At 41.0% G+C, this 275015-nt stretch overlaps 1 protein-coding gene across 2 annotated transcripts; it reads left to right on the forward strand.

The window, feature by feature from the left end:
* Positions 1-4006: 4006 nt before the first annotated feature.
* On the forward strand, positions 4007-237199 carry SLC35F1 (solute carrier family 35 member F1). 2 transcript variants are annotated; one of them, XM_063151066.1, is made up of 8 exons: positions 4007-4224; positions 140275-140450; positions 188421-188548; positions 201166-201325; positions 206558-206714; positions 210872-210924; positions 215459-215613; positions 233108-237199. In XM_063151066.1, the coding sequence occupies exons 1-8, from the start codon at positions 4022-4024 to the stop codon at positions 233330-233332; spliced, it is 1257 nt and encodes a 418-aa protein (XP_063007136.1). In that variant the 5' UTR covers positions 4007-4021; the 3' UTR covers positions 233333-237199. The 2 variants fall into 2 exon arrangements, with proteins under 2 accessions (XP_063007136.1, XP_063007138.1); XM_063151068.1 differs by lacking the exon at positions 4007-4224 and adding an exon at positions 20949-21031.
* Positions 237200-275015: the final 37816 nt, after the last annotated feature.

A 275015-nucleotide genomic window follows, 5' to 3' on the forward strand; every position in this document is an offset into this window, starting at 1 on the left:
GTAATATTTGATTTCTTAGTCATAATCAAGCAATGTTTTAATAAAATAAAAATGTTTAAGATAAATAAAATGTTAGATCAAATATTAAAATTTACATATCAACATAAAATTTATATATTCTATACAAATCAAACAGGAAATATATAATAGTCATTCAGAGGGAGGAAAAAGCCATCATGATTCTTCCTGTTGGCATCCTTGATGGCTGATTGAGAAATTACAGCGCATGTCCTGTCTTGGCTGGAGCTGCTTCAGTACCTCAGTTTCCCATCCTTGAAAAAAATGTGACAGAAGAGTCTTCTTTGTCTGGCTGAATCCCCACAATAAGACAAGCAGCCTTGAGAGCTGCTTCAGAGCTACAGAACCCAGAGCTTTTCCACAGAACTGCAACCATTGGAATTTGGGGTTCTTTTCTTTGAGCTGGGAACCAAGGGGTGCCAACAGAAAAAGCAACTTCACCAATTCTAGGAGACTCAGCTGGAAAAGCAAAAAATTGAGTTTAACATCTCTAAAATTTGGCTAAGCAGAGGTGAGAGCCCAAGTCCTTGCATCCAGGGAAACTGTTCAACCTATTTGTAGGTATAGGGGCATGCCTTTATAAAAATTTCTTCTTTGTTAGTACCGCTGCCCTACTTACAAATTCTACTGGTACTGTGCTGTCCCTCTAGCTACTGGTTAGCCTCTGGTCCTGCCACAATCCTTCCAGCTCTCAAGTGGGACTACAGCACAGCTGCAAGATTGGAGCCGCAGGAGAGGACTTCCCCATCTAGTTTAAGGATTGTGCTTCAAGGATTTAGGCTTAGGCCAGACTCCTGGGTAGTGTGTTAGGCAGTCACTGAGGCTGCTGTGCTAACAGCTTTGTACATCTTTATTGACAGAAACTTTAAAAGTTAAAAGGAATTGATCCCCTGTGAACTCTGGTGGCCATGGAGAGTTTTTTTCCTTTATTCATGGAGACTGTTGGAGAACAAAAAGGCTGAGGCAGTTCAGTGCCTTCAAGAGCCTGGGTTTAAGCTCATGTGACAATATTGGAAAACCTACACTTGAAACCAGATTCAATTGCTGGAAGGTGAACTGCTTCTTCAGGGTAAATGACAAAAACGAGTCATCAGACTAACCTCTAGCATGTTCACCTGGGGGGTGAAATGCTTAACATAAAAGAAATTTTCACAATTATACAGATTCTATGCCTATATTCTGGTAAAACTACTCCTGTTGGGTGTTACATAAATGAAAATGTCGGAGGTGCCATAGTTGAATGTCAACATGGAAAGTCACAGTTACAAGGGAGAGGAGCATGCTTAGCACTTAGTTTGAAATCAGGCCAGGAATGCTGGGACTGAGGGATACTGAGCCACAGGAACAGCATCTTGAGCAATTATTAAAATGTTAAAAAATGCTGCTCTCAATCAGTGCCTACTGATTGTATGATGCAGTCCACTGCTGATATTACTAAACGGAATGCATCCTGTGCAATTGCTCCTCCCAGTACTTTTGTCTAACCGTGGAAAAAGCCCTGCACGGCTAAGCTGCAATATTAAAAGCATGAAGCCATGGGATGGTGTAATGCTCTGTGTGTGGTATGGTGTGGTGGTGAGACAAAGTGAAAAGTAATTGGAAACAATTTCATTGGACACAGCAAAAGTTTGGCATTGCATTTATGATGGACCTGCACGTGCAAGAAATCCATTTGTCACAATGGCAGCGGGGCTGTCTGCACAGACCTACAGTTTTTCTCTGCATTGCCAAAATGGGGGCTGCTAAAAAAGGGGGCTGCTCTGAGGAAAGGGCCTCCCTACAGCCCCCCCGTTTATGGGCACATCCCAAATTGGACTCCAGGTATGCATTCACTTGGTTTAATCAGCGGGAATAAAGTTACACAAACACTGTTGTTCTGGTCTGCTCAGCTGTCGGATTAGTCTGCAATGGCCACTGAGCACCCAGAAGCACACACATCTCTGACCTCAACCCTTTCCCATCTCACAGCGAGCGCTTCCAGAGTACTCACCGAGCCGCAGCGTGGCGAGACAGCCTGTTTAACCGAGGGCACGGAAACATTAACAAACAGGGGCGAGAGTGCGTAGGGCACAGCGGAGTGTGCGAGCGGGGAGATGCTGCAGCTGCAGGGAGCCTGGGCTGCCAGCCCCGCAGATAACCAACCCTGCACCGCCCGGCTGCGGGGCACTGCAGCTCCCCAGCCTCTGCCCCTTCCACTTCAAGAGCTGCCAGGGAGAATGAACCTCATCCTCTCTCCACTTACGGGAGCATGTGGTTGCCATGGGGGGAATGGGAGACAGGAGAATCGCTCAGTAGCATAATCCGATTCAACTGAGATTCGGCTCGCGCTGAAAACAGCTGGCTGTTTGCCCAGAACAGAGAATGAACTTTACAGGATTTCGAGTGAGCGAGCCCCATCTTCAAAAGCATTCCTCTGGTAAAGCAACATGCTCCACCGGATCTCATCTGAAGACCTGTTAGACGGAGGCTGCTCAGGTACTCAGAGTAAACCGACGCATTAAACATTGATATTGGCAAAAGGAAGAGTTCCTACAAACAGACATTACCGACCTGAAACATAAAGATAAAAAAAAGAGGCAAATATAATTTTGAGTATCACATCTATCTGATTTCCCTGGGAGGCACTGCATGGCTTTACAACCACATTTCCCTGCTTACCATGAATGTTCATCTCATCTTCACAGCTTTGTGTAAGGTTCACACAAACAAATATGCGGAAAGAATCCTTGACAAAAATAAGTAGAGGGGAACAATAGAATGAAGAAGGTGAAATTTCAAATGTATGTCACTTAAAGGCTTAGCAAAATTATCATGTAATATGTTTCAGAGAGACATGATCGATTGAAAAGACACGTCCTCTGAGCCTAATTCAATTTTTGAAGTGAAAGATCTTTATGTTTAGAGTAAGAAATATTGAACCCACGTTCATTCCATTTCTCTTTGGGGAGTCTCCCAGTATTTGAACGCGAGAAACACAACACTTTAACAAGCCTCGCCCAGGCATGAACTTCAAGTGCACTGTCTCTATGAAAAATGTATGGAGCTCTGAACTTTACAGCGACTGCCATGCCTCCCTCAGTCCCTTACGTGCCTCTGGCAGTGTGAGAGCCAGGGCGTTGTTCAGAGGCGATTTCTTCTTTACGCTTTTCCCAGTTGGCTGAAGATGACACGGGCTGTGCCACGTTTCAGAAGACAAGTGTACGGCAACTTTCGGGCGTTCACACAGCCCCGGCCAGGGAGGAAGTGCCGTGCCGCCCAGCCGTGAGCGTCTCCAACCCAAAGAAACAACACCCCAAAAAACCCACTTCAAAAAGACAACTAAACACCCCGAAGAAAACCGATGAGGGTTTAATGGGGCAAAGTTCGGGCCCCGCCGACGCGGCTCCCCCTTTTCCCCCAGCACGGAGCGCAGCTGGAGGCGGCAGAGCCCTCGGGGACCCCTCGGCCGGGACCCTTGCGGACCCCTCGGGACCGGCCCGGCCGCGCTGCCCCGGGGGCGCTGCCGCCGCCGCGGGCTCCCCCTGGCGGTCCCGGCCGCGCTCGGCGGCGGCTCCGCGGCGCGCAGGGCTGCGGGGTGCTCCGGGGGGCTCCGAGGGTCTCCGCGCCGTGCTGTGCTGTGCCGTGCCGTGCTGGGCCGGGCCGTGCCGCGGCAGCAGCCGCGCGTCAGGGGAGCGCGGGGCGGTGGCGAGCGGGAACAAAGGGGATCGAGGCGGCGCAGCGGCGGCGGCTCCGCCGGGGGGAGGCACCGGCTGGGCGCGGGGGGTGTGGGAGGAGGAGGAGGAGGAGGGTCGCCAAACTGCTGCCACTTCGTCGGCCGTGAGCGGCACTCGCTGGCGGCGGCGGCAGCATCCCGCCCCTCGCTGCATGGCAGCCCAGTGAGGGAGGAGCGGGCGAGGGTCTGGAGCTGCCCGGAAGCCGAGGGAGCCAGCGCCGGCGGCAGCAGCGCCCGCCGCCCTCCCGCCGGGATGCGCCCCGCTCTCCGCTGAGGCGCAGCCCCGCCGCGATGCTCTCCCCCGAGCGCCACCGCCAGCACCGCCACCCGCCGCCGCCGCAGCCGCCGCCGCCGCCGCACCACTCGCCGCAGCCCAGCCATGTCGTGGCCACCATCGAGAACCTGCCGGCGGAGGGCGGCAGCGGCGGCGGCAGGAGCGGCATCTCCGCGCCCTCCTCCAGCGTGCGCCAGAGGATCAGGAAAGTGCTGAACAGGTGAGGCCAGGGGATGGAGCGGGGCTCTGGCTACACGGCACGGTGCCGCTCGCCCTGAGGCGCCCAGGTCGGAGGGGCCCCGACCCGGCCCGGCCCGGCTCGGCTCCCTTCGGCTCCGCCGGGCTGGGCTGGGCTGGCAGCGCCTTCCCCCACAGGAGCCCCGGGCGGGCAGGGAGCGACGGCGCGGAGCCTCCCCCGGCCCATTGTTGCCTGCGAGGCGGCGGCGTGAGCCGGCAGCCCGCGCCCTCCCCGTCGGTGCCCGTGGCACCTGCCGTGCCCACGGGCACAGCTTCCGCAGCGGAGCCCCCGCGCCTCCCGCCGCTCCCGCTGTCCCGGCCGGTCGCGGACAGGCGGGAGCAGGCAGCAGCATCCCCGCTGCCGCAGCCCGGGCAAGTTGGAGTGCGGGCGGGAGCGCGGCGGGAAGGGGCGGCCCCCGGGGCTCCCGGCCGGGTCCGCCAGCGGCGCCCGGCGCGGCCTGATGCTCCGGGGTGCCGGTGGCGTCGTGTGGCATCTCTGCCCCGTTCAGAACGCTGGGGCTGCTGGCGAGAGGCGAGCCGCTCCGTTCGCCCCTGCGTGTGGCTCAGAGCGGTCAGTGCAAAGATGGGAAAACTGCAGGGTACTCGGAGTAAATTGTTTCACCGAAGGCACAAGAAAACGCTGGAACCATCTTAGTTAATCCTTTGCGCTCCTCTCTCTGCCGGTTGTTTCTTTTGCATTGCATTTGATGAGGGCAGAGGGTTTTACTACAGAACAGAGTCCATACAGTGCCCAACTGGTTGCTCGTCTCCAGAAGGGGCTCCTGTCTGAAAAGGCAGCTGGAGCCATCACTTCTGCCTAATGACTCTTACGTGCTGAACAGGGCGGTTGCAGCAATGGGATGGTGCTACCAGCCTTGGCCTCATTGTCCCGATTTTAGTTTCAGATCCATGTAACGTGGACGAGCTACTGAACCCAGCTATTCTAAATGGGTGTGTTAGGTTTGAAGATGAAGCTTTTAAATATTAAAAAATTACAATTCCTACAAGTGTTGCATTGTTAAAAATACGTGAAGCTCTTTGCTCTCAGAACATCCCTATTACACGCAGTTAATTAACTGTTACAATTCCAGGAGTATTCCCCAAAGCTTCAGTGACAGAGTTCCCTCTGTCTTATCTTATCTTTGTTATTTGAGCATGACAAGGGTTGAAAAGAAGTTGAAACAAGTAAGAGCTGCTTCAACTCAGTCACACATTTTCTTGTACCACAAGCATTTTGCAACTCTCCCTATTGAAAGATTGGCTCAATTCCTCAACCCGACAGTCCGTGTCATCTTAGGCATCCTGTGCTTGCAAGATCCTCCCCTCCTTCTGCTTGGTCATTCTGAGGTGTGTGTCAGTCCTGAAACAAGACACTAGAGAAAAGATGTTTTTCCAGGGGCACCAAGAGAAACAGGAAGATGTGGTGAAGAGGTCAGATACAAAAGCAGTAGGCTCTCCTGTGCAAGGGTGGTAATAATGACCTCTGGGGAGTCATCAGACTGACCACAGTCTTCAGGGAGGTGTTGGATGAAGTCATACAGTTTAAACAGTTAGCAGGCTTATGCATGTATATGAATGAGTTGTAGATGAAATGTCAAATTAGTTGTTCTTTATATAAGATTGTTAAGATTGTATGATTGAAATGAGAATACGTAGGTGGGGTTTTGTTTTGTTGTGTTTGTTTTTTTTTTTTCTTTCTTTTTTTTTTTTTTTTTTTTTTTTTTTTTTTTTAGGAGGGGAAGGATAGAAATTTGCTCTGGTGACCGAAGTTCAAATCTGTTTGTTCTGATTCGTAAACTTGAACCTAGAAATGAGATCTCACATAGCACAGAAGAGCAGCCTAAGGAACAGGAGTCAGTCTCTTTTTTTCGTGATTGTGTTCTTACCTCCTCCTCAAACATGAAATAAGAGTAAAATTTTTCCAAATTTATGTGGTTTATGCAGAAGGAGAAGACATGTTACTGAGGTGTTTTAATTCTTAGCCAGTCTCACATTGTGTATCAATGGAAATTTTTCAGAAGTTAGATTTCCTTAAGTTTCTTTCAACTTTACATGGGAACTGATGTCTCCATGAAACATCACAGCTTTCATCAGTATTTCTGTTGATGCAGTGAAATGAATTCTGACACAGTGTTTATATTTTCATTCTCTATGAAAACAATAGTCTGAAAGTACATGTGGGAAAGAAAGAAACATGGATGCCATATCCCAAAAGAAGTAGGAGACCCCAACAAACCAAACATTGGCCTTTCCAATTGTTTTTGCCCTGGAAGAGGGTAACACTTTCTCTGTGCTATCTATACTTTGTGTGCACCATTTGCTTCCACCCATTAGTGGAAGGTTCCTGCCTGATGCATTGTGCTTCTCTTTTCTGCTGCACAAAGTAGGGGATATTGACAACAACTGGGGCTGCCAGAAACTTGCTTTTGGCTGGTGGAATCACAGAATGGTTTGGGTTGGCAGGGACCTTTAAAGGTCACCTAATCCAACCCCTGCTGCCATCAGCAGGAACATCTTCAACTAGATCAGGCTGTTCAGAGCCACATCCAACCTTACCCTGATTGTTTCCAGGGATGAGGCATCTACCACATTTCTAGGCAGCCTCTTTCAGAGTTTCACCAACCTCATAATAGAAAAATTCTTCCTTACATCTAATCTTTTAATTTAAAACCCTTGTCCTGTCACAAGAGACCCTGCTAAGAAGTCTGTGCCCAGGGAGGGGACAGACTCTGGAGTGGTCAAGGGGGAAACAAGACATCAGGAGAAAGGACGCAGACCCTGGCAGAAACTGATCATTGTTTCTTTCTCACTTTCTTTGTAGTAGTTCTGTTACCCAGGCATTTTCTGATTCCTGAATTGCCTTCCATGTCAATTCAGGAATTAAAATTAAACAATTAAACCAAATTAAAACTGTTTTCCAAGCTATGGAAGCTTATTTTAACTTCACCTTCCAACTTCTCCTCTCTGTTCACGCAGTAGATTCCAAGGTAATAGAGAAACACTGGAACAACCCCTGCAGGGTATTTGGGAGAGAACACACTGAAAGCAGAGCTGGCTGCCTGTAAAAGTCTATTTCAGTGATCACAGAAAACACTGAAAAAAGTTCCTAACAACAAAGCAGAAAGTAATTAAAACAAAAAAGTCAATGGTTAGAATTATGAAGGACTGGAGATGCTCAGCACAATTATGGGATCTACTGGAATAGTTTGTGTATAAATTCTGGGCTGCCAGTGATGGTGAACAGGACCTGCTGCAAGAGGATCAAACTTGCTGTTATCCTTGAAGCAGTTGTGGTGCTTAGGGATGTGGTTTAATAGTGGACCTGCTAGGGCTGGGTTAATGGTGGGGCTCCAGGATCTTGGAGGTCTTTTCCAACCTTAATGATTCTGTGGTTCTGAGTTGGGATGGCTTTGAGTTGCTGTAGCAGCTCAAAGGGGAAATGTTGTGCTGCAGATATGTTCCTGGACCTGTGACTCACACCCATGGTCCATAAATCCCATCTGCAGGGCCCTGCCTGGTACCTGCCTTGTGACATTTGCTGAGCAGGTGTCCCTGACTGACTGTGCCCTGCTATCTGCAGGGGAGAGCAAGAATAATGACTGCTTGATTACTTGCTTCCCCAAATTTCTGTGCAGCCAAAATTGGACTCCACAAACTCTGTCCGCTTGTAGAGGACCACTTAATAGGCAGTGACTTACTTGCTCCTCATTGACTCCCACCTCTAGTGGGGAGATAGAAGATAAATTATGTGGTTTGGAGTTCTGTGGTTCTCTGTGCCTGTGCCCCAGCAAGCACCTGTGTATTTCAGATACCTGTTGGTGGGTCCCAGCTTGATCCATCTGGCTGTATTCCAGCACAAGAGGCAGCTTGTGTCCCTTTCTTGCACTCCCTGGGTGATCTTTCAGAAGGGCAGAGGCTCACCTGGCAGATTCTCCTGTGGCCCCTGAAACCTTTTGAACTAATTTTCAGGTTGGTCTCACGCTGGGAAGTGTGGTTATCATCTCTTGAGAGGAGCTGGACAGACAACAAACGTTGCTGAAACACAGGGGGAGCAGGTTGCCAAGGAATCTCTTCGGGGGATTCTTGCAAATTGTCTCCAAATGAAAGCCAACAGGCAAGATACCTGCTTATACATGGGCATTATCTCTGTAGTCCTGGGCAGCAGGACAGGGGGGAAAATGAAGTTTCTGCAACCAAAATGAGTTAATATCTTTAGGTACTATGACAAAGTTATTTTAGCTAAGTAAATGAGATTATTCCTAGAAACAAAAAAATTCCATAGCTGTGTCGACAAACTCAGGTCTCCAGAGACGTGTCTAAGGCACTGCTATTGTATTGCTTTCCTTGACAAGGACTTTTTTAGACAGCTGGATGGCACATGCATTTTTCTGGGTTTACCTACTTCTATCTCTTAGAGCTTCCTTAAGGAATACAAGTTATAAAGTCTGGCTGTGCCTTATCTTGCTGTTTCAAGGTTGTCTTCATGGGCTTTTTATTGCTGGCAGTTGCTGAATGGCACTTTGTGTTTCTCAGAAGTTTCCTAAAAATCATATCAGAATGTTAGAGACATACTCAACTTGAATCAGAAAATGGAATAAGAGTTATTTCAGGCATTCAGTCCCATCTCATCTTTTAAATAGCTTTGTTCTCTGCACCAGTGAATTGCAAAAGTTATCTATGGAGCAGTGTGACTTTCTGTGCTTCTTTGCTCACTTTTTTACTTTGTCAAGTAGATTTCAGCCTTCTGTAAAAGCCACTGCATGGTCTAATTCCTGTCTTAGGAAAAGGAAGAGAAAAATGTTTCTAATGAGTATAATTCATTAAATTAGGTAATGATGTACTGAGCAAAATTATATGAACAAAAGCAATTTAGATTCTTTTTGAAAGAAAGACTGTCTGTTTGGGTTCAGTGTGAGTAAAACTTGATCTTTTAGTGTGTTACAGGCCCAGTTCCTCCCTGATGCTGGAGTTGAGGAAGTTTGGCCCACTAGCTGACTAACTTTGAACTTGGCCTGTGTGTCAAAGCTACTAACACTTAGGGATGGGAGCTGTTTAAATGGCACTGCAAGCATTGAAAGCTATAACACAATGTGGTTTTTTCCCTAATAACACACACCTGCATAATAAATCAGACATAGGGATTTTATGTACTTGGAGCTGAATAATAAAAGAACTTGGAGCTGAATAATAATAAAATTGAGATGAGATGTTTCATTGCCCCAAAGCAAAAACGTCATTCAGTTGACTGATCAGAGAGGCAAACAAACCAAATAATTTATGGCATTTTTCCTTAATGAAAAGCAAGTCAAGGATCAAACATATCATTTATGAATCCAAAAAAAGAGTGAGTATTCATGACCTTCAGTTGCTTTGCTTTCTTCTTCAAAACAAAAGAATTTGCTTCCTTTGGGATTTTTATTCTTAAAAAGTACAAATAGCTCCTCAAAGTCCACCCAGAATAACAGTGACTGTAGAAAAATGAGCCCGAGCTCAATTCAGATAGCTACAGTTCTCCTTTCAGGTAAAAATATTTATACCATTCTGAAGTAAGTAAAAGAAAATGAGATCAGAGCATAAATAAAGTAACTAGGTTGGCTTTCTTGTGCCTGTTAGTATTATTCTTTTTGGTTGAGGAAGTGGGAAGGTCATATCTGCCCGTAGGAAAGCATCCTGGCAGAGCATAAAGAAATGAAGTGATGAAAAATTGTCCATTCTTTCTTTTTCTCATTAGTTAGCTGGTAATCACCATTTTGTAAGCAAACAGTTTCTGCAAACTAGCTGTGTTCCCAGTGACTAGGGTGCATGAGGGAAATACCTGTAAAATGTGAGAAAAAGATGCTCTTCCTCTTCTCCAAACAACTTATTTCAGTGAATGCACACTTACTTATTGGCATAGCACACCATATGCCATAGCATAGCACACCCAAAATACTTTGATTTAGGAGTGAAGATCAGCTAAAGTACAAACGCCTTCCATGTTTTTGCTGTAGCGTGCACTGGAAATCTGTCCAAGTTTGGTTTCAAAGTGTCTGAGTGTCATTTCCTAACAGGTTTAGAAGCCAGGATTGGGAAGCTTTGTCCCTCTTGCCTTGTTTTGCTCCTGAGAATTTGCACTTTTGGTGATTTAAGCCTTGCTGGTCCTGTTCTGAAGTAGGAGTTGTTTGAAGTGATGTGATATCATAAGTGCTCTGTAATCCAAACCATACAATCCCTGTACTGAGTGGGAAAAGATTTCCCTGGGAGGGGCAGTTGGGCAAGGCAGAATATGTGGGTGTCTTCTGTCCACCTTGACATTCAAAATGCCACTCCTTACTGGGTGCCTGTCTGTAAGTGGGAATTTCTGACACTGGCTGTGCTGTGGGCTTTGGGAAGGGGTTACTGCCTCTTGAACTAGGGGGGTTTCAAAGGAGCAGCACCATAAATGGCTCCATAGAGAAAGCGGGAGGAATGGACAGAGTGGCTCTTATGGGATGGACAGAGCAGCTTTAATGTGCTAATGAGGGGAAGGCCAGATGCCAGCAGCGATCAGAAGGGCTCTTTGTGGCTCTGTCTCTTTGGAGATGGCTGGAGTCTCTGTCCTTATCGGGGTTGTTTCTGCAGGCAGAGGGAAACACTGGGGCTATTAGTGAGGTGTTCCCTTCCTTTAAGTCAGCAGATAGCCTGACAGATTAGCACTTGAATACTGATTAGGGCTAATTACCAGGAAAGCTGAGGAAAAAGAAGTTGCTGAAGAAGCTTGACATTAAAAACTACAAAAATTAGCCCCCAAGCCCAACAACAACAGAAGTCTCATCTCAAAGGCTTGTGAGCAGAGCTCAAACTCAGCTGAAATCACCTGTTGCAAGAACAGCTGTATGGGGACTCATAAATTGCTATGACTGTAAAGTGTGTAAGTATTGGTAGTTTTGAGATTCATGTTGTGAACTGCCTGCTTTACCTGTCTGCGCTTATTTATGTCTGTCATCCATCTAGCTTAGATTTTTACTGAAAACGCTTCAAGCTTTGAAGTTCGACTTTCAGCTTTCTCCGACTTGGTTCCTCTTGTGATTTAAGAAAACATTTCTTCAATACATGTTCACTCTCGGTCATTTTTCTCGGGGACACCAAATGACTGAGGTAGCAGGTTTGACTCCCATGCACCTCCTTTTCCTCAGTGCAGGAGGGAGCATCCCCACAGCCTGGCTGTGCTGGGTGAGCACTCCCATACAGCAGCACACTGCCCTACATCTGCAGGGAGTGTGCTGCATTTTTGGGAAGTGCCATGGCACACAGGGATGACCAAATAATTTCCTAGAGGAGGTGGGTGACACTTGTTCTCACCAGAATGGTCTGTCCACAAATGATGCCATGCAGGCTCCACAGTAAAAAATATGGATGCTTAATAAGCCAGTCTTCTGTTTATAGCTGATATAGTAACTTCAGTCCATAATTTCAGATTTGTAGGGGAGTAGAATATAAGTAAATGAAGGTAGTACAGAAAGCAATCTTACCCCCTAAAGAGTTGCAGCTGAGCCAATTATTAAAGATTAGGAGCAGGCCTGACTTCAGCAGGCCGCAGCTGTAGCCAATCAGCAGAGTGTTATAAAAGAGTGGGTTGGATGGCTGAGGGGAACTGGAGTCAGTGGCTGCTGTGAGGATGAGGAGGAGTCAGTGCCCAGAGGAGCTGCCTACAAGAAACATCAAGGAGGTGTGAAACTCTAGCAACAAGGAACCCTTGCAATATAATAACAACGCAGATTCCCTTTGGTGTGGTGGTCACCTTTGCTTCCTTACACTGCCTGTTCCTCGTGTAATATGAGAGGTCTCACTCCACTTTCCGATGGGTCTGACCTGTGGTGACCTGTAGGAACTTTAGAGCTGGATAGTGAGTCTTTTCTTTTGCTGCAACTTATTTTTTCCTAACAGAAAATGTAGACAAGTCAAATCCTTCTTGAGAAGGATTGTTCTTTCTTGAGACTGTGTTTAGTAAGGCTTCTTATGTCCTAGATTTTTCTGGTTGGAGAGCAAGTAAGACTTCATGGTAATCTGGTGGAGGCAGCCCTTATGTAGGAGACCATGATTACCTCTGCTTTGCTGCATCCCTGAAGACAGCTGTGAGCACATGTACTGTGAGGTTCCCTAGGGATGAAGAACCTCAAAAGGTCATGGATTTGTCTTGATACAAAACATGAGAAATCTTGAAAATTGAAAGTTTACAACTGGAAGATGCTTTCCCCCCGTCCTCCCCAGCTCATCTTCCAAGGCATTTCAGGCTTCAAGGTGCTCATTTACAAAAGCATGCCATGCTTGAAACAGATTGCTGCATCTCTAATACAGATAAATGAAGTAATTTATGTCCAATAACAAGACCATAACCCTTGTGTTAATTTGAACCTGTAAGCCAGTATTAGCTGATAATGGAATGAAATCAAAATTTGAAGCATCTTTAGTGATGTCCACTAGTTTACTTAGTCCTCTTTGGTGTTCATTTGTCAAAGGAGCTGTTGTGTGTGTGTCCAGAAGTATGTAATTTGGCTACGCTGATTTTAAAAGGGTGCTGTCTTCTGGGCCACGTTTATTCTCGTTAGTTTTCTCATCTTGCAAGTATTTTTTGATGGGAGTTGGCTTTTCCTGCTTTCCATTTGGTAGAAATGGAATATGAGTTAGGAGGGGTGTAAATCTTTCCCCCTCTTTAGTGAGATAGAGAAGCAGATGTTGATATTGCAGGAGGGAGATGCCAGAATCTGTTCCTGCTCTGATACCTCTTTATCAACTCTTCAAAGCAGAAGAGAGCTCCACAGCTCCACTCCTGGATCTCTCCAGCCTAATAAGTAAAATTCTGGTCCTTGATGTAGCCTTGAAGTGGCTGTCTCAGAGCTTTTCAGGGGAAGGGGGAGTTTGAGGGAGCTGGGGTGGGCTGAATAGGAATGGTGGCTGCAAGGCAGAAGAGGGGGGGAATTCTCTCTCCTTTTTGTTGAAGAGAGGAGGTAGATGTCTAACTCTTCAAGAGGAGGCCTGAAGTGAGTCACTGAAAGGTAGGGGTCAAATGCTCCAAGGAGGGATAAGGCACAAGCTGTACCCTGCACGACGCTTTCTGGCTTTTACCAAGGTTTCAGTCTTTGTCTACCCAGGTGCCTCTGTGGCTTTCCCAGGGTGCAATATTATTCTGCATGGATCTTTTGTGGGTTTTTTTTTTGCCCTATGATGGTGAGACAAATGCTAAAAAATACTTATTAAAATTAAATTAGTTACCTTGGGGTTTTTTTAAGTCCTGGTTTTAATTTTATGGAGTTTAAACAGCTTGGTATTTCTGGTGGCTTCTGCCATCTGATCTGGGCCATTTGCCTTCTGAAATCTCTTCTTACTTGAAGTTGAGTGCTGTAATGAAACTAAGGGTTTCTTTCCCGTTGCTGCTTTCCTTTTCTCTCTCTGCTGCTGCAGACATGAAATGCTTTTGAATATGTTTTTTTTCACTCCCTCCTGCCAGTATATTGAGGTCTGTAGGGATTTTCCTGGGTAGACTGAAAGTGAGAAAGGACAGAAAATAGCAAGTAGGATGGGTAGAGTTGAGCAGTGAGCTGGAAAATATTTTAATGGGTATGTGATTTCATACTTGAAGTAAAACTTTAATGTTGTAGATATAATTTTCATCAGGCTGGGTATGAGGATTAAGTACCCTTAGGCAGAAAAAAGTTTTCGAGCTTCATCCCATATAGTGGGGGAAAAAGCCATCACCCAAATATAATTAATGATCAACTGAAATGCCTCCTTGTCTTGGTTTGGGACAAATTTGGAAGGAAACTTCCAAAAGGATGATTCCACAAAGGGCAAAATTCAGCGTCCCTTCCCCCCATTTGTTCAGGAGAAAAGCTGAAAAACTTTATTTAACAAGCAAAGTATTCAGAAGCATAGAATATGAATAATATTAAACAATAAAACCTCTTGCTGTTCTGAAGAGATGGCAAATTCAGAAACTCCTTCAATAGTTCAGAGAGTCTTATTGGCTCACAGTGTCTCTCAGTCCCTCTGGTGCTGGAATGCAGTGTCCGGGGCCCTGGACCCCGGTGTGAGCTCCCAATGTGTTTTCTGGGTTTTTGGTCCAGGGCAGGTTTGAACAGTTGCAGGAGAGAAAAAAAGCCACAGCCCAGGGAACTTTTCTGCTGCAGCTAGCTAAAAAACACTAACGGAAAATCAAAGGAGAGCTCTCTCCTGCTGTCTGTCCATGCTGCAGACAACACAGTCCATGAGAAGGAAAGCTGAAGCTCTTATGTCTGTGTTTTTGAAAACACCATGAAAAAATTCCACCTCTTCTCCTTCTCGCCCTCTTTATTCTCAGATCTAAAGGCACACAACTTATTTCTGGACTAAACAGGTGATGGGGGACACAATTCAGCATCAAAAAGTCACCCAGGACACTCCTTTTCCTGCACAACCAACCAGACATGCACAGGTAACTTCCAGTCAGATTTTGATACCTGACCTCTGCTGTCAGGTGCCTCATGTGCTGAGTGGGATGCTGTAGAAAAAGGACTTTCAGCATTGGCAGAGGTGCTGTCCAGCTTGTGCCAGAGCAGATAGGGTAGCCCTGGAGACCTTGTTCCATTGCTGCCTCCTCACGTTCTTCTGCCAGAGCTGCTTTTTGGTTGTGCTCACCAGCAATTTTTGACAGTATACTTAAGGGGTTTATTTTTGGGTCCATTGTGGTGGGGGAATCATGTCTTCAATAACATCCAGTAGATTCCAGAACATTTGGAGGATCTAACCTAGAAGCACAGGGGTAAGGTGGTGTCATGGTTATCATTCATGTATGAAGGTACCTCTTCCTGGCACTGAAAAGGAAAATTCCGAGTTTTCTGTCATTTAAACATAATGATGACAGCAGAACAGCTGTCCGGTAGCAGAAATGCACTCCAGGACTGAGGCAGAGTGGTGAAGGTAAGATGCAGTGCCATGATGGTGATTGAAGGGTTGCCAGAAATGAAATAGTTACATTGGATTTGTGTTAACCACAGAGTTGGTCCTGCTCTAGAGAGGTTACTTGAGTTTAAGACACCAAGTAATTCCCTAGTAATTCACTTGAAAAATTCTGTCTGTGACTGTGTGTTAGCATGTAATATCTTTTAGTTACCTAAAATCAACTTCCCATTATAAATAAATAAATTCTAGGTAATTCTAACTTGTAGAAGAATTTCTGTTAAATTTGATGTCTGATATTGTCCATAAGTATTGATTTGGTATGCATTACTGTGTTAATGGAACTTATTATTACTCAGCCAGATTAATTTATTAGATTTATCCCTACATTACAACCTATAGATGTATTGAGACATGAGCCCACAGAATCAATACCAATTTCTTTCCTCATTTATGAATGTTCTTACTAACATCCGAAACAGTGTTACACTCAAGAGTATTTAGCTGCCATTTATTGTGAAGCATTACACTCCAACAATTTTAAATTTGTCCTTTTTCTTCGCCTTTAATGATTATTTTTTCCATTTATCTGGGCGCTCGTTTGGACAAAATGCCAGGCATCAAGCTTCAAATGAGTCACGATCATACTCCAATCATTGAGTCTAGCAGTAACTTAGGTGTGCAAAATCAGGGCTCTGAGACCAGACCCAATCTTTGAGATGCATTTTGGCTGCTGTTCCGTGTGGCAGGCCCAGAGAGGGAGAGTGAACAAAGGTACAAATGTAACTTCTCCTAAGCTGCCTGCCAAATGTGCTGTATTTGCATGTTTCCTTTTGAGCAGCGGCCATGCGTGCATTTATCTCTCAGAAGCAGCAGTGTTTGGCTGAGGAGCAGTTGCAGAGACCAGCTGAAATGGGCAACTGATGTGGAGCTCATTCACTTGCTCCCAGAGCCTGAGCTGTGCAAAGGTAAGTAAAATAAGTGGGGTCCAGAAGAAATATGGGGTAAGAAAGCTGTTTGATCACTTCTGCCCCTGCTGCAATTCAAGGCTGGTAGACAGCACTGATGGCAGGAAGAGGCAAGTCTTCAGACAGTCCTAACACTGGCATTTCTATTCCCATCATAGCTCCAGTGGTGCTTGGGGATAATGTCCTTTCTTCCTCTGGACGGACCAGAAATGTTCTGTAACTCTCAGGAAGAGAATTGTAGAGACTGGTCTCAGCCTTTAAATGCAATTCTAAGCAGCTCACCAGATATTTATGTGGAGAAATCTGCAGCAGCTGCCTACACACAGAGATAATGTTTCATCCAGTGATTTGTGAGGTGAAACTCTGTGAAACTCATTCTTCTCCAGACAATTTTTCTTATTTTCCAGTTAAAGTTGCTGGATTCACTGAGTATGCTTCTTATCTGACCAATTTTTGGCTTGTATTTAACTGTTGCTGCTGTAGCTGCTGCTTGTGCACCACTGCAGTTACTGGGCATTAAAACCTCAAGCCTGATAAATGAAACACAGCATGTACAAAAGGATCAACCAGGTGATAAAGGAGGAAAAAATCACCCCCAAAAACATCATATAAGTAGGCATCAGAGTCAAAAAAGCAGTGAGTTGCCTCATGAATACTGTCTGCCTGATCCAGCTGTGGGGTTGGGACCAAAGCCAGAGCAGGATGATGTGTGTCATCCTGACTGTGCAAGACTAAAAGTTACAGGACAGCTGGTGGACAAAATGCAGCTTTACCAACATGTGCAGGACAGGGAGGGGTAGGCTTTGTTTTCAGGAGAAGCTGTATTGCAGTAGCAGATGAGGGGAAATACTGTGTTTTAAAGGTCTTGGAGAGAAATTACATACAGTAGCTTCTGATTTACAGTCCAGAATAGGACACCAATTGGTTTTTTTGGCCCTGGGTGAATCTCTCAACCTTGCTGGGTCTGGTTCAGCACCTGTAAAATGGGGACAATTAAACTTAACTACCTGGAGGAGTTGTTGATTAGTTAATGCTTGTGAAATGCTACACAGTGCTATAAAACCGAGCATAGTACTCAGAAACATCTGGTTTGCAGTTACTGTAGTGCTTCTCTGAAACTTTATGGGCAAACTTTGCCAAGAAACAAAATGATTAATGTGTGCAATACACGTAGGCATTGGGAGATGAGGAACAGACGGCTTTTCCAAAGCATCTAACTTAACTCAGGTACATTCTCTCAAAATACAAGAAGCTTCCCAAGAGCACCTAAAGTGGCCTGGGACTGAAAGCGGTGTCAGGTGAATTTGGGGCTGCAGAATGAGGCTCTGGCAGGTGGCAGAAGAGCTCCTTGCTCCACTCCTATCTTGTTGTTCTTATTCTTGACCCTGCCCAGCTTCTTCCCCCATTTGTTTTTCTGATGGAACTGTTTGCACGGTACCATTGAAAAACAGGTTGGTGGTTTGATTCAGATAGGAAAAAAATGGGATAAAAATGGTGAAAAGTTTCTGCCATTGTTGGTTTGTGTTTCCAGATGAATCTTATCTTCAGTGCAGTTTTTTTGTCATGTGGCTACACACACACAGGCTCTGAGGCTGGTAAATAGTGGAGTGTGGGGCAGTTGGAATTCTCCTGGCACTGGAGATGGTCCTACAAGCCATGTTACCCAGACACAAAAGATGTTGCCACCACAGAGCTTAGAAAGTGTGCTAGTGAGCTAATCCTTTATCCTGCCTCCCAGGATAAGTTACACTGATTTCACTGGAGATGTGTATGGCAGCAGAGAGCAACCATTTGGTGAGGAGCTGATCCTGGCTGAAGCTCATCACGTTGTGTGTGAAACTCTGCTGACAAAAGGGACAGAGCTAAGAATGTGCTAGAGACTGGCTTGTAATTTCTGAGATTTGCATCTTGACTATTATTTGAGATACTTACAATGTGAATATGTGCACTATATTGCACTATAATGCACGTGCATACATATTGATTTGGTTTAATACGAGACTGTTAAGAAAAATAGAAGTAGTGGTGGAGGGAAGAAACCATTTCCAAATCCATCACTCTTTCACTGATATCTAGAAATTATTAAGAGAAGGTCACAAGTTACCTCATGTGAAGATTCAACTTCTCAGTCCTTTTACAGACCTAGGTAAGATGAACATGAGCTAAGGCTGAGGAATGAGTTTGCTCACAACAGAATATCATGAACTGCCAAAGAAGGTTGCACTTCTGTCTCTTCCCTGCTCCTGGCCAAATTACTCCTTCTGCTTTTGCTAAGCCACGTCTGGTTTCTGTCACAGGCAGATCACTAAAATCACAGATCATTAACCCAGCTGAAAGAAGTTGCTGTTGTAGATGGGTTTTGGCTAACTTTTGATTAAACTAGTGCCTGGACTGATGATGAAAGGAAAAAGGCTGTGAGCAGGGAGCAGAGAGGAGCAAGGGCAGAGGAGGTGAGGAAAACAGGGATGGGAAGTAAAAAAAACTGGAAAGAAGGAAGGGAAAGTATATCTTTCTATGACCTCAGGCTTTTTATTCGGCTCATCTGTATTGTAATATGCCTGAGCTAACTACTTACTGCCAAAGTCCTTAGCTTCCTCCTGCCTTCTTGTTGCAAACCTTAGTGTGATGTTCCTGATGAAATGAACACATGTGAGACCTGTTGGCTATTGACAGCTGGTAAACAATCAGCTGTAGCCAATTCCTCCCTCAGGTAGGGGGGGAGAGGTGTGAGTATACGCAGAGAGGAAAAAGAAGGTTGCCAGAGACCAGGTAGTGTGATTTTGAATGGGGTAGTGGAAAAATGTGTGCTGTTAGATGTGTAAGTTCTTGCTGTTGGAGGTGATGGTGGAGGTGTGATGCAGCTCAAGTCTTTTTTGTTACAGGTTAAATTTATTTGTTTTTAGGCAAGGCTGAGTTCAGTGAGGATAGGCATTTGTGAAAAACCTTAGTGTAAGTGTGCTCTGTTTCCCTGTTGATAGAAAATGGAAGGGGAGCCTTACTCACGAAATAGGTTCTTTTTCACAGTAAATAAAAGAGCAGGCACATGTTCAGCAGGTCATCATTATGTCTGGTGTGCAGCAGTGCTCCTGTGTGCTTTGTGACTCACTTCTGCCTCCCTGCCAAGGTGTGCAGTGACTTCTTTGCTGTGGCTGACTAGCAAAATAGCCCAATCAGTGGTGGCCAAAATTGGTGGCCACTGAACTGGATTGTCTCCCTTTCCATGATGGCATGTGATGTATGATAGCATTCTGCTATAGTCCAGTGTGAACTGCTGTTTTTATTTGGCTGATGTGGTCTTGGAGGCTTAGTGCCATTCCCTGACCTCCTTCTTCCTGGAGCCAGCAGCCATGCACAAGCTTTCCCAAAACCGCCTCTGATCTGCAATCCTGTAACTTCAGTTACCAAAATAATTCTTTAAGAGCAAAATATCCACCAACTTGGCCACCTGGGGAATGGTCATAATATTGTACTGACACAGATAGTTTTCTGGAAGCATTTCTCTGTTAGTCCTGCTTCCCAAATTGATCCAGTGTCCTCCTAGCTGTTGTATTTTCACTTGCAGTACTATTGTATAGTGGTGCTGCACAGTTCCAAAGTATCAGTTCACCACCAACTTCTTTTCTCCTACAGCAAGCAAAGCTTTTTTTGTATTTAGAGCACCAAAATCATAGGTAAGGAGGAAAAGGGAGTGATCATTTTCAGACTGGGAAGGTGTAGGAGTACAGGCTCTGTCGATTTTTAAAGAAAACAAAATAACAACACATCACCCTTCTCACCCCCCCAGGAAAAAAACCAAAACAAACCCCCAAAAAGCGAAACCACGCAAGAAATACCACCAAACCCAGCAATGTTGCTACAGCCATTTGTGTTTTGATACCAAAATGAGTGTGCAGGAAGGTAGGGAAGAAGCTTTCAGGTAAATTCTGCCAGTGTTTGAATCCCATTTGTTGGGAGTAGAGAAATGCAACACAACAAAGACTTACTTTGGCTGTGTTCAGGCATGCTTCTGTGGCATAAAAATAAATTATCATGTAGAGAAGGACCTGCTTCTTGTTGTTTTGGTGTCTCCTGATGACCATGGCTCTGATCTTCTGTAGGCAGAGATAGACAATGAGCTAGCTTGCAGGTGTGCTGTGGTATTATCACATTGGCTGTTTCTGTAAACTCAGTGATGGTGTTGTCCTGAAAGAGGGAAAGAAGACAAAAGACTTACGGTGGGAGTAAAGAAAATGTTATCAATGCAGGAAAAAGTGGTATGTCAGTTCTTAAGATGAATTCCTAGCTGGACCCCAAAGTACACGATAATCCCCAGTTTTGTTTCCTTTGCCTGCCCAACTCTCTCCTTTGCTCCTCCTCCCCCGACATGCAGCCTCCCTCCACAGCCACAGCAGCGCCATGGTTTCAATATTTCCTGTAAAGGAAGGGGGAGCAAGGGGAGAGTCCCCCATGCCTGGTTAAGAGGGTCTATTATAGAGGATTAACTGTGCCCAAACAATGCAGCCCCTCGAGGAGCCGGGTACCCTTTTGAGATGCGTGTGTGGGTAAGAGGGCACACTGCCGGCCCTGTATCCCAGCCCAAGTGCGTGTGGTTCCATGCCCTGGTTGCTATGACAATTAATCGCGTCTTTTAAGGGCTGGTGCCGACTACAGATCCCTGTAAATTGCCTGAAAGACTAGTTAAAGCTGCTCCTCAGGCACCTTTATTTGCTTTTACCCTCAAAAATGGGATGGAGAGGTTTTCTGCTTCCTACTTGTAAAAAAAGCAAGAATAACTTGGTATATGCTTTTAGACTGGCTTTCACTTTCTTGAGCATGATGAAACATGAATTTTTTCTGAAGAACAACTGTAAAATAGGCAGGGATGTGGTGCCTTCCAGCTCTGTGCATGTAATCTTCATGTGACCAGCAGATTGTGCGTGCCTGGGAAATGTAAGTAGTATAGTCTTCAAGAGGCGTGCATGGACTTTTTTGTGTTTGTTTTTACTGGAAGGTTTGCACTAGGCAATTAATGTATATGTCTTTGGTTTTTCTTTGTACCTTAAAAAAGAGCAGCAGGGAATTACTGTGGTGTCTCAACCTACAGCAAGACCATGCTCTGTATTTGCCTGTTTGCCAAGGTAAGGGGAGAGAAATAGATGTTTCCCCTGTCATTAGTCCAGAAACCTGAACAGCAGTGAATGCAAATATTCTTAAAAGTCTTCCTGTAGGTTAAAGCCCTTTTCATTGGAAAGGCAGTCCTAACTCCCTCAGTACATTATTAGAATGGTTGGAAAAATATGTCCAGAAGTTTGAGAAGTTTTTTTTTATTCCTTGAAGGCACTAAAGTCTCTGTTACCTTTAATATTGCTTCTCAGGGAAGAAAAAAATACCAAAACCAAACCCCATGAAGGGAAACAGGTTTAAAGGGATAAGTTATCAAATGCACAATATTCTCTCTCAACCTTAAACAAAAGGAGAGGTGCAATTCAGCACAGTCTCACTTTTTTAATGAATGTCACCTTGACAAAGACACATTCATATACACAATATATATGTCTGAGGAAACTTACAATTGCTTTTACTGGAGAGAGTGGGCAAGATGTTGGTGTTGTTTGATATGTCATATCAAGAGTCAAATGTGCTACAACAGATTAGGTAACTTTGATCATCAGAAATATTAATAGCTGTTATTTATTAATCAGTGCATGCTATGTATCCTAGTTTTGGGTGACTAATTTTGTCCCACTGGTCACAGAGAAATGAATGTGCCACCTGCCATCGTAGGTGTTTAATATTGGCTTGCTTTTCATTTATAATTTCAGTACTTGAGGTGCATCAGGTACTACTGTTGATAATTAAGCTGTGGCTGAAGAAGTAGTTGTGTTCCATCTTGTGTATGGCAAATATGTGTAATCTTTCAGAACTGGTCAAGCCAGAGCAGCTACAGGAGAAGCAATCAAAATGGACCCAATTCCCAGTCTATGGCTCTGCAGCCATTACTTCTTTCTCTTATCAAAGAGTTTTTAACTGGAAGTGTGCAGTATTGCTGCTCAAGGCCTGCAAGCTAAGGTCTTGTTTATTCAGTTTGTCTCCCCCAGGATCAGCTTTCCTGTGTGGAAGAACAAGAACCAGTTAAATAGCAGTACACTCCCTTCCTTCCCATTCATGGTGGAAAACCTTTTCTCAAGACTACATTCTTCCTGGTCAGCAGAGGACTGGGAAAGGCCCCAGTGTGGTGTTTTTGTGGTAGTACCTGTTCAACTTACTAACAGCCCTGGAGGTACTATTCAGAGAATAAAATAACATCCTCTGGCCGTGCCTTGCCATTGACAGTCAGAGCCCCATCTTGGCATCTGGAATTGGCTTGCAGGGCATATGGGACAGAAAAGGTTTCAGTTCTGTCATACGTGTAGTGGCTCTGCATTGTGATGATTTGATCCAGACAAAGACCTGAACTTGTGTGTGCCCACACCCATACTGCTGCCAGGACTATTAAACTATTATCCTTTTGCTCCATTTTCCCCACGAAGCTCTGTTCAAGCCAGTATCTTTTAATTTTTTTCCAATACAATGTGTTTGTTTGGATTTTTCCCCTTTAATGCAGTGTTATAGTACAATGGGGCTCTTGCTTCAGACAGCCCTGTGTATGTGAGCAGTGCTTGCCTTGAATACATCACTGTGATTACACAGGCCCTGCTGTTGTGCAGTGCATCCTGTTCAGCCATCACTGTGTATCCTTATCGTATCCTTCAGAAGTCTTGAAACTTCTTTTCCTCCTCCTGCATCCACTGCAGTGCCAGGACTCCCCTTTGTGGAAATGGTGGGCCAGGTTCTTGGGGCTTTTCTTGGGTGACTTTCCCTGGGTCCCAGTGGGACTGTACCTGGAGGCTGGAGGAGGTAGCCTGCTGCCATGGCAGAAAGCTGAGAGTGCTCTCCAGCTGCAGGACCTTGAAACCCAGCAGAATGACAGACAGCAGCTTCTTTAGCTCTGCTGGCAGTGCAAGAAGAAACTTGCTCTTGTTTGATACCCCCTGAGTTCTCACTACTAAACCCCCTGTGTTCTCAACACTTTAGGGCCACCAGATGTCTGGCAGGAGCCACCGTGGTGCATGGCAGGAGCTGCTGCTGCCACTTGTGTCACTGCTGCCAGCCATGGCCCTGCTCTGCTCCTGCAGGGTGGCTTTAGCAGCATTGTGCCAGCTCCTTCTGCCCTGGGAAACAATTTTATTTTATCTTTGTCCTTTTAATTCTTTGTCTTTTGTGAAGCACTAGTTAGTCGTCCCTTTTCCCCTTCTCCCTGTGTGGCTGCTGTTCCCTTCACCTGCAGCTTCCCCTTCTTTCTTCTCCCCTGCCTGGCTGCCTCTTTTTCTTGCCCTTCCCTCAGAGGAAGATATTCTTAGGCAAGGGTCAGATGCTCAGGTCTCTTGGGGAAAGTGCTTCAGGGTTCTGAGACAGAAATAGCACAGTGGCTTTTGGTGCCTGCTGGGAGGAGTCACTAGCCTGTGATCTCTCCCTCAACTTCTTTGGGCTCTCATGGAGTTGTTTGGCCCTACTTAAATGTGTAGGCTTGAAGGGGCTCTGAAAAGCAGAAGTGAGCTGGGTCTGTTTCCCTGTGACTTTAATCTGTTTAGAATATCCTATAAAAGCAACGTGTCTAATTGAAATAAAAGCAAACTTGCATTAAGATTTGATTTTTTGCAATGGAAATTGTCTGATGTGGATTGCCAATGATGTCTGTGTGGCAGCAGCCTCACTCATCATCACCTGCAGGGCTTTGCACTCCTGTTCTGGCTTCATCTGCTCAGGGCTATGGATCTTCCAGCTGCAGAGAAAATCAGGTGAGGCACAGCATCTCCTCTTGTGGAAGAGCAGTTTTAACATAGCAAGGCCATACATAAAATCAGCTATTTGTAGTTGGAAAGATTAATGCTGTAATGGGATAATTACAATGCAGAAGTATGAACAAAGGAAAAAAGCTTTGGTTTTAACCTGTGTTCTGATATGCAGTCCCTGCCTTTTGAGCAAGGCATTTTCTAGGTTTGCTGCTGGTTTTCCCCCTGGGAAACAAACACTAGCTCTTCATCAGGAGACTTGGACTATTTAATGAAAAAAAAAAAAACCCAGGAAAGATATTTATAGATACTTCTAATTTGTATTGTAAATACTGGCTGGCAAGGAGAGCAAGAGGCTGGAAAGGCCATGGCACAGATATGGAAGAGTCTCTTCTATCTTTCACTGCAAGCTCAGAAAAACATGAAAGGGCAATGTAATTGGGATGCTGTTGAATTATGTATAATACTGGCATCAAGTTCTCTATCAGTTTAATTTTGGTAATGCTTTCTTTCTTGCCAACACAATAGTCTCTGTAAATAAGCTGCCTTCTTGTTTGCTGGGATGGCCTGATTATATACAAGTGTCCCTTGACTGCTATGACTTTTTAAATTAGTAGTGGGCTCAGCTGGGTAGGTATTCTAGGATTTAATCTGAAATATTAATTGCTTTAATTGACCACATAAATGCACATGGTTCCACCCCAAAACCGGGAAAAGCCATTCTGCTGACAGCTTCACTGCCTTCCTGCAGTTTCCTTAGCACTGGAATTGCTTGCCACAATGACTTCCATGGTTTTAAATAGAAGGTACCCTCTCAAGAGAAGTCAAATTGAGAGTATTCTATGAACATTCTAGTATTCTAGAGCTTTTACATTTTAAAGTTGACCCGCTAACAGTGAAACAAACCAGGACAGAAGGTTTTTGTCCAGCCTCAGATCCAGATGTATCTGCAAGAGCATTTTTTTGCCTACTTTGCAACACATCCACATCCTCCTTAACTTGTGGAAACCTCTGTTCCATGCCTCAGCTCCACATCTCTGAGGCATTGTTATCTTTACTGCTTCAGAGATGGAACACAATTTTCTCCCTTGTCAGAGGGAAATAACCATCTACAAATGCAGTGGTCTGGCCGTGATATGACAGACTAATATGTGTATTCATAAGCCCAGATAAACTAGATTGGGATTCAGATTTCAGGTTTCAGAAATTTTCTGCAGACTGTTGTTTGAACAAAAAGACAGGAGTTGGCAAATTCATGTTAACTGCAGTTAATGAACCTAAAATTTTAGTTTTAAATATTTGAAAAGGTTGTCTTCAGCATATAGAAAATAAAGATCAGTGTGGAGCATGTTAGAAAAAACACGTGTTTGTAGTGAAACTTCCAGTGTTTGGCCCTACAGAGCTTGGAAAAATCAACACTTCCATCTTATGTGGTGTCTGAAGAAGGTGAAAAATCAGAATACAGTTCCCAAGTGTCTTGGATTCTGTGTGAGGTGGTGTGGCATATTCACAAAAACTAGCTTCACCACAAAATTTGCCTGTTCACCATGTGCTATTGTAATAAGTTTAACACAAGATTTATTAACTTCCTAAATAAAATATTACTTCTCTTTATTTTGAGTTGAATGTTGGTGACTGATCTAGAATAAAAATTAGCCCCAAAATGCATTGAAAGAGATTTGTACCCTCCAGTATGTCAAAGATTGATTTAGCCCCCCAAAGCTCCTTAGTTTTTAACTACCTTTTCTCCTTGCTCCCTTCACTAGAAGTTTTTGTGATATCATCTTTTTCTGTGAAGCTCCAGCTCTCTGTGCTCTTAGAAAATAAGGTTATATTTATTTGCTGGTAGGGACACTGAAGGATGTGAAAGAACGTGTACTAACTGACCTTATGTGCTATGTATTTTTATTTTTAAGGGAAAAAATCTGAAAGTCTTATTTCTTTCTATGCTGTAGCAGAAGGCTTTTGGAGCATCTCAAAAAAGACATAATTAGAACTAGCAAGATAGGTACAAAAACTAGGTAGTAGAAAGCAGGATTTGATGGAGATGTCTATTTGTATGTGGACTAATCATTCAGAAGAAGAGGTATCATCCAAACTAAATCACAGAAAGCCCTCCCAAACCCATTTGGAGGAAATAATTCTCTGCTTATGGGAGGAAGAGAGGGGTACAGATGATATAACACATCCCTTGTAGCTCTGATATCGATAGCTCTTTGTCAAAACTGACATTTTAGGGTTATTAAAGAGAGGGGTGAAGGATCTGTATAAGAAGCATCAGGTCTAAATGTGGCTGTGGTGTGCCGCTCTCTGTTTCCCTTGGCACAGGAGTGTAGTTTGTCACCCTGTGCACGGGCAGGCACCAGACCCTGAGCTGTGGGCTCTGGTTGTCCCCTGTCCCTGCCCTTCCCCTGGAGCAGTGATGGGGACCGGGGTGTCATCCCAGCCCGGGCTGGCCTCCCCTGCAGGGCTTTGCCGGGGGCAGTGGGGCTGCCCTGGGCGGTGCTGCCGGCTGGGAGAGAGCACACATGGCCACGTCTGTCCCAAATTCTTCATACGTAGGAGCAAGGTTAGCTAACTATCTATCTCTCCACCTAACCATTAGTCCACAAAGCTGGAACTTCCGACAGTTGCTGCTTCGAAGGTCAGTATCAGTCAGTTTAAGCCTTACTCTCTTCAGTGACATCCTTCTGGTTTGTGTGTTAACTCCTTCTGTGGCATACAAAGAGATACTTACTTAAAATATTACAGATTGAGGAGTATCATAACACAGGTATGTGCTGAGTACTGAACACGTGCATCTTAAAATATTTTAATATTTTTGAACATAAAAATATTTATTTTTAATGGCTTATGTGAAAAATGTTTTGTTTTTAAAATTTTAAAAGTTTAATAGCAATAAAATGATTATAAAAATAGTAATACAATTAGAGTAAAGATAATTTGGACAATTGTGGTGGTGTTTTCAGGGGTCCCAGGATGAGGGAAGAGATGAGAATGTTGATACCATGTTTCAGAAGGCTTGATTTATTATTTTATGATATATATTATATTAAAACTAATATGTATTATATTATACTAAAATACTAGAAGGAAGGATTTCATCAGAAGGCTAGCTAAGAATAGAAAAGGAATGAAAGAATGAATAACAAAGGCTTGTGTCTCAGAGAGTCTGAGCCAGCTGGACTGTGATTGGCCATTAATTAGAAACAACCACGAGACCAATCACAGATCTGCCTGTTGCATTCCACAGCAGCAGATAATCATTGTTTACATTTTGTTCTTGAGGCCTCTCAGCTTCTCAGGAGAAAAAATCCTAAGGAAAGGGTTTTTTGTAAAACATGTCTGTGCCCGACAATTTGAATTAGGACATTATGAGACAATAGAAACAAAGAGTTGCAGACGTCTGGGTACCTTTCTCTGGGCAGCAGAAGCCCGAAAAAGGGCACACGTTAACAGAGGTTTAACCCTTAAAAACAATAGCCTGTTGCATATTCATACATCTTATACATGATGCATAAATTCCATTCAAACACAAGATTCTGTCTGGTCATTGACAACTTCTTCCTCTTAATCCTAAAGGCATCGTCCAGCCTGAGTGAGGTGGGAAGAAGTTAAGTTTCTTCTGATAAGAGGGCAATAAATTCTTTTTCTCTGAAAGATTTAGGTGTCCTGTGGCTGCAATCTCGCTGCGAGTCCTTTCTCTTAAAAAAAGTATCTTACCCAGCATAGTTTCTATTTTAACATTTTGTCATAACTCAAAACTATATTTAACGCGCTACTTAAGAAAATTAATACAGTGTAACTTTCTAACACAACGCACGTAAGATTCATTTTAATCTTTGCGAAAAGCCAGCCGTACAACACGCATTTTCCACAGTTTACTTCAAAGGAGGGCGGTGCTGCAGTGCCCCCCTTTGGAGTGCCCGGGTGCCCTCCTTGGTGGCACCTGAGCGGCGCTGAAAGCCTCAATGGGCGCCTGGAACACGCTGGGTTCATTGAGAGATCCCCGCCTGGAAGAGCCGTGAGGGCGCTGCCTTCGTGCGAGTGCATCACAGAATCACAGAAGTTCAAGGCTGGAAGAGACCTATAAGATCATCAAGTCCAGCCGATGTTCTAACTGTTCAGCTAGATCATGGCAGCAAGTGCCACATCCAGTCTTTTTTTGAATTCTTCAAGGGATGATGACTCCACCACCTCACTGGGTAAATGATTCCAGTATCTGACCACTCTTTCTGTGAAATATTTCCTTCTTAATTCTAACTTACATCTCCCTTGATGCAGCTTGAGACTGTGTCCTCTTGTTCTATCTGTTGTTGCCCGGAGAAAGAGGCTGACCCCCAGCTCACCACAGCCACCCTTCAGGGAGTTGTAGAGAGCGATGAGGTCGCCCCTTAGTCTCCTTTTCTCCAGGCTAAACAACCCCAGCTCCCTCAGTCGCTCTTCGTATGGCTTGTGCTCCAAGCCCCTCACCAGCCTCGTTGCCCTCCTCTGGACATGCTCAAGTAACTCGATGTCCCTCCTAAAGTGAGGGGCCCAGAACTGGATGCAATACTCCAAGTGAGGCCTCATCCAGGCCTCCGCCGCCAAACTCCGCGGCCCCGGCCCTCTGCCGCCCAGTCGGAGCCGCTGGGAAGTTGCCTCTTCGGATCACTTTGGGGTTTTGTGAAAAATGCGTGTTTTATGATTGGCTTTGCGTACATATTCAAATGAATACTATGTGTGTTGTGTTGGAAAGTTATGCTGTATTAATTTTCTTAAGTAGTGTGTTAAATACAGTTTTAGGTTGTAACAAAATGTTAAAATAGAAACTATGCTGAGTAAGATCCTCTTTTTTTTAAAGTAGACCCACAGTGAGATAGCAGGCACAGGACACCTAAATCTTTCAGAGAAAAAGAATTGATTGCTCTCTTATCAGAAGAAACAAACTTCATCCTGCCTCGCTCAGGCCTAAAGAGGCCATTAGGATTAAGAGGAAGAAGTTGATGATGGCCAGACAGAATCTTGTGTTTGAATGGAATTTATGCATCATGTATGAGGTGTATGAATATGCAACAGGATATTTTTTGAAAGTTGATCCTCTGTTAACGTGGGTCCTTTGTTGGGCTTGTGTTGCCCAGAAGAGGTACCCGGATGTCTGTAACTCTTTGTTTCTATTGTCTCATATTGTCTTAATTCAAATTATCCAAACTATTGTTCCTCCAATTATATTGCTATTTTTATGACCATTTTATTATCATTAAACTTTTCAAATTTTAAAAAACAAGTGATTGGCATTTTTCACACATTTTAAATTGCTTGTGTTAAAGCACTGTATCCTCACAAAACACTGCATGAACTTGGGGGCCCTTGAGGAGTTTTCCATAGAATTATGAGCATTGGGAAGCAGAAACATAGCAGAGACCTGCTGCATGAGGAAGTGAAACAGCATTTTGTGGCTGCTTTGAAAGATTAAAAAAGACCCCAGCAACCTACCGGACAAAAAGTAGTTTGTTTGGGGTTTCTTTTTACCCCCACACAAATGTGAAACAATGGTAATATCCTTGTAGCCAAACAACAAATGAGCTGAGTATGAGGTATGTGTTTCTTTGCTGTCAGCCTGAGAGCAAATATTGCATCTAGAACAAATGGGTGAAATTTGACTGAATTAGCAGAGAAGCACCATCTTGAGGTCTCCCTTTCCCCACTCTAATTATTATTTCTTATGGAAGCCCCAGTTGTGCTCCGAGGCTGTGGATGGGTGGAATTTTTCTTCCAAAGCAGATATTCCAACTGCTTGGCTATGAATGGAGAATTGCACGTCTTTCAAATTACCACACCAACTCTCAACACGCTACGATTTTCTGAGATTTGCAACTCTTAAATTAGTTTGAGATTTAAATGGAATTTTAAATTTTATTCCTTTGAGCCTTTTCTGGCTGCTTCTTTTTCATGTGCTAAGCAGAAAAATAACGCAGAGCTTGTTTTTTTTCCTTCCCTTTTTTTTTTTTTTTTTTTTTTTCCCCCACTGTAGTAGGGCTGAATCCATGATGCCTTGACCTTCAGCTTCATGGTGCTGATGGATAGAGGACACTTGGGAAGTTTTCCTTGTAGATATAGAACTGTTGTGTAGAGTATATGTCTTCATGCTGGAAGAGAAGAGGAAAACTTTAGTTTCCCAAAGGTTAGCCAAAGCAAAAAAAGGTGGAGAAGAAATAAGTGTAAAGGAAAGTACTTTTTTTTTTTTTTTTTTTTTTGTCTATCTCAATATGCCAGCTGTGGTGCAGCCATCAGTTTTACCATCTTTTCTTCTTGATGCAAATGTTGTGTTTTTCACCTAAGCAAGCTCAGCTACCTGAAGGAGACTTGTCACAATCAGGAACATGAGTTATTCCTGTAAGCAGGAAAGTGCTGACAGCTGAGTAATTTTCATTGACAAATTGCCAGTGTGATTTTTTTTTTTTGTTTTAAATTTACGTATTCTGAGCTCTGACTTTAGGTGCATTTTTAATAAACACGAGTGCCTTCCCCTCTTCTTTGTGGAAGAGTGAAGAGTGACCTGAGAAGTATTTTTTTTTTCAAGACTTAAGTTAGATGGGATGCATTCCACTCCCAAATTAATAGGTCACTCTTGTTTTTTGGGACGAATCAAAAATCTTTGATAAATTCTACTTGATGAGAGTCAGTCTACTTCCTCCCCAACACATACACAAGGTAAACTTGTGTTATGCAGGAGAGCCCTGAAATTAAATGGAAGTGCCTCCAGACACACCCACCCACCTACCCCCCTATCTGGAAGCAACTGAGTGGTGCCTAGAACAAGGTTTTGTTGTAATAGCTACAATATGGTTCCTTCTGTGCTATTTGAATTGGGAAAGAGCACCTTGTTGGCTTTAGCAGGAGTATGAAAGGGTGAAATGATGATGGCAAGAGCATATGAAATAAAAAGAAGATTGGTGTTTTTATAAAACCTTTTAATTGATTTTAATGTGTTGCTTTTAATGGCAGTATTTAAAAGCCTTTTAGTAAATAATTTCCTCAATACAGGCATTTATTTGGAGAAGACACATCTCCACGAGAGATTTTTAAACGACAGTGCTTCGTGCCATAGGTAAATCACCTAAATGGTGTTTTAAATACCCATTGATTTCCTTCTTTCAGCCCTTGTACTTCTGCTATATTTCATGCTGCCTTGCTGTGTGATAATATTGGGCTGTTATACAGCTAATACAATCTTACTGCTCTGAACAGCAAAAATAAACCCATCTTTTGCCTCATACTTGGAGACATATGAGGATTTTTTATATGCTGGTAGGTGAGTTATTGGAGAAAGCTGGTAGACCTAATCCTTGTTGCTAATAGGTAATGTGCTCCTTCAGATTTAATTTCTATCAATTTTAGGTAAGCTTAGGTGTGTGTCTGCTATGGAGAAGCAGCAGTGAGTATTAGACTTTAGCCACTTAATAATTCTCATAGTTTTAATGGGGGTCTCCCCTCAACAGAGCCCTTTTTAGAGCTTTCAGTGAGACCTTAATACTGAGTTGGTGGGGAGGCTGAGTGACACAGTCTACTTTTTTGGGGGTGAAAATTTGCTCTAATTTGGCCAAGATTCACATGTCTAAAAAGCCACAAGTCACAATGAGATGTGCTGTAATACAGCTTTGTGTCTGACACCATGCCAGACTTCAGTGTCCATCTAGTAACACACAGATCTATCTTCTGCTTGGAAGTGTGGTACCATAAATTTTTTGCACAAGAGAGCAAAAGGAAAATAGATTCAGATTTCCCACAGGCAAATAAGAGGGGGTGATTTTTAACAACACATATGATAAAATTTTCCATAATGTGAAAGTACCATCCTCTGGCCTGCTAATGTCAACTCTAGTATCTTGCAAAGTGGCATAAAGAAGATGGGTGCTGTACAAAGCGGCTAGATAAAATTAATTCAGCTACTAGAAAAATAAGCACATATCTTTACCTCAATGACTTTGCAGTAATTACCCTCAGCAACTGCCTGCTAAATCTTGGTTAGATCTTAATTGACATACTCAATTATAAAACTATAAATTTGGGAGAGGAAAGATCTCCCTTGTCTTTAGCTGCAATAATGTAGCTAATTCTAATAATGGTTTGTTATCTCGCCAAATACGTTTAGCAAAAGATTTTTCTAATAGTTTAATGTCCCTACAAGGAAAAAAGAGAATATCCAAAATCTCTGAAGAATATAAAACATCCGATCGATAAGTTAATCAAATGAATCCTGTCAGATGTAGAGAGGGGTTGGGTCTCCTGCTCTCTGACACTGTAGTAGCTGCAAATGCTGATAGCTAAAAAAACCAACAACAATGCAAAAACTGAGCTGGGGGTTGGTAATGATGCTCCTTTTAGATCTTGAGGAATTCCGTATTCTCTGGAATTATGTCCCATTAAAAGTTTTCCTGGTTTACAAATGGGATTTTATTTAATCATTGTCTTAAAATAAAACCTAACACCAACCAGCCACAGAAATGAAAATGCTAAAAAAAAAACAAACATGAAATTCAATGAGGAATTTTAAAGCCTTGTTTAAAAATTTCACAGTGGTCCTGTAAAATGTAGTTGTTACCCTCCAGAATATTTAGAGCAGCAGTTTCTATCTTTAACAAAATTGAGTTTTGTTTAGTCTCCAGAGGGGCGTGCTGCAACCAACAGCTTTGAAACCTTTCAGTGGAACTTTTCTAATGTGGGGTGCTTGTTGCGTGTTTTGAGAAGAGAGGGATAACAGATCAGGCTATTTTCTACATTTTTGAAATGTTCAAACAAAAAAGTTGTGATTTCCCCCCCACACTCCTCCCCCAAGGAGGGGAACTGTAACTCAGCCCACTTGTTGGCTCTTCTCCACTGAATACAGATCATATGGTGTAAATCTTTCTGAAAGGGAAGTTGTCATTTATTATAAACACATTTCTCTGAAGGGAGTAACTAGTGAACTGTAGACACCTGGATGTACTTGAGCGCGTGACTAAACATGTCTCTGTGTGCCTGCATACAAATTTTGGGTACTGTAAAGATTGATCACACAGCAAGCCTAAATAATCCACTGTGTCATTTTGGGGATCAGCATTCCCCAGAGGGGGTTTTACAAGATGAAACTGGCTGCTGCTTCCATCTGCACTCCATGTGCATGTGTTTTAGAGCGCCTTCTCCAGGCTGATCTCTCCAAGTGGCAGCCAGATGTGGCTTTGAACTACTCCCCTGCTCTTTCTGTCCTTGGTTTTGACTCTTGTGAAGCAACACAGCGTTCAAAGTTTGGGAGTCCCGCACTGCCAGGCTTCAGTGCTGGTGTATGAGGTCCAATTCCTGCTAACAAAATCCCACCTCCAGCACTGTTCAGGAGAGCTGCCAGTGCTGGTACCTGCTGTGGCAGCCAGGGGTTCATGCTGGGATATGAGCAGGCCTGGTACTGATAGAGCAAACCAGTGGTGGGCACCCGGGAAAGTGCTGTGGGCAGCATCCCTAGCAAAAGCAGTAAAATAACTGAGTGACCTGAGCCTCTGATGTTAGACACAGATGGGCTATGGGCTAAATTGGATTCTGAATCTGATTTGTGCTTTCAATTTAAAATAATGTTGCTACAGCTGCTTTTTTCTTCTTCTTTTTCTTTTTCTTTCTTTTTTCCTTTTTAAATCTCGAAGGGCTGTACAGGAGAACAGAGATTCTTTTTACTGAAGTTGGCATCACCCTTTTCCCCCTGCTTTTCTACGTGATTTTATACAGCAACCACAGCTGACTTTCACGTGAACTGGACAGAAACAGGAAGAAATTCTGTCTCTGGCATTATTAGCTGACTTCTTGGCATGGGAAAATAAGAGAGTGTGCAGACCGCTAACACAGGCAGCATTTCTTGAGATGAGTTTGAACAGGGGCAGCATCTGATGAAGTGGAAAAATGAGCTTTTCTGTTCCAAAGGTTTCATACTTTCTAGGGCAAGGCAGGAAGTGTTCTTTTCCAGAGAGAAAGGAAATGGGAGGGAAGCTGGAGAAGTGATATGCATGCTGACACAGGAATAAAAAACAAATAATACTTCCAAGCAGTATTATAGACACCAAAGTATATCTTTGTGGATTTTTTTATAGAAGTGATTTACTCACTTTGTTGCTATTAAAATGCAATAGATGACCACATCAAAACCTGTGATCTGAAAGAACAATTTTCTTCCCCTTGTTGTTTCTTCTTGTGTTTAATTTTATGTTCGATTATGTGTCTTGTAAAAGAGAATACAGAGTTTGAGCTTTGTAAGCAAGGACCATGTGTGCAGGAAGCATATGCCATATTGCAGTAGTTGTCAGTAATAGATGCAGTATTCCTTGAAACCTTTATCAGCTGGATGTTCCTTGCCTCTCCAGTATCATTCCACTTCTTGTTTGTCCAGTGAGTTCTCCAAAGACATATTTTGCTGTGGTTGAAGTGGTGCTGAATGCTCTTATTTGGAATTAAAGTTGCTAGGCATTGAGGTTGCTTGGTCTGTAGCTAATGCAGGTCTTCGGGCTGCTATAAATCTTGGGGCATCAGGAAAGTCAGCATGCACCAATGGGAAACAATGATTTATTCTCATTGATCCCTTCTCCAAATAGTTAGCCATTTCATAAAAATGTCTAGATACACAGCAGCATTGGCTCCTTGGGTTAGTAGCTAATTATAAAATGCCCTGCAGTTCTCTTTTAAAGCAAAATGAATTTAAAGTATTTATGTCTTATTTTTTGTGCAGGGTAAGAATTTAAAGTGCTCTTGGTTTCAGAGGAGACCTGAGAGACCTGCAGAGACTTGCAGAGGCGGCACAGCCTGTGCTGAGGGGCAGGCAGCTGTGAAGGGGCGCAGGTCCCATCACCTGGACAGTAGGGTCTGAGTCAGTATCTTGTGTTCCTTTGTGCATTTCAGATTTTTTTAATTGTCACCAGAAGCAGCAGCCTTTTCCTTGGCTTTAGTGGGATTGGGATCAGGTACAATGTGATTGGCTTTCAGTGGTGATGGAAGCATAAGAAGAAATTATTCTGTGCCCAGCATCTAGCCAGGACATGTTGCAGGTGCTGGATGTCCCTTTGTCAGGATGCTAATAAATAAGAGTGGGTCAGTCACTGAGGCTCTTGCTTTGTCAGACAAAACCCCACCTGCTGGGAGAGAACATTTTCTGGTGGTTGGTGAGGAGAATATTCCCTGGGGTTCCTCCCTGCTCAGCAGTAGGGTGAACATTATATGGGGCATCATGTTCCATCTCTGATTTTCTTTCAAATGTTGTACCTTTTGGTTGCCTTGTGAACTCCTGGTCCTGACCTGCTTTCTGTGTATTTTTTTCCCTGTCTTTGTGCCTGGCTTTCTACCTCTTGCTAGGTTCCCTGGTCCTCTCTGTCCTGCTTTTTAATTACCTTGTTATCTTCATGCTTCTCTCCTTTCAATTAACGAGTTTCTCATATCTTGTTGCTCTCATACTTCTACACATCTCTTTACCAAAACCAAACTGTTTTAAGAATAACAATAATTTCTAAATAAAAACCAAAGAACAGTCAGTCTCTCTTGCAGATTTCCTGTGACTTCAGTGCATTTAAAATGCACACAGAGGTATTCTAAGCTACACGTTCTGTTTCTGAAGGATGTAGCTTCTAACTCAGCAGGTGAGAACAAAATATATTTTTTTCATTTATCCTGGTGATAAATATAATCCCTGTCTATTTGGGAGAATTTGGAGGCCATGAGCAGTAGCTACAGATATCTCCCAGCTTGTTTTCCTTTGCTGTGTTTAAGACTGATTATATTTTTAAGCATTGGTATGAAGTAGGGTTACTCAAGATTTTATTGTTTGTGATTTATGGATTTGATGGAAAGGTTTTTGAAGGAGGGTCTCTCCATACATGTGTAGAACTTCACTAAAATTCAGACACACTAAAACTCAGACACACAACATTACCATCATTTTCTCTGTAAACTATGAAGGAAAATGAAAATAAGTTAATATTGCTGAATGCAGCTCAAGGGTAACAGGATGCATCTCAATGTACTTACTGATGCTGGATTTTGGCCAGGACTCCAAGCCAGTAGAGTACTGGAGCCCAGAATGGTATGGTTTCTTTAATGATCCTAAGTAATCGGGAGATTTTGTATTTGCATTTTATCTCGGAGGCAAGAGTTAGAAATAGGTGTAACCAACTGTCACATAATCCAGCTCAGAAGAGTGCTGCCTTTCCAGCTGCTGGATGCCTTGCTGGCTGGAGGGTTTTTCTGCACATTAGAAAAACCCAAAACAAAGCCAAAACACCACCTGTCAACAGCATATGAAAAGACTTCAGTGACTTTAATCTCCTAACTGTCTTAAACTCTGTTTTAAGGACTATGTGGTAGAAATAATTGGATTTTTTCCCCCTAAATACACACTAAAGTGTTGCATGAACCACAATGCAAAGCTGATTTTACATTGATACAAGCTGTTTGTGAACCTCTGGTGTTATTTTTAACCTGGAGGTGAAAATGGTGTATTAAGAGTGTGCTCCCACAGTGTTCCCTTTGGCTTGACTTTTCCTTTTACTGCCAAGATGTTTCACTGATGCATGTTTCAAATGCACATCAACTTTCTGTCAAAGATTGTGGTGAGAAAGAAAAACAATAGATCTTGCAGGGTTACAGGTTTATACATCTTCCATCTTGCAGTTATGGGAATTTATTGTATATCCTATATTTTATTTTTTCCCTGTCTTTTTTGTGCTTATTTAGATGAAAAAAAAAGTTGGAGAACTGCAGTGTGTTTATATATAACATAATAGAGACAAAAGTCAGTATTTGATGGAGATCCAACGTAGCTTCTGTTCTCTGCAGTCGAGTCACCTTTGTACCTTTGCATTGCCCTGTCCTTACAAACAGTAAGAACAGCCCTTAGGCCAAGCCTTAAATCTTCAAATAAACTTTTTAAAGTCTTTTTTTTTTTTTTTAATGTAGGAGAAGTACAATTTTTATTCTTCAGAAAGCAGCTAGTTTTCAATCTAAGTTGTCTTTACTTGGATTGGATTGTCTTTACTTAGTTGGATTGTCTTTACTTTTCTTTCACAAGGTCTTGCTGACTCAGAATGCTGATGTATTTGTAATTTTATTTTTATCTGTAGAATAAAATTCTTCCATAACATGCAACTACAAATTAACTTAGCTGTGACATATATTTGCTTGGTTGTATAGTTATCTCTTGCAAATTTTAGGCCTGGCTATGACTAAACTGAAGTGATGCAGAAAAAGCCTTGATTTTGTGGGAATTTGGGTATTTCCCAGCTTCTTTATGTAAATTGAGAAATGGCCTAACTAACTGCTTCAAGAATAAGTACTATAAGAGCATGTGTGAATTTTGGTTTTGTCTGCATTTCATTTTACTTTTGTTTTTAATTAACTGTAGTACTAATGGCTAATTATGTAAATACTGAAAAGAAAAAAAATTTGAAGGGATTGGTTTGCTTTTCTATAGCAATACAAAATCCTGGTCTGGTTTTGATGTGTACATAACACCCTCCCTTCATAGTAAGGGATTATCCATTTACTTTTAGAAATGCAGGCAAATCTCCTTTATGATGCCACCAGTTGTACCTAAGAATCCCTGACCTTAAGGCTGTGCTTTAGCTCCCCATCACACTCTTCTCATGGATGCCCATACGGTTTGAACTCTGCTCCACTCCTGCAGCTCAAGCTTTGTTTGCTCTGACTAGCACAGAGCACGAAAAGGGGAAGATAAGGGTGTTTTTTAGCAGGCAGAGCTCCCACAAGGCTGAAGGTACATTGGAATGGCTCGGAAGGCATGTTGGTTGGGGCTCTGGTGGGGGCCTGGCACTTCTCCCCCTTGACATAATGCTCATTTTGCTCTGAAGTGATGTCTTCCCCAGCACCCCCCTTCACATGTAGACAGGATATGACACAGAGTTCTGGAAGAAGCTGATTTTTTGGAGGATGAGTGTGGTATTCACATTCTCTGAAAAAATTCCTTCACCCAGGATTTTTCTCCTGGGAAACTGGGAAACCTCAGAGAAAAGGAAAACAATTCTGATCTCATTTGCCTCTCCTCTGTTTTGCTCATGTGGAATGTGTTTGGAGATTGTTTACCCACAGGTCACTGCTTCATTGGTTTCTGCTGTGAGTTGTTTTCACTCATTGGCCAATTGGGGCCAAGCTGTGTTGAGACTCTGGAAAGAGTCGTGAGTTTTCATTATTATTGTTTTAGCATTCTGTAAGTGTTTTTTCTGTATTTTAGTGTAGTATAGTATTCTTTAATATAATATAGTATTATAAATTAATTAATTGGCCTTCTGAGAACATGAAGTCAGATGCATCATTCCTGCCTTCGTCAGGGCATTCCCTGCTAATACAATAGATGAGGGCAAGTCTGAGACAGACTGTGCTGCTCCAGTGTGATAATTTGTCAGGGAGATTTGTGTGAAAATGAGAAATCAGAAAATATGATCAGCATGGGAAAGGAGAGCGATCCAACAATGGTAAGGAGGAGATGGAGACTGGGCACAGGGCAAAGGCAAGAGTGTAGGAGAAGTTATGTTTTCCAGATGTGGGTAGTAAGCATGTATTGGCATGGCAGTACTTTTATCCAGGTCTGGAAGAGGACATTTCTCTTTGCAGTGGTGATCCACCAAGAGAATGACAACAATTTCAATAATTTCATTAGCCCAGATGGCAGATGAGTAAGCTCCCACTGTGCTAGTGAACCTCAGCAGCATAGCAGGATGATCAGTGAGGACATTTTGGGTTTGAAATTTGTTATGGGAAATCTAAATGATTAATTGCAAACACTATACATGGAGAGGGAACTTCACATGTTAGGGTTGCGTATGAAGGATATCTCAGTTACCAGAATGAGTGACCTGTAAATGCTGAATTTGCTCCCCCTTTCTAGAGCAGAGCTTCTTATAATACAGGCTTGTGCTGCAAATTCCCTACCCCATAAGTAAGCAGAAGGATTTGCTCAGGACCAGTTTGGATACTGTGCTACAGCTTTGTGGTAGCTGCTGCCTTTTGAACCCAGTCCAAGGATCAGAAACTGGAAAACATGCAGCAAAGGAGGGAATTTCAGGGTGGCAGAGGAATACTTTGGCAGTTTGGATTGCCATAGGCTGTCTTGAAGGATGAGTCATGCAGGATTCAAAGTGACAAGCATTCAAGTACTTATGGATTTAGTGTTCTAGCTTGTAATGTTAAATACGGAGTCAGGGTGGACATCTGTTACACTACCAAAACTTACTGTGTTCAGGCAAAGCTGATGCTTAAGAATCTGGCCAGAGTGAACATGAAAAAAAAGAAAAAATGCCTTAAAGACATTGAGAGTTAGCTTAGGCAATCAATAATTAAGCATCTTTGAAGTTTCTAAAACCATGGAGATTAATTTCCTAACAGAAGAGAATTTCTGTGCCTCTTGTGGCAATATCTGGTATTGCAAGATAACTTTTAAGAGAACTTTTTATCCTTTGATCAAATTTTAATAATACTGTGGGTAGGCACATAAGCCTGTTATACTGTCAGGTCTCCAGAACCTCTCTGGGCACCCTATTCCAGTGGTTGACCTCTTTTGCAGTAAAGTTGTTTTAAGATGTTTCAGTACTCCTTGTCCTGCCAGTGAGCACCAGGGAGAAGAGCTGGGCTGCAGCTGCTTGCCAGTGGGATTGTGCCATTCCCACTGGAGGTTTCAGCACACTGAATTTAATAACTGAATTTAACTGTTTCCCCTTTCAGTGGTGATTAAGATGCAGTCTTGTCACTGTTAACTCCCCTCCATCTCCTGTATTGCCAGGGAATGCTTACACCATTTGGAAAGGTTTCCATATTGTCAAAAGATTACAAGATTTCAAGGGCAGGTACAGGATTTTTAGATTTCCATGAAAAAACACTGGTTTGATATTAATTTCATTGGAACATCTGAAAAGTTACTCGATTCCTTTGGAAAAAAAAAATAGTAATACCAACTTGCAGAATTACTATTTTAAAGAAGTCCTGTCTTTCAGTGTTGTAGTTTTCTGTGTAAATGGTGGCTTTCTGAGTTGCTTTTGGGAGTTGAATATTGATGGTACACAAAGGTAAAATAATTTTGTTTTGACACAAAACGTTTTGTATGGTGTAAGAAGTCTTGGTTTTTTTTTTTTTATTGGTGAAAATCTCATTAACTTTAAGCCAACTACTACTCTGCCTAATTTAAAAAATAAAGAAAAAACAAACAACCAAAAAAAAAATTCCTAGCAAAATCATGTGTCATACAGTGCATCAGGGTCATGACATGGAGGCAGGTGGGCTCCAACCTGTGAGGTGCTGGCACTTAGGTCTTCCCTGAGCAGAGCACTTTATTTTGAGCCAGGCTGTGATCAGTAAGTAGCACACACTCCCATGCTTTGCTTGAGAGAGGCCAGACACTCAGCACCCCGTGTATTGAGCCAAGAATGTGCTGCATATTAGAGGGGAAAAAACTACATTGTACTCTAAAAATACTACCTTTTTGCAGGTCATATTTCCTATGCCTATTCCCTTTCAGGTCTCTCTGGTGCCTGATATTATTCAGTGGTAGTAGATAGAGAGGATTGCTGGACAAGTGCAATGCTTTTATAGAAAGAGTCATTCTGCGATTTCAGATTGCTCAAAGCTTTTTCCCTTCACTGCACTTATTGAGAGGAAGGGAATCTAAATGTATGAGGGCAGAAATAATTTCCCTTTTCTTTAACAATTGCACCATGATGTCAGCTGCTGCTAGTAATGTAGAGTGATAAATTGACATTGAACTTGAACAGAATTCATGGCGTGCTGGAGACAATAAGAACCTCAGAGGAAATAATTATTTTGCTGCCAGGAGCTCATGCATCTCAAATTGGTTGGTGTGGGGACTTTAGAGCAGCCTGCCTATTGACTGGAGTTGAGAGCTGGTGCTGCCAGCTCTGTGTTAGTGCAGGAACTCAGGCTTTGTGGTTTGCTCATAGCATGTCAGAAGAAAGAAAAGAGAGTGGCAAAGGTCTGATGTTGCCCACTTTTACTTGCTTGCTTGCAGAGAGAGGCAGTGGGTGTTGAAAACCAAGTTCAGTAATATGTTTTTTCCTGTGAATACAGGACTTTGATACTCTCACAGCAGTACTTAACTGCAGACACTTGGTTATAGCACGATTCCTGATGAGTGGCACATCAGTTGCATGCTGCAGCCGCCAGAATTCAATTTAGTGTTCATGGGCTCAATCGATTTGGGGAGGGCAGAGTCCCTCTGATCAGTGGCACTTGTTACCAATTGGGGTCACAATAATTAAATTTCCCATGAAAGTAATTAGGTTGCATCGTACACAACACTTTGCTGGGTGTTTTTTTACTTTGTTTTGGGCATGGCAGTTCTAACAAAAAAGCCCAACCACCCTGTTCTCCTCCTCCCCTCATTAAAGTCAGTTTGAATGTTGAGGATGCTCCATGATGGCCTATAATTAAAGTCTTGCTTTTCATTAGAATAAAACATAAATGACAATGTGGCACTGAGTTCCTGTTGACTTTCACTGAGAGTCAGGCATCTTGATGTCTTTTCTTTGAAAATTTTACTCTTTATTCAAAGGTCATGTTCTTGCAGAAAAATGATCTTTCAGTATGTATTTCAGTTTTCCTGCAAGGAACAAGAAAAGATAACTTCCCAAAGTTTGTAGCTTTCTTATGTCTCAAAGAGAGTTTTCATTTGAACTTTGACCTCTTAAAGCAGGACATGTTAATTTATACAGGTCATAAAATTTTGGAAGGTTATAAATTAGTGTACTTAATCCCCATCTAAATAACAAACTTACAATATACAAGCTTGCATTTTCAAAGAATAGTTTGGGTCAGAAGGGGTCTCTAAAGGCACCATCTGGTCCAACCTATCTGTAATGAGCAGAAGCATCATCAACTACATCACTTTATTCTGAGCTGCTCTTGTAATATGCATAACAGACCATGGATCCTTGGTGTCATGTTGGCTCCTGATTTGGGCTTGGCTTCAACTAACTTCCAAAATGTGGGAAAGGAAAATAAAATTTTCATCTGTGAAAATCAACATCATGCCTTCAGTAACAATAACTTTTAATAACAGTTAGTGTTACAGCTCTGTGTTTTTCCAGTGGGCAATTTTTAACAATGAAAATTTCAGGCGTCCAGTGTTGTGTGAAACAGCAGCCTGGACAATGAGCTTGATGTCATCTGCTGAAATGTGGTTGAAAGCTATGTCTGAACTACCGAAGGGTTGTCTCCTCTGATATTTATTACTTTGATAGTCATAGGTTTTGAGTGATGCATCTCTGGTTATATTTGGTTTATTCAGTTCCATCAGTTATGGTGTTACACTGGTCAGAAAGAACTTTTTGGGTCTTTTTTAGGCATGTAGCAGTATAAAATCAAGCATCATTGATATATTCAGTGGTGGTGCTTCTGCTGTGACAATTGAGGCTAGTCTCTGGAACAACAAAAAAGCCTTCCAGTAACATCTGGGTCAGGAGAGTACCATATATTTAGTCTCTGACCGATCTCAGTTCTTTGCTTTGTTTGATGCTTTCAGAGAAGGATCCTGTGTTCAGTATCGTTCTTCCCTATTTTCATGGTACTGAAATCTTCAAAAATGGAGATGTTTTATAGTTTGCTTACCAAGGTAAATGGTATAGCTAAACTAAACAGTAAAATGTAAAAAAACTATTAGAATTACTAGTACCTTGTGTGCAGTGAGCTGGTTTGGTTACCTGCTGGTGAGCTGGCTTGTCTTACCTGATGTAATCTAGAATTTGATGTTGAGACATGAAGGCGTGAATGAAAAGGTTAAAAATCTGCAATACTTTCACCCAATAGAAGTGGCCCATAGTACTCTTTTTTAGGGGAGTTTTGGCCAGTCACTGGGGGAAGAAGGCTTTGATGCTACCTGTGCACTTCTTCTGTCACTAGAAAGTTTCAGTATGTCCTATCTATTTTTTCAGCTGAAGCAACAGTTCATAAACTGAATTCTTAGTTTTGCTTGGAAATCTGTGCAGTGTGTAGTGGCTTAATTTTTCTCTATACAGCTTCATGCAAACGCCCTGGGGGGAATTCAGAACAGGAGAGTTTTAGTCATCAGAGGATAATAAGCAGAGAGAAAATAGGGGCTTAAGTATTGTGTACTTCCCTTTTCCTTTTAGCAGTATCCCATGTAATGTCAAAGTCATAAAATGGTCCATGAAATGGAAAGGTGAAAGGGTTCCTTGTCCTATATAATTACTAGACCTTAGCTCCTGTTCACTTACTCCCATTGTAGGAATGCTTTGGCTCTGGTTCCCTGCGCATGTTCTTTAATGAATTGCTGGCATTTATACTGAAGACAAAAAAGGAGAACATTATCCTTCAAAACTTTTCTTCTATTTTCATTTAATTAGTGCTATTTACAGAACTAAAGAAAAAAATTTTAAAATCCAAATCTGCTAGTTTTTCCTTTTCTGATGTGGTAACAAATGTCTGGGATGCAAAGCACTAACTTCATTGATGCTGATAGGAAACTATTTATTTGTTAGTAGTCTATGGTTATCTGTTCTTCAGGCTTTGATATTCACTTTCTCTGGAGTCTCACTGGTGGCAGGATTATAAAGAGTTTTTGCATGCTCCATTGTACTGACCTGTGATTTTGTGCTGTAGCTGCTGGGTTTCTGAGAAAGCAGGAGTGAATTGGATTCTTCTCATTTTCGCAGGGGAGAGATAAGCATGTGCTAATATTCAGTTCTTTTTTTTCTCTATCAATCAACACGTGCCAGCAACACAGATAAATAAATGAAAATGAGTCCATAGTTAATCTATGAGATCTGGATATGAGATGAAAAACCTGACTGGTCTTGTGTTGCACATGAATTCCAATCATCAGAATTTTTTTTTTTTTTTTTTTGCAGCAAGCATCTGAGTGCTGTGGTTATTACTCAGGCCACCCAGTTATCTGAGAGATGCCTCTTTTTGGCTTCTTGAAACCTCCTTACCCACAGCAACCTCACCTCACCCTTTTCCTGAGTGGAGTCAGCCCCATCTTTTCCTCACATTTGCTCTTGTTTTACCAGGGGCAGTTTTGATGAGCTGGAGTCTGTTCATGAGCACCAGCTCTCAGTCTCTGCTCTGGGGTTTAATCTCTGTAGGCCTGTGTGTGCAGCTTTAGATGTATTTTGGAAGTGCAGGATGCATTGGTGGTGCCACCAGGTGAAACTACCCCTTCTGTTTGAATCTCTGTTTGTTTTGTGAAGATTTATTCCTTTATGATGCAGAAAATGTCACCACCATAATACCATCTGTGTGCTTTTTCCATAGAGGAATGCAGGTGAGATTTAACACTAGGGTTGTTCCTATTTCCCAGCCGGGTACTTTGAAACCTGCTTCATTCTTTTCATCAGTTCTGGGCAGAAATTTCATTTTGAGTAACCAGTGGAGATTGCTATCCATGTGGGAAAGAGAAAGATAGCCAGACAGAAAAACCATGTGTTGTGAATCTAAAGGTTTGATGAGGACCCTGCGTGTCAAGACTCTAGGAGAAACAGCAACGCAAGGTAAGGGTTAGAAAAAGAAAAAAAGAAGGTGGCTGCTGAACTAACATGCATGGGAAAGGGCAGAATTAGCACTAGGCAGTTCAGAACGTTGAATGAGGGAAACTTAATGATTATAACAAAGCAAAAAGTCAGTGTATTGTTTTGATCACTGAAGATAAATCACCTAGCTAGCTCTCCTTTACAAACAGTTAATGTGGGTTATTTTTGCTCCTGGAGTTGAGGGGCTCCAATTTATATTAAGATTGAAGAGCATTAATCATACTTCTTTGCACAGACTTTATCCCTGAACAGATTCTGGTCGATTAAATTTTACCCCATTACTGCTTTAAGTAATGACTGTGCTACATTTAGGCTTTGTTAGGGGAAGAGCATTATAATAGCTGAAGTTTTGTGTGGTTTTAGGCAAGCTGGAGTGTCCTGAAGGCTTTTGTGTAGTTGACTGTGATTTATAGCGTAGAAGAAACAAGTAGTTTTGCTGCCAATTCAGAAGATGCCAGAAGTGAATTTTGGTGAGGAGCCTGGTCACGTAACTTATGTGGGTTACAATAATATAAACTAGTGATTAGTTTTTACCTTTATCTAGTGGTATAGGGAGTTCTATTCTTATTTTCTCTTGAGTACAATGCAGCTCAAATGTAAAGCTGTGTTTAGCTATCAGGCAGCACAGGTGAATAATATCCCTGGGTCACTCTTCAGGAGATAATGACAATTTTACCTGTGTTTAAACTGGAGCAGACCAGCAGGTGGTATATCCATATCTGCTGCTTCATTGCCATGCCAGCAGTTGACAGCTGCTAGCTGCTCTTGGTGGCTCAGACAGCACATCATCTGTGGTATATTAAGTGCTGTACTTTAGGCTGACTGTCAGGGGTACCGCACACTGATGTCTGTGTTAAGTTGTCCACTAGTTAATGTACATTCTTATGAGTGGTTTATAATGTAAAGGAGTAGAGTACCTAATGCCAGTTGAGATGCATGTAAATGGTTGTCTGGATCCCTGATGCTGTTCTGAATGTCCTGTTGTGTGCATTTTGGCTGAAGTGTGGGAAATGCATATTTGGATTTTTTTTAATAGGAGGTTAATCAATGTGCATGTAGGCTGTGTGCCACATGTGAGCAATTTGTCTCAAACTTCACTACAACCAATATTTTCTCTCAGGCCAGTAGTATCTTGAGACAGCATACTTTTCTTGACATTTGTGTCATTATTTTGTTAAGCAAAGTTTGTCTAGTGTTATCAGTAACAATATCTATTAGTGAGTTTTTCCTTGCTTGACAATTTACTTACTTGGAGGTAAAATAATTTTGTGTTGCCATTCTATTTCTACAGCATTAGCCTATTTTCTGCCTCTTAAGTCAAGCCTGGGATTGTGTTTTTGCTTAGCTTTCTCTTGTATAGATGTATTTTAGCAGAGACTCATTAAATTAATTTGGGTATTGCACATGGACATATATATACATATATACTCATGCAGAGAGTTTTCTGTTAATGTATGTTCTTGTAGACAGTGACACTTAATTAGTCATCACAACTTCTCAAAATCTGGTTAGATTAGGTTATGGCTATGTGCCATTTAAAAGTGAGTGTCTTCAGATTCCTGTCTTTTTGTAGTCTAGCTAAAAATAATCTGAGAATATACACCTCTGTACAACTCTGATTCTAATGAAACAGTATGATTGCATCTGTTGTTATTCATATCTATTTATACATTCAAAGGTTTTAAATTTTAATTATATTTATGAAGATAAGTTCCTTATCAAGATACAGAGTATTACTAGACCTTAAATGCTTCAGGTATAAACCAAAGTCTCCAGTTGCTAAGAGGAGCCTGTTAGCTGCTTGCTAGCTTAGAACTGGGATCATCTGGCAAATATATTGAAACATAAAAATCTTGAAAAGATGCTGACTGTAGATAAGGAGCTAAGTGCTGAGGTCTGGCTCCTGCTCAGTTTACCCATTCTTGCATAGGAAATGTCTTGCAGTGTTGAGTTTTTCTAATAAGAGCATTGGCTAATTCAAAGCTCGGCAGATCCCGAGGATTCGAAAAATCTTGACCCAGAGGTTTTCTTTCTCCTACGCTTTTTCATGTAACCTGTAAAGGGAAGTTCTGTGATGTTTTGGTGGCTGTTGAAGTTAGCACTTTTGAGTTCAAAGGATTTTTTAGCAATTCAGAATGTTGTAGACTGACATTTGTCAGGGCAGGCACAAAAGGAGAGACAAAATCCTGGGCTGCTGCAGGTAATAGGTAGAAAGAAGTTGAGCTCTGCCCTCTCTCCAGTTTTATTAGCTCCCTTGATAACTCAAGGGCAGCTGAAGACATAACATTTTTGAAACATCGCCTCCTTGGAATGGGTACCTGTGTAAGCCCCACAGCAGTAACTTAAAAGTTCACCAATGTGTTGAGAAAAAATGGACAAAGGTCTGAAATGTATCATAATTGAACAAGCACTTCTAAGTGCCAACCTAGTTAAATTACAGGAATTTGCTCTAATTAATGCAGCTTTAATTAATACAGCTGTACTAGTGCCATAATTAGTATCTTTTTCAGCCATGGCTTGTGTTATGGAAACAAAATACTGTGTCGTAGAATTCTGTTCACATTGGATGCTGTGATTTAGCACTTGTTTGAGGGGTTTTTTTTTAGCTGATGATAGGAAGCTCTAATAGGAAGGAATCCAAAAGCCCTTTAGACACCATCTTAATTTTCAGCATTGCTACTGGATGTATTGCCTTCAGTAGAATTACTGTTTTGGTGCTTCCCTAGATTGAGCCTGGGTTAGCTGGAGTGTTTGGTAGATAGCCAGTGTACCTGCTGCATGCAATTGGGAGGCAGTGACTGGAATGAACAAGTCCTGCAAATCTTCTACAACACCAAGGTGGCCAGGGAGTAGGTGTGGCTAATTTGCCATGTACGGTGTTCATGGATTTGGGGATAAATTTGCTGGCTCTTTGTCCTGTGCTGTAGTTGAAGGCTGACCACTCAGCACCTTTCCTTACCCAGTTGTGAACCATCAGCATGCCTGTGCTTGGAGTCTGGCCATGAATCACATGCCAAAATAAGCAAAGAAATAGAAGAATTGCAAACCCAAATGCCCTAATACAAGCCAGAGCTGGGTACCTCTAAAGGAGTATTTTTCTATTTATGTTCTTTGTCTTTTGCTGAGGCACATAAGTGTCAGACACAGGATGCACACAAGTTAACTCTACCATTGTGATAATATGGCATTATACACTTACTAAAGCTTTAAAAAAAAAAAAAAAAAGTTTTTTTTTTGCTTTGTATATACTATTGGTTGACTGGAGTTCTCAGTTTTCCAGGTTCAGTCTATTGTTAGCAGAAAAAGTATTTCCTACTCACTCTCCCTTGGAAATGGTGTATTTCAACAGGAAATAGCATAATAGACTAACCAAAGAAAGTCTGAGGAAGGTGGCCCTGTCCTGGTGGGGGACTCCCAGTTGTCCTGGCTCCCACTGTGCCATGGCAGTGGGGAGAACACGCTGCTGCATTCCCTGTAGTATGACTCTCCCAAGAAACAACTTACTGATTAAGTAGTCTTACAGGCCATAAAGCGCTTTTTTTCATTAGCTACCTTGCCTAGCACCACTTGTGCAGTGTTTGAGGTATTTTTTGCCCCTGGAAATATCTTGCTATTTAGACCACATCTTTTGTTGAAGAAATTAGAAGACTAATGGTTGTGGTGGTTGCCTGCGTCCTTGCTAGTACGTGGATATGCCTCTGAGCTACTGTTCTGTCTGACTTGCATGGATGTCAGTAGTATCTGAAAGGCAACTTTTGTACTCTGCTGCAATAAGATTTGAAAATAAGGAGTGCTTTGTCATAAAGCTCAAAAAAAGTATTGAGATACAATTTATAATTAGCTTTTTTCCTGTAGTTGCCAGTGCAAGTACTCACACGAGTTCCTTTTTTAATCCAAGACATAAATGAAATCAGAAAATTGTCATGGATGCTTAGTTTCCTTGTTTGCTATAATGAAATAGTTTATGCTGGGTTTTTTTTTTTTCTTCTTTGTCTTGGAGAAGATCTATTAGGGTACAGCTTAAAGTGATTTTCTGGATGTTGTAGTAAAATTGCCAAAGCAGATTAAAGTATATTATAGAGACAGCAGTGTGATGAAGAACTCAGTTTTATTTTCTCATGAATTGTTATTCATCACAGGGGTAATTTAGAATCTCCAGGTATATTCTTGCTCATTTTGCATGTATCTTTGAGATTCACCTGGGGTTCTAACTCAAAAACACAGGAAGCTTTAATTAATTAATTTATTTCTTGATGGCATTAGTCCATGCTTCATTTCTGGTCAGATAACACAATAGTGATGTGACTTTTTCATCCATAAAAACTTGTAGATATGCACTGAACATCTGCACATAACGAATCCATTCATGCAAAGAAAGATAAGTGACTTATTTATCATGCTAGATTTGCAAGAATTTCTTCTTTTCTACAGGCAGCTTCAGATTTTTGTTGCCATTGAGGGCAAAACTCCACATTCTGTTCATCTAATGAGCAAGGTACAGATCCTTAGAAAATATCCATCTCGATTTTTAGATTAGCAGGTAAATATTTGTATAGTGAAATGAAAGAAGGGCAAATGTTTTTTGCTGTTGTTACTTGCTGATTTATTTTGACAGCCACAAAGCACCAAGTGGTGCTGGTGCATCCTGGCTGCAGCAGGTGTGATGTGGGCTGAGGTGAAGACACCCACCCCGAGTTTATACAATACCTGTACTGTTCCAGAGCTCTCAGCCTCGGTGATCAGCAAAGCCTTGGGAGCAGTGCTTCAGCTGTTTGCCAGGATGGGCTCCGTTCAATTACCTAAATATAGAATGGCTTTTGAGATGTGCTGTAGAGGATCTGGACATCTTCATGGACAGGTAGGTGCTGTACAGGCTTGCAGGAGACCTGCTCCATGCCCTTCTGGACAGGCAGCTGTGAGCTAGGAGGGGTATTCCAGGGCATATGACACTAGACAATTATGCCCAGTGACTTGTCTGTGTGCAGTGTTGGTGACAAGTGCGTTGTGCCTGAGGTGTTGACTTAAACATTAATTGAATCATTGTCCTGTGATTGACTGGATCTTCATGGATCATACTGGTCATGTACAAAGCTGGGGCATCCCTGGATACCTGTGCATAGACCCCTAAATGGAAAATGTCTTGCTGCCTGCCCACCTTCAGGTCTGCAGTAGGGAAGGATTGATATGGGTATGTGTGTGTTAGCACACCTGTGACATTTTACTTTATTCATGGCAGAAGAGGGTTCTGGAGTTGAGGAGAGAGAGTGGGGTTTGCTGAAATTTGTGTCAGAGGGTCTCCATGGATAGAATTAATCTTTCAGAGAGAAATAGGTCGGTGTTTGGATTCAGCCTCCATGCAATGGATCCAGGAAAGTGAGAACATGGAGGTTTCCCAAATACTGACTGAGGAGTGTTAAAAGTGACCAGGGCACAGTTAACTCTGTTAACACCAACTTCTGAATAGGAGCAGGTTAAATAGAAGGACATGATCTAGTCTGTTCTAAGGATGTGTGTGAGGGTGGTGAGGCACTGGAACAGGTTGCCATGAGGAGCTGTAGATGCCCCATCCCTGGAAGTGTTTAAGGCCAGGCTGAACACTGCTCTAGGATGCTCTCCTGGCTTCCTCCATCCCTTCCCATGTGTCTTCCTTTGCATGCCCTGTGGCTTGGAAGGTTTTTCCCAGCTTGGCATTGCCCACTGCTTTTGGGGAAGGAAGTTTTCCCCTCCCACAAGCGACTTCCACCACCTGCAGAATGCACAGCTGGGAACAGGCAGGCAGAGACCCTCTCTTCCCTGCATCCCACTTGCACACAACAAAGCAACCTTATAATGTACTCCCTCGAGGAACTAACTAAATAAAACTGATAGCATTCATCCCAGACTTGCTGAGGTGAATGGAAAGGGAGGAAGCAATGGAGAAGTCCTGGTGCTTTATAGGGAAATATACCAAGAATCATTAGACAAGACTCTGGCATTGAAGTAGCTGGAGGAGAGTAGATGGTGTGCATTGGGATGTTGTGTTGAGTGGAAACTGTTGAAAGTCATGAATGGGCCAAGGGACATGGAGACTAAGCCAAAGGCTTGAGTTTGAAGGAATTGCTGGAGACTTCAGTGACATCAAAACCAATAAAAGGGACATCCATGAAATTGCAGGGAACAGCAGATGAAATCCGAGGAGTGAAATGTAGTTTTTTCACTGCTGAATTTACCTTACAAATGACTGGAGGAAGGAATCTGAGATGCAGCAAAGCAGGGTGATTAGGATCAAATGCAGGGTTTTGGGGAAGGTAGGAGGTCCCAGCAGACTGGCACTTTAAATGCAGCTCCCCTGGATATATTGAATCAGTCTGCTAATGCCTTCACTTAGCTGGCAGCAAAGTTACTAGTCTTAGGATTGGATTTCTCCACCACTTGTAACAAAAGTCCATTCCTGCTGAGTATCAATAGCTTTTATTGAAGTCTGTGTCTCGGGAGACTGGGCCCAGAAAGGACAAGGGAAAGGCATCCCTCTGCTCTGACAGGGATGCCTTCAAGGCAGAGATGAATAACACAAACCTTGGCACTGAGACGGAACTAAGACAGGTGGAAATTATTTTCTTCTTGCTACATAGTCCTCTTTTTAATCTTTAATTGCACCAGGCTGTTAAATCTAGTCTGGACAGGAGAATTTCTCTGTCACAAAGAGTTTTGTTACTGTAGGATTTTGAACACATAGGTAATCTGTCTGGGTAATTTCTGTTTGTGTGCTGCACTGAAAGTGGCTGGAACTTTTTTCAAACTCCACGGATGGATTTTGAGTAAACTCACAATGAGTGGTGGTGTTTTGAGAGCAAGGGTTTGATCAAAGGAAGCAGCAAGAGTATTTTTTTTTTTTTTGCTGTCGTGGTCCTCTTAGATGTACTGCACTGCTGTAGCAGAGAACACAAATGTAAAAGGGAATGAATGAGGCAAAAATAGAATGGAGATAACTTTCTGTTTGGTTCAATGAGGAAATTTTGTCATGCAAATGTGCCAAGAAGGTAAGCTGGCTATACTCTTAAGATTCCAGAAAAAATCCAGTGATTGTGGACACTTCAATTTTTAAGATTCATGAAAGTCTGTCCCTGTTTCCATATGTCAAGATGGACACTCAGAAGCACCAGTCTTTTGGTAACATTTAGGGATTATCCCTTGATTCTGAGTCCAGGGTCACAGAGGTTGTCTGCAGTCTGGTAATTCACAACAGAAATAGGAAAACTAGGTCAGAAAATGCTTAAGGGATTCCCATTTAATGACATTGAGGCATTGGTGTTGTCAAACCATTTATGATTTCAAGTTCTTCTTTCTTGTCCTTCTGTGTGGCAGATGATTCCTAGAAAGTACAATCAATTGCAAGTTCAGGCAGCATGGGAATAAGTGTCAATAAGTGTGGAAAATCGTACTCTTGTATGCCAGCATACCGCAAAATCATCCAAAGTGTCTCTGTCTAGCCACTCTTGGAAGGTCTTATTTCATCACATTTCTGAGCTGAGAAACAGTTGGTATATTAGAAAAATCTGTTGGGAGAGGTAATGTGTGGTTTAAGAGTAGCAGAAGTGCTGGGAAAGATCAGCATAGAGGTAGACACCTAAACCTGAGCTCCTGTCTGGGCTGTTCCATACAGTCAGTGCAGAGAAGGCATCTGTGGGATTGATGCATTTCATGTAGTGTCAACCCACTACAAATGGGAAGGAGAAAAACCATTAATAAATTGTTTCTTAAAAGCACTTCTTTATCACCACTGAATTTTAAGTTTGTTTTAAAACAGCTCATGTGTAGTTGTCTATCCCTTGTCTGACATTTAGCAAGGAAACATCCCAGAATACAGGAGCCCAGAAGAGTACCCAGGAACAAAGTCTAACTGTTGATTTTTGGTTGCTTAAAAAACAGGGGAGAAAGCTTGAACCGCTCAGCTTCACTGACTTATTCTAGGTTATAGAACAGATATGTGCCTATGCTTTTTATCTTGATTGCAGAAAAAGAGCACAAAGAGGTGAGATCATACACAGCTCTGAATAGACTTATTACAAATCAGAAATCTTGAAGCCTTCTGCAACCCTTGCTGAAAACTGTCGACTTCAGTGTGACCGGGGTGGAGTATTTGGAATGTTATTTAACTCTTGTGTTACAATAACTCCTGCAGGGCCCAGAAAAGTTAGGGCTTTATAGTACAAATGAAGACAAAGCAGACCTATCTCAGAACATTTACAGTATATATACATTTCTGAGATGTATATTTACTTATTTAAGCTCTCTATTCTTGAGTTGAATGTTATACTCAAACAGAAAAGCTCAAAGAAATAAATTTTCTTGCATATTTATGAAGTCCTATGGGTTAAAACAAACTTTAAATTTCCAATTCTCATATATTAAAAGGCTGTTTGATATAAAACCACCACCTGTAACGATGGAAAATTTAAGTGTAAATAGATGTGAAGGCAAAGGAGTTAACTTAAGCAAGTACTTTTATATTTAATGTTAGCTGCTTCATCCACCATGACAAACTCAGTTTGGAGAATGTGTGTCAAAAAATATAAACCCATTTTAGAGCACCTTATAGGATCATTTAAACATCATGTTGAAAGGGATCTCTGACAGTCTTTAGTCCAGTCTCCTGCTCAGCCTTCCTTCAAAGCTGCAGCGGGTGGCTCATGGCCTGGTGTAGTTCCCATCAAAAGGTTTGCAGGAGAATCCTCAGCTTCTTGGGACACCTTGTTCCAGGGTTTGCCACCTACAGATCTCTACCCATTCACATAGAGATTGCATATTCTTTGGTTTTCTTTGAAATTAATCCATTTACCAGCAAGAGACAGTTGCTAAGGACTTGCTTCCAAACTTTCCAACTTTTTGGCCTGGAAATGAGGCAAGGCACATTTTGGTTGGATGTGCAGAATAACCTGTAAATGTAAATCCACAGGCTGAGAATTGTTGCAGGCCACTTTGCAAAGAAGTTGCTGATGCTTTTTGAGCAAGGCTTCTTTTTTTTGGATGCCGGAAAGATCAGCAATGGATGCAGGCTGGTGGCCGAAATTTGTGACTAGAGGGAATTTTCTCTGAACTGCTATTACCCTTTAAAATTGTTTTTCTTGAAAAAACTGTTTGTAGAGGTTTGCTGATTTAGTTCCTTGTCAAGAAAGGCCTAAGTGAGGAGAGCTGGTTTTACATTTTCACAAACTACTTTTTCTTTGAAAATACTGATTCAACAGGACCTCAGGATCTTGGGGAGCAGTCCTAGTAATGCTTTCCCCAGAAAAGGCTTTTAAAGTCCAATGGACTACCTGGTCAAGTCAATCTGTGGGGAACCAGGATTTTCCTTTGTAGTGATGGATACAGCTGTGCAAAACATGAGATTAATAACTCCCAGGAGAGATCTGTCCTATCCATGAACTATAGAGTATGCACAGATGCAGATCTTAGGTGAGACATTTAACTTCTGCAGGGCTGATGTCAGAAAGATCAAATTCTTTTTTTTGTCATATATTTAAATGGTTAGTGTCTAGGCCTTTAAATACTTTGTGGATGTAAATTGCTTTGGAAAACTACATGGCACAGGGAAAGGAAAGGAACTGATACAATGAGCTTCTTAAAGATCATGTGTTGTGAGGTGTTCCCCTCCTTAGAGAGGGCACAGCTGACTTGGTTGCACTTTTGTGACATTCACCTGGCACATGATCTTTGAGGACGCTATGGAGAGTATTTAATCGCTGTCACATACACACTTCTGTGTTCTGAGCAAATTTTTCATGTAGCAGTGTCTCACCTGTTTATCCCAGCCCATGGTTAGAAGCACAGAGGCCTCTGCTCCCTCAAGTAAAATAGGCAAATTTTTAGTAATCTAAGAGTTTTTCCATATGCATGTTCTTGAGAGAGTGGCTTTTCACATACATGATTGAACTGGGTTCCCACCTTGTACTGCTCAAATGCAATCCACAGCTGTGAGAGACTGAGCATGATTTTTGTAGGGATAAAGAACTGCATCGTGTAACTGTGGTTTCATGAAGAAAGCAAGTTGGATGCTTGTTTCATGTAAAACTGGGGTCTCAGAGCCTGAATGATCTCAAGTGCTATTTTAAGTTCATTCATGGGCTTCCATGATCTTGTTGACCTTTTAGTCCTGACATCTCTGGTGCCAAATAGTATGAAAAGCCAGATTCTCAATGAAAATGAGATTTTTGTCTGTGATTTAAGCTTCCATTAGTGAAACAGATGCAGCACTGAAGACATTGTCATGTGAAAAGGATGTATTTGACATTAGTAGTGACTTTTATCACTCTACAGCCTTGGCAGAGCTGGGCATATGGACAATATATGTGTTTTCAGATCTTTACCCTTTCATCTCCTCCAAACCCAGGATGCTGCTAGAATAATTTCAAAGCCAAGAGGATTAAGAGCTAAAACACAGGATCAATATGAAAGTATTTGTTTGTTGTTGTATACACAAACGTCTACTTCGTTGTTCAGTACAGATTTAAAAAAGCACCATTTTTCTTTTGAGTTACGTTTTCTGTCTAACCCACCCTGTTATTGGGGGTGTCCATCTTTCTCCAGAGTTTTGTGTTGTGGCTTTTCACATACATATATCCTTTAGAAACCATTCGTTCATTAGTGCAGCTGTAATCATGGAAATAGGTCACAGCCTCTTTGGAGTTAAGCTGTGACGTGCCCACAGAGAGCAGCACTTAAATATCAATAGCGTAACCGGGAAAACTCGGCAGTTATTTCCCTGTTTTCTGCAATTCAATGAGGAGTTGTTCCGTGCAGACCCCTTTGCACTCCAGATGAATGGTGGTGATTGTGAGAAAATGATCTTCTATTAATGCAAGATGTCACACTGAGAACAAAGACTAGTTCTTACCATGATGGGATGAGCTCACTCCAATCCCCAATTTGGGGGACTTTGATGCTTGTTCAGGTGCCAGTTTTTCCATATATGACATACCAGAAAGAACTTTAAAAAGAATGCTGAACAGGGCAGTGTTAAACTGATTCATGGCTCCCAAATCTCAAGGTCATATTGGGTGAGATGTCATATAAATATCCTTTTGCATGCCATTTCCCAGAAAACCACCTTCCCTATCAACAGTTTGAGCTTTCAGGGTGCTATGAAAATCATTCATATTAAATTTCCCTTAAGAAGTGCAGGCCTTTTTTTGAGATCCCGTAACTGTTTCAGTTTATCTTGCATAAATGTCTACAGTATGTCAGTTTAATTAAAACCAGCTTTGCCTACAGGATTTTTTGAATGGCAGAATTTGCACCCCCATCCTAGGATTTTGGTGTGTGGTCAGTGAAATCCAGGTAGGACTCCTTGTGCCTTCCTGACACACTGTTCCTCTGCAGTGCCCACCCATCCATCAGAACAGGAAGGACCAAAACAGTATGAGTGCTCTGTTTCATGAGCTATTACAAATGCTGTGATAACTGGAGATTTTTTATAAATTTACTCAGTTATAAAGTTTTTTTAAAAAGGACACTCTCATTGTGGCTAGAAGATTTAGAAATACTGAGATAGCCAGCAGGATTTCAAGCTGAATAATCCTGTAAGCTTACAGTTTCCTCTCTCTGTTTCAGTAGTGTTTTATGTTGGTTTCCCTATTCCACTAAGATGCCCCTTGGTTCATTATCTCTGCAGCACATAACTGCCTTTTACCCAAGATCCCCAAGAAGACATTTGGAAAGTCAAGCAGAAATTCTAATAAAAAAGGACGCGTACTGCTCCTTGCTCTAAACCTAACTTTTTTCCCTTGTGATCTGATGCCGGTGGCAAACAGAGGAGGGTGTGGTGGGTGCTGTCCCATTGTCCTGCTGTTCCACCTTTTTATTGTGACAAATCCTTTCTTTGGAGAAAGCAGGCAGAGTGCAGAAATATTTCTTATTCTGTACATCCCACAAGAGTAAAATGTGAACATTGCATAACCAACAGGATCAAAGGTTGTTAGAAACCTCAAAGAAACAGCATTATTTCTTTTATTCTAATTTTGAAGGTTATATGGAAGACTTTTTTGGGGGGTGTATGCAGGGTATCAAGAGAATAGAAAATAAACTCCCTGAAGAAAAAAGAAATAAAATATTCAAAATAGTGCTGGAACTGCCAGACTTGTATTCCTTAGAGGACATGAGTTTTTATTCTGTAGGCTGCTTTGTAAGGACTAAGCTCTCAAAATTTCTGTTTTCAGTTATGAGTTTATTTTAATGTCTGTATGCTGTGATGTAAAGTAGAAGCAGATCAATTAGTAAAGTAAAAGAACTAGGCTGATGTGCCAGAAAGATAAAAACCGAAGCAGCATTCCTTATTCCAAGTAAAGGCCTGTAAAATTCCAGCCTAGATTTGTGGAAAAAAAAAAACAAAAAAAAAAAAAACCCAAAGAAAATCAATGTCAGAGTAATTGGCAGTTCAGAAGTGCTATATTGGAAAGATGAGGCACATTTTGAATATGACAAGATTAGATTCAGAAGGGAGAAATTGCAAGAAGACATAAAAGAAGTCTTGTATTTACCTCAGTTTTAAAGGCAACTTAGAGTTATGATTTGTGTTTACATTACCAAAAGTGTGTGGTTAATAAGATGCTAGAATGAGTCTGCCTACATGACTAATTTCAGGAATGTTCTTTTGTTTACCCTGAAGACTATTCTTTTTTTTTTTCCTTCCTACCTTTCATTAACTCTGGATGCAGAATCTTTGTGGGTTACCATCAAGTTTTAGCTCAGGAACTTTCCTGAAGCTTTTATAATTATCGCCTTTAATTAATACTGTCACAAAGATTGTCAGCCTCTGTGGCTTTCATCACAATGAACAGAAAACCAGGAGATTGGAAAAGATGCAAAGAACAGCAATCCTGCTCAGAGATGTGTGTGTGTTCTTCTCAGGTGGCCCAGAAGGAATTTGACACCTGCCCTGGTGCCAGCCCATACTGGGGATGCCTGGCAGTGGAGCAGCACCTCTTGAACAGCTGTGTAAAGCAGGAACAGGAATTGCAGCACTCCTTCAGAGCACAGCTCCCCTTGCCCCCTCCTCCCCTCCCAGCGTGCTACAAAGCTCCAGGTCACAAACACAGCAGCAGCAAGGCCTGGTGTGTGATCAGCTAATAACATCCCTGATTTCATCCAGTGCTTGTGAGCTCCTCTGGGACACTCCTCCTTTGGTCACTACCGATTCTCAATTTCATGGAGTGTCAAAAGCCCAACTGCAGGTATAGAGGTCTCTTCCAAATAATAGTGATTTAAGCAATGCTGTGAACTCCTACTAATTGCATTTAAATCATCAACAGTAGGCTTTTTGTCTTAGCCCTAATATGGAAGTGGCATTATTCTGGTCCACTGGTGTTATTTGAGTGCTCTTCTGTAGAAAATACTCATTGCCTGAAGTGCTTGAAATCAACCCTTTTTATGTTGTTTTGCTGAAACTGTTGCAGTCTAAGAAGAAATTAGAGATATGTGAGCAAGGAACAAGTGGCTCCTTGCACTGCAAAATCGAAGGCCAAGCACAACTTAAATGCACGAGCAGGCAAGTTACTGTGCAGGATTCAGAGCTGACAGATGAAGTGGCATAAGTTACATATTACTAAGTGGATGTAAGTGGATCTGGCTGAGTCTGAAGGAGCAGAAATGATAACCTGTAAAAGAAGTGCTACTTACAGCAATGTAAGTGATGCTAGAACAGTTTTAAGCACCAATCACAGAGAAGATTAGCTTAGACAACAACATGCAAAAGTTACATAGAGCTGCTGGGAGAGAGCTACTCAATTGCCACATTTATCTTAGTTTCTTTCATTGCTGAAACTCTCTTCCTGTTTTTCTTCAAATTTGGGTTGCTGCATACATGGTGCTGTGTTCTGTGCATTCTCTGAGCCTCATCAGCCTTGTCTGATGGCTCACTTTCCTCTCTGAGCAAGTGGGATGTGTGTTTGGGAAGTGGGGAAGGCTGCTGCTCTGCTTTCAGGCATTCCTGGGCCAGCAGAGAAGCACATTGTGCTGCTTCTCTCCTGCATTTTCTTTGTATGTCATTAGCTGTTGACTCGCTGAGCCTTGCCATTTCTGTTTACTGTTGCAGAACATGTCAGCCAAGGCAATATAAAAGGTAGTAGATAATATCTGGGATGTTTAAGATATAGGAAAGTGTTCTTAGACACAAAGCATAAAACTGCCAATACTATGCTGTCAATAATAGTGTATTGATTTTGTGATCTTAATAGAAGTTTTCAAGGCTTTGCACACAAAAATGCCATATGAGACACTGTTTTTCTACCTCGTGCTATTTTTTGTGGCTTGCTTTTCTCTACTTTCTTAATGCAATAATAATAGAGTATGGGGATCAGTAAAGTAGTTCTCTTAGTTTAAATATGCCAGGTCAGACATCAGCATTGTTGTTGCTGCTCCAGTGCCCTTTCAGTTCTAGTTTGTGCAGGATTATATGAAACAAATGTGTACATTAGTTGTTAATACAACTAATTTTCTCCACTTCACCGCTTGACTAAGTTCTGCTGCCTCATGACACCAGCACTTGATTAGAATTAGATTTGTTCATACTGGGGCAAGGAGCACTGAAGAGGTGGTTCTATATTGGAGAAGCATGTGCTTATCCATGGATCACTGATGCATTTCATTTATTTGGCAAGATTTGTTTTGGATTGGTTTGGGGGATGGAGAGACTACTTCAACTGCTCTCCAGTTCTGACAGCAAAGACAACAGTAACCTTGGCAACTAAGGATGCTGAAATACCACTTAATCCTTACTCGTAAGTCAATAGGGTTTTGCTCAAGTAATAAATTATCAAACCTGTCAGCATGTGGCTGAAGAAACTATAAAACAAATCGGGTGCTGCAGTTGAGATAAAGTATTGGTGCAGCCACTAACTGCATGGCTGCACAATTGAAACAAACTTTGTCAGGAATTTTCCAGCCACGGGTTTTTTCTGTCTGAAATTGCTGATTCACAGAAATCAAAACTGTGGGAGAAGATTTGTTTTCAGGTTTCTAATTTCAAAGCAAAACCAAGTAGTTGTTTAAATATCTTTCTCTGACATTTTCTTAACAAAAACGTTAAACACTTAACAGATAAATATTTTGTTAGGCGTGAAAGACTGTAAATCTATCAGCTGTGTATTACAGAGTATTTTGGAGCAAGCAGATGCCCAAAAAGAAAAACCTGCTCCCTGTCTTGCTGCACAGGGCTCAGCTGGGTGAGCTGGTGGGCCCTGAGCAGTGAGAGTGCCAGGTCCAGGGGCAGGAAGGAGCAGAGTCACTCCTTCTGGCCGCAGCTCCTGCTTGTGCTACATGGAGGATAAGGTGAAGTCCTGCTTTGAGTTAAGGTTTTGCTCTGGATCACCCTTGGAAGACCTTCTCTTTGTCTCTCTCTCACATTTGTTTCTTTTGTCTTTGGGGTTTTCTTTTTAAAAAAAATTGACTTTTTGTCTCTGCAGAAGCCCTTAATATCCTTCTGGTCTTGGAGCAGTTTCCATTCCACGTTAATACACACAGTAAATAGTAAGGAAGTTCCTTTGCTATTTCTAGCAATGACTTCTGTTTATTATCCTGAGAGTCATTCAACATGATCAAAGGCAGTTGTTTCTTTATGGCCCAAACCTCTCCTGTGGGTGTGGAGTATAGCTGCCTGTAACATGACCACGAACATGCACAACCTTTCATTTACTGCCACAGCCTCTTAATGTGGAGAAGGTTGCAGTTGAAGTTAAGCTGCTGTGAACATTTTTACAGTGGGGAGGGGGCTGGGGTCAGGTCAGGAGGCAAAGCTGCCTGCAGTGAAGGTGGGTCGGGCAGGAGGTCAGGCAGGGTGTGCTGCCCCCACCTCAGCTTCCAGTGCCGCTTGCCTAGCCAAGGCTGGGGGCCAGGAGTGGGGAGACAGCGGTGCAGCACCAGCCAGGGGAGCACTGCTCGCTGAGGGCAGCTTTTAGTTGCCACTTTTGGGGACTGCCGCCTTAATTTAGCAGCCAGTTTGAGTGAAGCAAGCCCCGTTTGTTGACTTGACATATGTAGGTAAGTGGAGCTGATGTGGACAGATAGTTTTTGATGCAATATAAATAATTTTGAAATAAATACAGGTATGTTAAAAGTCTTGAGAAATGGCATGGGGTTTTAAGGTTGAGAGAACGCAGAACAACTACTTTGTTTTCCTTGTCTTTTCTGTATTGCTGTCTCCTTCAGTTTTGCCTTGGTTCCCCATTTCTTGCTTTGTTTTTAGGCTGTTTTCCTGAACAAGGTTTGGAAATGTTTTCAGGTCATCTATAAAGCCCCATTCCTTTGGCTTTTCCTGTGTTCATATATACACACATATAAAAGAGAAGTTACTATTACAGTTCCTGTCACGTCATTTTGAAAGGTATTTTCAAGGCTGGAGAACAAGATGTTTCATCTTTTCACTGTTGTACACTAGTCCCACCTTGTGAAGCTAATCCATCTGCTGACTCCTGTTAGCATTGTTAGACCATGTCCTTATTTTATTCCCTTGTTTTTTCTCTTTTAAACATCTGATAGGAATTCAGCTCAGCCATGGAGGGCATATTGAACCTTGCAATGCCTTTCTGTATTACTTCGGCGGTGGGGATATAAGGAGTCCAATATTCATATGAAAGATTTGATTCCTGTAGGAAAATCCTTAAAAACCTATCCAAATGTTCTCAGAACCAAGGGAAGTAAAGCTGGGATCTCAGGACAGCTAATTGGATCTTGTGCTACCCCTCATTTTTCAACAAAAGAAAAGCATCGTAGTGTTTTTATATGTTTTGGAGCTCCTTGTTGTTCCCCCTCAAATCCTTTTCTTGGAATGACTTTTTTTCTTAACAAACAGGATCCAGATGCTTTAGGAAAGAGTAATAGCTACTACTTAATTCTGACTGTCTTTTCCATTTATTGTGTGTTGAAGGCCTGTTAAGGAAGGTTTTATCACTTTAAAAAGGTATTCAAATAGACATGAAGGAATCATTTTGCTTTTGTAGATAATAAGTGTTAAAAATAATTTGTAGAGTTCATAAGGCAAAAAATTCTTAAGGATGATTGATTGTGGTGTTTTCACAGATTTAAGAAAAAAAGTCTGGAAATGGGAATATTATGAAGTTGTTAGATGAACCTTTTCAGTTGTGCTATCAATATCCTGCATGCCCTTCACTCCCATTTCTAAGGTGAGTTAGTGCTGGAAGGGAGGACAGACAGTGGTCCCTTACACTCCATCCTGTGCCCAGGCAGGGGCTCCTCACTCTCAGGCTGATTTGGCTGGTGCCCACATTGCTGCCAGCACTGTACTGGATGCCTAGAGGCTGCTGCTCATTGTTTTAGGAGAGCCAGCCAAGGTTGCAGCAGTGCTCCATCGCTCCCTTGAAGTTTTAGGGGGAAGGAAAGTTTAGTTTACTTTGCTGGTTGATCAGTGTGCTGCTGCTTTGGCTTCATACCAAGCATACCAGTGTGTCTGTCAGGTTTGCAGCTGTGCAAGTTCTGCCCTGGCCACCCAAGGGGGACCTTTCCTTCCCCCTGGCATGTGTTCAGTGCACGTGTTACGCTTGTGTTTGCACGGACATCTTCAGAACTGTGAGCATTTCAGGTCCCTGCAGAACGGAATTCCATTCTGCTTAATTACTACATGAGCCATAATGTTACTTTGTGCAACTGGGACTAGTTTGAACAAGTCCCCTGAATCTTTAGGGTTGTCTACAGCAGTACCTCAAGCAAGATGCTGTAGCCAAGGGCCCCTAGGACTCTGTAGCCTCCCTCATCCAAGTGTAGTATTACATTGGATATATTTGCTCACGCAGCAGGAACTACAGCTTGTAAAGAGAAATTAAATGAAAGGGAACTAATAAAAAGGTAGAGGTGGGTGGTGAGTTATTTAGAGAAAGTTTTTACTGTTACCCTAGGTCTAAGGCTGCCCTTAAAGCTGAGTCAGATTTGGTAAACTTTCACATAACAGTGCTGATCTGGAGCGTTGGTGGTTCATGATTGCACTTCTTAGATTATGACAGCAGCCCTGGTTGCCCTTTCCTCTTTTCTAGCAGGGCTGGGAGCTGGAAGAGGATGCTGCATAACATGCTGAAGCACGCCTGCATGTGTACCCCAGGGAAATAAGGAAGCCCAACAGACACTGTTTGAATGCAGGCCTTTGGTGTTCAGCTGTCTGTGCTTGAATAGCAGTACTGGTTCTCCTTTGCCTGCAGTGGTACATCAGTCTGGTGCATGTGATTGCTGTGGCAATTAGGTTCACTGCAGATCTTTAATCTTATGGTACAGATCTAAAACATTTTTCTCAAAGTTTCCTTCTCTTACATGGAGTTGCCTTTTTTTTTCTCTGTGTGTTTAGTGGTGGGGTTCCCACCCACCCCCCGCCGTCATTACAATCTCTTCATTTTACTGTAGTATGCAATGGGCACACAATTTGCAGTCTTGCCATTTTTAACAAATTTTTGTTTTATTTTAAGACATTTCCTACAAAACTATGCCTTTTTTGTCACTAAGTCAAAGGGCTGAAATGAAAATGAAAACTGGTGACTTCTACAACACACTAATCAAAATTAGAGTTTCCTTTATGATTGCTCAGACTTTCAATTGATAGAACATTTAAAAAGAGCATTGATGCCCATGAATAATAAAGTAGAGCATGCTAGAATTAGGCAGAAAGAGCATGTGTAAAATTGTGATGAGTTTTGAAGCAGCTTTTGGGTGTATGAAATTTCTGTCTAATCAGTTTCCTTAAATGAAAAGTGACAGGTAGGTGTTGTATCACAACAATGTCACTGATTCTAAGAGTCCTTCTGTAAGCAGCAATACAACATTAGGCAAACCCTACCATCCTGGATACTGTCTTATTTTATGCAGCCACTACACAGGCTTATTTGCTGTAGCGACTTCATTTTAGTTGGGATCTTCTGTTCAACATAAAGTGTCATATTTATTTATGATGAAACTGAAAAAAAGGGGAATTATTGCAATTGATACAACCTTTTTCAATTGATGCAATCTTTTCTGCTTTCTGAGTACACTTTAAAATTGTGGAGAAAATTTAGGAACCTGGATGAAACTGAACATTAATGAAAATCAGAAAGTCACTTCATAGATGGAGTCAAAAATTTTGGGGAGACCCTTGTGTCTTTTTGCTTCCAAATAAAATAAAGACACTAGTGACAAATCAACCTTTTAAAATATCCTCACTATTGTGCTTTCATTGGTTAGTTCTGAAAATCACCAAATCTGAGTTAGTAGAAGTTTTACATTTTTTTTTGGTCAGATTTGGAAGTATTTTTTCCAGGTGACACCGGTTTCTCCTGCATACCATGTAGTGTGCAAGGATGGGAAGGTGACCCTGTACCTTGGAAGAAATCGCTGTATTGTCACTAGGTAGACACTGACCTCTGTCCACTAAAGGCAGTGCCACTCATCTCAGCTCTTGTACTTTCCATGCATCCCTGAGTTTCATCACCTAGTCTCCCATTTGGGCAGAAGTAGCTCCATACATGCAGCAACTCAGGGTTTTTCCTCAGTTTGATTTCAGTGTGCGCTTATGGGCGCTGCTCGTGAAGTGGTGAACGTGAGAAATCTGGGAAGTGAGAGCCAGCATATGGAGCTAGCAAATGAGGATGGGAATGATGAACTAAATGTCGCTTTGGGGAGACATGATGTTAAGCATTTGGCTTTTCAGCTTTACAGCTTAGACTGTGTAAAGCTAATTTATACTCTTCGACCCAGTGATGTCTGTCTTCTAACTGTTTATTGGAAATATGATTGCAGTTTGTGAAGATGTTTTCATACAGTAACTGTGTTGTCAATAAGGGGGTTAGCATATCGCTCCCCCCAAAAATCTCATGGCTCACAGTTACTTTCCACATTTTCCTATGAGTACAATAAATTATTTCTTTTTTTTCTGTATATTGGAGTATCTCGTGTGCAAGATTCATGGACTCTTATGATAAGGCACCTAATACTCTTAATGATATGCAGTAGTAGGAAGAAGAAAAAGAAAATAACTTTTTTGTTATTTTCTACTAATGTTCAGACCATCTTTATACATTTTTGTCTACCATCCTCAGGCCATCTTTGTACATTTTTCTTTACCTTTCTTCAAGTTTTCTCAAAGTGTTAATAGCATTAATGCTGTTCTCAATTACTTTTTGTGAAAAGTGGGTTTTTTTAAATTTCTGTTTTCACTGAAGGAGAAAATGATCTCCCCTTTTTATAAGTATGTTCTTTTAACTTTTTCACATACAGAAATATAGCAACATAGTTTTATAGGCAAAGTCAGAGAGTATCTGTAGTTATGGGAGGAGGCACCAGCAAAATAATTAAACCAACAGTTGATCAGATTGAACCAACAAAATGCAAACCCCAAAAAACTTTGCTTTCAAGCATTTTACTGGGCTACTGGTAAAACTGTTCAAGTTAATGCCACTGAAATACATAATGAAATAGCATAACAGGACTTAAAGCAACATGCAGGTTTCCAGAGGCTTTATTACTCAGTACTTTTATTGGCAGAGTGAAGAAGGATGCCTGGTGGAAGGGTAGCCTTACAAGTAGTTACCCACCCCTATGTGTAGAGGATAATTTGGTCTCACACAATGCTTAGATCTGTGTCTGTGTCTACCTCTGGTTTTCATTAGTGCTGATAATATCTTAGTATCTGATAATATCTTAGTAAGTATTCAGTGAGTCACATCATATGGATCTGCAAATTGTGATTTAGGAGCAGGTGTCAATTTCAATGGCAGGAGTTTGGTTCCAGCCACCAGCCCTGCTGATGGCACCAAACAGCCGTGGATGCAGCGCTTCGCCCGGCTGGCCGCTTGTTAGGAACCACTGTGGTGAGGCTGGCTGCAAACCTGTCAGGCTGAAACTGCTCATGGGAAAGGAAGGAAAAGTCTTGTTTTAAACACAGTGACTTGAGCCTGAACCCTGTTATCTGCCTGAGACCACAGGAAACTTTCCTTGAGAGGAAAGATTCAGTCACAGGTGAGAATGGCTGCGCTTTTTATAGAGATTCACAAGTTTTATTGAAGTTTAGATCTGGTTTTTGTTAACCTCTGCTCAGTGCTGGATGATTTCTAGCCAGTGAAGATATTAAACGTAGTTCCAGAAAAATCTAATTTTCCCTGGTAAATTACCTGGAACCATTGTGGGTAAAGTTGTTTGGCTTGGCATAAACTGCTCTAAGAGGGTTTGCCTGTGGATATGGTGGCCAAGACTGATTTCTGCTGAAGGAGACTCTCCTTCTTACGAAAAATAAACAATTTAAATCTTCTGGAAGAGAGCCCAGATTGTTTATTCTTAGGCTTAAAATGACGGCCTTTCATAAAAATCTGGAGACACTCAATCTACATATTCAAGTAAGACTCACAGTACAAGTGAGCAAATGCGAGTCCATATGTTTGTTGCAAATCTTCAAGGAATGACAAGAGGGCTCTTGGTTTTGTTGCTCCGCTGGCAGCAGTGGCTTACTTTGGAGTCTGACTCCTTTATACAGGACAACTTTCCATGAAGGGTTTGGTGCCCTTGTGACAGTGGCAAGGCTCCTTCTTCCTGACTGACAGCCAGTCAAACACCAAGTACTTTTATTGAACTTTTACACCTTTTTGGTCTTACTGTCACTCTCCTTACTTCGTGCTCAGGATACAGACTGCTCTTAGGATCTCTATGGATACTGAGGAGGACTTGCTCTTTTTACAGTAATTGGCAGCATTGCCAATTGAAAGGTTTTCTTCTGGATTCTACAACTTCTGTGATCTTTCTCTTGTTCTTTGCATTTTGGTGGCTGTTGCTTGTTTGCCCCTCTTCAGAATGGGATGCATGTTACTGACAAAGTTGCTTGCAGGTAGTAGGAATCCATCTCATTATAAAGCTTATCTTGTTCCCTGCTCTGTGCACACTATCAGGATTGCCTAATCCCAGGTGCAGAATCCATCACTTGCCCATCCTAAACTTCACACAGTTGGTGATTGCCCAGGTCTCTGATTTGTTAAGTGTCTCTGCAGGGCCTCCCTGCCTTCCAGGGAGTCAGCAGCTCCTGCCAATTTAGTGTCATCAGTACACTCACTTAGTGTCCCTTCCAGTCCTGCATCCAAGTCATTTATGGAGATGTTGAAGAGCACAGGGCTGGGGATGGAGCCCTGTGGGAAACCCATCAGTGACAGGTCACCAGTCCAATGTCACCCCATTCCCTGTAACCCTTTGTGCCTGACTGGTGAGCCAGTTGCTCACCCATGGCATGATGTGCTTATCCAGCTGTGTGCCTGACATTTTGTCCAGAAGGATACTGTGAGAGTATCAAAAGCTTTACTGAAATCCAAAAAAGTTACATCAGCTGGGTTCCCTTGATCATCTAGGCAAGTTACCCTGTCATGGAAGGAAATTGGATTTGATGGGCAGGACTTCCCCTCATGAAATTGTGCTGGTTGTGACCAATGACTCTTTTGTCTTCCAGGTGTCTTCCTTTTTGTCTTCCTTTTCAATACCTCCCAGAATAATCTTTTCCATGAAAAGATTTTCAGGCTTTGAAGTAAAATGTCACATCTTCTGTAGGCTGGGCACCAGATGACTATAAAAATTGAATCCATTATCTGAAGTGGTCTTGATTTTGTTCTCTTCATTAGCCACTTATATGCAGTAGACTTTTTTCCTTGTGCAATCTCAGAAACATAATTTATATTCTACATTTTCATTATAAACCATTTGCATTTTATGCTGTCCTAACACTACTGTGTACTCCTTTACTTTATCTACACATTTCTTCTAAAATTGATGCATCTACTTCATATAACTCTCATTTTATGCCTGACATGCTCTTTTGATTGCAAATTATTGCTGTGGCGTGTTTTCAAAAGCTTAGTTTTTAACTGTATTCTTAAATCAATTTCATAAATATATTGGAAATAATAAGAAAATCATATTTCAAATATAAATTGGTTCCCACAAGGCTCTGTTAAGGATTTTGTGAAAATACTGCTTACTTCCTCATTCACTGGAAAAATCTTGAAAGAAGTAGTTAATGCTTGTGTCAGTTTGTGATTTTCCACAAAAATGAAGTGAGGTTGCCTGCTCTTGGTCTTGATCTGTTTATATCAAGATGTTTACCTATATGACAATAGTGCCAGTGCAAGAAGACATACATTTAAATTTAGATGCATAAATTTCCTCACAATCTGGGCTGAAGGTATTTTTGTGCTGATGGCTGAGCATTCACTCAGGAAGGCCCAGCATCAGTCAATGATCAGAAGTGAGGCTGTTTCCACAAGAAACAGGTGCTGGAGGTGGACCTGCTCAGGATCAAAGTAATGCTGATATTAAACTGTTAATGTAACTCTGGGACAAAAAGATGACTAAATGCCAGAAAGTAAGAGTCTAGCAACAGTGTTAAGAGGGTTAGCATTGTCTCATTTTACTTATTTAAAAATAGTGTTAAATGTAGTACACTGTTAAGATGTTTAGTTAATGAGAAAAGCAAGACAAAAAATACTAAAGATACGAAGTAAGAATGAATTAATATCAGTAGTGGAACCGTTGTTTAAAAGTTTACAGACACTTCTGACTATTGATGGGAATCTGTTAATACTTCCTTTTCTATTTAACTTCTAATCAGTAAAAAATACCCCAAACTCAATGTTGTCAGTTCCTCATTTGATAAGTAGAATATTGGGAAAAAAAATAGCATGCAACCGTATTCCTTTTTAATTAACGTAATTTAGGGATAGAATTGGCACTAATGAGATCCTTTCAAGCGATTTGAATGTTTGAACTCTTTGAAGGTGCAGTTGTTGGTCTTTGATGCAGTTGTTTGTCTTCATCAGGGTGGGACCGGAAGGTGGATCCATGACACTGCTGTGGGGCAGGCGCTGGCAGTGGTGTGTGGAGGCAAGGCCAGCCTCAGGGCACAGGGAGAGGGGCACGTGTCTGGGTGCCTCCTGCTCCTCATTCAGTCACATCGCTGCAGCAAGATTAACAGCTTTGATTTTGAGGAGAAAGCCTCAGTATGCCAAGCGTCAGAAGATTGATAGCTTGAAAATATGGTTATCGTTTATTTAGCAAGTATTAAAGGCTTGAAAAAACCTCCACTCTCTTAACTGTACAGTTTCTCTCTCCAGATTTTCAAATAAAATATACAATGTTGAGAAGAAATGGACCATGGAAATTTTAAATCTGAAATGGATTTATTTTTGAAATTATCAATACATGACTAGGAGCCCCTAATGGAAATTGCCTTGTAAATTCCATGCCTACTGAAAGTATTAGTGAAAGTCTGATTTGCATTTTTATTCCAGTCACTCTGATGAAATTGAAAGAGACAAAGATTAGCAATAGATCAGTTGGAACAGAAAACTTCCATTCTCACACTATATCAGAGAGCTAATTTTGAATTCCCACTTTCATCTGGGTGGCCATAGATGGTGGGACTGTTACCTATTAAGGTATGGGATGCTTCTGTTCCTCAAGCTTTAAATTGGTACACAGATATCACTTTACATAAAAATGTGCATAAATGAAGTCTCTGTTACATGCCTGACAAAACCAGCCAAGCTGCAGGGAAGCTGTGATGGAAATAGAGATTATCTGCTAAAACTGATGGATCATGATGGAGGAACTCCAGTGACAACTTAGAAGCTGACTACTGTATATATCCTCCTGACTACTTGTATATAAAATGTTCCTTTTGCCTATGAAATAGGGAAAGTGGTATAGTGCTTAAAAAAGAAGTAGAAATCTAGGTTCTGTTTCTGCTAAGACATTCTCAAATTATATATACATTATTTCTATATGTCATGTATATTTCCCTTACTATAGTAAAGGAATTAAAGGCAAGTCCAAAATAAACTTTTTGTTTATCAAGAAAATGTCAAGTTTCCATAGTGAAATCCTTGAGAACAGAAAGTATTCACTGTTGAGGTTGCCCAGGATCAGTATCCAACTCACAATGTTGCTCCTTCCTAAGTTTTGAAATTTTTTCTTTTTATTTATCATCTTCATAATGGTTTTTCCTGTAGACTAGCTAGAAGTAAATAAGCATGTGAAAGAGTTGAATAATGTCTTTGCAAGGTACTCTTTTTATCTGTGAACCTAGTGCAGAATTAGTTTTCATGTTAAGAACAGCAGAGCGCTAGAGCAGGTGATGGCATTCGTCCTTGTTGTGAGATTTGTCATTCTCTTTAAAAGCAGCAGAGCATTTCCAGTTTTGGCCTCCTCCAGGCAACAAATTTCTTGCTCTGCCTTCTCATTCTCAGGGCCCATCCATTACCAAGTAATTTTTTCATTTATTGCATTCTGAGGCACTATCAATTTTTCTTGCATAAAACCATGTATCCTGTTGGTGGCAGATTCTGCATGACCTTATAAGTTCCTGACTCCCACTGGCTACACACTTAAAATAACTTTTTTTGAGAAGCTACATCTTCCTGAAGGCCACAAGTACAATTTACATGATTTTTTTGGCCCTGATTACTGTATTGAGACTCCTTACCTATTTATCACTTCTTTTTGGACTGATTATTTTCGGAGGAGCATCCATAAAATGCCAAGTGTGATGGAAGTTGGCAAAGACAACTGGTGCTGTGTTGGAACTTGTGCTAAGCTGTTCAGCATGAGGTGTCACAGAAATAGATTATGCAGCTTTTTGAGGGGGGGCCTAAGCCAAAGAGTTGTGTGATGGATTGCTGGCTCCTCAGGAATCAAATTACTGATACATGCAGAGCCTTGCTACTGTTCTTGTCACTCATGTTGTCAACTGGAGGAAAAATACTTGAGTGTAGTCCTTTGATGGAAAGCCTACAGGGATTGCTGTTCAGATTGTTACTTGGGAAGGTAACTAAGAGGCAGAACAAGTTTTCATGAAAGTGGTATGAGGATATGGAAGAAAGAATTTTCATGTGATATGAGGATACTTGAGCACGTGTTCTCTGTAATTAAATCATTCATTTCTTTGTTTGCCTGCCTTCCTTCTTGGGTCATCTTTTTTCTCTCCTACTACCCAGTCTTCCTTGCATTCAAAATTGGTGAAGTTGTGATACATGTCTTCATGAAAAATGGTAGATGATACGTTTGTGTCTCCACCTGCACTGGAGTCTGCCTGCAGTTGTCTGCAGATACCAAACTGCATTAGGTCCCAGGAGCCCAATAGATCAAAGACTAAACAAAAATTTAGCTGGTTTTAAAATGAAATTTGAGAGACTGTCTAAGAGGTTGATTAGTAAGCCAATTTTTTCAGGACTGGGAGTAATACTGCCTGCACAGCTTTTCTACTACAACATCTTGCAAGACTGAAACCTGTAATGCCTTACTGACCCAAAAATTCAAACTTGCTTGAGGGTGATAGGAAAGAATATAGAAGATGGCCTTAGTGAGCCTTGTGGGTGGGAGCACCTTACCTGGGCATAGGATGAAGAGTTTTCTTTGTATTCTGCTAAAAGGATTCACAAGAGAATCAACTGATGTTTTTTAGTTTGCTGATCAATTAGATCTTTTAGCTTACCAGGTTTTCACTACTGGCACATTCCACATGCTTTTGTGCCATAGATTTCTCCCCACTATGCAAGGTGATGCCTGCCCTATAATGCTTTAGACTGATTTCTCCAGAGCTCCTTGAGCTCTCATGTTAGCATCTCAAGTGACTCATGTTTTACTGCACAGTTCAAAAGCAGATTTCTGGGTCCCTCTTGCAAAGAGCAGTGACACTGGATAAGTTGAATGCTGTCCTTTCATTATGTCCTTGAATGCTCCTGTATTCAGTGGTCCAAAAATTGCTAAAATTAGACATACATGGTTATTCTACATTTGGTTTCTCTTGGCTGCAGTAGACTAATTCTGTCTATCTTGTTTAGAGGGTGGGGCTGTAAAAGATTGATGAAATTCTTGAATGTTTGTCCTTCTTTTTTCCCCCTTTTCATCTATATTCTGTGCTTTCATTTTTAAGTCTCTTGCTCTTTGTCTTGGCTCAATGAAGCTCACTTCTGCAGCCAACCTTGTACACTGCAGAAAGCAGGAGGAGGTGTGCAGTGGTCATCTCAGGAAGCAGATCCAGAATCCTCCTCATACACCACATTTGGAGCATAGCCAGGCTCTGTTTGTGTGCTGTTTTCTGCCTTCTCATTCCCTTTTCTACGTCTGCTGGCAGGTGCTATTAAGCAACTGCTTTGCTAAAGATTGGAATTACTGGCCATGAAAAATTGCACTTAAATAGGTGTGATGTTTGTTGATCTGTAGCAATAACCTGTTTTCCTTAACAGGTTTTCTGATGTAGGTGATTCCTTTTAAACTGGGTTTTCTTTGCTAAATTTACCCTGTGCTATTTGCACTGCTGCATGTGCAGGACAGGGGCTGCTCTGCTTGCTGCTGACAGGAATGCAGTAATTACAGAGAGCAGAGGATGAAAAGGGCTCTTTATCGGCTAACCTGGCTGCCCTAAACACTGTGCACCAGCAGCTTTTTATTGGCAGATTAAATGTCAGGCACCTGGCTTTAGAACTGACTCCTGCTGTGTTTTGATGAATACTGGTACTTTCCCAGCTCAAAATAAAAGAGTGCCAGGAGTACACTAGTGCTTTAAAACCTAATATTTGAAACAGGCTGCAGTATCATGAGACTCCTGTCATCTTTCCTGTATAGCCCACCTGAAAGCATTCCTGCCTTGGAACAGATTCTTAACATGTACAAGAAATTAGCTTGAGCTCTACAAAAAACAAAGCCATGTGTTCTCGGCACAGAACAAGAACATTTGCAGTAAAAACAAGTTACGAGAATAAACAACTTTACCTGTCTCTTGAACACAACATCTTTATAGTAATTTTCACATCAGCAGTGGCAAAGGAGGTTTTCAAAGTACAGTCTTCTGAGATGTTAGTATAAGCCATAAAGGATAAATCTAAGTTGGAGAATGGAGATTCTGATTTTTATTTTTTTAATGTTCCAGATATTACCACTCAAACCCATTAGGACATTTGTTTCTCTTTTCGTAGGAGAAAGGTTCTGATGGTTGATGTGCACTCCTGCCCCAAAACCCCTTCTTTTCTCCACTCCTGCCCCCTGACAAGTGTTTCTCCAGTGCAGACAAATGATTACATGCTTGTGCAGTTTCTGGTACTCAGATGAGAACATAAATCACAAGGTTCACTGTAGTTCCACGCTTGATGTTGTAACTTTTATCAGTCTGCAGTGCAGATGCTGTAATTGCAAAGAGAAAATTACATCACTTTTCCAGGTGCTGCCTTGAAAAAAAAAAAAAATGTTTTTTGCTTGCTCATACTGTATTTCCATTAGATTGATTAGGAGAACAACAAGGAGAGGGTATAATGCCCCGGTGACCTTTTCACTTTTCTCACCAGTGCCATTTTTCTTGACGGTTCAGGTCAATATCTGCTCTGTGCCATGCTTTGTTGTGGATGTGTAGTGAGGCTTTATTCCCTTATAGCCAGGCAGTATAGAAAGGAGGGTTTTCCAGGGTAGGCAGGCATTTAAACAGGCTTATAGGCATAGCCTGTGCCCCTGTTACTGATACAGATACTTTACACTTGCTGTGTTAATCGTAGGCTCAAATCAGCCCAGCTGAAACCCTTGTCACCAGTTCTTCCCAGGTCTGTATAGCTGCTATGGCACCACTTTACACCTGTAGCTTACTAATGGTCCAGAGTGGTGGATAAAAAATGTGTCTGAAAAACCATGCTTGTCAAAATGAGACTTTTCAGTCATCCTAAGATGTTGATGAGGAAGACATTTGGTATGTTTTTCTAATGGAATGAATATATTTCTTCATTGCTTCAATTCAGTAAAGCTGGGGCAAATATATACTCTTTGGCACGCAGAGATTCAGGTTTGGGTTTTGTGGTGGGTTTCTTTTTGTTGGTTTTCTTTTGGTTGTTTGGGGTGGTTTTTTGATTTTTTGGGGTGGGGGGTTGGGTGTTTTTTGGAAGGTTTTAAATGAATTTGAGTGCAGTAATTTGAAATGCTCTGAAGCAGCTAATTATTTTACAGACTATTATCCAATAGATTCATAGGCCTATTTTTTCCCAGTGATTGCATCATTAATGTCTGCAGGCTGTTAGCAGATTATGGGGTCCAGTTAATAAATGCATTTATAGACACCTGACAGTGTAAATGTGCATTTGTTTGTCATTTGGTTTTACAGAGCTCTTGCATGTTTAGTTGTACACATCACACTGCTAAAATCAGTCAGGCATCGCACAGGCCTAATGAAGAACAGTGTTAACAAACCTTCTATGGCACATCTCTTAGAGGTCAGCACTTTACTTTGGGGTCTTAAAAAAGAACAAGTGAAGCAAGAGTAAATTTGACAGTCTTTAAAAATAATGAATATGAAATAAATGAGAAGTTTTGATTAACCATATTAATTACTTAGTTGCTTTTGCATAGCCTCTATAGCTTCCATCTGTGAATGTGCCCTGAAAGAATAATGTTTGTCTGTTGATTTAGATTCTTTGGGATTTTTGGAATAAAAGAATTATTAACTTGGTGACTTTAAGAAGAGCTGCTTTCAGAAATATTTTTTGCCACAACCTTATAATAGTCTTTGAATGATTTTCTAGTCTGCCAGTCTCTAATAGCTGCAGAAATACTGTGTGACAGGTATGTCAGGTGAGGGATCTCTTACAGCTGCTCAGTGCATTGGGGCACATTGTGGGTTGGTGCAATATCTCACTGTTCATCATAATTGTCACTGATATTACCTAGTGGTGTCAGTTTGAAGGTGGTTTTCTCAGCCAGGCTGTAACTTCTGACCAAGTGGGCTGAAGATTTCCCATCTGATTGCCTCTGTCAGTGGGAGCTTAATCTGGGTTTAAGAGGGAGATCATATCTGCTTGCTTGACTTCTACAAAAGCCATTCAGCTATATATTATAACAGATTTAGAAAAAATATATTTTAAAGTTATTAAAATGTCTTGTAATTCTAGGATCTGGGCCAGAGAATTGAAACATGCCAAGGTTGTCATACACACAAATTTTAAAAAATAATACTCTATGAGTAATACATTTTTTGTGAGTTAGCTTGCTCAATTGGAAACAAAAATATTTCAGGTCAGCTGCAGAATTATATTTTGTTTTCTTACCAGACTAGAAAAGAAAATGGTTTTGGATAAATATTTAGTTTAACTTGCCATGCTTTACCTGTATTTTTTTTTAATGTCAAAAGGAGTAGCAGCTTTTTTTTTTGTTGTTGTTGTTTTTGCAGATGCCTTTAAGTTTCTTGACAAGTTCTTACAAACTTAGCAAGTATTAATTGCCCAGACAGGTTTACCACGTTGCCTTTTGCAGGCAGGGCTGAGCAGATGCCATGGTGTGGTGTCTGGTGGGCTCAGTTGTGACTGACAAGCAGCTCTTCCTTCTGTAGATTCCCAACTCGTCAATACCCACAGCTTATTTTTAGAAGCTTCTGAAAATGGCAACCAATTTTCTGCCAATATTTTAATAAGACACTAAAGTTTCCATGATCTGTGTGGCAGCACCTCTGTCCAAAGACTCCTGCATAGTTATGTGTGGCTTGTACTCCTTGCTCAGTTCTAAAGAAAAGTACATTATGAAACATGACAGCAACAACTCCTGCATCTCTCTGGACCACACAGAGCAGCATCCCCCCAGCTGTCCCTGAGGGCCTGGCACAGCACAGTGCTGTCAGCCACAGGCAGGTGTCTGCCCAGGCTCTGTTTCCAGTGCTCTAGCTCCGGATTTGGGTGCTCTGTCAGGACCAGCCTTGGTTTCTGCACTGTAGCCGTAACTATTGATGTGCTGTTTGCTACAGATACACAGGGCAGCAGCAGCCTGGCCTCTGCGCTGGATTTGGCAAAATACACTTCAGGGAACATTCCTGCTGACTAATGAAATTGTGCTATTTTCATTTAAAACAATGTGTGTTGGAGCACACTGTGTTTCTGTTTTTTATAGGCACTGAAGGTGATCCAGGTTATCATAAACCAATGTGCCCTGTCTCACTATCTGGCAAACTGATTAAACTGAAAAAGAAAATACTGCTATCTAGCAGCTGGAAAATCATGATAAGATGGGGTCAAAATATCATGACTTCTGCAAAGGCAGCCTGTGCTTTGATAGTTAATCTTCTTGAATTGTTTTAATGTAGCAATAGAGGAGCAAATAAAGGTAAATGGCGGGTACAGTTTATGAAAATAAGAAAAGGTCAATGAAGCATAGAGCTATTATAGCAGAGAGCAGAACAGAAAGGAGTGAAGGCAATTAGACCAGCAGTATAAGACTGTAATATCTTTGATGCAGAACAACAACTACATTGCCTAAAATCTAAGACTTCCAGCTTCCTCCTTATCCAGAGAAATTATTGCATTTATTAATAATGGTTGTAGATTAAAAAAAAAATCAAATAATTGTACGAGGAAGACTGTGAAGAAAAATTGTGAACCATTTTGAATAAAAGTATTGAGGTGTTTAGGGTGAAATTTGCTTTAATGTTTTTAAAAAGTTGAATGGAGATGTTTCCCATACTGTGACTAACTTTGGTAATCTGTACCCATAATATAATAAAAATATACAGAAAATGTGAAGGATGCCTGTATTTGAGCTAAATTTTGCATCTGTAAATTTGTCCAAGAGTGGGATTTAGAAGTTCTTGGTCCATTATTATGAGCAATTTGTGTTGTGAACTTGACTTTTTTCACTCTAAAGGGTGATGCACCATAGCCACTAAAAACTGAAATTTTAATTTTAAAAGTCTTTGAAAAGTTACAAAGCTGCTGTTTTCTAGTTGTTTCTTCTTAGTCTGTTTAATTCATTTAACTCTATCTTGGCTGCTCTGTGCTTTTGCTGATGAGAAGTGTGAAAGCCAAGGAGGAGTCTCTGCTGCCAGTCTTCAGGAAGACAGTCCTGTGGTGTCTGCTTGGATGAAGAGGTGCGCAACCCAGAAAGTCATGCTGATGATGAAAGCTCATGGCAGACAATTTTGCTGTACTTTCCCCTTGTGATAGCACAAATTTGATTTGGAGTCAGGCATGCCTTCCAGAAGGGTGCCCAGCTTTGCCCTGAAGAGAGCGCCGTCGGAAAATGTGGCATTGTCCTCAGCTGTTTGGAATCCCTCAGCAGCTAGGATCAATTTATCTGGCTTTTCTCCCCATTTTTTCAACTTAATTAAAGGATACTTTGCCAGGGAATAGTCTCTTTTTATAAGAGCATTTATAGAGCATAATCAGGGGGTTTTTTTTATACTAAACCAATTACGCTTTCACAATGAGGAGTTTTCCAAGATCTGTAGCCTTTTTACTGGCTTTTTATTAGAAGCCTTTTCTGCACTTTCTGAGTCTTTCGAGAAGGGGTCAAGGGAATGCATCAAGGGAAACTTGGCCAGCAGGTCGAGGGAGGTGATTCTGCCCCTCTCTTCTGCTCCATGTGGAATACTGAAACCAGCTCTGGGGCCCCCAACGAAAAGAAGGACGTGGACCTGTTGTAGTGAGTCCAGAGGAGAGCCATGATGATCAGAGAACTGGAACTGGAACACCTCTCCAATGGAAACAACCTGAGAGAGCTGGGGTTGTTTAACCTGGAAAAGAGAAGTCTCTGGTGGGACCTCATAAGAGAGCCGGAGAGGGACTTGTGACAAGGGGAAATGTCTTTAAACTGAAAGAAGATAGGTTTAGGTTAGATACTAAAAAGGAATTATTGACTGTGAGGGTGGTGAGGCACTGGAACAGGTTGCCCAGAGGAGCTGTGGGTGCCCCATCCCTTGGGAGTGTCCAAGGCCAGGTTGGACAGGGCTTTGAGCAGCCTTGTCTAGTGAAAAGTGTCCCTGCCCATGACACAGGGTTAGGAATAGATGACCTTTAAGGTCCCTTCCAATCCAAACCATTCTGTGATTGTAAGATATGTAGCACAAGGATGCACAGCATTCCTCTGTCAAAAACATCATCACCTTTTCTTCCCATGCTTAGCCCTGGCTCTGGCTTCTCTCTTATCTCCTGTTTGTTTGGGATCTTCTTTTAAATTTATTTAGCACTTGAGTAACTTGGGTAGCTACTATTTCTGCATTTCTACCTGCCAAATACTTATTTTATCCCAGATCCACAAATTAAAAAGATTATATTATTATAATTCTGGATTAGATTTGGAGAGGATTATTACTTTATGTAAGTGTATGCATGCAAAATCACTGGATTACAGCATATTTTATTAAATAGATTATACCTTTGCAAAGGTTATCAGTTCAGTTCTTTACATGATAAATGTTATTTCAACACACCAAAAACTCTGAGTGTGAAATGACTTTGCTACAGCTCTAAAGCTGCTATCTAAAACCTTTAAGATCATGTTCTTTCTACAGCTCAGCTAAATGACAAGTTACAAAGCTAAACTCTAATCCAAAGCCATATTTTAGTGTGTAAATAACTAAGATTGTCCAGTGGAACTTTGTGGTGGTAGTGCATTACGACTTATCCTTCTAAAGGAAGATATGTTTATCATATTGTCAGAGATTTAGATATTTTGTAGACTCAGAGAAAAAGATTTTCAAATAGTCTGGGATTCTCCTTCCCTCCATCCTTGCTGTCAACTTTTGTCAAATGCTTTGTATTTCAGGGTGAAGCAGAAATCTGCCCCCAGCTCACTGGGACTGATGCGTGGAGTTGATTCATTTTCATCTGCAGGGAAGACTCTTACCCTCTTTCTCACTTTCTAGAACTAGCAGCAAGTGAAATGAGGTTTTGGCTTTTACTCAGAAATAGTTTGGTACTAATGTGATGTAAAGGTGTGTTATGCTCTGCTTTCCCTTTTGGTTTGCCTGCCTGCCACCACTTGAGAATTTGTGTGCAGTCATTGGAGGCAGCATGATGATGGTGTCCCCAGTGACCAAAGCCCTTCCTGCTAAGATTTCACTCTAAAGAACATTTTAAAATGTCACAAATTTAGTTTGATGGTTTGTCATTTGGGATTTTTATTCCCTCAGAAGTACAGTCTTGTTGTAGAAGCATGGACATCATGTGATTGCTGCTGCAATCAAGGGTTACAGTTTTGTTTTACAAATTAAACAGTTTGCCCAGATCAGCTGTGGATGCCCTATTCCTGGAAGTGTTCAAACCCAGGTTGGGTGAGGCTTTGAGCCACTTTTTTTGGGTGTAATACAAGGTATCCCTGCCCATGGTAGGGCGATTGGAACTAGATGGTCGCTAAAGGCTTTTTCAACCCAAATCACTCTATGAAATTTGGAAAAGAATTTGCTCAAATGCTCTCAGTTAAAACCTCATTGCTGATTTAAAATTGCTGTGTTCTGGCTGAGGGCTGTATTTGATCACAATAATATTTGGTTCATTATCATCTAATCTGCAGCTTGCAAACTGGCTGTTTTCCTGTGGCAGTGATATATGGTCCATGGCACGCAACTGAAGTTAACATTTATATTGAGCTTAGTGATTTAAGTACAGTTAATCTCTCTATTAATGCTGATTAATACTCTGCATGATCATGTTTTCATTTCCAGTTGTCAGAGAGATAGCATTTGGTTGATTCAGTGGTGAAAGCAAGAATGTGTCTTTTTACCCTAATTGCAGCAATTTCTAACAGTTACTATTGTAGTTTATAATTCATAACAAGAAGAAATAATGGAGAATAAAGCAATGTACCACATTTTAAACAATTACCATGTATCTCATTATTACCTTAATAGCTGAAACTCTCTTCTGCAGCTTGATAATATCACTGAAAAGCAAGCCAAGGTGCCTTACTCTGCTTTGGCCAATGTCTTTGTATGTAAACAGAACAGCACCAGATCTTCAAGTCTTTGCTCTGTCCTCACCAGATTGTGATGAGCTTGGGATTTCTCCAGGGCCTCTACAGTGCAGGCTGTCCATTCAAAGTTGGCCTGGCACACCGGTTTCTGCTTGCAGAGGGTTCCCCCTCCCTGCCCTCACCCTGTATCGAGAAGTGGCGTGCAGTCCTTCGGCAAAGTTGCCAACTCAATTAAGAAATGCTGTCAGTCTTGCCTTTCGTTTTGAAAAGACAAATTGGTACTTATACGTCTGGGAGCAAAACCAATAAAACATGTTACTGAATGTTAAATTTTCCATCTGAAGATTTATTAAGTGTTCAGAAGCATTTTGCTTCAGTTCTGAATATTAACAGGATAATTGCATTTCTGGAGTTATCAGCGTTTGAGGTACAAATCACCAAGTGTTTTAATTCAGGCCAGGTAATTGTGTCGCTTTGATTGATTGCATATTAAAGGCAAAAGAGTATTTTTTTAATCCAGGCTGAACATTTTAGTCAGTTTGCTCTTGATTAAAAGTGCCTCGTGGTGACGTCTTATCAGAAAGAGGTTCTTTCACTATATTCTTGGCTAATAAGATACCACAAAGTAACAACTATACAACATTTTTCCTGTTTCTCTCCGCATGAAAGGTATTGTGAAAATTTCATGTCCTCCTAAAATGGCTGAAAGGCAAAGCTAGGCATTTAACATATACACACACACACATACATATACATATATATATATATATATATATATATATATATATATATATATATATATATATATTCATTTTCAGAGGATAGTGTTTTCATGGACTTCAGGAATGTCACTGCCAGGCCATCACTACAGACTATGAGAGACCCCACTGCTGTGCAGTAACTGGTGAGAGTGCCAGGCTGTGCCAGTGGAGGGTGTTGCTTCCTCTGGATTCGCTGAGTATTGTTTTCTGCACAAGTTTTCTCCATTTTGAATTACCTGGATGTGTGCACTTCCTTTCCCAGCTGCCATGTGATGTAGAGTTGTTATTAGATGCTGGATTTGGATGGGTTGGGAGAAAGGAGCAGGAGGGTTCTATATCACATCCTTAAATGGAGTCAGAGCATCCCAAATCCTGCTGCTGGTGTGGGAAGGGACAGGTGCTAATCTCATTTGCAGAGCTTGAGGTCCCAGTGTTTCACATCATGGGCAGTTGTTTAAAAGAGCCAGGGCTGTAGAGGGTCTGTGAGATTACAGTGAAGGTGAGAGTGATTGTGATGGACACAGGACAGACAGAATGAGTGATCAAACCCAGCTGGAGTCACACTCAGCAGTGTGTTGGAGAAGATGAGAAGACAGCTGAGTGAAAAACCACTATGTGAAAAATTCCACTTTTGGGAAAAAAGAGCAGTGTGAACAAACGTTCATGTTAAACAAAGCCCAACTCAACCAACCAACCAAAATATAAAGAGAAAAAGCAGGCACTCTTGGGGAGCTGCTGATGGCCCTGGCAGAGATGGATGGATTGAACCCCCCTGCTATGTGAATAATAAGTTGTGCTGTTGTAAGTGGTACAGTCAATGTGCCAGGCAGCCATGGAAAGTTTTCCTGAGCAGGCAGTTGCCAGAGATGGAAATTGAGCAATATATTTCAGTGGCCATTCACGTGGTGTTTTCCAATTACACTTTTTGGCCAATGATGTGTGCATGACTCCTATTTCTGACTTCAACAGAGTCATCTTTCAGAAGTGTTTTCATACCAGGATCAATGCAGAGTGATGGTGGTGCTCCAACTGCACTGTTGTGGTTCAAGTGACAGCCCCACAACTGTAGAAGAGATAAAAGCAGGCTCAGCTGGCCAGTGACAGTAGCCTTTGGGCTTTGAACACAGTGTTGAGCAGCAGAAAGCAAGCAGTGTTACGTGGAAGAAAGGTGCAAGCAAAACATGGCCCAAGATCTCATGAGAGACCTCAGCCCAGAGTCTGACAGCCTTTCTATCAAAAGCTACAGAGAAAAGATTTCATGTCTCTGCCTCAGCTTGTCCAGATGCAGAATAGAGGTGTGAAAAATATTTTGTGCAATAATGTGGAGTGTGAGAAGTCGTCATGTGGAGAAGAGCTCCATGCTGATGTTTGTTTTTGGCAAGGACCTTTTGAAATTTGAGAGGTAACAACAAATGTTCACCTGGATACTTCTCTGCAATGTGGAGGTGTGTGGTAGACTTCTTAAAAATATATTAAATATTACTTTGGTTATAAACATGTTCCTCTTCTGCAGTGAGCTTTACCTACTAACCAAGATTTCAGTGTTCAGAGGAGATTAAATAGATTATATAAATATTGAAGAAGTTGGATATTTAATGTCTTCCTGTTGCTGGAGTTCATTTTTATTTCTTACAGATGAGTATGGCAACAATGAGGTAATTACATTTTCTGGTGATTAACATTGCCCTGGTGTAACGTATAAGAGCCAGAGCCTCCAAGAGCACTGTCTTCCAAAGTTACCTTATCACATGGCCCATTGGCAGAGGAAAATGAAGTAATTTAATTCTCTGTGATTAGCATTTAAAGCTGTCTACCCAGAAACCAATAAGGAGGTTCACAATTCATCTTGTATTATTTCACATAAGCCTTTAACAATATTAGTTGAAGGCAGTCTAGTTCAGAGAGGTAGTAATTCAATCTGTCCTCCTCCTCTGAATATCTGGTTTAAAGCAGTAATGAGCAACGAAGGTTGTTGTTAGGCAGCTGTTATAGGTCTGGGGGTGAGCAAGTAGGTGACAGCAGCCTGTTTGCTCCAGGACAGCTGTATGTGTGACAGAAAGTGTCATCCTGGCTGGTGCTGAGCTGCCACCTGGGCTGGCAGGAGCAGCATTCACCCTGGCTGGCCTCATGCCTCCACCTGGCATCGAATGGTGCTGGGAGAAGGTGTGGGAAAGGCTGCTTTCCTCCCACTTCCCTTGTCCAGGCTGCAGCTTAACACAACTCTGGCTCTCTGAATTGCAAATTTGGCTTCTTCAGAGCCGATTCAGTTAGGAAAGCCAGCACGCCCCATCCCACCCCCTGTCGCAACTTTAAAGGACGTGCCAGTTGGGCACGCTGCAAAAGCCATTTACAGTTGGAATAAAGCAGGACCTGGGGTGGCAGTGCCAGGCCCAGCTCCTTTCTGAAAGGAAAGGCTGCTGCAGTGTGGGTGCCTGTCTGTACTCTTTTGTGCATTAACATACGTGCCAACTGGGCAAGTGTGGGCACAGGCAGAGTCTGGCTTAATGGCACACAAAGCAAATGTCAGCTAAATAGGTTTTCTTTATCTTAATAAGTGATGAGATCTTGGCTACGGTACAGCCGTGCTGGATGGTGGTGCAGTGGTTTCCAGCTCTGCTCTCTGCCATCCATCCCAGCTGGTTGCTGAGGTGGCACTGCCTGCCTGGGCATCCCCCTCAGGGGCAGGTTAGTGCTGCCACCTGGATATCCCATTGGAAACACACGGGATGCACTTGGGAAAATTTTCTCCTGAAAGCCTCATTCCACAATTTTCTGCCAAGCCTACTACCTGACCCAAATGGCACCCTGATTTTCAAGTTTAAATGTACCAACAAACAGAAAAAATACCAAGGTCAAATCATACTTTAATGCTGTTAGGATTTGTCACTCCCAAAAAAATACCATGAGCAGAGCTGTTAGTCAAGGTGTTAATGAACACTTTAAAGGATTAATGGAAAATCCTATATTCTTTTAAATGCATTTTTAAAATTTTCACAGCCCTTCAAAAAAGCAGGGAAATAAAACAAGCTGCTTCTGCTCATTACTTTTTGCAGTGCGAGAGGTTTCTAGCCCTTTGGACCAGCTCTTGCTTTCCTTTCACTTCCCACCCAGTGCAGGGGAAACGGGATGTTGCATGTGCAGCACAGATGGGGACTCGGCATATGGGTCACGCCAGCGAGAATTGGGAGGGGAGTGAAGCGTGAAGACATGTTGCCCCTGACACCTTGGTGGGAGCTGCTGTGTGGGATGGTTTCTTTCTCTGCCCTGATGGATTGGCAGCAGTGCATGTTACAAAGCCTTTCTCTGATTTTCCCTGCCTAGAGGAGAAGGGTTTTCCCACTTCAACCGCCCCAGTGCCTTTTTGTAATCTCGTATGCCTGCCCAAACCCACCATTTCAGTAGCTCAGTGTATTATTTTTATACAGTCTGTAAGTATCTTAAATAGCCAATGTTCAGAATGTGCCATTTGTCTTTGTAATAGTGCTTTCCTTTTTAATCATGTTCCTTCTTTGCTGTTTTCCTGCCAGCCCTTGGCAGTGTTTCATTTTAGCTCAAAGTGAAAGAACATCCTCTTACAATATTCTGTAATCCTCAGCTATTGTTTGATCAGTTTTAATTCAATTTCACTGCAATGAAAATATAATGGGAGGATGAACTTCAGAACGTGCCATTCAAGGAAAGTTGCTGTCAACATTACCTGCAACCAAATTTTGAGACAGCAATGGAGATCTAAGCCTAGCAGTTCTTTGGTCTCATGATCTGCAGCTCCCTTATTTATCTGCTCAAGTGTGAGTCACATTTTTCAAAAATTGTCCAAAGTTATCTCTAAAGTTTTGAGTAGGTGCCTTTTGGGATGTTTATATGAAATGCCTTGTGCGTGCCTCTCTGATAGGCTTGATTGCCTTTTATTTAACAGCAGTGTTTTTTATCCTCAAGCCTCTTTAGAAGCAGGCTTTGAAGACTCCATCAAAAAAGTTAGCACTTGTTCAGTGTGCTTTCAGTGAAGATATAACTCAGAAATCTGTGATTATCAAGACTCCTCTGCTATTTTTTTTTTCTCTTTTTTAGCCTTCTGTAGGAAAGAAAGAAAGGGAAAAAAGAAAAGCCTCCTTCTCCCCCAGACTGCAGATATTCTACCTTGTCTGGGTCCTCTGATATTCAGCAGCATTGTCGTGACTGCTCTGTCTCTGATCTACATGTCCTCCATCCAGCTCCAGCCTGTCTCTTGCTCTGTCGGGATTCAAAGGCAATTTCTCACTTTTCACAGGAATTATTTTTGGAGCTTTAAAAATACTCCATCCGTAACACGGTGTTCCTACGCGGGCTGCCTGCCTCGGGAGGATGACTTGGGGGAGGAAAGCGAGGCTACAACCTCCCCAGCACAGCTGAAACAAGGCTGCCTTTGTATCTGGCCCCTATTCATGCATGACTGTGGCATAAAAGAGCAGCCCCAAACTAGTCCCGCTCTTGGGTCTGGTCCAAGACCTGCTTGGAGGTGAGAAGGGGGTGCCTAAGGGAAGGATTCTTTACAAATAACCTGTACTCTGCCTCCATTTCATAAGCAGCTGAAAGCTCTTGCTGGAAGATACAGAAGTTAATGTTTGGAGATAATGATGCTTCTTACTTAAGCCTGGTAGTAGCTCCTGAGTAGGAGTGCCTCCATGAATGGTGGCAGGGCATGTTCTTTTCTCATCTTCCTTTATTTTCTTTGGTCTTTAAATAGCTCCAGACAAAGAAGTAAAGATTAGGTCAGACGTCCAAGAAAGGTGTCTTTTCTTGTGAGCCCACCTCACAAGAAAATTGTGAGTCAGTATGCCTTCCTGAGAAAGCATCCCTGTTCATGCTGGCCTGAAAGACATACATGCTTGGCAATCCTGCTGCCTCCAATCTGAGTAACAGTGGAACTATCTTGGTGACCACTGGGTAGACCTAGAAACATCCTACCATTCTTCTTGGCTGGTCACAGCAACACGCCAAGTTCAAGGACTTACTTGTATGGTCTCTTCTTCCCATAATGTACTGAGTTTCTTTGTTAAGCCGTCAGTTGCTTTGATTCCACAAATAGAAATTAATCATCTTTCTGTGCAAAAGGCAGATACAAGAATAGCACTGATCCATTTGAGTGGCATCTTTTGGTTCTTCCATGATTTTTTTCTTTTGTTATATATGTGTGAGTGTGTGTGCATATATCCACGACTGCAGCTCTAGCAGGATACTGTTGTTCTGAGCAAGATCATTGATTCTGAGATGTTCAGAGGCTGGGGTGAAAGAGAATGGAAATCAGCTTTCTAAAACAGAGGCCAGAAGAGATATGTGCCATTGGTGAGGTAGCAGTGATCAAAAACTAGTGTGAAAAAAGGGTAGGTTCCAGAAAAATGTTTGCAGTCTCTGGGAAGAAGCATTGGTACTACACAAGCTGTTGCAGTGTGGATCCAGTTGACATTGGTTTTGGGAGTGGGGTATCCTCAGGTTTTTTGGCAGCAGAATTCCCCAGTTCAGAGGGGCTGACAGTTAGGTCTTTGAATCCTCTCTGTAAAGCCATGATAATTCAGGGGGTATGAGCCAAAATGGGCTCTGTGTGCAACCCACACTGACACTTTTGATTAATTTAGAGAAGGGCCTGCAAGTAAAATTTAGTGTGAAATGAGATTACTTTCATGAGTTATGCTTGACTCCAGCCAAAGAGTGCATGGATATAGATGCTTATCAGCCTTTAAGAAATGTCATAACACTGGAGGAATACAGGATCATAATATACAGTTAAAGATTGTGGCCCCAATTGCACTCCCTTGTCTAGGAAAACTACATAAGTATCCACTTAACTTTAGGCTTATATTCTTTTCACTTCAGAGGGATTTAATCCTGTGCTGGAATAATTTCCTGTACTAATACTCTCCAGATGCACAAAGGAGCAGAATCAAAATTTAAGACAAGCAGTTCTTTGCTGTACATTGTTCATTAGTGCGGGTTGATTCCTGATAAATATTTTAACCTAAGTTCATTAATACTATTTCTGAGGCAAATGTATTGTCTGTACATAAATGTGCAAAGCCTTCAAACCCATCCCATACTTGTAAACTCAGAATGAAGTGCTGTCTCATCTACTCACCTGATCAGTTTGTGAACTGTCAACCAGCAGCTGTGAAAACCTCTCCAGTTGCTCCATTGGCCAAGCATTGGTGAAGGGTGTTTGCATCTTAAAATTCAAAGAACACACAGAAATTCTATTTATTTGTCACCAGTATGGTTTGTACGGGGTAAGGCTGATGTTAACAATGATCAAAGGGGAGTTTAGGTATGTGCCTGGAACTCACCTCTGCTCCAGCCTGACTGAAAGCTCCATCATCAATGCATCACCTAGAATCATTAATGCACAGCAATCAGAGTTAATGAAGGGAAGCTGCTGATATCCTAGACATGCTGACAGCCCTTCTGTTTATTTTTTTTAGGGTAATGGAATGTGCAACGTGTGTTTTTCATGTTTTTCATTGGAGCTGTGTTTGTGTTTTCATGAACTACCTTTTTTTTTTTTTTTCTCCAGTGAGTTTAGTTCTTTTGCATCATGAGCTTGTGTGCCCTCAAAATTTGTTACAGGTTTCCTCAAGTTATTTTGTATTGGGTTTCCTCTTCCTGGGTTCACAAAAATGAATCTTTCCACCCTGGTTTAGGAATAGGAATTGTTCATCTACAGCTGCTGTCACACATCTCATTCCTGACAAAGCTGGTGTGGGTCTGCCGGCTCCTTAATTTTCCTGCTTTCTGTTTGTTCTTTGTTTTGGTGACTTATTCAGGGTGAATGGCACTTCCTTGCTTGTGTGCTTGCTGCTGGGGTGGCACCCACAACTGGGAGTCAATGGGACAGCCTCTCACCCAGCAGCTGAGGTTCACTTCTGGAGGTATGGACTCCTTCTGGGAGGATTTGGGGGTTGCACAGAATAGCTTCTTAAATACACCTTTTACATCTTACTTGTTTCACAATGGCATTTAAGAAGCCTTCCCCCCCCACTGCCTATTGTTCAACTGGATGCACAATTCTGACAAGCTGCATGAATCGCTCACATTGACGGTTAAAGCTGTGCCACTTAACCTTATGCTTCATCACCAGGAAAAACATAATTGTATTGGACATCTCCAGATGTTTGCACTTGAAAAAAATGGCATGTCTGTGTTGCTTTTACAACTCTCAGCTGAGACTGCTGCAGTCTTCCCAGATACTGGAGTAGCTTAAAGCAAACTTCTCTGCCATGGGTTCTGATGGCTTTTTCTGCAGAGCCAAAAAAGCTTCGTTAGTCAGGAGAAGGAGAAGTCTTAGGATCCCATGAGTGCTTTCAGGCTCCATGGCTGCTGCAGTAGGTGTGAGTGCATGCTGGTAGAGCCACTGCTGTCATTATTGTCTAAGCTGTCAGCAGGGAAGAACTTGATCATGAATTCTGGGATCTTGTCAGCCTTGTGGGTGTTACCCTGAAAACTCCAGAGACTATCACAGCATCGGCCTCATCAAAGCCCAAAACACATAGCCTAAATCTTCCAGGATGTATTGTAGGATTAAATACCCCTGTGCAGCAGGTGTTAAACACCTTAGTCTGCCTGTTTTCTCCAACCAGCCATCTCTGAGGTTCCCTCTACAGTTCTAAAGGCCATACACAATACAGCGAGCAGTTATTTCATTGTAAGAGGCAGATAGTTACCATCAGCTGTGGCATCTGGCTTCTGCTTTCTCTGTTTATCTTTTGGTTTGTGGAAAGCACAGTCCACCAGCAGTCATCATCTGCTGGGGCTGTTTTTTTTCTAATGGAACTCCAAGGCTTTGCTAACAGGGAACCTGGATTGTCAGAAAGTGAGAATTTTGGTTATGGGTTGTTGCAATCAGATGGGCCAGCAAGAAAATATTCCAGATTCTGAAAAGTCATTCCTGTACATTATTGGCTAAAATGGGTAATACATTTATAAGATACATATAAATGTAAATCTTAAACATCCCTGAGAAGCTTATATGATTTAATTGTCAGGTGACTACAGTAAATGAAATGTGAGGGAAAAATGTATAATCTTTTATTGGGAGGACTAATTTGGCTTGAAATGAATGTTTTACTAATACTTTTCATGTTTTAAATAGATCCTCTGATCATTCTGTGTAAGAGCATATCAGTAACAGCATAAGGCTAGAATTAGCAGGAAATTTAAAACCAAAACATTTGGGAGTGCAGATGCTTAGATTATACCCATTAAGCAACTTGATCTAATTATTCTTATATATACTATTCTTAGTGTTATGTGTTTCTATCACTTCACCAGCTCAAAGCAACACTAGTAGGTTAATCTAAACAGTATATTAAATATAGCTGCATTTTGGTGAACTTCCATGTAAACATAGAGATTTCTTTATTACTGCCTTGGAAGTCACTGGAAATAATTCTCATTTAATCACAGTGTGCATCACAGTCTTGAGATTCAAGGAAACAACCATATGCAAAGGTGAGTAACTGTCTCTCCTCAGAAAATTCTCTGTTTGCTTCATGATTGATCCCATCAACTACATTATATGGATGGGGATATCCATGTGTGTCTATAGAAAGAGAAAGCACTTAAGCAGCAATCTTTAACGAGGTACTGAAGTTTTAAATTACTACATTTAGATATTATAAAGATAAATTCCACCCACATAGGGAAGTCACAGTTAACTGATTATTGTCCACTTACTGTGTTCAAGCAGGAAATTGTGTTTCTCAGTTTGAAAAAAGCTACCTTATACATTAGGTAGAGTTGAAGAGAGAGACTTTTGATTAAAAAAAGAAAACAAAAAATGGTATGAACTCTTTTAGATTTACCTTCTTGACAAAAGGGTCTGTTCATATGAGGGTGGAGAAAGAATTCTTTGCAATTCTGATCTGTAACTTGAGAAAAGTTGATTACTGCAGCATGCACAATGTCTCTCTCCAATCATGTAAGTGAACATACATGTAAACATACATTTGTGCTGTTGAAACAAGAGGTTGAATATATACATGCTTTGACATTATAAATTGTAGAAAGCACTGGGATGTGGGTTCAAAATCTAGGTAATATCCAACTAGAGGTTGCATATAATCAAATAACACAAATTACAGAATACTTGTGTACTGTTTATGTGCATAATATATTCTGGTTTATGCGTAATCCTAAAATTGTTCCCTGTATCTCACACTACTCAAGTGCACAAATTCTTTTTTCTCATTTTTTAAAAAAAGAATTTAAGATCCTCAAGATTGTTTTTGGGTACTTATGGGATCTATTATAGTTAAATTCCAGAAGTTTTTAAATGAAAAATTTATCAAAGAAAGCTGAATAAATAAAGAAGTAGGCCCAGAACTGGAGCTTCAGAAGTTGTTTCGGGTGGTTTTACAAAAAACCCCACAGTTTAAAAAGCCACAGGGCAAGCCAGTTCAATGCTGAGCTTCTCCAGAAAGTGAAAAACCTGTCTTTCAACCATGAATTATAGCAATCTTAAAATATATACTACAAATGTTTCTAGTTTACCTTGGGGATCAGATTAAGCCAGACTACAAATATTTGCAGTCCATTACAAATGTTTGGGGAGAGTTCTAACTTGTTTTTCTAAATAGCTTCAGTTAATTGGCAGTCAATTAACTTGAGATTAAAAAAAAAAAAAATATCACCAGAGAGTGAACAGGCACAGTTCTACAGGAAAATTACTTCAGCATGAAGACATGCGCAAATAAAAATCTCAAAGACGTTATTTGCAGAAAAGGAAAACTTCAAAAAACTTCCCTTGGAGAGAAATGTGTGTTTGGTACCTTGTAAGTGCCATCCCATGAGGATATGTGTTTTACAAGTGTTAGCCTGTGTTCCTGGTGGGGTCTGGCTGTGGGGCTGCAGAGAGGAGGCGCTGGGAGCGCTGCTCCGTGCTGGCCCCACGTGTGTGTGTGGGGATGCTGGAGGAGATGCTGGTACGTCCTGGGCACAAAAGACACTGGGCCTTGAGCAAACTCTGTCAGAGCTCAGCAGACTTTACCCCACAACAGGAAATTTGGTGTTATTTGGCCCTTAGAAAACAGGAAGCCTAAGGATGATTTTTCTTCGATGTCACTTCTCTGAAGCTCATTTTTTGAAGCACAGGAGACCAGCCACATCTAGAAACAGTGTCCCCCCAGCTCCTCCCTTTCCCATCTTTCTCATAACTGTGGAAAAGAACTTAGTGCACACAACAGTTTGGTTTGGGAGTATATTTTTCAAGCTAATAATCCAGTTCTTTCCCATATAGTTAACTGCTTTGAGAGGTTTTGTCTAACCATGTAAACAGTTACGGCTTTTTTAAAAAAAATCCTTTTTTAAAGTTTTAATTACTTTTTTGTAATTACTTTGTAATTCAGTTCACAGCAGTAATATACAATATGGATACAATTAATTTTTTTTTAGCTTTGTGTGAGTTCAGCTACACCACTAAAAGAATGGTTTATTTACTTTAGCATGCAAAAAAAGGGGATAACTTGTTTTGGTGTGATTGTATTTTTCAGTAGAGAGATCTTGCAAGTTGAACCCAGCACAAGGACTATGTGTAGTCTGTGACAGTGTTCACAGGGGTTCTGGATGAGGGGAGAGATGAGAATGTTGACTCCATGTTCAGAAGGCTTGATTTATTAGTTTATGATATATATATATATTACATTATAACTACACTAAAAAGAATAGAAGGAAAGGTTTCCTCTTAAGGCTAGCTAAGAATAGAAAAGAGTGAATAACAAAGATCTGTGGCTCTGACAGAGAGTCCAAGCTGTCTATGGTTGGCCATTAATTGTAAACATTCAAGATGGCCCAATCAAAAATCCACCTGATGCATTCCACAGCAGCAGATAACCATTGTTCACATTTTGTTTCTGAGGCCTCAGCTTCTCAGAAGGGAAAAAATCCCAAGAAAGGATTTTTAGTGAAAAGATGTCTGGGACAGTAGTCGGCACTTCACTTGACCTTGAAATTCCAAGACATACTCTCATGTTATAAGAAATTAAGCTAGAGAAAAAGGTCTAAATGTCAGCAAGAAAAGGGACTTTAACAAATGAAACCATACATAAAATTTGTTGCTGCGTTATTTCATGGTTGGGACATTACTCTTTCATCCTGCCTTGCTGTCAGCTGGCCTGATATACTTTTGTTCTGATTAATTGTGGTACCCTTTCGGATCAGACAGGCATTGCTGGTGGAGGCTTGCTAGGATGTGTGGCAGAAAATTTGCAGTTGCTGTCTGAACTTCTAGGAGCAGAGATTGTATGGTGTAAGATGGAGAAAAACTAATCTCACCAAGGCTGCTGCCAACTGATTTGGAAGAAAATATTTTTAGTCTGACAGGGGATATGGCTGTCCTGGTTTCCTATTCCAATGCTCTGAGGACTGGATGAGAAATATCTGCAAGGAGTGATGGGAAATGTGGGAAATGTTTTGAATTGCCTGCAATATCCAGAACATAAGTGGAAGTCTTGAAAGCTAAAGATCTGGGGGGAAATTAAAAACAAAACAAAACAACAGTGTTTTTTTAAATTCAGAGCTGCTTCACACTGTCAGTAAACACCCTTCAAGATCTTCTGGTTGCTTCCCCCATGGATAGAAGAGGTGTTGAAGAGGTGCAGAAGAGGTGTCATCTCTGGTTTTCATTAATTTTTTTTTCTCATTTTGCTTGATTTAAGGTCCATGGCTAAGCTGTTTCCAGCATCCATGGGCACAAGTCCGTCAGAAGTCCAAGATGCTTTTTTATTCTACTTCACTTAAGTCCTTAAGTCCTCAGCAGTTAAGTAACATTGTGGTAGGTAGTGTGGGAGCATTGATCACTGTAGAGTTTGTTCTTCTGTCTCAGTGGAAGAACTGTGTTGTGGTCCTAAACCACTCCCAAAAACCTGACCATTGGGTCAGAGCTCAGACCAGGCTGGCTGTGTGTATATCTGATCTTCAGGGGGAATCCTTGTCCTTATTCCTTATTGATATTTTAACTATCACCTTACAGCCGCCATTTGTCCTGTGGACCTCATAAAGTTTGTGGATAGTCTTGCATGGTTTGCCAGCTTTTGCCACTCTTCCTAGTGGTCTGATGGAACTTAAAAGTCTTTGATTTTATTACAGATTTTATTGCATGCTTATGGCAAGTGGCAGAGGGACGTTTGGGGAGTGGGTTACAGTTTGACATCTCTACCACTAAGCTGCTAGATCATTGTCACTTGTGTTCTGCAATGATTTCTACTTCCAGTGGCTCTGTCTTTGGGTTTAGTCAAGAAGAATTAAAGGGGATCTGAGTTAAAAGCTCCCTGCTGTGAAGAGGCATCCTACACAAAGCAAATGATCTCTTAGACAAAGGAATAGCTCAGGGCACCCTTTGTTTTACAACCTGGCTGAAGCATCCTGAATTGGCCACAAAAATATTTTTGTTTTTCTAATATAATTTAAAGAAATGAACAATGGCTAATTTCTCCAGTGCCTTGGGGATTCTTATATAAAAATGTGAATTTTGAAAAGTTAAAAATGTGAAGCAATACTTCAGCCCGTTTGTTGAATGGCACCATACACTCACTAAAATGTCACTGCCTGTTTCCCTCCTCAGGTCTCAAAGTGTACATGTCAGGCATGATAGACACCTTCTTTCTTCAGCCTCCAGGGAGCTGTATAGTCCAGCCCAGTACAGTCAAGTCAGTGGAAAGAGTTCAACTTAAAAACTGCAGGGAAAAGAACTTTTTGCTCTTTCTGTCAGCTTTTCCAGAACATGGTTATGATGTGTGTCTCTTTGCCAATTTAAGGGCTCTGGTGTTAACTCTGGCACTTTGATAAAATAAAACTGCTCATTTTATTTAATTAAAAACATTCTGTTTTTTCCCAATGACAATCCTTATATGAATGGGTAGCTGTTAATTGGTACAGTTCTGCCCATTTGGAAAAAAAATCACAGAATCAACTAGGCTGGAAAGACCTTGGAGATCATAGAGTCCAACCTATGGCCTAACACCACCATGTCAACCTGACCATGGCACTGAGTGCCACATCCATTCTTTTCTTAAATAGCTTCAGGGTCAATAACTCCACCACCTCCCTGGGCAGCCCATCAGCCCATTTCTGTAATCTTGCAGGACTGGATCACAGACAATGTTAAGTTGGGCCAAATAAATTATTGTAATTAAGATGACGGAAAAATTGTAAATATCAATATGGAGAAATGTGATGAATAAAAATGAGTCACATAAGAGCAAATATTTAACAAAAAGAGTGGGAGGTGTCACTCTGTTCAAAAGCATCTCTAAGTCATCATACACAATGAAAATTTGCAGGAAATATTTGTCCTGTTGTCCTGAAAAACATTTGCGCTGTTTACAAATTTAAGTGGGAAATTACAGGCTTTGTACCTGGTAAATTAGGTGGTAAATCTTTGCAAATTCACGTGTAGGAATAGCTTTTTTCTGCATTTTTTGTCTTGTACTAGACCTAGAGAAGCTAGAACAGGATGATTGATCTGCCAGTCACCTAGGACTTTGCAGTCATTATGGGAGGTGGAGGTTGAGCAGTTCTAGGAGAAAACAGATAGTGGCTTAAAGTAACTTGTGCAGAACCAAAGGCACTGATTGCAGTGAGCCAAATGTGCAAAACCAAGCTGTAAGACAGCATCCTGCTCTGTGTGGCAGGGAACAAAATAGCCTGTGTGGGAAAAGGAGTTTTTAGAAGATATATTTAATATTTTGAGGAGAGTATTTTAAGGTGAGGAGTGTGATGAGTGAAGAACAAGGAGGTAATATGAGCATAGCAAAAGGCAAGTAAGATGTCTGTGAAGAAAATCTATTTTTATGGATAACTGAAGTAAAATGTGGAATTACAAAGGCTACAAGGTCACAGAAATCACATTTGGAAAGAGGCATAAATGGGACCATATGCTATGTGAGCAGTGGAGGAAGGGAAGGGAGATTTTAGACATACAGGAATGATCAGTAAAAATAAGACATAGGTAAGGATGTGTGGAGGAACTGAAAGTGCAGTGGCTGAGGAGGTTGGAAACAGGTTTCCTGGGAGGGGAAAAAGGGAGGGGAAAAAGGGCTGTCTTCATCCCTCTGGAGCAGAAGCACCCTGGTCTGACTGTGTGGGGGAGGCTGTGCCCATGCTCTCCATCCAAGCTGTGCCTCCTCTTGAGACATGCAAGACTTGTTTCTTCAGACTCTTGGGTCAGTTCTTCCTGCACTTTATGGAAGGGAATGGGAGGCAAGAGAAAGAGAAGCAAAATGTTTTCTCCCTTTATATAACAAATATTCACTGTTGGATTATGCATGACAGAACATAGGTAATATATCTAAAATACCTTTGAATTCATTAGATTAAACACAGATGAAATGTAAAACACTTGCCATGTGAATTTCAGAAGAAGTTAAAACACTGTTTTCTTGCTTAGACCATTCTGGTTTTAGTGTGTTGTGCTGAGAACAGACTGCTCTGCCCTTTAGGGGAAGGGAGAACTGCAGCAAAGCCAGCCATGGTTCATGGCAGCACACTGCTCTTGACTGCTTGTGCAGTTGCATGAGGGTAAATGTGCTGGATTTTTGATGCCAGGTATGTTGACATTGAAGCCCAGCACCAGTTAGGAAGTTTCTGCTTTGTAGTGACTTGAAGTTACAGAGCCTGAAAAGGTTTCCTTTGTTGGGAAAGTAACTGAAGTTTTATTTAATTGTTTTTTTCCCAAACACCAGCAGAAAAGATTTCATTGCTCTAGTTAAAATGCAATCAGTCAAATTAGAACTGGCACAGTGTCCAGAAGATATTTATTCTCTAAGGATATTAGTCATTAGCACCAAGAATAATTTGGATTCTCCATTGGATTATACAATGGGCTACTGAACATTAGTTTCAGCACTATAGTAATAATAGAGAAATAACTGCTTAAACCGCAATTAGGTGGGAATGTAATGCTCCCTTCATGAAAAATTTAGTCATTAATTTTATGTTGATATCTTTTTAACATTATTAAACTGTACACTGGAGACAGTGGTTCCATAAAACACGTTTTTCCTATAGGAGCTGTATGACTTAGATGGCTGCAGCCCAGTATGCATTAGAAAGAGTAATGAAAGTGTTAAGATGACAAATGCCATAATTAGGTGTGCAAAGAGCATTGGCAGGCAACCACCAGCTAACAGAGTGTTTGTGTGTGTACATTCATAACACATATTCATTTGGTTTTCTGCTGGGTTGCATGAAGCCTCTGAACTCTTAATTAGGAGATTTTCTAATGTAATGTAATCTCTTTAAGCATATCATGGTGAACTGGGGGCGCCTACATACAGACATGTATTTCTTCTTTACACAACACACTTAGCCTGAAGGAAAGAGCTGTGTTGCGTTTCATAGGGCAGAAGTGAAATTGTTCTACAATGTATATAATTTTGATATAACTTAATTTTTTTTTTGTCTGACTGAATGGACTCCTGTACATTTTTTTATTTGGAAAGAAAATTTCCAGTCCACTTTTGGCCCATGTGAATAAAACAGGCACATTTTATTAATACATGTCGGCATTGCCCTGAGTTCAAAAGAGCACTGACACATGGCATCTAGAATTTTTAAACTCTCAGCTGGATTTCACTGATGTCATCAGGTGTCAGGTTTTATATTTGGTATATGATGGGTTTAGGGGTTTTTTTTAATGTTTTCAGTCCTTGTCTTTCCTTTCTTTTAAGTGAAATGATTCTGCAAAAGCCTTCTTCATGGTCAGCGGCCTGGGAGGCTTGTTCTTCAGGTGTGTTCACTTAAAGGTGACAGGAAAAAAAAGCAGGAGACATCTATAGGAATATTAAAAGAGAGAAGACCACAGGCCAGTCCTTAGAGAAGTAACTCTAGGCTCTAAATTGATCAATCAGCAAATAAAATTACAGTGAGTGATGGAGTTTGTCTAAACTGTTCTTGCAGTACCTCGAAAGTTTTCTTGAAGCTGTGGGCATTGCAGGCTGTAGCTTAGAAAATTTGTCTCTTTTTCAGAAGTGTTTTTGCAAAGTAGTATTACATTGCCCTGTGATTTGGCCACCACAGATGTCTCATCTGAGAGGACTTTGCTTCTCTTCTGCATCACACTCATGCTTGGTCCAGGCTCCCTCCACCACACCTACTCAACTGAGAGGAAGCCCTTCTCTTCCCCAAAGAGAGTCCCTGTCCCCTGCCCCAGGCAATGACATGAGGTGATAGGGTAACCTGGCCGTGCCTGCTCCTAGCCACTGCAAAAATTAACCCTGTTCTGCCCAAAACCAGGACAAGAATCTAAAGACAAACATTAGAAGGTGACCTCAAGTCTGCATGTCCATATGGATTCATACATGGTAATTTCCATGCCCTTGCTGGACTACAGAATGTGAAGAAACCGAAGTACAACAAACCAGAGACCTGCTAGAGGGACCAGTCAAAGTCCATGCTGGTATTTCTTCTTCTTGATTGATGTTGGGCTTTCTGGTCCTAATTGAGCTGTTAGAACCTGGGCCAGGTTTTAAATAGCACAGAAGTGCTCGCAGCATTTTGTGGTGCTTGCTCTGTGGTTGAAATGGTGATTGAGAAAAAGGTGGGAAGCTATTCCGCTTGGCCTGGGCTCCAAATAATTTCCATGCCTAAAATACATTACATCCTGTAACCAAAGATTTATACAAAGCCTAGTTGGCCTTTGTAGTGTTTTTATTTCAATTGTGGCTGATGTGCTGATGCCAGTATTTGGATAAGACATGTTGAGTAAAAGCATTGCAGTGCAGTAGAACATGGAGTAAAAGTTGGTTGCACTACAAAAGACACTGAATCATGTCAGATATTTAGGGCAGCACTGGTGTACTGCCATTGGAAATCTTGGATTCAATCAATTTTGAGCTCTGGAATACAAGATGAGGGTGATTTGTGTTTGGAATTGTAAATTTTACAAGAGGGCTCAAAGCAACGAGCCACTAGATGTGTCTCTCTGGTTTTGGTGGTAAAGTTCATAATTTGGATGCTGGTGTTGGACATACTGTTAAAATATAAGAAAAGCCTTATTGTTCTAGTAACTACTCTCTCTCTTGCTCTGTTTCATTTAAGAATATTTGCCTACAGGCCTTCCCACTTTTCTTTGCCTTCTTTCTTCTAGAGGTTTACAAAATACTACATGCATTTCCTCAGGCTGCTTTGTATATTTTTTTCTACAATTCCCTGTTCAGCACCAAGGGCTGAATGTCAGATGGGTGTGCACACACAGTTTTACCTACAAGCAAAGAGCAAGAGAGAGCTTTCATGGAGTGACTCTTGCATGCATAGGCTTATTCTGTGGGAGAGTTTACATAAATTTCATTTACAGAATTATGTACCTGGCAGCAAGTGATAGCTGGCAAAACTGTGACAGCAATTCTTGTCACAGTTTGCAAAGTATGCTAATTCATAAAACAAACCAATATCACCCAGGTAAAAGCTTTAATAATCATCATTTAAAAATGCCTTTTGCACAGTAGTTATTCCAGAATGCAAATGTAAATCTTGTTGTGACAGTGTGGAGGTTTTGGTCCCTTACTATGAGGAAGACACTGAGAGTGCCCCAAAAAGAGCACCAAAGCTGGTGAGGGGTTTGGAGCACTGATCTTAGAAAGAGCTGAGGGAGCTGGTGTTATTTAGTCTGAAGCAAAGGACAACCTTATCACTCTGTACAGCTACGTGAAAGGAAATTCACCTTGCATCAGGGAAGGTTTAGGTTGGATATTAGGAAAGATTTCTTCATGGAAAGAGTTGTCAAGCATTGGAAAAGGCTTCCCAGGGAAGTGTACCTCCCCTGAAGATATTTAAAAAACATGTAGGTATGGAGCTTAGGGACATGCTTTAGTGGTGGACTTGGCTTTGCTGACTTAAAGTTGGACTTAATGATCTTAATGGTAATTTCCAGCCTGGATGAGCAGGTGTCCCATCAGCCAGCTTGGCTCCAGCACATGGCTGTTGGCTCCAGTGGGCACAGGAGGGAAGGAGGAGGTTTGGGAGCCCATGGGAAGAAGCTACGTGCAGGATCCGTGGGGAAATGCGGTGTTGAGGGCAGTGCAGTGGCGGGAGTTACTGATGACAGCACACTGAAGAGCTGTGGGCATCACAAGGAGGGGCTGCTGGACCAGTCCTGTTAGCAGCCAGGCTTGTTCACCCCCTGCAGTACAGTCCTTGATCTTGTGGCTGCCCAGGTCTGGGCTAACATGGATGGCTGTGTTATACTGTCCCTCAGCCTTTGAAACCTCCTGGACCAGCCTTCTTCCCACTATGGGGGTCTGCCCAGGGGCTGCCCAAGAGAGGGTAAACTTGAAAATTCTCACAGCAAAGAAAATCAAGACTTCTTAGCTGTTGAGCAGAAATAAAAAAGAACAGAAGCAGAACTGCAGATTACCATGGCCAAAAAAGTACATCTTAAAAACTCACTTTTTGGGCAAGAAACAGCTGATTCAAGTACTTATCATTGCTCTAAGTTTGACATATCTTGTGGTTAATTGATTTAGACCTAGAGGAAGACCTCAATTTAGACTTTGGTTGTTTCCTATTTCATACAGCTTAGCCTAGAGATGAAACCTGCTTCTATCAGTCCTTAATTTCATTTGCTCAGCTCCTGCAAGACAGCAAAATGTGCCATAGAAACAGCATTTGCAAATGAACTCAGTTGGCAGAGCAAATACAAAAAAGCCTTGCACGTGTGCAAACGCTCCCAGCTGATGCTGGGCTGTTGCCATATTTCTTGGCACTGAGGTAACACAGAGCTGTGTTTTCTGGCCTGTCCCTAAACCAAGAGTTTAGTTTGTCTTGGGAGGGGCAAAGTAGAAGGCAGGGTTTAATATTTGGAAAGCTGTGCCCCCTTCAGCCAGGGCTCACCCACTCTTGCTGCAGGAGATGCCCCCAAAATACCAGTGGCACCCATCCCCACAGCTGTAAACAGCTGTTTCCAGTGGGTGGCATGACAGGTTATTAATTAGATTTGCACAGACCTTAGCAGGTGTTGAACATGCTCCATCACTGTCTGTGTCAGGCATTGGACCAGGAGGTTCACAAGGCTTATTATATCTTTCCTGAGTAGGTTCATGTAAAAGCACATCAGGTGGCAGGTGGGAGGGAGAGTGTGGAAGGCATCTGGGATTGCTGTATGGCATCTGTGAGCAGCTGCCATATCTGGGTCAGACAGTGCCCTGTCAGGAAATCTGTGGAGGAGGAACAACTGATATCCCTCCATGATCTGTTTGTCCCTTCTCAGAATCAAAGGAAAGTGAAGCTGAAAGAGATTGTGACACATTCCACAACCCTACCTCCCCAGTTCCTCCATTCTTCCCCCACTTCCAATGTCAAAGTAGCTCTATAGTCTATGGTAAGGAAGAGCTACTGCAACTGCTCTATAAAGCAGCTGAGGTGCTGGGAACTTCTGCAGTACACAATCTGGAAACACCATCTTCTGCTGCCTTTAACTCCCTCTTAAAAACCTTGAGTGAAGCAGATTTTCTAGCCTTCCTAGGACATCTCTCCTGATGCCTCTCCTTGCTCGTCACCAGACAGTTTTGCTGTTGAAAGAACATGGAGATGTGCCCAGAGGCAAGAGGATGCCTGGCTGTGACACCTGTGGAGGTGGTTCCTGGGAAGATGTCTAGGGGTTTGAGCAGGCAATAGGAGGTTGAGAAACTGAGATTGGCTGTGGGAGCCTCTATGCAGTGTGGAATCTCTTTGCAATTAGCTGGTTATATTGCTGGTGCCACTGTGTGACCATTTTGCTCCATCTGCCCCTCCCTGCCTCCTTGCTGATGCCCTGTCTGTACCTGGCTTCAGCTGTGGCAGAGGGGGAGATGCAGAAATCTGATCTCTCTGGCTCTTCAGTTTGGTGGTGAAGAGCCAGAGAGATCAGATTTCATACTTCACCATGCACTGATTTCATCAGAGATCATACTTCACCATGCACTGTCAGCCTTGCATACCCAGCCCATGGCTAAATCGTGCTGTAGTCTCTGCACCCCAGCTTGTCACCTGCAAAGGTAGCCCTGTCCTGAGTGCTGGGAGTTTTGCTGGATTGTGTCGAACTCCCAAGCTGGTGGTAATCAGTAGCCTCTTGAAATCCTTGACAGAGTGTGGCAGCCAGAGGAAAGGCAATGGCTCTTTGCCTGCTAAAAACAATCAGTGCAGTGGCATCTAGTGCACAGCGGGCAGAATTACAGATGCCCAGCAGCCCCCCAGCTGAGCTGGGTGTCACTGAGGAAGGACTTTTGAGGAATCCCTGGAGCTGGGAGCATATCTGCTCCTCTCCATCTCTGTTCTCCTGAGTGGAGCAGGGGGCCTCAAGTTTTAGGGCAGCTCAGAGCACAGCAAGCTGCTGTTGTCTTTTGCTTATGAGCACTCAGTCATCCAAATGCAACATTATGATGTAGGGATTTAAAAAAAAAAAAAAAAAGGGATAATCTAGTTCAGGCATGTACAGAGAAGAGTAGGTATTGCCAGTGTTCCTGGTGGCAGGAACTGCTGATGAGCCAGAGAAGTTGTAGGTGTTTTAAGTGACAGGGGATAAATGTCCAGGCACCCAGAATCTCAGTCATAGCAGCAGCATGTGCTGTCCCTTCTTGAACTGAAATGCAATGGGTGCCAAATAGGCATGTCACAGAATCTGGCCACAAAAGCCAGTGCAATGCCACATTCTGCTTTTTTTTTTCACATACAAGAAACAAAATCAGCATGTAAAATGTCAATGAGCAGTCCTGGGTCAGTACTCTTGAGCAACGAGACACCCAAAAGGGCAGTAATTCAAATAAGAAATTTGATGAGTCACTATTAGGTACAAGTGAAATTCTATTTTCAGTTGTGTTTTGGTTCTTGCATGGTGAATTAATCCTCATGGGTGTCACAAAGTGTTTAGTTGTGTAGGCACCTTGTGTGCTCATTTTGAGCAGCGAAAACATACACACATACATGTGGCATATGTGCTGTGTTGTTTGTATGCTATGTTGAATGGTCATAGCAAAGTACAGGTCATGTCTTATTAATACCAAGAACTGGTTTGTTGTTGGGAGATTTTTCATATATAAAATGTATGTGAAGGCTCTAGATAAGCATAGAAATTAGAAAGAAAAAGTTTACTATAGAATAAATACATTTTTATCAATGGAAGACTTAATTTTGCTCTTACTGGAGTCAATGGTAATCCTTGCATTGTAGTGGTCTAAGCAGCATTGACCCTAGAAACCTTCAGTTTCTAAATGATCTCTCATTAATGTCAAAAAAATCCTCCTATGGACTGGAAACTCTTGGATTTTGCCCTAAAGAAGTGGGAGTCAAAGTCCCCTCCTAGTGGCATAGAAAGTCATCCACATCCTTATTCCTTTTCCTTTTCTATTGGAATATGAATCCCAGCATTACCAGGTAGATTGTGCCTGGGCTCGTCTGACCCTTGCTGCTGGGCCAAAGGCGGCACCTGTGGTATTTCACCTCAGAGTCACCTTTGGCTGGCTGGATGCTGTAGCTGGGCAGTGAGCAAGTCCAGGCTTGTAGAAACTCAGTTTACCTCAGGTGGGAAGGCTTCAGGCTATGGTGAGGAGGAAAGGAGACGGATTCTGTGTTGCCTTCTATGCTAAGGCAGGCGACCTGGTTCTGAGGTACAGCTCGACAGCCCTCTCTCTAGGGCCGTTCGGGCCAATGACATACGCAGACACCAATGTGGTGGACGGTCAAAAGGCGTTTATTACTTCTTCTCATGGGGTCTTATAGTCTTAGGGGTCTCTACGTCAAAAAAGGGGTTTGTCCTTCTTACCTAGGGTTAGTAGGGAATGGAAAAGTACTGGGTAAGGGATGGAAAGTTACTGGCTTCTGTGGGGCAACATTCCTATTGTTAGTGGGACCACATTCCTATGTTAATTTCTTATCTATGAGTACCTGAGGGTCTTATCTATGGGGAACCGAGGGTCCTGGCTTTCCGTGACATCACGAAATCTTCCGCAGCGCCTCTTCCCTAGCTACCACATCTCCCCCTCCCTTTTCACAAATGAATGAGGTAGTCGTGTACGTAGATACTGAATTAAGGTATAAAGTTGTGACTTGACAAGGGAAAGGGATTTTGGGAAACCTGAGTAAGCTTTTGCCAGACAAGTTTGGAAAATCTTGTGACTGGCAGTGTTCTTTGGTTGAATTCCCTGGTTGAATTCACAGCAACTGTCGTCGCCCTATGAACAGGATGTTGGTCCGTTCCAGGCGGCTCTGAACGAACGAGACCAGCTTGTTCAGCAGGCATGGTCCGAAGGTGACTGTTAGAAACAGTATCGCCAATGGACCTATCAGGGCAGAAATCAAAGTGGTTAGCCAAGGTGATTGATTGAACCAGGACTCATACCAGCTCTGTTGGGCCTCTCTGTCTTTTTGCCTCTGGGCCAGTCTGTTCCGGAGTTCTGCCATGGAGTCTCTCACGACTCCCGTGTGGTCTGCATAGAAACAGCACTCTTCTTTCAAGGCGGCACACAGGCCCCCTTGCTGCATGAACAGGAGGTCCAGGCCTCGCCTGTTCTGCAAGACCACTTCTGAGAGTGAGGAGACTGACTTCTCTAGATAGGAGATGGATTTCTCAATCCTCTGCAGGTCCTCGTCAATCGTTGCCTGCAGTTGTGACAGTCCTTGGTGCTGTGTCGCTAGGGCTGAGACACCCGTGGCCGTTCCTGCTGCTCCCAGGCCGAGCAGCATTGCAATAGTTATACCTGTCATTATTTCTCTTTTGTGGATCCGGCTGGGTCCCTCAAGAAGATGGTACATCTCTTCGTCTGAGTGGTACAAGACCCTAGGAACAATCAGAACTTGGACACAGAAGTCGTTAGAGTCATTGAATTTGGGAAGGAACACACAAGGACTCACTCCGGATCGCTGGCAAACCCACATCCCCGATGCGGATGGGACTGCCCACTTATTGTTTTTCCTGTTCAGCCTGCCAATTTTGGTGCAGATGTTACCTCCCCGCTTAGCTAGGGTTGAATTGCCAAAGCATCTGCCTCGGCCTGTGACTTGACTCAGGGTGATTCCTTTGCGAGGGGTATCCCATCTGCACTGGTGAGGGGCGTCGGCTGTGGAATAACTGAAGGGAGTGTCTAAAGCGACTCCTTCGTAAAAGGGAGGTTTGACGTCGTAACAAAGCCAGCAGGATTCGGTTAGGTTAGGGTTGGATTCATTCAGGGATACAAAGGTAGCCTCTAACATACGAAGGATTGGGTCTGCGTCTGACCCGGTTAAGCGACTCATCTGAAAGGTTTCCGCTAGACCGGTCGGGACATTGCTGACCCCTGTGGGTAAGGTTTTGGGGTAGGTTATGTTTCTCCCTTTCGGCACGCTTTTAATCACTTTGTTGGGTCCGACTGCTCGGGGTGCTGACGGCTGGAGCCTGATAATTTGCACGTTCACCCTCTCTTTTGACCTTTGAAGGACCACTGTCCATGTTCTGCCTGTGGCCCAGCTAGGGTGGTCTGGCTGCAGGACCGTCATGTTGTAATCAGTGCATGCCCGAAAGTTAGGGATTTTAATTTGGTTTCGATGGGGGTTTTCACGAAAGAAGAAGGGTATTTTGCAACTGATGGGTGCCTAGGTGAACTGTAAGAATTTGTCTGGCTCTTGTGGATCTCACCCAGGCCCCGACGGTCTGGCATCTGTAACTATGGTTTCACAGCCCCAGTGCCCACAATATCCCCACCCTGGGTGATTGCAGTAGCTTTTCCCAGGGTTTGAAGCTGGGCACCAGTAGGATAGGTATGAGTGTTTGGCGTGTAGGGAATAGGGGTTTGCCCTTGGCTGTCCTGGAAACAGGTCGGTGATGCGGAGCACGAAGGATGGAGTGTTCGGTGTGGTGATTTCTCTGAGTGCTTTGCCACTACCAAGGTGTCGCATGACCCACCTGAAGGGCTGATGGGAGTAGTGGACTGGGCTGGCTTGCCCTCTAGCGACAAGCCCCAACAGCAAAATCACACAGAAGCACCCTTGGTGTTTGGGTCTCACCCGTGCGGGTCTCTCGGGTGCTGCCTGACGGCTTGGTGGTCTGTCACTTTCGTCTGGAACCGGGATGTACGCGTCACGAGGGCGTCCCACGAGCAGGTCCTGTAAACAAAGACTCGCAATTCTCGTCAGTCTCATTCTGCTCGCTATGAAGGTCCGGTTTAATCGACTTAAGTGGACACCACCTGATTTTGCCGTCCTTTTTGACAGCTGCATACCCTCTCCCCGTGAGCATCAGCCTCCAACCCCGTTCCCACTCGCCTAGTTCGTTTCTGATCACTACCTGTGGGCCCTCTTCTAGTGCTCGAGTGGCCCAGTGTTTTTGGACGGGACTGTTTGTTTCGTCTCCCCTAGGGAATTGATTCAGTGCCAGCAAAGCGGTTGCCAGCATGCGTGCCTGATCTCCTGGGGGAATGGCATTGGCAAAGCCCTCTGCTTTTGCCAATACTTCTATCTTGGTTTTCAGGGTCTGGTTTGCTCTCTCTCTGTTAGAGCTAGAATCTGAGTCGGAATCCTCCGACCCTGTCTCTGGCTCCGAGCTCGCGTCTGAGTCCGAGCCGGAAGTCGAGTAAAGAGACGCTTCCGGGCTGCTCTGCCTTTTCCTCGGGCTCCGACCCCGCCCCTTCTTGCGGGGGTCGGGCCGTTCCCTCCCCCAGGGGTCCCCCCGCCTCCTGCTGGGGGAGGTCCTTGCCCTACAAGGACTTAATTTGAATAAAGCGCTCTGATTGGTCTTACGCGCCTCCGCGGGGGCCGCCCCGTCCCCCCGCTCGCCCGCACATGCGTTGTTCAGCGTGCTGACTGCGTTTCCGCCCCCCGCCTCCTCCTTTCCGCCCTGACCATGCGGTCCGGCGCCATTTTCAAACGCATATGGTGGGGGGGCGTTTCTATCGGTCCCTATGGGGTCCGACATTCTGGCCGCGTTCCGCGCCTCTTCCGCGAGCCCCCGCCAGAACACCCGCGTGTGCTCCCCCCCCTCCGATGGTGAGTCCGCTCCCTGAGGGGGATCCGGCGTTCGCGCCTCCGCGCGCCTGCCCGGGTCAAGCACCTCCGCGGTTTGTGTCGCCGCGCCCACCCCCAACTGCGGCACGGCTAATAAACAAGCTCGCGCGGCTTTCCAGGTTTCTTGCTCTTGTCGAGCTTTTTTCAGAGCCTGGACAACTCTGCCCCACGATTTTAGGGCTTTCCCTGAGCCCAAGGACATAGCGTCCTCCGCCAGGGCTTTTGTACAGTTATCCCACACGTCCGAATGTAGGACGTCCACGGGGCTTTCAATAGCCCCAAGATTAATCAATCTCGTCAATGCGAGAGTCAAATCCTTAAGTTTACATTCTATACCCCATTGCGCATGCATCTCTGTTACGACCTTCGCTATGGCTTCCATCGTCCAAGCTGGTCCGGGAGCGTCCCCCCCGCTGCGATTCAGTCCCGCTGTCGCAGCCGCCGTCCTCGTTCCAGGAGTGTTCCCGTTTCCCGGGCGCAAGCCGCTGTCCCGGGTTTCGGCACCAGATGTTGCCTTCTATGCTAAGGCAGGCGACCTGGTTCTGAGGTACAGCTCGACAGCCTTCTCTCTAGGGCCGTTCGGGCCAATGACATACGCAGACACCAATGTGGTGGACGGTCAAAAGGCGTTTATTACTTCTTCTCATGGGGTCTTATAGTCTTAGGGGTCTCTACGTCAAAAAAGGGGTTTGTCCTTCTTACCTAGGGTTAGTAGGGAATGGAAAAGTACTGGGTAAGGGATGGAAAGTTACTGGCTTCTGTGGGGCAACATTCCTATTGTTAGTGGGACCACATTCCTATGTTAATTTCTTATCTATGAGTACCTGAGGGTCTTATCTATGGGGAACCGAGGGTCCTGGCTTTCCGTGACATCACGAAATCTTCCGCAGCGCCTCTTCCCTAGCTACCACAATTCTGCCTGAGGGTTAATATCCAGAGTTTTATTCCGTGGTCACACAGGTCTGAATGTCAGGTAACAGCTCCAACAGAATCGTGAGCACATGGCCTGAGTGACTTTTTAAGCTCCGGGACAGGGGGAGGGGAAGGGACAGGTGAGCACCAACCAGGTGAGAGGGGCAGGGTCCCAGGGGAGGATGACACCCAGACAGGCCAATGACCCCCAGGCCTGAAGAGCATCCTTTGAGCTTGACCAACCACACGAGGCCTTGCTGGAATGTTAAGCCTGACTGACAGAACTCACTCAGCAAGGGGGCGAGGGGGAAGGGAGAGAGGTAGTGCCACACCTGGGAAGGGACTGGGAAGTTTAGAACAGGATATTGCAACACGCTGCAACACTTTCCTGTGTATCAGCCCACATATACAGCTTGTAGGTACTGGATGAAGCCCTCCAACTCCATTGATTCTGGGTCTGAAGGCTCAAGATTCTTAAGCATGCGAATCAGAGCTGCCTATCACTGAAGAGGAAGGGAGTAATAAGTTTGTCAAGAACGTAGCTTCATGTGTCACAAAACAGTGCATTAATTCTATGGGAATAATTTGCTAGATAGCTTTATTTTAGAAATTTAATGAATTCTTTATTCTCCACGATGAGACTTGTCCAAATGTCTCTTAGTTTTCAAAACACTGCTTTATCTATCAAGCTACTTAAACGTTTCTGACCCTTTCACTCCGTTCCTGCAAATCCATTTTTCATCCACCCTGAGGTACGTGGCCTTCCTTCCTTTCAGACAGGAGTAAAAAAAATGGAGCCCAGGTGAATATTGCTTTTAAAGTGTTATTTCCCTGGGCTGTAATATATAGTTAAGAATCTGTTTTCTCAGGACAGAGAATATCTAAAGATTACCCACAAGGATTAAAGATTTTTCTTGTCTGTACACGTCTCATTCATCTGATCATGGGTGATCCAGGGGAGAATTTCTAGATGGAGTGGGGATGTGCTGGGTGCTTTGGGAAGTGCCTCTTCATCCAGGCTGGATAAGATGGACTTGAAGGTATGCTTTGCTTCTGGAAGCAAAGGAGATAAGAGCCAGTTTATTTTCTTTCTTTGTCTTTGTATTAAAGGATTATTAAAAAAAAAAAGAAAAGAGGATTTTATAGCAAATGATGGATTTCTTTTGAATTCTTTATAATTCCTTTGGCTATCTTCAGATTGGGTGTTGCAATAGCAACACAGTAAGTATTTATTTATAAGATGGAAAAATATTTGATGATGCTAGCTGCACAGTTGCTTATCTGGTGGAAACAAATTTTAAAAGTTACAATGGTTGTGAATTGAATTTTTTTTAAAGCTCTGCTTGAGATCAAAGGTAAAATCCTTCAATTTCTCAGATAGAAAAACAGCCACAGTGCTGCAGGAAGAACTCTGTTATCAATAGCTCTTGGAGAAATTGTTTTCAGAGTTTGCACAGCTTCATTTCATAACTATCTTTTCTATCTGAAGCCTGTACTTGAAGCATCTGCAGCTACCAGTACATTGCTTTTGACTGCAGTTAGCTACAAAGAAAAAACTTAATGGTGCTGGATGCTAAATTTGTTATGTACAGAACTTTTCCCACTGCCTCCAGGTGTAAGCAGGAGCTAGTGCACACATCCTGCACCTCCTTTCCAATTCTTGTGTCTACCACAGACATATTTTCTCTCACTAAGTAAAATGAACTAAGTTTTCATCATTAAAAAAACAAACCAATATGCTTTTCTTAATAATAACAACCTGTTCATGGTTTCAACAAGGAAGCAGTCTAATTATGGTAATTTTTTATTCCACCTGCCTCAGCCATTGGTGAGTCTGAGATGGGCAGATGTAAGGTAGGGCTGCAGTGTGCCCTGCAGCAGCAGGGTAAGGCACAGCTCAAGTCGAAGGTGCTGGCTGGGCTGTGAAAATAGGACCCAACAGAAGGGGCTACACATCAAGGCAATCTGAGGGGGGTAGGAGAAGACCCTCTCTTGGGTAGTAAAATGCAACAGATTTATATTGTCTTTCCAAATGTGTATTGTCTGAGGACTTCTAGGTTTCCTTTCCTTCTTACTTGGCTATTTTAATCACTTTTCCTAGTACTCTTCTTCATTTTGTAAAGGCATTGCAGATATCAGGGTAGATGAAATGGCTCTTTAAATAGCACCTAAAAATAAGAAAAGGTTTAAGAGAAGTGCTCAGAAGGAACATTTCTCTGACTTCTGTGAAATTAATCTTCTGTGTCTGAAAAATTGGGATTTGAACTGTAAGGATATTGCAGATTACAGTGCTGTCTGTTTATATGATGCAATGGAACTCCAAATCAAAGCATACTAAAGTATGGATAGATGAGGTGTGTTACAGTTATGAGAAAATTTCATATGAAGAACCAAATTCTCTGTTAGCAGAGTTGCTATGTTGCTATAGTTGTTCCAATGTTGTTTGATGTATAGTGCCATTTATACTCTCTATTATTAGATCCATCAGTGATATAATTGTCCTCTGGCTTTTGTTTGTGAGAACTTGGACAAAGTCTTTCAGCATTAATGAAGAGACAACCATGTGATAACAGCACAAAGGAGTGGAGAGCCTGTGGGTTTGGGCAGACTTTACTGACACTGATGGGGACAGAGGCCGAGGTCAAGAGCCAGTAGAGTGGCACTGGGCAGAGAAATTGTCTGTTCCTAAGGAGTGCTCCAGCAGATGTGCAGCTGAGATGGTTCCTGGTCACCATCAGAGCAACAAAAACCCACCAGAAGCATAGTGAGGAGTCTACTCACAAATATACTGTAGCTGTTGTGTGGGTTGGATTGAATAAAGAACAGAGCAGGCATCACTGGCCTGATCCTAGCTGACCTATGAAGCACTGTGGGAGCAAAGAGCATGGCAGCTTGACTCAGCAGTTACTTAGCTAGGAGGACAGGGCAGGACAGGAGCACAGTTCATGCCATTCTCTTTCATTAAGCCAGCAATGTGCACTGTTCACAGTACAGTCTTGAGAGAAGTTCAGCTGCTGTACACAGTAAGGAAACCAGAGAGCCCTAACAGGTGATGGCACAGCAGGAGTTCTGCTAGGGATGTGCCCAGTGCCCGATGGCTGTGCTGTCACCCGGGACTGCTTTGTCTCTGTTGCTGTTTACTTGACTGATGGTACCTGCCGAGGGCAATACTAAACCTACAAATATCTTAGCTTTTGGTGTGCCTGGTGACAGCCTGCTGTGATCCTCAGGACCAGTGTGTCCAGTCACTTAGGAATAATCCCCTTTCAGAAGCCCATGTTAGTCCTTTTCTAGTTCATCTTGACTTCACTGTCCTTGTGCTAGACATTGTATCCCTGCTGTTTTCTGTCAGGTGGTGACTGTTGATTTTTTTACACTGTACATGACGTCTGCTTTTCTGTTAGGTGCTGCTTTAGTGCTATAGAGCTAACTTGTAGCTCCATGGCTTATAGATAGGGTTGTGCTACTGCTGGAAGCAGAACTGTTTGCATCCTTGCTAAAATAGTGGGAAGACACTGTGACACGTTTGTAACGCTTCTTTCTATTCTTGTTTTCCTCGAATTTTCCCTTTCTTTTTCTCTCCTGCTAACACTGTTGAAAATGTTGGTGGACCAAAAACAACCAGGGCAGCCTTTTTTCTTCTTCTTTCTTTTGCCTTACTAGCTTTTCTTCATGTGTTGGGACAATTATGCCCAAATTGCCAAATATAAAATGCATTGCATGTGTTTTGGCATGCATATAGTGTTAACTCATATGTTAAATGGAAGGATGGCAATTGTGTTTCCAGGATTCAGCTGAAATAAACCTTAGCTTGCCTACAGCTGCTCAGGGTTTCCTTTTGGTGCACACGTTGCAAATGATCAGCTTGGTAGTCCTCATTCGAGTATATTTGGCCATTATTGTATTTGAGAAAAATTGACTTTTGTTTCCTAAATTTGAATGAACATACAATGGTTTCCCCCGGACTTAAAATTGGAGTTCTCGTGTTTAGTGGTTAAGGGGTATTTGCTGTTTATTTTAAAAATTTCCATGGAATTCAGAGCCCTCCCCCATGCCTGCCTTCATGCCAACAGCAGGCATTTCTGCAGTGGTGACTACTGTAGGTTGCTTTGGCTGTGAGATCCTGAAAAAGAATGTCTCTTGAGTGGCTTGGGGTTCCCCAACAAACCCCATTTCTTTTCTTCTGGTTAGTATGGATGCCTGAGCACAATCTGGCTCATCATCAGGATGTTTAATCTTAGTGTTGACAAATGCCATCTCCTGTTCAAAATTTTTCATTTGAAAAAAGAAAATCCAGCTGTCTCGGTGGGTAGATGCAGCTGTCAAGTTGCAAGTGTCAGAGCTGCTGTAGGTGCATTACAGACTGCTGGGTGGGGGAGTGAGTCCCTTTTCATTGCACACCTCTGCAACACAGCCATCGAAATAAATGCAGCAGGCAATTTTTGAAGTTATTTCTGAATATGTATTAGCCTTGAATTTCAGGACCTTGGATAGTTTGAGCTTTAGACATTTAACAGTAGATGTGTTTAAAAGGCAATAAAAAGCCTGATGTAATGCTAAACTAGAAGTAGGGTGGTATTAGTGAAAATGAGCTGCTTCCAGGAGAAACTTCAGCCAAGGAGAGGAGTAAGGGTTTTGTATGAAAATAAATGGGACAAAATTTTGGTCTGACAAGACTTGGTGCCTGTGCTTCTCTGCTGTTGCTGTGTTTTAGTTAGTCATAAGATAAATGACCAGTGACAAGTGCCTGTTCTCTTGTAGCTACTTGTACAGTGGCATGTTTTAGGGTTGTGCTCTGAAAATGAGAGCAGTTCATGGACTGAAACCAATATCTGCTCTCCTACAAATAACAGAGGTCAGGCAACGCACCCCAGGACTCTCCTGCCCACCCACCTCTTCCCTTTCTTGAGCCAAATCACTCTGGGCTTGCTGTCACCATGAGCTGGCCAAAAGGAAATTTTCTTATCTGAATTCCTTTACATAAAGTTGTGGTATTGCCTATTGGTGTTAAGAAACCAGACAGGCGGGAAGAATGATGCACAAAACTCCATGATATCAGAAGGCTAATTAATTAATTCATTATACTATAACTATATTATACTATATTTTACTGTAACTGTATTACACTAACAAGAACTATCACTAACTAACTAACTAGACCCATGACTCTCTGCCCGAGAGTCCTGACACACACACGTGGATCCAATTGGTCAATGAATCCAAAGCACCGTCACCAGAATCCAATCAAGCAATCACCTTAGGTAAACAATCTCCAGAACACACTCCACATGGGCACAAACACAGGAGCAACAAATGAGATAAGAATTGTTTTGATCGTTCTTTTCTCTGCATCATCTCTCACAGCCTTTCTTAGGAGAATCCTCAGAAAGCTAAATCTCAGAGGGCATGTGGATACCACAATTGCCTGGCAGTCTATCAGCAGGATGGCAGGAATGCTCCTGTTTCTCCACGCACAAGCCTGCCAGCCCTCTGCCTCTGGGGACCCTGGTGCCCCTGGGCAGCACTCATATCCTCCCTCCCACGTGGCAACAGCCCACAGAAATTCAAGCCTGGCAGTCCATAGTGCATGTGGAGCTCCTGTTCAGTGCTGACATGCTTTAGTTTGGATCCAAGCCCTGCTAGTTTTCTCTACACAGTTGCAAACAATTCCTGGATGAATAGTTCATGGTCCCTTGGCTGTGAGCCAGGACTCTGTGCCCACAGCATCCTTAGTGCTGTCTAGTGATGAATCTGCAAAGCTGCTGTTGGGGACAATGAGGGAAGAGTGGGGTGAACCTTTAACAAAAGGTTCCTGCAGCGCTGTGTCCTGTGACACTGCAATTCTCATCATTAATGCTCTGGCTGAAGTAGATGGATGGAGTTTAGCGCTGGACTTGGTGGATGCCTTCAGCCTCATCTGCTCAGTTTGAGGCTTTCTAGCAAGCTTCTCAGAGAAAGTGGAAGCAGAGGATTTCAGCAGAAATTTCTGAGAGGCTAAGCTGGGCACAGCTGAAAAGCAGACCACCCACTACCTCCCATCAAAGCTGACCCAGCCATCTCTACTCATTGTGAAAATGCACAAACTTTCCAGTCTTCCTAATTTTTTCAATGTCTGTTAGATTCCTGTTAATAATAGCACAGGAAATTCAAACTATCTCTGGACAATTGCAGCAATTCTTGGGTGGTTAAAATTTAAAATCTTAACCTGCCATTTGTGATATGATATTGATACCCACAGGTTTTTTTTGCCATGTATTATTGCTTAATTATATCAGTTATGAATCAATCAAAAGAAGCAGCAGAATGGATGGGGGGGAATAGAATGTAAGAAAATAAAGGTAGTGCAGAAGGTAGTCTCACCCCTGAGGAGTTGCAGCTGTACTAATCACCAAAGATTAGGAACAGGCCTGCCCTTAACAGGCCACAGCTGTGTCCAGTGAGGATGAGTGCTATAAAAGGGTGGGTTATACTGGGTAAGGAGAGTTGGAGTTTGTTGGCTGTGCTGTGAAGAAGAAGGAGTCAGTGCTGTGAGGCGCTGCCCATGAGAAATCACCAAGAAGGTATGGAAAGTGTGCAATAAGATGACAACAAATGGACGATTCCCAATTTAGATGTATAAAGGGATAGAGGGAAGAATAATGTTTGTACTCAGCTTCTTGTAAAGCAGGCTGACCACCCGCACTGAAAATAAAGGGCAGAGACTTCAAAATGGTAATTAAAAAGTGAATTGAATGAGGCTAATATGCACTGTAATCTGAACACTAAATTTCAAATGTTTCATCTTACTTTTTAAGTATTACTTCATATACTTTGCCTTTCAAGTATATGTCAAGCTGCAAATTTTTTTTGTGCCGTTCAGTGTAGTACTCTGGATATACAAATAGACTTTATCATGTAATATACCAGCCATACACGACAAAATCTTAAATCTCTTGCTATTCAGTTCCTCTTTTATGTTATTCTTCCATATCATCTCTTAAGTTTTCATTTTCAAGTTTCATTAGTAAGAAGAAGGAGAAAGCACGTTGTTTTGGAGGCTAGATAATAAACAGGCAGTTCTGTTTCCCAGAGTATGTGTCAGGTTGAGGTATATATTTACAAAAAAGGAGGAAAAAAATATTTTTGCTAAGTATAGAGCAGTACATGCAATGCCACCTGGGAGAGGAAGAGTTGTAATGATCACATTAAAAGGAATCTTAAAAATGTGAAATTAGTAATCCCCCAACCCTACATGTGACTGAAATTTTAATGCACCCAAAGGAATACCCAAACATCCATTCATACTCTAGTTTTTGCTGTGTGTGCCTCTGATTGCAGCATCAACAGGTCATAGTAGAAGCCCATGCTCAGAACAGAAGGTTCAGCAAACTGATGAGGGATCGGCTTTGGTGATCCAGTCTACATCCAGTTTACATAGTCCAGTCTGTCACATCACTGATGCGTGTTCCAGCCTTTACCTCTGAGAATGCAGGTGGGCACCTAGTAGATCAGAGAATACCTAAATGCAGAGCTCAGGTTGCCTAAGAGAGCTTTGAAGGCTGACAAGGAGATGGGTGATCAGCTTCACGTGAGCGAGTGGGAAGTAGATCAGGGCTTGAGTAGGTTGAATAAGACCACTCAGTTTTGACTCATCCTGCCTATTAGGCATACAAATATCATTCCTTAGAGCTGACCTAGACGCCCTGCAGCATCATTACTGCATTCACTGGCACCTTAAACTTTCTGTCCCACAGCAGGTCTCCCAAGGCCCTCAGCTGCCCTGCTGAGGGCGTTACTCCTGCTTTGTTAGACAGTGTCTGCCCCACGGGAACAGCAGAGCCTCTGTGGCTTAATGCAGACTTTCAACACTTGCTGATAGGACAGAACACCAAGGAAATAGTTCTCCCTTCTTACAGAAAAAAAAACCCAATCTCTGGTTTTCTTCAAGCTTTCCCGTTTTAAACAGGAATGGATGACACCAGAGACACAAAGGTTGTCCTTAACAAATAGGAGATTGGATGTGGACCTCTGGAAATGTGTACTTGCTAAGGTCCAGAGGCACCTGAGAGTCCTTCAGGGCACACACACATTTGCAGTGCGTGAAAGAAGAGTCATTGTGCTCATCTGTTCTGTGCTCAGGGTATAAAAGATGCCTCTCAAGGTCAATTACTGTGTCAACAAAAGTAAGAAAGTACAATTTTCAAGTTGGTTGAAATTGAGATATCTCAGTGGACCTAATGGAGTGGATCACTTACACATGAGGCTTAACAGCCTGGCCTACAGTGTTAGTGTTTATAAATGGTGGAAAAAAGCACCAAATCTTTCAGAGCTGTGCTAGCCAACAACACGAGTGCTGTTGTCTGCTGAAATGTCCTTGGACTGTAGTTGTCCATTGAAATCCATCTCTGAACTGTCCTGAGGGTGCCATGGAGAAAAGCAATATTTTTTTCAATGTGTGAACTACACATAACATGTATCATGATCATTTTCTCCAGAGCCTGAAATTAACTTTTTTTTTTTTTGTCTATTTGTATATTTCAGCTAAGAGTTATTTTTTCTTCTATGCTTAGTCAGTTTTGTGTCTTTTTTGTGGTCTCAGTATGAATAGAGATTTGTTTCTTTTTAGTAATGAGATTTGGACTGCAAAATATGGGCAAATAAATTTGATTTATATATATGTATATAAATACACACACCTAGATATTATTTTTGATATCAAGCAGAGAGAGACATGACCAAACAAATCCAGAGATTGTAAAAAATTGAGGAAAAAACCCCACAGCAACAGTAGCAGGGAGATTATGTTAGCATAATGGAGAGAACTTGATAAATAATGGTCAAAACAGTAGAATTTAATTTTATTGATAGCATATGCATGCAGTTCATGTCTCTAGGCTTTTGAGTACAGAACTTCAAAGCAGCCAAGCTGTGACAGTAACTGATGGTGGGGAAGACAAGTGAGCTGAGGGGTAGAAAGACAGAAACAAGCAGGGACCAGTGGTGTTTTAGCTGACAAAAGCCCAGGGATGTTTATGTGATCTCGAAACACCATCCCTGTGTAATACATAGGGATGGTTGTAGGAAGATGGGAGCAAGGTTATTAGTAAAATAGTAAACTTTTTTGATTGCTCATCAAAAATATGTGGGTTTTGGAAATTATTTTATAGCATGTAGCTTGATACTGTTAACTAATCAAAGAAGAGTTGCTGTGTGCAGTGAGACTCAAAAGCAAATAATTATTATGCAGACTTCATTCCTCTTCTGGGACAGAGCATTTGATAGGAGAATCCTTTCAGGGACTGTGTGCAATCCTTCTCTACTGATGGTTTAACATGTTCCTTTCATCCTAAACTGCTGAACAAATAAAACTGCATGTAGGAAAATCAACCTCCCAGATAAAGGCAATGAACCATGAAGAGAAACCTTATTCCTTCAAATTTATTGAGAATCAAATGTAGATATATTTTTTCATGTCAGATAATGTCTTTCCATTTTGTCTGAGCACTCATGGCAGAATAAATATTTCCAAATGGAAGTGTCAGTGCCAAGTCCAGCAATGCTATCAGTTACCTGGTTGGCTGGCTCTCGTACATCTCAGTATAATCTGGTTTGGAAGAACATGCTGTATTTAAAGTACAAAATATCTCTGTGAAATAAATAGTGAGCTTAAACTAAGTAGCAGTGATAGTAAATACTCATTTTTGCATTTCTCTCCTTTTTGCATTTGACATTATTCACTGTTTTCCAGATGTCCATGTTTGTGCCTGTGAATGTACAATTAATTGCTGTATAGAGTTGTGCTATATGTGCATTTTAAGAACCCCTACTGCATTTTCTGAGCTCTCTAACATTTCTGGGAATTCATCCTGCAATTCTGTAAAAAAAGCCTCACTATTCCCACCAGGACCTCTGAGGAGAAGAGTGATCCCATTCCAAGTCCTTCACACAGTGAATAAAGCCCCAAGGAAGTGCAGAACCAATAAGAGATCTCCCCTTTCCCCTTTGCGATGCCAGGCAGTGATTTTTTCAGTTGGTATCACATTCAGAGCAAAATGATGCTGTAACAATGTATTATAGCAAAGTAATTGAGTATCCAATTTGTTTTGTACGTGCGTTTCCCCTCTAGTCCCCTCATTTATTTTTCTCTCCTCCAGATACGAACCTAAGTAAAACAGTGTTAGAACATAAACTCTTATTTTTTTTTTTGGTGCATATTGAAAAAACTCACATGAGCAAAGATTAAAGTACCTGACAGCTTTGCTCCTGCTCTCTGGTTTATGCTATACATACTGGCATTAAAGATTCAATAAAGGGAGAATAGCCATTAAACATTCATGGGAATGTTTAAGTAGGGGCACCTCAGTGCCACATTTTGGGATGCTGCACAAGGCACATGGGCAGGCAGGGATGCCCCATCCTGCACAGCAGCTTCTCCAGATGAGTTCTCCCCCATAGTTCCTGCTGTGCATGGCCAGATATTTCTCTCCTGCCTAATTTTTTAGTGCTGCCCAGTGCCATTCAAAAGCTCTGAATTTTCACAGTATAGGTAATTAATGTGAAAGGGTTTTAACAAGATGAAGTGATTAATATATACTTATGTTTTCATCTGCTGAAAGTATTTTGTGTTCCAGTGGATTAAAAAATGTTATAATTGCAAACTGGGAAATTATGTGGGCATTATTATTAGGGAGATCCAGCAGTAAAAAAGGGAGATGAGTTGTGCCTGCTGATTGAACACCATAGGGGATGGGCAGATCTGGATCTTCCTGGGGCATATGATGGTATTGGTAAAACAGGCCAGGTTGTGTGTCCCAGAGCCACACTGACCTGCTGGGAGGTGATACCATGGAGGTGACTCAGAAAAGAATCAAAAGAGAGACTGGAAAAGAGTAAAGGGAGAGGTTTGATCAATTTGTTCCATTCAGTTTAACTTTTACTTAGATTGAACAAGTGTAGAAATTCATAGTCTCAATGTAAGAGATGTTACTAAAATTCTGTGAGAGTTTTGAACAGTATTCAAAGGGTAAAAAAATAAAGCTTTTTCTTAATTCACTATTGTGTCTGATGCTTGCTGTAAGGAAGAAGCCTTAGAAAAGAACTCTCCTGGGGGCTATCTGTAAGTGGAGACCTAAAGGGCAGGAAATAATGGTGGGGAAATCTTTAGTCTAACAAGGGTGGACAAGATTCGATGGTAAATGAGTCAAGGTAAATGCAAACTAGATCTTGGACAGTGAAAAGCATCTGATACTAATAGTTTATGGCAACCCTCAATTACCATTAGTGGAAATTTAAAAGTCATGACTGCATTTCTTTTCCCTTCAAAATTAAAACCTTTGTGTATGTAATATTGTAATTTTGTACATGATTACCCACTTGATACAGATATATCTCTTCAGCTCTTGCTCAAATCTTTGTATTTCCTTTTAGGAATCTTGTATACTTTGAAAATGAGTCACTTTTTCTAATTACTTGTAATTAATAGTTCTGGTAAATGAATGGCATGTCTGATTATTTTTTGTTTCTTTGCTTGCCTCTTTTTCCAGAAATGTTTAGGAGAGATGCAATGCATTCATTAGCAAGACGTTAACATTCATTTAACATAATTACCATCCTTTTTCCTGAGTCGAAAGATTTCCTTTTCAGACCAGAAAGCTGCACTTTGAGCTGATCACAACATGGGAAAACTGACTTTGGTGAGGCAAGAGGAGAGCACTGAGAAAAACCTGACGAGGGGGACAGCCAGAGCTTAGCATCAACCAGGGAGAAAATGGGGGCAGAACATTATATGCAAATACTTCCTTCTCTAAAGCATTAAAATGTCAAAAGCTTATTCATCCAGGAAAATCATTACCTTTCACCAAGAGCAAAAGGAAAATTCATAGTTTTGTTCATTGAAATATTGCTGCATTCCACACACAAAGAGCTATTGTTGCTCCCCCGAAGAAGAGGACTTTATGGCTGCGTAGGATTCACATCATTTAGGGAGTATTTAAGTTTAATTTACTAATTATGAAATTCTCACAAGGTGCCAACTGGCAATTTTCTCCAAAATTCTTTGTTCACTTTTTCTAAGATGGACTAGAGCATCCTTTTGAAAAGATAAATAAAGCAAGCCTAGGCACCATTCAACAAATCACACTTAAGAAGTCCAGCAGTGTTATAGACTTTTTACATGCAGGTGGGTTTCACTCATTGCTTCTGATAATTCATCCAGGATATGGTTAATCCGTTTTCTTTTTCACTATGTCTGCTAAGCCACTTCATGTTTGCCTTTAGGAATAGACCCAGTGTCAAGAGGACAAAGAAAGGCAGGAACGTGTTACTTGTTTAGAAAATGTGGATTGTGGCCCCTTTGCAATGATGCTCACGAAGTGGAGGATAAAGTCTGTGAATTGAAAAAAAAATGATAACCCAAGAGGACAGGGGTGTGCCTATTTAGGCTTCATCCTCCCCTAGTGCTGGAGCTGTTTCTTGGAAGTGATGAGGCACAGGTGACTGAGTCCCCCTTTTATCACATCCATTTTTATATCCTTTCATAATGTTTGTTTGCTTCGTTTTCAGCACCTTTTCCTAAGAGAAATAAAGCTTTAATGTTCATTTAAGTTGCCCTGCAAGCATATCTGGTTTTGTGACTGTAGTTCAGCTCAGGGCTGACCAGATAAACACACTGAGTGCAAATGGAGGACAAAAGACAGTAATGGCTGGGGAAGGCTTAGAATGCAGTGACACATTCTTTGAGTGTTTATGTAGTCTTTCAAAAAGCTGAGTGTTAGGAGGGGAAATTTGTTTCCTGGGACTGCTGAAATCAGAAATACAAATAATTACATTCTAAGTGATAGCTCTATAAGAGTTGCATGGTCATGCTTCATCTCCTTGTATTTTCCTATTTTTTTTCGCTCTTTACTGCTAGTCTTGTATATCCATGTAGCAGGCACAGTTCTTTAAAAAAAAATGGGAATAAAGAAGCTTTTTTTCTCATCTCTTTCCATCAGCTAAACTTCCCAAAGAAGCTGAACAACATGCTCTTTATCACGATTATGGGTTTCCACATCTTGGCATACTATTTCTTTCCTTTAGTGCGTGCCAGCAAACTAAGCTAAGAGTGATGAAAGCAGAGAATAAGGCATGTATAAGGCCATATTTATTCACTTACATCAAGAGCATTTATTTACATGAGTGGGGCAAGTGAGATATAAGTTGCATTTGTAACTATGAACAGCACACACCTGTGTTTCAAAAGATGACATGTCTGTAACATTCTGCCTTGCACGTGAAAATAATTGGTATTATTCATGGAAATGTGAACAAAAGAAAACAGCTGTCTGCCTTTTGAGCCATTTTAGAGCAAAAACAGAGCCCAGCCCTGCACCCTGCCCAAAGTGCAGCCTTGACTTGCACGAACAGGGGAATGTAGTGCTTTGACTTGGCTGTTGTGGAAATATGGACCAATGGCCTTTGCATTATTCATGTTAAATACATTCTGCTGAATCATGGGAAAAGCCCCTGAGAAGACAACCCCTTTTTCTTGACAGCCTGAGTGCTTTTTAATTCCCATTCACTGATGTGGGAGGATATGGCAAGCAGTGTCCTGTGACACTGGGCCTTGTATTTTATTCCAGCACATTGAATCACTCTAACAGAAAAGCCACAGTAGAACAAATTGTGGCTTGGCGTGTTTGGACTTGACATTAGGGAGCAATTCTTTGCTGGGAGGGTACTGAGGTAGAGGAACAGGTTATCTCAAGAAGTTATAGATTATCCATCCATGGAGGTTTTTAAGTCTAGGGTAAGCAAAACTAAGTCTGGTCTAATCTGCTGTGGTGATAGGGCAGAAAGTTGGACTAGATGACATCCAGGCATCCCTTTGAATCAATATTTCTACAATTCTGTGGCTTTCTCAGTAAAATATGTATAAATTAGGGTTTTGTTTTCACTACGCACTCTTTCTCAAAATCAAAGTATAAACCATTACTTTTAGAGAAAAAGTAAACCAGAATCAACTCACATTTTTATTGGTAAAGTGACATTATTTTTAACAGTGACAATAAGGTTTTTTTCCCTGGGATCACTGAAGAGCACCATAACTATTATTTCCATGGAGCAATAGGAGAATGATTTTAATTTGAATCCAACTGTTGTTACAATGAAATTCAAAAGGCCATAATAAGGAGCTAAAACCCTGTGATTCAATAGTTAGCATTGATTTCTCTCTTATTGATCTTAGGGAAACCAAGATTTTGTTCCATGGCATGAGGAGCCTCATAAGAACTTTCCAGCAATTAATTTCCTTTTAAGTCTTTCTCTGATGGTTCAAGCAGTATTTTCAAATTAATTTTGCTCATATTTTCTTTAAAGATCATTTTTACAATTTGCAATAAATTTTAAAAAGTACAGGCTTCTTACATGTTCAGGTGCAAAATCTCTAGTTTGCTAAAAGAAAATGAGTCCAGGACAAATCAGTTAGACTCCTGTAACTCTAATAACCCTTCTCACAGTTATAACATTCTTTACCTGCTGTGGGGAATTATTTAAAAAGAGTTATTCTTACCTATCTTGAAAAACTTCAAAGTCTGAACTATAAAAGCACAGTCTCTGTGGACCAGCATAGCAGAATATTCAGCCCTATGCAAATTATGTTTTGGAAAACAGTATTCAGTCCGTATAGTGAAAAATTGTGACAGAGGTAGAATAGTAAAACAAATTTGATTTGTACTACAGTGAAGTTTTCTGGGGGTTGAAAGTTTCCTAACCTTTGATGGAGCTGAGAAATGCCACCAGTCTTGACATTTCTTGCATTTGAATGGATTTCTGTGACTCTGCACATTCTCTAGCTCTTTCTCACGTCTTCTTTTTAGTTTTTCTGAAAAGTGTTTCATTGCATTTCTTAAAAGAACGCCCAAAGTATTCTACCTTCCAGTCAGTTGTGCTTTCATGACTGCATTAAAAAATGAACAAAAAGACTTAGAATGTGTAACCAATGAAAGAAAAGGAGAGCAGGTGGGAATTGATGTGCAGCAAAGGTGAGGACTGTGGGAAGCATGTGAGGTTAGGAGTGGCAGAAAGCAGGGGAGAAGTGGTTGTGCTTTGCTCGGGGGTAGGTGGCTGTGCTGTCTTTGCAGGGATGGGGGAGGTTGTTTGGTTCTTTTGCTTTAGGAGAGAAATTTAAATGGGATTTTCTGAAAAATCCAGGTGGTGTATTGGATGGCAAGAACAAAACAAGTGCAAGGTCATGCAGTCTGCATCCAGAGGAGTGCTCTGTGCTGTTTGTGCTGGCTGGCAGTGAGGAGGTCCACAGGAGAGGAAATGATTTACTGTTACACTGGTTTATTAAAAACCAAAGAGGTGATTCAAATATTCATTGCCCTATCACCTTGCCACTGATCTGACATTGCAGCAGACCTGGCATCTGATTAATCAAATATAAAGAAAAGGTTAAAGCAATTAGTTTTAATCAGTGTGGGTTTTGTGGTGAATATCTTTTGTCAAAATAGCTTTGTGCCTTTTCTGACATTGCTGCTAGTTTAGGGACAGTCTTGAAATAATCTGTTTCAACTCTCAGTCTTTTTCAACTTGCCAACACACAATGTTTTGATTAGGAAAGTACAATGATCCAAAATCAACATTGTACACAGGTGGTGTTAAAACTGGCATAGTGGCAGTTTCTAAACCTAACTGTGTTTCTCTGCACAGAGGATGATGAATTGCATGTTATCTTACACTATTAACAGCAGATGTGAAAGAAGAGAGAAAATTATTCCACACAAAAATTGCAGATGACACAAAGTTAAAGGAGCGTGGTAATAGTTAACAGAACAAGCTGTTGTACAGAGTGGTCTGCTCTGATTGCTATGGACAAAATGCAAGAAAGCAGTAGGAGTCTGTTTGAGGCCAAGTAAAAGGACTATATATAGGAGTAAATACTGTGCTGATAGAATTGTTCTCTCTGTCCTAGAAAGCAGTATCAGAAAAGGCTGAGACACTGTGTGTGGAATTAGCAAGCTGTGACCTCTACTGTGAGTGTGTGATGCAAAAGGGAAAATGATATTTTTGATGTATGAACTAGGGAATATTGGTTATTGTATGAATGACTTTGGGACACAGTCCCATTGCATTGTTCAAGACTGAAGAATACTGATAACTAGAGAATTTTTAAGTGAGAGCCATAAGTGCTAAAAGAAAGAACATTTTATAGTGAAAGGCTTGGCCTGCTTAATTAAACAAAAATAAGATTAGAAAGTGACTTGATAGAATTTTGTATATGTTAAACAAAAACTGGTAATAGAGCATCAGGATGCAGTAGTAGAGTGAAAGCTGATGCTACCTAAATTCCTCTTCGAAATAATAGATTTTAGTAGTTAGGTAATTGATCTCTGGAGCAGCTTGTCAAGACTCTTAAGTCTCTCCATTGCTGAACAATGGAAAGTATTGGATACCTTTATAAAATGCATACTCTGATTTAAACAGGCATTAATTTTGAGATGTCCTGTGGTCTGTCTTATGCTGGAATGTAAATGGACATAGGGATCCCTAATGACATTACAGCTTATTATATCTGTGTTCTTTTGTTGGAACTTATGCCTCAACCTAGTCTAATAAAAAAAAAGGGGGAGAAAAAAGAAAATAGAACGAATACCTGCCATAATTGTATTAATTTTAATTTTCATTTCAAACACGTTAGCTGTCACCGTAACAGACAGCTTCACTGGAAAAACCTTTATTTGCAAAAAACCGTTCTGCAGTAGCTTCCTAACCAGAAGCAGCTTAGCCAGGATGCCAGGTCATGCCAAGCACAACTCGTTACAGGGTCAGCCAGCTGCTGGTCCCCCATAAAGCTCTTCTGATAAAGTGATTTTTATTCAATGTATGTTGAGCTTTTTTTCTGATTTATCAGCTAAACTTGTAGTTTGTGGATAATTTTTTTTCTTTTTCCTGTTTTAACTTCTTTTCATACAGCAGGTAGCTGACAAAAGCCATAATATGACCTGGCTGTAGGAAGTTGAACTTGAAAATTCATACTAGGTTCAAATAAGCTTTCATTGAAACAACTTAATTAGGAATCTGATGGGTTCCCATGCCCTGAAGTCAAATAAAACTGGATGCCTTTCTGAAAGAGGAGTTTGTGCAAGAAGTGCTGATTTCAATTCTAGAGTTGCTCTGTAGAATATTTTGGTGTGTGACATTCAAGGTTAGATTGCATGAATGGATTGTTTCCATTTTAATTATAATATCATAGCATGTAAAGTATCAAGCTGTGTATTTTTCTAAACACCCTGGGCTGCTTGAGTTAACTGTTTGATGTGAAGCTGCCTGAGTTTTGGAACTGGGATCAAAATAATTTTGTTGGAAAAAATTAAGAAACTCAAACAGATTTCTTAAGGAGGAAACAGCTTTTTATGGAAAAACACGTGGAGGTTGCCTTTTGTCTTGTCTACATCCATGCTGCAATGGTTTACTCTTCTCTAAAGTGATCCAAGCATTAAATATTAAACATTAAAAGTTCTGAGATAATAGGTGGGTGAGATGAGTTTGAAGGCATTCACTTAGGTAGCCAGGGAAATCTTCTGAGATATGAAAAAGTGAAAATGTTAAGTTTTATTAATAGATCTAGAGTTAGCTGACGTATGAAGAACTTTTTTTTTCCTGTGGGCGTTTCTTCTCAAATTGTGAACCTTGCATACTTTGAGTAGGAAATTACACCTGATTTTTGTTTGCTTGATAATGAAACAGAAAAGTACTTATCTTGGCGGTCTATGTCACCATTTTCTCCAGGGTATTCACAATGACAAGAAAAATGTTGGGCTGCTGAGACCTTCAACCTGACTCAGATTTCACTTTAAAGAATCTGGTTTTCTCTGTGTCCTTTTTCAATTGATTGAAATAAGAAATAAAGACCTAACATCAAGGCCACCTCTAGTGAGACTGGACATGCCATCACTGAATTTTCCACAAGTTGTATTCTGACTCCAGTACCCGTATATTTGTCAGAAAAAAAAAATTGCCCATGAACCTCATGTGTATAGATCACAATTGTAACTGCTGTACTTGCATCACAAAATAGAAACATAGTATGGTTTGGGTTGGAAGGGACCTTTAAAGCTTACCTAGTCCAACCCACCTGCAATGAGCAGGGCAGTGTTCAGCTAGACCAGGTTGCTGAGAGCCACGTCCAGCCTGATTTTGAATATTTCCAGGGATGAAGCTGGTACCACCTTTCTGGGTAGCCTGTTCCATTATTTAGTCTGGATGTCCCCATTTTAGTTTAAAACCATTATCCATTGTCCCATCTCAACAGGCCAGTTATTTGCAGAAGTATAGCAAGGCAGAGATTTCCTTTTGAAACAAAACCAGTCTAAATTGTATTCAATTTCTGTCCTGCAACGCTGAGAGGAGGATGGAAGAGATTAAAAGAATGGACAAAAGAGGAGGTGGAGCTGAATGGACATAGGTTTTAAATGCCTGATGATCTTCATCTAGTTTGATGAGAACTGTTTCTTCAGTCAGGAGCAAGAGGGAATGGGATTGTGAGGTTCAGCCTAAGCTGTGTCAGCGAAACTGTAGAAGAAAAGCACAAAGCTTCAGGAAACTGAAAATCAATATATCCGGGCAATGAAAGCATTTTTATTACAAAGAGCCAAAAGGTGTCACACAACAAAAGGTTTGCTGAAAATGGAAAAGAGGAAAGTGTAAGGCGTCAGCTTTCCCAAGTAAAAAATAAATTGCAGTTACAAAGAGACAATACAGTATACTTTTTTCAGGATAAAAAGGTCTTGCCTTCAAGGAGTTAGAAGGGGTGAAACCTCCAACACTGGAAGGCATCTTCCACTGGGTTTTCTTGTGGAGACTATTTTTGTGTTGCTCCTCTGTTCCTATTCTGCTTCCTACACAAAGGCTTTCTGGTAGGCTCATTTAATAAAGTCTCATTTAATACAGAAAGGAGTCTTTTCCCTGAGATTTTTTGACCTGAACAGACACAACAGTGGAGATAAAATTGAGGCAGAGAGAGCTGAAGATATCCATGGGGGTCTGTGGTGGAACTGGGACTAGGTGTGCTGAAAATATCCCATAGTTACAGACCTCTGCCTGCTTTTCCTGATCCCCACTGCAAGGGTAGGTAAGACCTCTGGACCTAAGCTATAGTTTCTATCCCACAAGCCATCCTGGATTACTGAAGTAATCTGTCTGACCTTGCAGAAGTAATCAGACACAATGGGAAGTCTGACAAGTACTCGCCACAGGGTCAGAAGGTACAGAGTTGCTGGGTTTTGTTAACTGGTTGACCCTAATATGAAACCAGCTCAGCAGACAGCGTGGCCTCAGCATGGCTGCTGCTGCTGCAGATTCCATGTTCCTGGTGTTGGGCACAAGCAGCAGGATGGCAGAAGTGTCTTGAGGTGAGACGAGGTGCAGCAAGATCATCTCCACTCCTGTGGTGGATTGACCTTGTCTGGCTGACAGGTGCCCACCAAGCTGCTCTCTCACTCCTTCTTTTCAGCAGTTCAAGGGGAGAAAGTGAGATAAAAAATACATGGGTTGAGACAAAGGTAGGTAATAGATCCCAGCCAGAGCCAGGATGACCCCCAAGGACCCTGTAGCCAGGTTGTTCTCATCTTAGCTTCTCACAACAGTGCCAATTTCCAACTATTCTCATATCCAGACGTTTCTTCTGAAATACAGCCATGCACCCTCCCAGCTGAGTAGTTCAGGAATGCCCTAAACATTCATTAGACTAACCCAAAGATTAAGCAAGCAATTTAGCAAAGATTAAACAAGTGATTACTTTGATGTTTCTCACTGATTTGATCTCTCCCTGTGCTCAGTCAGCAGCTCCTCAGCACCCCAAGCAGTCCCATCTCCATCTTTGGGCATGAAATGTTTTGAGCAGGCTGTGCAGACAAATTAGTAGGTCTCTTATTGCAGAAATCTGTATTATCTTCATTTTTCTCAGAATGTCATCTGTACAGAGCTGTAAAATCAATGACCTTTGTGCAAGGTTTGTGTTGAAATTAATGTTACTGTTGTTATTTCTTCTTTCTCAAAGTGGTTGTTTGTTCCACAGTGTAAATTGGATTTTTAATTCTGATCTCTCATTATGGAAAGACATTGTTCATTCTGCTATGAATGCACTTTCTTGAACTGAAATACTCTTCTTGAAGGAGTAGTTTCTGGAGCCACAGGTCTTGAACTGTTTTAAAGTAGAAGAGGATAAATTGATGATATAATGAGTCTTCCTAATATCTGATTTCCATAGTTTGATGAATTTCAATATAGAATGTGACATTAATATTATATAAAGAAGTGATTTGCAGGCAGATTAAGTGGTTGACACAGGTACTAAATAATAAAAGCATATAAATTAAATTCAAGCACACAATTACTTACAAGATTAATCTGTTCTTATCTTGTCCCATGATATCTCTCAAGTATTCCTGCATATTCATAATCATGTTAGTTGAGCTTGAAATTATTTTTTGATAAATATATTTATAAATAACCTTAACATGATACTGATGATATTCTGTACCTCATGTAGTTGCGCGGTGCACACAGGTGAAGTGTGATACTTCCCAACAATGAAAACTGTAAAAAAAACAGTGTCTGGGTCTCAGATTGCTGTCCTGTTTGAAGGACCCTATACTGCCCACCTGTGCATGCAGTAAGGAAGCTGTAGCAGCAATGTGGCATGATTTGATACTAAAATTTTCTCATTGACTGCCACTGTTTTGTTCAGATAATTTCCCCTGTAAGGCCCTCTGATGTCTGTCCAGGCACTTGACCTAGTAATCAGACTTAGGGAGCAATGGAAAATATTCACTAGGAGAAGAATCATCCTCATCAATTTCATTTGAACATTCGAAGGGCCATTGTCCTGCCAAATTTGGGTTAGCTTGGTCATCTGCATCTGCAAACAGTCTTCTACGATGCACTTTCCATCTGTCTTCCCAAGAAAATAAATCTTGACAAAGAACATGTTAGGAAAGTTAATCCACAGTGCCACAGGTTTATGTCCAAAAAGGAGACAGAGGACTCCTGTAACTTTATTTGAATAAAGGGAGAGGTCATGGGGCATTTCTCATGGGGTCTCTGAAATTCTTGGGTGACACAGCCCCGGTTTTATCCTACGTTCCCAGCCCCATCACCCTGTTACTTTTCCCCACTGGCTGAGGTACTTGGAAGGCACAGACTTCCTGAATTGCCTACACTGTTCTCCCCTCTAATATGGCTCCCTCTTTTATATAAAAGAAAGAAAGAAAAAAGCTATTCATAATTCTAGTAAGTTTTTGTTCTTTTTCTCTAGGTTTAGAGATTTAACATGGCCTTGGCTGAGCAACAGTCCATGTTGGTTAGTAACGTTTTCCAGAACTAATAGTTCCTTCTGTTACTTCTCTATAAGTACCTGACTGTATCTACAAGCAGATTCACACAGTCTGTTTGTAAAGACATCTTATTCCTTTCAGACAGAATCTGAAGAAGCAGAATGAGATCCTGTCATGGTATGGTATTTCACAGGTATCACCAACTTTTCAGTCTTGTCTGGATTTCCCTGCTCCCTCTTGGGCAGGCCACTGGGATGTTTGGCCTGCAGCAAAATTTTCATGGGGGAAACAGGGGTGAGATCAGTGACCTTTGGAGAGCTCACTCCCAAGTCCTCTCTCCAGCAAGTCCTGTCATGGCCTGTTGCACCTGCTTGACTCAGATATAACCTTGGATGATCCGTATGTTCAAACAAGAGCGTTTGACTTACGCAAACTAATTCAATTCAAACTGAATTAAATTTTAGTTTATTCGGTAAGTAAACGAAGGCAGTAAATCAAAAGGTAGTATGATACATCTCTGAAGTATTTAGGTACTTTACAGCCCTGCATGGCCCTTGTCAGATAATCCCTTCCACACATAAATTAAGCAGTGCATGCTGCTCAAAAGCAACAATTGAGATATCTGCAGTCATGTTGCAGGATGGCCCACATGAACATAAGCCCTTAGCCCACCTGTGCACTCTGTATGATGGGTGTGTCACTTGATTCCCTTCTGCAGCTATGAGAGGTTTTTCTCTCTGGCTTTTCTCAACTTATTTCTTACTAAGAAGAATAAAAAGCCGTCAGTGAGGAACATACTGCATATCATTACAGTGAAATCCAATTTAATGGCTTACTTCAATTCCAAAAGGCAAGGAAACAGAGAGCTATGACTGGGATTTTGTCCTTCAGTTATAACTACAGCCTCAGGTGCCTTTCAGAAGGGTGATTTCTGCAGAGCAGATGCTATTGAGTAACATGGAAATTCTTCCTAATCTTTTTAATGCTAATGATAAGTTTATGCATGTATTTTTGCAACAGTAGCAGTCTAAAGCCTTAAAGCAAAGTGTCACAAATGTCATGCTTGCACAAAATATGGTTTCATCCCTGATTTTTCCTCACATTTTCAACTGTCAGATTGACCCCCTGCTCTCTGTGCTGCAAGCACAGATGTGAATCACGCTGGGAGGGGAAATAAAATAAACTTGCCAGCTGAAGGTTGTGACCACACTTGTATATGGCTGGGAGGCAAAAGATCCTCTGGTTCTCCTGGGTCAGGTGTGTTTTGCCGTTGTGTTGTGTATGGGAAGGAGATGGCACATCAGCTGCACACACTGAGGACCCCCCAGTGGCCTGGTTACAGACTGCTCATTGCCTTTGCATGATTCTACTGTTCAGTGCTGGCAAGGCAAAATTGTGCCCACTCAGAAAATCTTTTACATTATTGGGTTTTCTTTTTTTGCATATCTGAAATTTAGATGCTACTGTTGTGAAGAAATTGCAATAAAGCAACCTGGAAGGCAGGGAGGAATGTTCTGGCAAATGTCACTTGGTTTATTTCCTTCAAGAGGACTTTTACAGCTTATGTTTTTTTCACAGTTTTCATTTTAATTTAAGCGATTCATCACTCTCCTTCTTTAGGTCATTAGTGACTTTGGTCATACATTAGCACTGCATCAGGTTCCTGTAAGCCAGGAATTTCTCTGTCTTGACTCTCAAAATCTGCAGCTGGCGACTTCCCAGACCACTTACAGTTTATTTATTTTTATTTATTTCAAACTCCTTGCAGTTCTGAATTCTAATAAAACAGGAAAAATTAGATCAACGGCTTTATGTTTTTTCAGCTGAGCCTGCCCCATCATTGTGTGTCAGGTCTGCAGTAAATTTACAGTGTTGACAGAGGCAGTCGTGCAGTTTCACTGAATTGAAAGGAAGAGAGGAAGGGAGAGATTTATCTTGGAGCCTAAGGGTAGAGCAGTAAACCAGAACCACCACACTCGTTCCTAAAAGTGAAGAACTTAGTGTTGTTGGACTTTTCATTTAGCAAGAGTTGAATTTTGACCAGTTGTAATTTCCACTTATAATGGGTTTTTTTAAAATTTTGAATTGTAAGCAGAATGCAGAAGAATACAGCTGCAGAAGTTTGGATCTCTTGTTTAGTGTTGGCTGAGTAATGATTTTAGCACTACTGAGTACTGAACAAACAGCAAAAACAAGGGAAAGGAGAAGGAAGGAGAAGTACTACTCCACCTCTTTGTAAGGCTGGTTTTGCTGTGCCCCTTTTCACCAAGTGTTTCCTTTCCTGCAAGACCCTTCTGTATCTTAGAAGTAGGAAGGCAGAGAGGACCTGGGTTATTGCTGAATCAATTCTGGGCACCCAACTCAAAATGCCTTAGAGAGGGACCTTGCTTTCAGAAAGGACCAGTAGCAGACAGAGAAGAAAACTCAACACCTTTCAAGTCCTGCAAGTGGGGCACTCACAGCTGATCCAGCTGGGCCAGGACGGGTATTGTCTGCTGAAACCCATCATGACTGTAGCCCCGGGCTAGTTACTGACCCAAACCAGGAATTCACTTTCCAGCTGTGCCTCTGCAATGTCTCTAGAGCCAGAGCACAAACTTCTCGACCAGGTGACACCCAGCTCAGTAAAGCAGCCAAACTCTTAAATTGTTTGCCTAAGTGGTTTCAGGGGTCTTGTTCTGAGGACTTAGGCTCACATATTCTGCATCCTGTGGTCTGTCAACCACCAGATTAGTGGTACATCTATTGAGAGTGTTTTCTCTGTCTCCATAATGAAGTTGTGCCACCCTGAAACTCAGTATGCAAGTTTCATGTTCAAGAATAGGATAGAGAAAGACACTCACACAAAGGGGGAAAGTTCTGGCCTCTGTGCATTAAAGAACTGTTGGGGAAAAAAAAAGACACATAAAACTTTCATGTCCTTATGTTTGTCATAATATCCATGAACAAGCAACTTTGAGCATTACTCCTGCTTGAGGGGCTGCAGAATGAGGTAGCAGCAATACAACCCACACATGGGAAAAAGCAAAAGAAGGTCAGAGCCTTAAAGAGCTGAAGTTAGGATGAGCCACAGGCACACGAGCATCTCTCCTTTGAAGCAGGTGGAGATTTGGAAAAGTGTGCAATGGCTTAGTGCTGTCCTTGATGGAATGCTAATGTGGGTATCCTTTGTCTTTCTGTACCAGGGGTGCAATCAAGAGGCCAATATTCAGGGCCAAATTTAAGGACATTTTTCTTAAGGTTTCTTTTACAAGCTTCAAGCATATATTTTATGGAGTAGAAACTCACTGTAAAAACAATGCAAACTTATGGGAATTGCATATACCTACTTGAGGAGAAAATGTCATCCACAGAAGCAGGGTTTTTTAATTCTGCAACAATTTTCAAGAGTTACAGAGAAAAAAAAAAAGTAACTCTTTTGTTCTGAAGTTTTAAATGTAGTTAGTTTTATCCAAGAAAAATATTTTGCATAATCCAGCCAGATAAATTTGATTTTTAAATTAAATATTTATAATAGATATTAAGTGCTCTCTAGAATGAAAAATCAACGTTATTTATTTTGCAAATGCACTGATATTAAAAAAAGGAAAAAAAAATATACCTCCTGTAATAATTGAATTAGTAGCTTTAGTTCTTCAAAAGCCAGCCATGATATTCATAGAGGCATTTTTGCATTTCCAATATTAACACCTTTTTTTTGACCTCCAGTTTTACACGTAAGCTATAATTTTTGCAGTTGCCTAATTGTAGATGATCAGTCAGTACACACATTTGCATATGCTTGGAGTTATGAATTTCATGGGGGCAGAAATTCATAAATAAATTTTGCCGCTTTTGGGAGCACCAGGAAGAATCTGAAATCATCCATCATCCTGACTCACATACATACTATTTTCTAGGAACTCCAAGCCCATACTTCTGTGTTTCTGACAAAACTGATTAAGTCACAGTAGCATCTATCACTTGAAGAATCTTGAGTCATATGAACTTGTTTTCCATCAGACCGTTCAATCAAGATTGGCTTATCAGTGGCAGGAGTATAGCAGGAGCTGTAATGCTTTTCATCTCCTCCTTTATCAACTGTCTCTCAATAGCTGTAAGAGTCCATAAACCCCCATCACTTTAAACTGTATTAGCACTGTACAGTAATGGCAAGAGAGCAGTAAGAAGTGATGTTGTACTACTTTGGGCACTGGTGAGCTATTTTTCTTGATGCTGGGAATCATCCAGGTCTATTACTGTAGGCTTTCAGCTCCTCTGAGAAAACTGGGAGCTGATGATGATCTTAACTGAACTGAAACTTTATAACTCGTTCTCATATTATCTAAAGATATTCGTCACTGTATTTATAATGTCCTGAGCCTTAGGCATAAAAACCACTGCAAGTGAGATGAGCTAATGCAATTTGACAGTGAATTTCTTTTCTACAAGAGACAGAGAGCCATCAGTCCTTCCACGTCCTCATTACTTTCAACATCTAAAAGCTCAGACTGGTGCGTTTGGGAGGGAGTAAAGATAAATATCTATCTCAAAACCACATCTGTTTGTATGCTTTATTCTTGAATGATAAAAATAACTGATCAGCAGCCCAATGACTGCCTCAATTTCATTGGCAAAAATGTGGTATTTTCAGTGGCTGTCACATGGATTTCTAGCTTGAGAAATTACAGCTCACCCTTAATACATAATTGAGTCTCTAACTCTATTTCTAAGACTGGAAATATCACTTTTGAATTAATTTTTGGATAATTATGGAAGAAGTTGGTATTTCAAAAGTACCATATTCAGCAGTTGGTGTTTGTAACAAGTTTTGTAAGCTCTTGTATGGAAAGTTAATTCTGTCACTTATTATTCCGATCTAGATCAAATATTTACATATTTATTTATTTCTATATCCTAATTTCTCTAGACCTACTTGGCTAGACAGTGAACTTTATAAAAATTCATGGACTGCAGCTAGCTTCAGTCAATTTATTTGACTAAAATAACCTGAAATACAATTCTTCTATCTCATGGTCATCTATAACTGTGCTTTTGATTTAATCACAAAGATTGAAATATTTCCAGTCTATCCAGTATAGGCTGAGAAGTTGCCAAGAACTGTATATGGAGAAACCATCATTCTTAAAGAGAAGAAGCCTCTAGGGCTCCAAATCTGGTGATTTTTACCTGAAAAGGAACCAGGAAATTACTGATTGGAAGGCAGATGGCTGTTTCAAAACCTAGGCATGATTTTAGGAAAAGCATGTTTTATTTTCTTTGTTAGCTCACTGGTAGGGTGAAGATCACTATAAGCAAATTGCACCAACACACACCCACACCCCCACACCATGCCTCCAATTTGCTTGTAAGGATTTAGCACTGGACTCCATCAAGATAATACCATGGAAGTTTTGTCACCATACTTTCTATCTTTAAACATATATCTTATTCAACAATAATGATTAAAAAAGGAGTGCCTTCTTTGCACTTAGAGTCAGTGCAGCAGGTATCTCAGCAGTATATAGTTAACTATTAAGTGCAGAGATATGTTTTATCTGTGAAAGAATAGTGTTAAAAAAAGATTCCAGTAAATTCCAGTTGCTAAAGTGTTGTAAAACACAATAACTATGACCATGTTTGTGAAGTTGGGGTTATAAGTGTATGGTAAATTAAACCCATTTTCCAGAATTGCTGTAACTGGCAATATACAAGAATTGGGAATTTTATTAGGTAAAAGCTCATCTTACGAAACTGCTTCAGAGACTCCCGAGGCTTGCTAAATGTGATTCTGCTTTGTTTTCATCCAGTGTCAACATTCTGGGCTGGTCCCTCAAGCTATCACAGAAAAGCAGCAGAGCCTGAGTCTGTCACAGCTTTGAGGCAGATGTACCTACACCTTGATTTTAAGTGATATCCCCAAAAGGCTCTTAAAATCAAGCCCAGTTGTATTTGAATACAAATTAGAACCTTAATGGCTTGAATAGAAAAATCTCAAAGCAACTAAGACAGCCAGTAAGCAAGGGATAAGAAACTTGGGCAGCCTCCCCAGGGTGTCCTTCCAGCCAAGGCAGTGGCTGCTGGGGCTTCTTCAGCTCTTGGGGAGTGCTGTCTGTCTGTCCAGGTCTGGCTGTCCCTCCGCTGCCCCTCAGGGCTGTCCCTTGGTTGCTGCAGTGAAGCGCTGGGCCTGCTGGAGGAAGAAGCTGTGGAGCTTGATCCAGAGCTGCAGGGCAAGTGACAAGTTGCTGGGGCAGTGGCAAGAGAGGATGATGAGAACAAAGAGATGCAGAGCTCCCCTCCTACCCCCAGCTTATGGCACAGAGAATTTCTTTTGGGCCTCAGTGGAAGCTTGAGGTAGTCTGCAACTCGCTGTGTGGAAAACCCACCCTTTGTGCTGAGATACAAAGCCTGTACATCACAATAAAGATTTCCCAATAATGACTCAGGAATTAAGTGATGGATAGTCTTGGTGTTGCATGGGTTTCTCTCTCTGATTTGTCAGTTAATTTTAGTGTTGTTTGTATTTTAATGCAGTGTGGCTTTAGTTGGGCTCCAGACTTTGTTTCGCTGTTCAGCAATGGCTTAATACCTATATTCTGAAAATATTTTACATCGGTTTGTTTTTTCTTGCCAGAAATATTAAAAGTGTCTTTTATTTAGACCCACAGACCCACTGTATTTTCTTGAGATTTCATCTAGAATGAATCCAGAGGATGTAGACTGTGGGAGCAGGTGACCAATAGAATACCATGGCACATCAGCCCATGATGTTATTGTCAGTATATGTGTTGGGTGATGTGGTTGCTATTAGTGCTGTGAACATTTAGCTATAGAGTATTGGGACTGCTTCTGTAAATTGCTCTAAAGCAGTGTGCAGCAGCTTTGATGCATTAACTGAAGATACTTGCTGCAATCCTTACTTTATTGAGACAGGCAGAGAGGAGGGAAGGGTTGTACAGGGAAGGGTTGTATGTGCCAATTTGTAGAATTTCTCCCCTGTGTAACAGGCATGTCAGAATAAGGGGAAAATAAGAAAAGACAAGTTTCCATGCAAAATTAGTGTAGAATCTTGTTCTCTAGATGCAATCAATTTCAGAGCAATGCAGGACTAATAGGAGACTTCATATGCTTCAAAGCTATTAGAAAATCTGCAGCTTTAGCTGTCAGAGAGACCTCAGTTGATTGTCCAGAACAAATCTTGTTAATTTATTCTTTCACAAGCTGCCTGTGTCAGTGTTAAGTGTGAACCACAAAATATGGAAGTAATGTCCGTGTCCTCATTAAGCAGCGATTTCAAGTGGGGGGTGGTGTGGGAACTTGGGAACTTTGGGAACTCAGCTGCAGTGGAAATAGTGACATTCCATGCTGGTGATGGCAGTTAGTATTTGTGATTTTGGCATGTCCTGTTCCTGGGTTTTCTGTAGTAATATGCATCAACATTTCTACCAGATAAGTAGAATTTTAAAACAAGATTCTATATCCACCTGTAAACATTTAAATAAACTTGACTGGATTCCTACAGGATACAGGGGCATAACTTCAGCTTACTTTGAATCAGTGTGAAGTTTTTAAGACCTTGTTTTATTTCTCCTTACGCTTTTATAGAAACACAGTAAAATGCACTCAAGTGAAGAAGCTTGGCAGCATCACAGTGCTGTGACAGACATCATCAGCTTCACTATGGCATAGCAGTCATCAGTCTCTGAATGAAGTGTATCTGCTTTTTCATTTTTTAAATACACTCTTGGAACATTTGGAGTGGTAACTTTGTGTTGCGGTCATTACCGCCCTGGAGAAAGCACGATCCTGCCTGCAGGCCCTTTCCAGCAGTGCTGTAAAGCAGCCTTTACAGATGTGTTCCTCTAGTGAAATTTTGGCTCAGGAAACAGACTGCCAATCTCTTGTCTGCTGGAGCCTGTGGCCTGCTGGAGGATTAACACACCTCATGCTAGAGATTAAAAGTAGGGGTAGCCTCTGTTCTTTACCATCTGAGATACTCTTAAACTGATGCAGTGGGGACTTACTAGTGGAAAGATACCAAATAAAGTGCAAGAGAGGGGAGGGAAAGCAGCTAAATTAAACTGACATGGAGAGTCAGTTTTAAAACAGGATTTAGTGTCAATTGAATAGGCCTGAATGTTTAAATCACTTGGCCACCCTCTGCATGTTATTGATTCTCCAGCATACAGCAGCTGTGATTGTGTGGCTCCTTCTCAATGTTGCACTGCCTTGATTTTGTGTTGTGGAGAGTTTTGTGTTTCTGTGTTCTGGGGAGGATATGGGAATGAACTAGTATTCAGAGCTAAATATTTTAATAAAATATTTAATAATATATATAAATATTTTAATTCAGAACTTAATATTTTAATTTCATGTAGAATAATTACAGAATAACCTGCAGATAGCTGTTTAGTACACTTTATTGCACCAGTGTGCATGTGCAAGGAACCAAGCACTAGCTCCAGAGTTCTTTGATATGAGAATGTCTGCCTTCAGAAGTTTGGCTTTGTCATGGCTGATAAAGGAGACACACAAGTGACAGAAATTTCCATAAGCCTGGAGGAACAAGTGAAAAGGATGCACAGCAGCTACCAGCCCAGACATTTAAACAGAATTAAATGGCTTCCAACATCAAGATGAGGCTTTGTCTTCTGGCTCCACTTCCAAAGAGACAATAAAGAAGTATTTTTAAAATTCTGTTAGTATGCTGTGAAAAACGTACTTAACAATATGACACCTGGAGATTTAGGAGTAATTCTGACCTACTTCTCACTTAAAAATACCAGTCTGATCTTAGGTTAATGGTTGGACTAAATGACCTTTTCCAGCCTAAATGATTCAATGATTCTACGCATTTATGAGATCAAAGCTTAACTACAAGCTGAAGATCTTTCCCTGTTTTAACTTGGTTTGAAAAAGTACTGTTGGTGTTGCTGAGGGAAAAACGGGATTTTTGAAGGATTGCTTTGTTTTGATTTAAATAGAATACAAGTAGAGAAATAGAATAGCATTCAGCTAAAGAGAAATTGGATCCTGAAACCCTCACTTTTATAAAGCTTTTTGTGCTGAGACTCTCTTTCTGGTGTACTGTTTGAAGGCCATCAAACTACACAGCCTTTCTTCAAGGTATGAATGAATGTTGCATCCTCAGTGAATGAATGTGCTGCTGAAGCCAGCACGATAGACCAAAAAGCTTAGGGAAGAAATCATCCTTTGTGCCATCTCCTGAGTGGTGGAGCACATGAAAAGCAACACAGAAAGTGTTGCAGATAGAAGCCATGTTACATATTTCAACAGTATTATGATTTTTGGGAAGATACTTATGAGTGCCAGAGATGACAGCACTGAGTTAGTGTCTTTTTCTTTGTCTAAAGGAAATAGTTGGTTTTCCACAGCCATTGAACTCTTCAGTATTTGCTTGCTGCTTATTCTTAAAAATAATGGCTATGTTATTATTCTTATCTAGGTATTAAAGGCTCAGGAGTTAAGACTCTTGTATTATTAGATCACCGTTTACAGGGGAAAAAAAATTGAATACAGTCAATGTTACCAGCATTTTTTGTAAAATTCAGGTATCTTATACTGGTTATTAGGTTTCTTAAAAAATTGTATTTTTCTGTATTGCTGCTGACATTGTCACCAATTTAAACAATTTAAGATTTGTTTCCACTTTTCTGTTTGGACAGAGATGAGTTGTTCTCTTACATTCAGCCAAGGAAAAAATTAGCATTTTATTGACCTTGTGATTTGCTTTCTCTTACTTACTTTTCATTTCATTACTGTTTTCCATGATAATGGTTAGTGTGTCAGAGCCTACAGTGGTGAGAGAAGGGGAGGACACAGAATCTTCTGTGCCACTGCTTGTCATTCATGTCTGTAATGGGCATGTTACTAGGTGTGGCAGGAGAGTTTAATGTGGGCATGAAGAGGTAATTTTTGTAAAACAGATCACCTTTGCTTCAAGTCTGAGCATTTAATGGACACTTGAATTAGATCTGCTTAAACATCTAACATGCTACTCTTTGCACTCATGAAATAAGAATAAAAGATTTGTATCTTTCTGTGCCGTCCATCAACTGTGAAATGTTTAACTAAGTCCTGACTGGAAGAGAAACAAAACAGCTTGATTTCAGAGTGAGTTTTCTTAGATAATTAGAAATACCAAATGTGTGAAAAAATCAGAGACCGGCACTAAGTATGTACGCAGTATCATTTATGTAGTCAGTGTTTTGAAAGACAGCAATTAATGGCACTGCTTGCACTTGGACTCCCACAAAGTAGTTTTCTACATTTTTTGCATTCAGTTTATCTCTAAAAGACAATTTTTACTCAAAAGTGCTTTCAAATTAGAAATTACTTACAGACTTGGAGGTGTTTAGGTTCACAGCCTTGATTTTTTGTCCATGAACTGAACTCCAATTACCCTTTGTGTTCATTGATGACTTCAATTATGCAATAGCAAGTGGATTTTTGGACACATTTTGAAATTGACAGAAGACATAGAGAGGTGTTCTCAATGACTTTTCAGGAATAAGACCATAAAATTTGAATTACCTTCTTGTTTATAAGTTTATGAAATGTAAAATCCAGAGGCTGAGGGCAGGCTGTATGTATGCTGTAGACCTTGACTCTTTAGGAAAACTGTCACTTGTAGATGTGGTTGAATGACTTGACAAAGAACCAACTATGAAAAAATGTGGTTGTTTTATAAATAGCCAAATAGCAATGAGAGAATCAAAACATACACCAGAGAGGGCTACAGCTGTCAAACACAGCTTTGAAATTTACCTGGTGTTTTTCAGGTTTTTTTAGTTGGATTTTTAATGATAATGTCAGTGCAGACTGGTCAGGCCTGGTGACGCACCTGAATATAGAGAGCTGAGCTAGAAAATATGCCTTTTGTAAGACCTTATCAAACTTGCTACCAGGCAGAAAAAATGTAATGATTACTGTGGTTCCCAACAGCTCACAGCCCTAGGGAGCAAGAAATATGTTATTGTAAGAATCCTTTCCTGAGAGAGGGTGTGTTTAGCTTTATGTAAATATAAGCAGGATCCAAGATGCTTCTCTTCAGAGCAGGTGCAGTCCCCCAGTGAATGTAATACAACTTTCACTCACAGGCATAGCCAAAATACAGGGACACACCTGCATTTCATGTAAAGCCAGGAGCCGATTTGCAAACACCTAATTTACTAAGGAAATGGAACTATAGAAATGGCAGTAGGCAAGAGGACAACCCTGCATGAAGCTTAATTACAGAATGATGTAGGAAACAATATCCAGCTAAATGAAGAACTGTAAATAGGGTGCAAGATTAATATGTGGATTTAAATTGCAGTCAGTACTCAAATTTCCTATTCCATGTCAACAGCAGAGTAGATAACAGCAGGAGCTGAGGATCAATAGTGTAGGCAGCATCTGCATCATGGTCTTGGATGTCACCTCTGTCGAGTGTGTTTGTTTCCCTTGGTTGTGTTTCACAGTAGAGTGAGTAATGTGAAGGCAGAGGTAGCAGTAGTAGAGTCTTACTTGCTGCTTATGCAGCAGTCTCCCATCAAAACACAGGGTTTAGCCCAATAAAGTTTGTTCTTCACTCTGTGTGTCAGGCTGTTTGTCAGCGAGGTATGTTAGCTGAATATGAGCACCCAGCCTCCCGTGCTTTCCAGTGTCTCTTTGGTTAAATCACGCCATGACTGACACCACGACACATTAGTGGGAGGATTGTTTATGAGAAAAAGGGAAATGAGCTTGACACTTGAGTTTACCAAGTTGTGGGAGCACAGATGCTCATCACTGCCAAACACACAGAGCCGAGGTCAGGGAAATCTGTCAGGGAAAGCAAAGCAGCCTTGAAGCAATATTTTTTTAACTGTCTGGCAGAGAACACAGATGAAATAGTGTTATAGCTGAGCAGGGTGCTGCCCTCCTTCCTCTACTCCCTTAGGATTGCCTAGTTCCCTTTCCTCATTCCAGGTTCCAATGAGACATTGCAGAACATGCTCCTCTCCTTCACGTCTTCCCCAGGGAGTTCAGCCCCTCTTTTCTGGGGGCTGGTGACAGCAGCAGTAGCAGTGGGCAGGGCTCAGACCAGATGTCCCCTTTGGATCCCCTTTTGCTCTCCCTGGCATTGTTTTTGCTTGCTTCTCTACCAGACCAACACTTTTTGCATTTCGTTTCTCTGCATGGGAGGGTGTAGCTGTAGAGCAGGCCTGGTCAGCATGAGAGTGGTGACACATGGGGACCTGGGAAAACTCTTAAGGGTAATTTAAAAAATACAGATATTTCTGTGTTGTGGGCATGGGAGATCCTGTGCCAGAATTTGGAAAAGGAAGATTGTTTAGACTCAGTTGGGCTGTGTGGTTTGATAATAAAGTCTACAAGAAGAGTAAAAGAGATGGAGGTATTTGGAGGAAAAAAATCTTTCAGATGTAGCAATTTCTGCAGTAAAGAGAATATTATAGGAAGACAGAGAACATGCACAAATGAAGAGACTATTTGAAGCCTGTGGGGAAGGAGAATGGGATTATAATAGGAGAATGCAGAAGATACTGGAGATTAAAAATAAGAAAAACAGATTAAAGCAAAAAAGCCTAACCAGAAAGTATATTTCTAGCAACCAGGAGACAGGAAGGGGAAAATTGCAATCTCGTGTTCCCATCAAGCAGAAGAGAAAGTAAGCACTTGGAAAGGTGAAACAAAATGTAAATATATTTATCCAGAGTAGATGGAATAATAGTTTATATGATAAAATGTATATTCATCTTGATGATGAAACATGATCCTTTATCTTCTTTTTCTCTTTGGCTGCTAAGTCCTGAAAGCTGTGTTTCCCACTGTGTCTGAATGATAACCCTGGGTCTTTCTTTTAAGGAGGATGCTCAAAGGAAGCAGTTCTGTGTTTTGGTTGATTTAAATTATCATTTATCCTTTGTGAAATGTGAAATGCAAAATTAAACGGTAGGGACGTGCCATCTGCTGTTGCTTAACATGTGAATAAGAACTACTATGTTGGCACAATGTTTATGCTCATGATAAGAGCAGGAATAATGGAAATGTTATGTTGGCTATACCCAGCAGGTCCCCTCGTTGACTGAAGCATCATGTTTCTTCCATGTCCCAGAAGTGCTGAACGTGATTCCTGGAGGAGGATGAGCATTTCCTCCTTAGTGAGGAGGCTGAGTGTTTTATGTCTGTTATTCTCATTCCTTTCAGGGATCTCTTGCTGTCTGTGGCACTTGGCCAGGTACTCTCCCTCCTTATCTGTGGCATTGGTCTCACAAGCAAGTATCTGTCAGAAGACTTCCATGCCAACACACCTGTTTTCCAGAGCTTCCTCAATTATATCCTTCTGTTCTTGGTCTACACGACAACACTAGCCGTCAGACAAGGTGAGTGGCTCTCTGAAACTTTTATAGAAAGCAGTCGGGATAAAGGCTTCTGCAGAACAGCAACAAGCAATATGATTTAGTCACATATACCACTAACATTTGTTCTATATTTACATTACCTAGAAATATGTATTGGATGAACTGAAAAAAACACCAACAAATCTTCATTAGCAAAGAATGAAGCATTAGATCTCAAGGACTGGGGTGCTACCTAGAAGCTAAAGTAAACATCAGTACTTTTGAATTCTGGTTGTTCTTGCCTTGCTGGGAAATACTTCAAGAATGCTTTGGATCTTACATAGACTGAGGAGAGCTCAGATGCAAGCAAAGAAGAGCTTGCTAGTTCCAGGTGCTGACCATGGCAATTCAGTAGTTCCCTTACTAGACAGAAAGAAATAGCAGCCAACTTTTAACTGCTGGGAAGTAGGAGATGAAGGGAGAGATTTTGGGGTGCTCTCTCTCTGAGGGGAGGTTTGGGCAGAGCAGCTCCATGGCCCTGTCACTGCTTTGCCATAGGGCCTGTGTAACCAATCTGACCTCCAAAATGAGAAATGCATTACATTAGGCAGTATGCTTTGGTACTGTTTATCTAATGATGCTCTCTTTGACAGTCTATATTTTTTATGGAGGGTTGTGCCTTTCCTGCACATCTCTTCCCTTCTTTGAGATTTCGTTTCTAGATGAGGTGTGGGAAGTGAATCCATTTAAGTACATTTCTCAGCCACTCTTCTTTTTGTAACAATTTTATTTATTCACCTTCACAGAACACGTAGATTAGAAGCTAAATAAAAGAGAAAAAATATCATGTGTTCTCTTGACATAAGGAGGGTAGGGCTCTGTGGAGGATAACAACTACAAAATGTATTAGGCCGTGGTACATTTATCAGCATACTGAAAAGCTCATGTTTTCTTACAGGAGCAATAATTTTTGGATTGGTCTTTGATCTTTTAAGGGAACAACCCTGAAGCTTAAGTTCTTCACTGATTGTACAGTCTTGTGATACAATGCTAAAAGTGTTCCAAAGCAGCAAGGACTTAATTTCTATGCAAAAATGAACAGTCAAAAAAATACTTCTGTACTCCAGCACAAAGCACTTAAGCATATTACAACATAAGTTTTATAAACATTGGTCCCCACTGGCATTTTGCAGAGATGCTAAAAGCCAATGTGCAAAGGAAATGTTGACTCTTATATAAGGAGAGATTGCTCAGGCACTGTTTCACTGTCTTGGTATTTCAGTTTGTGTAGGGGGAAACATCACCACATACTTTGCTCTGCCAAAGGTTTAAAATGTGTTATTAGTAGCAGCTTTCTGGAGAACTGTGTTTAAAAATAATTATTCTGAGTGTAGGATTGCCTAGATGTTCACAAGTTCTGTCCCAGAAATGTCCTCCTCTGGACTGATTTAGATACTGTGAAAGGCAAGTCCCTATATGGACTCTTAAATAGATTTTACTTTTTTGAAAATGCTTGTGAGAGGGTATACCCATATAGATACTGCATTCTGCTGTGCATTACAGAGGCTAATTTGGAATAAGGTTTGATGTCTGGTGTATATTGACATCTAAAAATGCTATCAAGCACTCTGCTTTACTCATACATAAATATGTATTAAAAAGGTACTTTATAAATATTTTTCTGACTCTGTTTAAAAATATGGTTGTGGACTAGAGGGAGTTTGTCAGAAGTATCTGTTGTGCCAATATGATAGGTTTGGGAACTAAGTGGTAAAGGGTTAGGAATATGTGGAAAATGTTTTCTGGACAAGCGAGGAGGGCTGGGGAAGGTGTTTGAAAATGGCTGTGGTTGATTACAGACCACACAAACAACTAGGGCACATGTAAAGGATACCAATGGAATTGTCTGTAAAAGAAGCTGTAAAAAAAAAACCCCAAAAAGATGGTTTCATCCAAAAAAACCCAAAATAAAATTGGCTACAGAAGCTATGAAAGCAGTAATCCAGGCATTCATCATAACATTCCTGCTGGATGGTACAGCACTACACAGCCTATTTATTTACTCGGCATTTAGTGTTGCCAGCTGAGTGAGCCTGACGTTGTCTTTTTGCTTGTGTATTTATTCAAATCCATTATCTGTGTTTGTTCCATTAAGGCAGTTTCTCTAGCAGCTCTAATCATGTGGCTTCATTAATAGATGGAAATCACATAATAATATTAATGATGATTCTGTTCTGAGTGCTGACATCATCAAAAAACTTTTTTTTTCAAGTATGGTTCTTCTCTATAAAAGAATGAAAATTTTTTAAATCATTCTCTTTCTCCTTCAGAAATCAAACCATCATAAATTGATTTGTAGTAAAAAATAATTGCATCCCTTTGTCTTTTTCTTTCCTTGCTTTGTTAATTCCTGGGATTTTTGCAGAAATGTAGTGTTTAAGGAGGTGTCACTTGGGGTAGCCAAAAAAACCCTGAATTCACTCTAGGACTGAAAGTTATAATTTCCTCAAGACATAGAGTTCCTCTTTCTTTAGAGGCTTGTTCCAAAATTTGATTTAATCTGGATGCCCTTGGACTTAGCCGTCCCTCGCTGTTCTTATATGCTCCCTGAGTGATAATGAAAAGGCGGAATTTGCACTGGTCTCTGAAAATCATCATTAGCAGATGATTAAAGCTCCTGAGCTTTTCTGACTAAAACCTTCTGCAGTGAATGCTCAGCTTCCAGCAGCTAAAGTTAGCCCAGCATCAGCAGTGTCCGCTACATTTTTATATTGAATTGAGATTGTTTTCCAAAATAATTTTACCGCAGTGCTCACTCTAATGGATACGTAGATTAGGATTGTCAGCTTGCAATGAATCAACATGTCATCAGGTAGTGGAGAGGCACAGTCCTGCAGGTGTCAGAATCTCTGAATTTTTAAAACTTCATTTTCACGTTAAAAAAATGCAAAAAAACCCCAACAAAACAAAACCCAAAACCCAAATCTAAATCCCCAAAAAAAGAGGAGTTTCAAGGAGTAAAAGTAGACTCAATAGTTTTAAGCAGTGAAGTCCATATAAGTAAGGCTTTTCATCATCATTGCAACTTTGCTCTCATGACCGAAAATAAAAACTGGCAAAAACATTGAAGGAGAGCTGTTCTTGTGAGATTGTCATATGGACCTTAAAACATGGATACCACTCAGGAACAGGTCATGAAAAAGTGGAAGAATTTGTCTAAACTTGGATTTTTTGATGAAAATAAATCTGCCAAACATTTTACAGGTAATGAGGTCATTCTCAGTTCCCTCTCTTGAGGTAGCTTCCTCTCACGCCTGTTGTTTTCACAGCCAGAACTTGTGTTTGTCCATGGTAACACCTCTGAGAAGGTTTTAACACATATTATCTCACCTCAGTCTCCTCGTTAGCAGAGGGAAATGCTTGACAAAAGCATCTAGGGATACTTCCCTGTATCCTCTGGGTCCTATGTCATTATTAGTGGAGGAAAAGAAAAACCTTGGCTATCAGTGAGAAAAGCCTCAAATGGGTGAAATGGAGCTGTGAGGGATAGAGCTGGTGGAGATTAGTTTTAGCACCTTAAAAAGCAGGAAGTGGGAAATTGTCCATAGTGGACCAGAAGGTGTTAATTGCTAACAGCCAACATGGGAGCAAGCCTCAGCAGCTTGCCACCAGAAATAAATTACTTCTAAAAGCCACGTCACATATGCTACAAATGAAAACAACACATCTACTAGACATCATTAAAAACAGAAAAAGAACCCGAAACTGCTATTTTTTTGTTATTCTGGAAAACAAGAAATGAGGGAGCAATGGAAGTGTCTTTTGAGCAGATGGGAACCACAAAGCCTTGAGGGCCAGATTCTGTGTGAGTAGGGCTCCACACTGCAAGCTGCTCCTTGCATTTTAGAGCAACAAGTTACTGAGTATTTTCAGCCCACCGGTACTAAGAGATGGCAATAATCTGCTAGTTCAGAAACATTTTTTATGAATCTCTGTATGTCTGGATGAATCCTGCTTCTAGGTCAAGTGATGAGGTTATATCATCTGTCGATAGAAATAGAGTTTTCCCTACAGTAACTGTAATGTCTTAGATTTGACACATAATTAAAGGTGATCTGTGCCCCTGAGTAAGCCAGAGAGTCCTGTGAGACTAGTAAGACTGCAGACCTCTTACTGGCATATCATTTTTTTAAGCATTTCTATCTCAGGGTGGTTTATGCCATTAGTATCTCAGCCGTATGTAATTTCCTGATGTGTCTGCTATCCAAGTATGTATTTCTATTTAGATAATGGCACTCCTCCCCAGCATCACTCCTACTTCACCAAAGTTGACCAAAACCAGCTAATTGAAGGAAGGAACTGCTATATAGGAGTTGGTTTTTTTTTCACTGCGGTGCTTGTCAGCTATTTATTGAATGATTGAAAGGGTAAATGTCTCTTTTTACTTATTTCCATTCTAGTAGTAAATGTATATTAATACAAAGCTAGTATTATGCACGTAACTTAGGCAGACATAACAGAATTTCTTTTAAACCAACACCTTTTTTTTGTCAATTGCCAGTAAGAACAATCTTGTTTGTCTGGGAAACAAAGTATATTATTTAAGCTGATCAAACTATATTAGATATCATGTACTTTGGACAATATATGTTGTACCATTGGGATGAAATGTCTTCTGGAAAGGCATTGATCCTGTCAGAATTTCCTCTTCACTGAGGATGGCAGGGAGTGATTTTGATTAGAAGAGATCCATTTCATCACTGTTCAGTTTCCTAAGCATGCTCATGCCATGCTGTAAAACAAAGAGCTTGGTATCCCTCCAGTCAAATAAAATGTTCAAAGCTGCAGCCAAGTAGCTTTATTGCTCTATCTAGCTGTGATAGAAGGGGTCCTTGGATTCTCAAGGCAACAGCTCAGCCCACACACTGGCCTGCAAACACATGGCAGACATTGCAAGAAGATGTGACATTGCCCTTGAAGCACAGGGAAGGGCAAGTCCAGCTGGCCCATCTCTTCCATTTGACAAAGGTATGTAGAGATAGGATGGGGGGAAATGGCTTTAAACTGGAAGTAGGTTTAGATGCCCCATCCCTGGAAGTGTTCCAGGCTAGGTTGGATGGGGATCTGAGCAACCTGGTCTAGTGGAAGGGTCCTTGCTCATGGCAGGGGTGTTGGAACTGGATAGTCTTCAAGGTCTTTTCCAGCCCAAACCATTCTCTGATTCTATGATTCTCACAGCCCTCCCAGTGCAAGGGGCCATGATCATTCTGGGTTGTAAAAATGAAACACAGCAGCAAATGTGGCTTGGAACCAGTGAAAAATAATGACCTTCAGGTCTTTGGTATTCTTGTAGCAATGCTGCAGAATCTCCCTGCTGTGTTACACATTGCTGTCTGCAATGTACTTTCTCCTAATTACTCTGGGCTTCTAATTAGGGATGCCAAACAGTGTGGGATATGTTTATTATGAGAATGGTCAGCCAAATAGTCCCTTTGTTTGGGATCTGAAGAGCCCTTTTCATATTCAGAGGGAATTCTATACTTTAGGAGAAATGAAACTAGAATGCTGCCTATTTACAGACACTTCAAATTGCAGAGATCTTTTTTTGTAATGTGCAATTTTCAGTTTTGGATAGCATGCTCAGAGGAGCAAGGATTATGATACGTTATGTATTTGGGATTTGCCTATCATATCATGGACACCACAGCAAGCTAGCTGGAAAAAAAAACAGTGTGACCAGAGCCAGATTTCTGTTCAGTTCTATTTACATAATAATTGTGTTTGAATTTTCACTCTACTTCCAATTGAGTTTTTAAAATTTCCTGCTACAAAATGTTGAATGCTGCTGCTGCTGAATGAACCTTCGTTATTTTACTCTGTAGGTGATAACAATTCAGTGAGGTGTCAAAATTTTCAGATATGTAAAGTTTTCATACAGAAACTTGCGATTTTTCTTCTTTATGATAGTTGCTCTAAACATCGAATTTCCCTTCCCAGTCCAGTGAAGTCATCTTGCATTGTTAGCCATAAGACTAAAACAGATGCAATTTCAGCACAATATGATTATTCCATGTAGCTGGAAAGGCAGGGTAAAAAAAAAAAAAAAAGACCATGTTGGGGATACAAAGACAGGGTTAAAACCAGTAGACTTGACCTCTGTCTTTTGTTCTTATTTGTTTGGTTATTCCTAGCAGAGATGTTGGATGGTATTTTTTAATCCTCAGGGTTTTTTTCACTTTCAGCAGTTCTTGTTACACTGACCAGCAAACAGATGCTTTCTGCTTTGGCCCTGCTTCTCCTTTCCACCCACACAAAGGACCAGGCATCTCAGGGCTTTGTCAATTTTCATTTCCATCATGTGTGCTTTGCTTTGCCAGCTGTTTAACAAGGTACAAATAAACACTTACGGAGAGGAATCCTGGCCCCAAACATAGGGCAAATACAATGGCAGGCAGAGGCTCAAAAAGCCCCTCAGCTTTTTCTTTTTGGAGTTATTTCTCTCAATAAGCTGCTCCTGGTCGTTAGGTAAGCACTTGCTGTACAAACCCACAATATGCATCGTGTGTTACAAAATATCTTTCCTTTTTTTAATCCTAGCCAAAGCAGCACATTATATGCTCCTGCATGCTATCATGGGAATAAATAATGTACATCCCATAGCACATACAAGCTGAAAATTGGAAAGCACTGTTCCTCTCTGACGGAGGTGGCAGCAGTTAAGCTTGAGCACGGTATGTCCTGGTTTAATGATGCAATCACTAATACAATCATGATAACCCCAAAGCAATAAAGGCCTGCCCTAATCAAGCATCCGTGCTGTAGCATTCTCTGCAGTAGTGTCCCTTGATCCCTGATGCAGTTCGTTCAACCCTGAGACACCTCTTGTTATTAGGTTGCTTTCAAAATAGATTTGGTGCTTAAGGAAGCATCCTTTGTGCCATCAGGGACAACAGCTGCAAGAGTGCATTGTGTGAAAGGATAGGAAAACCTCATTTTTCCTGTGCTTGGTGATGCAGACAAGAGCACAGGGAAAAAAAGAGATTTCTCTAACCATTCTCTTGACCTAAATGAGGGAATGGGAAGTCTTTTCCACACAGAGAATGAATTTGTTCTAAAGTTGCACTAGGGATACCTCTCCTTGTAAAAAAGTCCCTGGAAGATTCAAATCAGGCAGTTCAGATCACTCTCACTTTGGGAAGCTCAGACCTGGTTATCTTTCTGGCTGCCAAGTTTATGCCCTCAGCCAGTACCTTCCAGACACAGCATTCAGATTTGCACCATGGTTCAAAGACTGGTGCATATTTTATGAGAGCAAACCTTACAGGCACTGAGTGCAGCGAGCGTGAAAGGGATGCTGAGCTTGAGGCTGGCCAAAGTCCTCGGTGATGAAGCATGTTTGCATCAAGATGCTGCATCATTGCTGTGAGGCAATGTCTATGCTGAATATACTACTTGAGAAAAAGGCAGTTTTGCCCTGGAGGTAAATGTACATTCATTTTAGGAGCATTTAGCCAGCTGTGGCCATTTTATGCCAGTAAGTCTATAAATAGAAACGACACATGCAATAAAATGGGAAGCATTGCAGTTACTCAGCTCACAGCTGCAAAATCACAGGTAGCTAGTGAAATTCAGCAGAATCAAAAAATCATCACAATGTGGCATTTCATGCTGTCATGCTTTTCTTGGTGATGCCAGCACCTAAGTCTGAGAGGCAAATCTGCAACATATATTTGCAAGCATTTATCTTTGGATAAGGATTTAGATTTTGTTGCTGAGCCTGGAAAGCTCCCTCCCTGCTTACTTTTCCAGGAGCCCTGCCAGTCCTTTGAAGACAGTGCCAATCTGAGCACAAGGCTGTGAGTTCCTGTTTGAGACGATAAACCTCATCACTAGAAGGATGAGTGGGCAGGCTCGAGGAAGCTCTGAGGAAGCGCAGTTTGTACCTACCCCTCATGCATCTTGCTGCTTGATTTTTGTCTCCATCTCTGCAGATGCCATTACATGTATTTTGTACCACAGGCTCAAACAGGGGCACAGATGTTGTAGGTGAAAGAATCAAGGCTTTTGAGCAGGTAGAAAGTGAGATAGCACAGCGTCAGAAGTGCTGAGATACCGTGGCCGTGAGCATAGATTGAGCTTTGAAACTTACTCCACAGTATCAGGGTATTGCAGAGGGGTGAATGTTGTTCTCAGTAATTTTATTTGAGGGTAATGAAGCTCTCCGTGTAGCCCAGATTGCCTCACAGTATGTCAAATAATAAATTGTCTCATAAGGATGTGAGCTGAATCACAAACACTTGATTTTTTGGTAGAATGAAGGGATAACTGTCCTTTGTAGAGGTAGTATATGTGTCTGGCTCTTGTTAATACATAAACATCTCAAGTACTGTTTGCAAAACCAACCATCCCTTCCCACTTCAATGAGGGAAGTTAATGGTTCTGATAAAATAGTGCACCCTTGATCCTACAGCTGTAAGCAGAATGCAAGGGTTGTCTCTGCCTCTTCATGCAGTATCAGTATTTCCCTGTGATTTATGGAATATTTAAACATTCATCAAGCCAAAGAGCTAGCCAGGCTAGCAGGATCCACATTCAGCACACGTAGCTCCAGCGTTCATGTGGGAGATCTGAAGTGTGGTTACAAGATGATAACTGCATTGCCTGAAGGAGATAAGTCCCGCTCTGCCAGAATGGTGCTTTGTATGTAATTAGTGTAAAAATTCCGAGGAATGGAGTTTATCCTTGCCATCGTCTCTCTCATTAAAAAGGAATCATAATGAAAGAACAAAGCAGTCCCTGCAGTGAATTGAATTGACTTCCTAAGTTTTCATTAAATCAAAGGCTCAATAGCTTCCCATTTTGCAGAGCCCAGTTGTAAACTGTACACAAGACTTGCAGGAAAGTCCCTGTGAAGATCACATCCTTTCTGAAGGTTTGGAAGTACTACCTTTTCTAAAATAAGGACTATAAGACAGCATGAATCAAGGGAATAAAAAGTTATGCCAGTAGGATAAAGCTGTATTCTCAGCTTATTCTTCTGCCTCACACTTAATACTTAGTCCTAACACAAGCAGTGATTTTGTCTTCTTTCATGTCCCTTACTACCAAGGTTATACATATATTTATTTTTACAACTAAATACATCTTTGAAACAAAAATGTGCAAGTATCCTGTAAGTTTATCTACCACTTTATAATCATTTTTCCTTTGTATTTAGCTGAACTGTTAGCTATTGGCATCTGGTCACCTTGCATTCCTGTTACATTTCTGGATGATAGTGCTATAATAATAATTGCAGCTTCATCTGAAAAAATGTTTATAAATGTAGCACTCAACATTCAAGTTGCAGTTGTGCTGTCTCTCCCTTCTGCTGCTGAGGTGCCAAGCACAGGTCACAGGACACCAGGTCACTTCTGGAAGGTGTTCGGGATGCAGGGACCTGGGGACTCACCTCTTAGTCCCTTTGGCTGTAACGCTGCTCACAAACCTTAAAAATGCTCTAGACCCAATTCACTACAGAGCAGCTCAAGGTCACTAGCAACCGACTCTGTTAGAACCTCCCGCTACATTATCTTTCCTGATTTAACATGAAAGAGAAAAGGAGAAGGATAATATATGCTGTCTGTCAGCCTCCTCCATTTCTTGCACACATTTCCCTGATGAGAGGAGGGAGCTTTGAGGTAAAGGTGGGAGCTTTGCTGATAGCAATAGTGAGTGCTCCAAATGCACAGGGGAGGGAGAGGCCATGTGCATGTCTCAAAGGAGCACTTACCCCTTAGTTTTCAGTTTTAGCACAGCGACAGTCAATTCATAGGGATATTTTTGTAACTATTGCAGAAATATAGCAAATAAGGTTTCAAAGGAAAATTATGCATCTGTGCCTTTTCTGAGTTAAATATTAATGAACTTGCTCCTGTGCAGCTACTAGAATGCTTGCACAATATCACTTGTCCATGCTGCTCTGATTATCTGTGTGTGATCTGATACTTGGTTTTGTTTTGCCTAATGCTAAAGGAGGTTTTAATACCCCAGAGTAGAAGTGAACTGTCACTATTTTAATCAAATGGATCTGCAGTGATTTGCATCATTGATGGCATAAGGGAGGGAGTGTCGTGTTCATCAACATAAATTTTGATATATGCTGTTTGTTTTCACTGCTAGTCGGAATCTTTGGTTTGAATGTGCTTTCAAGTGTCCTATTAAGATTTCAACAGCTTGGTGTAGAAAAAGAGCAACTAGTGCCCTTATTTATTAAGTTTGGCATGTAAAAGATTTGTTTTCATTTAAAAGGACCTAAGGTGGTTTATATTGATGGAGTTTTTCCATGCACACACGTCTAATTATATGCATGTGTACATATAAAAAATCCCAAAGTATGTATTTTTGGTAGAATTTATTTTTAAAATTATTTTGTATTGCTTATCATCTCAAGATACCAGAATTTCATGTTTTCCTGAGCTAGGCTTCATGCTCAATTGGGCAGGCATATGATAAGAAAAAGCCACAGCATGACTAGGAACATGTCATGTCCACTCACAGCTTTTATAACAATTCAAAGAGATGAAATGCCACTAGGGGAACAGAAACTTGCCGGTTGCCAAGCTTTCCATGGGTAAACCAAGTCACCAGTGAGCTCTTCCCAGCCATGGATGTGAATTCCAGAATGCATGGATGCTGGTGAAGGCCCCAATCTTTTGCAAAAGTGTGCTGAAACTAAACTGGGTTAAATTTTGTCTTAAGACAAAATGTCTTGTGTTAAGATTGTATTCCAAAGCTGAAGAGTGCATAAAAAAAACTTGAAGGATTCCAATGAATGTCTGATGCTCTCATGACTGAGTCAAACCTGATATAGAAATGTTTTTTGTGAGCTGGTCCCTGCTAAAGCTGGAGATAAGAGGTCTGCATGAACTTGGTTGTTGAGTCAGGTGGCCAGCAGTCACTGGGTTGAGATGATTGGGTTGAGTGATTTCTAAGAAAACCAGGTAGCTCAGGGAGTGGTAGGCTGGCAGGAGCTGAAGTTACAGAAACAGCCTCACAGTAGGAAGTCTGAGTGAATTTTAAGTGGATGTGGGACATGTTGTGTGAGGAACAACAGCATGTCAGATGGACAAGGTGGAGAAACCCTGCCAAGGCCCAAGCACGTTGCATCAAAAAGCATGTGCCCTGATGTTTTAGTTCCTCTCTCAATGATAGCACGGTTGGCACACACCACTGTCACATCCCAAGTGCCATGTTCCTCTTCCCACTGGTGTTTTACACCTATGGCAGACTGCCTCTCTCTCTGGGAAAGCGCTCTACTGAGGATCTGCAGGGAAAGTAATAATCACTAGAAGTTACTGAGCAGAAAGAGGACTCAAACTTTCACATTTCTCCCCACTGCAGCTGTAACACTGAAATTGCGTGGACAATAATACTTGGGAATGCTGGTGAGTCTGCAGTTCATGATTGTCTGAGGTCTGTGCACTCAAACACACCTACTTTTTCTCTGGGGAATGGAGTATTAGAAATGTGGGAATCCAGCCACTTTTCATTTAGCAAGGGTATTGGATGTGTTTCTTCTATTGTTGTTTGCCTAGAAAATATAAAATAGTCTGTTTTTATCAGAAGACTGTTTCTCTGAAGCATGGAGTAAAATAAAACCAATAAAAAAGAAAGTAGGGTTCTTTTTTCTTTGAAGGATATGGCACACTGCAGAAAAGAAATGTGTTGTTGCTCCAAGGTGTGAGTACTCAAGTCATATCTCAGAACAACCTGCCTTTAAGAAGACAAATTATGGGGGTGTTTACAATAGTATTTCTTGCCAGTAATATAATGACTACTCAATAGAATCCTTTTTTAACATAGAGAGCACACTCACCAAGATCTTTTTGGGAGCCTATTGAAATAAACATAAAATGCAAGGCAACACAGAAGTTTGGGCATGTATACATAACTACTTCCCCTTGTATACGTTTCTACAACATAGAAACATATCTTTTTTTATTAGCAAAAGTATTTTCTATCAATGAAAGTGTGTGATTGCAAGGAAGAGTTCCCAGAGTATCTGTGGAAGAGTTGCTCCGTTGCTATGCCTTGATGATAGAAACAATTTTAGCAGGGCTGACTCATTTCATACATAGGCTGTATTTCAGTGTCTCTGTTATAAGGATTGTATCCATGCCTAAATCTGAATGAAGACATGTCATCTTTATGGCTGATTAATCTCTCTTTAAAACCATCTTTGTAAAAACAATCTTGATTTAAAAGCAAGGTACTTGTTTCAGTTGTCACGCAGTGAAGACAGTGATAGTCCTCTTTGTAGAGAAAGGAGGGAGTCTAAAATGTAGAGGTGCTGTGTCAATGAACTTGTGTGGAAAAGCACAAGGTGTGAAATTTCTATCAATAGGTATTTTTAAGCATGTGTACACTCCAAGTATTTAAAAAATAATTTCTAAGTATGTGCACCAGAAATTCAAACTTAAACAGTCAAATAAGCCCAAGCCAACTGCAACAAGAAGGAAAATTCCATCTTCAAATGTACACAGGATATTTCTGCTTGAAATTTCCACCATTACCTTCACTTTTCTTTACACGCCCACCTGATAGTACCGCAGCAACTCATTCCAGATTGGAAGCTGCCTACTGCAAATTTTCAGGTTCTATCAACATTCCTTCTCTATCTTCACAAAACAAACAGGTTGTTTTAGTCCAATATTTCAGATTTTGTTAGTAACCTGACAAACAGCATCTCCTTTTTTCTTAATATTTTGAACAGTGATATAAAAATGGAAACTCATTGTCAGCTGTCCCTGCATGCATTACAGAGACATTTCTTCATAGGCATTTGGTGAAGCTTTTGTTTATTTCCATAATTTCAATTAATTCTGCTTTGGGGAGGGAATAGTTTATCTTCTGTTAATGACAATATTGAGAGGTAAACTGCTTGAGTATGTTCTTTCAAAAATTATCTATCATACTATTAATATTTTCCACTGATGCTTTTATTTTGTACTTTCATGAGCTCTGTTTAATGTTTTATAGATTTAATCTGTTATGTACAGAGGTGTATTTAATGGACTTGACCAATTATTGGTAATATATGTAAGCAACACTTAAGCGGAATTTTTCACTGAAAAAATTATATCTCTGGGTATTGAGAGAGAGATTATTGGCAGGTATAAAAAGCTGTAGAACTAAGGAAGTAGCAGGAGATGGAATCAATAGCAGTGATGTTTGCCATTGCCTTTTGCAGTCTTATAGACAAAGATTAATACTTGTTAATTGGAATTAATTAGTTGTAGAATCCAAAATTTATATCTTCAGTGAAGATTTGTGAACAAATTACTGATAGTGATTTTCAACTGAAAATCATATCCCATATCAACAGTGCCATTCAGGAATAAAGGATTCTCCTTCAAGGAATTTAGTAAACAAAATTTCTTCATTACAACTTAATTTTATTACCTATTAACATTGCTAACTTCAAAGCAAGGACAATAAGTATTTTAATAGATACACTGGTAATAAGTATTTCAGAGCTTTAAATGATAGTGAGAAAGGTTTTTTATTCACTTTCTTCCAACATTAAATTGCCTAGTGATGATTATATGATCATAAAAAGTACTAAGACCTCCTAAGTTAAATTTTCAGAAAAGATTTTGTGACCCAGTTGAACCACTCACCGCACAGCAATAACTGACTAAATTTAAGAACCAGTATTAGAAAAGTATCTTTTAGAGATAATAAATAGATACAAGAAATCATATTGCAAGGATTTCAGGTAGGAGCTTTGTATTTCTGTAGATCTTTTGCCAAGCACAACCAATGCTTCCTCTCAACTGTGAGTACCATCCAGTAGGTAAGGAAAATATTAACGTGAGAAATTAAGTTTGGTGAGGCTTCAGGGGCACATGGTGAGAGAAGATCTTAGGAACATTGTCAGACATCTGCAAGGTGGGAAAGCTCAGAAAACACAGATATTTGCTCTGGAAACCACCCTTGCAGCCCAGCAGCATCCTTAGCAAGAGGATTATTTTTGCTGTATTGGTCCATTCACTGTGCCCAAGCACCAAGGCAGTAGGAGTGTGGCAGAACTCTACTGCCTGTCTACCAAACAGACCCTCCAAAGAGTGCAGTCAGCCTTTTCCTCTTAGTAGAGAATACACAGGAGTGTTTCCACCAGGACTGCTCAGATTCCTCCTTGAGACCTGCCTAGGTCATTCTTCCCCTCTGGTGGTCAAGTGTTCCCAGCATGGGAAAGTGGTTCTCAATTAGCGTTGTGTCACTGCAGAAAGGATTTGAAATATCACTGCTGGAACTCTGGCTTTGCTGGTTTGATTGACAAAAGGACTCTGCGAGGGAACTGCTGGGCAAAGGGTTTGCAGACAGGAGCACATAAACAGAATAGTTTCTCAAGGACTGTTTGCTGAAGAACTGATCTCTGGTTTCCCAACCCTGAATGGCCCCGGAGTCACAAAGTGACATTGCTCAGTGATCATCTCCTGTAAGTGCCCAAACTGCCCTGCTTCCAGTGGCGAGATGACTGAGAGCAGCAAAAGGGATTTTGGTACCTGCATGTGGAAGTAGAAATCTGTGTTTTGCCTCTGTCAAACTCAAAAGCAGGCACAGGCTGCAAAACCAAATGCTCTAGATGCCTGAAATTGCAGTTGGCACAGATGGTTGCATGGTGGCTGGCTGTTTGGGTAGTCAAGTTTGAGTTTTATATTATTACTAACCAGACCAACCATATCCAAATTGCAAATTTGTGGGGGATTTGGCTATTTATGGACAAGAGTTGATGGTACCCCCTTTCCAAGTCCTTGACTCCCTCAGGGAATAACTGTTCAGAGAAAAATTGTCCTTTGATCTTGTCCTGTTCTGGTTGAAAAGACAGAATCATGTTGATGCTGAAATAGAGATAGCCACAAGACTGAACATGGAATTGTGTTTAGAATTTGGTTGAACCTGGCAAAAAGCAAAGTGCAGCAGAAATCTAGATACATTATGATCTTTCTGTAGCCTTCTGGAAAATTTTGGAGGTTGCAACAAAATCTGTGAAGAGATTGCCTGTAAATCAAGAGACATGTAAATCAAGGAAACAAAGCTGTAAAGAGCTGTGGGAGCTGAGACCAAAACAGTGATGTAGGCTTGCAGAAAGCTGAGTGAATCAGCATGCCTGGAGAACAGCAGTTCACATCCTCTCTGTAATCTGAGAGCCCTGTGTCGCATCTGTGATCAGAGGAATTCCCTGCTGACTCCATTTGTCCCTGCCATACCAAAATAATTTTTATGCTGCTTGTCCTACTGTCAGTGCCATCCAAAGCTTTACTTCTCTTCTTAGTTTTGATTTTGTCTTTTAGAGTCCTTTCATTTGTGTTAGATTCCGCTCCCTGCTTCCCTGTCTTCATCCTATAAGCATTTTTGTAATTTATTCCAAATATTACCTGTAGATGGGAATTGCTTCTTAACTGATCACATCTCTGAAATTATTCTCAGACGATGCATTTGCTTCTGAATGAGGCATTAGCTTCTTTTGTACTTACTCCACATTAATATGTTAGGAACAATTTTTATTCCAACACAGTTTCATGTGGATAAAATTTGTTTACTATTTTTAGGAGGAGAAATGAAATGAACATCAAAGCAGCAATATCTGGTTGTACAAGGCATGCTGTTATCAAAATAAATGATACAATAAGACCAAATTATGAGGTAATTTCTCAGGGCCTTTGTCTGAAATAATCGAATATATAAAGGTGAAAAATGTACCACAGAGCAAGAGAAGAAAGTACCTGCCTTATAGAAGGTTTTCTCTGTCACATAGTTGCATTTTCACTATGTCAGTAATAGATAGCATCCATATCCAAAATACAGATAGAAACTGAATGAAATTTCACAAGGATTTGATTTATGTATAAGCTGTAATGAGAATTTTTCATACAGATGACTTTTGAGGAAACATAGACTATTTTGAAGTCAGGTATTTTATTAACACAGAAGAGTCCAATCAGCTTTTGAGCCATATGCTCTAGTAACACAGACAAATTTGCATTTCTATCTTTTTGAAATATAGTAAATATGAATAGTATCTGATAGGGATTTGATGATTAAACATTTCATCACAAATACTGGTGCACTTAATCTGAGCAGGATAACCTTTTCACAGCTGCTGCCATGGAAATAAAACCAATGAAGTTATGTTTGAAAGGTGTGCCCCTTGTGGTTAAAGTTCAGTCAAGCACGGTTTTAGGGAATTTGCAGATTCAGTTCTGTACAGCACAGGTTCCTACAAGGCAGTAAATCACACCAGAGCACACAGATTATCTCTCTGTCCATCCGTCCATTACTGTGGTTGCTGAGTGCCTTTAAAAACTGTTTTATTCTAGATGCCATATGTTCAAATGCATTACACAACAAGTTTAAAGTGTCAAAATTCTATTTCTAGCTTTGATTCAGTGGGTAACACTGAACAAGTTGTTTAAAGTATAATCTTATTCTTGTTTCTCTGCTGTGAACAGGAAAGAAAATCAGCAGAGGCAGTGAAGCGAACTGCCAAACCTTGTGCTTTGTACAGAACAATGCTGCCAGCTTTTATAGAACACTGTTGTAAAGACATTCATGGTAATAAATATGTCTGTTTTTTTCTTTAAAACCCTTGTTTAGTTTTGTCAACTGAAAATACCTCCTCTGAGTTTCATAAGAACTATGTTTCTTACATGGTAGCAAAGAAAAGTTTTCAAACATGGAATCTCAATTTCTTCTTATAACATCAAGTTTATGATGCTTAGCATAATGAGATTCTGTAAGCTCTCTCTCATATTTTGAATGAGATATTTAATTTGAAGAAATTTTTGAGTGTTTGTGGTTGACTGTACTGAGAAGGATGCCTGCCTGATTGATAGGTTTGGTAGTTGGCACTCTGAAAAGGAGACCACGCATGCCTGTGCTCTTTATGGCCAGAGGGAGGTAAAATAATGCAAACAAGTGAAAAGACTGAGCAGTGCTGCTGATGTTGTGCCCAATGCATGCAGTCTGTCCACTGATCCAAGCTTTTGGAAGGGTAATAAAGTGTAGAGGAACCTTCACTGAGTGCAGAAGTGTCCCATGCCACCAAAAGCACACAGCCTGATGAAGTGTTGTTGAGATGGCTGTCTGCTCCCTCTGCTTGCAAAAGGAAGAAAATCTGCTGGCAGCCGGTACAGCTTGTGAAGGAGGACAAGATGCTATTTGCCACTTTTGGCAGCTGTCTTGTAGAACAAGCTCTTAGTAATGTACTGAAGCAATTATCTTTACCTATGTGCCCACTGTGGGTCACAAGGCATTGCAGCTGGAATCCAGTATTGGAATATCCTGCAGGTCTTGCGAATGGTAACGTAGGTACAGCTATGAAATGGGTGACATGCATTTCCAATCCAATTTATAAGATCCTTTTCAGTCTTGGTGGCCTGATGCCCCAGCAATGGCCCCAGCTGTTCATTCTAAAACCAGTTGTAATGACTTTGCCATCTCACCCTCCCACTCAGCAACAGTGTGTGGCAGTGTGTTCCTTCCAGTAACAGTGAATCCTCATTTCCTGACTCTGGATGATCACTGTCAATATTTTTTTGTCTGGCCTTGGCAGACTGCCTTTTGTCTTCTGGCTCCAGTAAGTGAGCAGCTCCTCCTTCCCTGCTGTTCCCAGTTGCCTAGTTAAATCCATCATATTAGAAAGCTCAATTTACGTGGTGGTATGCAAGAAAAGCCACCTGATCGAGATGCTCTCCTGTGCTTCCTTTTCACACCTCCTGCTTGGTTCAAATGCCCCACTGGCAACTCTAGCTGTCTTGTGAGAAGATTCCTTCCCCTACTGATGAAACAGCAATGATGCACTTTTGGCAGGTCTGTTTTGATACAGAGAACAGTGTAGAATGAATTCAGCGTCTTCTTTCTTGTACTCTTTAGAAGTTTGGAGTTCCATGATATATTTTCTGCCTTTAACTGCCTACTTTTACTCAAGGAGTTGAAATAATCTCTGGGAAGGCTTCTTTATTTTCTAAGACCAAATAGCATCATTCTGACACTTTTGAATTTATCTGTAATATGACTTAGAACCCCTGAAGTGTTCTACAAAGCAATATCATTAAAGGTGGTGTGTATCCTTCCTAAATAGATCTTCTGCCATTTCTGAGTGTAGATAAAAGTAGGGTCATGTCTCTTTATTAATAAGAGCCAATTCACAAAGTAGAAGATGAGAGAGTTTTTAATTTTTCAGTTGAATATGGCCGATTGCTCTTGATGTCTGACAAGGTTGGGCACAGCTTAAGGAACACTGCTGGCATTTTAAATGACCATAGAAATGAGAAAAAACCCTTTTTGATCTCTTCCACCTCTAAACAGGAATCCATAGTGATAATGCTTTTCTGCTGTAACTGTGGGATTAGACATGACTTAAATTGGTCCTACAGCCAGGTGGGAATGGTCTTGTATCCTGGTGTCTTCACTAATTGCTTATGAATTAAAGTGAAAATAGAGCACATGGAGATTAGCTTTCCAACACCTTCCTTTAGACAAAGCCTGTGAATGTCATGCCATGGCAGTAATAATATTGAAATTTATACCACCCATAAACCTTTTATAGCAGTGTAATTAGTTGGGCTATTAGTACTACCCAAGCTTAGCCTCATTTTATTGCTATGAACACAGCCTGTAATCACATAAATGGTAATAAGTAATAACACTTAAGGGCACTGTATAAACACAAGCATTTTAGTCTCTCTAGTGAGTCCTCTTTGTGAACAAAAGGAAGGGATCCTACAGTTTTTCCTCTCCTGTGGGTACTTATTTCCATGCTCTCTTTAGAGGGTCCTCTAGTGCAAAATAAGATTGTAAAACTTCTGTTCTTCTCCGTAATCTGACTCTGCTGACTGCTGTGCTAGCTTCAAAGTAGGTAATAGATAGGAAGAAAGAACTGGATTCAAAGAGTTTGGGCAATTTCAGCAAATCAGAGGTGTGTTATGGTGTTCTCAATAGGAAATTATTCAAATGAGCTCCTTCTTCTTGTATTGTGGTTTCTGCTGGTTTATAGAATTAATATTAGTCTATAAATAGGGCAGTATTTTGGAGAACATGCAACTTTTGATAGTACTTTCTTGAGTAGAAAGCATAGTCCATTTGGCTTTGCAACTTGCTGCCAGGTTTGTTCTGTGCCCTGTAAAGGAGACTGGATGGCTGTTCCTGTTGTGGATCACTCCACATCTCCAGCTTCCCTCCCAGCTGGCCTATACCACCATCTAATGATATTTCTGCTGTTTCTGGATCTCTGGTGTGTCAGCTGATGTAACTTCAATTCTGCAGTTTACCTCTGGTGAGAATAGAGTGCTCACAAAACCAAAATGGGATATTTCCTTGTAGTGTTAATAGCCACAAGGAGATTGACTGTGCTGGTGAGCAGGATTTTGAAAGAAATTAAATAGGCCAGGAGCTAACTGCAAGCAAATTGGTCAATACTCATCATCCAACCAGAATAAGATGAAATTTAATTAAGTGGCCTAGGATGACTGTGTATCAGTCTTGGGCATTCTTCCCACATTAATAATCTAAATGCACTAGGGAAGGAAAAGAAGTCAGTACTGATCACTCGCTTCACAAGGAATTTAAAAGCATGTTTTAAACAAAGTAGAAGGTGGGAGGCAGCCTGTTGCACCAACCCTGGCAGCAACCCCTGCTGCCGCTCAGGTGACAGCACTGCCCCAGCAGCTGGCTTTTGTCTTTGGTCATCTTCCATCACAGTCCCCTCAGGACTGCTTCTATATCTTCCAGAAAAAGACTCCAAACAAAATCATATCTGTGTGAGAATTCAATTTCTGTTATTCTTATTGAGCCACCTTTGCAGCACTTTGCACAAAGCTGTGATAAACATTAATATCGAATAATATAGTTACTATCTTTTAGATTTCTGACTCCAAGGTTACAGCTTAGTTATGTAAGCTCTTTCTCAACACTTCTTATGCCTGATACCTTCCATTCTTGAGGGTCTTTTAAAATTCCCCAGTCTGTTGTTTGGGTACATGAAACTACTAATGGATGTTTCTTAAAAGCATCAGGTCTTCACAATTTGCTAGTCTTGTAAAAAAAATAAAATTAGAAAGCTGAATTAAAAACATAAATATATTTGTCCAAAAAACTGCTGTTCTTCTGAGCACCATAATCAGAATTACCACAGCAGAATTTGTAAGGAAAAGTTGAACTTGTGACTTTGTCACATTTTTGGAATTCTTGAAATTATAGCATCATGTCTACTGTTCAAGAACTTTCAGTGCTTGTGCATCTAATGAGATTTTGTTTGACAGCTTCTCTAAAGATCAAATTTTAGACTTCATTTCTATTACGTCGAGTTTCTTAGCTCTTATGGATTATTGCTTCTGGGCTGGATGAAGGGTCAAGTCCCTTGCTGTTTTCTCTTAATATCTTCCTGCCTTTCCAGCTTTTACATGCTACTGTTTAATTTTAGAGAAGTTTTTAGTGTTTCTCAAGAAAAAAGCCCATTATTAAATCATAAAGTAGTCTGCTACTTGGAAAATATGTCAGAAGCATGCTCCAGAGACTTAAATATTTTTAAATTGTTTATTTTTCTATACTTTTTCTGCTTCATTACAACTTAAGCATCCATAAATTGGTCTCATGCTAAGAGAGCTTGTAAACCCTGAGGGCCTCCCAATATAGCCAATACCCTAATTGCATTTAAGAACATCTTGAGTGGTTTCCTGGTGTGATCCAATACAAAAGTCAACAAATTGTGGTTGAGAGACAATCACTTCTGCCCATGAGGTTCTCTTGTGATGCAGTTACTCTAAGACGGGAGATTAAAAAGAAATGTACGAGAGGAAATTAAACAAAGAACAAAATAGAGCAGTCTATTAAAGTTTTCCAGGACAAAATACTTATTAAAACTGGTTTCTCAGACAGGTATTCTGTGAAAGCAATTGCTGTAATTGAACCATGTGTTGTAAAGGTACATCCAAGACTCCAAAAGACAGTTACTCCTGACTTATATGCTTCATCCATATTTGCATTGCTAAGAATATTCTGAAACTTTCCTTGGGGATTATTAGGGGTTTGCAGTTTGGCAGCTTCTTTTTTGAGTTTGGTTGTAGAATGGCTGCTTAATATACAATGACTTTTTTTATGAGGAGAGAAAAGAAGCGTTTTCTGTTCATCTGTGTAGTGGATTGTTGGACATACTTGGCTCAACATCAGGTTCCATGGATAAGTTTCCATTCACAGCTGTCTCATCAGTTAAAGCTCTTTGAGATGAAAGAAATAAAAATTGCTATCCTCATTTAAAATTTAGAACATAGGCATCTAAGAAATGTTGCCTACCAATTGATAAATACTAAATTTGTTTTTAAAGTGCATTTATTTATGTAATGGATGTTAAAAGTGCTTTTTTGACCAAGAGACTGGAACTACACCATTAAAAATAGATTATTATGTGGTAATCTAACAGACAGGGAATGCAAGTGTGTCTGAAATACAAAGAGGCCTATTCAAATAACACTGTGAAACCATTTGACTTCTGTGTTAGTGCAGTGCAGATTTATGTAATGTAATTATGTAAGGAAATCATGCACAGTATAGTCCTTCACATCCTGAGCTATAAAACACATAACACCAATCAGGCAAAATAGTATTCAACAAGAGGGTTTTAAGTTGTTTGAATCCAGAATGTCACTTTGCAGAGCTTTCTAGCTGTACCTACAGCTTCCCAGCATAAGGACAGAAAGGTGCCTTCCTTGCAGTATAGTCTGTGCCACATCAGATTCACTATTGCTCTATCTTTCCTTTTTCTTACACTTTTATTCCCACATGAAGTCTGGGATCAGCTAAGGTTATTCTTATCAAGAAGAAGCTTCATCTTCTATCTGGTATATGTGTGAGCAGGATCCTGCAGTGTGGAAGCAGGGAAGGCAGCCCCAGGCTGGGACCAGGCCAGGTTTCACAAATCCTTTGTCAAAATGCATCCTTTGCCTTCTACTGGGAGTCCATTAATCACCTGTTCAGCAGAGAAAACTGTCCCTTTTAGGAAATGAAAGAAAAACAAAAGAACATTACATTTGTTTGTTTGGGATTTTTACCAGTCTCATTAAAAGCTATTACTAATGCCAGTTTTCTGCAGTTGTTCCATCCACAGAGATCACTCAGGGCTTTGGCTTAGACATGTTCACCATGGAAGTGGTAACAGTTATCCTATAAGGATTGTTTTGTCATTGGGCAACAACTAGACTTGACCCTTGATTTAAAAATCAACCACAGCCAACCTTCTCTTTTTGTCTTCAGTTAACACTGATTAAAAGGACAATTTGCACGTACTGATTTTTGAAGGCTCAGTTACTTCTTTTCACCTGTTTAATTTACTGCTGTGTGCTTGAATACAATCAGCTGTTACCAGAAACAATTCAAATGAAAAATTGCACTTGAAGATACAAGGAGGTGTTGTGTTAAATAGCTGCTCCTTCATCTTCCTCTAATGAAACTCAAAATTGCCTTTGCAGTTCTATAGGAGAAGATGTATTTTATAGATCTGGTTTATTTGTATTGTTTACTAGGTTACTTTTCAAATGCTATTGCTAATAATATAAATTGTTTTGAATTTTTCTATATTTTGTTGAGTTCTTTAATTAAAATATGAATTGGAAAACAAACTCTGAACTTTAGCTTTGCCTCATTTCAAAGGCTTGAACAGAGTTTATTCCCCCTGAAAATATTCTTACTGCACAGAAAGTTTCAATATGTTAGTGATAATCCTCAATGCTCTCAAATGACATGATTTCTAGGAAAGCAAAGCTTTTTTTTTTTTTTCTCTTACAAATTTCAGGGTAATTCGTGGATGCAGTAATTCTTATTTATAGCCCAAGGAAGCAGGATTTGTATTTCTTTTGTGTTTATGGTACCAGATCTTTCAGTCTGAAGTTCTCAAACACTGTGAAACAGATCTTCAAAAAATAAAATCAAATAAAAAAAGAATAGTTCTAAGAACAAAATACAAATATGAAAAATTATACCTTTTCACTCATTATAAGGTTTAACTTTTATGATACATATAAGCCCCATTTTCAAATATTGATGTTTGAAGTGAACTCTGGGGTTCAGTTTTCATAGAGGTTCCAGTAAAAGTAAAATTAATTTATGCCAAAAACTGAATGTTGAGGAAAATATCAGATACTGTAAATAAAATTAAGGGTTGGCTTTGTGCATGCACTGTTTTACAAAGAAAATATTGATCAGCGGTGAAATGTTTTTAGGAATTTGTTATTTTTGTTGAATGTTTCACACTGTTTCATTATTTAAAAGTCCAAGATTACCCTTTCAATATTTTCCAAAATGAAACTGTTTGGGTTTATATGTGAATTGCAATATATAATTTTTACATCAAAATAAACTGGGTGTAGGTTCTTTCAAGTCTCATACTATACAGCCATGCATGATGTGACATCTCATGCCCTTACGTTACATATCTAATTGTGGAATAAAGCATGATTTATTTAATTTCTTACCACTACTCAAGGATTATTTACAGAACTTGCCACTAAAACTTTTTTTCTGTATTTGCCACAACACAGAGGAATTGCTACATGGCTGCTATGCCACACAATTTTTTTAGGCAGCTTAACAGTTAAAGAAGATTACATGCTAATTATCCATTAAAGTTTTCAATAAATTTTAGCCTTGGTAATGAACACTCCAATTAGATTTTGACTGTTACTTTTAATTTAGTTTTATTAGAGGGTTGTTTTATTTTTTCTTTCCAAGCTCCCCAGCTTTTCAATCTTTCTTTTCTTTCTCTCATGGCTAACACTTCAGGCATCTTATCTGGACCATGCAGTGCAGGCTCTAAGAGGACAAGCATCTCTTGGGGTCACAGCAGAATGTCAGATGCTCTTCCCGGACAACAAATCTGTGCCAGTGACTCTTCTTTCACTGTACTGTTAGCAGAACAAACAAACTTGGTGGGGTTTTTCAGCTGGGTTTTTTTCGCTTTATCTAACTAGCTATGGTATAATAGCAAGTTTGCTGAAAATTCACTAAAAACCTCAGTGCTGATGAGTTCCTTGCCTCTGTTTCCTGACACAAGTCCTTATAAATGCTCTTTTTTTGCATCTTTTCCTCCCATTCTCCAGATGCCTGCTTCATCTGCTTTCTCTTACTGGGCAAATGAACTACTTTCATTTGCTTAACACATGGCAGTTTTTAGCAGTAATACTGACCACCAGAGGTGATTTCTGATCCTTCATCCCTGCCACGATATTCTTCTGTTTGACTCTGTTAAATTACCTTCTTATTAAGAAATACTTTAATCAAGAGTAATGACAAGCAACCTGTAATGGACACCTCGATTGTTTTTAAGCTTTTGCAAGGTAAATTTTATTATTACTCTGGCTGCTTACAAGATTTGTGTTCCGGATTTAAGGACAGGTATGAATTACATAGTATAAATCAGCAGTTAACTCTAAATTAGCCACAACAGTTTGTGTCAGATGAGAATTGGGTGTTTGGTGGGGTTGCAAGTGGCCTGTTGCAAGTGATAGGCATCACAGGCCCAAGAGCAGTGAAGTTGTTGCAGGTCTCTTTGCTGGTGGCGCTGATGGTTGCAGACATTTGGAAGTATTATCCCAGCTGGAACAGCCAAGGAGTCAGTGGCAAGCAGGTTGTGTGAGCCTACTAGTAGGAATACAAGCACAAATGAAAGGAATGTAAGAACTGTTCAGGTTTCACTGATAAAAGTGGGGGGAGGGCAATGTAAGGATGACTTAAGAATGACTTTATCATACAAGGGAAGCAGACCATGAGTAATGAATGTACAATGACATCTCCAAATACTTCACTGACTTATTGATTTCTTAAAATTTTGTCTGTGATTAATTGAACCCTTACTTTTGTGCTATAAAGCTCTTGAAGCAAATCTAGTGTAAATGCACTCATCAGACAATGGAACTGCTCATTTTCTTTGTCTTCCTAATGGCAATGACTATCAGAAGAGCAAATAAGCCTCAGCAGACCTCAATACTGTTTCTTCTGGTATTTTAATCAGTTTTATGTTTGTTTTAGATATTCTGGTCTTAAAGTGTAAATAATATAATAATAATTTTCTATTAAAAATAAAAAGTGAGCCTTTAACTTTTCATGGGTAAAGAAAATGCTTTAAGATAATAATCTGAAGTGCTAAAAAGCAGAAAGCAACGAAAGAGCATTGTGCTCAACAATCAAGAGCAAAATTGATTGTGTTTACTCTTATCATTGTGAGGACACCCCCATTTTGATTTTAAAGGAATGGAGATGGTGAATCTGCCTTTTTCATGTGTATAACCTACAGAAGTTCAGCAGTGTTGGATCTGCATAGCTCCAGTGGGAATAAAGCCTGTTCTTTAATCTGCGTTTACATCCAATATACTTCAGTCATGCACACTCTGACTGCCAAGCACTACAGAGCTAAATTCTAAAAAAAATTTGGTAACATTAATTTTTTTCTCCCTGCTGTCTAGTCCATGCTCAGCACATTGATGTATGTCTCACCTGTTTAAAGAAAATAAAAGTAGATGCACATCATTTGACCATCAATGTCTCATCAGTTTTAACTATATGCTTTCTAAATTGCTTATGAGACTAAATAGGAGCCTGGATGCCAGACTTAGGAGTTGGCCATCTGTGGGCTAACAGTTGCAAACTGGTGCATTCTTTCATCAGCAAAATGCTGGCCAGGCTATTGCTTCAGCCAGCCATGGCAGCAGAGAAAAAAAATCAGACAATCCTTAGCATTTATGCATATACAGAGGAGGTCACCATGTTCACTCAGTGTCAGCTGCACATGTGCTCTGGAAGAGGCACAGAGAGGGGGAAAGCAGGCGGGGAAAGTGAATGATATTATTGAGAGGGATACTTTTATTCTCTGCCAGAGTCAGCTGAAAGCGCTGTCAATAACAAGCACCATAGGAGAGTAATGACTGCAGAAGACCTCTCTCCCACAGTGAGATGCTGCACAGCCTGAATGCCAGTCAGACGCCTCCTCTTCTGGCTGTGCAGCAAAAAAAAATTCCCTTTGTTTCGTGTGTGTGTGGCTGATTGAAGCTATTGTTTACCCTGGCTCCCTTTTTTTTCACTCTCTTGGGGAAAAGCAAGAGTTGAATTGGGGCTTCCCCTCCTCTGAGAACAGCCATGAGGGAAATCAGTCCCATTCCCAATAAAACTGCAGTCCCACAGGAGACCAATTTGGCTGTTGCCTTTCATAGGATTCCAGGCTGGGGATAACACAGACATGGTGGAAGGAAAAACTGCACAATAGTTGCTGGATCTCACCATTTAATTTCAATGCAGAACATTCATAAGGTTTCCCTAATTTCAGAAATTTACCTGATTTTGAGTACTGGAACCATTGATATGCTGTCATTATGGGCTGGGGAGAAGTTTGGTCTGGGCAGCAGTTACCTGCCAGATACCACTCAAAGAGGTCAGAAGTCTGTTGAACAATATAAATTTAAGAAACATAGCACTGAACAAAACAAAGGAACCTGTGGATAAATGACATTAGTTCTTGACATTAGTTCTTAGCAGCAAAATCTGTCTCTGCTTCTGTTGTTGGTTTTTTGTTTTTGTTTTTGTTTTTGTTTTTTTTTTTTGATAGCATTAAAAAAACCCCCAACCTCTCTGTCAGGTTTGCTCCTGGACTTCTATTACAGTGGCTTATGGTGCCACTGTCAGGTGAGCAGGTAGAAGGTTATAATTTTCAGCAAAGAAAGGAGGATTTTATTAGGTTGGAATAATCCTTTAGGTCTTAAAGGGCTCACTGAAAATCTGGGCCAGCATTTGTAGGTGTATCTTAATAGTTACAGTTACAGGTAGGACAAAGACAAACTGAAAAAAATAAAATACAGTAAATGGTAGAAGTAAGAGCCACTTACTCACCTTTGGAACCTCCACTGTAATTGTGTTCAATTCAATAAAAGCCTTTTAGGCTGGTGCTTTCCCATCACAGCCCTTGGGCCTCAGTGATGGGCAGCAGCTCTGGGAAGTGATGCTGGGATCAGCCGAATGGGCAGTGCAAGATGGAGCAGCCATGGGGAGATCCACTCACATAACCAGAGCAGAATCTGGCTGGCTGCTAGCTGATGTCTGGATGTGAAGGTGTTTCAGCTGGTGCTCCCTGCTCTCTTCCTCTCTAGTTCTGCAGCCAATCCCTCTCAAAAGAATATAGATGTCTTCTCCTTTCCTGCTGTGTGTCCCAGAAGTGGTGAGAGTCCCACCTCAGCCTGAGTGGCAGCAGGGGTGCAGAGCCATGGAAGAGCCACGGTGTTTGGGCAGCACCAGCTGAGCTGCTCATTGCTGGAGGGTGCTGTATCCTTGTGACACAGCCCCCCTGTGAGGACAGTGGCACAAGTGTTTTCCCAGTTAGTCCCCACCATGGCTTGGAATACCAGATCCATAGCTTCAAAGCAGTGTAGGCAGCCCACAGCCCTTCTCATTCCTGCTGTCTTTCCCCAGGGTGGGAGATCAGTCCTGCACCTCCCTCTTGTCCTTTACAGAGGCCCCCCAAAGAAGAGAAGTCCATTTTCCCCCTGAGAGAGACTGGGAATAGTCTGACCCTCTCTGATGTGGGATAATTAATAGCTGAGACTTTCCAGTTGAAGTTCAGATCTGGCACTCAGGCCTTTTTGTTCAACTAATTGTTTCCGTGTCCAAAATTTTCAGTGACCTGCAACTATGCACTTCTTTATTTTTGAGTGCTTCAGCACCCCTCATAAATGGCCATTTCTGAAAGATTTATTCTTACTGATGCTGGCCTTCAGATGAGATGTAATAATATGTACAAACCTTGACATATGTGTTTGTGAGAGTCTTGGCTTAAAGAAGTGACATAAATGCCTATGGCAAATACATTAGAAAATAACTGGCCATTGAAATTGTCATGTTAGGAGAGAAGTAATGAAAACTAATCTGTCTTTTATGATTTAGATCTCTCACATGTTGATTTATGAAGTAGATGCTCTGCTGGCAATTATTGTATTACAGACATCGGCTTGCTTGTTTCTGTTCAGCTTCAAGTTTATTTTAATGGATGGGATCAGCCATAGTAAAGAAAGTAGCAGTAACCCATCAACAGTGTCCCTTTTTCCTCATGTTTTCTTTCTCTACAAATTCTTAATATATGGCTAAGAATCCACCATAAAATCACAAAATCTTGGAAAACACAGGCTCCTTTCCTAGAGAGCTGTAATTATCACCACAAATAGGCATTATTGTAGAGTTATTCCGTGCATTGATATCCATGCCTGAGTCTGTTTGGGTCATGTGCAGTCACGCCTGGGCACCACCTCACCCAGTGTCGCTCTGCTGAGCCACTGTCACTTCACCTGGCTTTCCATCCACAGCATCTTCTTAGGAAGACAGATGTGGTACAGGAATTTCTCAAGAGCATGAAGAACATGATTTCTTCATGACTGTCTAGGCTCAGAATTTCCTTATCCTTCAGTTGTTGTATTCTGCTCATTTTTATCATTTTATCAGCTCATCTCAATTCAGCAGGCAATTTAGGCAAGTTCTTGACTTTAATAAGGAGTTAAGGCTTCAGCAGTATTCTGGAGTGCTAAAATACTGTGGCAGAAATAGGATATGTGTGCTGAGATGGCATTTTTGTGGTTTACTTGCACTTGTTGTCTATGTTCTCTCACATATAACTGTTGTTAGATCAGAATATCACTCATGAGCCATCTAGGTGCAGTCCTGGGCAACATGTTCTAGCAAGACCCTGCTTGAGCAGGGAACCTCTAAATGTGATATCTGGTGCCTCTCTCCTGACCTTAACACTCTTTTTTCTATGACACAAATAAGTGAAATAAGTGTGCTCCTGCATGGGGTTTTTGGAAAACACTGTGTCACTGTCACCCATTTTTGCATTGCATTCCCTTAGCACTGTGAATCCTGCAAGAGAGCTAAAAACACTTCAGTGTCAGTCTCAACAGATGTTTTCAGTGGCTGAGGACAGTCTTTTTGGAGTCAGCTGATTTTAAGATAAAAAATTTACCTAAAGCACTCCAGTCTACCCTTTTGCTCTCTTAGCCTTAGCTCTTCCCCCTCTGCAAGCAGCAAGTGCTGGTGATACCCTGGAGCTTCAGTGCCGTGTCTCTTCTGTAGCATGACAGGGGCTTATGGAGGTGCCTGTCTCCGTGAGGATGTGCATGAGCATTATGAGAGGTGCCCAGGGAGCCTGCCCAGAGAGATGAACTTGTTTAAAAGGGTTGAAAATATTATTATCTGTTTTACAGTTGGGAATCTGAGAGGAACTGAAATGAAGTGATTTGCGTGTGATTACACAAGCTGTCTCTGGCAGAGGCAGAGGAATGCTCCCTTTTTTAATATCTTAGATTAATATTTAATAATGTAACTGACAATATTGATTTAATCTAACCACAGTCCTGGCTACCATTTGCACTGCTGGTGATTTTCTAGGACAAGTGTTTGTTCTTTTACAGACTGATATTCCTTTCAGCTGGCCATTCTGCCTAGACTACTGAAAATTGGATAGCTATGAGCTCCTCTTGTCCTTGCTCACCTAGTGGGCTGTCGGTGGGCTTCTGGCCATTACTGATCTGCTGGGCACTGTAGTTCCTTCAGCCTTTCAGCTTTGATTAACAGGAGTAATTAATGATACACTGATGAGCCTTGTGGTGACTAAGGTGCTGCAGTTAGGGGAGCAGTGTGTAGGTGCTGGAGAGCTAATTGTGGAAAAAAAAAAAAAAAAAGAAAGAGAACAGGAGAAAGAAGCCATGTGGACTTTTGTTCCTTTAAAGTGACCTTTTAGTACAGGTTCTTTACTTTTTTGCTTCCTTTATGTTGTTCTTTTCCTTATTTGTTCTGAAAAGAGTGGAGCCTTCCTTGCAAAGCAATTCATATGTAAAAAGTTTTCACATTGGGATTCATCTGATAAAGTCTGCAGAGGGGACTTATTTGCACTGACAAGTTGGCAGCCAGACAGCCTCTCCATTTTCTAAATGAAAGGAGAGTAGCAGCGGGACATCTCCTGCCCTCTCTGCCTTTCATCGCTGGAAGAGACCCAAAGTCTGGCCCACAGCTGTTGGGGGCACTCGGCTGTTTAGGAGCTGCAGAAGGGTACGGACACTGGGAATGGAACATACGGTTTGCCTTCTGTGAGAACCAGCACAGACAAGTGACATTTGGGTTGGTGATTTTCAGGGGTGGGGGATGGGAAGCTTGACCTAGCAGATGCAATCTGCTTGCCTTCATTTTCTGTAGTAGGACTTTTCCAAATGTGAAGTAATCTAAATGTGGTTTTAATTCTTGGCTGTGAAAGAGAAGGTAATCATAAAGACCAGGTAATTTTCTTCCCCGTTCAATCTCATATTCTAGCATGTAACGAGTGTGAGATCACTCCCATTTCCTTCAAACATACCTGTAGGGAAAGGGATGAAGGTGCCTCAAGAGCCATTTCCTGGTCACATACATAGCACTGCAGACTAATGGCAGAAAAAATAATTACTGCCCCTACCCAGGCTCAGTGTTTCTGTATAGATTTATTCTGTAGAAGATAGCACTTGAATTTTGCAGATTGAGCAGACAAATGACCTTATGGTGATAAATAAGTTTGTTTTCCATAAAACCCAACAGGAAGCTTTTGCATAGTTACTGCATTATTTATCTTGAGAAGAGAAAAGAATATCAGCCATATGCCCAAACCAATGTCCTTTTCTACCAAATTAATTTACAGAGCCAAAACAATTGCCTGTAGTACCTCCAAAGACTGGTGATGGCCACAGTGCAGGCAGCTGCTAAACAACAAGCAGATCACAAACATTTCCAAGGGTTCAGATGAACATTTTCCAGAGGGGACCCATGTGTCATGGCAAGTTCATGCTGCTAAATTGGACCATACTTGGGTGTGAATCTCAGTGGGAAAACATGCTCTTTTCCAGTCCCACTGCCATTTTTCTGTGTTTGGTGGCAATAGACCCAAGACTAGAATTATGATTGATGTCTGTCATCCAGTAAATGGTGCCGATGTATAAAAGCTTTCACACCATGTCTGAAGGAAACAGAAGGTCCTTTTGTTATTGGAGTGGGAGCCTTTGGTCAAGAGAACCAGAGCAGGAAGGATAATAACTGGAAGGTCAATTTTACCCCTGCTACTTTATATTCAGAGGTCTGTGCTGCTGTAAGCTGCAAGAAAAGAAGGCAAGTGATGGAAAAAAATAAGCATAAAATAAAATCAATTTAAAGAATAAGGCCTCTAGTAAATTTACCAGATCAAAAAATGAAGTATTGCTGAATAAGCTCTTATTATCCAGTGTCAAGTACAATAGCATGTAAATGAATGTAATAGAGATGATGAACTGCTCAAACCTTGGCTAATGCTCTTAGGACTGATAGAGTTGATGAGAATTTGAAGTACAAAAGGAGTTTTTTTTAGAACAATATCGCTGCTGGTTTTGAAAGATGTTATTAAGGGAAGCTAACAGACTCATCACAATCTTTTAAAGCTGTGTTCCTCTAATGAGCAGCTAAATGGCAGCTCGTGTATAAATGACAACAGTTCATTTAAATTGCACCTTGCTGCTCAGGCTGATGGTCAAGCAGATACATAGAAAGTAAAACTATAAAGGAGGCATAGCAATATTTGGGTAGACACTTCCTTCTTTTCTCAGCCTCTGCCTTGTGTTGAAGTGCTAGACATGGAGTGGATGAGAAATGAGAGCTCAGGTGATGTCAATGGGAGCTGCCTGACTTGTCTAAGGAGGAGGAATTAAACATGAATATGAGCATAGGGCATTTTTTGAGGTGTCATTTATAAAATCAGGGAAGGGTTGGATGGGGGAGTTGTCAGGAATGATGTCTTGCAGGGCATGGAGCCAGGCAGCTCCAGCAGGCAGGTGACAGTGGGATCTGTGTGGAGGAAGAGCAGGAGACTTTGCAGAGCAAACCCTGTCAGAGTACACACTAGGCTGACAACCTGGCATCAGAAGTTCCACCTATTGCAGGAAATAGAAGAAAAGCCTTTCAAACCCTGGGTGAATGCAAGACTCTGGGCCTCGATGGCCTTTTCATACAGGCACTGCTGGAAAGTCAGGAATGACACATTTCCACAGGAAGAGCTGTTGTGCAAGGAAACACAAAGGGGAAATTGAACTATGTTTTTTCACATATTTAGAAGACTGATGACCTGAGAAATTCACCTGGCAAGATATTCATTACCTGCATGTTCCCAATCAGGATTTCCCATGGGACATATATAACGAGCAATTTTTCCTTTTTAGTCCAGAAGCCTGCGAATTTGGGCTCCCCCTTGCTTAAATTCCTCATATCCAGACTGGCCTCAGAAAAAAACAGGATTGCAAAACAGGAATAGCTGGATAGGAAAGCTTGCATTCATCTCATGTGATGAAATTATAGTATGGTTCAGCTGAAGGTAGCGGTACTAATGCACTGTGGTGTTTAATATGTGGTTCTTCAGTTCTCTCTGTATAATTACCACCCCACTCACCTTTCAGATCATAAGCAGTACCCTTCACTTCTTTTCACTCCCATCTAAAGTAAGTTTATGTGTGAAACCCCAGCTTTCCAGATTTTCTTGCTACAGTATGAAGCAGTGATTACGGGAAAAGGAAAACCCACTTTCTTTAACTGGAGTAGAAATGTAAAGAAAAAAAAATACTGAAGGCTTGCCAGATTTGCATCTGACATCCCCTGAGCTTTCATTTCTCATCCACTCCATATCTAGCACTTCAGTAGTCCTGTAGTTGTGCAGGAACTTTCCTTCCCCCTTGGTGCTTCCCAAGTCCAATCCCAACTGTAACTCCTTGCTCTTGTTTCTTTCTCAGCATATGTTTTCTTTGCTGCAGACAAGAGCTTGTGATGGAAGGGATATTGTCTGGTCCTGTGTCTTGCTCTTTAAGCACCTGCTGGTATTTTGCAGTGAGGTGAGTGTAAACTCATGTATCAGTAAAGCAGCTTTTAAAATTACATACCAAAATGGTAATTCTTATGTTGTGTTTATTGCTGAGGCTGAGCAGCTTTCTCTGGCTCTTGAGAGCAGCAGCATTGATGAGGAAGGTGGGGGTGGCAAGAGGTAGCCAGAGCCTTTGCAATCCTCCAGGTGCTGAGGAAATTGTGAGTAGCTGAGTCATTTGGAATCATAGAGCCATCAGTCCAGGTTGGGAGGGACCTTAAAGGTCCATCTAGTCTGCAATGATCAGAGACATCTTCAGCTCGATGAAGTTGCTCAGAGACATGCCCACATAACTTCTGCTGGCTGGAAAACTTTATTTTTGCATAATTGTTGGAAAGGGTCCTAGATGCTTGCCAAATAAACTGTCAGAGGAGAGGGGATTTGCTGCTCTGTTGCAGAAGCTGGGCACAGCTCTTTTCTGCTGGGGGCAGGTAAAATTGCTGAGCTGGTGAGCATGACCATGAAGGCATGTGCCAGCTCCTGACACAGAAGGGGAAATAGCAGGCTCGAGGCTGATGCCACTTACCAAACAATCAAATGGTGGTGTGGTGGAAGGTGTAAGCCTCAGTTGCTGCAGGCAAACCACAAGGGTAGGCGTGTGAGTGTGGGATACATTCGTATTTGAATCTAGCATAATAGTTTGAAAAAGCAAAGGTAAAGCTGCAGTGGGCGTGTAGGGAAAAAGGTACAAATGGGGGAGTAATACGCAAGGTGAACTGGAAAAAGAAGGAGAGAGCATAATTATTCTGGGGAGTATTTTGCATTTGAATGCTGGAGTTTTTCAGACCGCAGATCAAAACCAACACTTGGAAGCATCTGCATGTGTTTCCAGCTCACAAAATACTGATTTTAAGAGTTATTAAAGGCCTGTTGATATCCAACTCTCCTTCAAAAGAGACTCCAATATTTAGTCTAAATTCCGTACCTAACACTGTACTTGCAATAGGTAAATATAGATATGATATCTATGAGATGATGAAGAATAGTGCATGAATTATATCCTTCCTGCCTGGGTGAAGCTATCCATCTGCCTTAGCCCTCTTCTCTGGCAGAGGACTGCATGCTGGAAGGCAGAGGATTTGAAGCTAGAACTGAGAATATGAAGCCACATCTCAGGATATATTCTGTATATATTCTGACTAGTGATTAGTTGCAATACCATTTATTTTATTTTGATACATCTTACCATCTTTTTGAAATCAAAGAATCTCTATTTATTATATGCTTATTAAAATAATGTGATAAAAATACTAAGTGTTTCAAGTATTCTTTTGACAGGTTTTATGTTACAAATATCATACCATGAGTCCATCACATGTGGACATGAGTCCACCTTGCTTCTCCTGACCTTCTCTGAAATTATTAAAAAGTATGTAAATAAAATAAAACTATACAAAATAAATCTACTAAAAATCAAAATGAAACCTCAAACTTGTAAAACAAGTAAATCAGAATTCTAATGCAAAAATGTTTACACATTCTTGTCACTGGCGATTGTAATCAATTATCATAAAAATATGTTCATTTTGTCCAAGCAAATTTTATTGCTTTTTTACTGGTGAAATTGATGCAGAAATCTGAATCCCAGGAAGATTTTTTTAGCCTTTCCTATTTGCAAATTATGTAAACAAGAAAGCAGTTAGAAATGCAGTCATTTATTTTGAAGCAGGGATTTTTTAGAGGAGATGCATAAGACAGATCATGGCAGACCTGAATAGTTATTATGGATCTTATGCATTTAAGAAACTCAGAATTTGGCAGTAAATGAGCCTATGTAGTTCAATATCTTGACTACACATATGCTAAAGCATATGCTTTCCTGGACCTACATATTGAAGGATTTTGTTTGTTTCTTTGTTTATTTAAAGCTATTTTTCCTGGATGTTATCTGTCTTGGATGCAATTGTAAGGATGACATATGTATCATACAGATGACCTATATTAGCCCATTCTTCCTCCTAAAGGAGAAATTTTGTATCTTTATGACCAGATGTTATGCATGCCTCTTCAGCAATATTAAATGGAGCAAGGCATAAGAAGAGACCAAAAAATAGAGAGGTTGTCAGGAGAGCTCTGGAGTCTTTTGCTGTCACAACACAAAATAGCACTGATGGTTTCTGTTTTCTAAACTAAAAATGGCTTGTTACTTTTCTCTATCTAGAAAACAAATTTAAATCTATATGCCTAAAACCAAACCAAATTGTTATTAACCCCATAAACAACCTAAGTCATCCCATTGGAGTTGTCTTCTAGCTCACTGAGGAGTAGCAAAGATCTTCTAGGCAAAAGCTGAATATTAGCAGGATGAAATTATTGAGAATATGTGAGTGTTACTATACATGCATGGAAGGCAGTCAAGAGCGGGATAATAGATTGATACATTCCGTCAGACCATGGAAAGGTTTGAAAACCACCATGAGTGTGGTTTCCCATGAAAATCCTAAGAGGGAGAGAGAGAGAAATGGAGAGCAGGAAAACAAACTAAAAAGAAGGGCTTTTTGAACTCCTGCTGGTGCACTTGTGGTTATAGTTGGCAACAGCACTTGCTGGGAGATCAGCAGAGATCTCATGGCCAGCCAATAAATTCTGGTGGCTCCCAGATCTTTTGGGGATGTTTCTACTTCCATTAGCCTTTTATTAGCTCTAGCAAAGTAGATAAGCAACCATTCCTATGCAGGTACTGAATGTATGTGCAGTACTTCACCTAACAGGTGAAGGCGTATGTCCAAGCAGCACAGTTATGTCCACATGCTACCTTCATTCTCTCCCTCTTCCTTTGCCATCTGGCTGGCATCTTGAATTTTATGCCCTCAAACATTAATTGCTTTTTCTGAATTTCATATGAGTTCAGCCTGGTGTTTGCGACTAGAAACACACAAATGTGTGAAAAATCCAAATTATCTAATTCACCTGGGCTGCCCTGCACAAATTTCACCTGAAACCTCTGCTCACACTAAATACATTTCAGTGTAGAAGATGTAAACTGGGGACACCCAGTGCTGCTGCCACAACACAGAAAGCCCCAGCCCTGCTGTTGTGCAGTTTGTGGAGCCACTGGCACACTGAACAAAGCAGGTGTAACTCATCCTCACCTATATTACACTCCCTGGGCACAAGGCTGCAGAAAATAAGGGCCACAATTAAAAAAAAAAAAAAAAAAGTGAATGCATATTTTAGTATCAAAGAATGGGAATAGTTATGGGATGTTTAATGGCTCTTTCACTCTTGTTTGATGGGTTACAGAACTCTCAGCTTTATTCTTCCACAAAAAAAAAATCCATCCATTGTTTTTGCAGGAAGCTTTTCTTGATGCTAGATGCCCCCTGGTGTTTTATGGGAATTATTTTATTAACTGCATTTCCTGAAATGTTATTATTCTACTTTTCTCACAGAAGATGTTTTACTGTTGCTGACAAACGAGATTTCATACTTACCTGTCATGGCCTTTATGATGAAGTTTGAGTCTTCCACACTGACACATCTTTTCTCTGAGAGGGTCAGACAGCCTGTTCACCCTTTCTGGCTGCCTGATCTTGTGTGATATACCTTCATTCTGCCTGTGCTGATGGGTTTTCTGAGAAATGGGATTGCTAAGGTGACCGCTACATCTGGAATGGTTTCCTTCTCTTGAATAATTTTGCTCATGTATTTCTCAGCATTGGATGCATCACTCTCATATATAGAATATAAAAAGTCAGACACAGAGTCACAGAATATTCCAAGCTGGAAGGATTATTGAGTCCAGCTCTTAAGTGGATGGTCCATACAGGGACCAGAGCCAGAACCCTGGAATTATTGGCATTAAGCTCTAACCAACTGAGCTAATGCTCTGTCTGTGCTTCCCAGCCCTCAGCACTCTGTTACTTTTATTAGCAGCTCATGCAAGGAAGGTGCATTGACTCCCTTCTTTCATGTGCTGAACAGTTGTTGTGTGATGGAACTGCCACTGGGCCTCAACTGTGGGATGGAGAAAGGAAGAAAAATCATGACTCTTGCACAACTGGATTGATGTCAAAGGATATGTGTCTGAGTCAGATATGTGTGCTTGTAAGCATAGAAAGATGTGCTCCTGAATGAAATGACAGATGACAAGATGTTAAACGTTCTGTTGGTGTGTAAGTAACCAGCTGGAAGTGCAAGGGGGCACTTGTGATACCTGGCCATAATTCACACATGAATGGTTGGCCACCTCATCAGTTGATGAATTTCTGCTTGGATGTTAATTGCACAGGATGCAAGTTCCTTTTATTCTAACCCTGAGTTTCACATTATAGAATTTCATGTTGCTCTTATCAGCCAGAATATCTTCCTAGCACATTAATATTTCCTCTCCTATAAATGAATTGGACATATTTCTAGTTAAGTGTTACTTCTCATTAATGTGGAATGGTTACAGAGTCAATACCTGTAAAACACATGAGACATTCAGCAATTTGCTTATAAATCAGGATTCAGGTAAAGGAAACAGTTTTTTACAAGTTTCTTCATTGTATCACTGCTTTTTTATTACTGGAGATTTTTTGAGCTTCGTGGCAATCAGCTGGAATCAAGAGAGGCGCAATCACTCCTCACAGCTGCTATGTCAAGTTTCTATACTTCTCAGCAGTGTTTTCAGATGCACATTCTCTTGAATTCTTGGTGAGGAGGAGTGGGAGGTGTTTAATTTTCAGTGCACCCTCCTGAGCACTGCATGATTCAGTAGCACACATTACAGAAGAGTGTGCAGAAAGTGACTGTGATTTCCAGGGATGATAGACACCAAGAGCTGATTATTTCAGAGTGTTCTTAATACCATGGTGATCGGCTTGCATTTATTCTGAAACCAAAATGGGGGTATTGGCTGCATCTTCCAGTAGCTGCCTCCCACACTGATCTCTTTTTGTCCTCCCTGCTAGTTTTCCTGGGATTGGAACCCCAGTGGGCACCAAACCACCATTCTGGGAAGTACCAGCTTATGTGCTGTCTCCAGATTCTGCCCCTAGAACAAGCTCTTCCTAAAACCATGCTTGGCTTTTCCAAGATGCACAGCTCAGTTTCTGGATGAATTAGTGGAGTTTCTCTTATTGCAGTAGGATAACAAGGGCCAGATGTAATACTAGTCTTTTCCTGATTAAGCAGCAGGATAGTGGCATTAGCTCTCCTAGTGTATGATTCCTGGATCCAAACTTTATGGTGTATGAGATCCTGGATTTCTCCATCATACTTTCTTGGCTATCACTTTCTTCCACAGAAAGATAATGCATGTTATCTTCAGTTAATTACTGTTTTGATACCTTAAGCATGAGCACAATCTCTAGTCACCAGTAGCACTATCAGGTGCATAGCTCATTTATAATAGCACTGATGGAATACCTCTCAGTTTGCACATCACACTGCAAGGTAATCTTTTGCCAGACTTCAGAGGACTGCAGACCTCCAGCTTGCTAGTGCATCATCTTATCAGTCTCACTCTCAAACTCTTCATTGTTTCAGTAGCACAGCTATAGTGATTAGATTCTGTATTTTTCAGATTTCAAGACTGCACTAAGCAGGGACACAACACTTCTTTTGTCGGTAGATTTGGGTTTTGCTTTGTATTCCAGCCATTATTTTATGCAAGACCAGGACCAGGTGAGTTTTGATCCCTGGCACAGAGCTGTTTTGACCAATTTACTGAAGGTAAACTGCTACGCACTGGTCATTCAATTAACATTTAGTGTTCTAGCTAGAGCAAAACAATGCCTGAACTGTATTGCATCAACTCTCACCACCTTCTGGGTATGATTGCACTTACATGCTGGTCATGACCACCACGCTTGTGAAAGATGGCAAAAAAATACACAAAAGTTGACTACTCTGATTATGCATCTCTTACCTCTCAACGTCGTAAATCTACTAAGTTGTCATTTTATAGAGTTTGACTCGTGGAATATGTGTATTTTTCTTGTGAGAAACATTACAGTCCTGACCCCTTTGTAAAGTTTTTCTAGTCTGGTTCTGCCAGCTCAGCAGGCAAGGAGTGCAGCATGAAAGGCTGCTCTCCATGGTTCCTGTTGCTTCCCACATCTCTTTCTCCTTTATAGACATATGGATGTATAATTCTGATTTGTTTATCTGACACTAATATTGATAAATCTTAAGGGGTCACATCAAGACCCTGTTGATTTAGGTACATAACAGGTATGCAACAAAATTTCACCTGCTCCAACCAACATGTCATCTAAAAATACATCTAGCTTCATGTCTAATCTTAATGGTCATTCTGAGAATTCATTCAGGATTTTGTGATAAAGAATAGCAAGTTTCTTCAGCAGAATTGCCTGTAGATGTCTAGTTGTCCTGGTAGCAATGTGATGCTTTATGCCAATTAATTAGCATGGTTCAGTGACGTTTTATGCTTTTGGTATCCTACTTCAGTAGTCATGCTGCAAGGGATATAAACAATGGGGGTTTTTCATAGTTTTGGTCATTACAGATGGAACATTGAGATTTCTGGTGTGTATGACTCCTGGAAGTATCATGGCACAGGCCAATAAATGCACTGGCTCTCACTGTTGTATGAAGCCATTGTGTTTCACCTATTTCTTTATGCTCATGCCTGCAGTTTCTCTGCTTAGCTGGGTTTACTCATTTTGAATAAACCTTGTGGAATTACTGCCATGCATAAAACAAGGTGCTCATGCTGTGGCCAACAATGAAGGAGCCACAGTGGATTGGTGTGCTTTGCATGCTTCTCCTGGGCTTCTGCTGCTGGTCACCTTGGAGACCTGGACTGGCCTCACAATTGCTTTAACTATTGGCAGCTCCTGCATTTTCTGCATCATGTGTAATTAGTGGCACTTCTTGAATAACCTGTGGTTGTTCTAAAGTGAGGGTTTTACTCATGGTGATGAGAAGTTCCCAAAGCTTCTATATTCCTCCAGGGGATAATATTTAATATGTAATTTGGAAGTTTAGCAAACTTTATTCCAGTTCGCCAACAGTGGTGTCAGGAAAGTTCCAGAAGGGGGATAATTCTCCTAGATGCTGTACCACAAATAAATACTGCAAGAGGAGAGTGTCTGCTTGCAGACATCTAATGCAGAAGAATTCTGGAATACCTCTAGAGATCATGGAGCATCCATAAAGCCATATATGCCTCGAACCAGGCAGCCATAATGTATTCTGAACTCTTCAGTTCTCCCATTGGCCCTGGGTAATGACATCAAACACTGCTGGCTATTAGGATTTTACATATTTTTGGTTTAAATTATTGACTCCAGATGAAGTTTTAATTCTGCCAGCATTGCTTCTTTATCATCATCTTCCCATCCTATTCTACTTGAAAATGCTCCTTTCAATGTCAATTAATTTGTTGCAAAACTGAGAAGAATTTTCAGGGTTGGAGTGTGTATGTACCACAAGAAACAACAATCCCTTTTTCAATGTTCACCAATAGCCTTATTAATAGTAATCCTCTTAATAGTACCGGCCTCTTGGTAGTCATCAGCAGAGAGGTTTCTTTTTTTAGTAGATATCTCTAGGTTTCATAACCTGTAAAAAAAAAATGGTTCTCCTTCATGTGTGCCATATCCTGGGTACAGCCCTTGCTCATATTTCATGCCAGTGCCTGCTACTAGGCAGCAATTTGGTGATCCCCAGAACAGGCATTCCCTGATCTCTTAGAGGTTTGTAGCTGTTGTGTGAGAAGATGCAGAGCCCCATCTTTGGTGCCTAGTAAGTAGTGTGAGTACCTCCAAGCCTGTACGTGGTGGTGGCAATGTTTGTTTTTCTTTCTTCTGCTCAGTTAACTATAAAATCTATAGGAAGATTATCTTTGCACTCTCTATCAGATTAGATTTAAATTGGGTCAGTGTGTTCAGACATTACTGATGGAGAATGGAGAAAGACACACACTCCTTGACTTCCTTGTTCTTATCTTACTGTCTTTTAAAGAAAGGCTACATATTCAATTTCATTTGGGTCTGCTTGATTCTTGAATGGTTAATAGTAATGAAAATTTGCATTGGGTCTTTTTTTTTTTTACTATCTCAGTCAAATCTCATGCTTTGGGAAATAAAATTTGTAGGAATCATGAATAGCAAGTAGGTAATTCATTATTCATATCTGTCTGCTGGGAAAAATGTCACAGAGTGGGTAGGTGGCTGGACCAACATTGTGTAATGAGTCTATGAAAGATGGGAAAAAAAAGTCATGCATTCTGACTGACTCCTCTGCCTTAAACAATGAATATTATTTCTTTTATGATTATTTGACTTTAATTAATCTTGTGAATATGATTAAGATGCCCAAGTTTATCCAGGAGGATAAATCATAAATGCAAATTACACATTTATAGATGATATACAGAGATATATATACAGATTTCCTTCATTTGATCTTTTGACTTACACCCTAGTAAGTTTGAAAATGAGGGTTTTTTTTTTCCTTCTAAAAACCTTTGTATTGCTGTAAGTAGTTTCATAGTAAATAAAAGAGGATGAGCAATGAAAGAGGGCCTGACTTCAGAGCTGAGAGTGTAAAGGAGTAGGGAGAAGGGAAGGGAAGGGAAGGGAAGGGAAGGGAAGGGAAGGGAAGGGAAGGGAAGGGAAGGGAAGGGAAGGGAAGGGAAGGGAAGGGAAGGGAAGGGAAGGGAAGGGAAGGGAAGGGAAGGGAAGGGAAGGGAAGGGAAGGGAAGGGAAGGGAAGGGAAGGGAAGGGAAGGGAAGGGAAGGGAAGGGAAGGGAAGGGAAGGGAAGGGAAGGGAAGGGGAGGGAAGGGGAGGGGAGGGAAGGGGAGGGGAGGGAAGGGGAAGGGAAGAAGGGGAAAGAAAAGGAGTATTACAGTTGGAAGAGATCTACGATGATCGTCTGTCCAGCAGCCTGTTTTGAAGTAGTGCTGTGTGAATGTGAGCCAAAAGCTGACAGACTAAGTGTTAGCTCAGAGGTAACTTAAGACTGAGAGTATTGTAGATCAGATATCAATATTGAAGATTTCATTCAGAAAGATATAATCAACTCTTAGGTTTGGGGGAAGGCTCCAGCTTCTCAGTGTGCTTGCGTCCCTCTGCATTACAGAGCGAGACACATACTGCCATTTCAGGGAAAGTGCTTACCTAAGTTTAGCTGGGGATAAAACAACATGAATTTAAAAATTGTGTATTAGAAATAGCACAGTTTTTTTTATCTTGACACATTAAAAGGCTGGGAGTTTAGCAGGTTGTTGTTTTGTTTTTGTTTTTTTTTTTTGAAACATTGTACTGTTCCAAGCTTTCTTCAGGTCTTACATGGTTGTGGACATGGACTGTTCTTTGCAGTAACCTGTGGTAGTGACACCAAGCATTGTGTCTGCCACCAAAGGGAAAGCCATATGTAGTCTAGTGGGTGGGCAGGAGGAGAGAAACTGAGGCATGATCAGCTACTTTATCTGTGTAGTTTAAATTGTAATTTACCCCTTAAAGTAACAACCAGTAATCTCATTAAATAAAACATCTGAAGATTATAAGATCTAACAACAGAGCTTAGGCTAGATCAAAATCAAGGCACCAAAAATTGATCCTTTCATGTTTTTTATAAAAATGCATGTTCAAATTCCTAGATCTGACTTCAGCTATTATGATCTACATCCACAGTCAAAACAGTCTGTTCTGCAAAATCTCTAAAAGGAAATAACAAGTCAAAACACTTCAGATGAGCTTTTAATTTAGTGAAGGGAATGCTGTGTTATGTCATGTTAATAAGCTAAGCCTGCCCTGTGTCAGAGGAGAAACTTGTCCCTTGACTGGTTCTGTTTACTTGGTGCTCGCCTCCCACAAGAGTAATTTGGATTTGGTCACAAACTGCTTAGGACACAGTCTGAAAATTAATGTGAAAATCCCAAATCTTTGGTTTCAGGCAGGTTTTTACCCTGGCTCAGCGCACAGCCCCACAAGCACCAGCTGGCACAGGGCAAGGAGCAGGAGCATGTGAGAGCCAGTTGCGGCAGCAGCTGAGCGCTGTTACACCAACGCAGCTTTCCCACTGTGAGAGAGGGAGCAGGAGGGAGCTGTGAATAAGAACAGGTTGGGTACGATCAGATGTTCTGAGGAGGCGAAGGGAAATGATGCCATCTAGTCTCCCAAAGGCTTGCTGAAAACATGGTGCAGGACAAAAGCAGCGCAGCCTGCGAGCATCATCTGTGAGGGAACAGGGTATTTTCAGGTGCTTTGGGAAGCCAGACTAGTGAAGTATTCCTGTAAGAGTGCATTTTCTCTGTTGTGTAAATAATTTAGCAATGTTGGTGTTTTGTCTTTAGGCATCAGTATTCCTATAAAGTAGTCATTAGTAATACAAGTGGATGTGAGGAAATAGGAAACCTTTTTGAGTCAGGGGGATGTAAACTCACCCAGAAGAGGAACTGTTCTTTTGAGCTTTTGTGCAGAGGTTAAAGTCTCCTACAGCAGGCCTTCAGCCTCCTGAAACAGCTACTTGACCAAGCAGAAGACTAGCAAATTTTATTGTTTAGGCATGGGAGCCTTTTGGCTTTGTAAAAAAATCTGTGTTACCCTACACAGTGTAACCCCATTTGACTGCCTCCTTCCCCCTGTGCTGGTTAGGGCTGGATGTCTGCGAAGTCTGTAGAGAAATAATGTTTGTACTGGGGAAGCTCTGTGTCTGCAAGACTGCCTGTAATGGGCAAAAATTCAAAAGAAACAATTATCCTGTAATTTTCATTTGTAATTTGAGATTCTTTTTCAAACAGTGAGGTAATAAGTAAATCCTGGTATAATCTTCATCCTTTGTGAGACTTTTGCTTCTTTACCACTCAGCACTTGACTCTGGCACTCTTGTGAGAGGCAGGGGAGGACCAGAGTGCCTGGCAGCCTCCCCCTTCCTTGCAAGTCTCCTGCACTCATTTAGATCTCTCTGCTAAACTCTGTAAGGAAGAAGGAGAGCACAGCTCCTTTGATGATCTTGATCTAAAAAGTAAGTTGTCATCTAAAGTAAAAGAGAGAGACTGCAGTGGATGAAAGAGAAGCAATTTGCTGATTTTCTGGTCTAGCAGTGCTGTTATTCTACCTGTGTCCCAAGCCCATACACAAATAATTGGGAATTTGCTGTCTTAATGGTTGTTGGGGTTTTTTATTGTACCTCTGTGGCTGTGTGAATGAATGTAAAAAGGGTTTTGTACATGTGTATTTGTATATTTGGTAGACACTGCACAGCTAAAGCCTCTTCCAATTTTCTCTCTAATTTATTTTTAATTTTGTGACCCCCCCCCAGGGGTAAATCCTTATTACAAGATATAAAACCATCTTTTCTACAAAGCAGCTTATTTGTTGATATTTAATTCAAGCCAACAGATGCTAAGCTGTAGCTTTTTTCCAAACACTAAGACCTCATTTGTATATATATCTGTCAAGTGTGTCTCACTGCAAAATTAGTAAAAAAATTAAAACTTACATTATCATTCTAGAAAGAGCAAGAAGAGAAGGTTTTTATTTCTCTGCAATAAGACTATGCTGGACTTCTGAATCTTGAAACATTCTTAACAGGCAACTTACTTTTAAATCGACATTACATTTGAATTAGACTGAATATGAAGACTTACATTTTCAGAAGCTCAAGTGCTGAAAGAAGCTGGGGGTTGCTTTTTGAAGGAGAACCTCCATCAAAAGAAGGCAGTGTCTAGAGACAGCATTACTGTGTGCACTTACATAAATGCATGTTCACTGGCATCACTATGTGCTTTGTCTCATGGGAAATGCTGCCCTTAAGCTAACCTGCACACTTTATGGTTTAATATTTGTTTATATGACTGGCTGAAACTCCTAGTCACAGATGTATTGCAGTAATAACAAAAAGACATGATCTGAAATGATCTCTCTTCCTACTGTATCTCATTCTAATCAAATCATATTTTTTAAAAAGCTGAAAAAAACCCTTTAAAATTCTTTACTAGTTGGTTCAGGTGTAGGCATCTACATTTGTTCCTTCTGGTCTACTATGCTTACAACTCAAAAGACATGAATAATTAAGTTGCTTTGAGTTGTCATTGAGGGAAATATATTTTTTAAAACTCAGATTGTCTCTTTTTGCTTTGTTTTTAATAAAGTGTGATGGTTGTGTTCCCATCATTGTTTTTACACAAATGTAATGTTTATTTCTATTCAGGGTGTGAGTCTTAGAATAAAGCTCTTGATTCTCTGTGCTTCTCCTTTTAGTTTTCACAAGTCAAGGCTTCCCACTTATCTCCTTGACTCCCATTTCCATTCTGTTTGTTTTCTGAATTCACTGCGTTTGCAATCTGTGATTGCTGTTCAGAGGTCCTGTCCTGCTGGCAGCCCCACACCTTCTCCAGGTTATCTTCCACTGTTGCCTTTTACTGGGTGTTTTCTGCTGAACTGGGACATTTGAGTGTGGTGACTCCATTTCAGCCACCTGTCAAAACCAGGACTCCCCTGCCTCTGCCTTGATCTGCCCATAGCACTGGACTGAGTCACTGCAGATTATCATCTTCCTGCTGCCTATCTCCCCAAAAGGTCTCCCACTTTGGAAGTGATTCCTGAGCTTTTTGCTCTGCCCAGCATTCTCAGCAGAAACTGCTCTTTTGCAGTTTGGACTGTCTCAGAGATCTATATCAAAGATAAGTTACCGTATATCAAGTATTTTTCTTATTTTCATCAAGAGCAAAGGAAAAAATCAAGAAAGCAAAAAGAGAGAACTGTGTGTGCCAGTTTAAATTGTAGAAGAGTTAATTCCCATCACTGGAAACTCTCACTTTGCCCATTAGCCAGGAGTCATAGCCATACATTTATTTTTAAAGCTGACTTAGTTGGCCACGTCTGAGCAATGCAGTGATCTGGAAATGGAAGAAAGCACTGGCAAGCCAAAGGCACCAAGAGAACTTAAGCTGTGTCCAGTCCTGGCTCAGGCAACCTACTGCTAGTGCAGCTCTTGGGCCTGCTGCTTCTCTCTGCTTTTGTAGATATCATCAAGGTCCTATTGTGACAAAAAGGGATTCAGGTGGGATTTCCACTGTTGGCATAGAGACTGCAGTTTGATCTCTCTGATTTTTTTGGCTTTATCTTTACAGTTAAAATGAAAAATCACTCTGCAGCTTTAACCACATCTTTCCATTGCATTGCTGTTTTCCAGTTGATGCTTTAAAGGCATTTTCTGGGCAGTATAAAAATTTGAGATACAGTTTCAGTACCTGTAAAGGATTTATCTTACAATACCTGTAAAGGACTTAGTGTGGTTTACCCTGATTTCAGTATAAATTAGGACAACTAATCTCAAATTCCTTTTAAAATCCTCTCCCTAAATATATTTTTTAAATAATGGAAATAATTCTACATGCTCAAATCATCATAAAAGTACGTAAATGTAGTCATAATTATGTCTGAAGGACAGGATTTAGTAAGTGTAACAGGGAAGGGTGGTATGATTAAATGTATTTACTCATTATTCATTGTCTTAAGTATTACTCTACTCACCACCTTGTTTCTGCTGTTTTTCTGCTGCTTACTGAAAGAAAGAGAGGGAAAGAGGAGAAAGGAGGGAGGCAAGGAAGGAGGGGAAGGAGGAGGGAAAGGAGACTTCTAGCATTTACAGTTTTGCACTCAATGTCATTATTGCTGTAACAAATAATTAGGCTGTTGCCTAATAATATCCCACTGAATGAGTGTATGTGTGATTAATCTGTTAATGAACAAACATGGAATTATTTAGATGCTTAATTCAGGTGAACCCATTCATGTCACTCTATCAGGGCCAAGCTTTAGCAGCTATGATTTTTGAATTAACTTTTGAAGTAGTTATCTGTTTTAGTGTGTTTGAGTCTTATAAGATCTGAGATGCCTGTGCTATAGAGAGCCTGCTGTTTCTGCCATGGTTATAGCAGCCCATATATCACCAGGTCCATTTGAACCAGAGAGTGAACACTCTTGGGATGAAGGAAGGTTATGAAGGAGAATTGGGAAGCCTGAGCAAGGCCTGGTGGCAATGGACAAAAATTATCCTTTTCTTTTGTGTTTTCCATCACCCATTTTGGTGATCACAGGCCATTAGAAAAGCTACAGAAATATGAAAAAATCTCAGACTAGTGGAGCTTGCTTTGAAAGTTCCAAGACAGTTCAAATACCATTTTTAGTACTTTGGCAAGACAAGTAAACCCCAGTTAGATTCCTTTCTAGGCTACAGACTCTGAAAGACCTCCAGTCCTCCTGTGTTCAGTCACAGTCTGCCCCTTTCACAGAGAAGTCTCATCATGTGTGGAACTTACTGTAATGCAAATAAGTCATAGGTTTGCCCACCCTAATTAATGAGCTGTTTGCTTTTGAATGGAGAACAACAATCCCTAGTCTACCTTGAGGAATGCTTTGACCTTTTGAAAGTTGTGGGTTTGATCTGCAGGCTGTATTGTAGTGTCATTTTTCAAGTGGTGAGGATTAAATACTGGGTGATTGACAGGGTTCCCATGGAAGGCAGCAAACCTGCCTGCTTTAGAAGAAAGATTCTGGGAGCAGAGCAACTGCCACCCAAAATATGTCTCAATGCAGCCTTTCACAAAACAAGTCTGATACTTTGAACCTCTAGGATGAGAATAATCATCCTTGGAGCAGGATCCCTCCTATGCCCATATGATCCTGTAACTCTCCTGCTCTAATATTCCATCATATTTAAAAATACTGCTGATCTCTCACCCTGGCAAAAACCTGTTGCATCATATGTGCAGCATACAACCTTTTATCAGGGTATATGGAAAGTGTAAATGCATTCTATTTACATTTATAAATATTTATAATTATATTATTATATATAATTATACTTTATGTTTATAAAGTATAAAAAGTATAACTACTCTATTCTTTAGCACTTTATATGTGCACATATATGTGTATATATTACTTTGGCAAGCTGGCTCTTGTAATTTCTGCTAGACAAATAAGGTGTGTTAGTTTTCACTTCCTTGCAGCACCTTTTTGTATATTCTGGCTTTCAACTGCTTAGTGTAAATGCAAGAGATCTAGATAATTTTTCTGGACAGGCAGGTATTTGGGGCATGTAAACCTCACTCTTACGTAATTGTTCTTGTTTACTTCCACAGGAGAAGAAAACTTGCTGGCAATTTTGAAGAGGAGATGGTGGAAGTACATGATCCTGGGGATAATAGATATAGAAGCCAATTACCTGGTAGTCAAAGCTTATCAATACACAACTCTTACCAGTGTACAGGTAAGGACTCAAAGCATTTCCTCTTTTGAGATAAGCTAATAGGTCCAGAGGGGTCGGTGGTGCAGTATCCATTGGCTTCAGTGAACAATAGCTAATTGCTGCCTCTGACTTCTGTGTACCTTTTAATGCTGACTCATAAGACACATTTTTTCATATTGGACTATTTTAATTATTCAATATTTTCCAAACTGTACAAAAAACATTCTGACTTTCATTTTATTTCTCTGTGCTAAGCCATTCATAACCACATTTTTGTCATTATCTACGTAATTTAATCTTTTGAGGAAATATTTTCAGATTGGCCGAAATATTTTTCTCACTTTGTATTGTACTTGGAGAAAACACAAGCACTTCTTTTAGGGTTCCTTAATTAGATCTGAGTTTCTAAAGGTCTAGGGTGGGCTGACCCTATCTGGACATCAGGTGCCACTCTATAACCCTCCTCCACAGCTGAACCAGGGGAGATGGAATATAAGGGAAGTTTTGGGGGTCATGATAAGGACAGGGACAGATCACTCACCAGTTACCATCACAAGCAAGACAGACTCAGCTTGGGCAAGTTAGTTTAATTGATTACCAGTCGAATCACTCACATTTTCCCACTACTCCAGTGCAGCATCCCTCCCAGAGGAGACACTTCTCCACCAACTTCTCCACTGTGAGTCCTTTCTACAGGCTGTGGTTCTTCACAAACTGCCCCAGCACAGATCCCTTTCACAGGTGCAGCCCTTCAGGAACCAGCACCTTCAGAGAGGGTCCCCTCCAGGCTTACAAGTCATGCCAGCAAACCTGCTCCAGCTTGGGATTCTTTTTCCATGGCTCCACAGGTCCTTCCAGCAGCTCTACCACAGGGCTTCCATGGGATCACAGCCTCCTTTGGGCAGTGCTCCAGCACGGGGTTCTGCACAGCCTGCAGGTGAATCTCTGCTCCACATGAACCTCCATGGGCTGCAGAGGGACATTCTGTCTCATCATGGTCTGCACCATGGGCTGCAGGGGAATCTCTGCTCTGGCCCATGAAGCGCCTCCTCCCTTTCCTTCTGCACTGCCCTTGGTGTGTGCAGAGTTGCTCCTCTCACACGTTCTCACTCCTCTCTCTGGCTGCAGTCTCTGTTGCCCAGGGTTGCTTTTTTCCTCCCTGCTTACCTGTGTTATCCCAGGGTGCCACCACTGCCATTGCTGGGCTCAGCCTTGGCCAGCAGCAGGTCCATCTTGGACACAGCTGGCATTGGCTCTGCCAACTTCTAGCTGCTGCTCAGAGAAACCACCCCTGCAGCCCCCACTGCTGTCACAGCCCTGCCAAGCAAACCAGAGTATGTTTAGGATCCCATAATTAGATCAGAGTGCAAAGTTGTCATTAAGTAAAATGAATGCAGTTTTTATGAAGAAGTCTGACTTCAGTGCAAGCTGTTAGATGTGTTATATAACAGCTCAACTGCAGCTTTCAAAAAGTGCAGTCCCTGCTAAAAAATTATATGTGCAAAAGCTAGGGTACTGATTTCTTCAAAGATACAATCTGGATATTTTATATATAAAACCACAAAAGAATCAGGCTCCTTCAATTTAAGTGGAAAAGTGAATAATAGAAACATTTTTAAGATTCTGGAAATTGTCTGTCTTGGGAAATCATTGAATACTTAATTGCTACTTGTTCTAAAACAAGCCTAGTGCCTCTTTACATTATTTTTAAATAACTGAGTAGCACTAGTTAGTGTTCAATGTATTTTACACCTTACTTACCTGAAGTTTGCATTAGAGTTAATAAAATAAAGGAGCACCAGTTAATGTTTTGCAGGATCAAAGCTAATTAAGAGTATATTTCTTCCATAACTGAAAAGCAGTGTTGGAAAATCCTGAGTTTCTTTAGCTGAATAAGAAGCAGATATAGAAGAAAACTATGAATTCAAGGAATGTGAATGAGGTTTATGCTAAATATTCACAAGTGCCTCTGGCATCAGAATCCGGGTTTGAGGATTCATTGAATCATGCCCAGACAATGTAATATTGTTTTTAACACTTTTCCAGATCTGATTACTTAGTATAGAATAAAGCTTAAATCCACATAAATCTCATATACTCGGATTTTACAGCCACTAAAAGCCTCGAAGAGAAAAGCAAACTGAATTGCTTCTTTTGTGTGATTCACTCACAGCAAGTATAAATAGTGGACTGAGCAGGATGACTGGGGTCATTAAACCCCATCTCCCAAAGCCACCAACAAGCACGTATCAAAGCTTCATCTGGCCAGACCTGTGACCCCCCGCTTGCAGAAGATGCAGATCCTGGAGCCAGCAATGCAATGAGCATGGCCTTTAGTGTATTATGTCAACAGATCAAAAGTTACAGTGTGAAAGGGAAGCAGGCAGGAGAGTTCAGGGCATTGCCTGTGCCTTGGCAGGGAATTTGTTAGCTGAAATCATCCATGTTCTCCTTTTAAACTGAGGGGGAGAGAGAGGAGTGGTGGATCAGGAGAGCTGTCAGAGGGCACAGACAATGTCATGTCCATTTTTAGACCTCTTCCACATCAGAATTACAGCAGAGCTCAGGTTTTTTTCCTGTGTAGCTTGAAAGAAAGAACAGGTAGGAACTCGAATCTTGTCAAGATTTTTTTCCAGTCACGAAATGAATACAGGGTCACCTTTTCCCATAGCTGTCCTTATTTTCTGGGATACATATGGAGTCACTGGGAATACCTGCTGCATTTTAAATTCATTTTATGCCCTAATAAGAATGAGCTTCTAAGTGACGAGCCCAAAGATACAATGAGAATGGGACAAGTATGAGGTAATGCATTAAGATGTTGAATCAAATGACACATTTTCTGAAATGTGGCCAAACACCTTATTTCATTTAAAGATGAAACAGAAGCAGCTCAGGGAATTATTCAGCATTGGTCTAAGTGTGTCGTTGTATGAAATGAAGACCTTAAAAGTGGAAAACAGAAGATGAAGAAAAGAAAACTTTTCCTAGAATCTGATTTTTGAAGAAGGAAACAACTCTCAAGAGAAAGGAACTCTCTGTCCTGGAAGGCTTGATCCTGCAGGAGCTCTACCTGTAAGGCCAAAATGCTTGCTGGCACATAGCAAAAAATGTTCAAATTCTTTCAGGACTGAGACCCAAGAAGCTATTGCTACCTGCCACAAATCAAAGTCTGCCTGAAGGCTGTGGGAGCTATCCCTGTGTACACAGTGGGCTGAGAATTGAGCCCTTCAAGTCAGTTCTGGGGGATTTGATATTAATAGGATGTACATCAGGGCTTTTTCGATGGAGAAAATGTGAGACTTTTTGAAATTGTCACTTGAGTAAATGAGAAATTTTGCAGTATTTTTATAGTGGTGGTACATGGACCATTTTGGTAGGATGTCAGTTTTGCAGCATATCCCTTTTTCCACATGACATCTCTGCTCCATCGTGCAAAACTAACATGCAAGTGTGCAGTGCTTGTGGGGCTTTTAGGCAAAAAACCCCATTACACTGGTCTCAGCAGAAAGCCAAAGCTTAACAGTAAAAATACACCTTTATTGCAAATGCTTTGATTTCAGCTTCACCAAAAAACTCGTAGCATTCAACAGCTTTGTTTGCCAAGTAGATTTAAACTCTTAGGACTATCACAGTTTCTAGTTTTTACTCCATCCTTTTGTTTTTTAATATTCTATATTATTTCATCATGGTTCCACAAAAAAACCTGAAAATGGTGCCCTACTTTTGTTGAGTGTTTCACGCCCAAATTTTCCTATATTTTAAGATTTTCTTTTGGCTTTGATCTGGGAAAACAGGATTTTCTAATAAACCTTCCTACATATCTTTCTCCAAATGCCTTCAGAATCACAGTGAGTGAGAACATGTAGGCACAAATCAGAAATGAATGTGGTACCTAACCTTTACTTTTGGACATGCTTCTGATTATTTCAAATCCTCCTGTACTCTATAATTGCTATCAGAGAATGTGGCAGTTTCATAATAAGATGAAAGCAAAGTACTGTGAAGCCCAGAAACACATAATTTTCCTCTTTAAAAAAAAAAACCCAACAAACAGCTAAAATACCTCCCTTACAAATTAGGTGACATAGAATTTAGATTGAAAATCAATGCACTATTTATGTTTCAGTCATTTCAGTGCAGGTCCTTTGCTAAGGATAAAGTCCAAGTCACCCTTTTTAAGCACCAGCAGTGCAATCCAAAGACAACTCGGTTCAATGGAACAATGCAAGGAACTCACATCTAACTGTCTACAAATCTAAAATGTTGTGGACATCTATTATCCCTTCCCTTGTTGCTCAGAGCACAATCTGGGGGCATGAAAACATGTTTTAGCCTATCAGGTTGCTGCTTCTTTGGTAACTTTAAGCTCTGGCTCTTTGCATGCCCAGAGTGGTTCTGTATTGATGCAGAGAGATGCCTAAATACCTGCCTCCACTGAAAACCCTGAAAGCTAAGTATTGCTACATCAACGTACCCCAAGGAACTCAATTTGTTAGATATGATCTTAGGACACCTCAAGTGCTTGCAGAAAGCCTGGAGTGCTTTCCAAATTGTAAGTGTGGAGCCACCTTTTTCATTAAGTCATAGCTTTTAAAGCAGAGGCACACAGAAAGGGCTTGACTTAACTCCATCTCAGCTGAGGGCATGGCAACTCAAGCTTTCAATAACCATGAAAATGCTCAGGCTAGTACAGCTAGAAAACTGTTCCCCAGAGGATACTCTTAAAAAACTGAGTCAAGTAAAAGACACAGGAGTTTATAAGTGGATCAATTTGATATCCAAACCCACCTATTTCGGGAAGTACCAGAGATCAGTCACACTTAATATTATCAGAAATTTGTGTGTTGATTCCCAGATGGCCCAAACTTGTGAAATGATCTTTAGTTTCTGTTTGTTGTCTTACTCTGACTTTCAGTACATTTTGCAGCCTTCTTGCATGTCAGCTGTACCAGATGCAGAGGGTACGCTGAGCACTCCCTTGGACACCAGCACCTGGTCCCATGGACTTGTTTTAGAAGCTATGTAGAAGCTTAACTTTTGGACTGCTCTGGTAATGCATGTCATATTTATCCTAATGGGTTTGAAAACAACCCTGATGTAGGCCTGTGGAAGGTTTAATAACAATTCAAGAAGGATGTTTTGAATACTGTTAGAGACAGTTTTACACAGCAGATAAAATTGCGTCCCCCAGAGGGAATGAAAAGATTCTGAAGTTATTGCAGTTACTTAGATCTAGATATTAAATTTCCTTGAAACTGTTTTAACTTCAACTTGCCTGTACTGCATTTACAGTGTATCATACACACACATCCTCCTCAATCCATAATGTCTTCCACTAAGCCTGTTATATACTAACAATTGTAATCTTTTCTGCCAGTACTTGCTTTCTTATCAAAACCATCAAGCTGTGTTATGAGGCAGACTGCCCTCACAACTCCACAAATTGATTAGCTCTCCTTGCTCCAATACATTGTTCTATCCATCTCCATATTACACTCATGTTGCACTTTCTAGAGGTTATCCTTTTTCTATATTATGGCATGACACAGAAATCTGGATTATTTCTGCAACACCTTGCATAATGTTAGTGCAGAGTACACATACAATGTCATAAGAAGAGAGGCACTGTCAAGGAGACAGAGATGTTTCCATATAGCAATTTGTCTGGTAATTTATTCCTTGGGCAATCATGCCTTTGATTGGCATGATGAAAACAAAGGTAGTAAAAGCTGGGATTTATAGACACCAGGAGACAGGCTATAAAGCTATGATGCTGATGTTCTCAGCTCTTAGATCACTGTGAGGCTGAGCAGTACATCACACTTCCAATTACCTCTGGCAGTTTTCATATCTCAACAACAGCCACCAGAAAAGGAAAGGAGTCAGCAGTAAGTGCTTATTATAGGAGAGCTGGATGGCAATAGTCTTTATTTTGTTCTTAGTCCCTGTGGACTCAAAGTACATTGAGGAAGAAGGTTTGAGATGGGTTTGAAGCAAATCTGGGAGGCAGGGAGCAGGGGATGTGCAATGTTGAAGTTGTTGATCCACTTTTTTTGGTGGCTGCTAATGTGAATTATCCCAAAAGCAGAGATAAATTCCACTCTTTCCCTTCCTCCTCCCATCCTATGGATGTAAGATTGACCATACTTTCCTGTTCTGCTTCAGGGCAGTGAGGAAATAGAGCAATGTTAATAAAGTTTGCAGATCAGCATTTTGTGGAAGCATTGCATGCTGCACATTTATACTGTGAGAGGCTATCTTGTGTCTGATTTATTATCAGACTTTCAGTTACTGTTCTTTTAACTTATTACATACCTGTGGTGTGCAAACCAGGTCCTACAGTATCCACAGTCTCTGTATGTGGGTTTGAAGTCAACAGAGCTCTCACTATCCAGAGCTCCTGCCTCTACTGGCAAAATTCATCCAGAGCCAAACTTTTTACTAACATAAATATGCAAAATCTCATTAAATTCAGTGGAGCTGTGCCCATTACAAGAGCAGAGGTTTCGGCCTCCTGTGCCCGCTTTGCATATTTTGGCAGGTGACATGGAAAAGCAGAGGTTTTCCTGCAGGAGAGATCCATGAATTTTCTTAGGCTGGGACCTCATCCCTCACAGAGGTAAAGCAGGTGGTGACATGGGGAAGTTTCTAATGTGTAACCTTGAGAAAATGATCTGCCCAGCTCTTATCCAGTCAGCTTACTTTGAGAGAAGCTAAACGGAAAATGGGGGTGAGGAGTGATTCTGCAGAAACACATGCCTGCTGGCAGAACTGTCTTACAATGATCTTTTTCTGACAATGGTATGTAGAATCAGAGGAAGAAGTCAATTAAAGGAAAGACCATTTCCATGGTCTATTTGTTGGTAAGTTTTCCTGGTATCTGCACAGATCTGTGTAAGCACACCTGGAGTTCATGTATGGAATGATTAGGTATTTTTTTAAAGGAGTAAAAATGTGATTATTCATGCTGGCAGTAAGGCATGTCCTTGTGTAGAGAGTTTAGAGCAGAGGAACAGTGGGTTGGATGTGACCACCTTTCATTTAACATAACTTCAAGAAACCACTAAACCTCCTTCTATGTGCACAGAAAGCTGAAGCTGTGAGTTCCTCATCTCAGGTTTTGATACATACAAGTCAAATAGAGGTAAAGGTCTTTCATTAGTCAAAGTTTCAAGTGAGTTTCTGTGTCCATAGGGGAAAAAAACCACTGAGAAAAGATTAAAGAATTACAGATTAAAGAAACTGATAGGAACAGTTCTGGAAGCATTAAGAAAAAAATTGGAGGTCTTGTGGGCAAAGTGGAGAAGACTGGGTGCATTCTCCTGGCTTTTGTTTTTTCTAAGTCATGGAAATACATGTTTTTACATTTTTTAAAACACATTACATCACTGGTTCTTTCACCAGTCTCCATACCTGAAGTACTGTACATTTTGACTGTATGAAAAGTTAATGGTTTCACATTAATTTTGTGATTAAATAAAAGCCATGCAAGAAAGTGGTAAAGTTGTGATGAGGTATCAAATAGAAACTTGAAAGATAAAAATGGTGCTCCTTTTTTTATTTGAATTGCTTGAAATAACCCTGTCAGAGATGCTGCCAGCCTCCACACCTTTCCTGCAGAAAGTTTTGGTTGCAGGGCAGCATAATTGCAATGCAGCTCCTCTGACAGCTGGCATCCAGCTCTGTGAGGGTTCACATCTCATCTACTTTTGTTGAATCAAGTGTGTGTGATATTGTGAAGGTGGTCTGAAAACTGGAGGATAAAAAGCACTTGAACAGGCAGCAACCCTTTTTTTCCTTTGGAAAAAAACCCCAAAACCCAAGTAAATAACAGAAGCGGTGTCTCTCACTGGCTATAGCACTTGCTGTTGTATTGAAATTTCCAGGTCACATGCTGAAATTGTGTGGCCATCACGTGTGCTTGACCATGCAATGTGTGATGGATGTGACACTGGTTTCACTGATCCCTCTGCTCTGGAGAGCAGGGGAAGAGGAGGCTGCGGCTGATTCTCCGCGTGATTTGCTGGAGGGCAGCGCTAATGAGAAACCCCTAATGTGAAAAAAAAGGCTTGTAACTGGGGGGGAAAAAATCCAATGAATGTGTAAAAAGGAAGATTCAGCTCAGCTGTTCCCATAGGGAGTTTGCTGACCAGCTTTTTTCTTTTTGATATCAATGCAGATCAGCAGTTCCCTCTGTACTACAGACCTCTCTTCTAAAGCTTGCCAGCTCTCCCTTCCAATGATTTGAGAGAACATTCTTGCTGTAGATATGCAGACATGCTGAATTTGTGAGACCAGACACTAGATTTTTACTATTAGCAAGAGAGTATTTGTCTTTGATTCACAAGGATAATAATTTAACAAACAAGTAATCAGAGGAAATAGATTTCAACAATGTGTTTCATCAACAGATGCAATGTGGTATCTTTTAGAGTCGAACAATAACCTTCAATTTCTACAACAACATAACATTTTTATAATAAAAAGAAGTTTCTATAGAGCAGTATATCAATAGATTACATATTTTTGTATCCTGCCTTCTAAAGCAGCCCCATTCAGAGCTGTGACTGAAGAAAGACAGACAAACACAGCAATGTCAAAGAATGTGGTCTGCACCACCCCATGGCAACACAGAAAATGTGTTTTCTTTTAGGTTAGTGAGATATAATGACTTCTATCATTAACAGAAATGTTGATTAAAATCAGACCATTCATTAATTTGCCTTAACGACAGGGTATAGGTAATGCCTTTTGAATAAACAATTAAAAGGAAGGAAAATATTGGACATAATTGAGAAATATTGATAAACAACTGACCTTTATGTGCTGTAAATGAAATTTAGCTAAGCATAATCTGTCTTTGTTACTGTGATAAACAGAAAAATTACAATTAGGTATAATATTTTTTCTTAATAGCTTAAATAATTAATAACAAACAAAGAAATAAAAAAGGCAAAACATCCCACAATTAAAAAGCCCTGTTGCAGATGAGGTAATCCTCAATCTCTGTGGAATATATGTGCATTTTTTCTTCTACTAGACAGGTTTATCTGAGGAAAAAAAGAAAGGCAGGGCGAATTTAGACCTGGAGAAGTGAAATTTAAAGCAATACCTGAAAAAGAGTTAATAATATATTCTAGGTTATCTTATTGCTTACATTGTAGTAACCTAATTTATTTCTGTCTACCTCATTCTTTAATTAAAGGTATAAACTAAGCACAATTTAAGAACTATATAATGTCAGTTCACATTACCTACATTTCATGTTTGTATCTATTGATACTGCATCATTCCAAATAACAGTTTGTGAATTAGACTTTGGATTGCCAGCCCAAGGAGGCACTTTCTGGCTGTTATCAGCATTGTTTATTTGTGAAAGGTTCTGTTCACGCGTCCTTTCATGTTACTGCTTAAAAGACACTCATTCACATACTTGAAAGCATGGGTTTCTTTAAATATTTATGGAACGAGAGGAATTTTAAAAATCTTCCTCTAGAAGACTGTTAGTGGGAATTTGCATGTTGAAGTACACATGTGGCAGGTACAAGCAATGTTTAAACTCACAGAACAATTTAGACTCATAGAACACCCCAGCTTAGGAGAGCCCTCCAAACTGGTCCAGCCTTTTGTGGGAAAGGGAGCCTAGGTGAGATTATTTAGCACCCAGTCACATCTTGAAAATCTCTGGTGACCCTACCATGTCTCTGTGGAGTTTGTTCCCACTGTAAAAAATTTCTTTCTTTATTGAGATGAAACTTTTCCCAGTGTAACTTGTGTTCCTTGCCCCTTGTCTTTCCTCTACTCCCCTCTGATGAGACACCACCTGGAATACTGCATCCAGCTCTGGGGCCCACATCACAGGAAGTCCATTGAATTATTGAAGCAAGTCCAGAGGAGGCCACAAAGGTGATTAGAGGAAAGAAACACCTCTCCTCTGAAGAAAGGTTGAGAAAATTGGGATTTCTCAGAATGGAAAAGAGAAAGCTCTGGGGTGAGCTTGTGGCAGCATTTCAGTGTCTAAAGAGGTCTACAGGAGAGCTGGAGGGGGACTTTTCATAAGGGCATGTGGTGATGGGACAAGGGGTAAGGGCTTTAAACTGGAGGAGTGCAGGGTTAGATCGGACAGTAGGAAGAAATTGCTCCCTGTGAGAGTGGTAAGGCAGGTTGCCCAGAGAAGCTGTGGATGCTCCATCCCTGGAAGTGTTCCAGGCAGGTTGGTTGGAGCTTTGAACAACCTGGTCTAGTGGAAACTGTTTCTGCCCATGGCAGGGGGCTTGGAACATGGCCATCTTCAAGGTCCCTTCCAATCCAAATCCTTCTATAATTTTGTGATTCTATGATTCATAGAATCATAGAATTTTTGTTAAAGAAAGATCTTCCATCTTCTTTATATCTTTCCATCACATTAACTGATGGAAAACTGTGGTGAGGTCAGAAAACGGTAAGTTAAATTCACCTGTTCAATGCTGCACTGGGAGGAAATGTGGCAGAGGCCTTCAAACCTTCAGGGAAAGCTGTGAGCAGGGAGAGAAGTGCCTGCTCTCCTTGCTGTTTGGTACCCCCTTTGGCAGAGGAGATGGCTGTAGTGTGTGCCAGTGCAGCTGCTGAAGGACAGACATCCAGTGAGTGCAGGCACAATGAGTGAGTGTGGAGTGGCACAGGAGCTGGTGAGCTGTGCCCACATCCCAGAGGTTACACCAAAGGGTGTCTTTCCCTCAGATGCCCAGGATTTAGTGTGTGTGCCCAGTACTCCTGCCAGCAGCCCTGCCTGCCCCAGGAGATGGCTGCTCCCAGCAGCACAGCTCCTGGAGCTGTTCCTGTGGATGGGGAGTGTTGCCTGTGTGTGTCTCTGCCCAGCCCAGCTGCCCAGAGTGAGCTGGGTACGCGCTGGGTGTGCTACGGGGCAGAGCAGAGGCCCCACGCAGGAGAAGAAGCTTGCTCCAGTTCCATCAGACGTGGTCCCTTTTTGTGTTCTGTCAGTAAAGGATGGAGGACTGCTGCAGAGAGTTTTCACTGTAAACAAGCCTGACCATGACTTTTAGATGATTAGCTCTTGCTTTAAATGCAGAACCTGCTTTTAGCATCGACTGTTCCCATTTGTAGTTTCCCTCGTCTGTTCTGCACTCTTTGGGACTGTTTAGGCCTGCCAAGAGAAGCATGGTCCCACTGATACACTGGTTTTCCTCTGATGCCTTTTGTGTCTCACTATCTGGGGAAATCTTGAAATGGATGGGTTTTCACTGCACGCTCCTGTTTTTCAAAGAAAGTTTCAGGGAAATTATTCTCAGTCCAAAAACTGTTGGTTTTTTTTTTATTTTTGCTGATTTCACAAATACAATGGTAATTACACATGTATCCCACATGCAAAAATTAGTTTTCTAAGAAGTAAAATTCTTGGAATAATCCAAAAATCTTTTTTTCTTCAAATAACACATGGAAAGACAAAGAAGTTAAAAGAGGCTTGATCTTTATTTCATAACAGTGCCCTTAGTGCTAAATCACACTGAGAAAGCAAGTAACATGTGATGGGTTCAAAGGGAGGAAAAATCAGATAACATCACCTAAAATAAAGGTAACAATATCTGGAGTGTTTTTTTCCAGAGCTATGGACACAGTTGACAGTTCTGCTTCTTTGCTTGGTCCAGACATTTTCATTAGGAAGAAAATACATGTCATACTGCTTTGGTGCATGCTGCATCAATTGGCAATGAACAGTAGTGTATCCTGCCCAATCCCATCATTAGTCCATAGAATTGCAACTCTTCATTAACTGTATCCTTTTAGGAAGTGGGAAACTTGACTTTAGCAAGTTTCTTTGAGTGTTTCTTATACAGGATTTTTGTTTCTTGGTGACATAAAGTTTAGTTTCTAAAATATATTTTAATTTGAAAATCTGAAGGTCCTCTCACAAACAGTTGGTACACTTTTTTTTTAACACATCTTCTCTGGACCTATTTCTTGATGTCTCTGAAAAAAACCCAAACAATCAAAAATTGCATTTTTTAACATTTCTTTGAGAAATTTCTTTTCAAGGGTATATTGAAAAGAAGTGCAAGTTTCTTGTGCTGCATGCAAAATGGGGGTTTGGGATTTTTTTTCCTTCAAAGGCATAGGGGACTCTCTTTTCACAAAGTTACCAGTGGCCACAGGGGCCAGATTTTTCGTAAGCATTCTGCATGCAGAAAACCCCTAATTTATATAGACAGATTAGACAGATTTAATAAATCCAGTCAACTTGTGTGTTATGAACATTCTTAATATCTCAGCCTGAAATGACTGAATTAAAGTGTATGTCTAGACTGCAGGAAAACTACCTTCCTGGAGGTGAGGACCAGATGGAATGGTGTGACTCTCTTTTGGCCCAGGTTTTCTTCCCATAGCTTTGAAATATGCATCTGAATCCAAGAGCAGTGCATTTGAGTGCATGTTGAGAGCAGCAGCTCCCCTGAATTCGTGGAATTGGCATTGATAGTCTTACCCTGTGTCTGATGTATGAAAAGCCACTTGAATACACTTGCTCTTGGTAGAAAGTGCTAAATAACCCTGCTTCCCTCTGCTGGACTCTGTCCTAGTACATCAGGGCAAAGTATTTGCAGGTTGATGTGTTCTTGATTTTTCTTCTCTTTTTTTGACAGCTCCTAGACTGTTTTGTGATCCCAGTGGTGATACTCCTCTCCTGGTTCTTCTTACTGGTACGATACAAGGCAGTTCATTTCATTGGGATTGTGGTCTGCATTCTGGGCATGGGCTGCATGGCAGGAGCAGATGTCCTCGTTGGGAGACAGCAAGGAGCAGGTAAGAATGAATGGGTTATGTGGCCAAGTTCTGTTTAGAGAAGCCATTGACCACTGTGTGTCAGACTGGGGCCAAAAAGTGGGGAAACTTGGCAAGAAAATCTGTACCTTCATGGATCCAAAGCACTGCACTATTCAGAGTTGTCTCTTTGTCAGAGGGGCAGAAAGGGGTCACCACTTACAAGTCAGCAGTGCTGCAAACAGGTTTCTTGGGCCCTGTGCCTTACAACCCTCTGCAAGCTGGGGGGACAAGCTAAATATTTGTAGTTTTGTTCTCTTTTGGCTTAGCTGTTGGACTGCAAACCTCAATAGCTTCCTTTCCAAATTGGATGCATTTCTGAGTCGTAAGCACCTCTCACATCCACTGTGTGCTTACTTCTCAACTTGGCTTGTTTTTCTACAGAGGTGGGATCACTTGGTAGGTGCTAAAACACACTGAATCTCTATATTACCAGTTGGGTTTTGCTCACAGTCTCGTCCTAAATCTTTGGGACTTTACGGTAACATTTTTGAAAAGAGCCTCCTTGTGTGTAAAATGTTCTTTTTTTCTGTGTGGCATCATATGAGTAATGTGTGTGTATGTATTAATGCAGACTAGACAGAGTTAGATTTCATCGATCAACTTCCCCTGTCACATTGATTTCTCTAGTGCCAAGCCAAATGATGTGGGAAGGCTGGAAATTCTTTTCAAAGATTGTCAATTAGGCACAGTTTTCATTCTTAATTAAAAGCACTGAATTGTGAGCAGAGCATAATACGCTGGGATTTAAAATTCTTGAGTCAGCTTTCTGAATACAAATGCAAGTGCTGTAAAAACTGCATTTGCCAGAATGCTACTAAATAAAACAATGGAGTTGGTAACAGTGCTCGTCATATCTCCCTACCCCCTTCTATCTCTGTCCTTAAACCTGAAAGGAGTCTTCTAGTTACTGGTCTCCTCCAGAAGTGGCCTTGCCCCAGCTAAAAATGAAATAATATACTCTGTACTATGTAACCAGCCAGCCAAGGCTGTGTTGGGAATGGCTGATTTCAGAGGGATTGAGATTTCAAACCCGGGTTCCAGAAGAAGCATCCTGTGTCCCAGCAGTCTAGAGAGTGACATGCTTGAGCGGGTGAGCTGTGGATCAGCAGGAGCAGGCGGGGCAGTGGAAGCAGACAAGGAACAGATTGAAGAGCACTGACACTTTGCCATCCCACTGCAGTAATTAGATGTTATGTGCCATGTTCATTATTGAAGCATGGGTATAGCTGTTAAGTAAATTTGTCCAGAAAAATTTGTGAACATGCATTATTGCCTTTTAAATTGGACTTACACATGAAAAACTGTGTCCATGCTCATTGCTATGCAGAGAGACTGCAGCTTTTTTACTTTTTTTAGTAGCATAATGATGTTATTAATGATGCTGTCTTTAACAGGGTAAAATAGATCATCTAGTTTAATTTCTTTAAAAGGCTAAAACTACACATTAGAATGTACAAATAAAAAGAATTAATGGCAGGAAGAAAAGAAAAAATTATTGAAACTCTTCATTAAGAGGTTGTACACCATTTCTAGGACTGGAAAAACTAAAGTAAGGAAGACACCAAAAGCAATGATACTTCATTAGTCCTCAGTAAATGTCTCTGTTTATCTTATATTTTAGGGGACAAGAACTATGGATACCTGTGTGCCCGTGTTGACCACACTGCTTACTGTATTAGGAGAGCCATAAGGCTCTGCTAGGTACCCACAGCATAAGGCAATTTAGCCTGCCAACACTTACAGTAAGGGAACATGAATTTAGAATGTATCACTGAGAAATTAAAAGGTATTTTCCAAACTGTCTGCAGGAATTAGGTATAATCTGCACACGTGCTTTCAATTTTCGATTGTATTCTCACTGATATTTTGCACATTACTCAATGGGAAAACAGTTACTATAAAATATTTTGAGTTCCATCATCTTACATGCATAGTATACCTGAAAAAACATTATTCTGAACTATGAGTTACTTTCACACTTCTGTTCCTGCCATACACAGGTTAAACCACTCAAGTCTAAGTGTTTCATCCAGGTTTTTCAAAGCATTTCCTTGCTTTAACTTACATCAGTCTCTGGAAACCAGTCACATCAATCCTGCTAATACACATATCAGTGTTCAATTTAAAATGGGACACATCGAGAGTGATTTTTAGGTATTATGTTCATCAGTAATTACAATCAAACCAAAGAGAAATGCCTCTTAATGGCGGGGGCTAGTGCAAAAATGGGACAAAGAGGCCTATTGGGAGTGTGAAAAGAAATCATGCCAGAACACAATTCACATTTTTGAAGATTTGTGTTGCACCATAATGCTATAACTAGTTCCCAAAACACTAACTCCGCTCTGGACCATATGACTTTTCCACAGAATATTAAATATGGTAACAATCATGAATATAAAGCTTGTTTTGCCAGGCTATGCTTTGTGTGTCTCCTGAAGAATGACCTACACCATTAAATTGGTGAAATACAGCATTATTATCCTAAAAGTCTTTAGAATGCATCTAATTAGTTGATACATGTTTTTTTTTAGCAATGAAACCAGTAGAGGCATGTGGATATTACAGGCATGAAAATAAATCTATAGGGATATGTCAGTCTTGGGGGAAAGTTCCAAAGTCTCAGCCTCTCGAGGAAGCAAAGATAAGGCATTTGACAACCAGAATAGTAATTGCTAAGAAAGAAAGGAAAAACATAGTTTACAACATTTTTACACCAGTATATAAAGTTTTGGTGCACTAACTTCTTGGGTACCATGTACTACTCTAGTCACTGCATCTCAAAAAGAAGTCACCAGAAAATAAACCTGTATAAGATATGGAGGAAAATGAGAAAACTGTTCAAGGGCATAAAATGGATTCGGATGAAGAGACTGTAGCCAGACTGGGACATTCCATTTCCCAGTGAAGGCAAGAAAGAGACCTGTGAAAGTATATGAAGTCTTCAGTGATATGGAAAGGGTCAATACAGAGTGATTTTTAAATATTTCTCAGGAAATTATGGGATGATTCATACATTTTTGAGGTATCCAGACTAAGTTAAAAGCATGAAGTACTTCTTAGTAGTTGACCAAAAATATACAGATTTTACATAAATTGATGAAAGATCCCTCCAGGTTCATCAAATTTGATGGCCTAATGCAACTTCTATCTCAGAAAATGCCTGATCTACTGAGAACTGGCTGATAGAAGTCCCTCTGTACTCCCCTATTTGTTTGTGTGCTCTCCTCAGCCGCCCTGTGCTGCTGAGTACCCGAGGAGGTTCCAGTGTCAGAGTCTGGTGCTCTGAACAGAGCTCAGCTCCCTCTTCGGGAGGGCCCCGAAGGTTGAGGCTCACACTCAGCATGGGAAGAGCCCTTTGGGAAGAGCTGTCAGGGTGTGATGCTTGAAGCCATCCCATCTGTGTGAAAATGCTCAGCCTCTGAGCTGCCTTTGTTTCACAGATGCAAAAGGATGATATTTTTGTCCCAGCAGGAGCTCTAAGGTCAAAAGCTTTTTCAGCAATACTTCCCTGAAGTGTCAGTGAGTAGCTGCAATAAATACCAAAAGAGTGAGCTCAGTGAGGAATCAATGGAGCCACTGTGAAATATGAAATGCATCAGGGGTATGAAGAAGTTCTGTATAGTCGTGATGGCTATTTTAAATTAAGAACATCTTCCATTACTGATTGCAAAAGAAGACTGAAATATTTTTAACAGAACAACCAAGCCATAAAAAGATAAATGGTCAAATATAAACATGTTGCCAGTCAAGAAATTCAGTCAAAGACTGGATGAGTATGTGAAAAACAATTGTAGTAGTATTTGCTAAATACACAGAAGCCACATCTCATCTGAGCTGAAAAATCTTGGAAACTAAGAGAGTATTACTGGGAATATTTTACATTTTTCTCCATTCCTATTGTCCTTAAACAACTTATACTTTTCTGGTGCTTGTAGCCAGTGTTGGAGACAGGATTAAAGAACCCTTGGTCTGTCCTCTTATGACAGTTTTTATTATCATAAGTTTCTTCCCAATAGAAAGCACTACAGTTTGGAATGATAACTGAAGGCTTAAAAGAACTCCTTAAAGAAAAATATTGAAAAGATAATTTTGAACCAATTAGAATGTTTGGTTTCCATTTTTATTTACTGCATTGTATACTGCAGTGTATATTTTACAAGTCAATTGAAACAAAACTTTGAAAGACCAAGACATGAAAAGTAAATCATGGTATTTTAAAATAAAACAGGATTTCTTTTATAAAAAAAAGCGTAGTACTTCAGCATTTCTGCTGAAACTTTTCAAAGAAAAATCCATTATAATCCAGCATTTCAGAATATGGTTCTGCAGCAATATCTGACAGCTTTGTGAAGCTGTAGCTCTTGTAGAAATAATTTAACAAGCCATATGTGCAGAGGGAATTGCATGCACCAGTTTGCAAAGCTAGGGCCTCAGTTTTCAAGCTGGAACTTGATCTTGATCAAATGTCACTGCAGTTCTCCCCAACAGCCAATAATAAAATCTTCCAAGACTTAAAAAGATTTCAAGCAGTCTTTCATAACAAATGTTTTAGTAATTCTGTATACCTGGAGGTATTGAAAATACATCTTCTTGTTCTTTGCATGCATTAGGTACTGCTATGTTAATTGAACCTCTTTTAGAAATCTGTCCTTTTCATCACCCTGTCTACACCCCATCCTTCCTTCTCCCTTTCTTGTCAAACAGCTCCATGTGAGAATGAGGTCAATATTAGGTTGTAATGATTTCTTCAATCATTTCACAGGTACACAGAATTTTTCGGTTGTCCTCAGATCTAAGTACTGAACACGTTTTAGACTGGTTAAATTTCAAGATGAGATGCAAACTGCTCTATAGAGTTGAGTCATACTCTCTCCGCAAAAAAAAAAAAAAGGTAGTAATAATAAAAAAGGATCAGTCTCTGAAGAGTGCCACTTGGATTCTATACTTTTTTCTGCAAGTTTTTCAGAATTTTTTGGCTTCTTCTTTCTACAGCAAGGTATATGCTCTTCCTCTGTCTGACTGATGCTGGTGTATTGAATAAAAACCGTTCAAGTGACAGAATATTTGCATTCATTTTATTAACCCAGATAAGGGCTACGTAGTGACTGAGGAATGAAATGTGTTGGGAAGAACATGCAGTAGTTTTGGACAGAAGTTGGTTGTTTTGAGGCATTCTGATTTTTTTTTTTTTTTTCTATTTATCCCCAGGTGAAAATAAACTGATAGGGGACCTCTTAGTCCTTGGCGGAGCCACGCTGTACGGCATCTCCAACGTCTGTGAGGAGTACATCGTCCGAAACCTGAGCCGAGTGGAGTTCCTGGGCATGATCGGGCTCTTCGGCTCCTTCTTCAGTGGAATTCAGCTGTGAGTGGGCAGGTTTGAGCTCAAGTGCAGCTGTGGCCTCCACTGAGATACATTAACAACTCCTTCAAAATTAGCCCTTTCCTGTGGAGAGCAGGTGTCCTCTAATCTTGGAATTTGCATTGGTTTTCATATTTCGTATTGGTGATTTGAATAATAGCACAGATTTTTACCCAAGTACTCTAATTCAAGGACCATTGTCTTTGAGTAGTCACTTAAAGAGGGAGAGGACATGTCGCACCATCTTGCTGCTGGAGGACAAGTGGATGCTTCACATATTATTCTGAACTGTGAATAACAAAATCTACAGCTTCTTCTGGTTCTATTTTATACATTTTAAAAGTCTCCTTGGTTTCTAAAAAGGTAGAAAACACATCCAGTCAGAAAGTATTTTATTGGTTTGCTTGTTCTGTAAAACTACATTATGATATGGAGGAAATCATGAAAAGCCTTTAAGAAAATGGCCTTTTTACTTCAAAATAGTTAGCACATAGGATATTGTTGCATGGATTTCAGGATCTACGGACTCTGGTCTATATCCACATGTCCCTAATGAGCATCTCAACTGCAAGGCTAATAGCTGGAAGGTGGCTTCCAATGTTGCAGTACTGTGACTGATGTAAAAGTAGCCCAGCAAGATTGCTGCATTTTGTGCAGGACTGTCTCTGGTGCTTTTAATACAGAACGACTTTTGGCTATTAGTCCCCAAAAAAGTTACTTCTCTACAGATCTAAGCTACTCTGCTTCTAAGAACAGGGGCTGATCAAAAAAGCCACAGCCCATTAATTCCTATTTCAATGGTTCTATTTTTAAAATTATTTATGTTAACTAGTTGCCATACAAGAAGTTCCCTTTTAAAAAATATGGAATTTAAGAGCATACAAATGTGCCTAGTATCTTTGGCTGAAGCATTCTTTTCTATGTTTGTGTTTAAGTAGATACTAACATTCTGAGGACATCAAAGCAGTACCCTTGTCTTGCTCTGTGTGTGTAAACTGTCATATAAATGTCTCATACTCCAGAATTCAATTGTTGTGTCATTCCTCCCTCTTGACCCAAGCAGTTAGTCACAATTCAGGGTCTGTGAGCTGTTCTGCTGGTGAAAATCTGGTTTTGGAATAAGGCATCTTTTTATAAAGAAGAAACAACTGAAAGGAAACAATAAGAAACCATTTCTTTGATGAAAGCCCTAAGGTTTTTCTATTCAAACTTTGGCCCAACTTTGGTTCACTCCCAACAGGTTTTTCTCCAGCAGCCTCTGCAGCTTTTTGCTGATAGTGCTTTTTGGGCACCTTCTGGAGACTCAACCACACTTAGTTCATACCTGTGCCTTTTTCTTACCTTTACCTGTAATGAATAGCAGAAGTCACAGTTATTTGTTCATAGAGATTATATCTAACTAAATATAACACTTGCATCAAAGAGAAGCCAATTCCTCATGTTAAATTTGTAGGATCTTTCTTTGAAAAACTACTGGCCACTTTGGTGCAATATAGGACCTTTAGATCCTCTCAACTGAAGGAGTCTTAGACTGTAACATAAAATAAACACACATAATGCCCATTGTGCAGCAAAGGAGGAAGAGCTAAGGTGTCAGGGGAAACAGTGAATTAATGAGTTGACTGATTACCCAGACATGGTGGAAAGAGTTTAGTATGTTGAGTATGATTAAAGCAGGGAGGAAGAATAAGAGATTAGCTTACGAGAGCTGGGGATGTCACAATTACCCAGCAAATGGAGATAAGGTTATCTGATGGAATCACATAATCATAACATGGCCTGTTTTCTAATGCCCTCCTGAAGGTGATTCTGGTTCAAGCTCCAGGCTGCTTAGGAACTTGTTCAGTTGATTTCTTGGTATCTCCAAGAATAGTACTGCCAGTCATGCTGGGCAACCTGTTCCAGTGTTTGACAATTTTTTTCCTTTGTTATTTAATCAGTTTTCCATGCTGCAATTTGTGTCCATTGTCATTCATCCTTTTGTTGTTCACCTCCAAGAAAAGTACGACTATCTTGTCTGTAACTACCCATACCCATAGTTAAGACGGAAAATTTATCGTTGTGTCCTCCTTTCCCCCAGCTTAGACTTCTCTTCTTCATGCTAAGCAAACCCTGCTGTTTCAGCACCTCCTCTTACATCCTGTTCTCAACCTGCCTGACCATTGTGATGGAATTCCACTGTACTCTCTTCAATTTGTTATTGTCTGTCTTGTTCTGGACAGCCCATAATTGGATACAGGACCCTAGCTGCTGTCTCACAAATCACATCCTTCAGCTTTCTGGCCAGACCTTTACTGACACAGCTCAGGATGTTATTGCCTTCCTCTGCTCCAGGGACACATTGCTGAATTGGGTCCAGGTTGTCCACCAGCACTCTAAGGTTTATTGCTGGAAAACAATTTCTATCCAGTCAGCTCCCAGCCTGTACTGTTTCATAGTGTCACTCCACCCCAGTGCAGGAGTTAATACTTGCTTTCCTTGAACTTCATGAGGTTTCTTCTTGCCCTTTTCTATAGACAACATTGTACATAGTCCACACATCTGGTCCATACCTCTTGAGTTTTGTAAGATCTGTAAGGAAATCATGTTGGAAACCTTGCTAAAGTAACAGTAGGTTACACACATACTCTCATTCCTTTCCTGTCCTTTATTTACCGATCCAGTCATCTCATCAAAGAAGGCAGTGCTCTTGAGAGCACTGTGCTGGCTCTTCCCACTGGAACCCATCTTCTTCATTTCTTGCAAATGGCTTCTGGGTGGATTTGTTCCATAATCTTCCCAAAGGTTAGCATAATCTGGCTGGCCAGGCTATACTTTTTGTTCTATGTTAAACTGAATGTTGCATTTGTCTCTTTTCAGTCATCAGGGACCTCCTCCAACTACCACAACCTTTCAAAATCATTGTGATTCCAATTCTTCAGTGCCTCTGGCATCACTAAATGGCCATTTCTGACAGAGTTTCTCTCACTCCTCTTTTTTCACAGATCATAAGGAATCACAAGCCATAGCATATTGTTTTATACATCTTTTGTGTTGGCTATACAATAATATGAATGCAATGTTTCTACGTTTAAGTTATGTGAAAATTTTTTTTCCAGACCAAGAGATGTTGCAGTTTGTTTTCATTATATTCTTCAGGAATTACTGATGAAAGAAACATATACCTTATGCATGCAAAAACACCTATAATTTAGTTATTTTGCAGAGAATATAGTCTTATTATTCTGTACACAGTATTAGATTTGCCTCACATCAGCAGCAAGCAAATTAAAATTTCCAGGATGCAACTCTTTAGACTAGATTAATCTGGAAGATGCTGAGCTCCTGTAGTTTACTATTAGATCTGGTCTTCCACATACCACCTTTCCTACTAGGTACTTTGTTTTTCAATCTGTATAATTCCGTGTTTTATAATTGTTTAAAATAGTGTCCAGACCAGCATGAAGAGTTCTGCACAGCTGGATTTATCTGGAAATCACACAGACAGGGAAAGCAGTTACCTGCACGAAGACCTAGCTTGGGAGATGTCTTATCTCCAAGGGTCTGTTTGCCTGGATTGGGAAGAGCTGACTTGTTGGCACCTTAGAATTGTATGGATCTGTGACTTTGATGTTAATGTACAGAACAAGATTTACAAGATACTGAGAATGGACTTTTGCAGGTTTGCCTATCCTTCGCTTATTATCCTGACTTTCCCTGCTGTGACTGTTTTCTCTCAGTGTGTAACAAATCACAGGATGCTTCCCAAACCAGACTGATATCTATTTATTTTACACTGCAGAGCTACTGCAGTGTAAAATAAATTATTATAGATATATTATTAATAATTAACATTCAAAAGGTTTCAGAATATTAAGTCAGAAAAGTACAAGAGGATTGAACGTTTAGGGGATATGCAAGTAGAGCAGGTATATAGAGAGCTGGAAATAAACCAGGAGAAATTGTATGCTATCACATCTGATTACTACCCTGAAGATCTTTCAAATACACAGACACAGGGATAATGCCAGAGTAGATTAGTAAACTCTTGATTGCATTTGGTTCCTACAGAGATTTTTTTGTTTAATGTTATTTATGTTGTTTCGTCCAGCACTTGAATTCAATGAGTGGAAGTAATTTAACTTCTGTTCTCTTATATCAAATTTTTCCTTCTCTTCTAGTGCAATCATGGAACACAAAGAGCTGTTGAAGGTCCCCTGGGATTGGCAAATAGGTAAGAACACACTTTACCTCATGGGAGATGGTTGCTGAAGGAGGTGTGGAGACAGCCAGCATTTGGGGAGGCAGGCACAGAGTTTCAAGGGAGCCAATGCTATTAACCAGTGACTTTTCCACTGGTTACTACCGAAGGTTGAGCCTCATAACTGCTCCCAAACAATCTGTCCTCCATTGGTGTGTTGTGCCTTCCCTGCAAAATCAGATTAAACATATGAATGCTGTAAGATAACCATTCAGACAGCCGTAAAGTAAAACAATAGTGGGGTTCCAGTTCTAAGACTGAATGCAACACTGGGGCCATAAATGAGGCAGTCATTAAGAGCCAAACCTTTCCAATGAAAGCCAAGGAAAGAAAATGGAGCCTAACAAAATAACCTAAAAAAGTACTTGCGGTGCATATTATAGCCTCATAAATTCACTTCCAGGAGGAACATTTTGTATGGAAGTGATTTAATTGCTTTCAAAATAGTTTTGGTGGAATAAAGCAGATGTGTCCTTTTAGACAAGTTTTGGGAGCATCATGCCCAATGAAGCAGTTATGGTGTTCTGCCAAGCAGGGGATTGCATTTTCCCATTTCAGTTTGGAAGCTGAGTTGATGAGTGCCTTCTAATTGGTCCAGTGAATTATTTGGTTTAAAAGCAAATCGATATCTAGGGGAGTCCCTATAATCACTCCTTCACTGTTTATGACAATAGAAGAAATAAAAGAATACTAGTAGCACAGACCTGATTGATTGCAGAGGACTCAAGCTTTGGCAATCCATTGACAGCAGCTCTTTACCTAGTTTCAGACTGAACATCAAAATGACAACTCAGAAGTGTGCAAAAACAACTGATTGTGTGGGGTCTCCCTGAGGGGAGGGGATACAAATTGTGGAATACGGTTGGTTTCTTTAAACTTGGTTTGCAATTTCCTTTCATCATCTTAAACCTTGATAAATACAGCACATTTTTCAAAAAACATTGCACCTAGAAATCTTGGAAATTTGATGGTTGAGCTGTAAAACTAAGTGACAAATCAATTTAAAGTATCCATGGAGAGACACACTCAACTGTGTACTAAAGTGTATTGGCCTTCTTTAATATGAGATAGTTAGCATAATTGCATCAGTGTTTGTTTATATTTCATGACAAGGAGCTTAGGGACATAATTAATCTGGTACTGATGATACCAGTGGTCATAGTGAATTAATCTACTGTCCATGTAAATGTCGTATATACTTCCATGAGATTTCTCTTCAAACTCAGATCAGTGAAATGTGCTATTAAAATAAGGTCTTACTTAATCTGTGATGCTGCCAAGATGTCCCTGAAAGTTGATTACTAATTCTGAAGAGTCCTTATGCTTCACAAGGCTGAGATCATCTTAGCAAAACCATCATAGATATGAACTTGTTTTGTTAGAGCAATAATTGGAAATGTGGTGTAGTTGAACATGGATTAAATGGTGACAGTTCTGTAGTTCTTCCTTGGCTTCCACTGCACCTGGTGTACTTTGCATTGCATTGGCAGTGATACAAGATTGTCAAAAAGTGATTGACAAATCTGTATCAGGGAGTTCACGGCCTTGTCCTGGGTAGTTATCCACTGTGACAGACTCAAACCTGCAGTCCAGCAGAGTTAAATCATCAGCCTTCCGAATGGTGCTGATAAAGTCACAGCAGGCAACCTAATAAATAAATCAAGGTGGCCTGTTGCCATCTGCCATAATTGTGCTTTTAAGATGAAATGAGCTAGCTTTTAACTGATGCAAATGATTTTTGAATATAAAGATCTAAAGCCAATCTGTTATGTCTATCATGTTTAACACAGGCTGTGTCCCTCCTGGTGTTAATTTTGGAAATTGCCCTGATACATATCATCATCTTCACACTCAGTGTGAATCACTGTAGCTCTGTTTGTATCCTTGAAGGTTTAAGTAATAATACTTGCTGACAACCACACTGAAAGGAGGATGATTTTACAGTTTTGAGAGAATGGTTTCATATGAGACCATGACAAGTTTTATAGTGATAGATGAAATACTAACAAATAAACTCACATCAGTTTTATGTAAGAGAAAAGCCAGTTTGTAGCTCCAAGGAAGTGTCCTTTGTTACCAGGGGTTTGAATATTTCTGAATGGTCTTTTTTCCAAGGCAGTATGGAAGATCATAACTGATTCCATGTCATGCCAATTAAACATTTGCTTTTGGAGTAAAAGCACAAAGGCAACATTTGTACATCATGGCACCATGCAACATTCAACCACCTTGCTCAGGAACAAGAAGTTCTCAAGTCATGTTGGTCTCTGTCCTGCTTGGGCTGTATTAGAGTGGTCCCTAGGGACAGATCCTGCCTATTTGTGTGAAGACACCAAGTGTAAAGAGAAATGGAGAAATGCTGAGGGACTGGGGCTTGTTCAGCCTGTGGAGGAGAAGTTACCTGCAAGGAGGTTATCTAAAGGACAGAGCTGGTACATGGCTCTGCCAGAGGTGCATGGCAGGAGGATGAGAGCTCAAATGACAGATTCAGACTGGATATAAAGAAAACCACCTCCACACTGTGGGCAGGCAGGCAGCAGAGCAGGTTGCCCAGAGAGGTTCTGGAGTCTGCTGGGTCTGCAGCACTAGAGGCGATTCCCAAGGCTGCTGTTTGCACTGCATGGGTACCTGAGGAGGCTGAGGCTTCAAGCTGTTGACTTAAATAATATTTTCAGTCTCAAAATTGGCCCTCTAAGAAGCATATATATCTGGAAATCATATTATGTTAATTTCATTTGTTTATTGTCACCACTAAATGCCACCCAACTGGTGGATATTACATATATTTTGAAGCTGTAAATTAAATGCCACTTTATATTCACCTCTGCTAGGACAGCTACAGTTTAAGCAATTTTCCACTGGAACTGAAATGCCCTTTGGAAAAGCAACCTGTGAAGCTGGCTGTCAAATAATGTGAACACCAAGGCAGTACCATAAAATTACACTGTAAGTTGAGTGCATAAACCAGCAAAGCTGTGTTAAATCCAGACAGCCAGACGCTTGGTGGACCAGCTGGTGATTTGCAGACTGTATTTGACAATACTGACTTCTGATCCAGAATGGCTTTGGCGCCTGACCTGTTCTTCTTGAGCCTGCAAGAAAAGCTGGCTTAGTGCTCCTGTATGCAAAACAATTTCCCATTGACCAAAACTTAATTCCACATGGTGCAATTATTTCCCTGATACAGAAGAGTCACAGAGTTTAAATAAAGCAGCTTTCAAGCACTGCCTAAAACGTAATTCTGTTACCAGTATAGAATGCACACCTTATAAATTTGCTGCCTATGGGTAAAAGCAAAAAGTTTTTGCTATAATTGTCCATATTCTGAATATAAATTCAAAATTCCTTATCGTGCCATAATATGTATGGACACTGATAGTTTGTGTCTGCTATGTTCATTTCAGTTGAATGTACACTTCAGTTCATATGCTTCCAAAAGACTCAATCTGTCACGGCTGATTTTTGTCCTTTAGACAGCTTTACTAAAGTATTTTTAACTAAATGGATCCACATGCAGATATATGGCCATTGTATGGCTTTTTTTTGTTTTTTATCCTTTCTAATCCCTTCCAGGACTTTAGCAATCAGATTTTCTACAACTTTTAGTCAATAACATGTTCTGAAGAGCTGGCATGAGTCTAAATTTAGGCTTATGCACATATCAGCTGGGAATTCTGCAGCTTACAGCAGCCTAAGAAATATCATTTGCATGAGAGCAGATGAGTAAAGTGTTTGCTGGTTTTTTAACTTCATATTGATTAATTTGCCTTGGGATTTATCAAGTAATAACTGAAGCAATGAATTCTTTCCCAGTAAGTTATTTAGGTTTTTTAATTAATTTAGATTTTTACTGTAATGTATTTTTATTTTATTAGTGTCTAACAATCTAATTTGTGTGAGGCACTCTGTAAACATGTAGCAGGAAAGAGTTTCAGCTCACAAAAGTTTTATTGAGGAAGGCAGACAAAAAGGAGTAGAGGAACAGAAGTGCAAAAATCTGAAGTGATTTGTCAGTTTTGGTGGCAAAATAGGTCTAGGATCTCTGACACTTGAGTGCTGTCCTCATGCATTCATCCACTTGCTCATTAACTCCTCTGAAAATAATATTGCATTCATATTTTGGGTCCATTCCCAAAAAACACTGTGTGGTCCATCCAACTCAGCTGAACTCACTTGGTGCTGGGGACATTCAGCTCCTGCAGAGACTGAATTTGATACATTCAAATGCATCATTATGTCCAAATCTAAGTAGGACATGAGGTAGTCACTGGTAGTATATGACACCAACTTGAAACAGCTCTGCTATTATGGAGACCCCAAAGGACCCCATGTCCAGTGTTGATATGGTTTTCACTGTCTGTATATGTGTACATTATTAATTTGAATTTTTCTTTAAAAAGCATTATTCTTTCTTTTCCTAAAAGCACAACCTTTGGCAGAAGGTTGTCCCAGCAAAGTCATTTCTGCAGGCTGTAAGGTCACTTTGCCTCTTGTTTCTCTTCTGCAGGCTTGCTGTATGTTGGCTTTAGTGCCTGTATGTTTGGCCTCTACAGCTTCATGCCAGTGGTCATAAAGAAAACCAGTGCTACTGCTGTCAACCTCTCCCTGCTCACAGCTGACCTGTACAGCCTCTTCTGTGGATTATTCCTCTTCCACTACAAGGTATGTGAAATGAGAGATATGTTTGGTAACAGCAGCATGCCTCAAGAAACATCAGTTAAGGACAAGGAAACAAAAGAAGCCTCCAAGCTTTGTTAGGTCTAAACAGTTAAAGTGCAAGTTGATTTTTTTACTTCAGGCTTCCTACACTAAAACAAATTTTATTTCATTATTTGTTTTCTGAGAGAGCTCATTTGGTCTTTTTGTTACAAGTTTTAAGATTTGAGTACCTGCTTATCAGCCACTGAATCATTAATTTCATGTTGCCTATCAAAGGTTACCTTCAATTGCAGTGAACAGACCTAATGTGGCAGCATGAAGGGAGGGACTCTTCCAAAATTCCCACAGACTTTTTTTTTTGCCTGGCAATAAGGTTGTTTCATTCATACTGATTCTGAATTCATAACTAAATTGTTCATGAATTGCACCTTTCTCTTTGCCAGACCAGCGGCTTGCCTCGTATTGTAAATACCAAAATGTGCAGCATATTTGTGTTTAAGTTAAACTCTGACCTCCCAGGTCCCCTAATGTTTAAAGCACCATGTGGTACAGGACCACATTTGACCTCCAGTTATGAGGAGTGGCACTTCATTATTCACAAATATCTCCCACCAGTGTCCATCCTGTGAAAATAACATTTCAGTGCTGGAAGTAATTGCTTTCTACCATCATTTATTCATAGGAGGGAGGTTACTTGATAGCTAAATTGTGTTAGAAGTCTTAGGCAAAAGAAAGCCTTAAAATTCTGAGTGTCTAATCAACTTATATCAGATTTTGTTGTAGTAGTAATACTTGCATGACTCTGAATGTGACAGTGAAAGTTCAAATGTTCAGAGTTCAACACAAAATTGTTTGTCATTGCTGTCTTTTATTTTGGTTTTGTGGCTTTGAGAATTCTGCACGCACAAGAAAAGCAAGAATAGAAACAAAAATTTGACTAAAAACACAATGTAGGGGTTGCCTGCTGCTTTGCAGCTCTGTCTCATGGTGATATCATTTCTCCTTCTTTCTGCCTCACACTTCAAACCCCAAGTGTTTGACATCAGGTGTTGTCTGAAAACTATGTCCTGTAAATACTATTATTTGATACACACAGACAAATATATTTAGGGGTGTTAGTCCACTGTTTCTAAGAAAAATTAGTAAATTACACAATGAAAGACAAATGTTATTCTGAAAACAGTGATGGTGGTGTACTAGCAAAATCAAACTCCAATAGAGGAAAAGACTCAAAAGGCAGCAGAGGGTGAGCAGCTCTGTGCTCAGCATTGCTCAAACCTAACAAAAAAGGCAATTTTGCAAACACAGACTCCAAAGTTCAGATGCTTGAAAGGCAAAAGGTGAGTTAAAGATTTAATTTCTTCCTTGTGTCTGATGGATACATTAGCAGAGCCAGGAAGGCAGAATTTTCAACTTTACTGACCCCCATCATTCTACAGTAAGTGCATGTCAGCTCCCATCCATAATGGCATCTTGGTCTCCCTCCAAAACCTGTATGAGAAAAGTGTCCAAGAGTAGAAGGCTCAGAACTGGGAGGTTTTCTGGTTGAAAGCATCCATCTCAACATGTGTCCTGGTAAATTGGTTGAGTTCCACATCTGAAGTAACTGATGGTCCCCTCTGTCCCTTGCTCTAATTATTAGAAAACTGAAAGTCTCATCCTGTGGTTACTGTATGTATCATGCTGTTGCTTTCATAAACACTTATCAATTACTTAAACCTATCCAGGTTTTATACCTCCACTGCTTTCCTTGGAAGACCTGCGGAACATTACTTCTCCAACAGTTACAAACCTCCTTATCTCCAGCATAAATTTACTTGTGCCTGGTTTTGGTCCATTCAACTTTCTAGCAAGAGTATCCATTAGCAGCAAGAATACCCATCTCCATGGCATTTTACTCCATTGGTACATCAGTAGAGGGGAATCATATTGTCTCTCAGCCTTCACTAATCAGGGCAAGCCCTACTCTGCACCTCACCTGGTTGGATTTCATCCTCCCTGAGACAGCCCCTTCAGCTCGAGGTCATGGTCCCTCCAGCACCTGGTGCAATGATTTTTGCTCTGTTTCTCTAGGCAGCCAGTTACCCCATAGACAGCAAACCAGCACTGACATTTTTCATCACAGCATTTCTTTTGTAATTTATCCTCATCCTGCACTCCATACAACTCATGTGTCTCACCTTTCTTCTTCCCAGCTGAAGTGTTGAAACGGAGAAGACCTTTATAAGGGCTTTTTGAAAGGACCTTTATCTGAAATGCAGCATCAATTTCTCAAGCCGTGTCTCCTTTCACACCCTTCAAACTTACATTGCAGATGAAATTTGAAGAGAAAAGCTATATGCAAAGATTATGTCGATTTCAAAGTCCACTTAGTTATTTGGTTTCTTCTTTAGTTACCGTGTTTTTATTCATAGTCAGATGACCTTTTCTTTATGGTTTGCTAACAGGTATCATTTTATCGAGGAAGTGGAACTGTGAAATGTGTGACTTGCACTCAATAATGAAGTCCGATAAATTGGTATGAAGTGATCCAAAATAATTCCCCTCCTAGGACTGTGTACACTTGCTTGTTTCCTAGCTTTTAAAGAGCTGTTTTGTTCCTAGCCAGCTGTACATCTCCTGCAGCTCCTTCTGCTTTTTTCTGCACTGGCCAATGGGCACAGCCCCACTTCACTGGGAAACAAATGGGTTTTTGCTCAAGCAGGATCAACTGAGTGGTTTAGTGTCCCTTGCAGAGTATCATTTTATGAGGCTTTCAAGATGTTGTGATTTTTCCCTCTGCTGCTACTTTTATCACCAGACAGGTTTATTGCACCTGTAGCAGTAGATCTATGAAAATCCACGGAAAATGCAGAAAATTAGTTTAACTGAGCTTTAGAGCTTTTGAAACCAAACTGAAGAGAAGATTGTCTTTGAAGTGTTTTGATTCATTAGCATTTCATTCTTATATAATACAGCCTTGCAACATCATTGCATGCAGGACATGACTGAGTTTATAAACAGCTGCATCTCTAGTCTTACCCCACATGCAGGCATCTTCTTAGCACACTGAACACTTTCCAGGCCCATGGAAGCTGGAAATTCAGCCTGTTAACTTGACACAATTCTGGTGATATATGTGTAATTCAAGATGTTAATTTTTCAAGATTTTATCATATTAAAATGTAAAAATAAGTGGCTTTCAATTGGAGACAGATTACTAGATTGTCATGCATCATTCTTAAAAGTTCTCGCATCCTCCAAATAAAAGATGTCTTTTTTCTGTAATCAAAAATTGATTTCAAATATTCCAGTGGATGGATAAATGGCTGGCTTCTTTGGTAGCTGAATATCCACCACTGCCATAGCATTTAAGTATACACCACCATATTTTTAATTTTTTTTTTTAATTCTCACCATATTGAGATGTGTTATACAATTTTTGTGTTCAAAACCTTCCTAGCTGGTCTGTTCTCATTTTACCTTCCTCTTTAGCACAAGTAACAGGTCTTATGCTAAAGAGGACTGTCTTTGGCCGTTCTTTGTTATGGATTCATGAACATGAGTGGTGCTAAAAAATTCAGGGCCCCCTCTCTGGGTGCATAGAGTTGGAACTTTATATAAATATGGGGCCATTTTTTGTAGGAGTATTCTTTTTTATATTTTGATCTCAGCCTAAGCTCTTTTGTTATGTGAACTGTTAGACTTATTCCTTTTCATTTGCAAGCTCCATGTTGTCTTTAGTCATTCTAAGAAAATTATGTTCTCACTAAATAATCTAAGCAGTTTATTTTATATTTTCCAGCAGCTAGAGCAGGAATACTGATTGTGTTCTGGACCAGCAGGTTGAATCACACTATATTATATCATTACCTAGCAAGCTAAGCACAATCAATTATATTATTCCTTGGCAAATTCATTCATGACTTTATCCAAGAGGCAGCTATAAAAATTCAGAATTTCTGGATATAGTAGTAATTCGTGTATCTTGATTTAGAATCTCAGGGAGTATCTGTGACAAAGGACTTGGATAGACAGATGAACATGGTACTCAAAACCTTCCAGGACCAGAAATCTGAAATTATGCTAGTTGAGACCTCCTTTGCTGATACTAAGTGATGTTTCTAAAAATTAGCTTTCAGTGCTAATTCTAGCAGTATCCATCCAGTGGAAGAGAGCAAATGACAATCTTCCCATTACATCAAGAAGCAAGCCATGAAGACAGGGATTTTTCTAGATGGAGAAGAGAGGGTGAAGGGGTTTCCTGTTGTTTTTGGTCCAGCAGAGATCCTAAGCAATGCCTGTGAATTTGGGATTTACACAGTCTTCACTGTAGTGAAAATTTGGCCCTTGCTACAAACATGAATTGAAGTCAGTGTGAGTTTTTCTGCTGTCTTTGGTGCACTTCAGTTCATTTTCCTAAATTAGAAAAGCCTACCACTCAAGGAGTAATCTTTAGAAAAATTCACAGTTTCATGACTATACAGATGAAACCTTATTTTTGACCTTGACTCAATATGCTTCAGGCAGTCCTGGATTTTCTTGGAGCAGGATGGATACAAAGTCTGTGGTTTGACAGCAGGAGTTAAATAAAATTGGTTTGGTTTGGGGGAGGATTGTTTATTACTTTGATCTTTATTTGGCAGCCATCCATAAACATCGGAGAGACTTTTCCCAAACCTCTGACCTGAGAAAATACTTCAGTTTGTGTTCTCACCTTTTTTTTTTAACTTCCCTGACAGTATTAGCTGAAGTCAGTAAGATCCTGTTTGCTTGCACTTGTTAGGGAACTAACACCTACCTATTTTAAACTTTGACAGTGGTGCTGTCAGTGGTGCATCATTATTTCTAGGGAAGCAGGCAGGGCAGGCTAAAAAGCTGTTTTTTACACTATCACTTTCTCAGTCATATATTTAAAGATATTTTCCTGATGAAATTGAGTATGCAGGTTGCTGATCCATAAACTTCCTGTTTTAATGGAATTTAATCTCACAGGGCTTTTATCCTTGTGAATACTTCTAAGCCTGTGCTAATAATGAGGGTAAGTCATATTACTAGTTAATTCTTTATTTCATTGGTAATGTGCAAAAAAACCCCTATGTTCATGTTTCCTTTTCTTTTCCAAAATACTAAATTTCTTACAGTGGATGTCCTCTCAACAGCTCTGCTCCCATGAAGCTCTACTGCCTTTCAGCTAAGCAGCATCATTTTCAAATATCTTTAAATTTATTTATTTATTTAATTGGTTAGCTATTTGAATTTCCTCCTCCAAATTCTAGTCAATTAGAAAATAGTTACGTGTCTATATTTAAAGAGCTACCTTGAGGTGTAAAGGAGTTAAGTGTGTCTTTGATCACACAGATTTCTGTGACAGAAAGGGCCCCATCCACTCACCCTTTTTGTGATGATGCAGGATGGCATACAATAAAAAAGCTATGAAGTAAACTGACAGAAGAGAGTAGAAGCTGGAAAACAAAGTGTCTTCCACTAAGATGTTGCACAGCCTGACAGGTTTTTAACAACACAGCACGGATATGGAAGCTTTTTCAAAATACTGCATTTTTAAATGTCTTCCTTTCACAGTGCTGTCTTGCAATAGATTCATTAGTTGCAAAGCATGAATAGTGGAACATGGATACTCACTCTTTGGAAGGCATCAAGAAAGGTGTAAATGATGAGGCATTCATATTGCAGAAGTTATGATAAAAGCTTTGATTTCAAATATATATTTCAGACACTAGCTCATCTAAATGTAAAGTTTTTTAGCTTGCTTTCAGTGCTTCTAGCTTGGGATTTTTTCATTTGGTCTCATGTTAAAAGACTGTACACAACAGAACTGATTTGAAGCTTTCTAGGAAAATGCATTTGTGTTGAAAATGCCCAATTATCAAAATGCTAAGTGAACACGTCTTGATCTTAGAATACTCCAAAGCAGACATCACCACCCCCTTTTTATTGCGGGTAACTTCTGAACCACGTCTTTCTATCTCTTAGTGTCACACCTTCCTGCATACCTCAAATGTTAAAATGTAAAATTTATGGAATTAGTGAAGAAATTATTAGGGAATTGTTCAGAGATCTCTTAAGTATACAACAAGAGTACATGGTGAAGTGTAGTTAGAATCTGAAGGAGATAAATAGCTTTTAATTCCCACGCAGTATGAGAGCTCAAAGGTATTAGGGGAACTCTTCCTGTTACTGGAATTAATGATAAATCTTCAACAAAACCATATTGATTTTAAAGGTGCTGGTGAATATGGATTGGAAAAGGAAAGCTGGGAGGTCACAGCAATAAAGATGCATAATATCAAAGAACGAGAAATGGATTGCAAACTGCAGAGAGCAAAAAACATTGTAGCAAATAACTACATTTTTCTTTATCACAAGAAAAAGTGCAGACAGAAAAAACATAATGAAGCCATCCTATCTAAAGAGATGGATCTTACTGACAACATACTTTTTCTAAATGATGTTCAATGAATATGAAAGCAAAGACCAAGAGGCTAAGTTTTGTAATTACTTGTGGAGGAAAAAATCAGCATAAATAAAAACCTCAGCATTTCCCAAGACAAGCATATTTTGAAGACAAGGGAGTACAATGAATTTGTTGAGTTATATATCTCAGCAATAATTTCCAACCCAGGAGAGAAACCAAAAAAAAAAGAAAAGTAATGAATCAGCAAGGCAGCAGTTACATTCAAAAGCTTAAACAAGGTTCAGCTACTGAAAATCTACAAAATTTTGAAATTATGATTCTTTGAATTGGATGCTATTTTCACCTTTGCTTAGGGAAACAAAGACTAGAAGTTCCTCAGAGATGTATACAGAATCAGCTTTGAAAGAAAATGCTAAGGGTTAAATGCAGTAATTTATTATAAATTTGTTATGGAACTGAGTAAACTCTATTTCAAGATGTGACCAGAAAATAAGGTAGAATATTTAGGAAGTGTGCAAAGAATTATGTGTGGCCTACAAGTTATGCCATGGTCTATGAGCTGCCAGGAAGAAACATACATAAAATCTGTTTTGGTATACAACTGGAATTGTAGAGCTTATTCCAGTTGTGCCTCCTACCAGCCACATCAGTGACTGCTACTGACATACAGGGCTAAAACATCTACATCAGCTTCTCTTTCCTACCAGAATGGAGGAATGGATCAACACACCAAAAAAAAATCAGTTAGAAAACATCACTTTTACACACTTTCCATCTAAGCAGTGGAGTATTTTATTAGCTTCTATAACATCTACAAAATCATCTTCTTTTGTCTAAACTCCCCCTTCCCACTAAACTGGAAGCTTTCAAACCCCTGATATGGGATGGATGCTTGACATCAGCACTGCTGACAAACAATTTTATTAACTGGACTAAATTTCTGGAATTATTCCCATCACCTACCTGTGTTAAGTTTAGCAAGGAACTCTGTTAAAAAGGCCCATAATGGATCTGAATGAGATTTTTAACAGCTTTAACTTATAGTAATATGAATTTTATATCTTAAAGATAAGAGGAAAACTTGTAAGGGAGAACTTCAAATGCAACTAGACAAAAAAACTATTTTAAAAACTGTTATGCTGAAATAAAAACTGAAATAAACAGAAGACAGGAAATCACAAAAGAAAAATAATACTGTGCAGCTAAAAAAGAGAATGAGTGAAATCTAATTACTCTAAAAGATAAACCAAGCTTGGCAATGAAGAAGAAAGTGAAACAAGCAGTAAAAAGTTCTTGTATATTAAGAGAAGAAATAGTTTTGCTGCACAAGGACAGTGGAGGCAGAAATTGAACGATCTTTCACTTGGCACCAAAACAAAAATGGGACCTTCTGTCATATTCAATAGGGATGAGAGTTAAATGTGAAGACTATGTACCCTCTTTAATAGAAATGGAAATTACTATGTCAGAAGTAGAAACAGAACACAATAATCTGAATGCCTCAAATTTGACATGGAGTAGACAATAAAATAAGAAGGAGACATAATTAGGAACATGGAGATAAACGGAAAATTGGATGAAATGCAAGCTTGTTCACACAAGACAGATAATCCTGTCTAAATCTGATGTCTGTCCGATCATTTAACAGATTTTTATAGGGAAAAGTGAAATGGTAGATCTAATGTGCAAGGCTTTTGAACAGTGCAGCACAGAAAATTAGCAGCTAAAGAACAAGATTATTGATGTAAAGATTGGAAGGCAGGTGAGGAACTGGCTAATGAGGATAAAGGACAAGGCAATGTGCTGAGAGAGAAACAGCATGCTCGAAGGAACTCGCTGATGGAGGTCCCAAAGAGTTGGTCTGAAGACCAGCCTTGTGTAGTGACTGTAGTAATAGACTTGGCACCCTCAGTAGGAAGAAGAATTAGAATAATCAGGCAACCAGAACTGGCTGACATTGAGAAATGCTGTGAAGCACAAAGTGCGAGGCAGTGTCTGTGGCAACAGATGGGAAGAATTTGAGCACGGTCGTGACAAAGCTGTTTCCAAATGAGTCTGTCTAGGTATTTCTGGTATTGACGAAGAAGTGCTAATGCCATAGGACATGGCAACTTACCATCTCAGGGACAGCACTTTTCTAGCTGTAGCTATAGGGTTTTTTTCTGTCAGCTCGAGAGCACCAAACAGCTTTTCTCTTATCTGCTCCAAAGACTCGACAGAGTAACCATATGGGCCCTAACAAAGTACTGAATATGCAGATCCCTAAAAAAATCTTTATTGTATGTAACATGGATTTGATGTGTTGGGAGGGACTATGGAACCTTAACATATATGAATTCATCTATAAATTCACAGGGAGAAAATGAGAATTATTTGATCTAATGATACAAGAACATATGGGTGAAAACTGAAAATGTATAGAAATTAGGGGGATTTTTTTGCAATCATGGCAGGGAGGTTCCAGGATAATTTCAAATAGGTTAGTGGGAAGTGAAAAAAAAATCCCTAATAATGCTTGCATGAGAAGGATTTGCCAGATGGAATATGTCATCTGATTGTAAGCAGTAACGGGGGGCTGGATTCGACAGCTTAGGACATGCTCTCCACTCTGATTCCCTCATGCACCTGCCTTGAGAGTCGACTCAATTGAGAGCTCCTGGAGCTCCTGCAGTTTGGCCTCTCGTTGCCAGCAGCAAATGTGTCACACTGCAGAGAACCCTGACATGAAACAGCCATGTCACACTCCCTCCAGACAGCTGGCCTGGTCACTCATCCTCAGAGTAACTGCAGCTGCACAGTCCTTGGGTCTCAGGGTAGGAGTGCCCCAAATTTCCATTGCCAGGAAAAAAGAACACCTTTTGGGAAGGAATTTATACAGGAATGTATTGTTAGATTCAGCAGAGAAAATATAAACAAAGAATCCAAGATGAATCAGTTATTGTAACTGTGGTTTTGAATGCACTGGGCACAATTAGCCTCATGTACAGTAATAGAGAATCATTACAGCAGACAGCTGCTGCTATATTAAATACTTGCACACAAACCCAAAAGGACACATGGCAACTGGCAGCTGATAGAGAAAACCAACAAAGAATACTGAAAGGTAAAAGGGGGGAGGGAAAATTGATTTTATAAGCTTTTCTGTTGTGCTCCTCCTTTTTGTATTAAGAACATCTGAAAGGATAGGTCCTTCACCACTTTCTTGCCAAGTAATTGAAATAAAATAACCAGAAAGTAAGCCCCTTTATGCCATAATAACGATGCTCACAGGAAATTAGAGAAATGTAATAGAAGTGTTTTAACTACACATAAAAATCTCTTTCCTACATAGATAAGATTAAAACAGATTGCAGGACTCATTCTACCTTGCACTTTTTAATTAGACAGACTGCTGGTACCGCAGGGGTACTGAACACAGGCTCCTTTTTTCTCCACATCTGATGTCAGAGGCAACAAAGGGAAAGAGAAGAGAAAGCAGTGTTCCCATCTCTCCTGGCACTCAGGAAATGAAGATAAGCCGTTTCACACAAACATTTTGCCCTATCAGGCATGTATTTAGAAATGACAGGCTATTATTATTTTTTTCTGAGGATGCCATTTAAGAAGCATGAAATCATGCAGCTTTGTGCAAAATCAGTATTTGCCTTACAGCTGCCTATGTCAAGCTCAGAGATTTTTCCTCAAAATGCTATTAGTTTTCTCCATAAGTTTGTTTCATTCCACCAATGAATTCCAGGAAATCTATTAAGTTTCCTAAAAATTTAATAGAATTTATGGTGACAGTTTTCCAGTAAACCCTCCTCACTGTTTTCCCTTGTGGATAACCTCAGCATCTAAAAGGTAAGAAAGCTTGGGTGTTTCCCACTGACCACTGCCTTACCAGTTATACTGTGCCCACCAGCAAATATAATCCAAGAACTGAAAAAGAGGGTGCTGCTGTATGACAGAAAACATAGATCAGTATGTTTTACATGGAGTAAAACATGCAAGCAGTAGAACAGAATCAACTGGAAAATTCAGAAAATGTGTCATCTGGTTCCTTGTCATCACGGTTTCTATGCAACATTTGCAATTCAGCATAAGCCATAGTAATGGACAGCATTTCATCTGAATTAGATCATATCGAGAGTGCAGGCAAGCATCAGGAATTGAGAAGTATGGCCTTTCTGCCATGCATGAAATGACAGGAAAAACTTCCTTTGGTTTCTTTGTTTTCACCAAATAGCAACAAGGGCAGAGTCAGGTTTTCACTGTCATTCAGGCAAACCAGAAATTTCTTGCTTTGGGTTCTGCTGGAATGTGTGATGTGTTGAGACAAACCTCCTTCTTTCAGTGATGATCAGAGATATGGAGTAAGTAGCTACACACTCCACTTTTCATCCCAGCTGTGTTCAGAGAGCAAGGTAGGACTTGAAGTTACCACTTAAGACTCTATCCTCATGTTTTGCCTAAGAAATAGCTGGAAGTCATTTAAGTGTGAAGATAATGCAATCCTGCTGGTAGTGGACAGACTTGCTGTCCAGAAGTTACTGTCATTACTGAAGCTGTCCAGCGCCCCTTGGTGCCCTTCTCAACAAGAGAACCAACATTTCTGCTCTGGCATTCCAGCTTCTGCAGTTGCTGAGCAGGGAAGGCACTCTAAACCATACCTCAGTGGTTTGGGTCCCTTTGGAGATTTCTTAAAAACTGAGAGATCTGGCAGGACACATAATGGTTCAGGTGGATTTGTTTTTTCCATTCCAGCGCAGTCTGGAAAACTCGCAGCAACTCTTCTGGTGTGTATGGTGCCATTTGGGGCTACAAAATATGGTGTTGCACTGTTGGGGGTTGCTTCAGTTTCTGCTGATGAGCAGATCAAGCTCTGAATCCCAAAGAGGTATCTTCCTCATAGGCTGGGACTAAAATAGTCAGGAGTAGTTTAAGGCACAGTGCTGATCCAAGACAGAGTCAGTCAGATCCTCCTGGGTGTGATCCAAGGCGGTGCCAGAGAGCGCTGCGAGCTGTGACTGGGATGCTGGCTCCTGTTGCTATTAATAATGTGGCTGCAGCATCCAGCCAGGCAAGTGAGAGCACTGTGTGAATTCCTAGCTCTCAGAGCCCTCAGCCTTCTGGTGCTGCTGCTGGCTGGAGAGTGTGTGCATCCCACAGTGCGACTTATGCACTTGGTCGTGGCGAGCTTCATTTGCTGTGTTGGAGGCGAAAATAGAAAATTGTGGAAAGAAGCTCAGCCTCTCGATCAATTTATCAAACAGAGTGGAAATGTCTGTTTGCTATATAAAAGATAATGAGAGAAATTTGGTTTTAACTCCCTTCACTCAGCCTGCTCAGGTATTCATGTGTGAAATTACCCAGGGGAAAAAGCCATAAGTCAGTGAAAGAACACCTATTGGCCTTAGCTTTGATGGGCTGTGCAGCGTATGCTACAAACTGAATCAATCTGGAAAGCAGAGTTCACTGCACTGCACAGACCCACTGATGGGAAGGAAGAAGGTGGTGGAACTGGAGAGCATGGATGGTGCCAGCAGAAATATGGAACTAGATTAATTCCACCTGATATGTACATTTTTACCCCTCTTCATCAGTGTAATTCTGAGGAGGTCACTTTTTTCTGAGATTTAAAACTTGAATTAATGGACCTGATTTCTTTATTCATTTATGCCAAAATGTGGAGAACTGCCAGATGAGGTAGAGAAAAAGGTAGTTATTCCATTTCATACCTTATCACTGAATATGTGAAACACGCCAATTATAAATTTTCAGTTAGTACATTAATAACAAAAAAAACCTTTTTAAAGACTTGAAAAGCACAGTTGAGTTGCCATAGGCTAGGAGCTGGGGTTCATACTACCTAAAGAGATTCAGTGTGTGGCTGCTGTTTTGAAATACAAATGGAGTGCTGGAGTGCTGCAGCTCAAATAGTCTGCTCCTGCAACTATTTCCAGTTCAATGGACTGAGTAAAACAGAATTAGCATTTTCATAACCATTGCAATAATGTTCAAGATCATTATCATGATGGCTGAGCGAAAACCCAAAATTAGCAAATCATTGAATTTCTTTGTCTGCGTGGGCTTTTCTGCAGACTCACATCTGTCTCGTTTTATCACTCTGGATACTGTTTTGCCATGGTGTCAGGGGTAACATGGGCATGGACATCTGTGACAGCCAGAACTACTTGTCTGCAGATTCCCTCTGCAGGAGTCAGTCAGCACAGCCTTTCCAAGATGTGATTTTTCCATGCTGATTTTTCCATCTGATTTCTCCATGTTTCTTTGGGCTTTCCCTTCTATATCCATGACCCATGTACTGAAGAATAACTTTTTCTCTCCAAACCAAGGCATGAATCTACTACCTTCTAAGTAGTTTTTCTTTCTGTTTTTTTCTTCTCCTGTTACTGTCTAATCACTGTTCGAGACAATGAAATCAGATGCACACGTTTCCCTGTTAAGAAGCTTCCTTTTCTCCCACCTTTCCAAGGGGATTATTTTAAAGCATAAGAGTCTCAAGTGGAAATAGTAGAAGCATTTTACCTGTAGTGATTTCAGGATATATGAAAGACAAGTTTTGCATGGACAGACTGTAAAAAGTAGAGGATAAAACCAGTAGGGAGTAAATTTTGAAAGGTTTAATAGTTTATTCTGGATTTTTAAAAATACTACATTTTCAGGTGCCTTTATACTCAAGTTCTTTATTTTAGGTACCTTGGGATGCTTCGCTTACTCATAATTTTGATTTGCTTGCCACAAAAATGCTATATATATAAGCTAAATTTTGTTTTGTGAACTTCATCTACACTTTTACGTAGCACTGCAGATATGTTTGGGTTCTTTTCTTTTTTAAAGTCAAAGCCTTTGTGCATTGGTAACAGAAGGAGTAATTTCACCTTACATTTGCTGTGATAGCTGGAGCTCGCTGCTGCAGTGGTTTTCCTGGTGGGGTTCTACAGTTGCACACTCTGGAGTGATGTCCCTATCCCTGCAGCCAAGCCATGAGCTTCCATAAGCTCATCTGCTGAACCTGACTGAGCAGATCCATTCAAGTACTGGGTTCCTAATGAACAATTCAGATAAATACCAGAAATGTCCGCTCACCAGAATCTGTGCTTGTTTTGATAGGCTGACCAAATCTTGTTAAGCATGTTATCTTGTTATATTTGTCTAGGTTTTGTGTTGTGTGTTTATCTTCAAATTGGCAGGCAGCAAAGACAGCCTTTTACATGCTGAAAGGTAATGTTAGTTTAATGTAGGCTGTTTTTACCACAGGTACTAAATGGTATCTATAGAAGATTTTTTGTGTGTTTTCATAGTTTTTTAACATTTATGAATATCATTGTATGATCCATATTGAATACTATTGATGGGGGAAGCATTTATAGACACACAGATGTCAGAGCAGAGCTGACATGATCAGATCTGTAGAACCGATTTAACTATTTGATTTGACTGGCAAAAAAGCTTTGGCACATGCTTTTCATGTCAGTGATGAAATCTGAAATGTTGTAAGTAAGGCACTTCCCCTGCAAAGGAGCTCTCTGCCTTCTCCTCAGAGGATCCCTATTCCCCATTTTTATTCTGTAAACTCATATTTATTCAGTAATCAAGTGAATCTCTTTTAAGTAGGTAAGAAACTGAGGATCGTATAAAATCATTGTGATTCAAAAATTAAATTCACAGGTTGAAAATCAAATCCGGGGACTCAAGGCTGTTAGATCATTGAGCCCACCTCAAAGTCATCTGGTCTCTCAATAAGCTTCATGGATGAGCAAGTTTGCACATGTAATGCACATGTACCTATAAATGTAGATAGGAAATCCACAGTAAAACTGTTTAATGATATGGAAACATGGGTTGACTTTTAGTCTGTTCAGGGTGTGTGACACTCATTAGCTAATTTGAGCTAACCAGTTTCTCTTCACCATGTTACTCTTTGTGCAGTTATCCTGCTTAGCACGGAGGGATGGATTTGGAGAAGCATACAAATCTGGATATTTTAAAAATATTTTTTCTTAGAGGAAATATGTTCTCTGTAGAAAGAGTAAAATGAAGCACAGTATCATTCTAAAGTAGCTTTTTAGACAGAGAGAGGAATTACACACTTCCCAAGAGCCTACAGTTTGGTACTGCAGTTGTGTGGAGAGTGGCAATGAAGAGCAATCCTCCCTCACTTGGTTTCTAAGGAATGTCTCTTTCCTCTGTTTTTGAATGTGTTTCTTTTTCCTACCTATTAATAACAAATCTCAGTAGATGAAGTTTGCAGATGAATATTAAAAAAACCTCCAAAACCTACATGGTAGTGGAGTGTGCCTGAAATCTTATCTGCCATAAATCGCAGATTTCAGCTGGAGTCTGAGTAGCATAGTACAGTGAACGACAAATTTTGGGTTTGGGAACTAGGTCTGCATCTTTCCATTGCTCTGATGGATTCACTGCTGTTTTAATAGGAGGAAAATACCCATTTATTTCAAAGGGGTTTGGATCAGTCTGACAGGGTGTTGACAAAAACCAGAGATTTGCCATGTACTCCAGTATATATTCCTATATTAACTTCACTATCTACCTTTCTACTTCAGTGTTGCAGAGAGCTGCTGCACAAATGAATTCAGCCTGAACCTTGTTTCTAAGGAAGGTAAAAAGGAAGGAATTGTCATAGGGCTGTTGGACTCCAGGTCTCTTTGAACTAGCTGTGCACAGATACCAAAGACAAATGTTTCACAGATCTTTGTTTAGATTTCCCCAAGCTTGCCCAAAGCCTTTCCCCCAGGCTGGAGAGCTGCCATGAGGGAGGACACTACCATGGAAAGAATACTATCAGACAAAAGAACCCACTGGCAGGAAACCTCTGAGAGAGGAATGAGAGGTATGGCCAGGAGAAAGGGGATATGGTAGAGCTGGAGCCATGAACCAAAGCAAAAATGAGTTTATTTTGTCTGGACAGCTCCTAGAACAAGAAAGAAAGCATATTTAGCTGCTGGAAGCCCCACAGATACTTCACAGCAGGACACAAGGCAATCACAGATCTGGCTGGCACTCTGGCTATGCAGTGGGCCAAGCCAATTGGCTGGCTGGGGTGAGAAATTCAAGCAGAAGGTGGGAATGAGGGACAGTGGAAAACTAGGGATGGGAAACTACATGCATTTGGCTCCTGAGATTTTCTTCAGCTTAGTCAGCTTCACTGCTGCCAAGTGATACTCAAGTTCAAATACAAAGTGAAAGAGGGGAAGAAAGCACTGAGAACAAAATTGTACTGAAAATGGAGGGGGAGAAATCAAGCAGAAGTTTGAAATTATTGACTTGTGTTTGATTGCCACGTGGGGGAGATGTAAGCCTAACAGTCCTATCAGAGCTGTGTCACATGGAAGGAATCCTTCAGCAGACACTGGGTGAGGCTCAGCAGTGTCTCTGTGACTCCAGGACAGCTGGGTGGTTTCATCAAATTGTGCTGCCATACAACATGTGAGGGCCTGGTGGCATACATGTTAAAAAACAATTAAAAGCTGATGAAAAGCAAAACCCTTCCTACCCTCTAATCCTTCTCACATGCTTTAAAAACTTTCCCCATTATGGTATTTTCCCTGTTGAACATGCACACTGGATGTGGGAAATACACTCAGACCTATCACCATGGGTTATGTGACCAAAGCTTTCAGAGATACTGAGGGTTCTGTAAAAAGTCCAAATGCTTCCTCAGGCAGGAGGCTAGATGGAGGTTTTGTAAATTTATGAAGCAGTAACAAATTACCATCACTACAGATTTAGCTTAAGTAAAGTTTGTTTTCTCCACAATGATAATTTCTTTAAGCAAAAAAGAATTGCTAAAAGAATTTCAAGATAATATAGTCCATTCTGTCTATTTTGTGCTGTGCTAAGGTGATCCAAATGGGGCATCCATCAAAGCAGAGTCAGTCGGGATTAACAAACAGACTTGCAGACACCTTTACATAAAATCCTGAAGTACCTCGTGGAGCAGCTAATAGCAGGTTGCAAGTGGTTGATGGTGTTCAGGTACAGATTCCTGACAGCTGCAGAATACAGGCACTTCTAGAAGTTCCACTGAATACAAATCATTTATATCCTCAACGAGGTGGCTGTGCTATTTGTCCTTCATGGTTTCCCACACACAGCATGCATGAACAAATAACTTGTAGTGTGGGATCAGCAGACAAGTCATGTGTAGCCAGAACCCAGTATCTACAGCTAGTACCCAATGGTCTGTGCTTTTGAAACCCTGTCTTTGCCTTTAGCTTTATCTGCAAGGGCTAACAAGTTGCCTGAAAGGTTCTTTGTGTTGTATTTTTAGTTCAGACACAAGTCTGTATATGTCAAAAAATTCAGGCTGACCTCTGATCTAGTGAAGCTGTGTGCCAAAATATGTGTACTTGAGCTTTCAGTTAACTGCCCTCCCTGTGTACTGTCAAACCTCATGATGCTGACCCAGAGCACGTTTCACAGCTGAAGTTCATCCTGTCCAAACTCACATTACATCTTCTAGCACCTGCTTTCTATTCACAAGCAAGAGATACTGCAGACAGGGTAGTTTTTAAGAGTAGTTTTTTTAAGTGCCTTTATTTATACATATATATATTTAAAATTGTTATTGAAATTATTATTTAATTATATTTTTATATTTCTAACAGCATGTTAACTTCACAGACATGTGCTTTAGCTGTAACTAACTTCAGATTTGTCCACTGCCTGTCTGACGACTGTAAATGATGGTACCTCGTACTGGAGCTGGAGAAACTTGGACTCAGAGAAGTAGCTGGCTTGTCTAAAACCATGAAAAAATCAGCTCTGGATCTGTGGCCAAAACGCAGTTTTCCCAAGTCCCAGACAGTCAATACTTAACATGCCTGGCCCAGGGGAAGGCAATAATTAGCTCTTGTTTATGAAGGACAGAGGAATTGATGAGAGTAAATTAAATCTCAAAGAGTCATTCCCATAAAAATTCAACATCCAAATGACAGGGAGTTTGTTCTGTGCAGCACGTGCCAAAACAAGGATCTGTGCCTGACCCTGTCTTTGGGTCTTCATGAACTCAGGGTAATTGGTGCTGTGTCTAACGACTCTGCTGTTATTTCTGCTCAGTTTTCAGGACTTTACTTGTTGTCGTTCTTCACAATCCTCGTTGGGCTGATGCTCTACTCCTCCACGTCCACCTACGTGGCCCAGGATCCTCGGGTGTACAAGCAGTTCCGAAACCCCTCTGGACCTGTTGTAGACCTGCCAGCCAGCAGCCAGATGGAGCCTTCTGTGACATACACCAGCCTGGGGCAGGAGACAGAAGAGGAGCCTCACGTTAGAGTTGCTTAAACCCAGGGCTGTTGATCACCTATTGACAGTGGAGCTCGTGTATCCATTATCTCTGTATTGTACATAGAGAAAGGTATTTACCAGGTGCAGTTACACTGGTGAGCTGCAAGGTAGCAAATAAGGAAAGCTCATACAAACGCAAATTAATTGTTCCAGGGTGTTCCTTGCAAGGAGATGCCAGTCCCTCGTTTACGAAATGAGCAGCATGTTTGCAATACAAACTGCTGTGTAGGAATCAGTTAATGTCAAACTACCTGTGACAGATATTCAATACATAAGATTAAATTACAAAAAAAAAAAAAATAAAAAAAATAGAAGGGTGTTTTACACACACAGAGTGATGTTATGCCTAAGCCACAGCAGCTGTGGAAAAAATGCCTTTTTACAGCAAATACACTTTGTGCAGTCACTGTTAATTTCTCTCTAAAATTTGTTTGTTTGCGCAAAACAGATGGGTTAATCGTGGTAACAACCCCCTGACACATTTTTGCTCGCACCTTGGATTTGGTGAGGGAAATACAATGAAGTTCTTCTGTGCTCTCTGTCTAGTTGCCCTTTCTAGGTAATCTGATCCATGAATCCAGAGAAGGGACAACTTACAATATCCGTCTCTATTCTAGGAATAGGTATAAGGCGAGCATTTTAGCCTTTCTATATTTGCAGAAGTGAAGTACTCAAGCATTGACCTCTCTATGATCCATGGCAGACTTCCTAGTGGCCAAGGTTCTGCATCAGGTGACAGGGAGTCAATTTCTCTGTAGTCGTGACTCAACACAGATTTCTTACTTTTAAAATTTTAACCTGTAGGAAGAAAAATACATTTTCTAGTTTCCTATGTATTGTACCTCTCCACGAAAAGATGACATATCATGTTGATCAGGGCACTTATTTTAGATACTCAGTGCATCGAGGGTGCCTTCTGCTCTTCCAGTTTGCTTAGTCTCCCGTGGTTCATTATTCTAACAACAGCTATTTAGAAATGTGTCAGTTTTTCACCAAAACCCACAGATTGTAAAAATCAGGAAGATTAAGGGAGGAATTCATGAGCAGAAAGACTGGACCATCTGCTGGTGTTGCTGCAGTAGCACAAAGGCATTTTACTGGCAGGGTGCAGCCAATTATTTTTCATTAGCTGTGAAGCAAGCAGAAGAATTCAGCAGTTTTCTTACATTCCTGGGGACGTGTGAAAATAGTAAGGGTGTGCTCCACACTTCTGTATACAACTGTACTTCTGCCTCAGGAGCCTTACCAGAATGGGGAAAATCTTAGTCACCACCATGAAAAATCCATCTTTGCCTGTATGTTTGCTCCTCTGAGAGCCCAGTACAAGGAAATAATTATTTCAATATCCTTTATCTATTTTTAATTTAAAATTAAAGAAGACAAGGTGTTCCTGTGTCTAACAATAGATGGGGAATCTAGGAGAGATCTTGGTTTTATTCACCAATCTGCCACATCTTTGCATGAATCCTTGGGCATGACTTACCTTCTGTGTGGCTGAGTTTCCCAATCAGTATATATGGAAATAATGACATTTTACCTACCTCATAGAGGTGCTATGGGACCAAGTTATTTTAAAATGCTTCAGGATCTTCAGAAAGAAGGAGTTTAAGAAGCACATAACAGTGCTGTAAAAATGTGTTTACATTCATTGTATTTGAAAATGGAGTTTACGGCATGGTTGATGAATATTTTGCTTGTGGGCATAAAAGGTGAATTTGATTTGAATGTTATTCTGCTGAAAAGGACTGTTTCAAGCAAAAATGTAGGCCTTCATGTTTGAAAATTACAACTTACCTATTTCTATATAAAAAAGAAGAAAAAAGTCAATCTATACATTGGAGATTAGAAAGGTCACACAGTTCAACCAAGCAGGATGAATTTCTGCTGAGGTAACATTCATATTTTACAGTCCCGTTCTCCTTTAATACAGAAGGAACTTCCCTGAAGCAGACTGAGAGAAGTTTATATATGCATAAGAGACATGAAGTGGCAAATGTCAAAATGCTCTTGAACAGCAGAAGTATGTGGTATCTTATTCTTACCGTGGAGAAGAGGTCATTTCTTTCCCACTGTGTTTAGGCTGTCTGCCACAACCCTGCTGCACCTAAGGGAGGGTTCTGCAGTATTGCCAAATCATGCCCAAAACTGGCCCTAAAGTTTTGGTTAAGATGCCTTGGCACTAAACTAACAAATGTATGATTTTTTTTTTCCTGCCTTCTGGTTTTTTTTTTTTAATCTTTTTAGCACTCATGTTTCTGAACTTTTTTTTCCTTAAACTATTGAGGATTAAAAAAACACAAAAAACCCCCCACTAGATTCCTGCAGAAAAACAGAATCTGTATTCTGGGGATATTAAGGAAAATCTAAATCAAAAAAGTAAAAAACACAGAAGAAAGAGTACCAGACACTTCAGGGAAAGATCCTTGGGTCAAGCTCTGTGAGAGCTTCGAGCCACGATGGATTTTGTACATTCCCCAGGAGAAGGGGTCTGATTACAATCATGGCTCCCTTAGGTACCCAGAGGCACACTGGTGGGCACCTGTCATCTCAGTCTTTTTTGCTACCTTTTGTACCAATTAAATACCTTTCTCTGAGCATTAGTCCCCGTGTTGGTCTGAGAACCTTGAGGATTGTGCGCGTGTGTGTTTCATGTTTACAGTTCCTTCCTTTTGCATAACTGTTTTGATTAATTTCCTAATTAGTATTTATTTTTAAGCCAAATGTTTGTAGTCCCTCGGCCTCCCCCTCCTCATTTTTCTGACACTAACTTGTAGACGTTTGTTAGAGTCTTCTGTGAAACAGCTGGGCAGGAGGCAGCTCCTGGCCGGGTCATGGGGCTGGGAAGTTTTCCTTACGAGGGGTTGCGATCCATGGGTGGCTGAGAAGTGCCACCAGGCTATTCTGAAAGGCTCTGTTGTACAGGAATAAGTTCTGGATGTTTCAGTGAGTGCTCTGCAGCCAGCCAGCATCCCCTGTGCTTCTGCTGCAGGAGGAGTTTGATGTGCAAAGCAGGGCTGCTTCGCTCTCTGTGTTTCCCCATAAACAAGGTGGATGCTCGGATTAGCGCCAGTGCGCTAGTCCTGGATGGACCTCGAAGGAAAACAGTAGTATAGCTTTACAAAGAACTGTGTTGACTGAAAAACTGAGGTCTCGTGGAGGAAAACGTTCCTCCTGCCTGCTTGTGTTCTGCAGTGGGAGCCCTCAGTGTGCACCAGCAAAGGCTCAGCTATCTAACGGCAGCTACTCTCCGTGTGCGTAGGACGTCTCTAGCTCTGCATAGCTCCTTGCCTCAACAAACTGAAACTCTCTGATTCTGCTGGTCCTGGGCAGCCCTTAGCAAGACTGATGGAATTTTCTGATACCAGATGAAAACCCTTACTGGGAGACAGACCTGGTCTTTGTTCCAGCTATAAAGTTTCGAAACACACAACGATAGACCAAGCAATTTAAAATTTTGCACCACTGTGTCATAAGAAGAAGTTTCAATGTATAGTGTAGAGATTGCTAACTTGTGCTATTAACATTTTGACAAGCGTGTAGTATCATTTCCTTTCTTTTCTTTTTTTTTTTTTTTTGACAACCATTTAGTATTCCTGAGCTAGCTACAAATATAAATTTTACCCCATGGGTAGGATTTTATTGTTAAATGCCATAATAAAGCACACTAATCTTGACACCGCAGATGGAAGTATGAACCAAAACCAAAACCAGGCAAACAAAATCCCAACCCCAAATCCTGCATTGAGAAGCTGAATAAATCTTTCTCCATTTTGATATTTGCATGCACCTATATGGACTGGCTGTGGCAATGTAATGCCTGTATAATGTTTTCAAATAAAAAAATAAATGCTTTATGAAAGCGGGGTTAGTGGTTTCTTGACTGTTTCCTTTCTGCTATCTTTGCCTTAAACGATTTTTCAGAAGTGTAAATATTGAATTGCTGGGAACAGTTTTTTGCTGTGCTCAGGGCTTCTCCCCCTTGTGAGGTGTTAACCCAGAACTCTTTCCAAGGTGTCTTAAGAATAGATGCCATCATCAAGTGTCTTGCCTGGCCCCAGAGCACTCATCCAGAAGGATAAGAGTACTCCTGCATACCCTCTGTCTTAACCTGCCATTCGCCTAGGGCTAGCTCAGCTATCCTGATAGTCACTGCCCTCATTTGGAGACAAAACTACTCTCTCCACTGCCTTTCAGAAATTATTAATTAGTCTAAAATTAATCTGGGTAAATTAATCAGTGTAGAAACAATCTGACAAGTGCATGGTATTGAATGGCTTCTCTGGCAGAGGCTATGGAGTGCCTGCAGCTGCCTTTCCCAGCCCTCCCTCCCAGGCTCTCCTGGGACACTGCAACACTACACCCAGCTGAGTCCTGAAAGAAAGGATGGAGACAAAGTTTAGATATTGGGGGGAAAGGGGTGTCAGGGAGAGCAGAATTAGGTTAAGAAGGAAAATAAGACTTCAACTCATTGAAAGTTCACATGGACAGGAAAGGAAGGTCCTCAGTGTGTGAGAGCAAGGCGTATTATAAACATGTATTCATTCACTTCTAAGATATTTGCTAGCATATGCAACTCTCCATCCCTCTTTGTCTGATGTCTCCCTGGGAAACTTTGCATCAGTATTTCTCACATACTTCATTGCTGGGAGTATAAAAGGGAATGGAGAGTGGTGAGCTCATTTCCAGCCACTCTCTGCACTGCAACTGCACAGAGCCCAGATGTTACAGAGCCAGCAGTGCTGCACCTATGTGCAGGTTATGTCTGATATTCCACTGTGAATGTCTCCTGTTATACAGAGCTGCAGAAACTGAGTTAGTGTGCACAGCTTGATCATACTAACAGTTGATTTGCATTTTCCTCCAAATCTTCTCGAGAGACTCTCTGGCACTATAAAATTATCCTTTTATTGCCTGGCTAAAATTCAGCCTGGGTGCTTGAGTCATATGAATAGTAATTGCATGGAATTACTCTAAAAATAGATCATAAATAGGCATTAATGAATCTTTCTGTTCTTAAATAAAACACGTTTTAACACTGAAGGACACTCAATCAGCTTAAAGCTGCCAGTCACCCTTTGTTTTTGTTTATTTAGAACTAGTTCTCCAAAACATTACAAACCCAAAGCTGAATGCTTAGCAGCAATATCTTGTGGCATACAAACAAGGAAGCAGTGCTTTTACAGTTAGGAAAGTTGTTTTGTTATGTTTGCTCTGCAATTATAAACACAGTAATTGTCACATAAACAGTAACTAAAACCAAACCCTTGTGGAAGGGAACACCTCTGCTAGTGCAGCCATTGACCTGTTCCCTCAGCAATTGCAAAGTGGATACCAAATGCCAACAATGCAGCAATAATGACAGTATTGGAGTAGAGGATTGTCCTTGTCATCCTCCTCCTCCTCCTGTTTGAAGTGTAGGCTCATGCACTGTCATATTTATTAATAAAAATCCTGCTATATGGAAGATACTAATTCTACAGGGCTGGGATCACTAATCACTGATTAGTCACGGACTGGCTGTGAGCCACCAACAGAAAACAAAACCCTACATATTGGCCACAAAAAGCCAGTGGTAACTCTCAGATAACTTGCACTGCTGGTATTTCAGTTTCACTAAAAGGCCCACAGTGTTTCTTCAGGCCACATCACTCTGATGCTTAGAAAGCATCACCTGTGCCCTTAGAAAGCAGCACAGGTGCCCTGTGATCCCAGTGATGGCACTTGGCTGGGTGCAGGGAGGAGCCACTGCCATTGTGCTGCCTCTCACAGAGGAATTGCCCTCCATGAGGAAGAGCCCCTGCTACCCCTGCTATGATACAGCAACCAGGTGGGGGAAAGAAACTGGCTCAAAGCAAATCTTGAGGTCTGAAGTGAAAAATCAACATTCTGTGCAGTCCTTTCTGCTCTAGAACCATACATTTGCTATTATTTGGAGGTATTTTTTTTCCCTTGTCCTAGAAGTTCCATTTTATGCCCCAAGTTCTTCTGGTATTCATGATGTCAAAATTTGCCCCTTTATTAATAGTCTAATGTATGGAATCTCTTTAAGAACACAGATATTGTCAGTCCTACATGCTATACAAACATTTGTAGGTTGAGACTAGGTGAAGCTGATTTTATTAGATTTATAAATTTTATTCTACTTGGATTCTGATTTATAACCTTGAGCTACAGTTGACTTTTTTTGTGACTCCTTATTGTGTATGATGTCCTCAGGCAATTTCCTAGTGCTACCCTGATCTTAATAATGCATTATTAATTCCTTACTGCTAAATAAATTATTTATATTAACTACAGCATTTTATTCCCCACATCTTGATAGTAGCGAACTCATCAGATTTTAACATAACTGCAAAGTTGTCAGTATGAATTCAGCTCCTCCTTCCCATGTGCAATATGTACATGCTTGTCAGGAGCAAAATACTGGATTTACCATGATTAAATAATGACTTTTTTTATTCTATTACTTACCAAAGCAGAGAAAGATAATGAACATGTGCTGAGTTCACCTGATCACTGAGCACTGAAGCACAAAGTGATTCAATGACAGCACCAGAGACACTTTGCATGCAGAATAGCTGGGATTTCTACAGGTGCAGAATGCCTGCAAGCCCATGGATCAATGTTATGGGAGGTCATGCATATTTAATTTCCCACTGCCTATAGTAGCCAGCATCACAGAAGCCTGGCTGCTTGCCAGATCCATAGAAATCAGCAATCAGCATTTGCATGTTCTTAAAATGACTGCCTGCCTAAATGAACTTCCTGCGTGAGAAGGGGGAAGGGAATGGGCTAATGACAACAATAATCTGAAGAACCTCATTATGTGACTCACTGTGAGCAGGGGCTTGAACCATCTAATGCAGTTCTTGGCATTAAAGAGATTTCTGGATGATAAATAGGTCACACATGTATGCAGACACATATTTCATGAGTCTTTATGTCCCCACACACTGTCTGTGAGCTACACTGTAATTAAACAGAAAGGAGAGCACCTACAAAACTGTATACAACATTTTTGTTAATTCAAAACTGGTGCAGCAGGATTGATTTAATGACTGGGTTGACAAGGAACATTGGTGCTGCAGGACCTGCCTTGACTTTGCATCCTCAGGTGGATGCATCCACCACCACGTCTTAGGATGATGTGTGCTGCTACACCAGCCAGCAAAGCATTTGAGTCTTTATTTTAGCCTTGAGCTAAAAAAATTTGAGTCTTTATTTTAGCCTTGAGCTTTAACACAACATACAACAAAAGCAGACAGGGATTTAAAGTGAAACAGGTTTATATTAAAGGAGCAGGATAGCACTTAGTTTCCTACTCCTCTGTTATCCAGTTTGTCTGACACTCTTTTTCCCCGGGTCACCATCCACCAATCTCCATGTGACCAAAACAACTACTAAGCTCATCTTCATCTTTTTGGTCTAAGTTACACTCCCTTCTGAATCACTGACCTAAATGAATTCATGCACAACTTCAAGGTCCTTAGCTATCCTGCCTCTCCCTCCCAGTCTGGCCCAAGTATGGTCCTCTGCCTCCTCCATACGAACATCTTGCTGCTTTATTGCACGTGTAGTCCAGCCAAAGGGGGTCCTGGCCTCAACAGGGAGGCTACTTGTCAGAGAATATTTGAACAGGAGTGTCTTTCAGTTTCTGTACAAATGTCAGATTCCAGCCCCGCTCCACTGCAACTATTGCAACTGGACATATTAAAAAAAAATAAAATAAAATGCCTGCTCTTCTACTATATAATATTCAGCCAATGGCATACCAGTATGGTGTGAAACCAGTCATAGGAGACTCAAAAACCAATGTGAATTTGCCTGCCATTTGATTTACAGTGAAGATGAAAGAAGAGTGGCTGGTGGAGGATGAGCTGCAGGTACCCTTCATTTGGTCTAACATGTCAGCAGCAAAAATAGTTGTACTATTTGAACTGAGCAAGGGAGAGTAATCCCCATCATTCTGTCCTCATGGTAAAGACCAACAGAAAAGCAAAATGTCTCTCCAGCTTGTAATTATTTAAATTATTAACAGAGATGTCACTGATGATCCATTTACATATATAGAGATTGGCTTCCTCTCTTGCAGCTCTTGTTTTTCTCTCCAGCTTCTCTGCATCTGGTCTGACCAAGGAAATGCTTAATTCCACTAAAAATATAAGAAAAGAGAAAAATTAAGGGAAGTGTTTATCCAAGGTATAAATGCTTCTCTTTCTCCTTGTACAAATGCCTCCTTTGAACTACCTGTGGTGCAAACATGAACTGTGGCTGAGCTGGCATTTGTCTTCACAGATTGGGAGGACTGTGAGTCCTCAGTCCCAAACCTCAGCCTTCACCTCTACCACACACTTTCATTTCTGTGAGATGATGGAGAGATCCAGCTGAGCTCCTTTAATTTCCCCTGGGTGCAGGAGGAAGGATGTGTGCTCAAGGCAGCACAGGAAAGCTTGTCCTGCTACAGCTACTTGAGTTCAGATTTAGTTGCTGGGTGCAGGGCCATGCTCTGCAGAGCCAGCAGCCTGGCACCTGCCCCAGGTCTGCTTTAGCTGCAGTTCCTGGGGTAAGCTGCTGATCTGAAGCAAGTAATTGCAGCAGCTGCACTAGCACAGGCTGCTCTCTGCTGCTGCAGAGGGGTAAACATCCCTGTCAGCTCCAGCATGGGTGTTTCATCAGGGCAAGGGAATACTGATGGACTTTACTCTCAGTGTGCATCACGAAATACCAGGGAGAAGTTACACATTCATTAAAAAAATACCCTAGCACTTTCATTTTGGCTTGTGCGTTTTCCATTCTTTTTGCCCTTACATGGTCAAGACACTTCTTCCGCACCAGCATTTGAGCCTTGGAGCAAAATCCAGATACAGAAAAGCCAAAAGAAGGCTTTGGCAGCCCAAGAGACTTTCAGTCACATGAAATTCACCTTACACCCTGCTCACATGGAAATGTTCTAGACAAGAAGGTGTCTCCAAGGCTAGCTCCAGTCTCCTGCAAGCCCTGGTGATGGTGAGGGAGAAGGCTCACAGCTGTGAAAGGTAAAGATGTGGCAGAGGGAAAGAGAGGAAAGCGGTGATTTTGGACAGAGGGAGAGAAAGAGAGGGGAGTCTCTTGGGATGGAGAAGTTTGGAGAAGGAACATGAGTTATGAAGGAAAGAAAGCCTGGGATAGGGGGACCATGGCCTGGACCCAGGGTTATTTAAGAGGTTAGAGAGGGGTAGGAGAGGGGTTCATCACCTCATCTGCTGCCAAAACACGACCAAGGCTTTAGCTCTCCTCCTGATCAGCAGATCTGCAAGGGAGATGTGCTCTGACAGCTCAGTGAAAATGGAATAGGTGACTTCTCCTTAGGAGCTGCACCTCAAGGTGCTTGTGTTGGATGTGTGTGAACCTAAAGCAGACACTGCTGAAGCCCATTAATGAACAACCATTCCCACATATTCAACATGGAAGAAAAACTCCTCAGACAAGAAGGATAGTGTGGAAAAGGGCTTTATTTATATTGTCAGACAAGGTATTGCTGTTGTCTTGCTTTTGGGGGCTTTTATTTTCTCCAAATAGCTGCCACCCTACACTGACTTTTAAAAAGTCTGGCAATGTATGAGGGAACATTCTTGCTGCATGGGCTGTTTGCAGTCTCTGAGCATGAAAGATGGTTAATTTTTCTGAGCAGAGAGACATAAGCCATCCTAGTTTGTTTTTTACTGTATTTCCCAGTTTTGATACTGGCTGTGTTCAGACTGTTCTCTGCACAAGCTAAATGGCAATTGGTAAGTGTGTCTGAGGCAGTGTCTGGAGTTTGCCACTGACACTTTACTCTAATGAGAAATGCCAGGGACCTTCTGTTGGTTATTTCAAAATATTTTGTTTGGAACAATTTTAAGACTTATAAAATAAATCAGTCTGTTATATCAACATTTCTGGACAAAAACAACTCCCAGATCTTATGCTCAACATTTTCTCCCCTGCTTGCCTCATACTTGGCCTGCATCAGAGCCAGGAAATAAACATGTCACTTCTTTAACTGCTCATTTATCAGGAAGGAGAAAAGATGGGGGGAGAGAAATAAAGGAAAAAAAACTGTTGGGGCTCTCTGGGCATCTTGTGTGATGGCTTAACCTCCATAATTGTGAGTTCACAAAGCAGCAAAGCCTCAATTGCTCTGATCTCTTCCTCTCCATTTGCCTAGTGATGCACCAGAGTGTTTAACACCAGACCTAAGGATGCTCATATTTGATAAAACAAATAAAGAAAAAAGAGTGAAGCAGAACATAGTAGAGCATACTGAACAAAACCTTTTAGTCACTAACCAAGAACTACTCCAATCAGCAAATGTCACTAATGCATTTCGAACAAACAGCAGAGCTGAAATGCTCGGGCATTCTGATTTCCATTAAAATGAAAGGTGTGGTGCACAGAAAATTACCCAGATGATCTCACCATCCACTGAAGAGGGCAGAAGGTGTAATCCCCAAATGGGAGATGTTTATGCAGAACTATCCTCAGGATAACACATCTTCCTTGGGAGCTGCTGCAGTTCTGAGGCAATGGCATTTATCCACAGCCCCACAGAACAAATCTTTCTCTAGGGGTCTTGCTTACAGCTGAACCTGGCTTTTCTAGATGCAAAAGTGATTTTCACTTTAGGATTTAACATACAACTATTTGTATTTATATTATCTAGAGGCAAGCAGAATTTTTTCAGCCTGTTAGCCTGTTGAGGCCGCAGCAGGTGGTGCTCATTTGCATTCTGCAGATGTTTGGGCTTTCCAGCAGGGCTTCAAGAGACAGAATATTTTCTTTGCTTCTTATAAAGACTAAGACTTTGAATTTTCACATGGAGAAACATATAACTAGATCTGAATGCTTCTATTATGCTTGCAGAGCTGTATATAAAGTGCTGCTCCGTGTATCTTTCGGGTGGCATTTGTAGTGTGCCCATTTGGCCTTCATACATCTTTTTGCTGATGCAAGTGATCAGTTCTAATTCTGTATGATGGCAGGGCCAAGTCTTGTTTCTGGGTCTTGTCACTGAGATGATTTAATAATTTAACCTGCCATGATTTAACAACCATTCTTTTTCTGTATATTTACATCTCTGCTTGGAATATACTTGAGATGTAAAAGTTCTACACTTTTAAAAACCCCTAGAGGACACAATTTAAAATGTCAAAGGGAGTAAGTATTTGAAATATGTTTGTTCTTTTCCTTATTTTTATATGGCATAGGTTTTAAAATTTAAACATGCTGTTGAGGTACAAACTAATGCCAAAAGTGCTGTATTGCTCTTACTGGTGTTTTCACATTTATACCAGTTTCTCCAATGCATGTATGATGTTCTGTGTATTGTATTTAAAAATAGGAGCAACCTGATAGATTTTGCATTTAAGCAGAAAACAGAACTGTGGTAAATATGCACAGACAAATTATTCTTGAAATGCATTGCTCTCTTGAGCTCTCAAGCGATGTTTCTCTTTAAATGAGCTCTCTCATTTTGGATGCCTCCATCCCATTTCAATCCCCTGATGGACAATGCCTTCAGGCATCTGTACACCTGGAAAAACTCCTACAGGAAACTACTCAATAACAGCTTCAAATGCTGACCTTTTCTGGAGGTGTGTTGTGCAAATGTTTGCTGGGCAGTACCAAATCCCCTTGCCTTCTTCCCAGCTGCCAGATGGTGCTGAAGCTTCAGGATGGCTCCTGCTCAGCCCTTGGGAAGATCTTTATGAACACATCTCTGGTGCTGCACCTGCCCCCTTCATTTAACTGGCACCTTGAAAATCTGTCAGCCTGGCAGTTGTATGCTCTCCTGGGATTGAGAAATCTGTCTTTCTGGTTTGGCCCTTCTCAGCTTTACAACTTATCCTCTGAATGCTCCTAGTTGTGCTCCCTCCAGCTCTCCTCCAAATCTTGGAGAATTTAAATTCTTGGTCACTTTCTCTCTTTCTTCTGCAGCTTATCCATGAGTAAACTTGTTCATATACTATCTGCCAAGTTAACTTGTTCATATACTGTCAGCTTTGTTTGTCCAGACTAAACTGTGTGTCTCACTAACATCATTTTGTGGGTGACAGTGTGACTTAAGCCTTGCTCAGGCTCTTCCCACTGGAGCTGCTCATCTCTGCTCTTAATTACTGTGAACTCTGCAGTCCTGAGGCCACTGCTTTGTTTGATGGCTGTGCAGTTTTGTCCTGAAGTGCTGCTGCTCATCTTGTTTTAATTAAGGTAGTTTCTCCTTAAAGGTTGTTCTTTGGGCACAGCACTTAAGAGATCAATTCCACTTCTTTTTCACTTCCACTGCAGATAAGAAGGGGGGAAAGTAATTAGCACAAATGTCTCTAGCAGCAGTGGCTCCTCACTGTGTATCACTGAAGTGTTGTGTATTCAACTGGCATCAGACAAATGGATGCTGTTTTGGGGTTCTTTTTAAAGGAAGCTAGTCACTTATTTCATTTCAAATAGAGAAATCCTCTAGTACCTGAAATCCTGTAGTAAATTAATGGAAGAGAAGTCTGTGTAAGACTGTACAGAATGGGGAAGAGATACCTTAAATAACAACTGTCATCAATCTCACTCACTGTCTCATGGGCTGCACTTATTCACACCCAGATGTTCACAAGCTGCCCACAATCACAACTGAACAACACCAAAAACTAGGATTTCAGTTTCCTCAACAGATCTCTTGGGAAAGAAAACTCATTTCTGGATGGACTTGATGTGCCTCTGAGAACTCAGCAATTACTATGGGATGAGCTTTTGCCTCTGAACCTTGTTTATCTTCCATTATTCTTAGGCACTGTTGCTACCCATTGCCTTTGTTTCTTCATTTTGGTTGTCTTTCTGGCTGTAACTTGATTTCTGGTTATGTGAAAGGGGTGAGAATGGCACATGTGATGCAGCCTTGTTGCCATCATCTTGTTTATACCTAGATGAGAGGACCTGTATCCCAACAGCAACACATTTCTCTGTGTTTACAAGGCTGACTGCCCTGTGTGTGCTATGTCCTATTGTTTTAACCCTTCATATTCTTCTGGTGCCCTCACATGGGCTGACACATCCACAAAAATCTTGGTATTTCTGCTACAAATATTTCTGTTCCTAAAGTCTGAATAGTGAAATAGAGCTGTGAATTCTGCAATTATGGTGATTTATTTTGGTCATTTAGCTTTTTGCTGGTATGTGAATATTTAAACCATAGGACATGAACCAGATGTACAGGGTTTCAGGTCTGTTTGGATTTTTGCATGACTGGGTTATACTTCCCCTAGGTTGCAAAGACCTATAAAAAATTTGAAGACGGCAACATGAACATGAAACAAATCACCACAGCCAAGAAACTTGAAATACTGGAAGTTATTTCTTGAGCAGAAATAATGATAACATTTGTTTCACAATTTTCCAATACAACTATTTTTTTTCTTTCCTGAAATATAAAAGCAGAGAGACATTTATGTATATAGCTAGTTTGGAAATGAAATGCTTGAGAGCAGCTCAGCTGCAATTGTCTGTATGCAGGAGTTGCACAGCACTGAGTCTGCCTGGAGAAAAGGAATGTACCCTTAGTGCTGAGCAGAGCATGGATCCCCCAGGAAATGCCTTTTTTTGGCTGTTTTTTTTCAAACAGATGAAGTTTTTGGCTGTATTGTTTCAAACGGAAGAAGTAACTGCTACCAAAAAGAGACCTGTGTACCACAGGCATTCATTCATGTGTGGCAAAGAGGAAGATGTTCCTTACCCGGTGTCCTGCCCTGGGCAGGGTTACTCCCCCATTCTCTCCAACAAAGAAAGTCTGGTTCTGACATTATTTTCCACAATAAACAAATCATTTGATTGCTGCTTTGGGTGGAATATATATTCGAGGTCTCTCTCCAGCTTGGCTTCCTTAAGCTGTCCTTCTGCAAAGGCAGTAACAGTACAGTCTTCCTCTCACACACAAAACTTCTAATATTGCTCTTAAGATATGAAAAGCATATTGATTGAAAGATCAATCAATATATCAATATTCATTTCAAGATATGAAAAGCATAGTGATTAAAAGATCATTTAAAGCCCTCATTTGTGTGCCTTAGTTCTAAATGTTCCAAGACTTAGAAGACTTTGATTTGCATGAGTCTTAATACCTTATTTTTTTACCCTTAACTTGTACTAAAGTGCAAACCTGAAGTTCCAGCTATCAACACAACAGCAAAAAATAAGTGAAATATTAAAAGCATAAGCATTTAAGGTCTCTTGCATCACAAGTCCTTTACACCTTCACCTAATCAGTTTAGAATACTCTCTGGCCCTTTCTACTGGACTGATTTGGGGGTTACAAATTCAAACAAATGAACAAACTTACAGCTATCTGCATTGTTTTTGAAGTAATGAAAGAAGTGGACTCCAGTCCCAACAGCAGTAAAACATCTTCATTTTCAACTTCAACAGTTAAAAAAAAATGTCATTAATACAGGAAATCTCTACATGTTTACCTCTCTTCCCAGACCTCTCTATTTCCACCTGAACTGTCTGCTTAGGGCTTAAAAAAACAAAACAAAACAAAAAACTCAACCAAAGAACCACAGAGTTTTTAAATTTCTTGCAGTTACTCCATGCAAAACACTGCTCCTGCTACAAAACCATAGCTTTCAGCTCCCTTACTGTAATATCTATTCATTTCCTTACCTGACTTTGGGAAAGCATGTAGTTTGAGGACATTGTTTTGGGTTAATGAAAGCATTCTGTAATCTTCTGTCCATCAGCTGTTCAGCCTGAAACATTTTCACGTTGCCTGTGATTAAAGGCAGACAAGTGAGGGTTAAATCTGCATTTGTCTCTGTTCACTTCTAATTGTTTGCCACACAGCAGCTGAGAGTGCACCATTCTTCACTATGAGATCAAATGGTGGCTTTTCACCTGCTTTCTATTTGTTGCAGTTTTGAATAGTTTTGTTTTGATGTCAAAATTATGTGGCTTGAAAACACTATTCATTCTGTCAAAATAGTTAACACAGGGTTACGATGGGGGATTACAAATTCCAACAAGATGTGCTCAATATTAAGAGAAAATTGTTCTGAATCTGGAGTTTTCTTTCTCCATGGAGATTATATTGCTATGTAGATTTTCCATTTTTCTAATGTTTAGGTTATTAGGACATTGTGGCCTGCAGTGAAAACTCAGATTGCAATAGAATTTCAGGATTTAACTTTTCATTTGCAATTATTCAAACAGAGGATTTGTTCCTTAAGAAGTTCATGAATGAGTGCCTTTGTGCCCTATAGACATGACTTGGTTTTAATAGAAATGCAGCAGAAAAACTGAAATACTGGGATGCAGAATAATTTCTGGCTAGAGCCTTTCTGACACTGACATTTGATTTGATTTGATTTGAAAATAGAATAAAACAAGTATATTCTTTATACAAAAGGGTGTGTGTATCTGGATCTCCCTTCCTTCACTGCTGTCATGGAAGGAAGGGAGATCTGGATACACACACCCTTTTGTGTATGTCATGGAAGCAGCCAACACGCTCAACACGGACCCTTTCAACACCTCACAGCTGCTTATGAAGGAGCAGGAGCAGCTCTTGGGTTCTCTCGCTGGTCAGAGTGACCCCGAGATGTGTTAGAAAGTCTCTTTTTCCAGCCCAGAGCTCGAAGAAGGAGTCAGAACTCTTCAGTTCTCCATCTCAAGGTTGTTTATTTTTCCTTATCTATAAATTTTTTTCTCCTGTCCAGCTGAGGTCCACTCAGCAAGACAGTCAGAGACACTCTGCTTGCCCCCAGGTGGTGTTATATTTTTATACTAAAAACTACATATACAATGTTTACAATTACTTTCCAATACCTATCATCTATGTTAGACAGTGAGCTTCTACTCTAAACCAATCTAAAAGTGATCCATTCAGAAGATGGAGGCCAAGAAGAAGAAGGAGAAAGGCTGGACATGCCCAGATTCCTCCATCTTGCCCCCTGAACCCCCATTCTAAAAACCTCAAAAATCTATTTTTCACCCCATGATAAATTCACTATCACTCAAACTGTCGTGGCTTGTAATCCTTCATATAAAGATTGGCAATTGTTTTTTTCCCAAGGGCTAAATCAAAGGCACAGGGGTCTTGAGCTCTGTGCCAAGGCCTCTGAGCCTCCTGACAGGGCCTCGCATCCTCCAGGGCAGCCAGAGGGATTTCCTGGGTTCCCACAAGCAACAACAGGAGAAGGGATGCATGCCATGGAAAAAGAGATGGAAGGGAGGAAGCTGTGGAAGGTATAGAGGCTACATCTGACCAGGGGGCCAGAAGGGCTTTGGCTGCATTTATGCCCCTCCTACACATCAACTCCACACCAATGTAAAACGTGTGGGATGCTCCAGTCTTCTCTGGCTGTGCTTTCCACATGTCATTCTCCAGCTGCTCCCGAGTCCCAAGGAATGGGATACACAAAACACAGCACAATGAGCCCCTACAAGCGAGAGAAGGAACTGGTCACAATGTGCAGTGCAGAAGTTGTAGGCACACGCACACCACTGTTAGCAAGAGATATCTGCTAACAGAGATGTGCTCCGGGAACGGTGGCAGGAGCTAGAACATCACATCTGCTACCTGAGCTGCTCACTGGAATTCTTCCTAAATTTTTATGCTGGTCTTTTTCTTTTAATTAACCATGCATCTGGCTTGCTGCAAAGGTCAATAACTGACACATAGGAATGAGGTGTTTGTGGAGCTGCCTGCTTGACTTTATTAAATAAAGATTAATTTATCCTATGTGTACAGAGTATCTTGCAGGGTTGTGTAGGGCTTTGGTCCTGAGTCAGGGTTTTTCACAGTCTCTTTAGATAACAATTTGTCATAGCCATTACTGTCACTTTCCCACAGTGCATATTCAGAACATGGAGGAGTTATCTTTTGCTGATGGTCTCACAGGACCTTTGAAGTTGAGGGTTGAACTTCTATCTGCAATCTTATATGACATGCATAATGAATTGTATAAGACCACTGGAAAATCTCTGCACATACTTTTTTGTGGTGGTGTTCACAGGGGTCCCAGGATGAGAGAAGAGACAAGGATCTGACACCATGTTTCAGAAGGCTGATTTATTATTTTATGGTATAATTCTTATATTAAAACTATCCTAAAAGAATAGAAGAAAGGATTTCATCAGAAGGCTTGAAAGGAAAAGAAAAATAATGGAATGAATAATAAAAGCTCGTGACTCTCAGAGAATCTGAGCCAGCTGACTGTGACTGGCCATTAATTAGAAACAACCACATGAGACCAATCACAGATCCGCCTGTTGCATTCCACAGCAGCAGATAATCATTGTTTACATTTTGTTCCCGAGGCCTCCAGCTTCTCAGGAGAAAAATCCTAACAAAAGGATTTTTCATAAAACATGTCTGTGACAACTTTTTATCTTCTTTTCCAGGATACACCCCTCCATTTTGGGGCTCATTTATTTCAGTCTCCAATAGCAACTACAGCTTTCAAAGAGTAAATTTGCTCTTTAATTTCAGATTGTGTGAAAAACTAGGGAGGGGGAAAATGTTATTTACTTTGGAAAAAGAATACTAACCAAAAAAAAAATAAAATCTGAAAAGGTCTTTGTCTTCCTCAGATGTCTGCTGCCTCTGACTTACAAGTAACTGACTCTGGAAAAGTTGAGTGATTGCAGGAAGGGTAAAAAGTTTTGAGGGATTATCAGGAATGTCTGAAATGTGGAGAGATTTGTTCTGTGAAGAAAAAAATCTTGATACAAGTTGGTAATATAACATTTTCTACCCATAATTGTGTCTGAAATGCTTGACTGTCAAAGAGGAGAGAGATTCTGAAATCAGTAGCAGTAAACTAATTTGCAAAAAAAATTAGCCTGCAGCTAAATTTGTAATTATTACCTATCAAATTAGAATGGTTTCCTAAAACATGATGAAGAAGCTGCATTACTTAGGCAGGTTGTTTAAAGCAACACCAGAAAAACCATCAAAAATAGAAATTGGAATAGAAGATAGAATAAGAAAATTTCTTTGATTAGACCACACTCTCAATAACTTACCTGTTGTTTCTGATTTCCAAGAGTGGTGTTTGGCAATAATAATATATTTGTTGCTTGGGAAATACAGTTCTTCTTGTGCTAATTAATGCAGTGTAAAAAAATTCATTATTCTGTTAACACATGAGCCCTTTGTAATTTACAGTCAAATTTATGTTAGATGCTTATATTGGCTTTATTGGAAGTGGTATTTCTTGAGGTTCAAGTGATCCAGTCTCAAGAGCCCTAGACAGTTCCCACCATGGAGATGGGCTGTCTCTTTAACTGTATTTCCAGAGCTGTCAGGGTGAAAATTTCACAGTTCCTCATTTTCTGGCTTAGATTTGAATTAAGGTTATTACATTCGCATCAAACGGAAATTATAACTGCTAATCACATTATGTTCAGTGTTGTTTACCCAAGATTACAGCTGTCAAAATAGATATGGCAATATGAGATTTTGAAGAAGCTGTCTCTAGCAGTTGTAGTATGCATTAGTAAATGACAAACAGCTCAGGTTTTTATTCCCTTGTTGGGGAAGCTTCTTCTGGCACAATTGCAAAATCTCATTAGAAGTCAGCACTGAGCTGTGATTTTCAGATTATGAGCATGGTGCTCACTGTATTTCATATCCTAATATAATATTTGCCTTCCTGTATTAGTAATGCCACCTCTCTCTTTCTGGGTTTTACCAAGCTGGAAAACTCTTGGTGTTAATTGAGGTCAATTATTGCTAAAAAGAGAAAAAAGGCTTAGACTGTAGTGAGCATCTGTCCAACACGTGGAGCTGCTTCTGGAACTACACACCTGAGTCCTTTCATCCTGGATTCTTCCAAGAAAGCAGCCAGTGCCTGATCTAATGGGACTAAAAGCCCAAGTATCCTACTGGTTCTGGCAAGACATCCTTTAGAGTAAAGTATTTTGCAGTGTGAGCAAACAAAATCAATCTTCACTGTATAAAGTACATCCTTTGTCTTCTCAACTGCACAGTCAGTGTTCAAAGGAGAGTGTACAATTTATGTTCTTAATCAATATGTACCTCAGTTCTTGGAAACAGCTTTGAGATGAAAGAGCTCACTACAGCTAACAGCTACAGAATAGTTGTTACCAGTGTGGGATCATTCTATCATAGCCTTTTCAAAGGCTGCATAAGGAAGGTTAAGGAGAAGGGAGGCAAAAAATCCCAAAACACCAAAAAACAAAATAAACAGAAAAGCTGCAGACAACTCCATAAAATCCACTTGGCCAAAATGTCCAAGAAACCAGTGGAAGGTGAGCAGTGGGTCAACACTCACCTGCTGCAGAACTCAGCACAAAGCAGTACTGATTGTTCTTTCCATTTACATGGCTGCCAGGAGAGATAATGATCAAACCAGTTAGGGAGAAACTCCTGTCCTTCATCCTAGAGATGGAAGAGCTCTTTGCTTGCTTATTTTTTATATATGAGTGGAACTTTTTTTTTTTTTTTGAGAATGTTATTCAAGTTTTAGTGACATGGTTTGGATTTTGAGAAAGACATTGGTTTTATTTAAGATTAGTGGGAATTTAGAATTTAAAGAAACCTTTAAATTTAGGGAATGGTATCATCAAGAAAGATTTTTAGAGAGTTTTTTTTTATTTTCCAAAACTTCCAAGATATTTCCAGGATTTTTTAATGAGCAGAGAATTTTTAAGTTGAGTTGCAGTACCAGCTGCATTACTGATGTGCCCCTTCAATGATAAACCCATGACTGTGTGCATCATCAGCACTGGCATCTGGGATTCTGCAAGCTGTGCCCACACTGCTTAATCTTTCATAATCTCATATTGGGCATCTGCAGACAATTTACCACTGATAAATAATGGTCAGTAAGCAGAGGGTATTCTGCAAAGAGACCAAAATATAAGCTTCAATATTTGTAACTGGAAGGACAAGTGAAGGTGATAGATGATTTCAGGTACAGATATGGTAAAAGGTGGAAAGCTGTAACCAGAGCAGTGAGTGATGCAAAGGTTTCAACGCTGAAACAGGCTCATCCCTGTCCTGGTGGGACAGTGCAAAGTGCTTTCTGTCCCCCTCTAGAAATGTATCTTCAAAAGGCTGGCAAACTGTGTACTGGGCTTCCTTCCTCAAAGAGGCGAGTTCCTCTAGATGCTGTGATCTCTTGCCAGCCGTCACCCTGCCTTGTAGCCAGACCTGGAGAGAAAAGCACTCCTGAAAACAAGAAACTTGTGATAACCTCGTGGCCACCGTGGTGTTGTCATAAAGTGTGGGCCTGAGGGTCTTCCCCTAGCAGGACACAAGTGCCACAGATAAAACTTGGCAACTTGTCTTTAGGGCACGCCTCCTCTTCCAGCCAAGGCAAATGTTGGTTCAGTGCTTCTAGCCTCTAATCTGACTTCCAAGAAACATGTCACTGTGTCCTTTTCTTCTGTCAATGATTTGTTTGCAAACAGAACAAGCCTGGGCACTGGCCAGGTCTCAGCATACAGGACTTTTCTAACAAAGGAGGTTATTCTGCAACAATCCCCTATCCTGGGTTTTGAACAGAGAGAGGTAGTTTCTGGGCATTTTTTGATTTACCATAGAGCACCTTTTAATTACCATATATAAACCCTGTTGTTGTACCTCTTGGGTTAAATACATATGAAAATCACCTGCTGTCCAGCACCCTGAAGTGTGAAGTTTGCTCTGGCTTTCAACATCCAGAGTTCAAAGCCAGGGAGGGTATCACTGTGACTTCTGAAGGACTCACAGCCAGACGTGGTGACAGTGGCACCCTCTGTGTCATTCCTCTGCTTGAAGCAAGCTGTGCTGCAGCTTACTTGGAAAAGATGTGGAGTTGTTTGTCCTCGGCCAGTGTGACTCAAGCTTGTCAGAAAAGTTCTTTTCCTTGTGTAAATTTATCTAATATTTAGTGTCCTCTGATCATCATGTCTTTTTGTTTAGAATGTAATTTTTAGAGGCAGTAGTCCATCAGCTGAGTATCTGCCAACAAGAAGCACAGGTCAGACCTTATTTTTTTCCTGAGGCTGAGTGCACTGAGTAAGAGATCTCTAATTGATGGCTACTGGTTGGAATACAGACTGCCCCAATTCTTTGCAGATAAAACCTGGCTGCAGTTTTATCTGGAGCTCTCCTTTATTACCAGCTCTCACATGAGGGAATCTCTACTCAGCTGAAGATACCTAAAGAGCTTCCTTTTCTGCATGGTCACAGCGGGGCTGACACCCACATTTTGGACTTGGGTACCTGGTGGGCAGCGGAGTTGTGGTAGAAAGATCACAGGTTTGCAGATGATGAGCACAGGCAGCTTATCTCTCAAACTGGGCATGTCAAAGCAGTTGTTATTTGATGAAAAAAGTCATGCTTTGCTCTTATCTGTTAGTCTCCCAAGAAAGCTATCTGATAACAAGCTAAATTGAGAGGAGTCTGCACTCTGCTGTTATTAAGATTCCTCTTTCAGAGACCACCAGTAGAAAATAAAGAAGAAATGACACTAAAAAAGGCAGAAGAGATTTCACAAGCAAACACTCTTCCTGGAGCCTGCAAATTAATCAGTAAAAGGATGATTTTTTTCCAAGCATTGATAAGTTTTCATTATAATTCTGACAGCATTTCAACAGCCTTTCACCAGTTGTACCTCTGAAAGTCTTGTGACTTGTTCATTGGAAAAACTGCACCACGTGTGCGGCTGCTCTGCTTTTACAAGATAAGGAGGCATCAAGAGGTGCCAGGCACAGTGCCAGATAACAGGGCCATTAGAGCAGGACAACCACAGCACCTCTGCCTGAACAACACCTCTGCTTGCTCTAAAAGCATCAAATGGTCACAGCAAATGCTGAGGGATCTGCCTCGTGTGAGGGATGCTGAAAGCGTGGTCTCAGGCTGGGATGTGTGACCCCAGGGTTAGAGCGAGACATTAACCTACTCTCAATTAGAAAATGTCTAATATGGGTGAAAAAGAGGTGTTCAGATTATTAACAGTGTGATTGCAAACAGAAGGCTATAACAAGAGCATTTTAGACTTGCAGTTCCCATTTTGTTAGTTTTTAGAATAAATGCAGATACCTCAGCCTGCTGCCACCTGAGTAGTACCTTCTGGCTTCTGCAGTCAGCAATCTTCTCAAAATTGTTTTAATTCTTTATTGTCTTCTTTTTAAGTTCCAAGTAAATATTTCAGTGAATTTATATGCCATTGTTCAATATTAGAAACAATTAGTTGCATCTATTAACTCAGAGGAGGATAATGTAATTTCCCCTGTTTGTGGAAGCTGCAAAGAATATTCCAAGTTCAGCTTATCCTGGGACACTTTGAAGACCAGGTAAACGTAAACTTTGGTGACATGGAAGAGCTGGGGATGCAAATAATGGTTTGTCTGCAAAGGGGACAGATGAGAAATGAAGCCTGTAGCCACCCCCTTCGGTCAGCACTGGCTAAAACTCTCAAAGCAACCCCTCAATGAGATAATAAAGCTCATATGACAGAAATGAGTTTTCCTTTTCAGAGAAAGAAATTCTAAAAGATCTTAAAGATCTCCTCGTCTTTTCTTTCTTCCTGCTTTGCAGTACTTCAGTCCCACTCCCTGTTACACAGCTGCACAGAAGTACAGTACGTCTATAAAAAATGAATTTATTAAGTCTGTGGTTTCATCTTACTTATCTCTGCAAAGTGTGTGTATAGCTGTCCCTGTACACAGTGATATATTCATAGAGTACAAGAATAAAGTTACACTTGAGAGACAAAATTGATTTCAAGTTCAGTGGCTGGTGCTGGCACCTGGCCTCCTGCCTGGGAGAGTTTGCTGCTGTGCTTGCAGGGTGTAAGTGTAGGTGATATTACCGACATGGAATTGGGCTACTCAGATTATCTTGGTGTGAAAATTTTAAATTGGTATTACTGAGAAACATAATGCAGTAGATGATGGCTTTTGCATTTATTTTAAAGCTTTAATTTTAGGTTTATGAGCTCTTCACAGAGCTGAGTGGTTTTTTAAGATCAATTTTCTGGGTCTGCAATTTTAAACTCTGCTTTAAATTCTGCTTCTGAGCAAAAGGAATTGCATGGTCCCTGCTTAGCCCAAGTAGATCAAATGTGTTGGGTCACCTAATGGGTAGATGGATGTTGCCCTGAGTGCAGATGATAGGATCTGGTGTCCCATCACCACTTCTGTTTAAAGAGAGAATATTGCCATGGCCACAGCCATTCCCAAACTCCCATGAGATGTGCTTTATAAGACATGTAAGCCTTCGTGCACCTCTTAGGGGGGTGGGGAGGAAAAATGTTCTTGCCCAGACCTGCTGGCCACCCTTGGCTCTCCGAGGGTGAAGAGGGTGTTCCTTCCTGCTCCCTGGGAAGCCTTGGAGTCCTGGGCATTCTCCCCCATCCCCAGCATCAGGTGGGCTCATCTCCCTTCCTCAGCCAGCCACGGGTGTGCTACTCCCACATCCTGGAGGCACGAGGGGCTACAAAGACCTTGCTTCATGCCATGGCATTCCCTGACAGAATAAAAAAATGGTTGCATGTTGCAGTTGCTCATTCACCAAGCATGTGTTTGCCTGTCTCTCAATTATGCAGGCAAACAATACAGATCAAAGAAATCAGAATTACAGCTCAACAGCAGCTCTGATGCTAATGGCACTGGGATGCAAACTGAAAGGTTGATTTCACTGAAAAGCCTGATCATTACCTTGCTGTAGGAAACAATGTGCTCCAGAGGGGAGAACAGGGATGGCAGTGGGAAGCTGACCACCCAAAGAATTGCAGTAGGTCCATTTTTAAGGTAAGTATGCCAGCTTTGAAATATGAGGGAGTTGAAGACTCAAGTTGATCGCTTATGCTAATGCTGGTGTGTGTGTGTGTTAAGCTTTCCTGCTCAGGTTTTGGGCCAGGCATGAGGTGGCTTCTTGGGAAGATTGTGGCCTCCTTGTGGTGCCTCAGAAGCAGGCAAGCCAGCTCACAGCCCTGGGCAGTGCATCTCCATCTCATGAGGGCTACCCTCGCTGGCTCAGGGTGGTCCAGCTGCACCAGTAACGATATCACAATAACTTACTAAATTTAATCTCTATTGAAAAGTCAAGGCAAAACCTGCTCTCCTTCACCTCCACAACATCCCATTGAATGGAGAAGATCAGACTGGTTCTAAAGAGGGACTGGCAATAAAAAGGGTAAACGTTAAACTCTTGGTGTTCTTTCAAAGGATAACAATGCATCTCAACCAGCCTAAAAGCTGAGTTTGAGTGTATGTGTGTGTTTCAAGAAAAAACTACATTAAAAATCTGTATAGAAGAATGTAAACACTACACAAGTTTTAAATAAGAGCCAGAGCAGCAGAATGAGAAACCACAACAGTGGCTCTGGAGGTACCTGGAATACAAAACCAACCCAAGCTTATTTTCATGCAGCTGCCTTTTACATGAAAAAGGATGAAAAAGGCAACTTATGTTTTGGTGTTGAACAAATCCTGCAAAGGATTTATAGTATTTAATTTGTCATTTTCTGTAAGCAGAGGATATCACCTAAAAAGAAAAGAACCTTGACAGAGGCAGGGATCCAGCATGGCAATAGCTCTAGCTGTTCCCAAGTTATGTCAGGATTGAATTCAGTTTAAATTCAGGTGTGGGAGGACCAAGGAGACTGTGCACAGGAGCTTGGGGCCAGCCTTTTGCCTTGGAAGATGCAGATGCTGGGCTTGGAGCACAGCTGTGTAATCAGAGACAGGATGAGGGAGCAGCTCCGTGAATAGCTGGTGCTGGGGAGAGGGGGAGCTTGGCTGTCTTGCTCATCTATGTAAAGAAAGAGGTGATTTCTGATTGTGAAATTCCCATGAAAATCATATTCCTGTGTTTCTGAGCAGTGTTTCATAACATTGTGGGTGCATAGGGAAGCCAATGCACAAAGGCTGGAGATGCATTCACTATCACAGCTTGACTGTTTTTATAATATCACTTAAATGCCAGTACTTGCTGTGCTTTCTAAATGTTGATCCAATTCATGAGAGCTTTAAAGAAAGTGTGTGGGTGGCTGATCAGCATGGTTCTTTTTCTGTTTTATATGAAATGATGCTGTCATTTACCAAATTAAAAAGCAACAATCATGCATATTTCTGCCTTGTTGTTTGTTTTTCTTTCAAAGACAGATGTGTAAGTTGAGATGTCAAAGTCTATAGGTTGTCTAGTATGTTTCTGCTTACTGTGATTTATTTCAAAACATTCTACAATCATGCTAAGAGAAAATTATGGAAGTCTAAATTTCTTCATGGATTTGCTTATAAAGTAAATTGCTGGTTCAGACTTATAAAAACTCCAAATTTTAGTAGAGAGGATTCTGTACCACAAAATGTTTTAAATACAAGAATGCTCCAGTGTCTCATTGGCTGACAATGCAGGCTTCCATGCAGGTGTGTACTTAACCATATTACTTCAGATTAAGCCTGTGGGTTATCCACAGCCTATCCTAACTACCAGTCCTTAAGCATCTGAATGGTCACAGGAACTCAGTTAATCTTCTTTTCCATTTTTCCTAATGGTAGTCTCTAATTATTTATGGTGCTGCTCAGAATTCTTTTTCCTCACTGCACTTTGAGAGAAAACACCTACCTGTCCCTGAGAAATTCCTGATTTAGGGGCAAAAGGCTGGAGTAAGAAGTACAGCTGCTGTTGGGGTGACAATTGTCAAAGCCACATCTCATCAGAGACACTGCCAGTATTCTTCACCAGTGAAAGACAGGTTCTTCTCATATCACCCTCAGCTCTGCTGTTTCTGATCAATGTTATGATGCCTCAGCTAAGGGAGCAAGCTGCACAGCCAGGATGAGGAGCCAGAGCTCACCCACCCAGCCTCATACCCACTGTGCTTTGTGCATACCCTCTGCACCCTCCAGCTCCAGCAGAGCCACATAGATAATGGAGGTGTGTTTGAAAAATGAACACTGAGAAGCCAGGATGACAGAGAAAAATGCCACAGCCTTTACTGTGTCTGTCAGACTGCTGCACTTGTGTTACAGGAAAGTGATGACAAACCTTTCTGATGTTTGATGCCAAATTAATTTAAAAGGCATTGTGACAGTGTCAGCTCAAATCTCTGTTCCTGGCACTGGGGCCAAATTTGGCAGTAGATCACCATCACCACGATAGTGTGGCTATAAACTAAAGTGTCTCTCTTGTTCCCTGCAATGAGATTTCAACTGCACTCAGAAAAGAAACTGAGACCAGCTCTAATGTGTCTTCCTCAAGGAGGGCTCTGAGTTAAATTAAAGGTACACTGATTTACTTACATTTTCTATGCCATTTTTAAGCAGTCTGTCCTGTGGGTACACCAGCTACACAAACTCCAAGACTGCAACTCCTTAGAGTATGAGAAATCTGAACAAGCAGCTATGTGTGATAAAACATCATAAAGGAGCAGTATGTAATGTTGTATCCTCTAGGAATATAGTCAACAGCACAGAATAGAATATAAAACTGGGTGTAAAGAACTAGTAGTTTTCTCTTCATTGAGACTTCTTTTTAATTGCTATGTGTAGGACAATCTGCAAACTTTGCTAAGCACAGGTTGAAAATACAGTAGAGCAATTGATCAGCATGTGAAATAAAATAGGACTTTTCAATTGCCTAAAGTTTCATAGATTACAGTAGCTCCCAGTTGCATTTGGAAGTACTTAAAAAGTTAGTCTTGGGGTCTACCATCAAGGCCAACTGTGATGTCTATCTACACAGACTAGAATCTGGATTTACTTGCAAATTACCAAAAGAGGGAAAAGTGGGTTTTAGCATCACTTGTCTGTTTTTAATTCCTTTGTAAGTATCTTTGCTCACAGAAGTATAAAATAAAATTTTATTCACATTGAAAATTGTAAATATCTCCTCAGTTACCTAGTGGAACTGTGCTGGTTCTGCCTGGTTAATATCATCTTACTTTCTAATCATCCTGGTTGTCCAGGGAGGTAACCAGGGAAGTTTTTCACAAACAGAAGCAAATTAATGAGAATTGTGAGTGTTTATTGTCAAGCATCCTCTTTTAGTTTATAACAAAGAGAGCAAGAAATGAGTTTATGTAATGGAGGAGGATTGCTCTCATAAAAAAGCCTGTGTATTTCCAGTGATTTATTGGCTGGTAGACCTACAGACAGAGATTCCCAGAGGCTGAAATTTTCATTTTGCTCTACATAGAAAGGCTGAAAGCCTCCTTACATTGCCTAATCTCCCAAATTATGCCTAATCAGGCATTAGCTTTTGATGTCAATTTACCCTTAAGCAAAGTTTTATGACCTTCTCAACGTGTGACAAAGAGAAGGATCTTTGTTCATAACTGGACTTGATGTCCAGTCTTAGCTTATGCTAAAAAAATCAGCTTGCTCCACTCCTTCCACTTCTGCTTATTCTCACTTAGAAAAATAGAAAGCAAATCCCTTTTTTACAGAGAGAGGCAAGTCAGAGGAGCTTTCTGGAAAGGATTCTCTGGAGCAGGCAGGTCCTTACCACAAGACTGGAGAATTACCAGACAGATGACTTCTCCCAGGAGTGCTTTTAACTTCCTGACCCTCTTACCTTGTTGAGCCTACACCCTGAAGGGCACTTCAGGACTGTGTGGTGCCTAAGAATCTGATTTTGTCTGTTTGTCATTACCTGGGATCTGACAAGGCAGTGGAACAGCAGTTTTGTTACTGCTTTAAGCATGTGCACGCAGCTAAACCTGCTTCTAAACACAGCTTCTGTTGCTGTGTTCTTTAACTTTCTGAGATTGCTAGGGAAACTGTTTCTTTTTATCTGAAACAAAAGAGTAGCTTGATTGTTCAGACATGAGCAGCAAGGCTAGGTGCCATGAACTGATTTTTTTTTTAAGATCCCTATCTGTAATTTGAATTTCTTCAGCCAAGAAGCATGCTATTAATTTTTTAAAACCCAAATTAATTCTGCCTTTAAAGAAGTTCTCTTTTTACCTCATTACTTGTTGAATTATTTTTTGTAAGTTTTTAGAAGCTGAAAAATGTTTCGGGCGCAGGTGCTAGATGTACAGACTTTAAAGTAGCATTAATTTTTATGGAAGACTTCCTTACAGCACTGGGTAGTTTGAAAATCTAATTATGGATATGGATTGTTGCTAATAGTGTGTGTGTGTATGTGTGTATATATAATATAACAAAATTTATTTAGGCTACAGTTTGCTTCAGAACACTGGAAATCCATATTGATATACCTTCAGATTACTTTTTAGTGTAGACCTGGTCTCATTACATTGTTTTGATTAATACAGAATCTGAAAGGACACCATTTCCATTAGCCTGTTTCCTAGAAATAAGGCTAAACCTGCCAAATTATATGAGAATGTGATTTCTCATATTATGTAACTATTATGCACAATTTCCTTGGAGTACCTCTTACAAAATCTTTTCCCATAAGAGCACAAGTACCACTGAAGCAAGTCTTACTTTTAACCCTCTGCTGAAAACAGTGTAAACAAGATCTGAATAAAGGTCTGTTGAGTTTAAAAGCTCCATTATTCATGCTCTAATTGCTCCTAGAACACGTTTTTCAGGGAGGAGAGAGGTACTCAGGTGGTGATGCGCTCTAACACATTGTCAGTCCTAGAGCACCTGCAGATTTCACCATTATCAGGTGGATTTGGTTTGGTTTCTTCTCAGAGAAGGATAAACAAGATGGAATGGGGCTCATCTCCTGCTGCCAGAGAGGGTCAAGAAAACCCCTTAAGAAAGGCTCAAGGCTCAGGACAATTGCTGCTGGCTGATTCCTGGTCTGTGCTCTTCATGTTGAACTTTTTCCCGCAATAGGATCTGCTCTGAGCCACAGTGCATTAATCAGGATGAGTCATGCTGGCTCATACCTGCACTCAGCTGTCACAGAGAAGTGAAATGATGTTAAACCTCTCAGACATCATCTGGTAATTGCTGATCTGCTTGAGGTTGCAGCAGTGTCCATATTGCTGCCATGCTAGACCAAGCTCTCTAAAGCACTGAGCGCCTTTGCTCCAGGCACTGGTTTCACCTTGCCCAACCACCTGGTTTTTGCTGTGGCTTGGGGTCAGCTATCACACATTTTGAGGTGTTCCCTCCACATCCTTCTTGATTTTTCAGTGGTTTTTGTATAAGTCCAAAGTCCTTCCATTTATGTTCATTGTTCTAGGGACTGCGAGCACTACTTGCGCTTTGGTGACATCTTCTGGATAAGGCTGCCCCTGGAAGGACTAATTGATACATCTCAACTTCTAGCCTTCTCTGTGCTTGTTTCTGATCTCTTTTGGGGGAAAAAAGCTCACAGGTGCCTGGTTCCAGTGATTAGCACCCTGTCTGAAATTTAATAATGGGTTTGAGACTCCAAAGTGAAAGATGAAAATGGATCAGATTAAAAGCCAGCGGAAATTGCCTACATGGTATTTCATACACAGGTGCAATAGGAACTTCTGTCTTGCACTTGGATAGAAGATTTCTTTAACTTGACCTAGCATCTTCTAATTTTCCTCTTAGGACAGGTCTGTACTTTGCTTCCTGTTTCCTAGACTAATCAGAGAGGCTTTTCTTGGCCAGAACAAAGTCACACATAGCCAGGTTTCCTGCTTTTAGAAGCTGATGCCTAGAGGAGAGCATAAGGTTCTTTATTTTCCTGACAAGATTGACTCTTTAGGTGAATATCTTTATTCTAATTCTTTAAATTTAAGTGCAATGAGGTAGAATAGTATTGCCTTTTGTCTGTGGATTTGATTTTAACTTTTCCAGTGCTCTCCTTGCCACCCTGGAAAACTGCACATGACTCCAGATATGAATTTATCCCTGCTTTTACCTACCTATCTCTCTTTGAGAGAGTGTGATAACACTGTTTCAGTGTACCAGACCTTGCTGCTGGACTGTTTCAAAACACCACTAAGCTGTTTCAAAGCAGAACAAAGCACTAACTTCAAAGTTTTCTCCTATCATGGATTATGGGAAAGCTTTCATTTTTATAAGGGCCAAATTGGAAAACTTATGAAGGAATTTTTAAAAACATCTAGCCCAAATATTGATCCTATAATTTGTCAGTCCTTAAATATGTTTTGAAAACTTACTCACCCAAACCTTGATGGAACAGTGTTTCCCCTTTTACTGCTATTCCCCCAGAATTCCCACATGCCCACTGTGCACTCTTTCCCAGACAATCCATTTTGCCCCTGGGGCCTTCTGGGGCAGTTGTGCCTGCAGAACATTTCATTACCATCCACCCAGCACTTGGAGAGGATGCACCCACCAAGCAGCACTCTGCAAGGTTAAAATAGAATTCAGGAAATAAATAGAATTCAGAAATAAATTTCTGAATTCAGAATTCAGAAAAACATCTCTGTTGCTGCCCACAAGCCAGCTGTGAGTAAGCTTAGATGTGAATGCACAGTTCAATAAGCTGCTGTGCTGCACACTCTGCCCTTTTGTGGGTAAAGGAAGGTGGATCATTGCACATTTTGCACTGCAAGTGAGGCTGGGCACTGGTAATGAAGCCTGGAGCTTAGCACAGACCCACAATGACATCACCTGGGGAAAGTTGTGCACACCAAAGCACCTCTAATCTTTGTCAGTGTGGGAAGTAAATGTAACAGTCTGCTGGCGCAAGAAAGGCAATTAATTTTGATTTTTGTCAAAGGAGTTGCTGAAACCAAGTTTCCAATACTGCCTGTCAGAAAAGCTTAGGGTGTGTAGTGGTTTCATAGGGCTTTAAAGGTAGGGGTTTTATCAAATTTTTAAAGATTTATCATTGTTTTTGTTTGCTGTTAAAGTAGAACGTGTTTGCAGACAAGGTTCGGGGGTACAGAGAGACAGTCACTAGGTCTTAATATTTTCCTCCCCCCCACAATGATTCATTTACAATTCAAAGAAGGATGTTTCAGTCTAGATCATGCTGAGCAACTCTCTAAATAAGTCAAAATTGCATTTCCTTCCCACCGGTGCCACTGATGAGCACCACTGAAGTGGTGAGAGCTACCTGGCTGAGACTGGACAAAGGTTGGTGTCAGGGCTGAAGGTGTTCAAGCCACAAGAACCTCTCCACATTTTGTACTACCTGGAGAGCTGCTGAACAGCTGGAATGGTGTCACAAGCTTGTCAGCCAGCTGCAGCACTGAACAGAGAAATTACTGCCCTCCTCCAAGCAGTGCCTGGCACAGGTCTCGTACAGAGGCCACAGATCTTTGTACACACGGTCCAACTTTTGTATCCCGGCCAGAATGAAATTTGGCAAGTCCTGACACTCTCAGGGAGAGAAAGTGTGACACCCAGAAGTTTAGATGTCCTTCTGTTAGAAGTCCTCTCCCTTGATAGGTTTCTGGTCAAAGAATTTAATGATTTTCTTTCAGGAAGATAGATGGCTGCTCTCCAGGTGGCTCAGCACCACTTCCTTTCTGCTCGCTTTCTGAAGCCTGATAGTGACATTTCAAATCTAATCATAATTTAAAATCCTGGTAGGAACCAATTTCATATCTAATCTAAATCGAGTGAAATAAATAGGTTTGCGCCACAGGTGAATTTGCCCTGATCTACTTCCTGCTTTTCAGAAGTCAAAAAATGTCCCAGAAGTTTTGAAGTAGAATTTAAAGAATTACACTGTGCCTCTGATGTGAGATGTCATCAGTCAGAGATTGACAGCTGTCCTATTTTTCTTGGAATAGAGGTGGCATTGGCTGGGAACTCTATGGCAACTCTTCTGTGTTTCTTTAGCCCTGTCACAGTTCCACCCAGAAGCTTTCTGTTGCTGTGGCAGGGTGTTTCTGGGAGGCTGGAATTACTGCTACCTGTTTGCTTCATCCCTGTCCTCAGAAAAAGGGACTGTGAGCATTGGGTCAAGCAGACAGCCTGCCTGTAGGACACATTTGTGGCGCTTCCTAACACTTTAACAGCTTACTGGAACGCCAAGGCCCACACTGATGGGAAGCACACTGGGTTAGGGCCTTTGTTCTTAGTCTTTAGATTCACGTGGTTCAGTCCTCTCTAAGTGCAAAGAACTTGCATTGGAGAAACTCAAGAACTTTAGAAGTGCTGTCTTTAAAATAAGAAAAAGTCTATTAGATATAAGCATATAGATAACAAATACAGAACGATCAAAGATCAAATTGGAAAGTGCTTTTTGTGTAGGTACTCAAGCATCTTTATATTTTTTTGCCAGGAAACTCTAAATCATGGTCCAAGTGGTTGGTTTGTTTGTTTGGTTTTTGTTTTAAATGAGACATTTTTGTGCCTACATAATTACTTATGTATATGTGTATATATACATGCACTTACATTACATATTTATTAATAATATATTACAATTGTAAATGTACTATTTATGCCAGATTTTTTATTCTTATTCGCAGTGGACTTTTTGAAATACTTGTGTTTAGCAATTCAGACACTTCAGTTTTTGGTGCTATGCATTGAAAAATGAAATAGTTGGCTATTTCTGGTTTAAAATTAACGTGTCTCATGAATTCTGTGCTATCCTAAACGTTATTTCAGCAGTGGTGTGTTTTTTACTGAAGCTCCTGCAAATATTTGCTATCATAAAGGTGTTGCTACAATGGTGCCCCATGGTGCAATTAATTATATTTAAATTGAGTGCTTCAAACAAGTCCTGCAGTTAGTAGCAATTAATTTCTCATGTTTTGATGTGACAATTTTAACATTCATAAGCATAAGCACTGGTAGATTTTGAGGTCTCCAGAGCCTGGGTGCTTTGTGTCAACCAAATTTTTTGCTAAGAATGGCTCCATTGTGTGATTGAAAGGGGAAACCATCAGTTTAGACTTCATGTTTTGCTGAGATTTGCATTTCAATGAAAATGAGGCAAGAGAGCAGATTTTTAATTAATGGATTTCAGATCTTTTTGATCATGGTTATGGGGGCTAGATGGGCTGGACTTAGACCTGTCAAGACAGTCTTACCCATTCAGAGCTCCTCTCTCCTCTGCTTTAAAAATGTGGGTGCTGCCCAGGTAATGTGTGTAGTAAGTGGAGAAATTTAAGAGTTCCTGAAAGCTACGAGGAGTGATGGGGAGCCTCATGTTCTCACCCCAGATCTCACCATCAGGCCTGGAATCAGCACCTTCCTCTTGCAAATTCCTCCCCTCTGTGCTTATCTCACGGTCCCACTGTGGGGGCTTATCTTATGGCAAGTTCTTTCTGTGGCCTTGGCAGTGCTTTCAGACAGGCAGCGTGGGCTGCTGCAACCCCAGTAGGGCTGGTCAAGTGCTGCCTGAAAAAGAGAAATGTCAGCCATGAATGTGTAGAGCAAACAGATTATATTTTGTCAGCAGCTTACAGGGGGAAGGCTTAGGCACTTCACGTGAACTTGTTTGTACTTGTGTTCAATACTACTTTTTTTTCCTTTCATCATCTTCTGGCCTGGCAGTAAAAAAAATAAAAAATTGCCAAATAATATACAAATGTCAATGCTATCATAATACCTTCTACAGTTATGTAGGAATTGCTCTTTGTAGTGTCAGCCATCCCTAGAGTGTGAAATATTTTATGAATACCTGAAATGAGATGGGCTGAGTGTCTGCCAGGATATAGACACCTTCATTGCTCTGAATTTAAATGATATGTCAGGGGAAAGAACAAGATTAAAGCTTCATGCATAATTTAAAAGAGAAATTTGGGTCATCCTGCACAAATGTTGAATTTATTTTCTTTTTATTTTTTTTTGGAGAAAGCACTGTGCTTGCCCCCATGGGAGGAACAACTTTCTGTCCTTCACCATCCTTCTTCATCCCCTGCCTCATCAGAGGGGTCGAAAATTGAGTGAGGGAGAAGCTGTGTTCACTGTACAGATGTGTATGGGCTGTGCCTACTCCTCACAAGCTGCTTTCCTTCCCTTCTTCCACTCCCTCCTGACACAACCCGAAAGGCAGGCTGTGTCCAGGGCAGGTACAGTGCCTCCCAGAGCCCAGTGGGGGTGTGGATGGAGTGATGGGGACTTGGGCTCTGCCCTTCAGCCCAGGGGTGGGCAGGATGGCTGGGACACTGGGGAACAGGGCAGCACAAGGAGAAGCTGCACAAGCCATAGGTGGGATGTTCAGCTCCTGCCCTCTCCAAGGTGTCCCGAGGCTGGCGTGGCTTTCTTTCCAAATATTTGTCTGCAGAAATGTAACGTAGGAGGGACTAACCTTCACAGGAACAAGCAGTGACCACCATCATTTGTTTTGCTGCACACATGGCTTTGAAAGCACAGGTTTATAAATAGCCTGCTGCAATTAAATGTGGATCGTTTCACAGCACTGCTAAGCAATAGCAGTCCCTGAGCATGCTTGCAGAAAACAGGTTGTGGTGTGTGGTGGGAAAGGATGGTGGTTGGTGCCAGACTTCTCCAGAAGCTGCTGCACTTCTCATGGAGAACTGAGATTGGACCATTCTCCTACATATGATTTAGTGAAATATGTCAACTTCTTGTGCTGCCCACCTTCAACCAAGAGAAATTCCCAGCAGGAGGTGCTGATTTGCTGTCATAATGAAAAAGCTTTAGTTGTGTATCCTTTCTCTGCACCAGACACCAGCAGGGACCTGGGAGCTGCATGGGGCACACCAGCCTGGCCAGCTGCACCCCACTCTGCTGCCAGGATAAATAAGTTTCCAGCACTTGTTATGGAGATAAATAGACAAAAGACTGGGTTTAAACACTTTTCCCCTTGTCTTTGCAAGAGAAGCAGAATAGCAGGTGGGGGAACCAAATTTCTCCCCACATTAATGAAGCAACTGATGTGCCCATTTCCAGGGTAAATGTTGTTGGTGATTAAACAGTGACTGGTGATAAATCCCTAATAAAGAGAAACGTTCACCCAAGACAAAAGGTGATCCCACGTGATCTTCATTGAAATGGCAAGATTTCATTCACTTTCCTGAAAGTAAATTCTTCCAAATTGGACAAAGTGAACAACAAAGTGGAACAAACACTCTGGCAAGGAGATATGATCAAATAAAATTCAATTGAAAGAACGCAAAAAGTTTGCAAATGGACTGACTACAACCAAATGTACTGAGATTAAATGAAGTGCAGTGAAAAGGACTGAAACTTGCCAAAATTATTCCCACTAAAATTTCAAAATCAGGGAACAAACAAAGAGACAGGAGAGGGAATTGAAAAAATGAAATTCTAAAAACAAAAAAGAGAAAATTAAAACTAAATTAAAACAATTACAGTTACTGTGATGATCCAATCCCTCTTTTTCTTACTGCAAAGTCCAGGCCTCTGAACAATTTTAAATTTTACTGGGTACTCTGAGAAAATTGCCAGATAGAAAGGAAGCTACATACACACATTCAGCCTTAGTCTGGGGTTTTCCAAACACCAGACCCATAAAATCCAGTTTTTTAATTTTTAAGGTTCCTCTTGAATTTGGGTGTTTTGGGGTTTTCTTCCCTTTGTTTAATCTCCCTTCCTCCCCTGAAGTGTGTTCATTTTTAGGTGACAAGTCCCTGAACGACAGAGGACATCTCAAGAAGGTCCCTTTTCCTTTGAAGCTGTTCACAATATCTCACAGTTCATTTTCCATTTACACATACACACCTGAAGCACTGTCAGAGCACGGAACACGTGGGCAGGGGCCTTTCCAGCAGGAGAATTAAATCCCAGAGAGCCCCAGTGGGCAGCAGCAGCCGTGGCAGTGCTGGAGCTCCTGCTCTGTCCCTGCCTCAGTGACCACTGGCACGGGGAGGGAAAGCACCGTGGTGCAGCAGCTGGGAAGGGGTGCTGGGAGCTGCTGCTCTGTAAATTCAGGGCTGGATGGAGAGAAGGGGAGGGAAGGCAAGGCAGTGCCAGCTGCCTGCAGTGGGTGGGAGGCAAATCCCTGCAACACAGCCCCGAGATGCTGAGTGAGGCTCTCCCTCAACACTCCCTTCCCAGCAGGCCAGTTCCCAAAAAAGCCAGATGCCTGAGCAAAGCACTGGCTTCTTCCACTCCCTTGGCCGTGGCTGTGCAGGCCCACGAGGCAGCAACACCACCATGATGCACCAGCACAGGGTGACAATCTCCAAAGCATGGTTTAGCAGACCCCAGTGAGGGGAATCCAGCAGAGATTTTAATGGCTAACAGGCTGCTCTGGTAGTTGATGAAAGAAAACTTGAGTATTGTGCTAGCTCTACAGCAGGAGGAAAAAACATCCCAGGTCTTCTTGCGAAAGAACCTGTGGATTCAGGAAAATCATGAAAATATGTAAACGAAATGACAACTTTTTTGTGGGTATTAGTCAAGAATGTTTTTAAAGCCTGGGGTTCTCCCCTCTGTTCATTGTATGAGGAATGGATTTAGTTTTGTGCAACTCCAGTAATCTCAGCTCTGGAAGTAGGACAGTTTTCCTGGATTACTGAGATGCAGTGGTAGGGGACTCAAGACAGGAGATGCAGTATCTCAGTTTTGTGGTCAGATTGAAAACCACTAATTTTTTTAGCATCTAATTTTTTAGCATTTCACTTACGCAGACAAGTGTATGAATGCTCATTAGTGGAGATGCTGCCTAGTTCTCATGGAAGTTTTCATCCAGGGCTGTCAAGGTGCTTTCCAGGGGAGCCTGGAATTGCAAGAAATTGCCACTTGACAGACATTGAGGCACTGAGAGGAGCTCCTTGCCCAAAACTGTCCAGCTCAGCCCAAACAGAACAGCCAGAACTGCATTTGCACATTTTGTTGTGCCTATTTTCCAGGACATGGTGCCTCTGAAATACATTTCAGGCCTGCCACAGATGCAAGATTGGTTAGTTTGTGTCAAGAAGAAACAATTTCTTCAGTGTGTACACTGAAACAATTCAAAGCATTCCAAAGTCAGATTTAGAATATGAAAGTGCAGAGCTAATAAATTTCTTCTTATTTGAAGGTCAGCTTATGCAATAAGCTTATGTTTTTTGGTTTGTTTTTTTTTTTTTTTTTTTTTGCTTTAATTAGACAGAGACCGTGTTGTGTTCTGCATTAATGTGCACATAAATCACTGTACTATGCTGGTGTGATATTTTTAGATATTCTTTCTGGACATCTGCATCGGTGTGAAACCCTAGACCTAAGACACAGAAAATGTCACTACTGCTGCCTCAGACGACTTCTCCATGAGAGCTCCTTTTATTCCCATTTTAATAATTTGAGACGGACCTGCCACATAAAGGGTTTGTTTCCAAATATCCAAGGCAGGGCTCAGCTTTGACTTCTCGCCATGCTTTTCTCATGGAACCCATCTATCATGGGTGAAGGCTTCTCCCTGTCCCTTTTCTCCTTGGGTAAGGACCCTGCAGCTCCTCTGTGCTCCTCTGTGCTCATCCAAGCCTCCCATTCCCTGCCACACAGCATGAGGGACTTCTCTCAGCCTGCCACAGAGGACCAGGGAGAAATGTCAGCTTAAGCACCACCAAAATGCAAATAATGCCAGTACTGTGGGGAACCCAGCTGCAAAGCAGCTCTGTGGGTGTGCATATATCTGTGTGTGTGACTCCTGGCCATGTTCCAAAGGGACCTGCATAACAAGGTCATGACAAGCAATCAGTGTGCTTGGAGCACTTGATTCACTGCTTCCTTAATCTCTCCACCCCAGGCTGGGGCAGAGAGGAAACAATTCACCTTTTTCCTGTATAACCAGCCTGGCAGGCTGGGCTGCCTCCTGTGAGCACCCAGCAGTGGAAGGTGACACTGGGGTTTAATTTTGTCTTTGTGCTGCCTCATAAGCACAACTCCCATCGCTTAAAAGAAGGAAGAAAAGTTCCTTGGAGAAACACACTTGTTTAAAATCATGTCAGGAGTGTCCCACAACTCGGTGTGCCTCCTTCAAAGGTTCAGATAGGTTTTGTTCCAGCATTGAGCAGGGGGGTGAACAGGCAGCTGGCAAAATGGGGAGGGAAAAGTGAGTAGGTGCAGAAATGGCACATCCAGCCTCCACAGATCTTCAAATTTAACAGGTTTTTTTGCTTGACATATGTTTCAGTTCAGAATAACAGTGAACTTTCAGAGTGTTGTTCTTCACTTTTGGGGGTCAAGTTGTTTGAAAGATGGAAAAAAATCAGATCAGCATCATCGCTTGCTAAATCCATTGAAGTTTTAACTCCCTTAACTGAGTGAGCAGTGCCTGCCACCCTCAGGAGCTGGGGAAAGACTCTTACATGTGAGTAAATGAAAGGTGTAGCCAGCAGAGATTAGCTCATTTGCCAGATTTGGAATTGTGGAGCAATGAAGATTTACCCACTGTGGAGGAGGCACAGGTTAGGTGTTTACACAAACCAGGCATGCACAAACCTTTGGGTCCAATGGGAAGTACCCACGAGTGCTGAGGGAGCTCCTGATGTCACTGCCACTCCTGGAAATCTTTGTACACTGAGGATCCTGAAGACTGGAAGAAAGCAAATGTCATTGGCATCTTCAAGGAGGGCAAGAAAGAGAGTCGCAGGGAACTACAGGCTGGTCAGTCTTACCTTGATCCCCAGGAACGGGATGGAAAAAGTTATGCTGAAAATTGTTTCTGAAACACATTAATGATCCGTGATTTGGAGTAACCAGCATGGATTTATGAAGGGGAAACCATGTGTGACTGACCTGACAGATGACAAAACAACAAAATTATTTGCTTGGTGGAGAAGGGGAGAGCAGTGAATGATATCACCTTGAGCTTAGGAAGCCTTCCAGCACAAGTCCTGTAACATCCTCATGGACAAACTGATGAATTATGGATCCTATTGCAGGTGTTGGTTAATTTATCTGGAATCCTGTAACAGTGTAGTTGTTTTCTTACTGGAGAAAAGAGACCGCATTTCTCTACCAAACTAGATGTTCTTACTTTATGTGATTGAGGTCTTTGACTTACTGTTTTGCTTTGTAAAGTCACCACTTGCAATTTATGTTACACACAATCTGATTTTATTTAATTTGTGGAAATAGTTTGTTGCTAACTCCACATCTCACAAAACAATCTGTTGGAACTTCAGAAAACTGTACAGTTTGCAAGTATATAAGTCCTGCTGATAGATACACCACACTGCGTGGATTTCCCAGGAGATAACAACACAGAAATAACACTTTTTTTTTTTTTTTGACAATTAAGGAAAGTCCTTGGTTAAAATTGTTGATTTTTCTTCGGTAGGGGAAGCATTTCTGCTTTGAACTCCAGAGCTGCTAGAAAAAGTTTAATGCCCAAATGAGCTGTCTAAAGACCTAAGTCTCCTTATGTTTATGCAAGCTGGGATCAGTGATGAGCCTTGAGAAGGTCACGGCAAAGTCCAGCCAATGATTTTTTTTTTAATGATCGATTTTTTACTTATTCTTACCCTCTCAATGTGTTTTGGAGCAACACTGCAAACACTGCAGTGTTAATCTGCCTGGTATCCCCATGTTCATAACAGCTCTCTCAGCCATTTGGGGGGGTCAATTATTGCGCTGACCTTTATGGCTGCTGCATCAGAACTTTGGGGAAGATTTGAGACATTTTAAAAAATCTGTCGCCTTGAGAAGACAATTTTCTTTTTAAAAGTCTAGGTGTTTTCAGCTCTGCTCATCTCCAAGATATAAATGGATGTCTGAGAGAGCCAGGTCTGAGCAGATCATCACTTTTGCTTAAGTGACTAGCAACACCCTCCATACTGGGCCAGCACGGGGCTGGTGAGCTGCCCTGGTGACTGCACACAATTTGGGCTGGATCAGTGCACAAAGCCACCCAGGCAGTGGCAAACTCAGGCTCTGAAGCTGCCACTGGCCAGGAGCAGGATATATGCACTCGTTGGCCTTCCACGGTGATAATTAATTTTTATGAATGAGAGTGAGGGAAAGGATGTTAGAAACAGATTGATTATAATAGGCTTTTAATTAAAATGTTCAAACCACAATTTAAACTAAAAATATCCCATTACTTATCTTTGCTACTTCCCAGGCACCAAGGCAGTGGGTGATAATGTAACTAATGATCTGATTGTCGCTGGCTTGCATAATGAGCTGTGTCTGGGGGCTGGTGGGATTATGCCATCAATCAAGACCCTTTGCAGCATTCCCTCCTCCAGCAGGGCTCTCAGCAGGGCACTGTATGCCTGTGCCAGCTCCCTCCCAGCTGTGACCTTTATTGTCTCTCCCTAAAGTGAGGAGCTCCCATGAGGGGTGTAGAAGCTGGGATGAAAACTGGGATGATTTTCTGCACATGGTTATAGTGTTTCAAGAGTGATTTTGCAGGGAGGTGGCTGCTTTGCAGCTTTAACTTGCCAGAAAACCATTTATTGAAAAAGTTACTGACAAAATTGAGAAAAGGAGGCCAGAAATTGGGTGCTGCTACCCCAGCTCTGATAACCAGGATAACCAGGCACTGTCCAGATTAACAGGAGGGTGACTTGCAGTCACCATCAACTTGCTGTGGCACACCCAAGCTTCCTGAGGAGAAAGCTGTTTGAAAATCCCATGGGAGCTTTCAAGTAGCTGAGCTGAATGCAGACTTGGGTGGTTGTGCGCAAAGCATGATAACCACCACAGCACCTGAGTGGGGCTTTCAAGGACCAGTGTGGGGTGTGTCAGACTCCAGGGCCCGTCCTTACCAGCCCATCTTGTCCTGCTGCAGGCTGCCTTGCAGGTCTGAACTTCCCCCAGGCACCAGCATTACTTTCAGGCCACCTTAAAACAGCTTTTGAACAGCTCAAAGGTCTCTGCATTGAGTGAAGATAGATCATCTTAAAGTTTGTGTCATCACTCACTCTGATTAGAGCTCTCTCCCTCCCTGTTGCTGGATTGCCCCCAATTAACTTACCATAAATTAGGCATCATCTCATTTAACTATTATGAGATCAAAAACAGCAGAAGGTTAAAAAATGCACCAGTCCATTAACTCCTACTGTCCCCACTGCCTGGCTCCTGTGAATGCATCTCAGCAGGGCTGCAAAGGGTCAGGGGGCTTCCTGAGACACCAGGAGAATCCAGCTTCTGGCCCAGGGCACACTGAAGCTCTGTGACCAGCTCTGGGGCTGGGAGTGGCTCCCCTGGGGACAGCTCGGCCCTGGGAGTGGGCTGGCAGCGAGCTGGCCCAGCACTGGGATGGGATATGGCTGGGCCCCCAGCCCAACCCAGGCTGACAGCAGTGGGGCTCACAAATTCCCTCCCTTGGCACCTGGGGCCACCTCAAAGCTCAGTACAGCCCATGCGGTCTGGGAGGGGTGTTGGCATCTCCCCGGCAGCAGTCAGGGGCTACCTGTATTCCCATGTTCTAATGCAGGGAGACAAGCTTTTTTGGTACTAAATTCTATTCAGGTCCCATATGAGGAGGGGTTTTCAGCCAGAAAATTCTCTTACAACCACCTTTAGCATTACAATTCAGTCTCTCAGCAGGAGACACCATTTTTCTCAACCAGAGCTCTACAATGGTTTCCCTTTGCCTTCCTTCAGGCAAATGTTTCCACAGGCACACAGGCCATTAAATCCATTTTCTGGTCTATTAATACGTACAGGTTGCATTCTTTGGGAGAGCTGCCAAACTGCTCATCAAGGCACCTCAAAACATGAGCTGAACCTATCAGGTTTTCCACAGTCAGGCTCCAACTCCATGACTTGAAGCATGCCTTTATCTCCATGAAATTCAGACCTGTGACACCAAGAAAAGGAGGAGAAAAGCAGCAGCTGCCCCCAAAGGGGGAGTAACTAACAACAAGCCAGAAAAGAAATATGCACCTACTAAAATGTAATTAAAAAACATTGTTCATACCTTGCCACTTGGAAATTTTCCAACTATACTGAACCCATTCATTTACAAAAC

This window comes from Melospiza melodia, chromosome 3, assembly GCF_035770615.1.
Source record: "Melospiza melodia melodia isolate bMelMel2 chromosome 3, bMelMel2.pri, whole genome shotgun sequence".
In the NCBI taxonomy this organism is placed as follows: domain Eukaryota; kingdom Metazoa; phylum Chordata; class Aves; order Passeriformes; family Passerellidae; genus Melospiza; species Melospiza melodia.

Bases quoted from the DNA above. Each gene is read 5' to 3' on its own strand.
- SLC35F1 (XM_063151066.1), top strand. From the start codon at position 4,022: ATGCTCTCCCCCGAGCGCCACCGCCAGCACCGCCACCCGCCGCCGCCG. The intron at 4,225-140,274 runs GTGAGGCCAGGG...CATTCCTTTCAG, and splicing joins ATCAGGAAAGTGCTGAACAG to GGATCTCTTGCTGTCTGTGG. The intron at 206,715-210,871 runs GTGAGTGGGCAG...CTTCTCTTCTAG, and splicing joins TTCTTCAGTGGAATTCAGCT to TGCAATCATGGAACACAAAG.